The sequence below is a fragment of the Anastrepha ludens genome, chromosome 6 (assembly GCF_028408465.1).
Source record: "Anastrepha ludens isolate Willacy chromosome 6, idAnaLude1.1, whole genome shotgun sequence".
In the NCBI taxonomy this organism is placed as follows: domain Eukaryota; kingdom Metazoa; phylum Arthropoda; class Insecta; order Diptera; family Tephritidae; genus Anastrepha; species Anastrepha ludens.
In genome coordinates this window covers 105,245,303-105,533,660 of record NC_071502.1, presented here as the reverse complement: position 1 = coordinate 105,533,660, position 288,358 = coordinate 105,245,303, and the positions used below count along the sequence as shown (strand labels likewise).

General features: G+C 34.8%; 5 protein-coding genes and 2 non-coding genes across 13 annotated transcripts; 2 read left to right on the top strand and 5 right to left on the bottom strand.

Moving 5' to 3' along the window:
• Positions 1 to 17,998: 17,998 nt before the first annotated feature.
• On the bottom strand, positions 17,999 to 18,751 carry LOC128868263 (uncharacterized). The gene has a single exon (XM_054110142.1). The coding sequence runs from the start codon at positions 18,749 to 18,751 to the stop codon at positions 18,083 to 18,085; it is 669 nt and encodes a 222-aa protein (XP_053966117.1). The 3' UTR covers positions 17,999 to 18,082.
• A 61,713-nt stretch (positions 18,752 to 80,464) lies between these two features.
• Positions 80,465 to 195,614, bottom strand: LOC128868262 (uncharacterized protein DDB_G0281497-like). 3 transcript variants are annotated; one of them, XM_054110138.1, is made up of 3 exons: positions 195,031 to 195,614; positions 177,000 to 178,509; positions 80,465 to 81,876 (listed from the first exon to the last, which is right to left on the bottom strand). In XM_054110138.1, exons 2-3 carry the CDS (start codon positions 177,679 to 177,681, stop codon positions 81,836 to 81,838), a joined length of 723 nt encoding a protein of 240 aa, XP_053966113.1. In that variant the 5' UTR covers positions 177,682 to 178,509; positions 195,031 to 195,614; the 3' UTR covers positions 80,465 to 81,835. The 3 variants fall into 3 exon arrangements, with proteins under 3 accessions (XP_053966113.1, XP_053966114.1, XP_053966116.1); XM_054110139.1 differs by having other exon boundaries at positions 195,364 to 195,614; XM_054110141.1 differs by lacking the exon at positions 195,031 to 195,614 and adding an exon at positions 194,871 to 195,024.
• Positions 195,615 to 205,237: 9,623 nt separating this feature from the next.
• Positions 205,238 to 206,447, bottom strand: LOC128866241 (attacin-A-like). The gene is made up of 2 exons (XM_054106819.1): positions 206,044 to 206,447; positions 205,238 to 205,967 (listed from the first exon to the last, which is right to left on the bottom strand). The coding sequence occupies exons 1-2, from the start codon at positions 206,349 to 206,351 to the stop codon at positions 205,376 to 205,378; spliced, it is 900 nt and encodes a 299-aa protein (XP_053962794.1). The 5' UTR covers positions 206,352 to 206,447; the 3' UTR covers positions 205,238 to 205,375.
• A 21,318-nt stretch (positions 206,448 to 227,765) lies between these two features.
• LOC128867492 (uncharacterized) lies at positions 227,766 to 230,131 on the bottom strand. The gene is made up of 5 exons (XM_054108747.1): positions 229,662 to 230,131; positions 229,041 to 229,123; positions 228,827 to 228,973; positions 228,091 to 228,563; positions 227,766 to 228,021 (listed from the first exon to the last, which is right to left on the bottom strand). The coding sequence occupies exons 1-5, from the start codon at positions 230,000 to 230,002 to the stop codon at positions 227,857 to 227,859; spliced, it is 1,209 nt and encodes a 402-aa protein (XP_053964722.1). The 5' UTR covers positions 230,003 to 230,131; the 3' UTR covers positions 227,766 to 227,856.
• Positions 230,132 to 239,462: 9,331 nt separating this feature from the next.
• Positions 239,463 to 278,096, top strand: LOC128865679 (ERI1 exoribonuclease 2-like). 5 transcript variants are annotated; one of them, XM_054105940.1, is made up of 4 exons: positions 239,472 to 239,893; positions 240,228 to 240,444; positions 276,307 to 276,503; positions 276,575 to 278,096. In XM_054105940.1, exons 2-4 carry the CDS (start codon positions 240,422 to 240,424, stop codon positions 277,147 to 277,149), a joined length of 795 nt encoding a protein of 264 aa, XP_053961915.1. In that variant the 5' UTR covers positions 239,472 to 239,893; positions 240,228 to 240,421; the 3' UTR covers positions 277,150 to 278,096. The 5 variants fall into 5 exon arrangements, with proteins under 5 accessions (XP_053961912.1, XP_053961911.1, XP_053961915.1 ...); XM_054105937.1 differs by lacking the exons at positions 240,228 to 240,444; positions 276,575 to 278,096 and adding an exon at positions 274,829 to 276,101 and having other exon boundaries at positions 239,463 to 239,893; positions 276,307 to 276,397; XM_054105936.1 differs by lacking the exons at positions 240,228 to 240,444; positions 276,575 to 278,096 and adding an exon at positions 274,759 to 276,101 and having other exon boundaries at positions 239,463 to 239,893; positions 276,307 to 276,397.
• Positions 278,097 to 281,602: 3,506 nt separating this feature from the next.
• Positions 281,603 to 281,675, bottom strand: Trnaf-gaa (transfer RNA phenylalanine (anticodon GAA)). Its single transcript has one exon. It is a non-coding gene; the product is annotated as a tRNA-Phe (tRNA).
• A 2,892-nt stretch (positions 281,676 to 284,567) lies between these two features.
• Trnaf-gaa (transfer RNA phenylalanine (anticodon GAA)) lies at positions 284,568 to 284,640 on the top strand. The gene has a single exon. It is a non-coding gene; the product is annotated as a tRNA-Phe (tRNA).
• Positions 284,641 to 288,358: the final 3,718 nt, after the last annotated feature.

The following is a 288,358-nucleotide window of genomic DNA, read 5'->3' as shown; positions in this document are numbered from 1 at the left end:
AGAGTTATTTCATTTAATTTCCTGTTGAATAAAATATTATATTTCTTTACATCCTTGTTCGGAATTTTTTTAAAACCAAAATTGTTCGAAAATTTATGACATTTTTTCCAACTTTGTGAGTGAGCTTTAACAATTAGAATTTATTAATCTTATTTACTAATAGTTTTTATTTACAATTCTTTACTTTCATGTAATTTTAAATTCTAAAATATTTTTTTAACCAACGTTATTCAAAAATATCAGATATTCCTAAATTTTCCTTTCACAACTTCGACAAAGATGACAGTCGACATTTAAAAATATTTATTTGTATTTAATTTTTCTTACTTTGATGTTGCTATTTGTAATTTTAATATTAAAAAAACTTATTTTACTAAAATTTTTTATGTAAGTCATTTTAAAATTTTTTTTATGATTAAAAAATAGATTTATAACCAACGCTGTTTTTTAATATTTATTTTATTGTCATTTCTAAATTTTAAATTTAAAAAACTGTTCTTGCTAAAAATTTTTATTTAAGCCTTTTTTTAATTTTTTTTATGATTAAAAAATAGATTTACCATATAAAAATGCTGTTTAAAATGTTATAATATTTATTTTATTGGCATTTCAAAATTCAATATTAATAAAACTGTTTTTGATAAAAATTTTTATTTAAGGTTTTTATGAATTTTTTTTATGATTAAATGCAAAAAGATTTATAACCAAAGCTCTTCAAAACTTTTTAATAATTATACTTTACTGGCATTTCTAAATTTAATATTAAAAAACTTTTTTTGCTAAAAGTTTTTATTTAAGCCTTTTTGGAATTTTTTTTATGATTAAAAAATAGATTTGTAACCAACGCTGTTCAAAATTTTGTGATATTTATTTTATTGGCATTTAAAAATTTAATATTAAGAAAACTGCTTTTAATAAAATTTTTTTACTAAAAGGTTTTTAGTTAATTTTTTAATATTAAAACAAAAACTTATAACCAAAGCTGGTATCACAGGGGCTATGAAAACATGTTCTACTGATGCATTGGGTGTGCTCCTGAACATACCACCGCTTGCAATCTTGATTTAAAGGGAAGCTGGCTCGAGTACCTTAAGATTAAAAGGTATATCTGAACTTAAAAGTGGGGATATAAAAGGGCATTTAAAGATCTTAGAAGACTTCCTACATAGTTCCATTCTTCATAGGGATGATATACTATCACCCAAACCAATACTCTTCAGGAACTTCCAAGTTATAATTATTGAACGCACAGACTGGAGACCTAATTCTATCACTTTCAAACCTGGCTCTCAGCTATGGTTTACTGATAGGTCCGAATTGGAAAATGGTAGAACAGGGGCAGGAATCAATGGGCCTAAATTCAAAAAATCGATTCCAATGGGACTCTACCCAACAATATTCCAGGCAGAAATACATGCCATTGAAATATGTGTGAGAGAATGCCTTAGCAGGAAAATGAGAGGTACTCACATCTACATACTTTCAGATAGCCAAGCGGCTCTAAAAGCCCTTCTATCAACAACTATCACCTCTAAATTGGTAAATGATTGCCTAAACCTTCCCAACACGTTAGGAAATATCAACATAGTAACACTAGGCTGGATCCCGGGACATGAAGGGCATGAGGGAAATGGAATGGCTGATAACTTTGCAAAACAAGGAGCAATTATGCAACTTACTGGTTCTGAGCCTTTCTGTGGACTCACAAAAAGCCACATTAATGAATTCCTTAGGAAATGGGAAGAAAGGAAATTTGCCGCACACTGGCTAAACTGTGCCGGTCAGCGTCAAGCCAAACTATTTCTAAGTCCCAACAAAGGAGTATCTGACAAGCTTATCTCACTAAACAGAGTAGATCTGCGTACTTTAATAGGATATCTTACAGGTCACTGCAGCCTGAGGTATCATCTAAATAATATTGGTCTATCTGAGACCAATGTCTGCCGCTTTTGCGAAATGGACATAGAAAGCTCAGAACATGTGCTTTGTGAATGTCCTGCGTTGGGCAGACAAAAACTTCATCACCTTGGTGGTATCCTAGTATCTCCATGCAATCTTTGGAACAACAAACCTAAAATTATGCTAAAATTTTTAAAAAGCCTAAAACTCTAGGGTTACAAAAATAGGCCTTTCCCAATGGATCAGCTCTGGTCGCAGTGCGTAATGGCCTTCTAATATTAATAATAATATAACCAAAGCTGTTAAAAACCTTTTAATTTAATTTTTCAGGCTCCCGTTCTTTATTTACCATTCAGTTAAATTTCTTCCTTAAAGCTCTTTAATGTAATTTTGAAATTAAAAAGTTTTTTTTAACTAATGAATTTCTGAAATTCTCTTCCTACAGTTCTCGAGCTCTAATACTCGAAATTTAATAACATATTTTATGAAATTTGACTTACGTATGGCTTGCCATATGTAATTCTAAATTAAAAAAAAAAATTTTATAAAAATTTGTTTATCTAAAAGTGTATTTATGTACATATATATATATAATTGGCGCGTACACCCTCTTTGGGTGTTTGGCCGAGCTCCTCCTCCTATTTGTGGCATGCGTCTTGATGTTGTTCCACAAATGAACGGACCTACAGTTTCAAGCCGACTCCGAACGACAGATATTTTTATGAGGAGGTTTTCCATGGCAGAAATACACTCGGAGGTTTGCCATTGCCAGCCGAGGGGCGACCGCTATTAGAAAAATGTTTTTCTTAATTTGGTGTTTCACCGAGTGCATTTATGTACTTTTAATATTAAGGCAGTAGTTTAGTCAAATACTCACTTTTTTTATAGATATTCTTTAGAATTTTTCGTCTTTGATTGAATTTATTTTCATTCTGGCAGGTGCGTGCAACTTTCGTTTCTTTTCAGCCCTACTTTCTATACTACAGTCTGATTTCCAGCCGAAAAACATACCTTTTTTTCAAAAGTCCGCCATTTTGTTATTTTTCCAAAACAATTTCCCATTGTAGGGCGTGCCAGAAGGACAAGCCTACAGAATAATAATCCAAAATCCTGTCCACTTTGGTGCCACACTACTTCAAAAATATGTGTAAAGAAAAAAAATTTTTTTTTTGTATACTATTTTATGTAAATAATAACCTACTATAAAATGAAAACGATCGCATTTTATTTTCTTAAAAAAAAAATTCCTAGAAAATATCTATAAAAAATGAGTATTTAACCAGACTACTACCTTAAAGAAAATTTTACAGCCAAAGCTGCTTGAATTTTATTTTTAATTTTATTTCTCAAGTCTCTCAGCCTTAACAGTTGGAATATTCTTTGTTTAAACTTTTCTATTAAATATTTTTATATATCATTTTAACATTAAAAACAAATTTGTAAGCAAAATTATTCCAATTTCCTGTTAAACATTTTTCTTCAAATTTGTGAGTCCTAACAATTGGAATTAAATAATTGTATTTGTGATACTTTACTTCTTTTTAAATTTTTTGTAAACAAATATTTTCGAAAGTTTCTTAAAAATTCTTGCTCAAGTTCGTAAGCTCTAACAATACAAATTTAGTAATATGATTTAGTTAAATTTTTTACTTAAGATCTTTATAAGTAATTCTAATATTAAAATTAAAATATTAAACGAAATTCCATAACTGCAAAGTTCGCGTGCTTGATGCAGAAACTCGTAGAAATTCTCCAACAATTCCGTTTTAAGAAAATATCAAAAAATTATTAAAAAAATCGTTCGACTCGACGAGAAAAAAACTAAAATAATTCTAAAGTTATGTGTAACTTAGCTTCATTTATTGTATGTTTTTCATTTCTTCTCTTGCCATACCCTTATTTAAAAATATTAGTAGAAAATAAGGTTTTTAAAAAATTACATTTTAATACACAATAGTATAATATTTAAGTCAAAATGGTATTTAGATTATAAAATCGCAGTTATTAGGGCTCACAGGCTTCAGAAAGAAAATTTCGAAAATTTACTAAAAAAATTTAAGATTAAATGTAAAACCGTAAGATTGAGTGAAATGTCAAATGTCGGAAAGAATTAACGCCGTTGTTTTTGCTATAGTTAAACCATCAAAGAATGCTTCTAAAGTGGCACTCCTTGACCGAATATATGTAAGTCCATGACATTCCGGTAGCATAGAAACGACTGTAGTGAGATAGGCATTCAATCCGTCCACTTCTCGACTTCTTTCTAGTTTTCAAAAAAATTTACCGGCACATATACATAACATATGCGGCCTCGGTAGTCTAGTGTAAGTGCACTAGCTTGACATCCCAGAGGTTGTGGGTTCAAATCCCACGTAAAACACGGCCCTCGCACTTTTCCAAACTTTCCTACTTTACTAGTTTCTATTAAAAAAATAACAAACATCACTCCTTAGCCCCAACAAACTTATCGATCGATCTAATTCTTACTCCCGCACAAAAAGTTAGCGCATTACTTGCTTGTGGCTGCTAAAATGGTAACATTTTACTCACAGCGGTCACAACAAAGGTCATTGCAGAGATGTCAGCTGTCATGAGTCGTCCATATATAGTATAAGCTACAGAGCTTATATTTCTCAGTTTTTGTAAAGTTCCACAATATTAAGCCCGTTTTCTTCCACACGGCGTTACAATAATGTATGATTAAGCTCGGTTGTTAGTTCGAGGCATCAGCTGTCAGCTGTCACTTGTCATCTGTCACATATTATATTACTTCTAAGCTATAGAAATATATAAGTGGATTAGTTAATATATATTAATCATCAATTTTATATAAGTATACAGTATTACACAGAACAGCTTACAAAGAGTTCCAGTAAGCTTGATTTAAATTAATTTTAATTAGAATTTTTTTTTTTACATTTTTATTTCAGTAATTAATTGATAATTTAATTTAATATATATAAATTTCCCAAGCATTCTGTAATGGAAATATAATAATATATAATAAAAGTGAGCTCGAGTGCCACTCTTTGTATGACCAGAAACGTTTTTGTGTCTGTGCATACTGTGGCGTCGGTGGGAGCATGGATGGATGGCACAAAGTACAGAGAGGTGGGTGAAAAGAGATATCCAATTGCCACTGGTTTGATTTTTTTATAATCTTATATATATATATGAATTTTAGTGTTTGAGAAACAAAAATAAAGTATTTATTTTTAAATAAATATCTAAGGAATATTTTAACAGCAAAAATAAAAGTTAAACTGCATGCGCAAACAAAATGCTGCCAATGACTGTAAAGGGTGGGCCAATTATAAAATAAAATTATTATATCTCCTACAACTTTCTTTTCATTTAATCAGCAGAAGAGAAAGAGTGGAGAAACAATATAATTTTTCCAACTTAATAAATCGTACGATATTGTTTCTTCCGGGGTAAACTTATTTAGACTTCGGGCTGGTCAATACCTAGCTCACGCGTACCCCAATTGTGGGCCTTTGAAACTTTCCGCAACTGAAATAATGGCGTCAGCACGCTGGTATTCATGATGACCTAGTTTCAAGTCAGGTCAATTTCATTTTAGTAGGTCATTGCGCCTTTTCATTGGGGAGCATTTCAGCGCACAACCAAATATGCTACACTGCTTTGCTTTCTCACATTAGCTCGCTCTCGAACGGCAGTTCGGGAGCTACCCGGAAGTTGTAAATTGCTTGGACCGTACGCAGAAGAATCGTCATTTCCAATTGAATGCCGGTCAGGTCTATTTCCCACTTGCGTAGACTTCTACACATAGAACCATCTATGGATGAAGAATATCATTGCACAAAATATTCAGAGGGAAGAGAGCCACGATTAGCGGGAAAAAAAATTAAAAAAACCGAAGTTAGATGCTTGTCAATACCTCCAGAGCACTTCAGAAGATATGACAACTGTGTACATCATATAACTGTATCTGGCAAATGGCCTCGGTATTGATCTCACCCAACGATTCTCTAAGGGGCAAGTGGCAAGGCTACCTTAGTCGAATGAGGTTATACGTGACTAACATTCGGTGCGTCCAGATTACAAAGTGCTTGATGGGAATTAAGCATCAAATTAAAGAAAAATGGTTTCTCATTGCGATCACCGCTCGTTAGGGAATAATCAACCTGCGAATGCCCTTTTACTATGAGATGGCTTCTCATAGAAGAACCATCAGCTATTCAAAGACAGTATAAATCTGTATGAGAACATCTCGACGCAAACCACAATTTGAAAGAGAAACTCTGCCAAACACCAACGAAAAATGTACGGGCCACTAATATTTTAATATATATTTATGGACAGAATTACCATCGAATTAGAACTTTATAAAAAAAAATTTTTTTCAAGCTACATTTTTCTGAATTTTTTATCTACAGAGTTATCTACTGCCTTTTTTCGGAACAACTAGCAAGTTTTAGCACTCAGGCAACATTAAATTCATTATACTGCGGACTCCCCATAGGGCTAATATTTAAAAAAAATATGTATAGATATATATTTCTACAAAAGCAGAGTTGCCACCAGCGCAGTAATTTTTTTTTTAACAAAAAAATTAATACGCTCAGGCTGTACTGCCTTTGAGCTTACAGATTTTTAATAAAATTTTAATTCGCCTATGGCAAATCCAGTAAACATGTGAATAAATGCAAGTAAGGTCTCATTCGCGGCCAAATAGTAAAACTTGTGCAAAAATAAAGCATTTCCTAGTGAAATATTGTATTTGTTCGTTTTGTTAAATAAAAGACTGACTGCTTGGCAAGCCTGTCTAAAACTATCACTATCTTTAGAATAAAGTTTTGTAAAAAGTATCTGCAACGATATATATAAATTAATTAATAACATAGGATATATGCGCTTATTATACTCATAAATATATACAAGGTGGCGCCAAATAAATTTTTATTAAATAAAAAATAAATTTCAAATGATGGGAATCTTTATTTTTACCATCAGGTACTCCATAGAGCAGTCTTTTATTTAACAAAACGAACAAATATTTCACTAAACAATTTTTTATTTTTGAAAAAAATTCCCTATTTGGTCACGCATGAGACTTAAATTATATTTACTCACTTTTTCACTAGTAGGGTTGCCGTAGGTGAATTAAAATTGCATTCAAATTAATTAGCTCAAAGGCAAACGTCAAGCGTATACATTTTTTTTGTTTCAAAAATTTTACTTTGCTGATCTACAACTCTGTTTATGTACAAATAAATATATATAAACATTTTTTGTATAAAATATTAGTCCGACGAAATCCCTCTAGATACAAAATTCAAAAAAATTTATCAAACTTTATAATTTTTTTTTAATTTTAATTTGATGGCAATTTTTACTGGTTAAATTTTTTGGTTTCTAAAATTTTACTTTGCGATAGCAACGCAGCTTATATACAAATCTACACACATATTTTTTTTCTATAAAATTTTAGTCCGATGGTAACCCTGTAGATAAAAAATTCTGAAAAATGTAGCTTTAAAATAATTTTTTTTATCAAATTTTAACTCGATGGTAACCCTGCTCCTAAATCTACATTAAAATATAATTGGCGCGTATATTCTTCACTGGTGCTGGAGATTTTAGTTGCAGTTTGCTTGTTTTTTATTTCATAAAATTTTACTTTGGTGATAGCAAATCAGCATAAGTACACATATATAACTATAAATTTTGTGTATAAAATTTTAGTCCGACTGCAACTCTGTAGATAGAAAAGGTAGAAAAAACGTAAATTTATTTTCTTTTCAATTTTAATCCGATGGTAACCCCGTCTTCAAATATACATTTAAAAATAATTGGTCTTAACTTTCTTCGCTGGTATTTAGCAGAGTTTCTCCTTCAATTTGTGCTGTGTGTCGTCATGTTGCCATAAATATAAAGAGAACCATAGCTTTGCGCCTACTCCAAACGGTTTGGCTTGTCTAGTTCACAAATGTCAAATATTAAGGACGTACGACGTCATTTGCAAAAAATACAAATCTTCGAGTAGGGTGATTAATTTTGGGCCACTCCACCCTATGTTTGTACTCTCCAAAGCACCTTCGACCAAAGCACTAAGTTACAAGCCCTTGAAAAGGCTACTTAGTGCACTAAGAGAAAATCAACGTCTTTTAGCACTGATCCTGTTCTTTTAACTTGCATAACTACGTATTTTTCTGATAGCTCTTGTCGGCATATTTAGTTTATATGAAGACCAGCTTGCTACAAGCCAGCCTGTGACGTAGATGAGATACTTTTTTCATATCAGAAGTTCATACTAGCAAAGCTATGATACTTTCCTTTACTAATCTACTAATATTATTCAGCCTTAACACATACCTTTACGAAATTTGAGCAAATTATATTTCCATTTGTTCACCCTGTCATTTTTACGATGCAGCAGTGGCAATAAAAGCAAACGAAATGCACAGAAATAAATATAAAAAAAAATTACCACAAAATACTACTTCAAAATAGCCATAACCAGAAATTAAATAAACAAAAATTTCTGTTTAGTTTTATTACCCAATTTCCTTATGTTACACAACGTTCTATGCCAATTTAGTTTCAACCACAAAAATAGACAGCGAAAGACTGAAATTTTGATAAGCCAAGGAAAGTAAGCAGTAATTTTGTCTACCTTGCCAATTTTATAAGATAAATAAGGAAAACTTTGCACACTTGTGTATATTTGTATGTAATAATCGTATTTGTGCAAATGTGTGGCCTTTATGTGTAGGTACGAGCGTGTGTGCCAGCACTTGTACGTGCTTAAACGAGCAAATGTGCCCTTAAAATCCAATATCGGCCAGTGACTGCAATGAACTACTGTTCTCAACTCACTTTGAACGAAGAAATAAAAATGAAATCTTCTCTTACACAGCATTACAGCGCACGAAATGCAAATATATATACACTCATATATATATGCATATAATACAATATTTGCCCACATTCGAGCATATTCTATTTTATTTAAGTGCTTACATTTAGCATCCCATATATATTTATATAATATGTACATATGTGTGTACATCAGTCTGCCTGCATTTGCTTTAATCTTGTATGCGCTTACTACACATGACCACAGAAAAACACCGAAATTCGAAAATCCACAAAAACCGCATTCGTAAGACTGGGATTTCTTTTGCGGTCGCCTACACATCACACAACACACCAGCGCACACATACTCGCGCATGCAAATATGTACATCTGCTCACATACATATATGTTCATACAATTTTCCATTTCCTGCGAACACAAAATTTGTTGAAATTATGTACATATGTACATGCATACCTATGGATATTGTACAATGTTTGCTCTCTTCCACTTTCTCGCCTCCAGGTCCATTGCGCGTTACGTATACGCCCTGTCGTACAGCTATGGCATACGCGTCGTACAATATGACATGCGTTCTCGTTGGCTATCAAGCACTGTCGGCTAAATTGGTGTGCACATGCAGTCATACACTTCCTTCCGGATTTCTTAAACTGTTATTGCTGTTGATATTAGAACAGTTATTTTCACCCTCCTTCGCCCTTTCGACTGATATTGCCTTTCTGCTGTTGCTTTCCTTGCTTTTGTTCACTCCATCGTCAGATTTTCGGGATTATGAGGCTAACAAATAACTAAGGCAATGCCTTCGGTCACGGTTTGAAGAATACAGTGGCATTGATTGGTATAAAGAAAACAATGGGGTAATTTAAGATATTTTCAGTGCAATTTTCGGTGTGCCGATTACTCAATAGTCAGCTGAGTACCTACTAAGTGGTACGTAAACTGTGAAATAACAAAATTGTACTACCAAATAACTGCCTTGCGATGAGTATCGAGTCTGATTGTTTTCTTTTAAACTCTTGTCCACCTCGAGAAAAATTTTACATTTCGGGATATAAGGAACAAATGGAGGGACAGTACAGTTTTAAGCCGACTCCCAACGGCAGACATTTTTCATGAGGAGCTTTTCCATGAAAGAAGTACACTCGAAAGTTTGCCATTGCCTGCAGAGGGGCGACTGCTATTACCGATGATAGCTCATACAGTTCTTCATAATTTATGCTGCGGTTTTTTTTTAAAATTCGAAAGTGTTTTCTCTATAATAAACAATGTTTAAAAATTTGCTTTATTGATTTCTATTGTTATCCCTTCTAAAAACAGTTTTTCTTTTAGCGCATTTTTGGCGATGCTGGACGTATGTGACCCCTTAATGCCTGTATTCTGTAGGCTCTGCACAGTTGATGTTGTTGGTACAGATTGACATGAACAATACAAAGCCACAAATCGTACAGTCCTAGCTGATGGCTTCAAAATTACGAAGCAAGGATAGCTTGAACATTTCATTTCTGAACTTTGCACCCCTAGTATATAAAAGCCTTCAATTTATGGACTTTCATAAAGAGATATGCTGAGGAGGCAGTATGCTAATGTTACACTGAAAATTATAAAACATAACTTAAGTGTTTTGGTACAAAAGCAGTACTTATTTTACTATGGGTGGCTGATCACAAGGGTCTAGAATAATTGGAGGTGTGCACTTCAACGTAAAGTTGCCTTGTGCTCTTGTCTCAGAAAAAAACCTCTAAGTGGAATGAAATTCAGTCTGGCCAGGATTACTTTGCCCAACAACCGGTTTAAACTAATAGTTCTCCTCATTGGAACATCGAATCTAACTTCTTATGGTGGCTGAATCTTTCAGTCAGCAATGACTGGCAAGCATCGCTAGGATGTAGGGCAACTATGTAAGTTGAATACAATCGCAGAAGGCCTGACAAGGCACGTGTCCTATTTTAGCAAACTGCAAACTGTAGACAACTTTTGAGATTGCAGCTGACTGCTAATTTCCAATTACGATTCAATTGCGCTCAGCATGCATATCAACCCATTTGAATTGTGTGCCTTGGTGAAGAAAACGAGGCGAGCACTTGGAATACTTGCTTTTACTTGTTTTTGTTTTCTTCAACAACACTTTTTGTACAAGCATTTCCTGCATGTCTTACAAGTGAACAACAAATGGCTCAAAAGCTACAATAAACCAGTCTTACATACATACATATATATATATATAGTTGTGTATATCCTTGAATGTGTGTATGTATATGTGGCTTTTGTATATTAAGTGGTTTGCGGTGATGCTCTGATGTGTATGTGGTATGCATGGGTGATTACTTTAAGTTTTGCCTAAGTGTCTTATATTCCTTGCTTTTGTCTTTATCCAAGTGAAATGTAAATATTTAGCATCAGTCTAGTGTCTTAATTTTCAAACGAATTTTTACGGCAAAAATTTCAAGATTTTAATTATTTACTTTGGTTCAATGAAAATTTAAGCGAATGTATTATTGGGGATTAAAGCTTTCAGCTAATACAGAAAAAACTCTTAGACAGTAGTTAAGTCTCTGAAAACATATGTCTTAGTAATATATAATTTTATTAATTTAATTTTTAAATATCTTTTTTAATTCACATCTACAATTTTTCTCTTTTTGGGGTTTCTTAAAAAATAATATTTGTAATTTTTAAATAAAAGGCAATATTTAATTATTTTTGAGATGACGCCTTGGAAAATATTAATCCTTAAAAAAATATGCTAAAATGTTTTTTTAGGAAATCGGTTTTTAAATTAAAAAAAAACACAAGTTAAATTAAAAAAAAACTTGTTACATAATATTTTAGTCAATGGAAGAATAACTCTTACAAACATTTACATTCGTATGCTTTTCATTTTTTAACTTTTTTCAATTAATTATTTAAAATTTTTAAATAATTTTATTCTAATTTTTTTTAGTTTAAGTTTTGAGAAAAGTTTTTAGAAAATATTTTAGCTTATGTCAGCATAACTCTAGCAAACGGTTAATGACTAACAATATTTTTTGTAACTTTTTTAAAAAGCAATAATTATTAATCTTTAAATTTTTTAGTAAGTTTTGTTTTTTGGTTTACTTTTTATAAAAATTTAAAAACTATTTCAAAATGAAGGATAATTCTTAAACAAGTTAAAAAAATATTTTTCAGAAAAATAATTTTCAAATAAAAAAATTTTTTTTTTTTAAAATTTATGTATATTTTGTACAAAAAAAAATTGTTGGTTTTTGTTTTGATTTTCTTGAGAAATTAATTCCTTGAGCTTTTAAATATTTTTTTTTTTTTTTATAATTTTGAAGAACACATTTTTAGGAAAAAGTCTGAGATTTGCAATGAAAGGCATTAATAAAATGTTTCGAAAAAAAACCAAAATTAAAAACAATGTATTTCAATACAAATTTTGCATATATTAGATCCGTCTATAGATCCTATACCAGAATAGTTCTCACCTTTAGAAATTTAGGAGGGATAAGCCTGAAATTAGGCATAGTGTCTAAAAATTGTAGTAAAGCCTGGGCAGCTTTAACTTAACTTCTTTCCTGCTCAAAGCTTTGGAAAAAATAATTGATCAATACTATACTTTCTCAGGGATTCGACTCTGCATTTTCTCTCTCTCCATATGCTTACCAGTCAGGCAAGTCGCCTGAAACTGCCAAACTTAGCCCTACGACCAAGATCGAAAAGGCGTTACCTGGTAAGAAAATTGCACTCTGTACATCGGTGGACATTACGGGTGCATTCGACAATGCTTCTTTCAACTCTATTGAAGAAGGTACGTTTAGGGAGGAAATAGATACACAAACGTGGGTTCTCAATAGGAATAGAACAACAATTTTTGAAACTGGACCAAAAATATTATGTGTCAAGTCAACCAAAAGATGCCCCTAAGGACGCATTTTATCAGCGCTTCTTTGGCTATTAATTATCGACGACCTTCTCTAGACTCTCGATGATCTCGGATTCGAAGTTCAGGGCTTTGCTGAGGATCTAGTCATCATAGTTAGAGGCAAATTTGACTCTACTATAACTGATCGCATGTAACTAGCTTTCAACATTACATAAAACCGGTGTCGGGAGAAAGGACTTGCGATAAATATGAACAAACCATGTGTGGTACCCTTCACCCGAAGAAGGAAATTAAATTTAGAGACCTTTAAACTAGGGGACGCCGACTTAACTCTATCTGGGGATATGAAATATCTGAGAGTAAACCTTGATAAAACCTTGAGCTGGAAAAATCACTTATCGTACATATGCCAAAAGCTTTACGGTAAAACAAGGGGTTTGCGGCCAAAGATAATGGCATGGTCTTATAAGACAATAATAGTGCCAATGATCACCCATGCCTCTCAGGTGTGGTGGCCAAAAGCAGACCAAACTAAGACTGAGATAACACTTAACAAGGAATGGCTTGCCTGAGCGTAACGATAGCAATATGATCCTGCCACACAGCGGTTTTAGGAAGGGTCACTGGACTCATTCCGCTCTATCTCGCAGCCAACGGGTCGGCAGTCAGTGCAGCCCTAAGGCTTCCCAATTCATTCCATCTCAAAGAAGCTAAGCTTACAGGCCATGTAAAAATTCTGGGTTCAATCCTGAACTCTCCGTGCCTGACAGTCTATGACAAGATGGAAAGGCCGCTAGAATTCTCCAAGCAATTCAAAGTGATTATTAGTGACCGCTCAGTGTGCAGAAAAAAAGAAATATCCTGAAATAACAGGGCGCATAGGTGTGGCTTACTGATGGCTCCAAAATGGAAGACGGTAGTGCAGGGGCAGGAATTGTCGAACCACATTTCAAAAAGGCAATTTCAACGGGAAAAACCACTTTCATTTTCCATGCGGAGGTCCACGCCTTAGAGCTGTGTGCCAGAGAATGTCTCCGGAGAGGCACGCGCGGTGTCAATATTAACTTTCTCTCTGACAGTCAAGCAGCTCTAAAATCGCTGGATAGCAATCAAGGTTTGCCTGGGAATGTTTTAAACCCTTCAAAACCTTAGCATCACTTTGAAACTTTGTTACCTTGATGTGATTTCCGGGACATGAGGAGCACGAAGAGAATGAAATTGTGGACACTTTAGTGAAAAAAGGGGGCCAACACTCCCTTCATAGGTCCTGAACGTTTCTGTAGGGTAAATAACAGCTTCAAAAGGGTCTTTCTACGTAAGCACGAACAACTGGAAAGCCCAATCGGGCATGCGGCAATCGAAAAGACTCATTGATCCAGAACGTATAAAGGTAGAGGCAATCATTAACGGCCCCAGAAAAGACATGCTCAACACTGACTAACTACTAACAGGACATTGTGAACTCAATTACCAAAAAATTGGTATGGCAGAAAATGACTACTGTAGACTCTGTAAAGAGACACAAGAAACAACAGAAATATTTACCAGGGATCCAAACCTCCTTGTAGAAATTAAGCCTACAGCAGTTTTAGGATTTATTAACAGCCTAAAACTGTTTGAGTAGGTTATATGGCTGCACAATAGATCTTTTTAGGTCGCAGTGCATAAACAGCCAATCATAATAATAATAGAAATTTATACACAAAACTCTTTTTTTGGGACTTTTTTTTTAATTTTTAATTTATCCTTAGTTTCTCTTTTTATATTCACTCTCTTCTACTTCCACTCGACTATAACAAAAATAGTTGCTCCCATTTACGCTGTTACAGCTGTCGCTGACTACATTTTAATATGCTTTGCATTCTTATTACTTATCGCCGAAGAGGGACAACAGAGCAAATCAGAGCGGCAAAAATAATAGAAAAACAAGTGGAATGCAATTTCAGCACATGCGTGCAATGGATATAGAATTTCATATATATAACGAAATATATAAATAAATGAATATATGTAAATATTTTTGTGTATTAAACTGAAATTAGGCAAGTGGATACTCCTCTCTTCTTTTCTTGCGAAGGCAGGGCACATGAACGCTTTTTCATTACAACTTGACCCAAGTGTTTTTTTTTTTTTTTTTTTTTTTTTTTTTTTTTTTTTTTATGAGGAGGAAGCATCGAAAGCCTTACCCCGTCAGTGTGGGACTTTAACCCGAACTAAACCTCCTACCGTCAAAGTACCGATCCCCCCGGTACTACCGTCAAGTATTTCGTCGGGAGGCGGTTTGAGCGTTGCACTCAACGTCAGTTACTGTTCTGATGCAATATGTCACAAGCTGCATCTGCCTATTACCACCACTGTTAGGTCATATCAGAAGACAACCACCCCTGTCGGATCTATACGCCCCCTCCCCCCATGTCCCTGTTCGTTACCATAGAAAAGCTAGTTTCTAATAGTGGTATCGTCAGTTTACCTGTGTTTTCATCTCTGGATAGGTGTGCTGCTTCACGTTCTTATTTGACGTTCGCGCATCCTCCTTGCCTGCTCGCTATTTCGAAGTTGCTGCATTATTTCAGCAGCCATGTTTTGGACTTTGCTCCAATTGTCCTGGCTCATCAACATCAGTGGCACTAAATTCTCGGGCGTGATGCTGCTGCCAAGGTTGCCTTCTAGTTTAGCCCTTACTCTTCTGAAGCGGGGACACGTGAAAAGCACATGTTCTGCGTCCTCCTCAACTGCTGGTGTGCACTGCTCGCAGTATGGACTTTCTTCGTGTCCAAAGCGGTGAAGGTACGCTTTAAAGCAACCATGGCCACTTAGGATTTGGCAGACATAGAAGTCTACTTCTCCGTGCTTTCTCTGGAGCCAAGCTTCAACGTTGGGGATGAGACGGTGGGTCCACCTGCCTTTATTTGCACTGTCCCATCGCGTCTGCCATTGGTCCACGCAGCGGTGGTTTATTGATTTTCTCAGTGCCAGCTGATCGCATTGGGCTTGGTTGTTCCTCATACGTCTCATTTCATACATCTCCTGCGCTATCAAGTCGAGTGGGCATAGACCGGCTATGATGAGCGCCGCATCCTCTGAGACTGTCCTGAAGGCAGAGCAGACTCTAAGAGCACACAAGCGGTACGTGGAGTTACTACTTCGTACGTATGAAGCGTGTTGGAATGCATCGCGCCAAACTGTCGCGCCATATAAAAGGATAGACCTCACTACTCCAGCCAGGACCTGTCTTGCCTGCTGCCTTGGTCCTCCAATGTTCGCCATTATTCTAGCCAGGGCTGCTGTCGCAGTCGCAGCTTTGTTGCTAGCGTATTCCAAGTGGTATCGGAAGCTAATTCGGTGGTCTACCAAGACGCCTAAGTATTTTATGTATGGCTTTGACTCGATAATGCTGTCCCCAACTCTAATCTTGACCTTTTCAACTCTCTTTCGGCTGCTGATGAGTACGGCTTCTGTTTTATGCGTAGCTAGCTTTAAACCATTCGCGCCTAGCCATCTTTGAGCCGCGCCTATAGCTTGTTGTGCGATATTTACAATTTCCGCGAGCGTTTTCGCGGTTACAACGATTGATATATCGTCCGCGAAGCCAACGAATGTTGCTCTCTTGTGTACCTTTAGTCGCAAAATGCCGTCGTACATAATGTTCCACAGGAGGGGCCCTAGAACGGATCCTTGTGGCACACCAGCTGTGACCTGGTAGTCAACAATTCCGCTGTCGCTGCCGTAACGTAACACCCTATCAGACAGGTAGCTGGATATGATACGCTGTAGATAGGTAGGCACTTGCATCGCGCGGAGGGCGTGTAGTATGTCTATCCATCTGGCACTGTTGAACGCATTTTTGACATCTAATGTTATTACTAGGCAATATTCTTTTGCACCACCTAACCATCGCTTGCCTTCAATTGCCTTTTCCGCAATTACTTTTACGGCCTCTATCGCGTCTGTGGTAGATCGCTTCCTCCTAAAGCCAAACTGGTAGCTTGACAGCTGTCCGTCTACATATATTTCCAGCCGGTTTTTAATCACAAGCTCAAACAACTTACCAATGGAGTCCAGCATACACAGTGGACGGTATTCATTTGGAGCGCAAGCACCTGGTTTTTTTGGTACAAGTACCAATTTTTGTAGTTTCCAGATATTTGGAAAGACGCCTTCTTGCAGGTACACATTAAAAATTCTCGCAAACAAGCACGGGTTTTGCAGCACGGCTTTTTTCAACGCAATGTTTGGAATTCCATCTGGCCCAGGCGCTTTTCGAGACGATAATTTGCTACTTAGTTTGAGCACTTCGGCTACATTTACCGCCGGGATGTTGGTGGCTGGTTCGCTATCTATCTTTCTCACAAAGTCAGGCTGCGGAGGGAAGAGTTCTCGTACAATCTGGTCCAAGAGAATTGGGCATGTTGGTTGTACCGTCTGTTTCATCTTGTTCCGCACTATTTTATAGGCTGAGCCCCATGGGTTATTATTGATGTCGTCACATAGCTCTTTGAACATATTGCGCTTGCTATCGCGAATGGCCAGTTTAAGCGCTTTACGCTTATTTTTGTAGTTGAGCCTGAGTTCTACAGTGTTGGTTGCATTCCGTGAGCGCTGACATAGCCTTCTGGCCCGATTGCATTGTGCTCGCAACTCCGCAATCTCGTCGTTCCACCAGTATGCTGGCTTACGTGTTTGGTGTCTTCCTTGTCGGACCATAGCGGTATCGCATGCTTTGGTGATGGCTGACCTTATCTCCAACGCTGCAGTTTCAACCGTGCATATTACCTCGGTGTTGTCGAAGGCTATCTCAAAGAGCTTCTCGTCGAAGCTTTTCGCTTTCCACCCATTTTGCCGTTTGTAGGGTATCGTGCCTACTTGAGCTTTTTCGATGGCAATGACTATTGCCTTATGATCGCTATGTGTGTAGCAGTCGCTGAGGTACCATCTTGTAGCTCTACTTAGTCCCCTGCTTATGAAAGAAAGGTCTATGATGGAACCAGTACCATTTTTGCTAAATGTGTTCTCCGTACCACTGTTGAGTAGAACAAAATCAAGCGCTGCTAGTGCATTTAAAAGCTCCCTGCCTTTCGGGTTTGTTCTCTTACATCCCCACTCTGCTGCCCACGCATTGAAGTCACCTGCTATGAGTGCCGCGCTTCTTTGCTTAGCGTCATTAACCAGTTCGTCCATGATACTGGCAAAGGTACACAAATCTGTACTGGGTGGTATGTAACAGCTGTATATGTGTATATTATCTATTTTGGCACGCACATAGCCGGTTGTTGCAACTGGTTTCCCCAGATGGGTTGGGTTACTCCCGCAGCTCCATATGGCACACTTGCCATTTACGTTGCTGGCCCATGACGCCTCGTGCCTGTTTCTATATTGCTCGCTAAGTATAGCAACATCGATGCCCAGTTCGTATACTGTTTGGGTAAGCAGGCTTTGCGCTGCTTCGCAGTGGTTGAGGTTAAGTTGCAAGACCTTCATACTTTCTTCTGTTGGGCTGCTCTCTGGAATGCGGGGCATGTTCGCCCTCCCGACACATGGTTAGTGTCACTTTCGCCGTGCTGTAGACATAGCGCACACCTCGGCGTATTTACGCAGTTTTTAACCTTATGGTCTTGCCCTCCACATCTGAAGCACTGAGTAGTGCGGTCATCTTCGCTCTTGCAGTTCCTTGCCAGGTGGCCAAAATCGTGGCATTTGTAGCACCTTGTTATAGCTGCCTTTTCCCTAATGCGGCAGTAGACCCAGCCAATACGTATTTTGGATAGGCTTATCAGCTTTTGGGCGGATGCCGGTGGTAGGCTGATGGTGCATGTCTGCGTGCCACCGTATGCTGTATGCATTGCTCGAATGACTGATAGCGTAACTTTTCCCTCCGGGAGGCTATTTTTTATCGCCTCTAACACTTCTTCTCTGGACGTCACTTCATCAATATCCTTTATTTGTAAGGCCGTTTCTTGGGTTAGTGAGCGAACCTGTGCACTTTCGCCAAGGACACATTCTATTGCTGTCTTGAGCTTTTCAGTAGCTGGGTCAGCTTGCCGCTTTAGTTCGAATAATAATTCGTCCTTCGCCGTCTTTCTAATGCCCTTTACTATATGGCTCAGTTCCTTGAGGTCAGGTTGCGATTTAATTTTTTTTAACATTTCCGCGTATGAAAGTTCACCGACTTTCTTCAGGACCAATGCGTCAGGTTTCGTTGGTATTTTTTGAGTGGTTTTGGTCTTACGTTTGACCACTGTTGACCAGCCTTAACGTGATTGGATGCCCTCCACGCCTAGGGGCGCATTCATGTCTATCGCTGCCACGCTTTGCTTCTTTACAGCATCCCCCTCTTTTGGTTGGTTGGTGCAGTGTTGTTGCTCTTTGGGCCTGGCCTCTATTGCTCCTCTCGGCGATTCTAAGCGGATGCACTTTGCTATTTGCTGCGGCGAATTGGGCGCATCCCGTCCGCTATTGGCCGCCGTGCGGGCTCTCTTTGCATGCTTTTTGCGATCGTTCTCTAATTTGTCAGTTTGTGTGCTTTGATTGGCGCGCACAGTGGGTGGCTTAGATATGCTGTGCATGTCTAATGCTTTCTTATGCAGCCTCTCTATTGCACTCACCAAGTCTTTCATAGGAATGTTGATATGCCTCTGCACTTCCATCATACTAATGAGCTCTTTTATTATTTCTCCCATCACGCGTAGCGGCTCTCCGTTTGATTCTCGCTTTGTCGCTTGCTCTCTTTCCTCTTCCTTCTGCTGTTGCGCGTCGCTTTTTTCCATGTTTGGAGTTTTATGCTCGCATTGGTGCTTTTCAGCGCGCTCTTGCTCAGAAGTGAGTATTTGTTTTCTCACAGGTGAGCGGGCGATTCTCGCTCGTCTCAGGAACGGATTGATCGTATCGCTCTTTTCCTTCGATTCTCCATATATGCCCGGAGACTCGTTCGGCATGTTGTTGGGTGGTTTGCTTATACCTGTGGGAGTCAGCTGTCATTCACCTGCGCGGCTGTCTGGGCAGATGTGCAGATGGTAATCAGCTATTCTATCTCTTCCCACCGACACTTTGCACCGCTCGCTGTATGTATATGTTTTCTTTTTTTTTTTTTTTTTTTTTTCTTATTTTTGTTTTTTTTTTGTGAGGAAAGTTACGCAGTTGCCTGGGCAGATGTGTTTTTAATAAGCAACTGTTCTCTCTCTCTCAGCAACAACACTTTTCACCGTTTGGTTTTTTGGTCTTTTCACTCTTTTGGAGTTTGATAAAAAATAAATTGCTGTGTTTACCCTTGGTTGGTCAGCTACACCTGTCATAGGCAATCACTGGGCACTGCCCTAGCTCCTGGGAGCACACTTGCACACTTTTTATCACTACCGTGGGACTTTTTCCCAAATTTATCGACACTTTTGCAAGAGCACTTGTAAAACACGTCTTTCACTGGACACTTATATGTAAGTAAGTGTACAGTGTGTGTGTGTGTGTGTGTGTGCTATTTTCTACACATTTTTCATACAAATAAGCATAAAAATACATATTTACTTAAATGTATGCCAGCATAGCAAACGAACCTTCGCCTGTACTGCTGACACATTCAATTTTTGTTTACCATATCCGGCAAAAAACTCAACAAGGATACCGTAAGCCATTGGAAAATCCTTTCTGGGACTAAGGAAAATCACTTCGGAAATGCCAGCAAAGATTACACCATACAATTTTCGATCGAAACATAGGTAAAATAGGTGAACACACAGGTAAGAGCCACTGATGTGGGCACACAAGCCAAGGAAACCTGCACTCATAATTCGACATGTGGGTTGTGTGTTGCTATTTCGCTCGATACGCTATTATATACTTTTTCTTATAACTACTTAGATATATGTATGTGTGTGCGTATGCTATTTCTTATTTCGTAAGGCTTCCAATAACATGACCTGCCTTTTCAGACTATTTTACTTTTTGTTTGTTTTTTTGTAGTTTTTGCTCCAGCAAACTCTCAAACTAAATTCTGTTTGGTCATTGCCCAACGCACACTCGCACACACTACCACATACTCGTATGACCATACATTTTTTTGACAATATGCATGCATATGTTTTTACGTATGTATTCATGTATGTGCGTTGCCTCCTCGTTTCCTTATATTGTCGTATCAGTTTGCCGAATCGGGTTATCAAAATTGCTACTTTGCAACACGTTGCGCCAACATTCCATTCTCCTTCGTTTTCTCACAGCTTGCTGAATCACTTTCACCGTTACTCGCACGTTCCGACAATATGTTCGCATATAGCAGCCAACATATGTTACGCTCCCGATTGCGTATGCGTGTTAGTGTCAGCTTGTAAGTTAATAATTCATACAAAATAAGCCACCCAGCTCATTTGGGTTGATTGAGTTTTTTCGCCGCATTTGATGCACTGACTCTGCAAAAATAGTATTTTGTTTTTAATAAACTGAGTCCTTTCCATTTCATTGGTTCATATTTTTTGCTTTGTCAACTTGTTTCGGTTTCATTATCCTTTCACTTGTTGTGGTACAATACGGAAAAACTTTTGGAGCTTATACTCCTACTGACGAGGTTTAGGCGTCCGAACTTTGCAAAACCTACAAAATTTATGGGACTCAGTACAGCTGGACGCCGAAGTGGCGAAGTTATTATAGAATCTGCACGCGGATTTATTAAATATATTCAAGTTTCCTTCGAAGCTTACCAGCTCACAGTTGGTTATTTGACACTACGAACTTATTCGGCTCGGGGTGTCGGGTCACAACGAGGAAGGCAAAAAACGACTTGTTGGCAAAAGTAGCTTCCAACTAGGATTTTTTTATGCGCAACCAGTATCTCTTCTTAGATCATCAACAAAGAGTGGTTTTCATATTTCACACACCGTTGGCTGGAGACAACGAGCAGCTTCAGTAGTGAAAGGACTTTGCATAGAAGGTTTACTTAGTTGTCTGCTCTCATTGAGCAGAAGCAACTACAGGCAATTTGTGCGATTTCTCGTTGAAATATCACAATGTGATTGGCACACTGCTAACCCCAGTTTACCTATTTGTCTTGAGGAAGATGAGGTGGTAAAACGTTTCCTTCGCTTTAGACTGCTTTTCAACACTCTACAATCGACAAAAAGTGAGTAGATCTACTGACAGTTTGACTGAATGCACTGCAGCTTTATTTATTTTTAATATTTTATATCCAATTTAAATTTTGTGTTGAAATTAACGAAGGAATAAAACAAAAATTCTGCGCGAGAGAGCAGAAACGAGAAACTACTTACGTATGTGGAATTAACTTAATTTATAAGTAATTAAAATTTGTGGTAACCAGTGTTGAAGAACGTACCTGAAAGTGAAAGAAAAAAATTGTGAGAAACTTCTCTTTATTGCAGTTTAATGTAAATTATTCTAAAGCATTTTGCAATTATAAAAAATCTCTGAATTATTAAATATTTCGAGCCCACATTATATGGAGCAAAATACCCAACACCTTCAGCAGGAAAAACTGTCAATAAACAAAACTGTTAATAAAATTCAATGGACTATAAAACTGCATACTCGACATATGTTTAGAAATTCTGATAATTTATATATATAATTGGCGCTCACATCCTGGCGTGCGTATTGATGTAGTCTCACAAATGGAGGGACCTATAATTTTAAGCCGACTCAGAACAGCAGATATTTTTCTTTTTTTATGAAGAGCTTTTTCTTCATTTTGATGTTTCCCCGAGATTCGAACCTACGCTCTCCGAATTCCAAATGGTAATCACGCACCAGCCCATTCAACTACGGCGGGCTACCTCAACAGCAAAATGTTAAATTGAGCTGAGTCCTGCTGTTGCTTTGTAAATTTGCAATTATCATCATCGATGTCTTCCAATGGTAATTAGTTGGCTGCTAAGCGCACGAGAAGAAATGGGTAGTGTCATGTGTAGTTCCTTCACAAGGCAGATATGTACCCAGGAAGGTCAATTCAGTATAAGTAGAAGATGCTGCAGCTCTTTCTCTGCTATGAATAGTGTGCGGTATCCGCTTACGGCATTCGTGAGAAGAAATTTTAAAAAGAGTGTTAATTATTTCGAAATGACTATCGTTCAGAGGATATCGACATGTTGGTGACTCTAGTAGATTTTGTACCTATTCCTGGATCTTGTCGGTGAGTTATAGAAGTCAGGTCGATTTCCAGCAGAGATATAAGTAAAATAAGGTGATTCTTATTTTAGAATCACAGTAGAAACTGCCAGCATAGCATAGCGTTGAGGCTCCTAACTGGGAGCATTAAGCCGCCCTTTGTTAGTGATTTCTATGATCTGTGCTGTTCTGGGTGAGTTACTCTGGCAGATCTGTGGCTTAATCGACTGCATACTAATATTACGACACAATCAAATGGAGCCTACATATTCGAAGACAAGCTGGTTAATAGCCGTGAATGTTTCCAGCAACTTTCCTTTGAAGCTGTCAGCTAGCGATTCGATTATTTTTAAGTGAGGGCAATCTATAGCAAGTTACCCTTCCCACTAAACTGAGATATACTTTAGGTTTTCCTCAAAGGTGTCTAACAATTTTCAACTAATTTTTATAAGGTCCCCAGAAAACGGCCAGTATTTTGTTTATTTTTTTGATAATTTGTGTGTGATTTTTGTGGAGGTGATTAAACGATAATGAAAGAAAATTTAAAAAATGTTTCTAAAAAAATGATTGTCTAAAAAATTTTTTTTTCTAAAAAAATTTTGTGAATTTCTAAATTTTTCTAATTAATAAAATAAAATTGATTATTTGTATGAGATTTTTTTGGGGGAAATTAAACAGTAATAAAAGGAAATTAAAAAAATGTTTCTAAAAAAATCTCTAATAAAACTTTTGTCTAAAAAATTTTTTAAGTTGATTATTTGTGTGCGATTTTTGTGGAGGTTTAACTGTAGGAAAAGGCAATTAAAAAAAAAAAAATTTAAAAACTTTCTAAACATTTCTGTCTAAACAAATTAAAAAGAAAACTGTTCTAAAATAATTTCTAAAAACAATTTTTTTTGATAAAATTTTTCTAATAAAATTTGTTTGTAATAAAATTTTTTTCTAAACTTTTTTTTTAAATTGATTACCTTTGGTGAGAAAAAAATTTTTATAAGCAAAAAAATTATTTGAAAAATAAATTAAATTTTTTCTAAAACACATTTATTAAAGTACTCGTATATCTTAAAGAATTTTCCCCAAAAAAAAAAAAAAATTATTTATAAAAATAAAACTATTTATAAAAATAAGATTTTTTTCCTGTTACTTATAAAAATATTTTTTTTTCTGTTGTGCTAATTGAGAGTCATTTAGAGATGAAATTGAAAAACTCTTTTTTTCTGAGCATAAAGTTAAATTCGATGTCCTGTCTGATATTTTTAGAATTAAGTCGCCCGACCTAATCTTTACTTGAACTCGATAAGCCAGGAAGGCAATACTGGTAGATATATTCATCTTCTTGACTGGCGAAGTAGAAATCTGAGCGATTTTGGCTTTTTTCAACAACATGGCATAATTTCTTCCTCATCTATCCGACCGGCCGCTAATTAGAAAGAATAAATGGAATAGATCCCTCTTGAAATGATCTTCTCAAAGCAGATGGCGTTTCCATCTTTCTCTGTCAATACCAGCAGGTACCACATCGCATGCTTTGCATATATTTTCTAGAGCATTTATATCTGTAAGGCCTTACCTCACCAGCGGATCAGCTGGATCTTTATTCGACGCTTTTGTCTACGTCGCATTATTGTAAAGCCCATACAATTGATTATTTCATCGTCCAAGACATTCGCCCTTCTCATGAGGCGATGCCACCCACAAGCTTCTGTGTCTAATAATTAAAGACTAGGGGCCTATAAAGTGTGTTTTTTTTCGTCGGGAGAAAAGTTTATTTTTCAATTGGTCACATAGCCCAAATTAGCACTTGTTGGAAAAGGAGATTCTCCGCTGAATATCAAAGTTGGACAATCTTTATTTAAAACGCGATAAAGACCTCTCCCTGATAATTTTTTACTTACTTACAACTTTATTGGAGTTAAGGAAAGTAAGCATTTGCGTGATCAAAAAAAAACTCTTAATGTAAAACCTGCATATTCGTATTATCAACGCCAACTCGAATCTTGATAACTCAATCGAGAGTAAAATTTGAATATGCAACTTTTTAATTGGAATTGTGTGCACAACACCCCGGCAACCCTTACCCCACCAACAGCTGCCACACGTCAAACTCAGCATGTGGTGTAGAGCAAAAACAACACAGAACGACTTTGCTGAAGAATTGAAAAATGAAAAGGGTGAAGAGAGAAAATCGAATGCTTGGTGAAGTGAGTAAAAATGGGAATGGAGAATAAAAAAGGTAGTAGCGGGAACTAGCGGACAATGTGCTGTTGAGCTCCAGCTGCGGTTTTCCTCGTTTTTTTCCGGACATTAGCAACTGACTTTTGCCACTTTTTCGCGACCAGTAAAAACAGCAAAAATGGTGCAATAAAAATAGCGGCGGTTATGAGAGTTGCTCTTACAAAATTGTATGCAAATATAATGGTGAATTTGTGAGTGCTTCTACATGCACACATACACAAACATACACACATTTATTCCGCTAGACATTAGTGTGTGTGTAGGCATGTGTATGTGTGCGCTTTTACCATTGTAAATGGAATGGTAAACGTGTAAAAGCTGCGGTCGCTGCGGTTTCGTGGCGAAAAGCTGGCAAAGTATCGCTTTTAAGTATAAAGTCAGCACTGCACGGTGGGTGCATGCGTATGTGTGTATGTATATATAATATATATCTATATATATGTGTGTGTGTACATGCACTTATGCCATATGCTTGGTCAGCGGAAAAGTCCGCAAAGCACACACAACCACTCAACCGTCGCATACACCCGCAGAGTAGACAAAACATAGCTGCCACGGCTGGCTGGTGGCACAACGAACTAGCAGATGGGGCTACCATTTAGTTGGAATTCATACTAGCACACACAAATATACATTCTTGTATAGCATGTAAATAGATGTGTAGTGAGTTTATGTGTGTAAATGTCAAGGAAGTGAAGGAAGTATGAAAGTGGTCGGTCGTCGGGAAAACTGAAACATTAAGATAAGCAAATATTTTACTTTTTTCTTCTTTGGGGTCACTCACTGGGCCAACGGCAAGCGTGTGTGCCGCTGCTGCTCCATTTGCTTGGCATTTTTTGTTTTCTCGTTCAAATATTTTCCAACGCTAATGGTCGTAAATGTTTATTTTTTTATTATAACTACTTTTTCTCACTTTATTTTCTGTTGACTCTCATTTTTATAGCCCACTGTTTGCCATACGGTGCGATATCACTGAAAATGTCGTCAGGCAGTATCTCAACCAAACAAAAAAAAAACAACAACTCTCGCAAGCACTCCACACTGCATTAAATGGTATAGGGATATTAAAGTGAAGCAGCTCATACTGTAATCACAAAACGACTTTTGGGATTTCAAAAATTGCGAAGTCATAGCAATAGAATGGAGTCATAATCGTCGGACATACGAGGTGTGTTCAGAAAGTATCGCGAATTTTGAATTTTCGCAGGTTACTTGCATTCGAATTTCGATTTTTTTTTGGCGATATGTTGGTACTCCTGTCTCTCACTCATGCCGACGAGTTCGGCCATTTTGAATGTTCAGTTAATTGTTCACAGCTGCTTTGCTTGCACGTGTTGCGGCTCATGTTCGTTTTTCACCTATTCAAAAAGATGGATCAAAGAACCTGTATTAAATTTTGTGTGAAAAACGAAATTAAGTACGCGGATGCATTCCGAATGTTAGACCAAAGCAACGTTTATCGGTAGAACAAAATGATCCCAGAAGGCCGAGAAGATGTGAACGACGAAAAGAGTGCAGGACGCCCGAGCACTTCGACAACAGACAAAAAAATTGATGAAGTGAAGAAAATGGTATTGGCCAATCGTCGAATCACCGTTAGAGAAATTGCTGAGGACCTAGACATATCGATTGTCTCGTGCCATTCGAATTTTTTCAATGATTTGGGCATGAGACGGGTCGCCGCAAAATTCGTACCAAAACTGCTCAATTTCGACCAAAAGCAGCATCGCATGAACATTCCTAATGAAATGTTGGACTCTGTCCACGACCATCCCAATTTGCTCCAGAGGGTCATAACTGGTGACGAATCGTGGGTTTATGCCTATGACGTGGAAACCAAAGCTCAATCATCTAATTCTCACACTAATGATGCCACAGCCACCGTATTCACCAGATCTGCCTCCCTGTGACTTTTTCTTATTGCCGAAACTGAGGAGGCCCATGAAAGGACGACGCTACGCTACGATTAACGAGATAAAGACGTTCGATGCGAAGCAACTGAATAAGAAAAAAAATATTTTTTCGCGATACTTTTTGAACACACCTCGTATGCATGCATACATAGTAGTGTTGGTGGCGCTGACATAGTGTTTTAATAGATTAAACGTATTAAATAAAAGTGTAGTATGATCAAATGTATGTTTAAAAGCAAAGTAGGAAAAAGCTTTGAATTTATCTTAAAAAATAGAAAATTTGAATCAAACTTTAAAGAAGCCGAAATTCTAAAAACAAACTGTTAAATTTCATATATAAAAATCAAGTATTTAAAAATTAATTAATAACACTGAATGTCAGAATCAAACTCGTTGGGAAAGTGTTCTAGGGTCAATTTCGTTAGTTTGTATGGAAAAGTTATTTTGGTAAAATTTCAAAAGAAGTAAATTACCATACACATTTTCTCGCTTGCCTTATTTCTGGTGTTTAAATTTCATTTTGAGCTTTGGTGTGCTAGGAGACGTATATTATAATTTTATTTTAATCCATTAGATCCCTCTGTTATATGTATTTTTGATCCTTTCCTACAAAAGAGGCATAAAATACCTTTATTGAGAAGTTAGAGAGTTCCAATGTTCCGGAAAAATGTTCCCCGTTATTTTCTATATAAAACTGCTGAATATTTCATAAATCTAAAAACTAAACTTTCAATTCGGAACCTTGCTAAAATTTTTTTTTTGCTTCTTTTTTTGGATTTTGTGTTGCACTGTCTAATAACAAATAAATTTAAAAAGCATTGAAACAGAAATTAAATTTGAAACAAAAAATTTCATACCACAAACTAATATTTAAAGTCTACATCGAAAAGCTGAAAGCTAAAACAATTATTAGTATATAAATTTGTAATTATGAATCAAAACTACTAAAATACAACGACAGAAAAATTGTATCTTAATTTAAAAATTTAATTATAATATTTAATTACAATAAAAATTAATTACAAATAAAAATTAGAATCGACAAAAGTCTTTTTAATCTAAATATAACCATGGCGGCCGCCGTAGCCGAATGGGTTGGTGCGTGACTACCATTCGGAATTCACAGAGAGAACGTAGGTTCGAATCTCGGCGAAACACCAAAATTAAGAAAAACATTTTTCTAGTAGCGGTCGCCCCTCGGCAGGCAATGGCAAACCTCCGAGTGTATTTCTGCCATGAAAAAGCTCCTCAAAAAAATATCTGCCGTTCGGAGTCGACTTGAAACTGTAGGCCCCTCCATTTGGGAAACAACATCAATGCGCACACCACAAATAGGAGGAGCAGCTCGGCCAAACACCCAAAAAGGGTGTACGCGCCAATTATATATATATATATATATAACCATTTAAAAACATATTAAAAGACCTACTTCAACATAATACAAAATTGAATATTTAATTAAATATTTAAATAAAAGTTTGAAATTATTCATCCCAGCGCAAGCGTCAAAAAAGAAATGTTTATATAAATTTAACTAAAATAGAAATAAAAACTACAATAGAATAGTAAAAAAATGTCTTTATACGAAATATAACCATTTAAAAACAAAACTATTTAAAGATCTACGTCAAAAAGCCAGAAACGGATTGTAAAATTAAATATTCACATAAAAATTTGAAGTTATTGATCACAACTTGCCAGTGAAAGCGTGAGCGCCACAACAAAGTTTTTATTTAAATCTAAAAAACTCTACAAATAAGTTAAAATAAAAATAACCCAATGAACACACAGCATTACAGCACACAAGCCAAAGCTTAATAAAAAATTAAATCTTCATATAAAAATTTTAAATTATAAATTAGAAAACCCCCATAAACTAAACAAAAGGCATAAAAAATTAATCCAATTGCAAGTGACCTAAAAATTGTATATAAAGAAAATTTAGAATTCAGAAAATAAAAAATGCTTTCCTACCACCCGAATACTTCTAGTTAAAAGAATTGAAAAGGCTACAGCGAAAAGCCCAAAGCCAGCAAACGAAATTCACACAGAAATTCGAAATTATAAATCAGCAGGTCTGAATAACAAAAAAACATAAAAAAATATACTTAAAACCCAAAGGCAGCTAAACAAATTGCATATAAAAACTCGAAATTATGTATAAGTCAGAAGGTCTGAATAACAAAAAAAAAAAATTAAACTAGTTACAAATGAACTAAAAATAAATAGTATAAAAATCAAAGTTACAATGAAAAAATCTCTATTTAAAAAATATTTAAAAATATATGGCGAAAAACCAGCTACAAAAAAATTCAAATACTCCTTTTTAAAAAATTTAAAAGCTTACGGCGAAAAGCCAAAAGCCAGCAAGGAAAATTTCAAATAAAAATTCGACATAAAAATTAAACTAATTACAAACAGACTAAAAATAGTATAGAAACAAAACCTTCGTTTAAAAAAAAAATATTTAAAAGCCCACAGCGAAAAACCAAAAGCCTACAAGCCAACAAACTTGCACATAAAAATTCGAAATTTAAATCAAAAGATCTGAATAACAAACAAAAAAGACATAAAAACATTTACTAATTACTAATAAATTAAACTAGCACAGAAATCCAAATTAGATTTGAAAAAAATAACAAATGGTTTCATACTACACAAATATTCTATTTAAAAACAGATTTATGAAAATTCTACATTATAAATCATAAGGCCGGAATATCAAAACAAAAACCTAAAAAAATTTAAGAAATTGCAAATAAACTATCATAAAAATAGCATAGGAATAAATATTAGAATTGAAAAAAAATAAAAAATCTTACGGTGAAAAGCCAAAAGCCAGCGAAAAAAAAAATTCAGATAAAAAGTCTAAATCAAAATTGCTGAAAAAGAAAAAATACTTGTATCTAAGTCTCAAAAAGTTTATTAATTTAAAAAAAAGATATTTTAACTAATATTTCCCAATAAATTAAAAAAGTTTTTAAAAAACAGTTTTTTTTTTTCTTGTTCACTACTCTCGGGAGCATAGGGCCTCGACAAGACTCTTCCATCGTACACGGTTCTGTGCTGTTGTTTTTGCACCGTCCCATGAGATGTCGGCATCTGCTAGTTCGCGCTGCATCGACCTTCTCCAAGAGTTTTTTTGGTCAACAGCGACCTCTGCTCCCTTACAGTTTCCAGTCAAGTGCCATCCTCGTGATGCTATCTGGTGGTTTTCTCAGTGTGTGACCTGCCGTGGTGGTGCAGCCGAGGTAGCAGAAGCTTTCAACGAATTCCACCGGGCATCTGTCAGATATTGATCTGCCTTGCGTTATAGTGGTTAACTCTCATACCCTTGGTCTTGGCGGTGTTGACCTCTAGTCCGACAGTGCGTACCAGCGCGACTAGTCTGTCGACTTTCGTTTGTATGTCAGAGAGTTTGTGAGAGAGGACGCAGATGTCATCGGCGAAGTCCAGGTCCTCAAGATATCTGGTGAAACTCCTTACGATGCCTTTTTTGTGCAGAGTCAGTTGGCTCATGACGTCATCAGGGATGGCGAAGAGAAGGGGCGACAGGGGAAAACCTTGCCTTACGCCTGCGTTAGTAGTGAATGGATCGCTGATATCGCCTTTGTGAAGCACTGAGAGTTCGGAGTTCTCGTAGAGAGCTTTAATGAGGCGGATTATCTTGGCGGGAACTCCCTTTCTACTCATTGCCAGCCATATTGCGTCTCGTTTGATAGTAAAAAACATTTGATTTATTAAGAGCTTTCTAATACTACAAAAAATAATAAGTAAAAAATTGGGGCGAGTACTTCTGTTAGGTCTTCGAACGAGCTGCTCCTCCTATTTTAGCCTACGCTACAAAACCTTCTATTAAAAGTAATACTTAAAGGACTGCGTAAAAAACCATTAAAATTTGCGCAAAATTAAAAATTTCAAATATTTCGATTGAAACTTTTAAAAACTTGAATTAAAAATTTTAAAAATTTAAAATTAAAAGAAACAGTAAAAATGGGAAATAAATCTGAACGCTAAATCTTTTTATGCTAAATTTGTTTCAGCAAAGTGCTTTAAAACTCCAACTTCCATTTATTACATTTGGCACATATTTTTTCTTTAAATTTTCTAAGGTTTTGCCTGAGAAAACCGCTAGTAAAATTGTGCGCCAAATCATTTTCTAGAACATTCTAAGCCTCTAACTACATTCCAAATATGTTTTTGAGAGGTTTCTTGAAGTGAGAGTCAAAACGACCCTTTCAAGTGGGTGTTAAGAGTTTAAAATGTTCTACCAAAATAATGCGCTTGAAATTTTACTGCACTTAGCTTAATGTTTGATTTCACACAAGCATAATCATTCCTTCCACTTTTTTGAAAACAACTTAAGCCGGGAAATGGAAGCTCTGAAAGGCCTTTCGAGCTAATTTTTGTTTTATTACTGCATACTTTCAGAAAATATTATAAAAGTTCAGGCTACTTACGGTTGCCCTAAAATTATCCTCACTCATTAGCATGTTCTCCTATTTCCAAGCGCCTTAATGTATGCTATAAGTACCTTGAAATTCACGTATTTCTAAAAGAATTCATTGTGGCTCTAATTTATTTTCCCCATAATTTTCATAATTTTATAATTGTTTTGTAAAATTAATTATGTTTTTAGAGTAATTGCATATTTATAAATTTTTTCTGTGTGTTCCTCACAACAGAAAATCCCCCTCACTTCCTTTGACCATATTTTTCCCCCACAACCTTCCTAAAATACAGCCACTGTACCCACCTATGTAGGCTCATATACAATGACTTCTAGTGGCATGAAAAAATAAAGGTAACAGCTGCACAATAAGTTGTTCAGTGGCGTTAAAAGGGAGGAGTGGCAGCAGCAGCACCAATACTGTGAGCCTGCTTTTTGAATTTTATTTTTATGTTTACCTTCTGCTGCTACCCTGAACATTTCCATTTTTTGTTTCTTCCCTTTTATGTTGAGTATTACATTTGCATTTGTTTACATTTGGTTTTTTGCGTGTTTTCGCCCCTTTTTCCCTTTTTTTCACTCTCAATAGAATATTTTTGACTGCTTACGTTGAGTGCTTTCAACAAGCGCTGACCATTGTTGACGCAGACCATGTTGGTGTAGGGCGTGATGGCAGGCGGACAGATCGCATGTTGTTATCAGTTTCCTATGACAATGTTGTTATTGTTGGAGTTGCTGGTATTATTACAATTTTTTGTTATTTTGCTATTCCCCTTTTTGCCGCTGCCATTGTTGTACTTTTGGCTCCATGCCTACGTAGCTCATGTGGATGGCATGTGTGCTTTAGCCTGAGTGTGTTTACCGTTATACATGATCTTATGCCAGATTATATTTTCGCTGCCTTTTTCAACCCTTAGTTTTGTATTTGAATGGTCGATGAGGAAAAATACCAAAAATTGTAAGGCACAAAAAATGCTTTCAAAAAATTGGTTTCAAAATAGAAAACAAAAGTTGAAAAATTTGTATGAGAAAGTGAAGAAACTCGGTTTAGTTTCAGTTTGATAGGTTTTTTGTGTTTTTTTTTTTTCCTCATGTAAATTGCAGATCCACTCTTTACCAGGATGATTCACTTCGGTGCAGAGATAAATTGTTTGGAAAGGTTAAGATTCCAGCAATGTCTTGCTGACTTTACGAGCAAGAGACTTTGAGAAAAATCAAGCAATCAGCTATACATAAATTTATCTGTAATTGACAAATTTTTTGGGCTTTTACGCACGGACAATCGCAAACGCTTAGTCACAGAATTTGCCTATTGCCTCCTCATTGAATGATAAAGCGGCTTAAAAGGAGCAGTCGTAGCGCAACTGCAGATAATGAAACAACAGTTTCTGCAAGTTACCGCTAGATAAACCTTTTCATATCGCATTCAAAGTGCAATTGAAAGTAAGTACTTTATGGAATAGCCAACACTATTGGCACCAGCTCTAGGACATTTAGGCCTTATGGAAAATATTAACCCAGACCGTCACCACAGTCGACCCGATTTTTGGATCTAGCCTCTGAGAACCAAATTGCGGTTCGATTTACGTCACTAAAAACTTTTTGAAGTGAAACTTCTTTAGCGGCGGTCTGATATTTGAGGGATAATGGAGAGTGAATTGGAAAAAATGTAACGCTTAGAGATTTCGTTACACGAGAGAGAAAAAAAGATATAACGTAGGGAGAAGGAGAAAGAGAGCTATACATTTTCTATACCTAAGACATAGGCTTCGTTGTAAGACATAGTATACAGATATATAACATAGAGAGAAAGAGAAGGAGAGCTATACATCATAATGTTAAGCGGCAGTCCCGCTTAACAACAACAAAACGATTAACGCTAAACGATCACATTTACCATTAGTTTGTGCTTGTGCGACGTACATTCACAAGTCTCAGGGAAGCACGTATTCTGAAGTTGTTTACGAATATGATAAAAAACATTCGCAATCATTAGTTTACGTTGCTTTATCACGAGTCACTTGTATTCAAGGCTTGTGGATTATAACGAACGGAAATGATTTTAGATTCTACCATGGTCAACGAGCATCAGTCAGTATGTCTCATTTACAAGATGAATCGTTAAATAGACTGGAAACTGTGGATAAACAAATAATCGATTTCATGACTCAGAGAAGAGGGCTATCTATAGATACTCTTAAATGGCAGAGCCTACGAGCACATTCCGCAGATTTAACAGACTCTGTCATCCGCAAATCGAGTATAGTATTGTACTTTTGTCCGAAACTTGGTTAAACGATAACGAAGATATTAGTATACCAAATTTCGATTGCGTTATCAAATATAAGCGACTAAATGTTATAACTGGCAGTGTGGCAATCTACCACAATCAAGATGATAGCGTAAATATCGTCACACCAAACATGAAAATGACTGCAAGGCAGTCTCAGTCATATTCATCAAAAGTCACACCAGTTGGCGATGTTTGCATTGCAGAATGTCAAACGCTGTATGGAAAAACTATTGCTATAGCCGCCATTTATATCTCACCGAACCAAAATCTTGATGACATAATATATTTCAATCACCACTCACTACCACGCAGGTGCAAATGCACTAGGAAGAGGCGAAGACAAAATTCCATTGATTCTCGGGGGAGATTTCAACGTAAATTTCGGATCCAATGATTCTTTGCCGTTGATTCAATTTCTTCGAGAAACATTCGGTTTGCAGATAAACAATAACCCTAAAGAATCAACAACAAAATCCGGAACTACACTAGATGCAATTTTCACACGTTATCTAGAAAATATTGAATCACGTACATATATTTCATATTTCAGCTATCACAAACGAATTATATATATCAGTATTACCAATTGAACCACCAACAGATGATAGCGTAATGCATATATAGTTAATAAAATCGAATTTTGGTTACACATATTTTATACTGCTGTATTTCTTTTGAAATTATCCCTGTCTCCTTTTCTTCCTCTCTCGCTCTTTCTCTCTCTATCTCTCTCTCTCTCTCTTATTTACACTCATTCACACACAGAACTTTCACTTCTACCACGTATGCGATGCTGCACATGATTTTTTTTTTTCATAAAAATAAGATTTATATTAATTTTATTATAATAAAAATAAAATTGCTTAATCAAAATTCGCTTTTGTAGAAACCAGAGAAATTTTTAAAATTTGTGAAAAAATTTAACTAATTTTTTCATGATTTTAAGATGAATTGCAAGAATTCATGAATAAAAATTATTTATAAAGCATAAATATTAAAAAAAAAATAAAAAATAAGTATTTTTAGGATTTTCTTATGTTTGTATGGACTTTTTCGTGTTAAACCGCTTATCGACGTAAAGGAGACAAAAGTGAGCTTTAAAACAAAGAATAGACATTTTGGTACTTTAAGATGACTAGGATGAGAATTTATGCATTAAAATGGAAAACCGAACCGGTTTTATTAACATTAACTCTTCTCAAATTTAAATTTGCTACTGCTACGAAATTTCCACGGCTTTGCAAAAATACGGCGGCCTCTCACAGTCATCAGAACCCTATGAGCTTTAAGATAAAATGTCTTAACTTTGGTCACCTAAAAGAAAATTGTGGAAGTAACTTTGACTGCCCCATCATCAGGGATTCTGCAGCAGAATTCTGACCACTCATTTCACACCTATTCACACACACGTCCAATAAGTTCTTGTACAGACTGCAACGAAGTAGCATAAGCGGAGGCTGCGTTGACTTTTTTCGTGTATCACCAACACAGTCTCAATTTTTTCGTTAACAAACCCCTCTCATAACAACGGTTACGTCAGCAAATCAGCTGATTGCTTCAAAATCGCTGAGAGCCAGTTAACCGGCTGATGTTTGAGGCATCTCTGCCTTCCTTACATCGTGCACGGGACGAGGAAAAAACAAAGCCGGGGAGTGCTTCAACATGTAAAGAGTTAATCGTATTTGAGCACACGTCATTTTTCACATCTCAATTAAAAATACGAGGCTATAAAAAACTTTGTCTGCTTAAAAGCCTGCCAAATCATCTCCACACAGGTCAGCTTTGCGAGCACGCGGAGAAAAACATTTAGCAATGGGGCGATTCCATCTCAAATGAACCAAATATTCTGGGTCTTCAATTTTACTGCAAATTGGTTTATTTGTAGACTTAAGTATACCTTTAAAAGAATTGAGAAGTAAACTGACAAAATTAAAAAAAAATTAAAATTTTGAGGTTCTTAAAGTGCAATATTCCAGGTTCTTATTATAATATAAATTATTTATTTAGGATTTTATTTTTTTAGGATTTTAATTTTCCTTTCATTTATTTTTGTAGGATAAAATATACATACAACACTTCATGTAAATTTTTTTTTTTTTAATTTTTGGAAAAAACATTTAATTTTCCTAGTATAAAAAAACCTAAATTTTTAATTTTTATTGTTTTTCAATTTCAATATTTAATTTTTATTGTTTTTTAATTTTAATTTTTTTACTGAAAAGTTTTGGGAAAATTTTGTTTGGCATTCTCGTCCCTCAGATTTTTTTCTTATTTTTTTAATTAATAGCTAAGACAATGCTCAATAATCCCTGATAATTTCATAGTGGGACTCCATTAACTAACATAACGAGTTGCATTCAAATACCTACAGCGAACCAGGAAAAATCCACACGCACAAGGTGAAGTCCAAAATAAACAAGACTGAACTAAAGTACAAACGACAGAAGATTTGTTCTGATAACTTCGAGTTTATTTATTCAAAACAGTCCCCTCTGCCCTCGACACACGGTTTTACGCGATCTAAAAGCTTTTCGAAAAAGTGTTTCATCTCAATGGCCGGAATGTCCTTCAGGATGTCAATACAAGCGTTTTCCTTTCATGACCAAATGCAATTTTCCGAATAGGTAGAAGTCACAGAGAGCCACATCAGGCGATTACGCTGAGTGATTGATGGTGCAAATGCGATTTGTAAACGAAAAATCAGTCACAAGACTGGATCGATGAGATGGTGCATTATCATGCAATAAGCGCCAGTTACCTCACTCGCGGTGTTCAGAGCGAACTCGACGAATGCCATGCAAGAAACGCTTCAAAAGATAGATAATTGCATTGACGGTTTTGCTCATTAGCACGAACTCCTTGTGGACAATTTCCTTGGAATCGGAAAAACAAATGAGCATCGACTTGATTTTTGACTTCTCCAAACGCGATTTTTTGGTTGGTGGCTCGTCTGGGGCCTTTCATTTGCGCACTTTCACGCTCAGTTTCAAGCTCATGTTGGAAACACCACGTTTCATCACCCGTTACAATGTTGTAAAGGAAGTTCTCGTCTCTTCTTGCCTCTTTAATGAGGTCTTTCGAATGTTGAATTCTGAGCAATTTTTGGTACTCAGTTCACTTGTGCGGAATGAAACGTGCAGAGACCTCTCGGAAACCCAAATGATCAGATAAAATGCGGTAAATCGATGCTTTGGAGATATTTAACTCCGATTCCATGAATTTCAACGATTATTTCGATTCATTTTTGATAAATTTACGAACCATTTCGATGGAGTTTTCGGTGATTACTGATTTTGGGCAGCCAGTACGTTCATTGTCATTTATGTCCTCACAACCATCTCTGAAACGTGTATACCACTCATGAACTCTGACACGAGATGGACAATCATCGCCATACACTTTTTCCATCAATTCAAGTGTTTCGGTAAACGTTTCACCGAGTTTAAAACAAAATTTGATATTAGCACTTTGTTCGAAACTCATTTTTGTACCGATGACACAAACATACTGACACTTTAGACGAACTTAAAACATGAAATTGAAGTTGTCGCGACTAACAAACATCTACTAAAATATTCCCCTCACAGAATTGGGCTGCTTCAAAGCCAATCACTTAAATGAAATTATGTTGCAATTTTAATGGGAGGGTTTACTGTTTTCAAAAAAAAAATATTAAAAAATATTCATGCATCTTTTATTTATAGCCGAATGAAATTCACAATTCCAAATACTGGATGAGCCATCCTCCTCGTTCCTCCAGCAAATGAGTGATGTGCGAGAGTAACTACATTGAAATAGTAAAAGCTGTAAAATGGATACTAAAATATCTCTTTTGCGAATAATTCAAATATTTCTATGCATAAGCCAATTTTTTGTGCATTGTTAGTAACAGAAATTTGTAGAAATTTTAAGCCGTTGCACAAAAAATATTAACAAAATAACAAACCAAATCCAATACAATCCTTTTAGCTATTAGTGTTTGTGAAAGCCAAACATTTTTATTAAAAAATTGTTTTCATTATAATTTTAGTACTATTTGCTGTTGCTGACAACAATATTGAAAAATTTGTAACCTATTTTTTTATCTACATTTTTTTAGACATTGTTTTCTGTTAAATATTTGAGGTATTTAGTAATTTTAATATTTTTAATTTTGAATTTATTGCTTTTATTTGCTACGAAAATCCGCTTGTCAGACACAAATATCGCACTACTATACTTTTTTTTTGGAGAATCTGCCGCGCCAAAATATGCAGTGCAGTGAAAAAAATTTGAAACGTAAGCCTGAAGCTTACAAATAACCACCAAAATAGAAAAACAAGGAATTGTATGAGAATTACTCAAATTGTGAAGTGAAAGAGCGAAATAACTAAAAATAGCGGAAAACGGTGGTCAAATGAAATAATGTGCAGGAATGTTTATGGAATTGAATTTTAAAAAAATTAAAAAAGGCGAGATTGGAATGCAAAAGAATTAAAAGTAGTGAAAGTCAGCAGTAAGGGGAAATAAAGCTTAGTAGTTTTTAGTGAGTTGAAATATAAAATAATGTAAAAGAAAGAAATGAAATCCTATTAAATGTAAATATTTTTTAATACTAGGCAAATAACTCTGTGCAACAACCGAAAGCAGGTGGGTTTTTGTTATTATTTTGTTATTATATTTTAAGGTGTTTTTATTTATTATTTTTAAAAAATATTTTATTATTTATTTATTAAGTATTGTAGTAAAAAAACGTTCAATATAAAATTTTTTGGTTAAACCTAATTTGCAGGATATGGTATACGCTACTTTAACTCTTAAATATACTTTTTCCATAAGATAATGTTGAACAATATATATAATTTAAATGAAGGGGGGAAAACTACTATGAAAACCCTTATGAAAAAACAAAAAAACAAGAAGAAGGGAAGTCATGTACATGTACAATGCAGATATTTCATGACCTAAACATGCTGAAGCAGATCTAATATTAATTAGTTATTAGAATAACTACATTTTATCTTAAACTTATTATTAAGTTTTTCGATTCGTGAGAATATCATTTCTATTTTGTTTTCGTTCTGTAACCGTCTTGTGGAATAATCCCATGGTAAATTAAGCATTATTCTCAGAAGCTTATTTTGTTGTACAAGTATTTGCAACGTCTTTATATGTGTTTTTGCACATGTTCCCCATACAGGGCATGCATAGAGCATAATTGATTGGAAAATTACTTTGCATATTACAAGTTTATTTTCAGTACTGAGCTCCGATTTCCTGTTGATTAAAGGATATAGCATTTTGATTGCGATATTATATTGTATTTATTATTTATGTGGTGAATGTGATCACGGAAGATTAGCTTTTTGTCTAATACTACGCCCAAATATTTAACGGTATTTGACCAATTTATATCAAGCCTATTAATATTTAGGTTTATGCTGGGCAAATTGCATGGACTTCTTTTTTTGGTAAAAAGGATGGCTTGCGTTTTACTAACATTAAGTTTTATTTTCCATCTGTGAAAATAATTTGCTATATGGCGTAGTGCCAGTTGTCAAACTTAGGAACGTCAGACACATAAATATTAAATAAAATAGGTCCTATAACTGATCCTTGAGGGACACCAGCTGGAACTTCCGTTAGGTCTGAAAATGCATTATTTATGCAGACACAGAAATAACGATCTTTTAGAAAGCTTTGAATGATCTTGATAAGTTGGATTGGAAATTTAAAATCTATGAGTTTAATTATCAATCCATTGTGCCAAACGGAGACAAAGGCTTTTTCAACGTCAAAGAGGACTAAAGCAGTGAACTTTTCATTAATGAAATTAGATTTTATATGGTTGGGGATTTCTGTAAAGCTGCTTGTTGAATTAATAAATCGATGTAATATATTATTTTGTGATTATTTTTTATATACTTTAAAGTATTTTTATTTACAACTTTAAAGTATTTTTATTTACAACTTTAAAGTATTATTTCGGATTATTTTTGATATATTTTAAAGTACTTTTATTTACAACTTTAAAGTATTATTTGTGATTTTTTTTTATATATTTGAAGTACTTTTTTTACTATTTTAGAGTATTTTTAGGAATTCTATTTAATATATTTTAATGTATTTTTGTTTATTAACTTATAGTATTGTTTTGAATGCTTTCTTGTTACATTTAAAGTATTTTATTTGTGATTTTTTTTTTTATTACTTAAAGTCTTGTTTCAATTGTTCTTTTTTATTTTAAAGTATTTTTTGATATTATTTTCAGATATATTTTAAAGTATTTTTATTTATTAAAATATCATTTGTGATTATTGTTTATATATATTTTAAGGTAATTAGATTTATTATTTCAAAGTATTTTTGTTCGGCACTTTAAAGTATTTTTTTATATTTTGGAGAATTTTTATTTATTATTTTAAAGTAATAGGACTATCAATAAGTTCGTGCGGTTTTACAACAGATGGCGTAACTTGATTATTATTCCATCGATCCACATTTCCAAACATTCATTGGAGAGCTACTGTCGTAAGGCACAAACGTCAGTATAAGTTTTTTATTTGAAGCGTAAACAACAATATTTTTACCACACTTGAAAATGTCGAATTTCGTGCCAAATAATGTGTTTTTGCGGGGAATTCTTCTTCATTATTTTAATATGAAGAAAAAAGCAGCCGAAAGTCATCGTATCTTGGTGGAAGTTTATGGTGAGCATGCTCTGTCTGAGCGAACGTGCCAGAAGTGGTTTGCACGCTTTAAAAGTGGTGATTTTGGCTTGGAAGACGAAGAACGCGAGGGTGCGCCGCCAAAGTTCATGGATACCGAATTGGAGGAATTGCTCGATCAAGATCCGGCTCAAACGCAAGAAGAGGTTGCAAAAACTTTGGGAGTTGATCAATCAACCATTTCCAAACGTTTAAAAGCCATGGGAATGATCCGAAAGGTAGGCCATTGGGTGCCGCATGAATTGAAGCCAAGAGACGTTGAACGCCGTTTTATGGCATGCGAACAACTGCTTCAACGGCACAAAAGAAAGGGTTTTTTGCATCGAATTGTGACTGGCGATGAAAAGTGGGTCCATTACGACAATCCAAAACGTCGGGCAACGTATGGATACCCTGGCCATGCTTCAACATCGACGTCGGCGCAGAATATTCATGGCCTGAAGGTTATGCTGTGTATCTGGTGGGACCAGCTGGGTGTTGTGTATTATGAGCTACTGAAACCGAATGAAACGATTACGGGGGATGTCTACCGACGACAATTGATGCGTTTGAGCCGAGCACTGCGAGAAAAACGGCCGCAATACGCCGATAGACACGACAAAGTTATTTTGCAACATGACAATGCTCGGCCACATGTTGCACAAGTGGTCAAAACATACTTAGAAACGCTCAAATGGGATGTCCTACCCCACCCGCCGTATAGTCCAGACCTTGCGCCATCCGATTACTATCTCTTCCGATCGATGCAACATGGCCTGGCTGACCAGCACTTCCGTAATTACGATGAAGTCAAAAAATGGATCGATTCGTAGATTGCGGCAAAACCGACCGAATTTTTCACAAAGGGAATCCGTGAATTGCCAGAAAGATGGGAAAAAGTAGTAGTAAGCGATGGACAATATTTTGAATATTAAATTTGTAACCATTTTACGTCAATAAAGTTTCAAATTTCGAAAAAAAACCGCACGAACTTATTGATAGTCCTATTATTATTTGTTTTTATTTTTTTTTTTATATTTTGTAGAGTGTTTACTTATTATTTTAAGGTATTATTTATGATATTTTGTTTTTATATTAAACTATTTTTATTTATAATTTTGATGAATTATTTCTAGTTTTTTCTATATTTTAAAGTATTTTTATTCATTATTTTAAATTTACTATTTTTTTTATATTCTGAAGGATTTTTATTTATTATTTTAAAGTATTATTTATGATATTTTTGTTTTCATTTTAAAGTATTTTTATTTTTTAAGTACACCTATCCCGTAATGAAATGCTTAGCGGATTTGCAAAAGGAGCTCAATTTTTGTTTTTATGGCCTACTTTGCTGCCTAATTCAAAAAAGTGGAAAAAATGTTTAAAATATATGACCGAGGAAAATTTAAGTTTAAGACACATGGAATAAAATTTCACGAGAAATCTTTTGATAGAACATTTTAACCCATTATCTGTCACTTAAAAGGGTCATTTTGACCCTTACTTCAATAAAACCCACCAAAAAACCAATTTAGAAAGTCGTGAGAGGATTAAAATGTTCTAGAAAATTATGCTTCAACAAATTTTACTAGCGGCATTCTCATCCAAAACATTCATATCACTAGCGGAGAAGCGTAATTGAGCAAGAAATGAATGCAGACTACCAAAATATACTCGTGGCTTGGCTGATAGACAAAGTAGAATGTCTGTACAATTCCTCTAATATTATCTGATTTTTGGATGTATGCGAACTTTTTCGTAGCCGGTTTTGAATGGAGAAAATATTAGCAAACTCGGGTATTTTGAGTTGGCATAAAATTGTCGCACAGTGTAATCCATCGTTATGGCGGAAAAAATTGTAAAAAGCTTTAGCAAATAAATGAAATAAAATTCCTACGCAAATATTTATCTGTATGCGAAACATAACAATAATCGTCATTGTTTGTGTAAAATGTGAAGTGAAAACGAAAACAAAAAATCAGCAAAAAGTGACAAATTTGCGCAGCAGACAGCCTGGCAGCCAGCAGCTGGTAGCTAAAAGCACGGCAACAAAATAAACAACGCACGTCTCAGTTGAGCTGCTGGCTAAGCGAGCGATTTCGATTTGCCGATGAACAACTTAAATACCGCCAGCAACGAGCGCTAAGCAAATTGGCTGTTTGGTGTTGTTGTTTTGCTTTATTTTGAATTGTATTTGTAAGCATGAAATATTCAAAACATAAGTACAACAATAAATGTACATAAAACAAAAATCACAGTGCTAAAGAGCAATAAAGCGGAAAACAAAAGAAACTAAAGTAAAATTCGTGAAATGGTAGCCAAAATGGGACAAAACCACAATAACTCAACAAATCGATGAACGCATAAATGCCGAAAGGGGTGAAAACGAGGAAGCAAATACCAGCTAAAGCTTGGTTAAATGAAAGAAGTGATGAACCGCGATTTGTTGAGCCACCCCGGCTTGCATTGAAGTGCCTGCGCTGCGTGCGAATACCTGGCAGAGCTCAGCTGGCTTTCGAACTAAAACCAACCGGCGGTTCAGGAAGAAAAAATATGGCATGGATGGGTGGATTAATTGGAAAATTGTAAAACCATATGGATACTTTTCATCCTTTTTTTTGCTGTGATTTTTCCAACTCCAATCCAAATTTGCTATGCTGTCGTTTTTCTAGTATTCGCAAAGCAAATTTGTAGCATTTTATTTCTTTATTTCATACGATCTTTGCTTTTGTTCGCTTTGAGAGTATCCGTACGGTGGTGGCATTGTCAAGTGTGTAAATACAACAACAAAGTTCGAAAATATAGAAAAAATATTTTTTTTCAATAACAGCAGATAATTGAAATGCAGGGTAAATATGCTAGCATAATTTTTTGAGCATGAAAATTATTGAAAATAACCGGAACAAAAATCTACTGAGAAAAATATATCGTCCTCATTTTCACTCGTCAGCAGTAGCTAGTTGCTGGGAGTTGCAAAAAGTGGTCCGCAACTAGTTATTGTAGCCAATCTCTTTGAAATTGTCCTCGAACACCTGCAGTGATATCGCGCCAGAAAAATGCATCCTCTCTATGATTTGCTGAAGTATCAATCCGGGCCCGAGTCGCTCTGGGAGAAGGATCCACGTTTCTTAAAAACGGTCGCAGTTCAATCAAGACTCGGCTCTTGGATCTGCATGGATTAACTAAAAATGTGCTCAAGAGTTTTGAAGTTTCCTATAATATTTTCAACAGTACAGGTGAATCTGTTTGCAGTAACTAAGGTGATGTCCACAGCAACTTTCAACAGCAAATGAAATGAATCGAAAGGACCCCTCCGAGCCGTTTGATAGCAATCGCGGTTTCAGATAGGATGTGTCACGTGATTTCGTTAACCTGATGCTGGAAAAAATCGTGCGACCCACAGAACTTACTCGCTTACACACAATTTGTTCAAACGAGCGTACAATTGCTGACGTATGCCGATAATGCGATGCCTTAACCACCGCGATTTTAGTTCTCTCTAAACTCTTTCAAACTGTATAAAGAAGCAAAGCGAATGGGTCTGGTGGTGAATGAGAACAAAAAAAAATTCCTTCTGTTATCAAATAAACTGTAGACGCACTCGCATATCGGCACCCACGCCACTGTTGACAGTTATTATTTTAAGGTTGTAAAAAACTTCGTTTACTTAAAACCCAGCATTAAGACCGATACCAATATGAGCTTTGAAATTCAACGTAGAATCTCTCTTGCACACAAGTACTACTTTGGACTAAGAAGGCAATTGAGTTCTCTCAACGAACGTCTCCCGACGAACAGAACTAACACTCTACAAGGCCCTTATCATGTCCGTCCTAACGTGTGGTGCAGAAGCGTGGACGAAGACAACATCCGATGAGGCGTCCCTTTCGAACTTTGCGAGTATCGCAGGCGATGGAACGATGAGCTATATGGGCCTTACGACAGCATAGACTTAGTGCAGTGAATAAAGATCCAACGACTACGTTGGCTGGGTCATAACGTCCGAATGTATACAAACGCTCCGGCTCTGAAAGTATTCGATGCCAGCTGGTGGCAGCAGAGGAAGAGAAAAGTGTGCTCTGCGTTTGAAACATCAGACAGAGAAAGTCTTGGCTTCACTTGGTGTGTCCAACTGACCCCGAATAGCACAAGAAAGAAATGTCTGACGCGCTTTGCTGAACTCGGCCAAAATCGCGTAAGCGGTTATCGCGACAATCAGGAAGAAGAAGAATACCTGAATCTGAGCACCATCGGAAATTACATTCGCTATGACGTAGGAGTATAGGAAACCTACTCTTCTTCTACGGAGGATTGCTTCGTGTGTTGAAGTTCACGCAGGAGGGGAAAGTCTCTGTCCGTCATTCAATAACTTCCAGGCTTATCCAAGTATCATCTGGGTGTGGGAGCGAGCTAATGTGGGAAGACGAAGCAGGATATCTGGGTGGGCGCTGGGTTTGGAACTCGCCACGTAAACATCCTGCTCCAAATGAAAATGAAAGCAAAGTCTCAATGAAAATGAAGCCTCGGTAGAAGCTTACTCAGGTTCTCAAAAATGAAAGTTATTCGGCATTTCCCAAGCTGCATATCCGGGTTTTTGAAGTAAATTTAAAGATTTTTGATGTAAATTTACCTTTCTAAATTAAATTTCATATCTTTTGAAGTAAAGGGTTTTCCAGTAGAAAATGTTATTTTGATATTCAAAGAAAAATGCTATTTTTTAATATAAATGATCGAATGTTTATTGCATTATAAAGAGGAAGGTATGCCGTTAACAGTGAAAAATAACATCAGGCCCACCACGACCACGCTTACAAAGCAATATTCTTTTCATGAAATTTTCCATAACCGAATTGCACAGTGGATGCCCTATGTCCTCGATAGCCTCATGAATTCCATCTTTGAGGTTTTGAATCGACCCTGGGCTGTTGGCGTAGACATTCTCTTTCACGTGGCCCCAAAGAAAAAAGTCACAAGGTGTTAAATCACAAGATCTCGGTGGCTAATTGCGATCACCTCTTCGAGAGATAACACGGTCCGGAAACTTTTCCCGTAAAAGGTCAATGGTTTCGTTGTTTGTGTGGCACGGAGCGGCGCACACTGGGGATTTAGCGGAAGAAAGTCAAATTTGCAACATACCACCTACGCAATGTATAATGGTATTTCTAAATTCCAGAATAGAACCAACAATAAAATCAAAAAGAATTACTAAACTCCGGCTTACAGTTTTTTTTTATAGAAATGTCAAAAGTATAATTTTTTTATAGTATTGAACTGACTAAGAAAAAACTTCAAAGCCCAAGGTGGTTTTTTTTCCTTTTGCTTGAGCCGACTTCCAATTTTTTATTTTTCCTTTAGGTTACGATATTTTTATATATTTTAGCCGGAAGAACAAAGGCTGTGAAGCATTTGATTATCTATTTATAATTAATTTTACGAAAAAATCATATTCCTTCATATTCTTGGATCTGCAAGTTGAGCTACATTTACCTACGGTCAGAAACTAGTATCAACGTGTTGCTTAATAGCGTCTCTTTCAGTTTTAATCAATTGCAGGTGCCACCAGGCGCTACTGATTATTTTTTGGCAATGATAATAACTAAACGCTTTCTAGTGTGTGCATAATGATAACGAAACACTTTTAATTTTGTTTTGACATTTTGAGGGTAATTCAAAATTATGAACTTACATGTATCCTGTGCGTAAATATTTGCTGGCCAATATTAATAATAATCTGTGAATCGTAATAATTATACTGTTTACTGAGTTTGTCAATGTAAACAAATATATAATGGAAAGTTTCACCATTTCATACGCGGATTTATGCACGAAGCTTCTGGAATATGACAACGATAGGAGAAAATTAAAATTATTTTTGGAACAATCATACATTGTCATAAGTGAATATAAAATTGACCGTATTGTGGATGCAGTATACAAACGTTTTTACTCTCAATTCAAACGAAGGTGGTTGGATTCTAAGCGCACAAAATCGCGATTTGAAAGTAAGAACGCAAGTTGGCTTGAAGGAACTTTTGAAATTGACTTAAGTAATGATGAGTGTGAACCTTCTACCAGCTCTAAAACTGGTCGTCCACGAAAATCCTTTGACGAGTGTTGTGATCATGCTAAGCGATATAAAAGGGATGAAGTACGTGCTATGTACACTCTCGGAAGAAAAGACTAAAAGCTATCCAGAAGGCATATTTATTACTGAAAGTTCAGCAAGTGTACCCTTACAAAAGCTTTTGGATCACACTACTAAAAGAATTTTAGAGACTAAATCAATAAACGAGATAAGCCAAATTACAAGCGAAAATCTCACGTTATACTCTAAATGGGGTTCTGATGGAGCCTCGGGACAAAGTGAGTATCTCCAAAGTTTTTCAACGGAAGAAGTGTCTGACTCTCATTTATATATGACATCTGTAGTGCCACTAAAATTATCACGAAGTGACAACATAAATCAATCAGTGTGGATTAATGATAAAGCTTCCTCCACACAGTATTGTAGAACATTACAGTTTTCATATGTTAAAGAGACTTCTGAAGTTATACGAAACGAAAAGAGAAAAGTAGATGAGGAAATATCGAAGCTCAGAGAAACCGAAGTCACAGTAAATAATCGTGAATTTAAAGTAAAACATGAATTATATTTTTCGATGATCGACGGCAAAACAGCGCAGTTTGTGACAGAAATATTAGCAGCATCTTCTTGTTTTATTTGTGGAGCAACAACCTCAAAAATGAATAAAATTGAAGAAGTTCAATCCAGGCCCGTAAATGAAGAAGCACTGAAATTCGGCATGTCACCTCTCCATGCTCGTATCAAGCTGATGGAGTGTCTTCTGCATGTAGCCTATAATATAGAATTTAAACGAGGACGAGTCGACTCACATACTCGCCCAATAAAAGAAGCCAGAAAACAATTGATAAAACGAGAGCTAAAAGACAAAATTGGAATACAGGTTGATACTGTCAAGCAAGGATCCGGCACAACAAATTCTGGAAACACGTCACGAAGATTCTTTGCCAATCCAACCTTAGTTTCTGAAATAACAGGACGAAGAATTAATTAAAAGATTTGCTGTTATTCTTGAAGCCATAACCATACGTGAGCCAGTGAACCCAACAAAATTTGGAGATTTTTGTATGGAGACAACAAAAAAGTTTGTTACTTTGTATGAGTGGTACAATATGCCAACTACTCTCCATAAAATTCTCATACACGGTAAGGATATAATGGAAAAGTGTATTTTCCCTGTGGGTATATTGTCTGAAGAGGCTCAGGAATGTCGAAACAAAGCCTACAAAAAGTATAGACTCAGACACTCCAGAAAATGCAGCAGAATTGCCACGAATCAAGACATCATGCACCGAATGATGGTGACATTATTAAAGCCTCGTTAGGCCAAGCTGAACTTAATGTCACAACAGTAAAGGGATGTCCGCAAGGAGGAGTTCTTTCTCCACTGCTATGGTCCCTACTAGTTGATGACTTGGTGCAGCACCTAAACAATAAGCGATTTATAACCATTGGTTATGCAGATGACATATCTGTTATAATAAAAGGCAACCATGAAAGGACACTAACAGACTTAATGCAAAATGCCTTGAACGCAACATGGGAATGGTGTAAAAAGGAGGGGCTATCGATCAACCCTAACAAAACCACAATAATCCCCTTCACAAGAAAAAGAAAGTTAGAGTTTCCTGCATTGAAACTAAATGAAACAGTGATAGAACTAAAGGAAGAGGTCAAATATCTAGGTTTAACCTTAGATAAAAAACTCACTTGGGAATCACACATAAATAATATAACAAAAAAAGCCACGAAATCCTTGTGGACAACCAAACAACTACTAGGGAGATCCTGGGGCCTCAGCCCTAGTATGGCCCTTTGGATATACACCCAAATGGTTAGACCAATCATACTGTATGGGGCACTAGTATGGTGGAGCAAATCTATCCAACAAACAGCGATAACCAAACTGGGAAAAGTACAAAGGCTTGCTTGTCTATGCATCACAGGGGCTATGAGAACTACCCCAACAGCTGGCATGGAAGCACTCCTTAATCTCCCACCACTTCATATAGCAATCCAAGAGGAAGCAGCTACGCAAGCACTCATGCTACACATGAAAGTAAATTTCAAATTGGGCAACCTCACCGGTCACCTAAATATCCTAAATAAAATCAAAAACACCATAAGCATGGCTCAAGTTTCAGACCACATCGACCCAATCCTCTGTTTCACAAAAGGATACACAGTTACCTTTCCTGAGAGGATCGAGTGGAAAGCAAACCCGAAATGGATGAATGATGATTCACAAAAATGGTACACTGATGGATCAAAAACACCTTATGGTGTAGGAGCAGGTGTAGTGGGGCCCAGAATCCACAAATCATACACTCTCACCAGGGACACCACTATCTTCCAAGCGGAACTATACGCAATAATGGAAGCAGTAAACATCATGCAACGCAGAAACCACAAGAGAGTAAGGATTAAAATACTCTCGGACAGCCAATCAGTCCTAAAAGCTTTAGATAGCTATACATACAACTCAAAAACCCTCTTAGAATGCCACAAGGCACTCAATAATCTGGCATCCAAAAACAATGTATCATTAATTTGGGTACCGGGACATGAGAGATATGACGGCAACGAAAAGGCAGACGTTCAAGCCAAAAAAGGGGCAGATGAAAACTTCATCGGACCTAGTCCTATGTTCGGATTCAACAAAAACAACCTAAAACAAAAAATAAAATACTGGGCCAAAACTCTATTAAATCAGCATTGGAACAATGTAGAGGGTCTTAGACACTCCAAAAAGTTCTTAAGTTTCAACGCTAAAAGAGCCAACATGGCTCTCACGTTAAACAAAAAGAGCATTCGCACTCTCACAGGCGCCCTCACGGGTCACTTCACCTGCAACAAACGCTTACATAAATTAGGCATAACTAACACCAGCACCTGCAGATTCTGCTGCGAAGATGAGGAGTCTATGGAACATCTCATTATCGAATGTCCGGGGTTGACACACAGAAGGAAAAGGTTTTTAAACAAGTTCATGCTTACAGATGAAGACCTTCAATCACTCCCTCAGAAGGAGCTGGTACAATTCATAAGCATACTTAACAGTCAATAGACAGCATAGGGTGCACAATAGATCAATATGGTCGCAGTGCTAAAGGGCTACTCCTTAACCCTTTACAACCATTAACCATTAACCATGGTGACATCAGACCCGTTGATATCACATTTGACACCTTCTTTCAATAAGAAAAAGCACAGTGATTTAAGCAAGGAAGTAATTGCGCTTTTACAAGAATAAAATTTGCCAAAAAATATGTTTTATATGAATATGTAATGTGTATAATTTGTGTATGTATGGCATCATTAAAAATAAATATTTGTTCATTATTTATTCACTTGTCGGCAGTCCATATAAAAATAGTATACATATATTTCTATATGGAAAAAACATTGATTTTCAACATTTGTTTTTAAACAGTTTTTAAACATTGTTTTAAATCATGTTCTTTCCATATATTTTTAAAAATAAAATTTATGAATTTTAAAAAACATTGTTTTAAACATGTTCTTTTCATACACAAATATATACAACTTCGTTAGTAGTAAAAATGTAAATATTTTTTGGGATGTATACTTTTTTCCGCATCTCTGTACAAAAATCCCCAGTGTGCGGCGTCTTGTTGAAAATAATCGTTGTCCAAATCAATACCATCCAATTCCGGCCATAAAAAATAGTCAATCATCTCTCGATAGCCTTTTATATATTTAAATAACATCTGTTATTGGAACCCCCTTTATATTACACGCTTTTTAAAGTATTTACTAATGATAAGAAAGAAAAAGAGTGTTGAGCATTTAAAACAGCCAAATTCAAAGGCAAAGATGCATTTTTGAAAATTAAATTTTACCTTGTATTATATTTTAAAAATATTTATTACAAATTATTGAAAGAGTGACTTTCAGCTATGCAAAGAGAAATCAGTAGAATTTAGTTAAAGCCGCAATTTCACCTTAATCTGCCACACTAAATTTGTTTTCAGCTTAAATCTTCTGCCCAATGCGCAATTATCCGAAACATTTTCCATGAAAATGGAATTTTCTTCACATAAATATAGCTTTTGCTATCCCTGTAAATTCCAAGCTATCGACAAAGCGTTCATTTCCTGCTAGCAGCCAATTATTTACGGAAAATCGAAAATTTACTTGCGACAAAACGAATTTACGGCCAACTAAGAAATTTCATTATGCTAAGCAGGCATATTAGGCAACAGTAGGCAGCTGTTACGTACATACAAATACATGGCTATGCTCAGTGTAGCGAGCATTGCTGTACATATACATGTAAATGTATGCGTGCATATATAGTTGTTATTATTATTGTTGTACTTATTGTGGTCGTTGTTTTGTCTTTGGCAGTTAGCAGTTGGCACAGTTTTCTCTTTTAACTTTTATTTACATAGCAAACTGGTAATCTGCTTACTTACGAGCAAAAACGGACGTGGGCTCGATGCCAAAAATATTCGCAAACGAATTTTTCTGTATCCGCACATATACATACACGTATGTGTGTACCTATGAATGCGTTAGTTGGAAAGCAGCGCAGAAGAGTAACTAAACGGCAGTGCAGAGTAAGTATGAAGATTTACTTATGTATGCGTACATGCGCTTGTGTGAGTTTGAGTATGCTCACTTAGTTCATCTGGCCAGCTTGCCTGTTGTAGCAGCCTTGCGCAGGCAGATAGTAAATACCCAAGACAAGCCATAGAAAAACACATGCACACAGACGCGCGTATATAAATATATTCACCTTTGCATGTCTGCTTAGCTGCATTGCACGTTTGAAGTTTATTGCCCCTTTTCAGTTTTCATTTAGTTTGTCTTGACTATGTATGTGCCTGTGTGTTGTTTTGAAATATGTTGTTGGTAAAACTGTCAGGTGAACAATCGAAAAATTTCTGCCGCCTAAAATCCGACAACACAAACTAGATGATAACTGTTAAATAGCACGTGTCTGGGTTACTAGATGATGGCTTCGGTATTTGAGCCCGGTAAAGCTATCGCAACCAGCAGGCAAACTTACTAGTTTAGAACTACTTTACCAACTGATTACTTTGCAGCTGAATTAGTCTTCTTCTATCTTTCTTTCTATGCTTGCAACTGATATTTTTAATATACCGATGTACTGTGAAATGATGCTTTAGCAGTCAAATTCCAGTTGACGAAAAAGATCTAGTCCACTTTATGTCGAAAATCACCAGTTTCGGATGAGTTAACAAAGTAATCAAAAATTAGGGCAGAAAAGACCATGAGGTCGAAGTGCAAGCCTCTTATAAAATCTATCTATCAACTATAGTTAAAAATTTGCTCCAGTATTTTAACTAGTTCATAAAAGGCAAAAAGATATAGTCCAATTTATGTCGAAAATCACCAGTTTCGGATGCTTTGGCGAAGTAATTAAAAATAACTCCAGGATTTTAACTAGTTCATAAAAGCCATAAAAGGTCTAGTCCACTTTATGTCGAAATTCACCAGTTTCGGATGAGTTGGCGAAGTAATTAAAAATAACTCCAGTATTTGAAATAGGTCATAAAAGACAAAAAAGGTCTAGTCCACTTTATGTCGAAAATCACCAGTTTCGGATGAGTTAATAAAGTCAATAAAAAGTTTCAAAAATATTTTATCATGAACTTATGACGCAAATCACCAGTCTCGCATGAATTGAAAACTAATTAAAAATTGATAGCAGAAGCTACAAAAATATTGCATTGCGAATTGAAACACAATTTTTTCTTGCCTCCTGTTGCTTAAGCTTATTTTAGCTTCATTTTGAAAAAATTAAATATTTCAAAGCTATATTTATTCTGTCACACAATGCAAGCCTCTTCAAATAAAAGTTACTAAATTTTGCAATCTATCGAGTGTTTTTTAGCTGGGTGTTTATTCAAGCCACCATGGACGCCGTACGGTCAGATTTATTGGAAAAAGTACTCGCAGCCGCGGCGGGCATATACCGAATATCATATTCCAGATTGTAATAAAAAAAATCATTGCAATAATTGTTCTGTTTAGTATTATCATTTTAAATTCTCAAGCTATTAAAACAAACACCCGATACAACCAAAACAATAACAAAAAGAGCAAAAAATAGTAGAAAAACATTTGTTAGCATGACGATCTACTAAGTCATTTTTGCAACTAGTCCCATTCTAGACCTTTTCGAACTAGTACTATTTCTACCATCAAATATCACTTCAGGAACCCTATTAATTATCTGCTGACTAATTTCACTTTTCACTGCATGAAATAAACACTACCACTACCACTACCAATACACGTTTACCGCCACATTTGTTGTTTTACCTCCATTAAGCCAATAACTTTCCTTTCTGCTCCTTTAAACCCTTATGTGGTCGACTGGGTCTTTAGTTTGCCATTCAACACTTGCACAACTGTCTGCTTACTACTCTTTCCTTCCTTCCATGTATCATTCCTTCCGATCTCTATAGCTAAATACTTTTGTTGGAAGCAGTACAATGCGTGCTACCCAAAACTTTCGACGTCGTGATCGCTTGTGCAGAACTAAATCTGTGAATACAAACACACACATGCACACTTCCACCATTTTATATACATATATATGTATTTGATTCTTTCCTTTTCGTCTGATTATAAGCCAACACTGAACTCGTAGGTTGTAATTGCCAATGAATGAGACACAAAAGCTGGAAATAAATAAATAAATAAATAAAATGAAATGAATTAAATGCAAGCAACTGATTTCCCTTTCAGATGTTAGATTTAGGCTTAGCCCCAGCAAAAAGGTGGGCGGTTTAAAGGCCTGAAGCAAACAAGTTTGAAAAGCAGGTATACACACTTTTTCGATGTACTTGTATGTGTGTGTTTGTGTGGTATAAGTTTGAATAAACACACCTGTAGCATTACTGGTCAACTAAGTAGATCCATTCACGTTTGCTCGGCTTTTGTGGGGTGGCAAGTTTTTTCTTTTTTTATGTATAAAAAGGCAAGAGCTCTTAACTAATTAATAGATAATAAAGGAAATCCAGTTAAGAAGAAAAAAAAAATACACTGGCGAGTTTTATATGCGTTTAACTCGCGAGTTAAATCATTATTGCACTGCCACCACCTTATTCGCTCTGTCAGTTTACGACTTATGTATTAAAAAGACTAAATTTTTTAAATATTTAACTCGCAAATTAATTGTTGCTATACAAGTACTGCGCTCTACTTTTTCGCACACGAGAACTATGGGAGTGAAGTATTTCTAGCATACATATTCACAAGCTGAAAATAAGATTTAGGTATAAAAAAATTAAAATCGCGAGCCTAAGCTCTATGTAACAAAGCCTCGCTCGCGAAGATCGAAAAACCTTCCATATGAGTGAAAAATAATATTGAAATTTACTTAAATTACTTTTTCGTGTCAGGTCTTTATGAACGTATAGACTAATATTTATTCCATTCCCCATACTCTAAAATATTGATATTTATTTTTCATTCATTTTTCCCACCTTCATTTTTTAAGCAAATCATTTTAAAGATATTTGAACGCGTATACATTTTTCGCTTGTTATTTCTTTCAATTTAAATACTGTTTCCCGCTTACTCGCTATCCACTTGTTCGAGTATTTTTATTAGACAAATTTTGTATGGTGTTAGCTCCCGAGCTGAAAATGATGTTTGCGTATCAAAAAAATAAATCCCTCAAGCCTAATTTATGTACTTGTAAAACAATTTTACAGGTTTGCGTTTTCGAATCGTTAGTGAGCTAAAAACTTCGTAGTACTCACGAGTCTAAATTAAATATATAACAAATTCTCAACAACCGGATAAAAAAGTTATATTTTTTCTATAATGCCAGAGAAAATACCATAAATAGTATTGTAGTACTTTCTTCTTTGTCCTCCTATCTAAAAACTCACGATTCCAAGAAATATCTGTCACGTATCAAGACCTTACTGATTGTAAATCGTCCGTACATGGCTCTTTTCCTTGCCGCTCACAAAAAGAAAATTAGAATTAGCATCTCCTTCCCATAAGACGTCCTGTAACATCTCAAAAACTTACAGGTTGTATATCGTCCGTACAAGCTAAGAAAAAGTGGTAAATCATAGAGCTTGATGCAGCCTCCTCAGTATTCAGCTCCTACTCCTTTCCGATTCTGGAATAATTGCATAATCTAGTGTATCGACAGTTACCAAGTACTGAGCAGCCGTTCTGACTGCCACACAGACTAAGCTACTTTCAATAAATTCCAAGGATAGGAAGTCGAGACTTGAGACTTGAGGGTATATATTGCTTACTTAGTTACCGGCCTCCATTGCAGTTGTAATAAATATCTATAGAATACTACGTTTCTCTCTTGGAAATAGACCGCTATAGACCAAAGCAGATAACTTTCCACTAACTTGCATATGGTATTTCTCATAGCTAAATCTAGCATAGTCCACAAGAGTTCCTTCCGAACAAGAACTTTCATGTGTTTCCTGAGTATTTCGAGATAAACAACATGTCAGCAATTATTTTCAAAAGCGTTTCTAAGCTGATGAACCCGCACATGAGAAATGAGACGCTTTAGGAGCCGTTGTGACATTCTCAATGCATTTATTCTACGACAAATCCACACAAAATGCGACTAGCATGCGACTATGAAAGGTATAGAAGATTCTGCTTTGCACTATCATTAATAAAGTTTAAGGCCCTGTGGCCCTATATATAGCCTGTGTCAAAAGAAAAGAACCGGTTTTTTTCTTGTATCTTCGTTCTACTTTTTGCTGCATAATAGTCCCATTCAAGGGCTACGATGCCAGTGCTAACTCAGGTTAGTGTTGTTCGAAACCTTCCCGTAAACGCAACCAAACAAAAATGCGTGAGAAGTACACAAAGCTTTTCGAGGCGGTATTTTTATGCACGCATTCGAAAGGGCCGAAATTATCTTACGCTGCGGCTGCAAAAGTAACTAAAAAATCAAAAAAGTTTGTTGTGATGTGGAATCAGCGGTATAAAGTGATGACAAAAAAGCAGGACAAAGTGGTCGTCCAACTTTTTAAGCAGGACCCTTCTTTTTGACTACGCCAAGCACGATCAGTTCTCGCTAAAAAGGGAATATATGTGAGTATCAACCCCATCGAAAGGTGACTAAAGGAACGAAAAGATCCTACCACTGCTTTCAGAAAAACACATTGAGAATCAACAAAACAAGAAACTCGAGTCACAGTATTGGACTGGCTTTCCCAGTCCCCAGACGCCAACCGCATTGAAAATGTGTGGTGAATTAAGAATACGCATCTTACCGGAAGGCCAGTCCATGATTTAAAGCAACTCGTGCGTCAAGTTCGCAAAATCCAGTAATGTTTGTCGACGAGCTACGCAGAAAAGCTGGTTCAAAGCATGAAGAAGATGCCAGACTATACTCGACAACGATGAAGACTATACGACTCACTGAGAAATTGCGGCACGTAGTTTTGTACATACTTTTATGTAAAAAAATTTTAAATATATATATTTTATACTTCATGAATAATCGCGGTTCCTTTTTTCTGACACAGACTGTAATTTACTGCTTTTGCAACGCATGCAGTCCTCGCCTGATGAAATTCGCTCCAGATGGCAATATTGGTTAATCAACGGGAGATAGTGCAAAGAGCTGCCCTCACTGAAATCAATTATAGCCAATAACTGCTGCTGAGTGAGCTCCTAAAACTAACAAAGTAGCTCTCATTAGTCATAAAAGTCGTACCAGAGCAATTCCCAATGGGAATCCATGCAGTTAGGCTCGGCTTAACTTCGAGCTCCATCGAGCATTAGCTGTGTGATTATTTCAGCATTCCTTCCAAAAGAATCTTACACTCCCACAAGACCAAGATTCAAAGATCTCGACTTCCCCTAGATTGGATACTGGCAATCTGCGGAATTCTATTCTTAGCACGTAACATGGCTACATATGCAAACCCCTGATAAAAACTCAACGTTAAAATAACTACTTCTTTCTTTCGTTGCTTCCTTTTTTCTCTCCTTCTATGGCATTTGTGGTGCCACAATATACTTGTATGGTGGCATTTTCATATGACCAAGTAAGCCACCTCGTCTTCTAACGGAGCAATTCAAATTTTTCTACCACAAAATTCTTAATCTGTCAGACAAGCGGGGCAAATTGTTCCTTATCTATTTTTTCGTGTATTCGTACCAGTGTTCCTAGTCTTATATATATATATAATTGGCGCGTACACCCTTTTTGGGTGTTTGGCCGAACTCCTCCTCCTATTTGTGGTGTGCGTCTTGATGTTGTTCCACAAATGGAGGGGTCTACAATTTCAAGCCTACTCCGAGCGGCAGATACTTTTATGAGAAGCTTTTTCATGGCAGAAATACACTCGGACGTTTGACATTACCTGCCGAAGGGCGACCGCTATTAGAAAAATGTTTTCTTAATTTTGATGTTTCACCAAGATTCGAACCAACGTTCTCTCTGTCAATTCCGAATGGTAATCACGCACCAACCCATTCGGCTACGGCGGCCGCCTAGTCTTACCTTCACTTAACTTGGGTTGAGTTGAAATGGCTGTCAACCTACCGTCATATATATATTCTTAATTTATTTGCTTTGCAATATCACACAGTTCAAATCTTTACTCCAACCGTACCAATGCGCGGAGTGAAGTATCTGAGTACTTGCGGAATATTTAACTGTATAGCTCAAATTTTGAGAAAACTCTGAATCCCTGAATTATAGTATGCAACTCTAGAGTGCAAGACATTCGGTGCATAAATGATTCTCGCTCCTTTTAATTTCTATAGTTTTTACAGAAGTCATTGTGGATTACTCTCAAGCTTTAGTTAGCGTTAGCAGCCTCACAGTGGCAGATAATTCTCTACTACTCAGCTTGAGAAGCTCGCGCAATCACTGCGTATACCATTTGTTCCACTATGAATGCATCCATTCGACTATAGTGCAAGTGCCAAAGTGTTGCCCTTTTCTAGCCGCTTCTTTGAGAAAATATCCCTTGTAATGAACTTTTAGGATGCCAGCGGCAAACCTAATCCCACCCATGCCAATCTCTTTCGTTCATTTTTGACTGACTCTCATTCAAACTGAAAACTACCGCTACCACTTAGGACCAACTTTGATTCTAAGTAATTTCATACTCCTTCCATTTGATTTTTGCTTTCTTCTCCAACTACTTGTTTACCTTATTAAGCGCCTTGTTGTGCCTTGAATCACTGTTCCTCATACAGTTTTTGAGCAGCCGTTTATTCCTGCTCTTCAATCTATTCGAATTCCCACACACAACTACTACCAATGTGTGCTTGCTATACAAGCAAAATATATGTGGGTGTATGTGCGTTTGTGCTAGAGTGGTCTTACTAAGAGCATAAGTGGTCACCAGGTACAGATTAGTTATTACTAGCAGCAACTACTTTGGTTGTTAGTATTGTTCACCTTGGTTCGGATAAAAGCACGAAAGATTGCGTGTACGCCAGTAGGAGAGCATTGGAAGCTGTAGATTGTGCTTTGCTTTAGAAACTGAAAATGTGAATGTGCACGTGAAAAGGTTTTGTAATGCAGTTGAAAGCATAATTGGCAATCAAATGGTTGAGCACATTCAATCTGAACTCACTGAGGGTTTTCGCATTGGCAGAAGAGGAAACGCGGGGCAAGTTTAAGTGAGAAGAAGATTTGCCACGGTTTTACATGCATGCGCTGCGAATTTGTATGTGCCTCTAATGCAAATATGTATTTACACAGAGAGCTATTGGGGTTATTTTTTCCATTGAGGTTTTGCTTTTTCCTAACCAAACAACCGGTACGTGCAGAAAAATACACCCAGATTCTCATTGCGTAGCTTCTGAGCCCCTTTTAGTCTATTATAAACCAACTCGATTACCTAACATACCGTAAGCAACTGTAGAGTATTAAAGAATTCATTTTAGCTCAAAGCATATTATCCAAAAACCCTTTAGCTTATCTTAGCAAAACTCGGATAGATACACAGAAAATAATTTGTCATCTAATCTTTCACAAAGGAAGCATGGCAAATGAGTTTGTACGCTGTCTATTTTCAAATTTTTTAACTGTCAAAAGCTTTCAGTTAGCAATGATTTAGTCGTTACAACAGCATTAAATATTCCCTATACTGTTTTAGCGTATGCTGCGGAAGTCCATGACAGTTATTGCCTGCATAAAAGCCCGCGCAGTTCTGGTAACGTAAACCCGACTTCGGAGAAACAGTCCAGTTAGTAATACTACAAGTTGGCTATAGGGTCATCTGCTCAATGAGAGCTATTGCGTACCTAGAGCTATTAAGTATGAAGGCAACATGAGCTTATCCCGGGGACCCTTCAGTGGCTTATAGTTGGCCATCGTGAAATATTCATTTATTTTCTTAGGGGGGAACTAAAAAGTCGAAGGAAGGAATATAGCTGCTGCCAAGTAAAGACGGGTCACAGTCCACGATAACAAAAGTCCAGATATTTCATGTGACAGTCATTAAGAGTAGTTAAAACAGTCAAATAATGAGTCACTCACAGGCATATTTTTGTCATGTAATTGTGATTTACTCCTATGAAATGCATCTCTTAATGGGAGGTGGCTTCAGCCAAGCAGTAAGTGACAAACAACCCGTTTAATTACACTGAGATTAAGTCACAGTGATCTTGTCACACATAACGTGTGACAGATGACAGATCAAAATTGCTGTGAAGCTAAAAGTAGGAAATTAACGCAAAGCAGAGGCGAAGCTCCTAGGTAGGCAATTAAATATGAAAGCTAATACAGATTTTAAACAGTCACAGATATTAGGCTACTCACTGCGATGACAGATAACACATGATAGATGACACATGACAGATGACAGATGACAAAGTGTATATTAAATAACACATATTAGCTACCAGCTGAACGAGAGGTTAAAAAGGGAGTAGAAAAACTGATAAATGAGGCAGTTTTAGTTGTTTAATTTCTAGCCGATGACAGGTATTATCTGACTATTGAAGAGTGTACCTACTGGTCGCACATATCACTAGTCTCATATCCGGCAAGACCAATGACAGCTGCGTAAGTAAATAGTAAAAATTCATAGCACACTTACCTATACTTTTAGACTAAACCGACTAAGGTAAAGCCATTGATAAGAACTAAAGACTATTCAAAAAATGTGTTAACAGTCACTAGTCACAACCCTGTCATGACAAATCACAGCAGCGTAGAGAAGATTATATGTTATACTTTCAGGGAGACTTAAAGAGGTTTTAAAGAAATATAGAAAAATCCATAAACTACTACAGCAAAAGTAAAATAAATTAAAATGCATACGCCAACTTTCAAGGAAAGGGTATGCAGAGTGAAGTAATGGGTGTCAGAATCGCTTGTCACAAATTTAATATGATAAGTGAGAGCCGTACAAGTAAAATAAAATGAGAAGCTCTTAGGCAACCTAATAAATGCATAGAGATTAAGAAGAACGAGAAATGTGGTTAAATGTGATAGCACTGGCCTTGAGAATCGATAGTCAAATGTTAGGATAACACATGACAGCAGTAGAAGTAAGTATGTACATATTACGAATATACTTTCAGGCAAGTAGAATGCATGGCGAAGTTTTATGAATACTTGGGGATAGTTAATTTAATATGGTTAAGCAATGGTTATAAGAATAACTTGTCAGGAATTTATCATGACAAGTGACAGCATCACATGGAAGATAAAATTATAGGAATTATATCAAACCTCATAAAAGAAAGCGTCTGAGAAGAACTGGAAATATATGGCACAAACTGGTAATATATGTAATGAGAACAACTTGTCACAAAGTTGGCATGACAAATGACAGCAGCGTAAATGAAATGAAACATATAAGTTTTTAGTCAAGCCTAATGAAAGCAGAAGGTTTGAAAAGGATAAAAAAGGTCATAGGAACCACTTGTCATAAATGTGATAAAAGTCAGCAGTGTGAGAGAAAAAGGTAAATTTTTAGCCAAGTCTAATAAAAGGGGGTTGAGAATAATAAAATATGATTGAAGTTGTTGGCACCATATATAAAAATCGAGAATTCAAATTTAGCTCGACATATGACAGCAGCAGGGAACAACTAGCGATAGTAGATTCACAGTATTCCCAATTGTCGTAAGAATTACTTGTCATAAGTTTAGCATGACAAATTAATTATATAGTTCTAATAATTCATATAGCTGGTGGATGAATAAGTCAAAAGTAGAGATTTTCGGAAGAACTAGAGAATGTGGCTCATTAGAACTAGAATGGCATTAGTCATATAAACCACTTGTAATATATTTATCATAACAAATGACAGTGCCAAAAACTAACGCAATCACAAACCTTCAGCAAATTCGGGGAATGAGGGAGGATAAGAGACAACTATAGATAGTAAATGCAAGATTTTAGCGCTGGTCAAAAGCTACATTAACCATAAATTTCATATGACAAATGACAGCAGCACAAGTGAAAAAAAACAAAATATATCATAATGCGAGCTCGATAATAATTATGTGGCTGGGAACAGTTCAGGACCACTATGCCGAAGAAGATATTTGCATTGCTAATAGTTTTTATTTGAAAGTTATAAAACTTAAATAAAACTTTAAGCTTGGCAAGATTTTAAAAAATAATTAAAAAAATAATTGTTTAGTAAGAAAAACTTGTAGGTATATTATTCAATTATTTTTCATTCGGCGCTTTCAAAGCAAATAAACTTTCGCTCTTTTCAAGAACATATGGTGTGTCGCCACCCAATGATGATCCACACGGCGTATGAGCAATTTAAGGGATGTAGTTTTATTAAGTTCATATGCTGTTAAGCTTTAAGCCAATAAAATAAATAATTTGCTAAAGAATAAAAGCAATTACGAAAAAATAGCACTCACTACGCACATACGCATGAACACACACACACATACATGCATACATATGATGATGTGCGCTTGATCTCACTTTGGTATGACATTGCGTATGCGTGACATTTAAGTCGTAAATTTCTTGGCGCAATCTAAAGTATTTTTCACGCAGCCGAAAACACCTTGTGTATGTGTAAATCTAGCGTGAATGGCTGCGTGAATGTATTTGTTTCCTTTGCCCTCTCGCCTTGTCTATATACAGTTATAGCATATTGCACATTTCGCCAAACAATTAAACACGTCATTTGCGACGAAAATTTACCACTTAATAGCGTTGGTAATAAGCAAAATCTCTTGTATTAACACCACGACCGGATGAGTGCGATGGAGGTGGAGAGCTAAAGTAAGAAAAGTGTAGCGAAATAGTAAAAGAGAAAAGTAAAGTAAATTTCAAGATGGAAGCCGATAGACGAAAGCACCGAGCGCTTGGCTGCCCTATCGCGACGAACAACTCCATCAATGATGAATGTAATTTCACACGCCACTGGTTAATATGCTGTCAAGGACATATTACTTAATTGGTAGCTGCAAGAGTATGCTGAGCTCGTTCCAATAACATACCGACATATACATATATACATACATACATACACTCGTGCACATGCATAGTTTAACAAGCAGCAGCCAAATTGAGTACAAGCCTCCAGGCAACTAAAGCTGTGGGTGAGTGAGATAGCGGATGAGCTTATGAGCGAATAAGCGCTACAACAGCTTAACCCAAGTAAGTCGCGAAGGCATACATACACATACACATGCAACGAGGTGCCACTACAAAAAAAACGCTTGTGAAGCTGATGAGTGTATTTAATGGAAATCTGTTGTAGCATCAGCAACTATAAGTACTTAAGCGCGCGCACACACATACACAACTACATAGTACACCAAATACTTACGTAGGCAGTCAAGCAGGTAAAACGGATCAAGCTTAAACACCTGCCTTAATGTAAATGACTATGTACATATGTATGTGTGTGCAAGCACAAACCCAACTTCGAGTATGCACCAGTAAAAAAATGATTTCTCCAAAAAACGACGATCTGCTTACGGCCACTTAAAAATGAAAATGTGACAAGCGGCGCACGACAAAATGTAGCTGTGGCACACAAGCCGCGCGTACGTACTCGCATATAAATACACAAAATTGTATATGAGTAGCTACACCCGTGCACCTATAAGCAGGTAAGTAAGTGAATAGTGAGCAAAGCATTTCGCTTGATGTTGTCGCCACCAACGCTGCAACTGCCGTCACAGTCGCTACCTTCAACACTTAATTGGATTAATGCGATAATTCGCTTGAATGCAGATAACGCGAGTTCCACTAGTCCACGCGCGCTTTAGTCCATGGCGCCGACGAACGAAAAAATATACTCTTGGATGTTGGCTGTTGGTTGTTGGCTGTTGGCTAAGTGTCACGTTGAATGGCTTAATTTTAATTAAAAATATGCAAAATGACAACATTTAAACTAAATGACTTCTTTGCAAAAGTAGGACGAATGCTTCGCGCGAACAAAAAAGAAGACACGATGATAATAGTTGTGAGTGGAAGAAATGAAGGAAAAAGGTGGCAAAAAGCGAACGTGAAGAATGAATGTGAAGCAAACAACGTAAGTAAAGGTGGCCAAGTTGCGACCAAAACTAAAATGAATGGAACGAAGTGATAATAAGAAAACTAATTATTTCAAACAACATAAAAAAGCATATCGGATATACCACCTTGATCAAAAACTTCCCGGAATAACCCTCAAGTGACCCACTAAGTCAAATGAGTTCAGCTCTTTTTTTTTTTGTATGGTTGCCTCATCTGTTAATAGCATTCCTAAGTAAATTTTATCGCCATTACTTGACATATGTACAAGTACGCCATCTGGAATATATCTAGCTCTGCCATTTTTCGATTTTTAAAACTGAATTTGAATTTGCAGCAACGAGTTTGTTTTAAAAAGGGATTCAATGGTGCGAAAACCTTATAAACCTTGGAAAGCTGTGAGGGCAATGTAACTCTAAAGAAAACAGTCCACAGCCATTTACGAGTGGCATGAACGCTTCAGAAGAGATCGAGAATGAAGAACGTAGTGGCAGGCCATCGACATAAAAAACCGATGAAAACACCTATAAAGTTGATCAATAACCATCAGGACCGAACTGAATTTACCACCAAAACGCTGGGCGTAGACTCGAGCATTGTTTGTGGATTCATTTACGACATTGTGGGTAATGCTTTGGGTTTGTGCCGTACTGCTGGAATGTACGTCCGAAAGGACCTGAGTTTCTTGTAAAAAAAAGTTCGCGGCAATATCGCCAAAGACATGATTTCAAAGACTGAATCCAAGCATTCATCAAACGCATCATTACTAGAGACAAGAGGTGGGTTTTTGAATACGAACCGCAATCCAGAGATCAAGCGAGTGAATGGAGAACTTCAAATGAATCAAAACCAAAGAAACCCCGTCATTTTCAATCAAAACGGAAAAAAATCCCCACAGTTTTTATGGATTTGTACGCTACGGATTTTTTCCACAAGTTAATAAAGACTATAATTTGAACATTAAGAACCGTTTACGTAAAACAATTCAGTGAGTGGAAAAACAACTCGTGGATGTTGCACCTTAATAAAGCAACTGTTCATCTTTGACCAAGAACGAAACAAATATCTTTCAAGAGCTATTGAATTCACCTATACGAATCCACCTGAAATTTTTTTGTTTACTCGAGTCAAAAAACTACTACGAGCAGTCACTTTGGCATTTTAAGTGCCGAAAGGAAGCCATAGAAAAATAGACGAGAAATTCTTTCGAAAAATGTTAGTTTAGTTTTTGAGTGCAATTAAATCAAATCAAATTTTGTTGGCCAATGCGAAATATTGCTTCACAGTCTGGGATTTAACAACATTTGAAACAAAGTGAACTCATTCTAATGTAAAGATGATAGAGCAAACAAAGCCTGAAATAAAGTGAGATAAGATAAAATAAAGTGAGGTTAAAAAAGATAATAGAAGATAGAATGAAATGAAGTGAATAAATTTTAATGATAAACTAAAATGAAATAAAATAAGATATTCGAAAACAAATGCCCTGCAGTAACGCTGAAACTATTAGGAGTCACTCAAAGAAATGCTCGAAAATAAAACTTTAATTTCGGCGACTAATTTTACTTATGGTTTGAAACTATTGTCACCTGATGTGGCAACGCTGCCATAAGCTTAAAAAATACATACTCGTGGGCAGATGGCACTACGATATCCAGTAGTAAATTGAAAGGTTCAAGTTTTATGTATATCAGCTATTCAGAAAAAGTTTGAACATATCAGATTTAGTTAACACCATTTTTTAAAAATGCCTAAAGCCAGTATGGACATAGGGCGTTCAATTGCGGGCCAACAAAATAAAATGCTCAGAGGCCTGGTCAATGATGCTTGGTATATAAGGAATGCAGATCTGCACAATGATGTGTCGATGTGAAAAGGTTTCCAACATTATACCTATCTTTACTACAAAACATGAAAAAGGGCTGAAAGAGCACATAGACCCAGGAGCTTCTGCACTCAAAGAAGCCATATACACAAAAAGACTACGCAGAATTAAGCCTCGAGAACTAGTAGCCAACGCGTCATAGTGATGTTGTACAATTTTAATTGTTTGTATGTTATCAAGTAATTTTACCGCAAAATATTACTTGTGTAATACTTTCCTAGATGTAATACTATGAAATGTTAAGCTATTTTTTGTTACGTTTCAATAAATCAAAAATTCCAAAAATCGTATTTTTCCGACTTCAACCTCCGACATGACAGGCGATTTTTTATTGTGAATTCGGACTCAGCCTGATGAAGGCTGCAGAAAATTACCTCAAACAGCAGGCACAAAGAAATTGCAGGCTTGCACAGCCTTAAGAGCAAAACGACATGCGCTGAGCCTGATCAAAAAAGATCATCGTAATATAATATCTACGGTATTACGGTACTCAGTTCGATTAAGCTGCTGAAAACAGATAACTGGGGATAAATACTGACTGCAACTGATGCGTTTTCACCGAGCAATCTATAAAAAACGTAACGAAATGAAACGAGTGATATTGCAATATGGCAACGCTCGACTTCATATTGCAAATTTTGTCAACACATATTTCAAAGTGCTCGATTGAGAGCAGCTATTCCAGGCATCGTATTATCCAGATATTTACCAATTGCAGACCACTGGTTATTCCGCTCTATGTAGAAGGATTTGGTTGGTCAACGATGACGTTGCTCTGAAGAAACTGAATATTGGCGCACTTAATGAATTACCACAATTTTTCGAAAGTCACTCGCAAAAATATTTGAGAAACGGATTTAAGAAAGTGAGGAGCTTTTATAGTACTTTAAATAAATAAACGATACGGACTTTTGCTTAATAAATACGAAAAGTTAGTACAAGTGGAATTTCTTAAGCTGCACTTTTTCTGCCTTCCTTTGCCTTAATATAAGGGGAATTTCTTAAGTTGTACCTTTTCTACCGTCCTCTGCCTTAATACAAGTGGATATTCTTAAGTTGCACCTCCAATAATAATATTCAATATTCCACATTTCGAAAGAAGGAAGGTGAACATCATTTTCTCAATACCTACATCACTGGTATTATATTTGTGCTTTCCTTCCTAATTACATTTACTTAATATCAGTTCATTTGCTTCGAGTTTCAGCAACAGCAAATAACCTTCATGCTATCCTTTAGCCAATTGTAATACAAGTAATTTACACATTTATTGAAGATTAACCCAAATGAAGAGGAGAATAAATGGCCATGTTTGCGTTCAAAAGAACATACAGAGCTTCTCATACACACGCGCCAGCCATCGAATGATCAAGAAAATAAAGGGCACAAGTACTAGAAGAGAAATAAAAACACACCCATACGCACATGCCAGCCAAGTACTTGAAATGGTGAGTCGCTTCAGTTAACTACTGCTGGGCTTCTATGTAGCACCAAACGGCAAACCACTACAGCTTAGTCCTCTTCTATACGAGTGTAACACTGTGAGTGCACATTCACATTAAATTCGGTTGAGTTTCATTGAGTCCCGTACACATTCATCCACTTTGGCGCGCCAGTAAATATGCAATTATACTTGCTAAAATGTATGCAGCTGACGAACACCGCTTTTTCTATATATTATAAGTACACATATGTGTGTGTATGCCCACTCGCAGCACGAGATAGTATTTGTATTTGTGCGCTACTTTATATGCACCAGTGCGCTAAACATTTTCAGTTTCCGTTGCGCATTGACGCCAGCTGGCCCGCTAGCCCTTTCTCCTCCATTTTGCACTTGTTCTGCCTTCCCCTTTTCTGTTTTTTTTTTCTTTTCTTTTTTTTTAATTAAATATTAACAAAATGGCCTCATTGTGCGCGTATGTACACACATACATATGTGCGTACATACATACAAGGATATGGCTTTTTGTGTGAGTAAATATTTTTACTAACATATAACAGTACTGGCTATTTATATTTACCGACAAACTTACAAATGTACGCAAACACATGTGTGTGCAGGTATGAGTAGGTAAACTTTTACGTGTATACACTAATGTTTGCTTACATGAATATACTCGTATTTGCAGTTGCAGCCAATGACAGCCGTTCAGCGTTCGTAAAGTGCAAATTCAGTTTATGAGTCCAACTTAGCGGACTGGACACTGGCATCGCGCATGCAGGCTTGCGCGCCCTGCTGATGTGGACGAGAAGGCACTGTGTATCGATTTGTGTAGTTTTAAGGATGTGGATGGAAAAAATTAAGCGAAAAAAACTCTTGACTTTAATACTAGACTTGGTGCATAAAATAGTAGCGATTCCATGTCAATTGGTCCAAGTATGATATTATGGGCATTGTCGTAGATTTTTCTGAAAATTGGTTTATCTGTGGGCTGGAGCATAATAAAAAAATATTTGATGTTATAATTTTGAGATTTATTCAGTGTTGAGAGCTTTGAAAGGTTTTTAAAGTTTTGGAAAGTGAAATATCTCCGGTTCTTTTTAACATTAAAAAGATATATTTTTTAGTATTAACTATAATCAAAAAAAAAATTTTTTTTTAATTTTTTAGTATTAAATATACTCTTTAAAATTGTTTCCATTTTTTAAGATCAAATATACTTTAAAAACCAATTTTTTTGCATTTTTTTTATTAAATATGCTTTAAAAAAATTGGAAAAAAGTTTTAATTTAATTGTTTAATATATTTGGAAAAATATTGCTTGTTCGTCGTTTTCGGATAACGCCCTCTAAGACGTTTTCCTTAAGTTTTCAATAAAAGCTAAGGCTATACTCAATAATACCACAAAGTTTCATAGAGGAATTTCCCTAATTTTTCATTTAATATTCCAATAAGTACAGCTACTACTATTAAAATAAGTAATAATGGAAATGATAATGGCTGTGGTAATGATCGAGATAATGATAAAGATAATGGGAATGGTAATGGTAATGGTTATGGAATGGTAATGGTAAAGATAATGATAATGGTAATGGTAATGGAAACAGTAATGATAATGGTAATGTGAATAGCAATGGTAAAGGTAGTGTTAATGGTAATGATATGTATAGTAATAGTGGTGTTGCCAATGATAATGGAAAATAGAATGGAGATAGTAATGGTAAAAGTGATGGTAATAAGGATTATAATGATGAAAATATCGATTAAAGAAGTGAGAATGGAAATGGTAATATTAATTTTCATGGTAATGACAAACGTAATCGTAATTTTAATGTTAATGGAATTTTAATAATGGAAATATCAACCATAATTAAAATGGGAACGGGGATATTCACAGTAATGGTAATGGTTATGAGAATAGTAATGCTAAAATTTATCTTTATAGTAATACTAAAAGTAATATTGATTGTAAAAGTAATGGTAATGGTTATAGTAATGGTGATGGTAATAAAAATGATAATGGTAAAGTTTATCTTTGTGGTAATGCTAATAGTAATATTAGTTGTAATGTTAATGCTAATGGTAATGGTAATGTTAATTTTCATGGTAATAACAAAGATAAGTGTAACAGTAACTATAATTTTAATGGCAATGGTATTTCTTATTAAAATGGTGATGTCAGAGACAATTGAAATGGCAATGAAGATAATAATAGTAATGGGAATGATAATGGTAATGGTAATGGGAATGATAATGGTAAAGTTTATCCTTACTTACCATTATATTACTTAAGTGGTAATGGTAATGATAACGCTGGTTGTAATGCTAATGGTAATATTAATTGTAACGGTAAGAGTCGCAATGATAGTGATAGTGGAAGTCATAATGGTAATGATAGTGGTATTTGTAATTGCATGGTAATCTTAATGGTAATGGTAATGGTATTAGCAGTGATAATGGAATAGTAGCAGTAATCTTAGCGGTAATGGGGGTTGTAGTGGCGATAAATACGATAATGCTAATGTTAATGGTATAGGTAATGGTAATTGTATTGATGCAGTGTGCAGTAGCCTAATTTATTTAATTTGCAATTTTAGTACTTTTAGTAATGACAAGGGTAATCAATACTAAATCCCATAAAAAAATCCTAATTTTAATTATTCCACTAATGGTAATTATCATTGGCAAAAAAGACAACATCAGAAGCAAAAAAACAAACTCTACTCAAACTCTACCAGGAGTGATTGAGGCGATGAGCCGGTAATCGTAATGATTGTAGAAGCCCCTAGGCAAGGATGTAAAGTTGAATGTTTTGCAATTTCAGCGAGTAGTAGTTTAAGTATAAATCTAGAGAACGCACACGAGTGAATGTGAACCCGAATGCTGGCATCAACACAACGAATCTAAGTCGAAATTCACCTAAGCTGAAAGCAATAAAAAAAGCAATGAGTGTTCAAATAAAACACTGCATCTGTACGTAAGAAAGAAATAGTAAGCAATTCGATGTAGGCGGGCTCATCTAGTTTTATGTCGTGAATGGAATTAATTGTATCGGTAAGCTATACTCGTACAAAGAGGTCCTCGTGGTTTTTTGCATAGAACTCTTTACCGCATTTTTAGCACGATCACTACGACCAAACGAAGTAATATGGACTAAATGAGTTCAATTGGCTTATCAGCCGAGGTTTGCAGTCCTTGTAAAGACCAAATTTGACGTACACTGGTAGTCAGAAAATATATTACACTGGCGAAGAAAATAAATTTGCGCCTACATATGGAAATTTTTAAGCTGAAAAGCTAACGGTTAAAACAAGCCACAGCAGTTGAGATAAATTTTTTCGACAAGTTTAGCTGTAGTATGAGGATGTTTTTTATTTTTACCGCGGAGCGCCAGCTTCAAAAAAATATTTCACAAAAAATACCTCTTTGAAAATTTCACTATTTTTAAAGTAGATTCAGATTGTAAGAAAATATATATTTTTTTAATTTATACTGCTCCTAGCATGATTTTTGAAGCATAAAAAATTGATCTTTAGACATTATTATAGGTCCAGAAAGATCGAGGAATGTAAAACGGGAGTTTTGATAAGACAGTTTTACTTTCGGTATTTTTCGATATTTTTTATGCTTTTTGATATTTTTTATGATATTTTTTGGTCCAAAATTTGTGCAGGAACATTTTGGAATGTTATCAGGCAATTGTATCTAAATGAAAATTTGTTACATTTATATAAATGCATTAATGTAATAATGCTACGTAATGTAACAATGCTACGAAGTAAATGCACAACAAAGTATTAACATTCCATCAAACAAATTATTAAAAAAAGTTGTTTATTTAATTCTTAACTTCTTAAAAAAAATTGAATTTTTCCCTACAAATTTATTCACATGACTTCTTTTGTACAACTAATCGTTTTTGAACAAAACATGGCACTTTTTTCAAAAGCAAAGTTTTGAATTTTTCAATTGCAAAAATCTTGCAAACCAAAAAAATTCAAAATTGCTTAACACAGTTTTTTACTACCTCAAATACTAAAAAAATACAGAGTTCAAGAAAAAGTTGTGATCCACAGTTTCCTTTGCTATAGAACTGCAAATTATTTCATTGCCCTTTTCACAAAAAGAATACCAAAAGATGCTTATTTTCCGTCCCTGCCATAGCCTAAATCCACATTTTTTTCGACACCAGAAATATTATAATGAACTCATCACACATTTGCTTGCTAACTTAATAATCAGTCAACCTCTGCATTATCCTTTAGTCACTCGCTCAACACCATTCACAACGTCCGCCTCGTGCTTGTTCACATCACGACACGATGACCGCCATATTTTTCATTCCCAAAGCCAACTTTACGCACATTGTACATATCAACTTTGTATTTATTTTGTTAGCGTTTTTCCTTCAGATAGTGTTGCTAATTTTTTATGAAGTTGACCGATGGAGACTTTTATGCCTAACGCGTAGTAATTTTTTTAGCCTACAGCGCGACTTGCTTACTTACTTTGTTGCTATAGTTCTTGTTGGGCGTGTACACTTTGTGCTTCCACACACTTCCATACTCCTAAAAGCAACTATGGGTGTACTTGCGTGCATGAGTGTATGTCAAATACATACATCACGTATGCGCGTGGGTGTGCGCTTATTTGCGCTGATTTTCCTTTTATTTTTCGTTCCTTCAACGCTTGCAACTTGTTTGCGGATAATCACATTTGCACCCCAGCAACTGGTGACAGCCCTGCCCGAATGCCGCATGCCTACAGCACTGCACTCTGCGCCCATGTGACCATCTGACTGACTGGTCATTTGCACAGCAACAACAACACGGCTTGGAGATCGTCGTGAGAGGTCAGTGGTAGTGGTTTACTCGTAGTTGATAGTGGGCAGTTACTAGTTGTTGTTTGCGCTGCAAGTTCTCGAAAATTAAGTTAATGTTTACTTATGAATAAGCAAATAACTGCCTTCCGCTGGCAGCTGTTTACGGTCAGCGCAATCGCATGCATACAGCCTGATGAACCTACAACCAATTGGGAGCTTTTTGTTAGCACAACCCCACACTTATTAGCCCTCTCCCCTTTCAATAAACTCATTCAACTGATTTTAGCCTCAAATGCTTCTCTTATCCTCCCTCATAGCCTACAGAGCATCCGCGTTGTGTGGCCTAAGCGCTCAATAGCCACCACTCCGTATTTTGTATGTGTCCTCATATGCACGTATGTGTATGTGTGTATACCTTCATATGTATATGTAATCCCATCCATTTGTGCCTGTAATTAGTTGCGGCTGGTATTAATATTAATTAGCTACTTCATGGAATTACTACTCACTGCCCAATCGCAACTGTAAATATTATGCACAAACACGTACACAAACAAGCAGACACTCACAATATACCAACAGCAAAAAAGCGCCCCATTTCGCCCATATATGGCTGGCACTCTTTACGTCATCGCCAGCGCTCTATGATTTATTAGCGTACTCAGCCTTGCTATAGAAGTGGCATTGTGGATTTAATGGCAGCATCAGCATCAGCAGCAACTTGGCAACGGCGAAGGCCAATAAACGCAGCCACAAATGGTTTGGATCGCCGCCTTTTGCCATTCAGCGAAAAGTGAAAGTGCAGCGGACGCGGGCACATGTGTCAAGAGCGCAAAAATGAGAGTTCAGCGCCGTTAGAGAAAAAAGTACAACGGAAAGCGAAATAATAGCAGGCCATGAAATGCTTTTAGCGTAATTAAAATGTTTCAACGCAGCAGCGTGCCAGGCATTTTAATTGATTAGCATTTATGTGAAAAATAAAGCTTTACCTATCCAGAAATTTACATTGAATTATGCGATTAGTTAAGTAATGAATTATGTATTTATGGCGCTTGGATGTGTGAAAGGAAGTGCAAGAATGACAAAGATGATAAGCGCTCGGCACCGGAACCGGACTATACGATGGAGGTGATGGAGCCTATAATCCAAACCTTCGGAGTATCTGATGTGTCCTTAAAGAACTCCAAATTCTTCAAAATCAACATTTCAGGTCGTTTCTGGTCAATCACCTGCTTCAATGAGCTCAGTGATAGGTAACAGAGAACCAAATTGAATGCAGTAAAAACTTCCTTGAGCGGACGTCAGTCACCGTCAGTCGCTGTCAGTTAACTTTTGTCCGCCCAGAAATAGGGTCCGCTCAAGAGAGAGTATTTTGCTCCAATACCTTAGACTTAGCAAGACTAAGTAAAGCAAAATATATACACCCAAAGGGAGTGTCCGTTGGGAAAGATTACCCTGTGCTTGAAGCCGTGACTCATAGTATATAATTTCCCTTCACTCTCCCCAAATATATAGAAAAACCTTTTTGCTCGTTAAACCGGGCTTGACGATCATTTAGACTGTGAGGTTCAGCGCACTAGACAGGGCTAGTAAACTGGAGTCCGGGGTGGCAGACTTTGGTTAGGAAAGCACACTTTAGTTATCCTCTTCCAGATAAATTTTTGAAGCAAAAGTCAAGTGACCCATTGATGATAATATAATACAATCCTATTTTAAAGACCATCTTGGTATATACAGCGATTCCATAACATCTAATTCAAGTATCTTAAATATTCTCGCCAATTCTTCTAAAAATTGGTTTATTTTTAGACTTGAATATAAAAAAAATGTAAAATGTTTTTTTTTTTACTGAAAAAAAAATGTGTTTATCTTTTTTGAAAAAATATAATTTTGGAAAACAAATTTTTCCGAATAAAACTAAATTCTTCTTATTTAATTGATTCCCAAAAATTTAGAAGAAAAAGTTCTTTCAGAAAAAAATTTTAATTAAAAAAATTAATTTTCACAAAATAATTTTTCATAAACAAAATTTAATTTTTTTCTCATAAAAAATATTTAATAAAAAAATGTCATAAAATTTCATACAAAAAATATAGCTTTTTCGCAAGAAAAATGTAAAGATAAATACAGGATTGCCAATATTCGACGGACCCATCTGGAAACCCTGTATCTTTTGACAGAGACGTCAGATCCCTTAATGCCATACCGTGTCGGAAGCGTTAATCCAAGCAGATTTTTACCATGGAACAGTTCATGCCTCGCGAGCGCTCCCAAATTGTTGAAATTTACATTCAACCAAAGAAGTCAATTGTGAAAACTCAACGTGCGTATAAAAAATTAAATAATGTGAAAAATGCGCCTTCTAAGAACACCATTAAACGTTTGTACGAAAGGTTTTCGACTGATGATGCTCTTTCTCATCCAAAAAGGCCAAATCAAAAGGCGTAGCCAAGGACATCCCAAAATCGCCGTTCTCAGCAGTTGAGCATTGCTCGGACCACTTTACAACGAATTATCCGCATTGATTTGCATTTATTCCCATATAAGATTCAATTGACGCAAAGATTGTTGCCTGCGGACAAGCTTCGTCGATTGGAATGGGCCCAAAGAGTCATCGAAATCCGTCGGCTCCGTCGAATATGGGCCACCCTGTATCTATTCAAAACTGTTCTCAGTTCAAACTATTTTGAAACGCTCGTAATTTTTGGTTCAGAAATGCTCTCAGTCATCAATTATTTTCATATTTAACTACAAATTCATTTACTTTCATGTTTATAAACTTTTTACATTCCTATTTTAAAACTGTTCTCAATTAAAAAACTACTCTCACCTATTAATAGTAGTAGTTGTAGTAGTACTAGTCAAAAAAATTTTTGAATTCAAAGAGAAATATCTATTCAAAACTGTGCTTAGTTCAAACTATTTTGATATGCTCGTAATTTTTGTTTTAGGACTGCTCTCAGTCATCAATTATTTTCATATCTAAGTACAAATTCATTTACTTTCATGTTTAGAAACTTTTTACATTCACTTTAAAACTGTTCTCAACTAAAAAATTACTATCACCTTCTAAAATTTTGGTGTACATTTTACTCAGAACAAGGAACAATAATTAGCACATGAATCTCTTCTCAGTTTAGGAAATAATTTGAAAAACTTGTTTTTGAGATCAGTAGCGGTAACTCAATCCTGAAAGCTGTTCTCAGTTTAAGAAGTTATTGACGGTGAAGAGTATCGAACAAGCATCTATGACCACATGACACTTTTTTTGTATGCGCGATCGTTTTCTAAGCCATTTTTGGGAAGAATTTTCTTTCATAAAAAATATATTATATAATATTATTCTCAAACAGCTTTTTCATACAAAAATTTAAATTCTTTCTCAAAAATTGTTTTTTCATAAGAAAAATACATTTTTTTCTCAAAATTTTTTTTTTATAAAAAACTTTAATTTTTTTCATAAAAAAATTTCGAAATATAATTTTTTTTCGAAATTTTGTTTCTAGAAAACGCTAAATTTTTTTCTCAAAATTTTTTTTATAATAAACTTTAATTTTTTTTCATACAAAAATTTAGAAATATTATTGTATATTATATATTTTTTTCACTAAACGAATTTTACTATTTTCTCAATTTTTTTCATAAAAAAAATTTAGTCTTTTTTTCTAAAAATTTGAGTATAAAAACTTAATTTATTTAAAATTTTAATAAAAAAATAAAAATAAAAAAAAATTGTTTCTGTAATTTTTGAAAAAACGCACCTACTCAGATATTTTCCAATTTTTTTTATGAATAGCTGATACTATGCTGAGTAATCCCTGCAGCTACATAATGGGACCGCCATGACTAATGGCGTATACGTACCTACTATTCGACCGATTGGCAAACGCGCATAATAAACGCGCAATTTATAAAAATATTAAAATAACTCCATACCAAAATTTTTAACTTTGAATAAATCTCACAATTATTAAGTTTTTTTTCAATTTTTTTTCAGTTTACTGCTTATTCAATATTAAAGCCAATATACAAATTTTTATAAGAATTATCGAGCATATTCAACACACTTGGATCACTTGACATGGAAGCGCTCTATATCTGAAAGTTTTAGTCATAAATATCTCGGTTACCCTAGTAATTTCACTTACGATTAAGTGAAAGTGTCAAATGTAGATGAAAAAACCTCCCGTACTCTTCGCTTTTCATTAATTTTAAGTTAAGTTAAGACCCTTCTTAGGAACGGGTTACTCTCTACTGCCGCCTAAATGTATGCATCTATTTTTCAATCAAACACAAGTCAATTGTATACTTCAATGACCTCAATTATTGACACCTTAGGCCAATGCTCAAATTTGCTAAATATTAATTATCACATTTCTCATTGCACTAAATGTAGACATTGCTATGACTAGCCAATTTTGGCTGGACAAAACATGTTCTCAAATTTCTGTCACACAACAGAATAATTCTGAGTGAGGCAAGAAAAAATTGAAATTTCTCACTTCACTCCTTTATTCAATCCTTCTGAAATTTTGTACAAATCAAGCAGCCTCAACAAAAGCTTTTACTCTGAAATTTATGGCATGTTTTCTACTCGTAATTCTTTTATGGAAATGTTTTACAAAAGATTTATAGAAATGCAATTTCCTAACCACAAAAGAAAAATGTGACATGTAAAAATTTGAGCAAAAATACTTGTTATTCTGGAGTTCCCAAATTACGACGAAGTCAAGCCTACTTTTAGGCGACACATACACATATAAGTGAAGAAAGATAAACGTAGGTATTTGTAAATTTTCACAGCACCAGCTAATCAGCTTTTGCATGCAATCCATTGTTGAAATGCCAGAGCAATGGAGTGGAGCAGAGCAAGATGTGAGGGTGAGCAATAACAAGCAGTGAGTAGACGTAATCCATATTGGCCAATAAATTGTAACACTGTCGCATGGAGATTTACAACAATTTTACACCTTTTGTGAATTCGGTTGCACACAATTTTCACAGCAACAAAATAATACAATATTTCTTTGAAATACCGAGGAAAATGGTTGCAAATAGTCTATGAAGCGGGAAACAGACAGAGAGAGAGAGAAAGAGAGTGGCAGAGGAAGAGCAGAGGGACAGTGCAGTACAGTGGAGAAATTTCTGTAGAAGCGTGTGCGCCCTGCAATTTTCAGCTGCCAACGGCTTAAGTGAATTGCCATGTACAGTCGTATTTCAACATTCGGTTGCATGTTGCATGCAGTATGCAGCGTGTGGCAAGAAGCAAATGCAATCTCAGCAATTTGTAGCTTAGGCGCATTGGCGTCGAGCGCACAAAAATAACAACGGCAATACTACAAACGTTGTATGCATATGCCAGCAACTGTGGTAAATAAGAAAGTGTGTTTGTGGTAGTGAAATTGTTGTTGGCGTATTCCCAGCACGTTTGTGTATAAAATAGCAATAAATCCCTTTATTTTTCACACTTAAAACCGAGATTTCTCAGCAGCTCAAAACTAGCAGCAAGCACACCAGTGCAAACAATTCTACAGATATACACACATACACACATGCGCATATCATTGCCGGCGTCACTAGCAAGGCTAGAGAAATGAAGAGTAATTCAGATGTTTTGCCACATAAAATGCCTTGTAAAATGCGCCGAAGACGCCTGGTAATAGCAACACTTACACACACACGTGCATACTCGTATAACCTTACCCAGAAACAATAGCAAATGCAAGCAAATGGCGAGCGGGCGGTAAGTGCATATGCATTCTAACGGAATATGTGGAATATGCTAAACATATCAACAAAATCTCACTAAATCCCAAATGGTCATAAATTCCAAAATAGTTAAGTCGCGCACGTTGGTTGTTGGCTGAATGCTATTTCACAACTACAGGCACACCAGTGTTCATTGTGAATGCACACATGCACGCGTGTAAAACTCCTCAGCAGGCGAGCCTTTGAATCCACATAAAAGATGCACAGAAATATGTTTGCAAACAAAATGCGGCTGCCACTAGGAAAACCAAAAAACAAAATCACAAACAGTTATGCTCCTTCACTCCCACACACACACGTAGCAGAAATAAAATTTAAAAATGTTTGTACGTACAAAAGCTTAGAAAAAGCTGGTTGAAAAAGGGGAGAAGTAAATATAAAAGCATGGAAGTAGCAGCCAGATGTAAGTTTTTCGCTGGAAATTATAAAAAAAATTACCGTGGGCTTCTTCCCAAAAATTCTTTACAAAACAATCGCGCAGTGTTGCATGAAGAAAAAGTTGCATATGGTGATAGACGCTAACTTCTTTGATACTCTTCTCGGTCAATAATTTATTAAACTGAGAACAGCTGTAAGCATTAAGTTGCCGTTACTGATCTCAATAAACAGTTTTTCCAGTTTTTTCCTTAACTCAGAAGAGATTCATGTGCTAATTATTGTTCCTTGTTCTGAGTAAAATGTACACCAAAATTTTAGAAGGTGATAGTAATTTTTTAGTTGAGAACAGTTTTAAAGTGAATGTAAAAAGTTTCTAAACATGAAAGTAAATGAATTTGTACTTAGATATGAAAATAATTGATGACTGAGAGCAGTCCTAAAACAAAAATTACGAGCATATCAAAATAGTTTGAACTAAGCACAGTTTTGAATAGATATTTCTCTTTGAATTCAAAAATTTTTTAGACTAGTACTACTACAACTACTACTATTAATAGGTGAGAGTAGTTTTTTAATTGAGAACAGTTTTAAATTGAATGTAAAAAGTTTCGAAACGTGAAAGTAAATGAATTTGTACTTCAATATGAAAATAATTGGACATTGGAAGCAGCTTTAAATGAAAAATTATTTGCGTTCCAAATTAGTTTGAACTGAGAACAGTTTCGATCTCTTTGAATTGAGATATTTTGTGGACTACCAAGAGTGAAATGAAAACAGTTTTAAACAGAGAACAGTTTCAAGCTGAGAACAGATTTTTACTGAGAACAGTTTTACACTGAGAACATATGTATTTTGAGAATTTTATATTGAACTCATATTTATGCTGGGAACAGTCTTATACTGTGTTAACAGCTTTTATGTGTACTAGTAATAGTTTTATATTCGAAGCATTTTTATGCCGAGCACAGTTTTTGACTTCTAAGCGCATTGTAGAGTTCGATCGACAGTTCCACGATTGCAAACGTAGGATATAACTTGGAAATGTATAAGGTTCAGCCTAAGTGTAAACTGTTTCAGATTAGACCTTGATCGCGAAGCTCTACCAAGAGTTTCAAGATGAATGTGATAGATCTATAAATATTTTTGGAGAAATTTCAACTCATAATATGTAGTTATGAAGAATGATTGGTTGTATAAGTAGTACCTTTTTGAATTAAGCTATTAAACTGTGAATAGTTTTAGACTGAGAACAGTTTTATACTGTGAAATGATTTTGTACTGGAAACAGTTTTATACTACGGAACATTTTTGTGCTCCAAACAGTTTCATATCGAACACAGTTTTTGACTATTCTCACCCGACGTGAAAAGTGTTTTAGTTTCGACCTTAAACCTGAAACCCTAGAAGGTATTATAAATCGAATTTAACTGAATATTTCATAAATGCCTTTGTTTTTTCAATGCTGAGGAACTTCAACTGAGAACAGTTTTAAGCCGAAAATTAGTAATATTTCAGAACTATTTAATTGTTTATATAAGTACAACTTTTTTAAATTAAAAATGTTACATACTTGAACCATAAACAGTTTTGAAATGAGAACAGTTACACAGGGAACAGTTTTTGAGCTGCTGCGAATAACTTGGCAATAAAAGCAATCTATTTTTCAAAACTGCTTAAAGGGGTGTCAGTTTCGTACTGAGGATGGTTTTTAAGGTTCTTTTATTTAGAATAAATAATGAGAATAGTTTAATTCCCAACCTCAAATACTTACAAATTGAGGTTAAGTTATCAGTTGGAAACACCACAGAGCTGGGAGTAGTGAAGTCTGTAGGCAGTTTATAATAATATGCTCTGATGTTGAAGCTTCGTATGCTTTGGAACAGAAAGCAAATAGTTTGAGTGGGAATAATTTTACAAGAAAAGTCGATAAATCCGATCTTGAACGCATATCAAAGAAGAAAACTTAATGTTGTGAGCAACTTTCAACTGAACAATTTAGCAACTTTAGAAGGTTTTTGAAAAATGAAAACTGTGATATTTAAAGCTATCCTAGATTGGGAACAGTTTTATTAAGACACGATTTTGAACAGAGAACAATTAGAAAAGCTATGTTTCGAGCAAGCAGCATTTGAACGCGAAAAATTGTAGGTCCCGAACAACAGAAGATTTCACAAAGGAATAAAAAATGTGCGCTTAAAAAGAAAATTCCACAACCCATTGTGTGCATTCCGGATATGCATTAGAACGATGAAGTGAGCATGCACGCGTGAACATAAATAAGAGTGTGTATGTGTATGCATTTAAGCACACTCTCACGCAAAGACCGTCAAAAGCAACAAAAACTACGAAAAAATATTTCAAAAAATAAAAGCAAAAACCTCTTACAATGGCCTAAACAAAAGTCTATTAGTTACAAACAAAACGCTAAGGTAGTAAAATAAAAGCTCTTTAAAAGCATTACAGTAAAATACTGAACAGAGTTTAGAAAAGTACGGGAAAGGGATTGAAAGGAAGTGAAATAGTAAGAGAGAGGAGTGACTGAAGTGGGCTGCGGAATATGCAGGGCTTGAAGAGAATGAAGTGGACAAGGTACCTATTTGAATTGAGTGCACCAAGAGAAATGCAAGTAATGCACCGATATGCTACTTGGATATGAAATTCCGTGTATGAGTGTGTAAATTTTTATATTTTTATTACTATTCTTTAAAATTTTTTCTTTAATTTTTTTTTTTTTTGAGGGGGAATAAATGGAAGTACTTTTAGGATAATGAAAATACCCATAATTTTCAAAGTCCTTTTGTTACTCAAATTTTAGTTGTCCAAGCAAAAGCGGTCTTCAGTGCATATGGCGCATAGAGAACACTATTTTTATGTGTGTGTAACCTGCGAAGTGGTGTGCATAAGTGCGTTTGGCATAAAAACAAAGCCATCATTACTTTCAGCTGCTGCCAAGCAGTTTTTGAAGGCTACTCGAGTATTTGTGTGCTATTTTTTGAAGTAAGAAACGTATACAAAAACAATAAGTGCTTCGAGCACACACACACCAACAACGTAGCGCAACTCTGCAGTAAAATTTAATACGTTTATGAAAAATATATGCAAACATTCTGTTTGTGGTACGTTTCTTAACGCAGTCAATTGCCCTTTTTATTTATTTTTCAATGAAGTCAAAAGTCGATTTTGAGCAAATTTTGCCTATAGGTAAACTAGACCATGAATCCTAAAGCTGTTTTTTTTTAAATGAGGTACAAATAATTTAAAAGTTGATCATTCAAAATTCTTACTTTTGAAGAAGTTGACAAACTAGTTCACAACTAGTTATTTTGGAACTAGCTGACAATTGATTACGTAAAATGTTACTTTTAAACTAATTCACAAATTCTTATAGCTAATTATTGAATACGAAAAGAAGTTACTTTCAAACTAGTTCCCTGCTAGTTATTTTGTAACCAGTTAAAAGTTTGTTACGTAAAATGTTCCTTTTAAACAAGTTCACAAAACGGTAAAGCTAAGTGAAGAATATGAAGAGGTGCTACTTTCAAACTACTCCACAAATCTATTCCCAACTAGTTATTTCTGAACCAGTTGAAAGTTGATATCGTCAAATGTTACTTTTAAACTAGTTCACAAAACGGTAAAGCTAAGTGAAGAATATGAAGAGATGCTACTTTCAAACTACTCCACAAATCTTTTCCCAACTAGTTATTTCGGAGCCAGTTGAAAGTTTATTACAAAAAAATTTGACTTTTAAACTACTTGAAAATGTGGTGCAGCACTGGGTCTTATAAAGCTCGAAACTAAAATTAATTTTTAATTAAAATATAAGAAGGAACAAAAATTCTCGTTCTATGAAAAAGAGTTGAGTTAGTTGCATATTTTTTCATCATAAAACTAGTGAAATCGCAGTACAGCTCATTCGGCTGTTACAGAATTTTCGACAGATGGGAACCTACATACATACAATCCAACTCATGATCTTTCTTCCACTCGCTCTGCGAGCTGTTCACTTCTTGTGTGCCTGTGACACATCAACGATTGATGTCTTTTTGAGAGACTCTTTACTTTGGCGGGGCAAGCCAAACAAAGCAATGAAATTGAAATGAAGTGGCAGCGAAAATTTGCAGCAAAGAAAAACTCGCCCGGGAGGCAAAGTGTGGGTAGCAAAACTGAAGTATTGCACTGGCCCCTCTTTTTTTGATGAAGGCCCTAGTCCCTAGTGTGAAAAGGGAATATTTAAAATGTCACTTTGTCACCCCAAAGTCTTGTGGTTCAACATCATATTGTCGTCGCAATATTTGCAGAGCTTCTTAAATGAATGAGTCTGTCAACAGCTAAGTTAAGTAGTTTCATGCAAGGACACTTTTTTCTTTAAATTAGTGTGGAAAATAGAAAATGAAAAAGAATTTCGAACTTTTTTCCACACAGATGGCAAGTAAGTAACCCAATAAGGTACCTGATTTCCCAGTTGTTCTACCGATGTAAACATTATTTGCATAAATTATTTCACAAATATGCTAAGAATTACAGACACGCATGATAAACGAGTGAAATATTAGGTACACTTACGCCTGTATCGTGATTTATCTAATTAAATTTCCATTCACATTTATTAATTGAACGCTGCAAACTCATTTCCTTATTTGAAATAAATTCTACTCACTTACATGGAAAAGGCTGGAAATAAGTGATTTACTTTCTGCACTAATTGTTATTATTTATGACCGCAATTAGGTGGTAATTACCTGCAATTAAAAAATGAGAAAACAAATAAAATTAGTTATAATCGGGCACACATACATACATACATAAATACAATAGCTGAATGCACTAATTTATGATTTGAAATGCGTTCAAAGGATTTTCTTAATTAAAATCGGAATTAATGTCATAATTAAGTGGTTTACGCTTGCCTGAATACAATGCTGCAACAACAAAGTACATGGAAGAAAAAAGAAATTAAATAATTTTTTTTTGTTTCTTTCCTTGCTCTTTGCTAATGAAAATAAAAATTGCAATATTTTAATTGTCCAATTAAGCCAGTTTTAGCCTCATACAAAAGAATAAAAACGGGTTTCAAAAAAATGTTAAACAATTTTTCAATTTTCTAAAAAAGAAAATTAAACACTAATAAAAAAAGAAGGTATGTAAAAAATAGGAATCAAACTCAAAATAATAAAAAGTGCAGACTATAAAATGAGTTTTCAGCTCCTTCCAATTATTATACAAATGAAAAACACAGTTAACTACCCAACAATACAAATAAAAACCAAAAGCCAATTTAAAATTTTAATTTATATTTAAAAAAAGTATATATCATAAAACAAAAAAATGGAGCGAAACAAAAAATAATTAAAAATTATTGAAAAAAATCATTACAAAAATTATCAAACACAGAAAAACTACCCAATATAAAAAAACATTAAAAAAAAATTAAAAATAAAAATGGATAGACCAAAATATAATATTATTATAAACATTGTTGCAAAAAAAATGAATTGAAATTTTTTTGAAAAAATTTATTTAAAAAAATAAAGAATTCGAAAAATAAAAAAAAAATGATGAAAAGGAGCTCTTTTTGAAATCAATTTTTAACTAATTCCGAGTAAGGCAAGATTTAACACATATTTATTAAAAAACAAAAAAAAAAATGTATTATTGCTTCTAATGTAGAAAAGCTACCAAAAATTAAAACAACAAAACAATTTAATTTATGTAAAAAATTTTTTAAAATTTCTTAATGGAAAAAAACTAAAAATCAATTAAAAATATATAAACATTTTTTTTATATACTCCCAAATTTTAAACCCCCTTCTATTCCGTAAACAGGCAAGCAAAATAATACTAAAAAAATTATCAAAAAAAACTCATTAAAAACGGCTTAAGAAAGTTATTAAACACAGAAAAACTACTCAAAACTGTAAATAAAAACCAACTACAAAATTTATATTTCATAAAATTACTGAAAATATTAAAAAAAATGTTGTATTGAATTTAATTATAAAAAAAAAATAAAAATAAGGAACACATTAAACAAAACACCCATCATAAAAATAAAAACTTCATTAATTCATGATAATGCGCAACTAAGTTCTCGCTGTTTTTTTGATGAAAATAAAACTTTATTCTGAAAAAATGTCTTCAAATGAATCATTGAAAGTATTCTTCATGTCATGAATGGAACTGCTGGTCAGCTAGACCATGTGTCATCGATCGGAACAGATGATAATCGGACGGCGCAATATCTGGAGAATATGGTGGGTTGGTAGGATTTCCCATTTTAGTGTTTCCAGGTAGGTTTTAATGGATTTGTCAACGTGATACCGAGCGTTGTCATGCTGTAGAATCACTTTTTCATACCTCTCCACGTATTGCGGTCGCGTCTCGCGCAGTGCTCGGCTCGATCGCACCAATTGAAGTCGATACCGATCCCCAGCGTGGTTTCGCTTGGTTTTAATAGTTCATAATAAATAACACCAATTTGGACCCACCAAATACATATCATAACCTTCTTCTTCTTCTTCTTAATTGGCGCTATAACCGCTTACGCGATTTTGGCCGAGTTTAACAAAGCGCGCCAGTCGTTTCTTTCTTTCCAAACCTCGGCGCGTGAATATTCGGCCGAGGCTACGAAGCATGACTGGGCAGTCCCCATGACTTTCTTTTCTTTGGATTGCTGTAATGAATCCATTTTTCATCACCCGTCACTATGCGATGAAGAAACCCCTTCCTTTTTTGCCGCTGGAGCAGTTGTTCACAGGCTAAAAAACGACGTTCAACATTTCTTGGTTTTAATTCATATGGAACCCAAGTCCCCTGTTTCTGAATCATTCCCAAAGCATGCAATCGCTTGGAAATGGATTGACGGATAACTCTTAATACTGAAGTAAGCTCTTCTTGCGTTTGACATGGATCCTCATTGAGCAATACCTCCAATTCACGCGTCAGCCGCCGTCTTTTTCGAATGAAAGAGGAAAATCAACACTTCCCGCAAATGACGATTATTCGGCACATAATCAGTCATTTCCACAAAACCAAAAGTATATGATACCAAAACAAAATCACTAATGTGTCGCAGCAGTTTGTTTACCATATGTCTAAGCTTGTTTTATGACGTGTTACGTTATGTTAGAATCGACTAGCACACAACTAGCACTGGCGGCATCTATTCAACTTAGTTGCGCACGTAAAAATGTTTAGCTCCTTCCAAGCAATGCAATATTTATTAAATATTTAAAATAAAAAAGCAAAAACCGAAGCGCAATTATAACAACGAAAAAATACTAATTTTTAAATTAAATTTAAATAAGCAACAAACCATAAATATTAACAGAAAAAAAACAAAAATTCAAATAACAATAGACGATATTCATCAAAAATGTATTAAAAAAATCGAGTTGTTTTTAATTTAGAACAACGACGAAGGAATTAACAAATTAATTTTTTTAATATACAAAAATAAAATATTTTCAACTTTTTTATATTTTTAATTTTTTAAATTAAAAGCAACTAAAATTTAAAGAAGTCAGCCCCACGCCGTTTTTTAACCCAATTTCTAATTTCCCTCCTCATACTTCCTTTTAACCTCTTTAAATGATGTCATTTAATTTAATTTTTTGTCAAGGCTATTAACGTCAAGAATTACCCTAAAATATTTCTCTTTAAGATTATGCAATGTAAGCAATTTCCTCAACATGAGCCCCACCCCAGCCAACACCCGCACACTTACTTATCTACCATATGCACCATTCACACTCACTTCATACATCAGTTCGTTGCATATGCCTAGGCGAGGTCAGACGTTGAAGATACGAGTGGTAGAGACGTTTTTGTGTGGTGATACTTTAGAGCATTCTCCTACACACACACCCATACATACAGCAATAATTTTCTAATTTAAATTTTAATATACTATTAACAGCGACGAAAGCAAAGTGATGCAAAGCGAGGCGAGCATGAGTTCGCTGTCATGGACACCAAGTCATTCGCTCGCTCCAAACTCACACTTAGCCTCCCTCGTTGCCGCTCATTCTCAATTCAACCACAACCCCAGCATGCACTGGTGTCGGCAGGTCTTTATATCGCTTTTATGTTTGCATTTTGCGGCAGCTGAGGAAGAGTAGAGAAAAGGAGGTAATAGTAAATAGTAGCGTCACTCTACTCACCCCGCCACATTTAAACAATATGTCTCAGATGAGCTTTCGACACGAGCGCCTTGTACTGACAGCGGCGTGAGCCAGTCGGTACGCAACTCACTCAACGCGTTGAATGTGTTTCACTTCCGGTGGTGGTGGTATGTTTTTTATATCTTTTTTGCTTCAATATTATTTATTTTTTCCTTTGCTGCTGTTGCTTTACTGATGACTATCCTGTTGTTTTCTTTTGCCGCTTCTTGTGGCTTTAGAGTTTTTGTGTTGTCAGCTTCAATGCGCTCAACCAGCCATATACACTCAGTCATTCGCACTTTACTTATACCCACGACTTCTTCACCTCATTCAACTGCTGCGCTCGCACCCACTTGCAGTGCAACACTGCTTTTGCCTACATTAATGTCAAAACTTGTAGTCTATCTTCTGCTGTTGTCTGCTTCGCTTGAAATGTAAATGAGATTTTTATCATTCACACGACAAACGCAGAGATAATTTTTTATAGCTGGCTAAGGAAAACAGAGAGAGAGAGAGAGCGAGAGGGAAAGGTGAATGCGAGAGACTTCAGCATTTGCTAAGGGACTGGTACAGAGCAAATCCCAATGGCTTGCTGGAATTCATTTTCATAATGTTTTTGTTGTTTTCCTTGCTGACGTTGACGTTGAAGGAAGCGCCTATTGTCGGAATAGTCCCACGTATATAAAAACAAAAAGACACTATCCTCACACACATACAAAAAATAGTACGTGCATTCGCATCTTTTCACGCACGTAGATACATACGAGTATACTCAAATAAATATAAAATATACACACATACTAACATATAAGTACATACATACATACATGCCGTCATATTTATTTCTTGGCAAAGTCAATTTTTACTTTCATTTGCATACCAGACGAACAGTGCAAGTGCCAAGCGCGAGGCCAAAATAATCACAAGCGAGTACACAACTCACACATTAAAACAAAGGAAAAGAGTTGTTATGATGGTTTAACGCAGTTGCACTGTGAGAATAGCTTAAGACTGAAAAGAGTTTAAGAATTGGAAAAGACTAGGACTGAAAAAAAATTGGTAACAGCGAAATTTTAGAGCTCTGAATAATTTACGATCGCAATTATTAAAATTGTGAATTTTTACTATGCGATGTTCTCAACTAAAGAATAATAAAAACTGGGGGCAGTTAAGAATTGCGAAATATTCCGAACTGTCGTTCACTTAGTAGCGATAAAAACTTGAAAATGGGAACAATTTTGGGATTGAGATTAGTTTGGAGTTGGGAAGAGTTTAAAATTGAGAAGAGATTTAGCCTAAAAACAAAAGCAGAGGCGAATGCATGTTACGAAAATTATAAACTGGGAACAGTTAAGACTTAGTGGTGATAAAAACTTTAAAGTGGGAACAATTTTTCGATTAAGAATAGTTTGGATTTGAAAACAGTTTAAAGTTGAGCAGAAAATATATAAATAAAATAAATGCATACAATATCTAACATATTAAAAACTGGGAACAGTTGAAAATGAGAACAGATTAATTCATTTTTAATATACATTACCCTATTAAGAAAATCTACGTTATAGCATATTGCTAGAAAACAACATTTGAGCAATTTTAAACAGGGAACAGATAAAAGCTAAAGAAACTAATATAGAGTATAGCTGAAAATTAGTAGACTAAAGTTTATAATGACACTCCGCCATAGAAATTAAAAATGCAACAGTTAGCCTACTAAAAACTGGGAACAAACTAGATTTATTTATTTGTACCAACTTTAAACTAGGAACAGTTAAATACTAAAAAAATTAAAGTCGTGAAAGACTGAAAATTGATCAACTGCACATGGGAGAAATTTTTACTCGTCATGAAAAGTAAAAGCATGCAATCTTTGGCCTATTGGAAACTGGGAACAGTCGAGAATACGAGCAGATGTAGTTATTTGTTATATATAATACTTTGTATTTCTAAGGAAATGAAAGTTAGAATATAGCTGAGGTTGAGAAAGGGAGTAATTTTAAACTGGGAACAGTTAAGTACTAGAAAAATTAAAGCAGTGAGCAGCTGAAAATTTGTAAATTACATTTGGGAGAAAAAGATTAAAGGATATAGAAACACAACTCGCCATACAAAGTAGATATGGGAAATATTTAACTTATTAATTACTGGGAACAGTTCAAAATGAGAACGGATTTATTTATTTCTAATATACATTGCACTTGAAAGAAAGTGAAAGTTATAATCGTTTTAAGCTGGAAGCAGTTAAAAATCAATCAAATTGAAAATTGAGCACAGTTGAAATTGAGAACAGATTTATTTATTTGTAATATACATTGGTTTTTTAAGGAAGTGCAAGTAAGAATATGGCTCAGCTCGAAACAGGGAACCATTTTAAACTGGGAACAGTTAAAAACAAGTCTAATTAATGCGGAGTGTAGCTGAAAACTACTCAACCACATATCGGAGAACGTGAAAATATGTAGTAAAATTGTGCAATTACACTATGCTTTAAAAGCTAAGAAACATTTCAGAACTGAGAACAGTTTAGTTATTTCATTGATTCACACATACTTTACATAATTTTACGCTGAATTTGTGTCTTTGTTGGTGAAAATAAGATTAATTTTTTATTGACATTTTTTTTTTATTTCAGCCACAAACAATAAGAGGAATAATTTTGCACTGTGCAATGCGTCAAGGGAGCAGCATTAAATGAATTCGAAGACTGCTAGAATATGCATATTAAAATGCACACAAACATACTTTTACATATTCGCATTTACCGCAGCCACATACGGAGCCGCGAAAACAAAACAATATTTTTCGCCCCTCCTTTACTCCCCTACCGCCTCGGCGTAATGCAATTTTTATGCGGCAGTTTGCGCTTTAATTAAATTCTGAATTGCATGAAATCAAATTGCGTATTTAAAATGTTTGCTACCCTCATGTGAGTGCGTAAATATTTTTTATTGTTGATTTCTTTCCATCTTATCTTTCAGCATTGCTTTTATTTTGTTTTTTTTTTTTGTATTTCTGGCTGCTTTTTACCGAATGTTTGTTGCTTTATTTTCACTCATTTCACGCTATTGTACGATAATGAAATTTTACCCACGCCATTTCAAATGGAAAAATGAAAATACAAAGTAGCGGAAGAAAGCAATTGAGGCAACACAATCGTGTGTTGTTGGCAGCTAACCGCATTATCATTGCTTCGCATCGCTTGCCTTGAGCGAATTTTGCACACGCTTTTTATATTATCCTTGATTTTTTTTCAAATAAAATTTTGGTTTTTACTTCGCCCTTTGCAGAGTGAAAGTTAGTCGTAATTGACGTAGTCAATCTGAAATTGGAGGTCACATGACAGTGAGGCTTGAATGGAAAATTGCGAAAATTGATTTAATGCGGCAATTAATAATTACAATTAAGGATTTTATTGAAATAGCCAAAATAATTTTTGAAATGGTTTTATGGATATAGAAATATTCATAAAATTGTATTTCCTTTTTAAGTAGTGTTCATTTTCATGCAGTTTTGAGTTTACCAAACCAGATGGCAAGTTAAGAGTGCAAATGCCGTAGTCGAGTGTGTTTGGTTGTGATCTATCGACGATTTGAACTCCATTGCAGGCATAAATCATTAAACAGTTTTCGTTTAGCAGTTGCCACTTCTCGGTAGAAAAATCACTGATTTCATGGCAACTATAAAAAGTTATTCCACCAAATGGAGTAGAAGATTTGCCTAAACAATTGTGAGGAAAGTATACCCAACTGTTGGTATTAAGGAACAACCTTTACCTCACCAAGTTTAGTTACACGCTCAGTCTGATAACTCGAATTCACTCTTCTGTGACATCTTTCTTTCGCTTCATAACCTTATTGGGTTAGCTTTCAACTGAGGCGACCCACTACTGCGAATAAACCAGTCAGCAGAGTAACTCACTTTATGGCTTACGAATTTAGCTTCGAATTAATTTGCTATTCAAAATTTTTCACTGAAAACATTTATAATGCATTCCTATGCAATTTCCATTAACTAGTTACTGAAAAACAAAGTATATTATTATACAAGGTGGCGTAAAATTCATCATTCAAAATTTTTTTTTTTTTTGGTACATTTTTTCCAAATAAAAAAATGGATTTAGGTGTTGGATAAATTTATTTTGGCCTTTACGCAACAACCATTGCTTGTTTGTTTGTGTACTTGAGCAGTCTATTTCAGATGTGTCAAATATGATTGACGTCCGACGTCATTTGCAAAAATTATAAATCTTCCGATAGGGTGACTAATTTTGCGCCACCCTGTAGTATTAATATTCCAATTATATTTTTAATATTTTTGTATTATTACAGAATGTAAAATACTTTATGAAAAGAAATCCCTGACGATCTCAGTCATTCAAATTTAATTAACCTAATGAGTAAGAATAAAAGAAACATATAATTTCACTCAAAGAGTAATCCTTTTTAATTGCCAAGGATTAACAATCAAAAGCTTTTATTGCAACATTGGCTATTTGAAATTTACAGATGAGTGCAACGCTAAAATCTGTGAAGTGGAAGTAGTTATACAAAAAGTCAAATAATTTTAGAGTTTGAAGGCATGAGATCTTTTTAAAGGCATGGTGGGTTGGCAGGTAGGTGACAGAGGCAGTGGTTCTTTAAACAGACTCACTTAGACCATCGCCGATTCATTGTGATGCCACAGTAGCAGTTTACCTGTTACTTCTCCTTCAACCATTCTGTTTTAAGTGCAAACGCATTGCTTAACGATGAGCTTAAGTATCTAAACCTACTAGCTTGCCACGCAGGACAGTGACAAAGAAGATGACTGACAGACTCTATCTCTTCCTTATTCTTGCAGCTTCTGCAATAGTTGAAATGAGAGAAACATTCAATCTCTGAGCATGTCGACCTAGAAGACAGTACCTGGTGATCAAAGCAACTAGCATTCAGATGTTTTTTTTTTTTATCGATTGAGTAGCGCCTTTGAGCGCCTGACGTCCCGTTCTGCACAAATTCTTCGTGTAGCGTTACATATCAACGAAAGAGGAGCCCGTTCTAGGGCAAATTAAACGCAGAAAGTAGCGATGGATAGCTCGCACGCTTAGAGAACGTGACATCACCACGAAAATGGCACAGAACTGGAACCCGCAAGGGAGTAGAGGTCGCAGTCGGCCAAGGATTATTTGGAGAAGGTGCGAGCTGGCAGATGCCGAAATCACTTGGGACGGCGCAAAAACAACAGGCCAGGACCGTGTACGATGGAAGAGTCTTATCGAGGCCCTATGCTCCCAGGCAGGGTGAATAAGGATATGCAAAATAAAAACGTATCGGAATATCAAACCATCTCGGGTTGGCTGAAGTGTCGATGCTACTTGTACGACGCAGTTTGCAGGTTAAGAAGGAGGCGAGCAGTAGTGCCCTACCTCGCTAATTCCAATTCCCCGGCATGTAACTATTCCCTGACACCCATATCACGTGCATTCTGAAATTGAAATATTCCACCGTCTCATTAAGAGATGCCCAGCATTTGCGAGTAATGACGGATTAGTGAGAACCAAGAGATTTAATCGCCGCTTGGCTATCAGAATAAGATAAATATAGATTTCCCTCATTAGGGGCGAAAATTTCAGCCTTAAATACGCTTCTAAAGGCATAGCAACAAACGTATTGCAATGATATCATCCATTAGACCAATCAAATTCGCACCTTGCGTGATATATGTAAAGCATGCCAAACTAGGGTTTCCGGTTTTTGAGAAAGGAGTAGTCGGCAATTCTATAGAATTCCTATAATTCCAAGTATTCTATGAGAGCAAATACCATACCTTAGCTGGCTTTCTCAACCTTCACATACTTTTGGATGCTTATTTCGATAACCGAAGAAGAGAGTGTTCGATAAATTGCTGCAAGCCGAAGGGAGTCCATTCAAAGTTCTTTCTGTTCTAATTCCTCGACATTCTTCAAATACTTTTTTCTCGTTTGCCAAGTATTCAATGAGAGTAAATACCTCGCCTTCTCAACCTTCTTGTACTTTTGGATGATACTCGAAAAAGAGAGAACAAGGGACAAATAGAGTACATTCAAGGCACTTTCTGACGCAATTCTTCGGCATTCTTCAAATATATTTTTCTCGTTTTCCAATCTTCACGCTTTCTCAATCTTCACGTACTTTTGGATGCTAACTTCGATAACCGAAGAAGAGAGTATTTGGTAACTTACTTCGAGACGAAAAAAGATCATTCAAGACCCTTTCTGTCGCAATTCCCCTACATTCTTGAAAAACCTATTTCTCGTTTGCCAAGTATTCAGTGAGAACAAAAACCAAAGCTCGCTTTCTCAACTTTCACACACTTTTGGACGTCAACTTCGATGCTCCAAAGAAAGAGAGTTTCTGATAACTGGCTGCGAGGCAAAGAGAGTTCATTCAAAGCCCTTTCTGTCGTAAATCATCGATATACTTCAAATCTGTGTATCTCGTTAAGTATTTTGACCAGCTTTTTCTATAAATTTTGATGTTCGCCTTGATGTTGTTCCACAAGTTCTATTCCCCCTCCGTGTGGCACTTGATTTTTATTAGAAACTATTTCATTTTTATGAAGGAGTTGCTGAACTAATACTTAAATTTTTTATCTATATCCTAAATTTTACTTCTCTGTCGCTTTATTCTTTTATTACTCGGTTAAAGAAAAGTTAAGACTCCCATACTTGCACCCAATATTGACTGAGAGTTTGCAGTAAAGATTATCTTATCATTTGTACGGCTAGATGGGGCTATGCGATAAAGATAATACTAAGCCTGAGCTAGCCGGGCGATATAATAAGTTAGTTTAGGTTAGGCAGGTGGTTGTCTTCTCCATGAAAATGTAGAAAGGAGCAATAAAATACCTCTTGGACCATTCCAAACGGTAGAAATATCTTTCCTTCTCTCTCTAAATCTTACTTTCTTTCTCTGATTAAACAGCTCTCTCTGTCCCTCTCTCTCATTCACTTTTTTTTCTCTCTCACTCTATAGTTTCCCTCACTCTAGTTCCTCCCTCTCTATTTTCTCTACCTCTCATTCCAGCAACTTTTATCTCATGGCGCTTTATGTTATCCCAACATCCTCTTTATTTCGTGCTTGAGCCCTCAAGTTGATTTAAAAGTCAGAATTTTACAAGGTGTGTAGACTAAAAGTTACGAGAGATATATAAATGAGTTATGAACAGCAGTAAGCGTTGTAGGATAAGCTCTCAAACAACATATAGCAAGCTTTGTCTGAAGTTTGAAATTCTGACTTCAAATGCGAGTGTTGAGGGTCTGCTCCAATACACCACATGACAAAAATTGCGGAAGTAAAGAGTAGTTAAGTTTCAAGGGCCGGTTTTGATTTTAAATAAAGTACAATTTTTTAAAGAAATTATTGTCATTTCTTTTTAGTAACAAAATATCGGCCAAATAGCCGCCGCGGCCTTGGCGGTACACCTCCATCCGATAGTCCAAATTTTCGATGACGCTGAGGCATAATTGAGATTCTATGCCGTTAATGTGCCGAATCATCTCCTTCTTTAGCTCTTGAATTGTTGCTGGCTTACCGACGTACACCTTTTCTTTCAAATCACCCTAAAGAAAGAAGTCCAACGGTGTCGTTGACGTTTAGGTGTGATTCACATTCAACATCGGCTCTTGAAATTTAACCACCCTTTATAATAATAGTATACAGCCTTAGATGGCCTGGGGCATTTGTGAAGAGAAATTAAAAGGAGATATTAAATAATTCCGATCTGTAAACATTTTATACCATATTTACGTAGAAGTGAAAATTGAATTGTCATTTTCTAACCGTAAAATATTAAAAAAAAAAATATATATATGTATACATATTATTGAGTTAGGTTAGGTTATTAATTTCATTAAGAAAAATAAGTTAGTTTTTTTTTTGTTTTTAGGTCAACCTCTAGCAAAAAGTCTTGCTTGGAAAAAACCCTGGTCAAGACCTCCCAGAGACTCCACTTGAATCAGATGTAGAGTCAAGAAAAAAAAATTTTTTTTTTTTTGGGTCATCTTCTAACAAAACGTCTTGCTTGGAAAAGACTATTATCCACCATCAAAACTTAATTCAGGATGGCCTATCTCTGCATTTATTCTAAACTTGTTATTCAACTAGTTACTAAAAGAACTAATTGAAAAAGCACTGCAATAAGAAAAGCAACAGCAGGAAATTAATGTGGAAAATCCCTTCTCACCTCTCCCGTTGACTGAGGCAAATAGATATACATACTAATATACAATATAATTTCCAAATGGGTCACACCAACAAATACAAACTCAGTCATACACTTATCTGTAAGTATACACGCATACAACTAAGGTGTGCGCTGGTGAAGATATACATGTTTAATTAACGGGTTATCGCATAATTCGAAAGTGTTGAAAATCACTATCGTTGTCAACGCTGTTTGACTGAAATAGCAACAAATCCTCATTTTCGCACTTCACTTGGTTGCCGAGGCACACCAACATACAAGCACATAAAGAAATAGTTAATGTTGCATGTGCCACATTCGTGTAAACTGTATCTGTGATGCTGCAATCATCATAATCCGTTATAAAAAATGTCGCTGACAGCTTAACAAACATCGCACATTTACGCGCGAACTCACTAGCGTCGCGCAACTCTCCTCCGCTCTCCATGTTCTCCACTTGGTTTGAGCGCCCACTTGACACCAATTCACGTTGGTGTGAGTAACGCTGAGTGCCAACATACCCACTCACACACACACACACACACAGGCACACAAGCACCGGCGCATAAATTCTAAGATTTTAATATATGACAACATTTTATTTCGACAGGCAGAGCACAAGAAGTGGCGAACGAAGAACTCCATCCAACTAAGCTTGGCAGTAAAATTTCGCTTGAATGCTTTGGCTTTGGAGTGCCACTCGCCAGTCAGCTCTGGCAGGCCAATTTAAGAGTGCGTATGGCATGTTTGTCGGTATACATTTCATTGTGTTAGTGCGTATTTGTGCATTTGGAATTTAATCCATATAAAGTAGCTGCAAACGCGAAAGAGCTGCGAAAACAAAGCAAAAAAACCACTTCAATTGCAAATTCAGCAAAAGATTTATTTCAGCATTAAGTGTCGCACACACATAGACACACACGCACACGCAGCCAAATGAGCACAGCAGAGTCAGGCAATGGTACACAGCGATTCTGAATAACGAGCAAGCAAAGAGATTGAGGGAATTTGTATATATGTCTGTATGTATGTACAAAATGTACTCATATACAGTAGGTTCTGTTTTTATGCGGCTTTTTTTATGCGGTTTTGAAATAGTGCGGTTTTTTTTAAATTAAAAAATGCATGTCGACCTATCGGGAACTGTACATATAAACAAGATTCTAAACCAGCTAAGCAAAAACTCATCACAGATTACATCAGAAATGCTAACCCTACAAGTACGGAACCGCCTGCATAACTATCTAGATCAGACGTGTACATTTCCTCAAGTGACGAAAGTGATTTTACGCCAAATCCTAAACGAACGCGCAACATGTGGGTATTGTCTGATTCTATTTCTGACTTAAATTTATTTTTCGATTCTGACGTTTCTTAAATAAAGATATAATTTTCAAAAATACAATATTTTGTTTATGCGATTTTATTTAATTATTTCAGATTTATGCGGTCTAAGGAACGTATCTATAGTTTGAAACGTATCTATAGTTTTACTATAGAACTAGGCGCTTTTTTTATGCTGTTTCTTGCGGAACGTATCTACCGCATAAAAACAGAACCTACTGTACAGTATTAGCCAAAATTCAAGTACCCTTTCGGCAGTCTTTTTTCACGTAGCAATTTTTTGTTTTTGCAAACGATGTAGTAGAATTGTTAACTTTTTTTTTTTTAATTTTTTTCGTTTGGTTTTAAATTTTTTTCTTTTTTTTTATACCTCTGCTGTAAATCTTACGAAACGCAGCGCTTCATAAATAAAAAATTAGGTTATGTTAGAAGAGCTGCTTTTAAAAGCAGAGTTCACTTGGCGGCCAAAGTCAGCAATTGATGAGCGCTGGAAAGGTTTTCTTAGTCATATCTAGTAAATATTTAAAATAGTAAAAAAAAAATATTTTATATTAAAAAATTTATTAGAAAAACACTTAAACAGTCTTCTTTATGACGAAAAAATTATTTTCAAATTTCAGTTCTTCCCTGTACAGTTTTAGGGTGGTAGGATTTGTTTCTTTGCTAACGATCGAAGCTCTCTACTTCTGACTGCGTTATCAGCACGCTTGTATAACGGCATTGAGGGAAGCTTCTATTGCATTTCTTAAATACTTTTTAGTTGCAAAAGTGCACAGACCGCGAGAGATGGGTATTACAGGAAATTAAGGAAAGGATTTTAATAGTTTCATGGGAAGAGAGGTACTTGGGAAATTGGATATAAAGATTATCCATAGAGAAAGACGGAAAAGCAGATAATAGGAAGAGTGCAGGTTGATGCCCGTGGTGGGATGCGAACCCATAACCCCTGGGATGATAGGATATTGAGGGCGGCAAGTAATAGATAATTGCACGCATTTTAAGCCCTTAACTCTCCCATGAAAATAGTCGTGTCGGCCCTTCTTTTTAAAAATACGACAACAAATGGCGTTTGCAAAGTCGCTAGTGGGTTAAAATGTTCTAAAGAATTATTTCTCGGAAAAATTCGCTACTGGTCTTCTCAGACAAAATCTGTATGAGAAAAATAGAAAAGTCTACTTCCTCTCTACTTGATTGGCATAAAAGCCGCTTAAGCGATTTTAGCGGAGCTTAAGGGGTTACTTGGATTTCGTGGATTCAAAAAATCGATTTTTTTAGCTTATTAATTTCTACAACGTCTCAAGAATATTATCATAAATTTTCAAGTCGATCCGGGTAATAGTTTCGGAGGTACAGCCTTTGGAAGGCTTGCGCTCCAAGCCACTTTTATTGTTACTCAAAACTTTATACGCGTTTTTCTCGGAACCGTGTTTTCAAAGTCGGTTGTCAAATGTTCTCGAAAACTACTTAACCGATCTTGATGAAATTTTACACAGGTGTTCGAGATACAATTTGCTCGTGCCTGAACGAAGAATTTTCGTTTTTCTTCAATTACAACTATTTAAAAAAAAAACAAAGTATCAAGCAAATTTGACCAAAATTTTCAGTTTTTTGGAAAAATGTGTGCCAAAATTCCAATTTTTACCTTTTTTTCTTTCCTTGTTCAAGCACGAGTTTATGGTCTTAACTAAAACACTTATTTTTGTTTTTTTTCATTTTTGATGCTCCTGTCAGAAGTTATGCTGACAACGCGGACGCACCTTTCTTTCGAGGGGTCACCGGAAATGACGTCACAATGGATGAGTTTTAATTTTTTTTAAATTTCAGAAATTATTCCTAAATATGTATCTATAAGACCGAAAAAAGTTTGAATTAAATAAATAATTTTTTACATAGAAAAATAATATTGAATATAGGCCTTTTTTACCCGACGAAACCCATGTAACCCCTTAACAAAACGCGCCAGTCATTTCTTTCGGTGCTTGTTGTATACCCCAAGTGCTTCCCTACCTGATATTTTATACTAAGAACAATTTATAAAATTTACTTTTTTACATTGTTATCGGAAGAAGATGGAAAGGTGTAAACAGTCACTGTAGATGAGAATTTCATATTTGTGTATGAAATTGAAATCCGTAAAAAAAGCCAGTATGTGAAAAAAATGGCGAATGGTCAACGAGAGTGATGATGTCAAAGTGGCAACTGATTATGGCTAGTTCTTGCAGCGTGACTGTTCGCCGATCAATTATTCGATCTCGGTGCAAGAGTTTTTGGTGAGAAAAATATATTAATGCTGCGATATTGCACTCTGGACATTTTTTATAGCCCAAGATGAGAGTTCATCTCAAGAAAACGTTTCATGGTAACATGCAACCGATCACTGGAGGTATAATAGAAGTGCGGAATGAGTTAAAGATTGTGTTAACTGACCAAAATTATATATTTTTGGAAATATCTCTACCCACCACTCGACCTCCTGATAACTTCTATTAGGTCAGTCCATAAGTTCGTGCGTTTCCAAAGGTGGTTTTAAAATTAACAAAAAAGATGTTTAGAGTATTTATTAATCAATAATATATTTTCCTTCATTATCTACAATGCCTTCCCAACGTTTAGGCAAATTTTTAATTCCCTGCTCAAAAAATGGTTTGCCCTTGGAGCCAAAATATGCTTCGATATCCCTTTTTATAGCTTCTTTTGAGGAGTAGTTCTTGTTACTCATATGGGATTGAAATCCACGGAAAAGGTGATAGTCACAACGTGCAATATCCGTAGAGTATGGTGGATGCGGCAATAGCTCCCATCCGAGCTCGTTCAGCTTGCCTAATGTTTGCATTGCCGTATGAGGTCTTGCGTTGTCGTGGTGAAACAAAACTTTGCGTCTATTCACTAAAGACGGTCGATACGGTCGATTTTTGTTAAGTGCCTCATTCAGGTTTGATAGCTGATGGGAATAATAATCAGCAGTTATCGTCTGGTTTGGTTCCAGAATTTAATAATAAACAATACCGGTCATATCCCACCAAACAAACAAGAGAATCTTCTTGGGGTGAAGGCCATCTCTAGGGGTCGGTTCTGGTGTTTCATCTTTATTTAACCATTGGCGTTTGCGAACAGGATTATTGTAAAGAACTAATTTTTCATCACCAGTAACGATACGGTTTAAAAAACTTTCATTTTCAAGCCGTTGCAGCAGCTGAGAACACACATTCCCTCTCTGCTGAAGGTTGGCGACGGAAAGTCTATGCGGAACTCATTTTCCCAGCTTTGAAACCTTTCCAAACTGAACCAGGTGCCTGTGAACTGTTCCATGCGATGAATTTAACCTCTGAGCTATCATATCGACTGTCAAATTTGGCTCAGCTTCCACGGGTTCGAGCAAGGCGTCGGAGTTAAAGACTTCAGGACGACCAGCGCGCGGGGCATCCTCCACGTCGCAGTTACCACTTTGGTATTTTGAAAACCACTTTAGCGCAGTCCTTACACTCACGGTATCCTCTCCGTGAACAGTGTTTATTTCTGCAGCAGCAGTTGTTGCATTTTTACCACTTTTATAAAAAACATACAAAATATGCCTCTTATACGCGTTCGAAGATTCCATTTTTGTTTTAACAACACGTGCTTCTATCCGCGATTAAAATCACTTGTTGAATACACAATATATCAAAGAAAATATAAATAGCGCCGTTATATTCCGGGAATAATTTTTTGTATGCCAAAATCGTACAAAAGTGAAATTATGGGTAAAATACGCACGAACTTATGAACTGACCTGATATTTGTTTTCATGGAGATAATATAAATTGTGAATATGAAATAAATCAGGGGATGAATATGATTTTACGAGATACGTCGACTACAGCGTCACCTAGTGATTATATTAGCCATAAAATACTTGGATATACAGTGTGTTAAACAACTATAGCAGATAAAATCATTAACAAATTTTGAGAATTTATTTGTTTTTTATTTATATTTAATCTTTTTTTTTTGAATAAAACTTATTTTTTGTTTTTAATAAAATTTTTTTATTCTTCTCAAAATCTTTAGAAAAATTACGTGTATACAGTTTTATAGCCAATTGAATTTTAATACAATATAATCTATATATATAAAAATGAAATGATGTTCGTTTGTACGCATTTTTTTGGGCCGATACGAGGCAAATTTTATTCGTTCTTTTTTCATATTATAGGGATCCACTAGGGGAAGATTTTTAGCAAAAACAAATTTCTTTTAAATATTTTCTTCATATAAAAAAAAGAAAAAATCAAAATATTGTACAAAACAAAACTTGCTCGATTCTTAGATTAAAGTAAGTTTCGAATCGACATTCATTTTATGTGTACAACTTTTTTTGAATTTTTCGTTATTGTATACAGAAATTTCAAATGATTCGAATGAAATTTTTTTTTTTTTTTTATTTCTTCCATAAAATATTACACCTGTCGTTAGACAATAAGTAATTTGATTTACCAAAAGATGGAATGAGAGTGATATTGAAGGGCCAATGACCCCAAGCTCATTTAGAAGAAATATATGCATATTATTTAAAAACAAGTGGTTAACAAACAATGACATATACGATTAGTTGACAATTGATTACAAGGATTTTGCAAGATCTGTTGGTGTTTGACGGTTAAGCCGACTTTGGGTAGATTTTTCTTTATTTGGTAGTCTTCTCATCATAGGATTTGTATGCGTTAATAGTCTATTTATGTGTCTTCTGCTAGCGCTTTGTATTGTTTCATCAATAGTATCGATGTCAAGGTCGCGATGAATATCTGCGTTAGGTATGTACCAAGGTGCATTAGTTAAGGTCGTAAGTATTTATGAAAATAATGTTTCAATTCAATTGAGCAATGCTTTCTTTGACCAATTCTATATGGAAATGAATGCGTTTGCAAACGATGTTTTCGGCTATGAACAAATGTTGTAATCGAATGAAAAAGGAAAGAAACGCGAAATGATAAAAAAAGTTCTTGGAAAATTTAAAATGAATGGTGCTTCATTGGAAAAATTCAAAAGTAATAAGAACATACACAAGATAAAGTTAGAATTCGAATTTTTAGATTTATTTTGTTTATTTCTCATTTTTTCAGAAGTACACCACACAGCAACTCATTCCAACTCTGATTTTGAAATCCTGTTGGAATTGGCGATCGATAATTTTGTCACTATAATGGTCAATGGAAATTTGCGTGTATCAGACCCTGCATATTATTTGCCATATCAACTTTTTATGGAACATATGGACCAAATGAACACAAAAAAATAATTTAGTTTTGTTTTGATTTTTTGCAACATTTTGGTTTTCAGTTAATACAATAAAAACAATACTGTTTTTTCGTGAACACAAAATTCTAAATTTATTACGTTGTTTGTTTCGAATTTTTTTAGAAAAAAAGTAAATTTTTTGGTTTTGAGGAAATTTGTTTATTGTTGCTATTTGTGAAAACGTAGATATTTGTAAGTATTTGACTATAATCCTAAAAGTTAATGGAATACTACTATGACACATAGAAAACATTTTTTCAAAGGGGTGTTTTTCGAAAATTATAAAAAAAATTGTTTTCAAAAATTTTGAAGAAATAAAGTAAAATAAAAAAATTTCGAAAGCATGAAATTTTTTCAAAACCAAATTTTCCTCAAAAAGATAAAAGAAATTTCTTCGAAGAGGTGCTTTTCTAAAATTACAAAAAAAAAAATTTCAAAATTTTTAAACAAATAAAATAAAATAAAATAAAACTTTTTCAAGGGTATGAAATTTTTTCAAAACAAAATTTTCTGAAAACCAAACAAAATTAAAAAAAAAGGTGTTTTCAAAGCATTTCATATTCCACTATTAATAGAGAATACATTTTTTCGAGGGGATGTTTTTCAAAGCGGAAAAAAATCTTTTTTAACAAATCAATTTAAACTTTTACAAAAGTATGAAATTTTTTCAAGAACAAAATTTTCTCAAAAACGTTAAATTAAAAAAAAATAGTTTTTTCAAAATATTTAATTTTCAGCAATTAACTGAGAAGAAATTTGTTAGAGCGAAGTGTTTTTCAAAACTTCAAAAAACACTTTTTAACCAAAAAAAATAAACCTTTTTTCAAAAACAACAGGAATGATAACATTGCCTAACAATTTCTGCGCTTTTGCACAGTCTAAAGAGGCATTGATAGAGAGAGTATTTCCAAACATAGTTCAACATTACAAAAACCATGATTGTCTCAGCGAAAGAGCAATTTTAGCTGGGAAAAATAAGGACGTCAATGATAAAAATTCAGCTTTTTTAGATCAAATACCTGGTGACATAGTTGCGTATAAGTCAATGGACACTATTACTGATCAAGATGAGGTCGTAAATTATCCAACTGAATTCTTAAACTCACTCGATTTGCCAGGCTTACCACCTCATAATTTACGATTAAAAATTGGAGCACCGATTATTATGCTGCGCAGTAGTAATGTGCCCCGACTTTGCAACGGTACCAGACTCGCTGTGAAGAAGCTAATGGGTAACGTTATCGAAGCAACAATTTTGAAAGGGAAGTACAAAGGAGAAGACATTTTGATACCCTGAATTCCACTGATTCCGGCGGATTTACCATTCGATTTCAAACGTTTGCAGTTCCCTATTCGCCTTGCCTTCGCTATGAGAATTAATAATTCGCAAGGACAGTCTCTACAAATGTGCGGTATTAATTTAGAATACCAAATTTTTTCTCATGGACAATTGTATGTAGCTTGCTCACGAGTTGGCAAACCATCGTCATTATTCACGCGAAAGATGAAAAAACCAAAAACGTTGTCTACCAAAAAGTGTTACAATAAAGTTCGAATGAAATTGTATCAAAGAATTTGCTTTGTTTCGTATTAATTTTATTCTCTTTCAGCAAATCATTGAATTTATCGTCTAGCGAAGCGGGCGAGGGTACGCTAGTAAAGTACAATTTTTGTTTTTTTTACTGATGGCCTTGGGAATTTTTCCGTCCATATAAAGAATACTTTTTCCTTATTCTTTCATAACTATATTTCTGACAATTTATTGGTCTCTTATTTAATTTTTATATTTTTTTACTACCATACAAATCCAAGTTTAAAACTTTGTGCAGGTAAAGAAAAATTCAATAAATTTTCATCAAAATTTTAAATCAGAATTTCTAGCACAATTTTGATTATGCGGGGTATAGCCCAGTAAATTTTGACATAATAAAGTTTAAATTTGTTGTGGCTTTTCGAGTGGCGATAGCGTTGATTTTTTTGTTTGTTTTTTTAGGTGATATATATCCTGTTTTTTTTTCTAATTGAACATCTTATCGAAACCGAAATGCATCTCGCTAAAAGCACACCCTTCATGTTGCCAGAATTTACCTATTCATCCACACCTACACTTCCCAACTTATGCACATTCATACACACCTTAAACAACTTTTTCAACAAAACTTTACGCCACAATCAGTTAGTAATTGTTTGCTATGATAGCAACAATGAATAGCTACAACTTTTTCCCAACCTCAACAACTGCATAGCACAACAAATACTCTCCATTTGCCACACATAAATATTTTATACAATAATTTATTTTTTATTTTATTTTCTTGTTCCATATTTTGCTGTTCATATTCAACAAAAGTGAGTGCAAACCAGCTTAAGCTCAGAGCTTTTGTGATTTTCATAACTGATAAATTTATATAGTCAATTTGACTCAGCAAACGCCCGTGTGTATGCAACGTTTAAGGCATACTTTGAGCCCACACAAATTGCCAATGCCAACCGGTTGTGTGCTTCTTCTCCCGTTATTGCTTGACTAGTTATGTGTGTATGAGTGGGCATGTGCGTGTATGTTATAGAGCACTTTACGCTATGTGCTACAATAAATCCTTATTGTAAACAATACATATCGTGCGATTTCCCTCTAGCACTTCTACACAGCCACTCCACCTTTGCAATGTGTTTTTGCTGCCGTCGCCAAAAACTTTGCTCCAACGGATTAATGTGTTCACTGTTCAGCTTAATGGTATTCAAATACGTTGCGACATGATTGTGGCACGCGTAGGCATATACACAAACACACACACAGCCGGGCATACATTTATCAGCGTTAAGTATTTATGTAGTTGTACGATGAGCACTCACATGCTTATGTATGTATATGTATTCATATATTTAAATACATATGTATAGGTCGGTGGACTGTCTACAAGTGCTTACTACAAGCCAATACATAAATATTCAATCCTTGTGCATATTTGTTTGAAAATATTTCTGTATGTATAAGTGAGTAGGTGTGCGTGTGTGTGTGCGTGTGTGTGTAGTTTGTTTGGATTAATGGATTATTTATAGCACCTACTTGATGCGACTCTACACCTGTAAACTGATATGCGTATGTATTGCCACAGATTTGGAAATGCGCCTACATGCATATGTATGTGTATGTGCGTGAACTGTTTCAAGCACTCACACACTTCTAAGTATATCTACGACACTTTCTCACACTTCCTTCTGTACTTTTTGTGCAATCATAGGTCCTCGTTGGTAGATAGAAAAATATATTTTTTAGCACTATGCTTTCTGAGCGTTTGGAAAGTGCGTTTCAAGACTATAGTGCAGCAGGTCATAGCAAAATTTCGACAATCTATTTGTTTTTTATTTAAGGTACTTGACCACCTTATAAGTTTCAAAAAATTAAATTTTTTTTTTTACATTTTTTCAATCCTTATACTTTTAAAAATCATCACCTGAAACTGTTTTTTTAAATTCGAATTCTAACAAAGTGAAATCAGTGAAAATGTGCAGGCGCATCCTGCACTCATTACTTGCTGACTCAGCTGAAAGAAAATAGCAAGTTTTAACTTTAAACGCGTTTTTCCAGAAATTACTTTTTTTCGAATGGCGGACACTTTATCTCCGAAACTGCTTAGCCGATTTTAATGATTTTGGTCTTGTTTTATTTGTTAAGATGTTTTGTATGCCAATTTACCACATTTTGCAAAAAAAAAGTTAATAAAGTATTGCTTTTTAAGCATAACATTGTGAAAAACAGGGGTGTTTTCTTAACTTTTTTTCAAACATCCGCCATTTTTTTATTATTATTTTTTTTTGTCCGTTTGTGGTAAATTCTCACGCAAGGAACCTTCCTTTTGAAAATTTTGTTTCTCTCTTTTGTTTTAGAATTACTATTTCTAAGATTAACTGTCCGCCGCAAGACATGATTTTCTTCAGGCCTCGACTTTGGCGCCTCCTGGATATATGTTAAAAAAAGAAATTTTAATAAATCAATTTTTTTTTGTATTATATAAGCTCTAAATAAAAATTTAAAAAAAAATTTATTTTAATATATTATACAGAACATGAAAAAAAAATTATTGAATATGTTGTACTTTTTAGCTTTCCAAGGTGGTCAAGTACCTTAAATTCAATAACTTTTTTCTTCTCTTCTTAATTGGCGCGATAACCGCTTACGAGATTTTGGCCGATGGTTTGGAGAATGGTTCCATATGTAGAAGTCCACGCATCGTCCACTGATCGCCATTCATTTGGGAGTGGCCAAGACGATTCTTCTGCATATGGTTCACGCAGCTCACAACTTCCGGATTTAGCCCAAGTACCCTCTGGGTAGCTTCCGAAGACCCGTTCGGGAGTGAGCTAACGTGAGAAAGTGAAGCATTCCAGGATAGCTGGTTGTGCGCTGGGTTTGGGACCCGCCGCTTAAAAATTCCCCGCAATGAAAAGATTAATAATTTGTTCAGGAAAATGAAAACTGAACTATTAGCCTTCAATAACCATGTAAGCCAGAGTTTTATTGTGTGTTTTTATTACTTTGCGTAAATTAAAAAAAAAATCAATGTATTTTCAAATTTCAATCATTTTCTCCATGTTCCACATTTTTTCCTCCATACAAATGTACTTATTCCTTATTCTCTTATAAATTTATTTATTTCTTTGCTTACTTTTGATATTTTTTAATGAAAATATAGTTTATTCTACTACGAAAAACTTAAAAAATCCAAGTTTCAGGAGTTGTAGAAATTATTTAAAAAAGTCAATAAATTTTCATCAAAATTTAAGTATTTGAATCAGAATTTCTAGACAAATTTAGAGTATATGATTTTATAGTTCATCGAATTTCGATGTAACAAAGTGTAAGTTTAAAGCGTCTCAAATATCGCCTTGGTTTTGACGATTTTTTTTGATTTTGATTTTTTTCCTGATGGTCTGGGGCTGTTTCTCCATGCTTGACATTTTTTCTTCCATATAACGACTCCATTTTGTAAATATATTCCTGACAACTTATTTGTTTCTGATTGAGTTTTAGTCTTTTTATGAAATATTGTGCAATCTACTACAAAAACTTTATAAATCGAAGTTTTGAGGGTTTTACAAATTAAAAAAAAATTCAATAAGTTTTCATCAAAATATTAAATCTTTGAATCAAAATTTCGAAAAAAATTTAAAGTATATTATTTTCTAGTTCATTGAATATCGATCGTATAGCCCATCGAATTACGTCAAAGTGTAAGTTTAAAGTGTCTCGAAAATCGCCTTGGTTTTTGACAATTTTTTGTTTGTTTTTTATTGACGGCCTTGGGAATTTTTTCATCCATATAAAGAGCACTTATTCCTTATTCTCTTATAAATATGTTTCTGAAAGTTTATTGGTCTCTTGTTAAATTTTAATATTTTTTCTTTATGAAAATATAGTTCATTCTACTACGAAAGCCATGAGTATGAAGTTTTATAGCCCATCAAAGTTGGATATAACAAATTGGAAATTTAAATATCCCGAAAATTGCGTTGGTTTTTGACAATTTTTTTTTGTCTTCTGGCAGTCTTAGGCATTATCTCCAAAATTGAAAAATTCCAAAAATATTCATCAAAATTTTTAATCAGAATTTCTGGCAAAATTTTGGTTATGCAGGGTTATAGCAAGAATGATAGAAAGAAGACTGCGCCCATCAGAGAGTGCGTGACGTCACGTTTTTCTGAATGGTGCAGTATTACCAACCATTTGCTCTTCGCAATAAATTTAATGCTTTTTTATACCCAAAATGCGAAAATTTTGAAGTTTCGTGTTTGTTTCTTGTTTTTTAATTTAAAGCCGGAACTACCGAAACTTTAAGTTAAAAAAAAAACTGAGAAGATTTTAGTTCTAATGAAAATTAGTTGGTTCTTATAAAATTTGATATTTTGAAAGTGTGAATTTAATTTTTTGCTCCTTTTAAGGTTATGCAAGAATATTAAATGTCCCTCTCTCAACTCTTCTTAAGATTGAAAACCTTTTAACACATTTTAAAAGGCGTTTGAATTTATTGAATGCGGATTAAACCCATAGAGGTGTAATCGTTTCTTCCGGCCATCAATCCTTAGTGGGACATAGGACATCAAGAGGTGTATTCATTGTAAAAATAAGCCGCAAAATACCAGAAAATACTAAAGAAACCATGATGACTTTTTTACAAAAAGAGTACCTTATCTAGTTACATAACCTCAAATATAGCAAATAATCGTTCTCTTACAAAAGAGTCTCGCTTAACAAAAAAAACTCATAAATTAAATTGTACATAAGCATAAAACATTTATTTAAAAAAAACGCACATTCTAAAGACAATTTGTCACGCTTACAAAGTTCTTTAATTGATTCGATAAAAATTTGATGTTTTATTTTCTTTAAATAGGCATTTTAGTGCGTTTTTATATCCAAAGCTAGGCAACTCTGCAATAGCGAGAGAGAGATTTGACTGCCGAAAGCAGAAGAACACCAACAACACCTGCAATCGCGGGCAATGCCACCAGATGTTAAAAAAAAGTAAAGCTAAATAAAACTGAGTGAATTATTGAACTGATTTTTAAAAAATGTATATTTTAAAAAACTGTAGGCATTACATTTAAATTAGAACAAAACTCCGAGACTAAATAACAAAAAAAAATGCTAAATCAAGTCACGAAAATGGTAATCTGGCCATACTGGAGCTAAAATCACGTAACTCCTTGTCAAATTCGCTGAGAGCAAAGTAACGGGACCGCGATAGGCGCCATCTCATTATTTTTTTCATCATGGGGTTAAAGCCTATTGAATTTTGAATCAAAATATTTGATATATTTAATTGTGATGACAATAACCTTATAAATCAAAATTTCATACTCATAAAATTAAAAAATAAAATCTAAAAAAAAATGAATGCATTTTCAATTTTGGATCAGAATTTCTAGAAATATTATGAGTATACAGTTTTATGGTCCATTGAATTTTGATATAGCAAAGTATAAATTTAAAGTGGCTAAAAAATCGCGCTGATTTTTAATAAGTTTTTCTGCTAACGGTGTTGCGTGTTTTCTTCTACATAAAAACTGTGCAGCTAATACAGCACACCATCATGGAAAAAATTATCAAAAATCAACGAAAATTTTTACTTTCGTCAAACTCTTGGATTAAATAGACTATAAAACTGCACATCCATTTTTTTTTAATTCTGATTAACTTGTATAAGTCTTACACAAAATTCGAAACTTGAATTAAAATGCTGCATATTATAGAATTGGGGGGAGGAGCTCAGCCAAGCACCTAACAGAAGTGTATTCGCGAATTATTTATTTATTTCTGTTATAGAATAAGTTACAGTTTTATAATAAAAATTAATATGAAATATAAAAAATCGAATCAAACTTTTTCACAATGTTGTCACTCACTTTATATCAATGTATACTTGCACGAAAAAAAATATATTTGCAAAGAATAGACCGCCAGATGGCGTTGAGAGCTATATGTTTCTAATAATCAGTTCTACATTCCGATTTGGCTCATATTCCAAACATTTACCATATTAATGAAATAAATATCTACACAGACATGCTATCTTAGGTGTTTGGCCGAGTTTCTTCTTCAATTTTCAATTTTCCATATGCGCTTGAGTTATCCCGCAGGCAGATGGACCGACAATTTTATGCGTCAAACGTCAATAAGTCAATAGCAGATCGTTTTTTTATGAGAAGCTTCTACATGGCAGAAATACACTCACAAGTTTGGCATTGCCAGCTATTAGAAAAAACATTTCCTATAATTTGGTAATTTATGTCTGCCGTTCGGTGTAGAGGGTGTATTTTTGCCTCCAAAAATCTGCTCATAAAAATCCAACTGCCATTCGGAGTGGCATAAACCTTTAGGTCCCTCCATTTGTAAAAAAACATCAAGACGCACACACTAAATTGGGGAAGAAGCTCGTCCAAACGCCCAACATATGATGTAAGCAGATCTACAGTAAGTTTCAAACTGGGCTCAACCGCATGACAGTTACGCACGAGTCAGCTCGACTAGATGGCGCTGTGATCGAAATATTTCCAAAAACCGATTTTAATCGTATTTCAAAATATATTTTTTAGATGTTAAAAAATCAGATATGCAAAAAATAGGCCGCTACATGTCGCTGGGGTCAGGAAATTTCGAAAAATTTTATTTATTACCTGATTCAGGTCAGGTGATGGTAGGAGAGACTGTAAATGTTTAAGAACCTTGCAGAGAAGTCATTCTTGATCCAGATACGAATTATGCTTGGCCTCGTGATCATGAGCAAATATCAACTGTGGTGATAAGTTTATAATTTCAACATTTTCTGGGATGAATCTCCACAATACATACAAAAATGTATATTTTTGCATATCCAGATGTGCATAAACTCCAGATTTCTTACGCGCTTTGTCGCCATACATCGCTAATCCTCACATATTTTCCTCCGTACTTCACCTGTGAATTTATATTTTTATGCTGAAACTCTTCATTTTGTTTTCTCCAAATAATTATGCGGAGATCGGGGGTAGAAAAACTGAATTTTGCTTTCGTCTCACTGTACGAAATCTTTTCATATTTCCAGGAGCTTCTGCATTTATTATTTAGCAACGACTAAGCATTTTTTGGCGCCGAATTGCGAGATATGCAATTTTAGCGCCGTCCGCTTCTTAGAATTTTGTTTTAACTACTCAAGATTCTCAAGATGCCTTCCGCGAAGTGCTAAATTGCGTCGCGGGAAAATGATTGCGGGAAATTGGGTCGCACGTGGTTATAGCAGGTGAATATGGAGCTGAGCTAATGAAAAGCTAATAAAGTGGTTTTTTGGTCAAAAGCTTTGTGTGGTAAAAGACTACAAGTGTTTCTCCTTAATTTCGTAGGCTTGTGTTTGCTCATAAGATATTGGACAGCTCCTCTTTGACTTGGTTGAAAAAATTAAGAATGGACCTCTCAAGCAGCCAAAGAAAAACTTTTTATTTTTTATCAAAAGATCTTTTTTCTGCCTCTGAATGCGTTGAGAAGCGTCATTTCGTAAATTATTTACTCGTTTCGATGTCGTGTTCATAGAACCTGTCTCGCCACCGCTAATGATTTCATAAAATTTCCACCAAACAAAAAAACATTTCTTTTTTCTCTGTTTTTGTGTTGTTGATTTTTTATAATTATTTACCTTATACTTTTCTCTACATAACGAACGCACGATATTTTTCATTAGAACCCGTGGAATTGGAATGGAAAGTTTTTTCTAATTTTTGCATAAAATTTGAGAATTTAATTTTTATGGTTTTTGTTAATCGATGGGCTATACTTTTATAAAAAATTAATGAGCATTAAAAAAAAAAATGGAAAATAATCAAACTTTGTCAAAATGTTGATGTGCCGTCATTTTGTTGCATGGTGTATATACAAACTCATTCACACATACGCATACACAATTTAATATGAAAAACTTTACTTCTTATTGTTCCACTTTGACTCGTTGCCATTTACTCACTGTGAAATAATTGAATTGCAAAGTTACCAAAAGTTTAACAGGTTTTTGAATAGGCTTTAAATGGATTTGAATGTCATGGTGAACTTTTATGTGTGGATCAGAAGCGTTGGGCTTGAAAGTTTACCAAACCGACACACGAGAACCGTGACAAGTAGTTTGCACGCACATATTTACTCGTACGTATGTATTTTCAGTCATATACTTCTTCGCAATGTAAAAGCATATTTTATTGCTTACTTTACGGGAGATGCGAGAAAATTAAATAAAAAGTGGCACGTATGCTTGAATTTACAGTGCCGAATACAAGTACATGGAACCCTGATGTACATAAAAAATTAAAAATAAAGAACACATCAAATATTTGAAAATGTTAAGGATGGAGTAGGGCTTCCCACTCTCGAGTATTGCATTAGTTGTGAGAAAAGACGAGGTCGCAGCCAACTTCCGTGTGCTCAAAATGCAAAGAGTGCAGCGTTTGAATTCAATGTATTGGATGATCCAAGCAGCCTTGAAGCCGGTTTGAGCTCATAGGCTTATATTAGCCAAAAAAATATGAATAATGCCACTCAGGGATCAAATCGTAGAGGGGCCGGAAATGCATACCTGTTCTACACTTTTGCACATGGAAGAGGAAGAAATCGGTAGATACCTATGAAATGAGAATGTTTTTCAATTTCAAACGTTTATTAACAAAAAATGGTTACAAATTTTATCTTCAAAATAATAGCCATCGTTAGCGACACATTTTTTCCATCTCTCAAGCAATTTGTGGATGCCGCGCCAAAAAAATTGGCCGTCTTTGGACGCAAACCAATCATCGAGCCATTTTTTGGCTTCTTCGTGAGAATTGAAGCGCTGCTCGGAAAGTGCGTGGCCCATCGATGCAACTGTTTCACCTGGTATCAATAGCTCGTACCAAATCATATCACGCTTATCCCAGAAAACACACAGCATTGCCTTGCGGGCGAAGCGATTTGGCTTGTGGCCGGGCGGACCATACGATCGTTTACGCTTGGGATTGGAGAAATACACCCATTTTTCATCACCCCAAACGATTCGATGCAAAAAAGACTTCCTTTTGAACCGGGAGAGCAGCATTTCACAAGTGGTTTTTCGGCTCTCTTGCTGCCTTTCAGTCAGTTCATGCGGCACCCATCTTCCGACCTTTAAAATCATGCCCATGTCTTTCAAACGTTTGGAAATGGTTTTTTGGGTCAGTCCCAACTGCTCTGCCATCATTTCTTGCATTTGACTATCATCTTCATCCAACAATGCTTGCAATTCGACGTCGTCAAGCTTTTTCGGTGGCCGGCCACGGTCCTCGCTCTCCACGCTAAAATCACCTCTTCGGAATTTTTCAAACCACCTGAAGCACTGTGCTCTACTTAGAGCATGTCCACCATAAGCTTCTATAAGCATTTGATGAGCTTGAGAAGCGTTTTTCTTGAATTGATAACAGAAAATGAACGATGTCCGCAAATCGTAGATTGAAGGCACGGAATTCGACATTTTTAAGAGCGACACAAATGCATTGTTGTATGAAACGTAACAAACAATGAACTGAATATTGTTGACAGATGACAGACAAAAAAAACAAGACATTTCGAAAGCTTTAAAAATACTCCTAGCGACATGTATGGACTAATAACTGAAAGTCTCATTTCATATGTATCTACCTGGTATAACGAGAAAAAGAGCATATTTGGACGAGGGCACGCTCATAAGTAAGCTGCACCTGATAGCTCTTCAAGTGTTTGAAAAGGTGAGAAGCAATTTGTCTATATATCAGCCTCATGAGAGCAAAACTGCTGAGGCGGATTACATCGGAAGACGATTACACCTCATTATTCATACAGCCACCGAAGTTATACCAAGTCTCATTGAAGGGATTCGCCTGCGGCAGTGGTCAATGAAGAGTATTCTGGCTTTATTAGCCTTAGACGCTTCCTCAAACACTCGGAAAATATTTGCATTAACATGAAAGCTTGCAAAGTTAGCTTGGCCGGAGACTTGTGGCTCGCCTGCCCAAGGGAACGAGTTTCCTAGCTATACATTCGGGTACTGGCAAAGTTGAATGAAATCTTAAGAGGGTGTAAACTTGGTGGAACACTTCCTGTGCATTAAGGATAATCAAGCTAATGAATCGATGCGGTGTTGGTTTCCAGAAATATGAGGAGCACTCTTAGCAGGGCTAGACATTCAAAGATAGTAAATATTGAATAAACTCTGTAGAAAAGAATATTCCAGATGCCTACACGTTCTACGAATTCAGTTCGACACATTAAAGGTTTCAACGTTGATTTACTGGCTCGAAATTGTTCTAACCTTGGAACATCAAAGTTCGCTGACGAAAGGGAATATTTTTACTTTTGCATTCAATATTGCCTGAGTTTGTTTCACCCCAGGTAAAATTATACACATTTCCGCAGGCTCTAAGGCATTTACGAAAACCAAATCTATGAATAGCAATGCCATGCCGCCCAAAAATATCACCATTGCTGGCCAATAGACCGACGAGGTTGAGAAGATTACATATTTTGGTAGCCAAATTGCTGCAGATGGTGGTGGCCTAGCCGATATAGGAGCTGGATTAAAAAATCAAAATCAGACCTTGCAATGCTTAAAGTCCCAACAATAACAGCTTACCGAAAAAAAACTAAAATCCGCATTTTTAACTCATATATTAAATTTGTTTCATTGTACAGCTGTCCTGGCCAACATCACAAAAAATAGCATCCAAACTGCAAACTTTTGTACATTCGGAGACATCGATACACTAATACGAGCCTGGTGGCCAGAAAACTGGATCATTGCAACATTGATTTACACAGACGATTCCAGCAGATCGCAATCAATATTGAAATCCGTAGAAAGAAATTGGACAAGATTGGACATACTTTTAAAAAGCCAGTGCAAGAAATACCAGCCTTGGCCTTAAAGAGGGACTGCCAAAGTTACGAGTGCAGAGGACTACCCAAAGGATCCTGGCCACGCAGTTTTCACGTGGAATTATGTAGCAAAAATCTCCGCTAACCGCAAGCTAAACAAAGAGTCAACAAAAGAAGAAAGTAGAAATCATTGGCTTTGGCATTATGCGCCTCATAATCGGTGCTTAAACAAAAAATAATAATAATAATTTGTCATTTTATTCTGTGTAAATAATTCTTTATCAGATGTTAACCCTCTAGCGACCTTCCAAATCCTACCAACCTAGAGATTTAATTTTGTACTTTTTCCTTACAAAAAAAATTGTATTTAACCGCCTTTTTGTGAGAGAATTAAAAAGTTAAAATGTCTCAAAGAAATATTTCTTGTGAAATTTTACTGTGCGGATACGAATCTGGGGTTACGCTTAGATATGTATTTTACACGTTTTCTTACTTCAAACAAAACTCAGTGAAATAGGTAAAGGAAACCGATAGGACGAAAGGCAAGAGAGGAGAGTGTAGGGGGCAGCAGAAGAGATTGAGTATTCGTGAATTACGAACAGTGACTGATTTGCGGTTGATGCTGCTGATGAATTTCATCAAATTTTTGATATCAAGGCCTGCTATATCAGCATTCGTAGGTAAAAATTGAGAACCAAGGTGCTTAAATCTTAGCCACTCGAGAGGAGAGCAGCGCCCTTAAAACTTTGTGTATTTGCCCAGCGCTCGCTGAGTTGACGCAAAGCCCATCATTCCAAAAGTAGAGCGCAGGTTGTCAAGGGGATTCCAAGAAGACTCCTCCTTTCGCTGGAAAACTACCTCACAGGCCCCCTGTCTGACTAGTCGTCCGCTTCGCCGTTTAGCTAGTTTAGTCACCCAGATTAGCTTTGTGTCAAAGAATTCGGAACGATCGAAAGTGAACCCAGACATTCCCTGACCAGTTTCGAATGCACCGTATTTGAACCCAGGGACTGAATTTCCGTTTGGCTATCTGAATAAATATTTACTTTCTTAACAGTTATTACGCAAGTGAATAGCCAGTCGGCAGCTGCTTTGATTGCGGCTGCCTCTGCTTAGAAACCAATAAGTTTGAGTGTAATGGGGAGCTCTTCGCGGAATACTCCTCCATCAACCCATCCGTCCAACTTCTAGCCATCCGTGAACAAGTTCCCTAAGTCCTGCCTCAAAGTGTTGCACCCAGTCCACTCCTCCCTTGATGGAACGTGGGTGGAGAATGGTCTGCTTGGACTAAGTGACGATATACACTGATCCGTTGTCGGGGGGATGAACCCGAAGTTTTTAAAGATACTTGAGTGGCCGTAAGTGAGGTGGAGCCTGCAGCCCGAACCTCTCAGCCTGGGTGCGGTACGTGCAGAGGCTGTTTTACAGGCGGTACCACATTTAACATTTCATTAAACGCTAGTAGGAGTGGTTCGAAGCACTACCCTGATTCCAATGAGTGCAGACCTGTCCGACGTTAGGAATTGCCTTCATAAATTGATTATGCCAATAAATACAAATTTAAATACTCAATAATAAATTCAGTCACTCCTTCATTCACTGCATATTTAATTTACTTTTTTTAACTTGGTTTCGCAACATAACTCTTACCTGGCATATTTTATACCCCAATTTACCATATATTGAAGAAAACAAAGTTCAAGTAAAGATTTTGAAATCACTGCCTTTTATGTATTTTTCCTTTGAATTCCTTTGACTTCAATTGCATTCAAACTTTAACATTTTATTATACAAATTACTAGTCATTGCTATAGAAAAATACAATTTGTGTCAATCTACCTTTCCTGCAAATCAGTAAAGAATTCAGATTTCAAATAAATAAATCACAGCATAAAAATGCGAACCCACAAAATCATATCAGAGCAGCAAATGGTCAACATTTCAGTTTGCTGATAAGCAAAAAAAGGCAAGCACCATAGGGCAGTGAATTCACTTTTCTTATACAGGCTGCGCATTTCATCAGCACTCTTGCTTAGGTCACTACGAATATGTCCTAGCAACAAAATGGAATACATAAATTGTTTTGTGACTTCAACACATTTGCTTAGGTGCCAAACATTTCACTCGAACGAGACCTTACCATGATTTTCATTTTATTTTTCATGCTGAGGCTCTTAATGTGATACACAAGGAAATTAAAGAAATTAAATGAAAAAATGATGAAAATCATGGAGACCGAAAGAAACTACAAAAAAGAACATAAAAAGAGCAAAGTACTACGAAAAAAGGTGGACCCTATGAGCAGTGCAAATAAAATCAAATTAAAGTCAAATTAAAAGTGAGCTGGGCGTTTGCTTTGAAGCTGAACTAATCACATTAAGAAGTGTAGGCTGTTGAGAGGCGTAGGACAATGTAAGGGACGAGTAGCAACCAGGCAAGCGAACAAATCTACAAGAGCAAGCATGCAATACCTGTAGGGGCTACAGAGTTCGACATAGTGCGTACACGTGTAGGAAAAACGCACACGCACGCACATAGACACACACGAATGCACACAAGCACTTGCTTGGAGAAAGTGAGAAAGAAAATGGAGGTGGGTGCTAGTAACTAACAAAATAACTAACATTGAACTGAGAGCAAATTGAAGTGAAGTGACTGAGCCTACACAATTGACAGCATGAATTTGCATAATGGACAGATGCAGACGCAGAGGGGTAAGCAAAGACGACTAGTGGTAACGAGGAAAAATAAATTGAAAAACGAGCAGGAAAAACTGGTAAGATGTGGCTGGGAGAGGTAGAAATCATTTGCATACAAAAGTTTGATACCACAGAGATATAGGCATAAATGCTTCAAATACATATTTACTACAATACACACATAGAATACGTATGTACAAGTGGGTGAGTATGCAGTGAGTGTCACGAAAAATCGCACAGCTATTTACAGCTAATCAATGTTCTGTCATTCCACAAATTCGCGCAAAATTAATCATCTAATTTTGTGTTTGAATAACTTTTTTACTAAATAAAAAATGATTTTGAGCGATGGCAATCCTCACTTTGCCTTCTGTGCGCCCCATTGTATACTGCAGCTGTCTCGTTCACAAGTGTGAAATATGAGCGACGTGCGACGCCATTTGCAAAAATTATAAATCTTCCGATAGGGTGCTTGATTTTGCCACGCCTTGTACTTCTGTCTTGTTCATATATCTATAACTCGAGTCTGTGAATATTAAAAAAAAAGTACTAAGAAAATTTTAACAAAATATTTTTCATTTTATTTACTCTTCAAAAGAAATAAATTATTACAAACAACAGAGCTAAATAATATAACAGAGCCAAGCAGAGGCACTCACGAAAACTTTGATTATAAAAAAAAAAAATTTATAGTGTTGCCACCTAATTTGTAAAGCAAAAAACTGCAATTTCTGACGCAATGAATTAAATACAGCGAAATCATTACGTGTCAGACAAAAGGTTATTAAATTAAAAAAAAAATTGAATAGCGTTGCCACACAATTTTCGATAAATAAATAAAAATCACTTTGAAAATGTAAAAAAAATTAGAAAAATGCATCAAACGAAAGCTGTCTAAAGAAATTTCGCCCAACAAATATTTTTTAGAGCGTTGCCACCTAATTTTTTTGCAAAAATTGAAATTTATGATACGATGGACTATGTAACGCGAAAAAGTTAAACAAACTTAAAAAAAATGCATAGCGTTGCCACCTTGTTTTTTATAAATAACTAGAGATCACTTTGAAAAATGTAATAAAATATTATAAATAAGTAACGAAAACTTTTTAAAAACTTTAGTAAAAATTATTTTAAATGGCGTTACCACCTAATGGTTAAGGCAAAAATAGCAATTTATAGCACAATGAATTGAATACTGAAAATATGTAGGCATCAGAGAAAGTGTATTGAGTAAGAACTTTTAAGTTTTGTTTCTGGGTAGGGTTGCCACCCACCTTTTAGTAAAAAATAGAGGTAATCTTCAAACACTTAATAAAATATTTGAAATAGGTTCCAAACTAAAGGTGTTGAAACAACTTTAGTGAAAACTTATTTTTGAGTGGCGTTGCCGTTTAATTTTTAATGCGAAAATAGCATTTATGTCATAGTAAATTAAATACTGACCAGAAAAAGCGCGTTGAAAACAAACTTAAAGAATATATTTTTGAGTAGCGTTGCCACTTAATTTTTTAATGGAATGATATAAATGAGTAACAACATCTATGTAATTATGGAGATGTGAGTTTCAACCAAAAGAAGTTTAATAAAAAAATATTTCTAAAGAACGCAGCCTAACTAATTTTTAATGGATAAATATATATATTAATATTTACAAAACGTACTTAAAAACTTAAATACGACCATCGAGCGCCAGGTGCTTAGAAATAATAAAAAAATATTTTCTTATAGAATTGCATTGCGTTAATGGAAAATATAAATAACTTTCAAAACCGACTCGATAACTTTTAATCGAATAAAAAATGATAAGTCGATTTTGAATTATGCTGTCCCCTAATTTTTAATGCAAAAATAGATGTAAAATTTTTTTTCTTGTTTAAAATATGGGTATCAAACGAAAGGAGGAATGGACTAGAAGATCACGTACATGAAACAATTTCATCTTATTATAATTTTTCACGTATTTAAAAAAAAATTTTTTAATAAAAAAAAATATTTTTTTTAACTTTCGCCCCCAATTTAGAACGTTTTTTCAGAATAATAACTACATTTTATAATAAATAAAGAAACAAATATTGAACAAAAATTTCGTACGATTTCCTATCGCACTCACTGTATGTGAATACACAAATACTATACACCAAATCGCATGCACAGCCAAAGCGAATGATCATTGCCCTGCTACATAACATTAAAAAGGACAACCGAGCAAACTAAAACGGAATGCACACAATATATTAAAAAGGACCAACAGGCAAAAAACCTCATGAACAACAACAACTACAAGTACAGTATTGTGAACAACAGCGAAAAAGAGGCACAGAGACTGACAGCCCAGCAATAGAGAATCTATAATGATGGCAGCCAAGCACAGGTGGTAAGCATCAAACTCATTCAGTGTTATCAAAAAGCATACATTTAGGCTATTTAACCATTTTTTCTGCCATTTTACCATCAACCCTCCAACTATGCCCGCAATAATTGAGAATGACAAGTGGAAAACATGGAAACTATCGAACAAAAGGCAGGCACCAGAAATACAAAAACCAAATCAGGAAAGCTACCAGCAAAATATTTTAGGCGAACCCACAAAAAAAAATTGGGCAGAGTAGAATGAAAAATTTGAATGCGAGAAAAATTCAAATAAAGTACAGCTGGCGGGCAAATACTCGTACGGGACCAAGTAGTTGTGTTTGTGAATGGTAAGAAGTATGTGTGATGGGGCGTTTGTATGTATGCGTGTGCAGCGATGTAAGTGCTTATGGAAATGACAAGTAATGGCATGAATGTATGCGGTAAGTGTTGGAGTTGGGGTTGGAGTTGAGTTGGTTGTAGTCAGTAAGAGAGGTAGAATGGAGTAGTAGAAAGGTAGGCGTAGCAAGCAGATAGGCAAATGCGGCAGAGGTACACATTTTAGAGACTTGTTAAGTTAACCTCAATGTGAGTGGTAGTAGGTGCCTGCATATCAGATGTTGCTTAGCATAAAAGTCATGGAAATATTTTTCTAGAATTGCTGGGTCGTTAAGCAAGAGCCAGCAATTTAAATGAGTGTTTCAACAAGACCGCAGTGGAACTTTTTCTGACAAGACATCGAGCGAAAGATCTCTAAGTCATCTACAAAACCGTGCCCGTGGTCAGATAGATAGATTACTAGATAGAGGCCGAGGCCTGCTCATACTTTGTTACAGTCATATAATATAGCAGAAAGCCAATTTCGTCACCTTCGACTGGAGGTTCGAGTAATAAATGTCAACCGTGAAGTAATCGGAGGATGCAGTTGGTGTTCATGTCTTCTTTCATCCTACGTAGCTCATCAAGCTGTTAAGAGAAACCTTTCCAATTAAAATATTTTGTTGCGTCAGCTAAAGTATTTCCCACAAAGAGTTGAATAATGCAATTGGATTGGTAATTCTTGGCTGATTATGAATGAGACTGTCGTGGAAACGTCCGTTAAGGTATCAGGTATTCCAGCTATATTCTTATAAAATGCCTCTATAAGCAACGACCTGGTTAAAGACATACCATAGAAGACATAGAAAGACATACCAAAGGTAATTTTTTCTTGTTTTTGAGCGTAATCGGTCAACAGCTATTCAAGTTTATTTTACCCAGTTTATTCAGCGTCAAACTATGTTAGATTAGATTAGGTTAAACGAGATGTCCTTAGACCCTTAGTTCACTTGTGGTGCCCATCAAAGGTTTCCTCGGTTCTCTGCCAAAATTTTGTTAAGCCCGATTGCTCTTCTTTAATCCCTATCATCTCGTTGCGAGATTATGCTCAAACTCTCTGGACCCTCACAAAAGTATTTCGCCACAGAAGTGCATTCTTGGGAGTCTCTTGGACCAAATAAATACTCTCATTCCTGCATCTCTATAGCTCCTTCAGACATCATTATGTAATACGCCAAATCTGAAGACTGTAAAGTTAATAGTCTTGTGCACCGTTAATATTTCGGAGTACTCTGAAAGTTCGTTCAATGAATGATTGCCAATACATTGCAATTTATCAGATACATTGCAATTTACCAGATCTTCAAACTGTGAAAACGGAAACCACAGTAGAACTCGTTCTGGCTTCCATTCCCCAAGCTCCATCTTAGATTTTTTTCACATACTTATCTCTTCATTTGTACTTCTTAGATCGCTGCGTTAGTAGGGACCCTCGCCTTTCCCTAACACATTTAGAGTTGATCAGAACTAATCCGCGTAGCCGGAACTCTGTCTCCTTGCATGCCGCATACATGCAGATTTACTCCACTATAATAGGACTCTTCTATAACGAAAAGGAGAGCTTTTAAAGATCGATATTCACCACATTAAAAATGGCATAGATTTCAACTTTAAAAATCTTGTATTACACTGTGAGTTAGTAAGTTTCTCTCAATGAGCTTGCTTAGAAATGATGCCACTTCCTGTTTCAGCGTTCGTTTTTAGATCGGCTATGAAAATCAAATTCTCGTCAGCTTAGAAAGATGTTAGATTCTCAATAGCTGTTTCCAACGCATGTCAAAACTGTGGTTAGAGTCGATCTGCGCGATCACAGCTTCCATGAATCACCTTTGCTTCACTAAAGATCGAAGTTTGTCTTTTGAAACCTCACCACTTTCAACAGTCTTAAATTGAATCATATGTGATCGAGTTCTAAACTGATACTTGTGTTAGTGAGTGGCGTCAATAACAAACATCATGGAAGAACTCCCACCAAAGATTTGATTGTCGACTCTGAGCACACAATTGCAGTAATAGTAGATTTTTTTTTTTTTTTAATTCCATTTTTTTATTAAACCACGCTAAAACCTACATTTCATTAATGAAATGCTTTCAAAAGTGTGCAGCCCTCATTTTAGAGCATCGCAAATTAGGTGAACTACCCTAAAGTAAAACAAAAGACCACTCTAAAAAATATCAGTGCTACAAACAACCAACGCACAACGAGCACTCCAAAATTGGACTTACGAGTACTTAGTTTTTATTTAGTTATATGAACTGCAAGCTAACTACACTGAGTCGTAAGCGCTTAAAGCGTTGCCAAAACTAGCAGAGCACTGCAAGAACTATAAGTAGACAAAGTAGTTAAGAAATAACCCGGAGCATGCAACAACTACTAAAAAACAGGATGGCAACTTAACCCGATGTAACTGTAGTTACAACAACACAAGACACAATTTAAGCAGCCTGCCGTAGAGGAGACAAGTAAAGAATGAAATGTGTTGGAATAAGCGAGTGAGCGATGGAGCGATGCTTTTCGGAGGGAGTCTCAAGTGCGAAGGAGCGTAATGGAAGGGTGGCTGAAGAGGTAGCTAACGCCAACGAGCAACGACAACTGACAGCAAACAAGAAGGAAATGAGGTGAAGAAACAACAAAAAACAAAACGATGCATACTTTCGAGAGCACAACCGAGTAGCAGGCGCGCCCTTGAGCACGAACCAACGGTAGAAGAAGCGGTTTGCTAATGGAGGTAAGTGGTGTTGTGTGCTTGTAAGTGAGAAGGATGGTTGAAGAGATGACTAGAAGGCGAATGGCTAGAGGGAGGATGAAGCAGGCAGCAACTCAAAAACTAGGTACGTATGGGGCACAGGGAATATACAGGCCGCGACAAGCGTTGACATATCAACATTTCGACGTTTTCTTTTAAACTAAAATTTTTTTTATACAAAAATGTAAAATATAAGACATGTCTTTGTTTATATTATAAAATGGTTTATTTATATTATAAAATGTTTATATTATAAATGTAAGACTTTTTTATAAGCAGGATTTTCAAATTAAATGTAACCAGCTTATGCAGCGAGGTTTCGATTTCGCTAAAGTTTTGTATGCAAACTAAATTGCTGTTCAAACTGACGGAAATTGACATAAAACAAAATGTTTAATTTAATTTTTTGAAATTATGGTGAATGAAAGCAAACAAACCCCAAAAAAGGGGTAATAAAACCTTAACATTTTCCTATCCCATTTGCATAAATGAAGTATCGTTGGAGAGCCTATACCATAAGTCAGACAGTATTTTAGTCAGATTAAATTCAAAGATTTTCCCACAAATAATTCTTTTAGAAGTCCTTACTTTTTTATTTAAAAAAGCACTCATATGCGCAATTTCTTTCGATTTAACTATGATTACTAAAATATTAAAAACTTACATTTTAAATAAAATATTGTATTTTCCAAAATGAAGTCTCAAAAAACAAAAACCGAAAAGAAAATATCGCGTAATGCGTATTTAATGTGGAATGGCTGTGTGAAAAAATAAACAACAGTGTCAAGTAAAAATTATAGGGCAAATATAGCATGGCCATATGCAGAAAATAGGCTACAGTGGCAAGTAAAAAAAAAAAATACAATATAAAAAATCAATGCGATTTTTAAGCAACTTCAAACTTGTGCTTTAATGTAATACAATTCAATAAGCTATAAAACTGCATACCAAAAATCTTACTACAAATTCAAATTAGGAACCATTGGATTGGGAAGAAATGCTTTTGAATTTTTTTTTTAATTTTTGTCTAACATTTGAGAATTGTATTAAGATGATTTTTGCTAGACAATGAAATATGGAATATAGCATTTAATATGAAGTGACAGTGTGCAAAGAATAGGCAACACTGTTAAGTAAAAATTGTCACTCGCGTACGGAATGGATGTGTGCAGAAAGCAGGCAACAGTACAAGGTAAAAAAAATCAACGCGATTTACTAGCAACTTCAAACTTACGCTTAATTATAATAAATTTCAATAAACTAGAAAACGTCATACCAAAAACCTTACTACAAATTCAAATTAGGAGCGATGGGATTGGAAAGAAAACTTTCTGAAATTTTTTTAATTGTTGTATACAATTTGAGAATTGTATTAAGATGATTTTTGTTAGACAATGAAATATGGAGCGGTATGACATTTAATATGGAAAACTTGTGTAAAGAAAATAGGCAACAGCGTCAAGTAAAAAATTGCCACTTGCGTACGGAACGGCTGTGTGCAGAAAGTATGCAACAGTGTTAAGTAAAAAAACAATGAAAATTCAATGCGATTTCTAAGCAACGTCAAACTTGCGCTTAATTCTAATAAAATTTAATAATCTAGAAAACTGCATACCAAAAATCTTAATACAAATTCAAATTAGGAACCATAGGATTGGGAAGAAAAGTTTCTGAAATTTTTTTAATTTTTGTAATATAGAAGATTTGAGAATTTTATTAAGATGATTTTAGCTAGATAAAGAGTTATGGAAATGGCACTTAATATGGAATGCCCATATGCAGAAGATAGGCAACAGTGTAAGGTAAACAAAATCAACGAGATTTTCTAGCAACTTCAAGCTTGCGCTTAATTACAATTAATTTCAATAGGCTAGAAAACTGCATACCAAAAATCTTACTACATAAACGACTATGTGAAGAAAATAGGCAACAGTGTCAAAAAAATATTGACGCTCGGGTACAGAATGTCTATGTGCGGAAAACAGGCAACAGTGTCAAGTAAAAAAATATAAAAAATCAATGTAATTGAAAATTATATTTAGATGTCACTATTATAAAGGAAAAGTAATAATTCACATTCCACAAACCAAAAGGTAAATTGTCAACACTGATTAAAACGCTGATGTGCTATCTTTTTGTCACGGAGTGTATGTAAATAGGTATGTAATGTGCGCCACAAATCCACTTGCCGTTCGCCTGTATGCTTGTGTGCGCCCCGAGTTTGTAACCGAAGTTGCTGAACTTAGGCAGAACAACTCGGCTTCGAACGCAGTTTGTCATATTGAAAGTGACATGAAGTGAAGTACGTAGTAGTAGTAAAGTTAAGTGGTGCGCTGCGAATGCTTAAACGCTTAAAGCATTTCGCAAAGCTAGAATATAGTAAAGGAAAAGCGACCCGAAAAGTTCGACATAAATGTGTGGCATCGCTGTGAGAAAAAGAATGATAAAGGATGATTGTAGAAAGCCAGCTAAGTGCCTAGCTGGCAAACAAACCCAGAAGTGGGATAAAAATAACTAATACGTACGTACGTATGCATACATGTGTGTGTGTCTGTGGGTAAGTGCATGTATATTTTAGCTGGAGTATCATCCAGTGACTCAGCTCAATGGCAGCAAATCAAATATACGCTTAACGATAACAGAAGAAAAAAACGCAAAGTGGATCCAGCCGATTTCGACGACTAATATTATTCACTGCGAAAAAGGGGCTGTCGCAAAGCAGTGATTGAATGAAAATTGAGAACGCAAAAAAAAAACACAAAAAATCCTACCTGATGGGTGGAAAGTTGAGGCGGCAGCCAGAAATTGAAGCCGAAGTTGTCAAGTGTGCGCGCACAAGGTTAAAAGCAATCTATGTGCGTATGTCGATTGGTGCGACTTGTGTACGTTCGTACTTAACATGAATGGCAATGAATTACTGTATTTTGTGCTGGTAAAAAGAAAAAAACACCATATCGCCTTCCAACGTCAAATGCTTGCCACTCAAGCCACACCGGGTGCAAGTTAAAAGCATATGAGACACAAAACGTGTGCTGAGAAAGGGTATAGCCCTTCACATCTGCCTCTTGCTCTCCTACGACTCTCTATGCACTGCCACTGTCAAGCAATTCAAACAAGCGTAAAATTATAGAAAAAAATGCCAGCCGTCAAATACTCATTTGAGGCAGAGTTAAATGGCATACACTTACGCCTAAATGTATACCAAGATTTTTATATCTATGAATAAGCGTCCCTTCAGGCACAACATGGCATTCGTTCACTCACGTCCCAACAACAAAATGTACGAAAGTGAGCGCTGCTTTGCGATTAATGTGCATGTGTGTGTGTGTGTGTGTGTGTGCGCATTAAAGTTCATGTTCAACAAGCTTGTCAACAGGCGTAACAACTGCAGCGGCAACAACAATAACTACAACAAAATTATTTAAGTTTGACACTGAAGCACATTTACATATACACATACATCCATACATGTATATATATGAATATGTTTACACTTTTATCTAAAATGTTTGCTTGTGTGTGGGGGTACTTTCACTCGCTTTTGTAATGAGAATGCATTCAACTTCAGTTTGTGTGTGAGTGCGTGTTTTTGTATGCATGTTTAGTTGGTTGCTCATACGCCGTGGTGACATTGACTGACACTCACTTCAAACTAACTACTTATTGACTATCACTCAATAGTGAAGGACACTCGATTTAGGTGAATGTCAGTTGCAGTGTTGGAAAGTGGCATGCGATATTAGGTCACTTGCGTGAGGTTGAGGCGAAAGTAAAAAATGTATATATTTATAATAAAGGGTGGTTATATTTCAAGGGCCGATGTTGAATGTGAACCACACCTACACGTCAACGACACCGTTGGACTTCTTTCTTTGGGGTTATTTGAAAGAAAGGGTGTACGTCGATAAGCCAGCAGATCTAAAGGACGAGATAATTCGCCACATTAACGGCATAGAATCTCAATTATGCCTCAGCGTCATTGAAAATTTGGACCATCGGATGGAGCTGTGCTGCCGAGACCGCGGTGGCCATTTGGCTGATATTTTGTTCCATCGTAAATGAGCTATACCAATATTATCATAATAATACAATAATTTCCTAAAAAATTGTATTTTATTCAAAATCAACACCGGCCCCTGAAACTTAACCACCCTTTAGTAAAAAAATATAGAATATATAATAATAAAAAACTAAAAAACAATATTATGAAATGTTAAAAAAACAAATGTCCCGCATTTTTTTATACTGAAAATACGAAAAATTGTCAGAGAAAAAAAAATTAAAAATCAATGAAAATTTTGAGCGGGTTCAAACTTGCACTTTGTTATACTAAAATTGAATGGGCTTTTAAAATGCATACCCAATTTCCTTTTTTGAATTCTGGTAAAAAATTTTGAAATTTTAATAAAATTTTTTCGATTTTTTATGAATCTTGTGCAAGGTTTAAAATTTCGATTCATATGGTATCTGCTGTATAATAAACGATATTTTTATAAAAAATTTACCAAAATTAAAGTAATGGTTTTAGATCATTTTCTGCAAGACTCAATAGAATATAAGCCACTTTCATCAACTGTTGCCCTGGCCCGTGAATGCCTGCATCTATGCAATTTCTATGATCTGCCGTCGATGGTAATCAATGGCTAAACCGAGCTGAATTGAGTTTAATAAGCTGTTACAACAACAACAATTACATCAACATTTCTGAGCTTCACGTTATACTTTCCGTCGATCACTTAAAAACGCCCTTTTATAGGGGCTGTCAAAATTTCAATAAAAGAAGACAACCAGCAAATAAAACTAAAGAAAGGCAAGCTTTGTGGAAAAAGAAACTTATGGGCTTTGTATCAGGATAAATCACCATTGCAGAAAGCTCTCATATCAAACGAAGTTTTGATCAAAAACTCAACAAAAATCATTTAACAACCACATATATATGTACCTGATAAGACTTTAGGTAGATTTATCATTACTCAAAACTTAAATAACAACCTTCAGGCACCAAGGCGATAGAAAATTCGTTTGAAAAATTAGTCGGTGGCAATATTTCAAGACGATACAAGAAATTTAATGAAAACTACATTTATTTCCTTATTACCACGATAAAACATATATGTAAGTCAAATTTTAGACAGATTTTAGGAAAACTCAACAATTAATTCAATTACTTTAAACTTTTCAATCTGAATTTTAAGAAAATTCTTCAGTATGCAATAACATGGCTCATGAGGTTTTAGTCAGATAAGTGGAACTTTTAAGCATCTGAAAAATCGCGTTCATTTTTAGTTTTTTGTTCAAGAAATGGGCGGTGTATTTAAGTGTATTCTCTTTTTTCTTCTTGATTGGCGTAATAACCGTTCGAACGATTTTGGTCGAGTTTACAACAACAAAGCGCGTCAGTCGTTTCTTTCTCATGCTAAGCGACGCCAGTTGGGCACACCAAGTAAGCCCAAGTCCTTCTCCAACTTAACTTTCCAACACAGAGGAGGTCTTCCTCTTTTACTGCATCGAAAACTTTTACAGGCGAAGCATTTGTATTCATACGGACCACATAACTCGGCCATTGAAGTCCCTGGATCTTTTTTCTCTGCACTATGTCTATGTCGTCCTCGTTCCATCGCCTTCGATACTCGTCGTCGCCAACGCTCAAAAGTCCTAAACTCTTCCGCAGAATTTTCTCTCTAACACTCCAAGGGACGTCTCATCGGATATTGCTATTGTCCAAGCTTCTACGCTATTCGTTAAAACGGGCATTATGAGAGCCTTATAAAAAGTTCGTCTTGTTCGTCGAAAGAGGATTTTGATTTGCATACTTAAGTATGCGCATAACAGTTACTCGGTATCTGGTAACCTCTTTTCTGAAAACAGTTAAAATATAGTGGCTTATAGCTCATATTTTCATGACTTTTCTTTGAATTCACTTTAAATTACTGGGTCAATAGTTGGCGTGACGATTCCATAACTTAAATCGAATATCCCGATCCTTTGCAGACATCCTCCAGTTTTTCAGCCCAAAGATCTTGGCGGCGGCATTAACTGAGTCAATCCAGGTTTTCCTTGGGCGACCCCTTTAACAAGACACATACAGATTGCTATTTTAGATCCTTGGATCGTTTGAAACCATCTTCAGAAAATGTCCAGCCCATTTAAGACACGGAAGCTCGACGTAGTCGGCAATTTGGAAATGATTTAGCTCAGCTGGTCATTTATTGTCATAACGTAGGTGATTCTTGGCGTGATCAATCCGGCTCAAATATGTTAAGCGGATAAAGAAACCGCCTTAACATCTCCCAGGTTTTAGAAGACAAGGTAATGTAAGGCCTAATTATAGTTTTATGGAATTTCAGCTTCGTGCGCTTATAATAATAAATGTGGTACCTAGAGCCTTGTATAGCGAAAAGAAGACCACGTTCCCGGCCTGGAGCTTTGCACTAATTTCTTGTTTAAATGTACCGTCCGCAGAGCTGATAGCTCCAAATATTTGAAAGGCCTCACCTACATAAAAATATAGCTGCAGATTTATGACATTCATTTTCCACTTTTTGGAACTTTTCCTTCATAGCTCGATACAAAAACACTACAATTATTTCATACACAATTGAAAGGAGACAAAATTAAGTGCCAATAGAGCATAAAATTTATTCAGTGTTTCCCGTTCAGAATGGAATCATAACCCAGTTATTGCAATAAAGGTAACTAAAATCATTTTCAGAAATCATTTTCTTCAGTTTTTTTTTCTCTGTGATTCACTTTTCGCACTCTTTGATTTCCATCCTTTGACTTCGTATTTTCCATATCAGCGCCATAATCAAATTTCGCTTTCCTTTCCCCATATAAACGCAGGCACCACTTCACACATTCAGCTCTGCCCTTTAAGCTTATAATTTTTAATAACAACTTAGAGTGAAAACTTCAACCTTCATGTCATGCGAGCGTTACGAGTGCATATTGAACAGCTTCGACACTCCACCAGAAATGGTGTCATACAAGCATCGAAGTCTGGAAAGCCACACATGCACACACGCACACACAAAGAACCAGCACTCCTCGCATTACAAAGAGTTCGAAGCATTCGAATATACATTGAATTATTCAAAATTGCAGCTCACACCTCAAAGGTGGCAAAAAAGTGAAAAAAAACACGCTGCAGCAGCCACTTTCCCTCACATAGCTTTTTCAGCTTTTGCTATTTGTGGTAAAATAGAATTTGCGCGCCTGTCAGCTCGCATTTGCTTGTGAATGTAATGGAAATGATCAACCTTCAACTGTGAATACACAGCACTTACACACACACACACGCATGTAGTAAGTAAGGGGGGCAAAAAGAAAATGAGAAGCGTTACATATTTCATAGGTAGAAAAAGTTCAAATGGCAGATGCAATGGAGCAGCAGCATCAGCAGAAAGTGACAGCCTTAACATGTGACTCCCCAAAGAAATCATGCAAGAATGTAATAATAAATAAGAGGAGGCAAAAAAGGAAAACTAACTAGACAGCCCAGGAAATGGAGGGCGCCGTGTGATAAGCTACCTGCGAACCTGCGACCAAGAAAAGCAAAAATATACCAGAAATATGCCTGGAAAACAGGTGAGGAGTTGCGCTACAAAATGATGAAAAGTTGTAGAGTTTCAAAATGATGTGTAGGCAGAAAGAGAGATGACTGGATTTCAATTTACGAGGGTATGTGTTAACGTCCAGAAAGTGGAATTTGCAAATAACCAATCAGTCGTCTGCTAAATTTTTGCACAGACAAACGAACACCTTTGATAACAAACAACGGGCGTTCAAAGGTAGTTAAAGAGTGAAGTAGCGGCCAAGAAATGGTTGAGAAAAGTCACAAAGGTGACTTGAGGTTCCACGTGCAAAAGCGCGTGAGGTTGCTGAAACTATGAGCACCTCAACCGAACTAGAAATAACGAAGTTCACTTCCACTTGTGAATCTCAACTGCTCACAATAAATACAAAAGAGGTGGGCTTGTGCGATAATTTTATGGCAACTCAGAGTTTACTCATATTTTCTTACAGTTTTACACCGCCTCCGTATGGCAGACGGTTTTTTTTTTTTTTGAGGCGCTTTTTCGTAGCAGAAATACACTTCCAAGCTTCCAGCCATTCTCATCCGAAGGGTGACCGCTAGAAGAAAAATTCTCTATCACTTAGTGTTTCATGCCCAAAATGGGCTTCAAAACCAGATCCTACTGATTGACAAACACGCACAAACTCATTCGGCTAAAGAGGCCACAGCAACATCAACGACAACAACTCTTCGAGTAAACCGACGAGATTCAAAAGCAAACACGACTGCAACTACTGGATCGGATAGTACATAGACACACATTAAACGAAATTTATCGGGAGTCTCTGACCACCTTCCTGAACTATCGACCGCCGAATGCCGTTATCGAAAACCAACCACGCATTATTGCGGGCGAAGAGCTTGCAGCTGTGTCGTGCGACCCGCGCGATTTTTGCTAAGTTACATTCTAGACATTGAAATTTCTACTTATCTAGAATCGAGATCGACATACTCAATATATGGCCGCCATGTGAAGGCACCCCGCACGATACTAACCACCTATTCACATGCCCTCTCAAACCCTCTCATCTAACACGCTTTCCCTCTAGGCCCAAGCCGTCGAAATAACACGTTTTTTGGCCCTACCGTCAGATGACTGTAGACTAAGGAAACTTAAGACTAAGGAAATTTATACTTTCTGGAGTTAAACAACAATATTCGAAAATAGTGCCATTAATCAATTTTTCTGAAAGCATAACTCGGATTGTCTCTCCAGCTAATAACTAAAATAAGTAGTTTCCCTTGAACTCTAAAAGCTCTCGACAAATCCAATAACACCAATACCTTTTCGGACTCATGAGCGAGCTTTCACGAAAAATGAGTGAAAAAGCTGGGTTCTCAGAAAGTGCTTCGAAAAATTTCGTACTTCTCCAACGATATTCGAAATATAGGGCTCCATTTGCTTGATTATATTCAGTTAAAAGTAGATCTTCTCGAAACAAAATTTGAGTGTTAACCCGAAACTATGCCCCTTTCTTATCCTTACCTATTACGTTTCAGCGCACCCTCGCAACACTCCTCTTTGCTACATACATACGCCGGTTATTCACCCTCCTCTTATCCGTATTACCTTCGTTGTTTTCTTGGGCTGGTGCCCTAATATTTTATGCATTCCCCTTGTCAATTCTCGTTTATTTATTCGTTAATTTTTTTAAGTCAAAAAGTTAATATGCAAAATGAGCTGGAGCGCGCGCAAAGTTGGGGGAAATTGATTTGCGTACAACACAAGTAAGCGAATTCTTTGAAAATTAGCACCAAAGTGGCCAAATGAATAATTTATAAGGCAGCAGCCCAGCTGGTTGGTAGACCTCGGCGTGTCAACATGTGTTTGTGGTTAATTAAAAGTGAGAAATCAAATGTTGGTAAATGAGCTGAGTAGAAGTTTGCGATGAAAGCGAATTAAGACTTGAGTAATTTCGGCTATGCAGAGTTGCGGGAAAGGGACTGTGGTGTGTCTGATTTTCAAAACAAAAGATCGGCGCCAAGTTGGGTGGGAAAAAAAATAAAATTAAAAAATTTAAATGACTAAAAATTAGGCGATTCAACAGATCAAAGGCGTCAAGTAATGAGAAAATTAATTGCAAATTGCGATAAGGTTCTTAATTAGTACGAAAGTCATAAATTTTTAAATGTCTCGCCATGGTTTTAGTTGAAAATTGTGGAAAAATACCCAGTTGCCGAGTTGCATGTGCATGTGAATTATTTCGAAGAATGAATGGAGAACATGTCTTAATTCTGAAAAGCAATACAATCACGTGCAAAGAGGTACAAAACTTGTACAGAGGACGCCGTTGAGCGAATACAGAAGTAGCATAGAGAAAGACCATTCACCTCATCGACTTACCAGAGTTCATTTTGACTGCAAATCATCAGCACTAATTCAACCCAAAATTGGCGCACTTTGAAAAATGCAGAGCAGGAGCAGCCGGTACATGAAATTAGCCGAAAGCCGGTACTGGGCCAATAAATACATTCTGTCAAAAAAGTACCGGAAATTGTCAAAATAGGCTCCATTCGAAACAATGCACATATGCCAACGATTATTCCAGTCATCAAAGCATCTTTTAAACGCGTTTGAAGAGATCCTCTTCAGCTCCTTCAGCGAATTCTCCTTAATGGCCTCTATCGACTCAAAACGGCGTCCGCGGAGTAGCAATTTAAGTTTTGGGAAAACGAAAAAGTCTAGCCTCCTGTGACTCTGCGGTGAATCCGATGAATCCGCTAGTTGTTCAATGATATTTGTCGAGTTTTTGGTCAAAAACGTGTTCACAATATGAGCCTTGTGAGACGGTGCGTTATCATGGTGCAAGATCCATGAGTTTTCTTTCCACAAATCGGGCCGTTTCCTACGCACATTCTCTCTCCAAACGTCGCATAACTTCCACATAACATTCTTTGTTTACTGTAGAACCATTTGGAATGAATTCCGAGTGCACAACACCCTGATAATCAAAGAAAACGAGTAGCATGACTTTCACTTTTGACCGACTTTGACGTGGTTTTTTGGGTTTCGGCTCATGTGGATAGCGCCATTCAGCTGCCTGTTGACTGGTTTGCATGTTAAACTCATATACCCGCGCCTCATCACCTGTTATGATGCGCTGGCTAAACGTTGGTTCCGAATTCACTTGCTCAAATATGTCTTCAGCCACCTTCTTCCCATGAATTTTTTGAAAGAAATTCCACTCTCTTCGAACGAGTCGAGCAGCCACGCGTTTCATGCCAAGGTCACAAGTTACCTCCCTCAAACTTAAGTGAGGGTTTTTCAGCACCATTTTCTCGTTTTCATCCGTTGAAAACGTTGATGGGCGAAAAAAGGGGGCAAATCTTCCACGATTTCTCGGCTCCGAAAGCCTTATACCTCTCGTAGCCCCGGGTTTTCGATAAAGCACGCTCGCCATAGGCTTTCTGCAACATTTTCAACGATTCAGCACGCGAAATTCCTTTCAAAACATAAAATTCTCTTTCTCTAGTGAAAATCGCAGAGCACACCTGCGGTTGACTGATATAATTAAATGCTAAAAACAAGCTAATTGACAGATCACGCTCAAACTCTGCGACACTATAGAGGATAGTTGTACCAACAGTCCAGCACTTTTTCCGCGCATTTTAAATGAACACTTCCCGATATTTTTTTGAGAGAATATATAGTGGATAACTTCTTACCAAGGCTTCAGAGACAGTACTTTTCCCATGACACTCAGCTCAAGATTATCGATAAGGCCGGATTTTTATCCGACCAAGAAGTGGCATTTCAGCAGCAGTCTCCAAAAATTTATGAGGAGCATTTATGCTGTTACAACAAAAAAAAAAAAGCAGCAAACGCTTCACAATATATTCGGAGAATTTCAGAATATTATTAACAAATTTTCTATTACAAGGTGGCGCAAAAGTAACCTTGCGATGTTTTTTGGATGTAATTAAAAAAAAAAATGAAAAAATTTGATTCTTCTTGTGGATTATTTTTATTTGGTCTTTTAATTTTTTTTACATCAAGTCGAGAATATGATGTCATGTAAATGACCTCCGCCACAGTTGATTGCCATTTGAGCCCTTTTTATGGCATTTTCCATCACTTTGGCCAAAACTTCCGGCGATAGGTCCTCACATTCTTGACGGATATTGTCTTTAAGAGCTGCAAGAGTCTGAGACTTGTTGACATAAACCCGCGACTTCAAAAAGCCCCACAAAAAGAAGTCTGGAGCGGTCAAATCAGGCGATCTTGCTGGCCAGCGCAAATCGCCAAAACGGGAGATTAGGCGCCCGGGAAATGCATCCTTCAGCATATCGGTTGTGGCACGTGCAGTGTGGACCGTTGCACCGTCCTGTTGGAACCACATGTTTTCCAATCCCAATTCATCAAGTTGCGGCAAAAAGAACTCGTTGATCATTGCTCTGTAGCGTCTTCGAAGAAAAAAAGTCCGATGACTCCTCCAGCGAAAACAGCACACCATACAGTGACTTTGAGCGGGTGTAATGGCTCTTCGCGGGTTACACGCGGATTTTCAGTGCTCCAGAAGCGTAAATTTTGCTTATTTACGTAGATGCTAAGATGGAAATGGGCCTCATCACTCATGATTATTTTTGATGAAAAATCATCTACCGCTTGGTGGTGATTAAGGATGGCTTGAGTGTATGTTAGACGCGATTGGCGGTCAGCAGCTAACAGCTTGTACCAAAATTCGCTGTAAAGACCGTCGACTGATACCCATTTGCGTGGCACGTCGTCTGGTCAATGTCGACGGCGCTTCCATGACATCCTCGGCTACAGCAGCAATATTCTCTGCAGAACGGCTACTCCGGGGTCTGCCACGCCTGGCAGCATCTCGTGTTGTGCGAGTCTCTTCGAGGCGAGCGGCTAAACGTCGCAGTGTTTCACCAGTAGGCGTTGGACGGCGAGGAAATCTGCGACGAAATTCACGTTGTGCCAAAGTCACCGACCGCTTATTGGTCAAATAAATAGTCATCAATATTCCGCGTTCTGGCGCAGTGTAACGTAACATTGTTTATTTACGTGTATTTCGCATGTGTTTACTACACAAATGTCAAAACAGAACTGACATTAGGGGCCAATCGCAAAATTTATAGCATTTTCTGATAGGAGGATTACTTTAGCACCACCTGTTACCTTAAAAATTTATAGATTTCATTTTCCTGCAAAACATAATTTCTATGCAAACCTTGTTATGTTTCTTTATTTAAAAATAATTCAGCCAAAAAGTATGCTTAACTAAAAATTACACAAAATAAAGCTGCAGCAAAAACTTTTGCTATAACTCAAGTATGCATTTATTGTGGCATACTTTTGGGATGACAGTATTCACTATATTCCTTTTTATTTTTGGTTTGCAATAATGCAATATGGAGAACGAAAGAATAATGTGAGTGGTGTAACAAAAAGCAAAATTTCCATAACGAAATTTCTTTGCTCAATGCGATATGCGATTTCCAAGGGAATATGCACGGACACATTTGGTTTAAGGTGACTTACAACGAACTAGCGCATACAAATAAATATTATATATTGAGTGTCTCTGTGTAGGTACGTGTGTATTTGAGCACGTACTCTTAAGAATATTCGAGTATAACTTTTCATCTGGCATATTTATGTTGTGCCACAAAATTGTGTCCTAGTTAACTAAATCAAAGTTCGCTGCCTCAATTTATTCTAACTTTTCTGCCACACTATATACGAATACGAATACGAATATAACAGCAGCGCACATAAGTATGCAACAATTTTCAAAGGGGCTATATGTCAGTGCAAATTTTGTTGAAAATGTGAAGTTCTTGACTTGCAAAACTACTCGAAGCTTGCGCTGCTTTATGCTGTTACTTCTTCACTTTTCTTTTTTTTTATGTGTTTTTATGTGAATATTTCTCTTCCCTATTTTTTTATTATTTTCTTTTTCGCTCCACTCGCAAATACTTTTCACAGCACTTTTACATCTGCTCGAATAAAAAGCACCACTACGTACATGATGCGATGGTAGTAGATGTTGTAGTAGTAGTGGATAGTGGCGTTTGAGTGTATATCCTAAAAGTATACCTCGTTGACGTGCAGGAATGTAACGAAGAATTCCGTTTTTATTTACGACAATCAAAAGTTCTACCTTCTACACCACCAACAAACGGTTACAACAAAAAAATTAAATAAACAAGCATCTCTGCGTGCGAGTTATGCGAGCGATGGAGAGAAACAGGAGACAAAAGGGGAAGTTGGGCCAAGTGAAATGGGGATTGCGCAGAGGCGGGCTGGCTGGCTGGCTGCCTGGCATGGCAAGAGTTTTGTTTCTTAGAAAATGCAGTTTGTTTCTTCAACTATTCCCGCGTGTGCGAAATGAAAGCAAAAGTTGCGAGCTACTTGACGCGAGTAGCGGCGATAAGAAGAAGAGCAAAAGAAAGAGGAAGAAGAAGAAGCAGAAACAGAATCGATGCAGCAGAAGAGGAGATGAATAGAAGCAATAGTTGCTGGCATACTTGTATTGGTAACGAAGTGCGGGCAGCACGAAGCACATTGCTGTCGCCGCAATAGACGTGACTCTGGCACAATAAAACAACAAGGAATGCAGCAACAACAGCTTGCCATATGTTTTAGAAAGTTGGTTTTATAGCGCTTTTTTTGTATGTTTATTACAGCGAGCTGTTGTTGTTGTTATTTTTTTTAATGCATACACATATATATTTTTTTCTTTTTTTTTTTGCAATAAAGTGCATGTTGGGTATTATTTTCATCCTCGTTGTTTTACGAGGAGTTCACTTAGCTATTCACTTATTGTAAAGTCTTTCGCCAACCCTGCCACTCCTCGTTTTCTTACCACAGCAGACTAAAACATCCACTAGCTCTGCTACCTCTGCCCCTCAAAGGTAGGGGCATAATTAGGAAAAAATGCGTTTTGCACGCCATGCGAAAACTTTATCCATGCGCTGAATTAGCTGAATATGCGCTGAATTAAGGCAGATAAACTTTGTGCGTTCACCTGCGTAATAAACTGTTGGTATTTTACCGCTGCAAGCAGGTAATGAAATTTTTTATATTTGTCGGTTTTCGTATTTGCGTTTTAGAGAGCTCGTAAAATATGTGCGTTTCAAAGTTCTCATACATACAGTTGTCCACGAAATAATAAATAGGAGTGCCAAAGTTTTTTAACCAAATTACTTTTCCCTTAACATTTCTGATCATACACAGGGTCCGGCACTCGAAGTGTAACCAATTTCAGATCGCTCGCGCAACTGATACACGCATACGGATTTCAAACGTAAAAGTGTGATTGCACTACATTTGGCTGGAAAATCACAACCAGCGATTGTTCGTTAGTCAATAAAGTTTTTGTTTATCGCGCCATTACTCGTTACAATGGTATCGAAACGTCGTGGAGGTGGTCATCAAAAGACTGCAACGTCACGTGAAATGGTTCAAAAAGTGAAGAAGCGACTTGAGCGAAATCCTCTACCCCCAATGAAGTGCCGATGAAATGGCGAAAGAACTGAAAATATCCAACCGTAGCATACTGAAAAATTACCTCAAGGTCAAACCTGACAAGATCCAAAAGGCGCATGATCTCCCACCAAAGCAGACCAGACATTCGCTTGATGGTGGGGATTATGAACAGGACCCAACCCATGGGGAAGCATATGCCCACCATTAGAATCACTGAGAACCCAATTTGCCTATGTTGCTTAGAAGAGGCAAATAGCTCTCAGCATTTTCGCTGTGAGTGTCCCGCATTTGCTAAAGGAAGGCTGCGAATTTCAGGTTCCGATGTCATGAGAACGAGTAAAATTCGTTCTCTCAAACTGGAAGATATTTTAAGATTTACCAAATAATCTGGAAAATTCTCACAGGTCTAACTACCTCCATTTCTCTATTCTATCCTATCTTTTTTCTTTTACTTTACTTTACTCTCCTTTTCTTCTTGACTATCTAACCTTTCACTTTTCAGAGCTTTAAATACATTGGGCTTTTTAGCCTGAGTGTTTTAGGAGTTACCAAATCTCTCGGTGCTTCTTGACTTAACCCCTCTAATTTCAATTTCAATTTCGAGCCCAATTTATTCGATTGAAGGTGTCAAGGGCATATGCGAAAATATTAGACGAGGTAATGTTACCATATGCCACTCGAATACGCTAACCGGGTATATCAGCAGGACAATGATCCCAAACATACCAGCAAGACCGCAAAAGAATGTTTTATTGTGAACGAACTTGAGGTTCCCGATCATAAGAACTTTGTACACTGGCATCAAAAAAGTGTTTCTGAATGGAAACCAACCAATTCTAGAGATTTGCGGAAGGTAGTAAAAGAGACATGGAAAGGAATCGCATAGAAAATTATTTTTACATAGAAAATTATTTTTAAAAAATCTTTTAATATACAAAAAATTATTCTAAAATAATTACTAATATTTTTATGCGAGATTTTCATTAATTTTTAATTTGTTTTACTTAATTTGAAATTTTACTTTTTGTTTATTTTGCTTAAAAAATGTGAACTGCGGTAAAATAGATACAACTTGTTTCATTTATTTATGCCAAAAAACAAAATTTTAAATAAAACAGTTCTTTTGTTGAAAATTTAACATTAAATATTTTTCATGCCGGCATTCCTATTATCTTGCGGATAACCGTATTTACGTGAAAAACACCAACTAGGTTACTTATGCATTTTTCAAACTATATTATTTTCTATCTTCTTCTGCTTTTAATGGCACACATACATATACATGTACGTCACTACTGACTTTTTATGGCTTGTTTTTAAAGAAGATATTAAAAAAGTGAACTTTTTTGTTGAGTAGTTTTGATGATGCAAAGGAAATAAAAAAGCAATTTCAACTATTTAAGCGAGTCGCACTAACGGTTATTACTCATGTTTCATACACCAAGCCTTAAAGGCCACCGATAGTCAGAAACGAAGAGGCATTAAGCTGCATATTACAGCTGGTTAGGAATTTATTTCAATTTACATTACATTAGACTCCGACACGTTTTCCTGCATATAAAGAGAAAATTCATGATGACGAGACTGCTATGACTCGTGCCTGCTTTTGTAAACGCATCTTAAGTCACAGTTGGCTCAGGTAAACTTCATTGAAGCAGCATATTTTCTGAGTTTACCGTTAGTAGACCTTTGAAATGACATTAACACTTGGCCAAATTGGCCAGCTACGATAAGGCATCTTAATTCTTTTTTTCAGAAGCTGCTAAATGACCAACACTTTAAATTCTGATATACCAATCACTTTTCTAGAAGAGTGATGCACGGAGTTGCCATATGGAGTCGTTCAATTCTCATATATATCGTAAAAGAGGTAAACTGTGTTTGAGATATCCATGATTTTTGTTTTTGAAAGGCCCTTGTATGGCATATCAAGTTTTCTTTTAAAATTTTCCATCCGATGTCATGCAGAACCAGTTCAATTTATGATATTGGAATCGCCCGTAAAAACATTATAATAAAATCTCTTCTAAAAGAGATTCTGGATGTCTCCATTAAAGGTGAATCTATAGAAAACAATAATTATTACTTACATAACTTATGCTTCCATCTCCCTTTCAACATCGGCATCCCCCTGACTGTTGTTAAAGGAGAATTGCACAACTTATTTTTCAGCAAAGTACAGAAAAGGTATAGCTCCATTCCTTCATGTGGTATTTCCAAACCCCTTTGACCTCAGTATAATATACGGAGACCTCGGAAAGTCCTGGGGACCTCACGCCATCTATTTTCTAAACTCGTTGTCACTGGTTGCTTACCGGTCACTGAACGATCGGCACGCGGAAAAGCTAGGGTTACCATTTAACCCCCATTACAGCAGCTGTGGAGACTATTGAGCACTCTCTCTGTAAATGTCCAGGTTTGGCAGTTAGACGATTTAAGGGTCATCCTTTCTTCGACAGCCTGGGATAGAGCGCCGACCTAAATCTCATCAATCTTCTCCATTATATCAACAGCTCTGGCTTGCTGCAGATATCTGCCTGTTGGAGGTCTCATATTGGTATCAAAGCGGCGCTTTAGTGCTACTTGAGGAGTGCCAGATTGACACTTAAACCATTTCACCTACCTACCTACCTCTTACCTGGTCATCGGCATCACCCTGACAGTTGTTAAAGCGAAACTGCACAAATTATTTCTCAGAAAAGCCCAGAAAAGTGGAGCTCCAATTCTTCATGTGCTATTTCGAAAACCCTGTGGCCCCAGTACGATATACGAGGGACTCATAAAGTCCTATGGACTCCTCGCCATTCAATTTCCAAACTTGTAGCTGTGTCCACCGGTTATTCAACGATCGGCACACACGCGGAAAAGCTAGGGTTACCATTTAACCCCCATTGCAGAAGCTGTAGGGATCTTGCAGAGAAGGAGACTATTGAGCACTTTCGCTGTAAATGTCCGAGCTTGGCAGCTAGACGATTAAGGCCACTGGGAGCTCCTCTCTTCGACCGCCAGGGGCAGTACGCCAACCTAATTCCCATTAAATCAACAGCTCTGGTTGGCTGTAGATATCTGCCTGCCTGAGTTCTTATAATAGTATGAAAACGGCGTTTTAGTGCTACTTGGGGAGCGGCAGAGTGGTACTTCAACCGTTTCATCTATCTAACTTATGCTTCTTAAATCTGAGAGAAGCGAAATTTGAGCGAAAAATCCTACGCCACATCCTTGGTCGGGTGCAAATAGATCAAGTCAACTAACAAGGAATACCTAGCTGAACTAAGCGATTTCCAAATCGTCGACTACATCGAGCTTCAGTATCTTAAGTGAGCTGGACATTTTCGAAGGATTTACCCAAATGAAATTGCATAAAATCTCTGCAATAGGAAGCTGTATGTGCCCAAGGAAAACCCTGGACTAAAAACCTGGAGGATGTCTGCAAAGGAGCGAGAGATTTGGTCGAAGTTACTGAGGGAGACCAAAGTTCTTCTCTCTTTGTTTGATTTATTATAAAAACTTTGCTGCTATAAAACTAAAAAAACTTTAAACTGATTTACAAAGAGCAACAAGCTGCAGTGGAAAGCCAATCTATTGAGTGGAGACGGTGACTGCTGGCAAAAAGTTTACTAGGTCGAAAGAGACTAAAATTGTACCAGTTGCAAAATAATCAATTAAGGCCATAAGCAACAACTATATAATACTAACTATTCTATATGCTTATGGTTTTTATTGTTGTTATGTTTTGAAATAGCAATATCTAATATTTTTTATTTGAAGTTTATTTCATTTAATTTCAGAAATATAGTTATAAAACTTTGAAGTATTTTTTTTTTTTTTTTTTTTTAATAAAATCATATTGAGGTGAACAACAAATTTAAACATAATAAAAATATTTATATAATATTGTAAATCATATTCAAATATTTTTAAAACATGCATTCATAATTTTTTATTTACTTTTTCAACTCTTCCAAAACTTGTCATTTCCGGCACAAAATGGACTAGTTTTTTTATCTGTTATGAACAAGTTCATTAACTGTATAAAACAGTTCTATATTGGTGTCCCTCTAATTCGATAACTTTGGTAATTCTGATGCAGAGGCTAACAATTCACAATTGACGAACCATTGACGTAGGGCATCGCCAAAAATATTAGTTGCTAGCATCAGCAACCGACACAAAACGAACTGCCTCAGATGCAAAAAAATGTTAGTGAGATAGTTTAGGCCTAGCATTTTTGGCTACAGCGAATGAAGAGCGCAGATATTTAGCATGTAAATTTTTGTTACTTAGACAAACATTTTGCGCTTCTACTGGTAGCTCTGCCAACGCTGTTTTGACTGCTTAAGAGCCACTCAAAGTAATGAACCGTTATAATTAAATCAATTAGGAGTATTTAGTATTTCAATTAATAAGTTTACATTAATGAAATATTTAACTGAGGAAATTTAATACATATATACGTCTGAGTTAAATGGTAATAATTAATTAGTACCTGCATACAAGTTTTTATACCCGAGCGCACTAATGTCCAAGGCGAAATAACTTTGTTACCTTTTTATTCAAAATTATTAAAGGTTATGTGAATTTTATTTATTAATTAATTTTTTAATTTTTTTTTCGTACTGCATTCTAGCCACAAATATTTGTTATTTAAAAAAAATTATTTTACCTACAACGAGAAAATTTAATTAAAATTTAGTTACTTTTTAATAGAAAGCCTTTAGTATATATATTAGTTAAATGGAATTTTTTTCTTGCAGTTATCCCTTTTTCTCTGGCATTCTAATCACAAGAATTTATTTAAATTTTGTTTCGGTTTTTTGTTCATTGAAATACTTTCACCAACACAACCAAAACTTTATTAAAATTTGTCTATTTTTTAATAGAAATTGTTTCGTAGGTAAAAGAAATTTTTTCTCGTAATTTTTTCTAGCATTCCACTAACCGGATTTATTTTCTGTTAATTCACCTGTATGAAAATTTGGCTACTTTAGTAGTTAAATGATTTTTTTCTTGCATTTTAATCACTGTTTTCTTTTTTTCATTTTTTGTTTTTCGTTCATTCAAATATTTTCACCAAATTGTTTAATACTTAAATTAATTTTTTTTTCTTGTTCACTCCTCTCGGGAGCATAGGGCCTCGACAAGACAAGTTTTGCGTTGGTTTCGTTAATCTATTTGATTTCTGGCATGGTAGGTGATTAGCCTGCCGGTACCAGAATGCTCACCTGTCGTTAGTTAGGAACAACGCCTTCTTACTGCTTTGAGCGTCATCTGTGTTTCAGGTTTTCCTGGCAGAAGGATCACACAGATGGTTGAGGACATCGCTAAATTTGGTGTGGCTGCGCTATTATCGCGATTGCCCGCTTCCTCTTGCTGGTGCCACTGATGCAATGTGTAACTGTGTTTGTTTTTGCTTATTTAAGCAGCCACAATGCAAATATGCTTTTATCTAGCATTCTACCACAATAATTAAAAAAAACGTTGTTTGTTTCCTTTTTCATTGTTTGTTCAAATATTTTCACCAACCAAACCAAAACTGTACTAAAATTTGGCTATTTTTTAATCGAAAATGTTTAGTAGCCCAATGAATTTTTTTATCGGAGCTAATAATTTTTTTTTAATCTAGTCGCAACTATTTCTTTTTTTTTGTATTATTAAAATTTTGCTATGTTTTCTTTGTGTTTTCTTTGTTCTGGCACTCAAGTCACAAGATTTTTTTTTATATATAAAATGTCCGGTATTTAATAGAAAATATTTAGTAATTAAATGAAATGTTTTCCTTGCAACTTTTCCTTTTCTCTGGCATTCTAATACATGAATTTAAAAATTTTGTTTATTATGTTCTCATAAAATTTTTATAAAATTTGCCCATATTCAATAAAAAACGAGTAGTAGTTAAATTGAAACTAAAACTTTATTTTAAATTTTATTTTTGTTTTAATATTTTCTTGCATTTCAAGCTATTCAGCTATTCATTTTCTGTTTTCAATTTAAATATTTTTCATCGAATTTCAATTTAAATATTTTTCATCTGATGTCAGATTTTAATAAATTACAATATTAATTTTTTTCTTTGCTGTTACATTTTTATCACGAATAATTGTTTTTTTTTTCAGTTTATAAAATATTTGTCAGACGAAAATAACGGAATATAAATTTCACTACTACCAGGAAAGACCAAACCATTTTTAAAGTGAACTATTTTTTATTGAAAATTACACAGGCCTGCAAAATCTCGCTTTTTTACAGCTTCTAAAACGGCTATGGGTGTTTCCTGAAGGTTTTTTTATGCTGAAAACGAATATGACCTTGAAAATGCTCCAGCACGTCAGGATTTTTGGCAATTTGAGGTTAAATAGTCAAAAAATGCAGATTTTGGCCATTTTTTTAATTTTTTTTGAGCAAGGTAAAGTTTTTTTTAATTTTCCATAACGGCATCGCAAAGTACTACTCTTTAGCTTTAAGGTCCTTTTTTACGATTAATATAAAAAGAAGTTATTCTATTTAGAATTGGAGACTTTTAGATTTGCAAATTCAACCTTTCTAACTCTCTAACGCCCCTGTAAAGGGCGAATTCAAAATAGTATAACTTTTTTCATATTGATCGCAAAAATATTTTCAAAAATGGATTTTAAAGCTGAAGAGTAGTACTTTGCGATGCCGTTGTGGAAAATTAAAAAAAAACTTTACCATGCTCAAAAAAAAATGTTAAAAATGGCCAAAATCTGAATTTTTTGACTATTTAACCTCAAATTGCCAAAAATCCTGACGTGCTGGAGCATTTTCAAGGTCATATTCGTTTTCAGCATAAAAAAACCTTCAGGAAACACCCATAGCCGTTTTAAAAGCTGTCCTCGCAGGACTGTGTTATTTATGATTAGTTGAATTTTTCTAACATATTTTCTTAATATTTTTGTTTTGTTTTTATTTTTATTTAATTCTTTTTATTTTTTTATATTATTTATTTTTTTTTTTTACATTTTCTTAATTTTTTTTATTATTGTTTTTTTTTAACTTACTATACATTTACAAACTGAAACGAAAATATATTTACACTGCACTATTTTTTTTTTGACAATTAGTAATATTAAATTGAATTATCCTGACACATTGATTTAAATTTTATTTGTATACTTTTTTATTAATTTTTTTTTCAATTTTTATTTCTTTTTTTTTTATTTTTTTTTTTTTTTACTTTTTTAATCTTTTTTTCATAAAATGTGAATATAATCCTTAAAGAATATGTCAAAAAAATGTTAGAACGTAAATTTAAGTGTTTCTTATATTTATTATATATCGTCAACCGTGACGACTCTATTCTTTGCGTTCGACCACTGCGAGAGGTATAGCTACGTTGTATTCATACTTTAGACGCGTTTTTCTCAAACCCAAATTTTTCGAATTGGCGTACACGATAACTCGAAAAGTTATGGACCGATATCCCTGAAATTTTGCACACATCTTTTTTATGTTATTACCTTCTATGTGAATTTACAATTTCGAAAAATAGTGGGAAAATTCACCCCAAAATTCATTTTTTTTTTTAAGCATTTTATTTCGGGAATTAATTAAATTATATAAATTATTATAAAAATTATGACATTAATAAACAAACAAAATTTTGGTTTTTTGTATTCAGGTCACTGACGCCGATGCTATAATGCCCGCCGATTAGGAAGCCCCGCTGCCACCTTCCTGGAAGAACTGAGTGTACATCCTCCATTTTAAAAGATTAAAAAAATGATTATATTATTTTAATGTATAAATAAACTGTATGCCAATTTTGAAAAAAATATATTGACTTTTTCATTTTAAATAATTTTAAAGAAAATCAGGGAAAATATGGCCGTTTACAGGTATCTGCCCCTTAATTGAATTTTCCCCATAATTTCTTTTTAGTTTTTTTCTTTCATTTTTATTTGTTTTATGTTTTCTTATTTTTCCTTATATTGTATATTAATTTTTTTTATTTTTTTATTTTATGTTTTATTTTTTTTCTAAGTACATTCTAATACCAACAATTTATTATTATTCTTTAAAATTATTATATCTATTAAAAAAGTTGTTCCTCAACTGTAATAAAACTGAATTTATATTTAACTATTTTTTATTATTGTAATTTCCGATTTTGATAAGATTCCAATGCATGTAATTATTTTAATACAATTTTGTTCGTTGTTTTTTGCTTTTTTGGTGGGTGAGGTAGGGCTCAAAATGCCTTCGCACTTACAGTCGTCGTCTACTGCGTCACGTGGTGGAGCCACTAAAACGATATCTCCTCTTCTTCTGGGGAGACACCACACACTGGACCAAAAATGCATTTACAGGGCTATTCTGTATTGAAAATTATTAACAGTAGATTGATAGTAGAGATTCGGCCGCCGAAGCCGAATGGTTTGAATCTCGGTGAAACACCAAAATTAATAAAAAGTTTTTCTAATAGCGGTCGCCCCTCGGCAGGCAATGGCAAACCTCCGAGTGTATTTCTGCCATGAAAAAGCTCCTCATATAAATATCTGCCGTTCGGAGTCGGCTTGAAACTGTAGGTCCCTCCATTTGTGGAACAACATCAAGACGCACACCACAAATAGGAGGAGGAGCTCGGCCAAACACCCAAAACGGATGTACGCGCCAATTATATATATATATTGTATATAATATATACAATATATAGATTGAACTTTTCTGACAACTTTTTATTTTTATTTTTAATTTTGTTTATTTGTATTTTATTTTTTTATTTTTATTTTTGTTTATTTGTATTTCATTTTTTTATTTCTTTTTTTACTGTCTTTCTTTTACTTGCATTTTACTCCAAACTGTTTATTTATTAATTTTTTCTATTAAAAAAAACATTCCTCAACAGAAATTAACTCTGAGTTTGAATTTGACTATTTTTATTAATTTTTTATTTCAATAAATTGATGTGCATGTAAATATTTTTGTTTTATATTATCTCTTATCTGACTTTCCCAACAGATTTTCTTTGATTTTAATTAAAGAAATTTTTCTACAAATCAAAACAAAAGCATTTTTATGCTGGCCAATTGTGCATAGAAAAATTTTTAACCAACTATTAAAATTCTAGTCTACTTTCGTTTATTTGCTTTTTACTTGCATTTAACCAAAACTATTGCTTTTTTTGTATTTATGAAATTTTTCATTTTTCATAAATACAAAAAAAAAACGCTCGATTTAAGTTTAACCAATTTTTAATTGAAAGTTAATCTGTAAATTTTAAACTATGTTTTTTTATTTGTCTTAGAACTATTGTTTTGGTATCAATGTCTTTGTTTTCATTAGCAAATTCAAAAACATATTTAAATTTTATTAGTTTTTATCAACAGGCCAGATTAACAATTACGCGAAGTTTTTTTGCATTTTTCCCCTTGTGTTTTTTTGTTTTGTTTTTTTTACTTGTATTTTAATCACTACTATTTATTTTTCATTTAAATTCAAATTTCACTATTTTTTATTAGAACTGATTAATAATTATGCAAAATTAATTTTTGGCTTCTATCACGGCATAAATCCATTTCATATTATTATATGTTACAATGCAAATAATTAAAATATTAGTTGACGTGGCATAATTCTGAATAATTACATTTGAGCTATGTATGTGTGTATGTAACTATGTATCAATTTACATGCGTGAGAATGTATCAATGTATATGTATCAAAGTATCTATGTATTGTGTCTACAGTCTGTTACATAAGAGCATGGTCACTGTTACACCTAGATAAAAAATCAGAGTGTCCTGTTTCTTTTTCTATGGCATAGAGGGCACCTCAGTCCTTCATGCTTTTTGTAAAAAGTCAGCTGTCTGTCAAATTTAGTCTTCAATTGAATAGTTTTTCGAAATGAGTGCTTTTTACGATTCTCGCTTCGAGGCAATTTTTCTATGTTTGCATGAAAAAGGACCCAAATTAACGCAAACTGCTGCTGCGAAATATATGGGAAAGTCGAAGCAGTTCGTTAGCAAGTGGATAAATCGCTATAAAAAGGTCGGTAACGTTGATGATTTTCCTGATCGTGGAAGTGCAAGCAAAGTCTCAAAAAAAGACCAAAAAAAAATTCTCGCATTATTCTCGAAGTATATAACTTTGACTTTCCGTGGAGCTGCTGTGAAATTGAAAGCAAAAGATGTTGGCATATCTTACGGAACGATTCACAGGCACTTGCTTGCCAATAAGCTGAAATATCGCAGTACTTTGGAAAAACCAATGTTGAGTGAAAAGCGAGTGGAAGGCGAAAACGGAGTTGTCACTTTAGATTGGCCATCTCAGTCACCGGATGCAAATCCCATAAAAAATGTGTGGGCTCTGATGAAAATGCCGCTTCGCAAATGAAAGCCATGTAATTTAGATCAGCTTTCTCGACAAATTCGGAAAATTTGAAGGTCTTTTCCAGTAGAATATGCAGAAAAACTAGTGGAAAGTATGCTCCGATGGTGCCAGGCCATAAATGCCAATGCAGGAGATTGGACTTGCTACTGAGGTATTTGCATTGAGTATTGACACCCAATTTATCAATAAATTTGCGAATTTTCGAACAATTAATTGTTGTTATTATTTAGCAGTGGCCACGCTCTTATGTAACGGACTGTGTGTGTGAATGTATCTAAGTATAGGAATAATGCTTCTTTTATTCGTAATCCTGTTTTTTATAAGGACGTTACTGCTTTCTCTCTCAGTGATGTAGCAAAATTACTTCCGATTTCTTTTCGTGTAACTTCGTGTATGCTGAAAATATTCAGGAAAGACATTTGACAGCCAAATTTTCTCCAGAAAATTGTCTTCTACAAGTGTCTTCGGTTCACCTGTTCTTTCAGTTGATGATGTCATTGAGTGACTATTAAATATTAAAAACTCTTCTCAATCGGATGTTGATGGCCTTTCTGCTTAAGGGGTTATATACCTTGTGTTTTTCAAAAAAATCAAAATAAATTTTATTTCTTTATCGTAAAGTACAATCCCTTGAGAACATTTTCCAAAAATTTCATAGAGATCTGAGCAATAGATCGAAAGTTACAGCGTTTTAAATTGTGCGTCGTCACGTCCTGAGCGTACGGCCTCATGCGGCGCTTGAAACTTTAAACGCGATTATCTCAAAAACGTGTTTTTCCAAAAATGCTTTTGCGGTGGACGCGATTGCAAAAAAAGTATTCAACCGATTTTTATAATTTTTCTTTTAAATTGTTCGTAATTGATGTCGCCTCTTAGTGAACGATCAACTTTTTATGTATAAATTTTTATTTTGCAGATATGAATTTTTTAATGCCAATTTTAGGACTGTAGAAGTGGAGTTTTTTAAAAACATGTTCCTATTTTCACAAAAATCAAAATATTTAATATATTGATCGTTCACTAAGAAGATATAACCCTATACTAATGAAATCTTTTCGATTTTTTGATTTCAGTTTACTTGGTGGACTTGAATCGCGTCCACCGCAAGCCTCTTCCAAAAAAAGGGTCTTGGGGGAAAACGCCATAACTCCGCCATTTTTAAATATTTTTACACAAACAAAGCCTTTTTTTCTTCTTTAAACATTGTAATATCCAATAATAAAAACTTTTATACAATAAAATTATTGCTACATATCTTTAAAAAAAACCCAACTTTCGCTAATTTCACCGGACCACAAGGTATATAACCCCTTAAGGGGTTATACGCAGTTATGAAGCAAATAAAAGACGGGTTGTCAAGGATTTATCCTGAAGAAACTTCAAAATATTTTAATTTGAAAATTTTTGGCGGTTATAAAAGCATCCTTCAAGAACGTAACAAAATTTTTTATTTATGAAAATGTTGATTATAGAGCGCGCTGCAGGCGATTTCTGGAACCTCCTTTAAAAAAAGACGATTTACGGTGTACATCGTAACTCAGGATTGGATTATCTGAAATCAAAAAGCCAAACAAATTTTGTTAATATATTAGATTATCTAGTAATTAATCCTTCGGCTAATCAAAATAGTGAATTTTCACAAAATGGCAGCTTTTAAAAGAAATGATTTCGATAATTGGCCGTAAATTGATTATAAAATGGAAAATAAGTATCAGATTTACAAAAGGAACGATTAATTACTAGAAAATGTATCTTTAAAGATTGAGTTAAAACGGTTGACCGATCAAACAAGCCGTTTTCGAGATATCGTGTACACCGACTTGAAAAATGCCGTTTTGAAAAAAACACGTTTAAAGTTTCAATACCTACCTTAAAACGTGCCGAGGCATCTCTACATATTTAGGTATAACTCCGAAAGTATTGCTTAGATCTACTTCAAATTTCGTGCGTATACTTTTGAATATATGTACATTACAAAAATGCAATAAAAAAATCGATTTTTTTGAAAGTCATAACTGCGTATAACCCCTTAACTGACTTTGCTTAAAAATTTTCGCTCTATGGTGCAACCTCTTAAACTAATTTTTAATAAATCCTTGCTGAAGGCATATTTATTGAAAGCTGACTTCAGTCACTCCAATTCACTAAAGCGGCACTAAGAGCGATATTGCGAATTGCATACCGATTTCTAAATTATCTGCTGTCTCTCAACTTTTTGAATGTGTTCTCAAAGACAAGTTATGCAATAGTTTAGCGTAAAACATCCCGATTAGTCCTAGACAACATGGTTTTATAGTTGCAAGTGTTCAAGTGGCAGTCTCTGGCCACATACAAATCCGGGTCGTTCCGGCCACGTATAATTAACATTGAGCTTTGAACGAACATCAGATCTTTTATATCTGCATCATAATTTTGAGGATTCACCCATGTTTTATACTATTTTTTTATTGTATTTTATTTTAAAGTTCCATAAATTGCAGGTCAGGGGTCCGCCATCGATTGACTGTATTTCAAAAATTGTTATGAAATGTTAGTACATATTTTTGAATGATTTTTGCTCCATTAGAAACCGTAAACCTGTTGTTCATACGAATATATGATTTTTTGTGCAAAATAGGGGTTGGTTTTCAATGTACAGAGAAGTAATAAAGCGATTTTAATACGAAATAATTTACCTAAAATTTCCGCGTTAATTTAATCTTAAAATCACTTTATACAAAATTATCCTCAGACTAGTGCGGCTCCTGTTGATTTGCTTAGAGGCATGCGTCGATTTGATATTCTCGGGTTCTTGTCTACGCTATCGCTAACTACAGCAATGTGCTGGTTCGAGCTGAATGGGTGCTTTTGTTGTACATTCGCATTTTCTCAGCTTGTGGTCACCAATCAGTTTTTACAAGCTTCGGTTTATGGACTAGTTCAACCGAAATTTCTTTTACAAATTTGTTCTCATTCACCAACACTGCATTCTTTTGGAGGTAAGTTTTTAAAGATTTCGAAACACTTTTGAAAGCGTACAGTGCGCAATTTCATTGATACTATGCTCACTAATTTTCTAAGCGCAAGATATTTGTCAATGCCAGCCAATGGCACACCATTTATTATATGTAGATGATACAAAATTTGCTTATAAAAAGCTCAGCTTCACTTGAAGTCGCTTACATATGCTTGCACATATGCGCTGCCTAGTTTTTCTACTGCTTGCTATTTTTTGTTCATAAATTTCCTCAAACATCAGTTATTTGCGGAGTGGCTTTTTAATTCCCTAAACAGTACTTTGTATTCCCTTGTTAATCAACCTCACCTAATGTGTAATTTTAGCTTAAAATGTTAATAAAAATAATGAAACTACGTGAAAAATAATCAACATGCAATAGGGCGGCAGCGCACGTTTAAATATTGAAACCCTTTTTAGCAAAAAATACAACCGTATTAAAAATTTGAGGCTAGTGGTTATTTTTATTAGTCGAAAGAGTAGAATATAAACTATTGGAGCGATTGCATGTCAAGTGATCCAAGAATTTCGGATCGGCCTACGGCTTGAAAAAGTGAACTGAAAAAACTTAATAATTTCGAAATTTATTCAAAGTTGGAAATTTTGATATAGAGGTTTCTAAAGTCAAATCTTTCGCATTTAAGCATAAAATATAATTTTCGAAAAAAACTTAATAATTTTGAATTTTGTTCAATGTTGAAAGTTCAGGTGTAGAGGTTTTTAAAATGAAATATCTTGGATTTTTGTAACATTTTTTTAGTTTTTTTGGCAGCCTTTTGAAAAAAAATTAATAATTTTGAAAAAACAGAAAATTATAATTTTGAAATTTATTCAAAAAATTTTAGTATAGAGGCTTTTAAACTGAAATATCTTTGAATATTTTTAACATTTTTGTAGATTTTTCTGTTTAAATTTTTAAGCAGAAAAATAGTTTAATAAAAAAATTTATAATTTTGAAAAAGAAAATTATAATTTTGAAATTTACTCAATGTTCAAATTTTTTGTATAGAGGCTTTTAAAGTGAAATAGCTTTGATTATTTTTAACATTTAATTTTTTTTTTTAGTTTTAAGCCTAAAATATAATTTTGAAAAAATGTAATAATTTTGAAATTTTGATTTGATTCTTTTTAATATTTTTGTAGAATTTTTTTTAATATTTTAAGCAGAAAATAAGATTTTGAAAAAAAAAAATTTATAATTCTGATAAAAAAATTTATTATTTTGAAATTTATGATTTCATTTTTAACATTTTTGTAGATTTTTTTGTTTGTTTAATTTTTTAAGCAGAAAACAAATTATAATTATAAAAACAATAAATAATTTCTAAAAAAATTATAATTTTGAAATTTATTGAAAGTCGAAAACTTTGGTATGGAGGCTTTTAACCTGAAATATTTTTTGATTATTTTTAAAGGTTATAAAGGTTTTTAAAGAGAAAAATCTTTGATTATTTTTAACATTTAATTTTTTTTAAACATAAAATATAATTTAGAAAAAAAATTTAATAATTTTGAAATTTATGATTTCATTTTTTAACATTTTTGTATTTTTTTTTTAATTTTTTAAACAGAAAATAAAATTTAAAAAAATCTAATAATTTTGAAAAAAAAAATTTATAATTTTGGAATTTATTTAATGTGAAAAATTATGGTAGAGAGGTTTTTAATGTAAAATATATTGGTTGTTTTTTAAATAATTTTTTTTATCTTCAAACTGAAATAAAATTTTAAAAAACATTTAATAATTTTGGAAAAAAATTTATAATTTTGAAATTTATTCGAAGTTGCAAATTTGTTTATAGAGATTTTTAAAGTGAAATGTTGATTTTTTTTTAATTTTTTAGGCAAAAAAAAAATTTTTTTAAAAAAATTTAATAATTTTGATAAAAAAATTTATAATTTCGAAATTTATTCAATGTTGAAAATTATGGTATAGTGGTTCTTTAAGGTAAATGTGTTTGGTTCTCTGGCATTTTTTCCTTTTTTTTTAATTTTTAAGCATTAAATATAGTTTAGAAAAAAAATTAAATAATTTTGAAAATTATTCAATGTTGAAAATTTTAACATTCTTCTACATATTTTTCTTTAATTTTTGAGGGTATAATAAAAATAATTAAAATTTATTGCATGTTCAAAGTTTTAACATTTAAAAACAATTTTTTAATTGTTAGGAATGAAATATAATTAAAGAAAAAAAAATTTTTAAAAGATTTTGTTTTTTTGCACATAATTTTGTGGGAAAAATTTGTTGTCATTTTTCAATTTTTTTAACACCGATTAAAGCCATCAGGGAATCCTTTACAACTAACTATTTGGCAACTCCGTGCCCAAAATTGCTTCAATCAACGTTGCACAAGAACCAGAAACTCAAATAAAGTCAACAGAGAATTGATTACAGATGCTTTCCGAAAGAGCTCTGCAATGTAGCTTGGCATTCCCCACTCCCCATTCGGTTGTTGAACGACGAAAGAGCAAAAATAGTAGCTCAACTATTTCATAAAAGGGCGATATGTTCGCCTGGAAGATGTGGTACGCAACTACAAAAGAAATGCCATTAATTTCGAAGATTTGCAACTCAATTTATTAATTTAAAAATTGTTCGTGCCAGATGTCAAACCCACTCTTGGCTGTTTAGGGTAACAAAATTCGGTCTGACTTTGCTTATTATTTGACAATTGAAAATTGCATTTGAATTGTTAACCTCCCCATTTCTCGCAGTCGGTTGGCAATCTAAAAGCAAACAACAAAGCCGTTTCAGCTGAAGGGCCAAATCTACAACAAATACTTGCACATAAAATGGGATTGGTGTTCTGGTTTTTATTACATTTTTGGCCGGATATAAATAGTTTTCGGCTTAGCTGCGAATTCGCGAATGTGAAGTTTGCTAATTTGTCGTTGTTGCTGTGGCACGCAAAGTCATTAAAAATGCTAATTAGTAAATTGCCCGAAATTGATTTATGGGTAGGACACCGCAATGCATTTAGTTAGCTAAAGGGCGGCACGTACAAAACTTTTATATGCAGAGACCCACCCACTACCTATGAAAATAAAGGGTGAGCCAAAATGTAATGGAATTTCAAAAATTTCAAACTGAGGTCTAGGCGTATTTTCGGGTGCTTAGGTGCTGCGTAAATCTGAAAAAATTGAGAATTTATTAGGTAAAATATACAAAAATGCTTGAGTAGCTTAGAAAGAATTCATGGCGAAGCAAGGATTGATAGAAATTTCGGTTTGAAGAAGTGACTGCGTAGTGAAGTTGTCAACTCGATATGAGCCTGGTGAGTTAGTCTGCAAATGCTTGCCTTGAGATGGCATTCGATTTCTTTCTTTTGGATATGGAAAAAGTGTGCCAATGATCGGCAACCCAAATTTAATACTAAAAAACACAAAATTAATTTGATTATTATATAAAGAAATTTATTCCAAAAAAGTGAAATATTTTTGATTCTTTTTAAAGGTTATAGATGTTTTTAAAGTGAAATATTTTTTATTATTTTTTTGTTTTTATTATTTTACATTTTTGTAGATTTTTTTGTTTAATTTTTAAGCAGAAATTAAAAATTTTACGAGGCTCTAGTGGCTTGAGTGTGACATGCGCCTTGATGGTGTTGCTCTACAAGCGAAAGGATCCACAGTTCTGAGCTACTTTCGAGCGGCAGTTGGTTTTATGAACAGGTTTTTTTAAAATAGAAAAACTCGCGGAGGTCTGCTGTGGCCTGCTGAGCAACAAAAATAGTCTAGGAAATAATACCTTTTACCCATTCTGCGACACCCTTTACTTTGTTCGCGCCATATGCGTACAATACACCTACGCAATGCAATGCAATCATCCATGTGCAAGGATTAAGTTTAAAACTAGTTGAATTAACAAACTCGCCAACAAATAAATACAAAATCACTCGTACAATCAAATTGAAAAAACAGAAACGTTTTTATGTGATTTTTTAATGTAATTAAAATAAATGTAAAATTAACAATGAATAAAATATCTATAATTTACGTAATTGGCATTATGGCGCTGATATTTGTGGTTTTGCTTGTTATTTGCTCTTTGCTATTGTTGTTAATTTTATGGTTTGTTGCTGTTGTTGTTGCCGCCTTTACATTATATTAATTATTTAAACAATGTTGACGCTGATTGGCATCAACCTATGAATAACTAACTAGTTTTCGCAAATATTTTTGTGCTGATAAATATAATTTGTGATTATTTGCTTCGAAAATTCGTGTACACAGTTTATTTATTTTTTTTGTGTCTGCTGCGCCAACTTTGTTGTGAGTTTAACTTGAAACAAATTGGAAATGTAATTTCAGGAAAATCGTACGCAAATTTAATAACTGCAAAATCCTTCAACTAATTCGCATTCGCTTCATAAGCTCGTTGCTAATGTCCGATTAGAGTTATACTCTTTGTTTCTAATAGTGAACCTTTATTACTTAAATATTTAATTACAATTTGTTTTTGTGCGGTACTAAAATCAGTGCGCAAAAAATTATGAAAAAGTTGCACATAATTTTGGATATTAGTATCATAAATTAATTGAAAACAAATTATGCGCATATGCGCCAATAGATGATACATTGACACGAAAATACATATGTAGTTATATTGATAGACTTAGATATATACAGGGTCCGACACTCGAAGTGTAATTAACTTCAGACCGCTCGCGCAACTGATGCCAGTAATCAGCTGTCTGTTAATTGATTAAATGACAGTCCAGAGTATTGTTTATTTTGCCAAGAGTAAACGCGAAGAAAGAAAAACAGTAATGTATTTCAAACGTGAAGGTTAGGTTAGGTTAGCCTGGTTGGCAACAAGCCACACATAGACCTTTTGGTCCATAGCGATACCAGATGGAGACCGACCTCTATGAATACCTAAAGTAGACATCATGTAGGATGTCAGCGCTTTTGGCGAATCTAAGCAGCGCTGGGAGATCCGCTTTTGAGACGTCCTCCATACCCTCAAACAATGGGGCTCCCAGGCATTTTAAACGCGTTTTTGATAATGCCGGTCAAACGCACAGAAGGTGTTCTAAAGTTTCCTCAACATCCTCTCTGCATTTCCAGCATTTGTTCGTGTTTGCAATCCTTATCTTGTAAGCACGTGCAGCCAATAGTTTATGACCTGTTAGCATACTTATGGTAGCTCTGCAGTCCTTTCGCGAGAGCGTGAGTACGAATTGAGTCAGTTTTTTGACGTTAGTTCTGCACATGACTTTTGCTGTTTTGCATGTGGTTAGATTAGTTCACCTAGCTTCCACTCGCCTTTTCATGTAGTCGTCCATTTCATTGTCAATTGTATTTAGAGGTTTTGGTATGTCATTCTCTTGTTCAAAAGGTAGTCTCGCAGCGCTTTTTGCTATCCCTCCTCTTCAATTGTAGTGCGAAAGCTTCTCTCCCAACTAAAGTACAGAGTCATGTAGTCTGTGCAACCTGAACTTCACTTTCCTATTGAGCTGTGTCCGAAGGTTCTGTAGGTGAATACTCCAGCAGCCATCAACCTCCTCGCGGATTTCGCTGCCAGGTTTTCCACCATAAGGTCAATAGCTGGCTTGCTGAGTATAATTTCCAGCGCCGCCATTGGAGTGATTTTCATCGCTCCTGTTATGCACAGAGCAGCGAGTCGTTGAATCCTTTCCAGTGGCATTAAGTATGTCAGTTTTCTTGTCGCAGTCCACCATACTAAGGCCCCATACAGCAATATCGGTCTAACTACCGCCGTGTAGCACCAATGCATCAGAAAGGGTAATAGACCCCAAGTAACGCCCAGCATTCTTTTACATGCGTACAACGCATTACTGGCCTTTTTCACCTTATCCTCATCATTGTGCTTCCTTTTCAACCGTAAAAGTGTGATTGCATTATATTTGTCGTTACAATGATACTGGTAGCATCGCGAAACGTCATGGAGGTGGTCATCAAAGGACTGCAACATCACGTGAAATGGTTCAACAAAGGGAAGGAGCGACTTGAGCGAAATCCCCGACGAATTGCCAATCAAATGGCGAAAGAACTGAAAATATCTGACCGTAGCAACCGCCAAATACAGAAAAATTATCTCTAAATTAAACCTTATAAGATCCAAAAGGCGCATGATCTCGCACCAAAGCAGCAACAAGTCAGACTTGAGAGAGCGAAGGAGTTCCCTCGCTTGGCCGAAAGCGGTTAATTTCCGAACATTGTGTTTTGAGACGAGAAAATTTTACAAATTGAGCAATTTGTAAACTCCCAAAACGAGAGTGTTCATTTGACCGACCATTCATAAAAAAATTTTAGTCATCGATTGGCCATCAGGAGGCAGCACCCGCCACAGATATCTGTTTGGGTCGCTGTAACCGCAGATGGGAGCTCTCCAATCGTTTTCATCGACCCTGGTGTCAAGGTAAATGCGAAATATTATCGGGAAAGTATTCTGGAGGTTGCCTTGAAGCCCTGACCGTCTCACAAAGCTCGAGTGAACCAAAAATGCCTAAAAAACAACGTTCCGAACTTCATAACGTCCACACAATGGCTCTCAAATTCACCAGACGTGAATCCGATAGATTATTCTCTTTGGAACATTTTAGTGTGAAAGGTTCGAACTAGGCTTGAGATGCTGAAAAAAGTCATTGTCCGCGAGTGGGCCAAAACACCTGCAAGTCACATTCGGGCAGCTTGCGCGATTCGTTTCTGGGCCGTCCCAAGGCCATAGTCAAGGCAAAAGGTGGTCACATCGAGCAAAAGTAAATTGTTTCTTAATTTTGTATTACTTTCACACATTTTTTACATTGAATTGAATAAAAGTAATTTTCCAAACTAAATTTATGGCCTTTTTAATTGGTTACTCTTCGAGAGCCGGACGCTGTACTTATAAATATTTAGAGATGTATTGGGTATGGGAATAAGTTTCCGCCCTCGTAAAAGAGGTGTCGCTGCTGATACTATTTTTGTGTTCGCTCTATTAATATACTGGTTATTTGATGGTGCATATGTGAGGTCTCAATCGCAGCAGTTTACATTCATTTGAAACGTAAAGATCCTCTTTTATCTGACGTCTACGTTCGTCCCGAAAACACATCATTTGCGGGAAGTCTTGCTTCATTATTACCTTTAAAGAAAAGGGCAGGTCATCTAGTGAAGCAATTTCCTTTTCTGGTTTATAAAACCTGGAGAAATTCAACCCTGTATGAACTCGACTAACCTTAAGATGAGCTGTAAAAACATTTTCCAAAGAAAGTAATCCGACCAAAGCACAAATTTCCAACCCAGCACAATATGCTTAAATCACTTGGGTACATGTTGCAACAACAACAACTTCCTAAGCATCATTTGAGCATTTCGTTGAAACAAAAACATTGAATTTATAGTTCTCCGCTAACTCCATCGCCAATGGGCACCATCAGCGGCCACACGCAGGCATCGCGAATAGTGTGGCTGTGCAGTTGACGTCGGCATTGATGCCACCTAGTGCCTGTTTGTGTTGTAGCATGAATAGCATGAATAGCATGTGGCATATAATAGCCAAAATTCAAAGCAATTTGCGCAATGTAAACGCAAATTAATTTCCAATGTTGCCTTTTGATTAGATCCAAAATTTTGTTCCATAACTATTTATGTGTTTTATGTAGACGCATGTAAATGGGTTTATATGCGTGTGTGTGCATGTGTGTGTTTGTAAATGTTCATATTTATTTGTATTTGGAAAATAATGAGAATTAAAATGAGACCGCATTGCATTTGCATAATTCATAATATCCCAATGATGCCACAAAAACAACAATAATTACTGGTTGTGAGCAATCAGCGATAGCAAAAACAACACAAAAAAACAGGAAATTGAGTTAAAAAAAAATATGGCGAGCATACAACTCTGAAATGCATGTAATTTAATTTTAGCAATTTTTGGCGAAAAAATTCAACTAAACGAAAATGTTGCGCAAAAAGCAATTTCCGTTGGGAGTCATTATTATTATGGTTATTACATGCATTTTGTTGTTATTATTCTTTTATATAACAATAATGTGAGAATGCGTCGGTATTTGTCGTGTGTTATTTATTTTCGAGCTCAGCAGTTGTAATTTGCAAATTTATAAAAGGATTTTTTTTGCTTTTTTTGTTGGCTTCGTTCTTCACAGTTTGGGCAAAAATTATAATATTTAAAATAAATTATAATATTTAGGGAAAATAATAGATGAAATAGATTGGATTTTAGTTAAAATTTCAATGTAGCTAGCAGAAATTAAAAATATAGGATAGAAAATTAAAGCTCATTGGCTATTTACTAGTTAAAGATCTTAAACAAATTTTATTTATAATTTTTTTCTTAATTTTCACAGTTTTTCAAATAAATTTTTCAAAAAAAATTCTGAAACCGGCACTTAAATCTTAAATATAACTGTTAGATGGGTAGTTATGTATAGTTAACTGTGTTTTACAAATATAGATATAGCATTTCAATCCTTAAAACAATTCATTTATTTTTAATTTATTTTATAATATTTTTTTTTTATTCTTTATTCATTTATTATATAGGGTGGATTATTTATTATAAAGGATGGTTAAATTTCAAGGGCCGATGTTGAATGTAAACCACACCTAAACGCCAAGTTCTTTTCTGCATTTCATTTGACATTTTTCAATCCCAGACTAACTCAATTTGAACCATGGAAAGATACTCAATCGAGCAATGCGTTAAAGTTATTCAGGCTTATTATGAAAACGGGCGTTCAAATCAAAATGCATATCGCGCACTTCGTGATTCGTGATGAGGCACATTTTCACCTCAATGGATTCGTCAATAAGCAGAATTGCCGCATTTGGGCGAATGATAATCCAAGAGTGATTGCCGAAAAACCAATGCACCCACAAAGAGTGACTGTTTGGTGCCGTTTATGGGCCGGTGGCATCATTGGGCCGTATTTCTTCCAAAATGAGGCCGGTCAGGCAGTTACTGTGAATAGTGTTCGATATCGTGAGATGATAACGAACTTTTTATGGCCCGAATTGGAAGATACGGATGTGGACGATATGTGGTTTCAACAGGACGGTGCCACTTGTCACACAGCTAACGAAACAATGGCTCTTTGCGAAAAATTTGATGGCCGAATAATCTCACGTCGCGGCGATGTCAATTGGCCGCCAAGATCATGTGATTTGACACCGTTGGACTTCTTTCTTTGAGGTTATTTGAATGAAAAGGTGTACGTCGATAAGCCAGCAACAATTCAAGAGCTAAAGGATGAGATAATTCGGCACATTAACGGCATAGAACCTCAATTATGCCTTAGCGTCATCGAAAATTTGGACCATCGGATGGAGGTGTGCCGCCGAGGCCGTGGCGATATTGTGGCCGATATTTTATTCCATACGTAATTGAGCTATACCAGTATTATCATAATGAAGAGAAACGACCATAATTTAAAAAAAAATTGTATTTTATTCAAAATCAACACCGGCCCTTGAAACTTAACCACCCTTTACGTTAATATTTCAAAACCTTATAATTAGAGGTTATTTAGCTTTTAAATTTTATTTTCATTACTTTTTTTAATTTGAACCTTTATTTCTATTTTCCTATTAAAAAAAAAAGTGATTTTTCTTTTAACTCTTTTTTCTTCAAAATTGAAAAACGCTCTCCTTTATAAAGGTTGTCAAAAAAGTCTTGCGGTATTTTTATTGAATTTTCAATTGTTCATAAAATTGGTTATAAATATGCGCCGTTTTGTTCGATGACGAGTTCCCAACGAGATGCCAACTTCATAATGCCCCTCTTATAGAAGCTCGCTTCCCTATTGTCAAAAAACTCGGAGAGCCAATTTTCACAGGACTCTCTTGCGGACAACTTCCGACTACCAAGCTCGTTCGCCATGGACAGAAATAGGTGGTAATCACTTGGTGCGAGATCCGGACTATACGGTGGATGCAAAAGAACCTCCCATCCGAGCTCCCGAAGCTTCTGGCGCGTCACCAAAGATGTGTGTGGCCTGGCGTTGTCCTGATGGAAGACAATTCGGCCTCTGTTGATCAAATATGGCCTCTTCTGCATGAGTGCTGCATTCAAGCGGTCCAGTTGTTGGCAGTACAGGTCAGAATTGAGCGTTTGGCCATAGGGGAGCAGCTCATAGTGGATGATGCCCAGCCAATCCCATCAAACACAAAGAAGAACCTTCCTGGCCGTCAATCCAGGCTTGACCACCGTCTGGGCAGCTTCACCACTTTTCGACCACGACCGTTTGCGCTTCACGTTGTCGTAAGTGACCCACTTTTCATCGCCAGTCACCATCCGCTTCAAAAACGGGTCGATTTTGTTGCGATTCAGAAGCGATTCGCATGCATCCATACGGGCAAAAATGTTTTTTTGCGTCAAGTCGTGTGGCACCCATACATCGAGCTTCTTTTTGAATCCAAGCTTCTTCAAATGGTTTATAACGGTTTGATGACTCATGCTCAGCTCTTGGCCGATGCTACCGCTGCTACTATGCCGGTCTCTTTCGATCAATTCAGCGATTTTATCGCAATTTTCGACGACAGGCCTTCCGGACCGTGGCGCATCTTCGATCCCCTCTGCACCAGAACAAAAACGTTGAAACCATCGTTGTGCGGAGGAAATGGAAACTGTATCGGATCCGTAAACTGCACAAATTTTATTGCCAGCATGAGATGCATTTTTGCCTTTATCGTAGTAGTACTGTAAAATATGCCGTATTTTCTCTTTATTTTGCTCCATGTTTGCGACGCTATAACTTACGAACGACTAAAAGCAAACAACAATTAATCAAGCACGCGTTAGCACGTGAAAAGAGCTTTCCAAAAAGCTGTAGCGTGAACCGATGCGACGAATACAACTAGAACTACGCACTTGCAAAGACAAGCTTGCGGAAATACCGCAAGACTTTTTTGACAACCTACATATGTTTCTTAACTCTATCAAAAACATCCAAAATTATAAATAAGCCTGAAACTTTTAAGTAGCCAACATGTTTATAGTAAATTATGTGATATGAGTGCTTAAATATGAATTGAAAAACTTAAAAAATATTTTGGTTTTTAAAAAAATTGTTTTCTTTAATTTTTAAATGTTTTTAAAATTTTCTGGAATTTCCATTTGCACTTTTTTCAGTTAAAAACTAATTACATTTTTGAAATTTTAGAGTAAAAAAAAAATTAATACAGAAAATTATATTTAACATTCTATAAAATTTTCTAACCTCTTCCAAAAACTGTTAAATTTTATAAGATTAACTTCCAACATAAATATATTATAGATGATATGTAATATATATATGTACATATATACGCGGTAGCGCCAAAGTAATCATACAATTTTATTTTTGAAGTGAAACTTCTTAGAGTTTTTCCGTGTGGTTGCTAATTTCTAATAAGAAATAATACTGCCTACTTTTTGGCGCTTGTTTATTGGTGCAAACTTGTAGGAAATTCATTTTTGGTGCCTACTTTTTAGCGTTATATTTCCTTGGTGCCTACTGTTTGGGGCGTGTTTTGGTCCCAAGTTTTTTGGTCCAAAGTTTTGTGGTGCCTACTTTTTGGCGCTTATTTCCGTTTGGTGGCTAGTGCTTGTGCGTACTATAACGTGCTATCCATTCCAGCGTCGGATTTATAGGTATTGCCTTGCAGTAATTTGAGCCGTTGCTGCGGTCCTGGAATCGCTGCGTTAGTGCGGGTAATAAACGCTCGGAGTAGTACGCGTTGTTGCCACCTGTCGACCCTTTTCCGTTTTTTGTAAATTTTGCCTATTTATATTCTCTGCAAATGTTGTGAATTTATTTAGATATATATTCTTTCTCTCTCTCTCTCTCTCATTCTCTCTCGGGCCTCTCCCTCTTTCTTTGTCTGCCTTGAAAGTTTCACTTCTGTTATGTGTGCTACGCTACACGCACTGTTTTAAATAATATTTTTTTTTTAAATAAATAAAAAACTAAAAAAAAAATTAAATTATTATTTCAACCTTATTGCTTTACATACTGCAGCTATCTAGTTCACAAGTGTCAAATATAATTATGAGGTGATTAATTTTGCGCCCCCATGTATGATATTAGGTAAAACGAATACTTTGATATAACTTCGAAGCATGGAAACATTTTAATATTCGAGTTAATTTTGAATTTAGGAAAATTTTGAAAAATATTTTTAAAATTTGAAATTTTTCAAAATTTAAAAAAAATGTCAAGCAACGATTTTTTTGCAAAATTGATATTTCTGGTCGTATTTGGGTGCCACGAAATTCGCTGCGGGTCTGCTGATTTGTTTTTTATACAATATTTTACAATTTTTCTCATCTATTTTTTTCACTTACCACACTTTCTAAAACCTCGAACTTTTTCAAAAACTTACTTTTAAACATTTTTCCAAAGTTGTTAAAATTCCTAAAAATACCTGATTAGTTTGTTAAGAAAAAAACTCAATGAAAAATATTTGAAAGTTACAAAAATTTTAATATTTTATTTTAATTTTTTATAATTAAATTTTTAAATTTAATGCTTTATAACTACATTTTTTATTAGTTGTTTCAAAAATTTGAATTTTTTATATTTTATTTTTGATTTTTATAATTAAATTTTTAATTTAATTTTTTTAGAATTAAATTTTGTATTAATTGTTTCAGGATTTTCAAAAGAGAGCCCAATGAATATATATATATGTATATTAGGCCGGGTCGATTTGTAGGGAGGCAAAAAAATCGCCCATTGCTCTGTGAAAATCATATTCTAGAGATCAAAATAAGAAACTTTGCCGAAGAAACCATACCTCTAAACCGAATTCTGAAGTCCCCCAATTTGGGTCGAACTTTTTAGTTTCTTTTCTCATGTAAAGGCCAAAAATGGTGATATTTAGAAATGATTGTATGGGGAACCCCCCAGGGGAGTTCCAGGGAGTGTGCCACTGGCATGGGTGGATCGGCCGACCAAAGTTAGTGGGGGTCGGTCATACATTTGGACTCGATTGGAGCACTCTAAATGGGTCAAAGTGGGATTTTTCGTTCGACCCAAATTGGGGGGCATCAGAATTCGTTTTAGAGGTATGGTTCCTTCGGCAAAGTTTCTTATTTCGATCCCTAGAATACGATTTTCACAGAGCAATGAGCGATTTTTAAATCGATCCGCCCTAATATATATATATATAATGAATATATAATTATAGTTCTTTATAAATATTTAAAAATAAAATTTCAGAAAACTCTTTTTTTTTTTATAAAGTTTCCATGAATTAAACCTTTAGTGTTGTAAAGCAGAATGATTCAATAATTAATGCAGCAAATAAAAAATATTTTAAGTTTAGTAAATTTTAATTTTGACACCAAAACATTGCATAAAGTCATAAAATGCTTTTAATTAAATACTTCTCTACAATTTTCTCATTTCCGCTTTCTTCAAAATGTCCGCCACACGCAAACCCCTTTATACAGCGCAATAACAACAATTTCCGCCAAATAGCCATAGGCATTTCAAAATCAGTCGAGGCAACTCAATGCAATACAAAACAACTTTGCTTGGTTCACACAACCGAGCCGACTGTATACTCGCCGGCGTCGCTGCAGCAGTTCGTTCAACTTCGTTTTTGTTTATTTAGAAATGTCGAAGTGGGAAATCACATAAGTGCAATTTCCACTTCATCAACATAATTAATTTCCAACACAGCGAAATGGATAGTAGAAATATGAAGAGATAACAACAACAAGTCAGTGCAGAACAAGTAACTAACTAAGTTCGCAGGCAAAGGTGGACAAGACCGGAAAAGAAACAACCGGCAGTGGAAGCAAGGAAGTTGTTGTAGTTATGAGAGTTTTGAAAAATATTTATCAGCAAGTGGACGATACTTTTAACCCAGGAAGTAACGAAAAGCAAAAGAAAAAGTTTCTGTAAACTTATTAACCAAGTTTGTTGGAGTGTAAGAAATGAGTGAAAAGAGGAAAATACAAAAAACTAAGTCGCCTACGATGACTGCCAAGGATAAGTATTTAGCTAAGGCAAAGCAAAACTGACTGTGACAAAAGAGAAAAAAAAGCACACCAAGTTGAATCAAAACAAAACACTAAAAATCGAGGAAAACACAATTTAAACTTTCGCTTCGCGGTAATTAAAAAGTTAAAAAATTTGCACCGAGTGGAAGGAGAAGAGAGAGGGAGACGCTAGCGCTGTAGGAGCAGAGCCAATGCGTGCTGTAAGGCATGAGACATGAGGTCACAAAGACGTTATCATAAAGGATAAAGCAAAATGTACGAGCTGGGTCAAGACTTGTCGCAAATCCGTGCAAAACGCAGATGACAATGAGGTAGCGCAGGGAACGGACAAGAATAAAAATTACAAGCTGTATTCCACGCCCCAACGCCGTCACACCCATTTCCGTGAAGTAAATGAGGCAATGGTATGTAATTTAGGTTTTTCTTATTTCTTTTCTTTCCTTCACTATTTCTATGACTTTTATTTTTCCTCTGCAAACAACACTTCCGGCCAAAGTGCGTGAACGTGGCCAACACTTTTGAATTTTATCGCTCCTTTGCTTGTAATTGCAATTCTTCCTTTTCAAATGTTGTTTTTGCTGTTGTTGTTGTTGTTGTTGCTGACGCTGCTGTTGCATTTTGTGGAAAAAGTTTTCACAACAGCACTCCGCCCCTCATTTTGGTTGACTGCCGCATTTAAATGCAGTCAAATCACAGTCAACCACACAACCGAGACTCTGGCATTCTGCCCGTCTAGCTGGTCATACAAGCTGGCTAGTGAGTGCGGTTGTTCAGAAAGTTTGCCCACGGAATTATAATTCGAGAGTGGATTTGGTTGTTTGACAGCATAAATATAATTCTCGTAAAAAAAATTGCAAACAAATCTAAAATAAACTTAGAGCTATTCGGGATAGTTATGAAAGCTTTAGAATTGTGAATTATTTCAAAACTTACAGCCGCATTACGTGCGACGAAACGAGCATTCGTCGACTGATGCTATGTAAGCTCTAACGAACGAAAAAACAGCTGTGAGCAAATATCGGAAATTAAAGTGATGGATGGCGCAACCAACAAAAAATAACAACATACAGGAATGAGTAAAGTAAATGTGAACGAACAAGAATGGAATAGTGGGATAGAGAATTCTGAGCGCAGATGATTTCGTCGGCTCGTGCAAGGGGCATGGGATCGTTCGTGCATCTGCAGATGCACCTTGGTTGGTTTGATGTATCCAGAAGTCATTGTCGATAGAATTTTTTGGAAAATCCTAAGGAAAGAGTACAGATTCGGGAAAAAGAGTTCCAAATCCAACCCTGTTTTAGTTGAGAAAAGTACCTTTCTAGTTCTTCTTCTTCTGAACTGGCGCGATAATCGCTTACGCGATTTTGGCCGAGCTTATCAAAGCGCGCCAGTCGTGGACACACCAAGTGAGGCCAAGTCCTTCTACACCTGATCTTTCCAACGCAAAGGAGCAGCTGGTACCGTATCGAATACTTTCAGCCAGCGTTGCTGCTGGATCTTTATTCGCCGCGCTATGTCTATGTCGTCGTAAAGCTCACACAAAGGTCCAAAAGGTCCAAAAATTTTGCACAGCATCTTTCTCTCAAACAGTCAAAGCGATGCCTCATTGGATGTTGTCATCGTCCACGCTTCTGAAGATTTTAAAGAAACTTACGCAATTGACCACTAAAGCACGTTGACGTATTTTTAAGATAATCAAGAGGCGTGCTGACTCCACGCAACTTTGGCACTACCTGAGAAGTATTTAGAGTCAGTTCTCGGCTCTCTTCGTAGAGCAGAAATCCTGAAATCCATACAAAGAGTCATTCACTCCAGAGGCAAGAGCTGGTAACGGGCCTAGAGGCTTATTAACTATTGAATAGGCCTATTGAAAATCACAAAATCGCTTGCTAAGTGGCTCTCATCCGAAGTAAATTATAAGTCTCGCTGAGAAAGCGATATTTGTAAGATTGCTTTGAGTCTGGAATGAAATACAATGGCCGGAAGACCGCAAGCATTGATGACTCTCTGAATTTTACTTATTCGGATTTTAGCAGGCCAGTTTTGAACAAGAAATCCGACTGTAGTGTCCTGTTTGGCATATTGTTTTTCCATTAACTACTTTGGCCTTTTCTAACTAGCAGCCTAGTGGTTTCTTCATATGATTCATGCCGCGATATTGATAGTTTCCCACTTTCCATGGTTTACCAAAAATGTACGTTTTTCTTTTGAGAAGATGTTCTCCCACTCATTTAAAACTTGGTTCAAGCTACTATTAAGCATTACCCGGCCGAGCACACATCGGCATAGTAAAAATGTTAGAGATCTTAGCTCGCGAAATGCACAGAACATTTTCAAGTGATTTCCAAAGAATCGTTAACTTTTCGGCCTTAATTAGACTCAAATTCTCCACAAGTTTGAGGGCCTTCCAAGCCAAGATTATTAGTTCGCTTGAGAAGATCCATCATAAAACACACCCGGCAAGATCTACACGGACGGATCTAAAATGGCTACCGGTGTAGGATCAGGGTTATATTGCGAAAAGCTTTTTATCAGTGAATCTCTTAAACTACCGGATCACTGTAGTGTTTTTCAAGCGGAAATAAACGCTATTCATGAAGCCTTAAAATGGTTAGAGATAAACAGAACGTCATTAAAATATATCTGCATTTTATCAAACAGGCAAGTTTCCCTACGCATTCCAAATAACATCAAGAAGTGTTGTACATTGTCGCCAATTTCATAGTGGGATGGCGAAATACATAGTATCGTAATATCGTATGTTGGGTTCCAAGCTACAGAGATATACCAGAGAACTGTAGGGCTGATCAAATTGCAAGAGAAGGTACCTGTATGCAAAACATAAATAATTTTAGAGGGGTACCTCTCGCAACTTGTAAGTTTCTTGTTATGGATGCACTCATCAATTCTATAAATCATAGATGGATTATTGCCAATACCTGTGCAATTAGTAGGCAAATATCGCCAAGGTGAAATTTACGTCTGTCCAAGAATTCAAATTAGGACCTTAATAGGGGCCCTCACAGGGCATTATTTCATAGGAAATCACGCAATGAGAAGAGAGAAGGCGCTTACATGCATGATTTCTGACGTAGCTCTAGGAATGAGGAGAAGTTAGAAAGAATTCACCACATTTTGTGCACATACCCGGCCCTAGCCAGTCGATATTTACTCTACTCCTTATTGAATATAGATAATTCACACACTTTAGGTATCAGCCACCTTTTACGCTTTGTCCAAAGCTCACAATGGACTTATTTTAGGGTCTTAATGGCATCATTGTTGCTATGTGCGATGCGGCTGCCAAACCTACCTACCAGTCTAAGTGAATTTGATTAGAGATCGACTGCCACTTCACTACCTTACACAGTGGATAGTAGATGAATGATATGACTAAATATATCTTTCTTACAAATACAATACGCAATAATAGTCAAAAACCTCCGATTTTTCTGAAGATAATATTTTAAAAAACATTAATCTTAGCGAAGGTTTTATATTAGCAGTCATTACGGGTATCTTAAGTTTAGTAACCTCAACTTTAAACTGCCTATCCTTATCTTGATTCAGTTATTTCAGGGTTTTCATTGCATCATATGTGGTGTAAGATACCAAACCATCACCAGCACCTAAGACAGCATCACACACAGTACCAGAAAAATTACTCATGACTCTTCGTGACTTACTACAAATACTTCAAGATATTATGGAAATGGCACTCTTTAGCAGAACATATAAAGTTTACTGCCTACGAATGTACACCTCTTGCTGCAAAACTATATCACTAATAGAGAATTTGTTGTAAAGCAAAAAGATTTTTTCTCTCGGCATTGTAGAATAGAGCTGGAGTTCCACAAGGCAGCGTTCTAGGCCCTATTTTATATGTATTATACACATCTGATATGCCAACGTCGAGCCAAACAATGACATCAACATTTGCCAATGATACTGCAATACTTTGCACTCACACAGACCCAAAAGTAGCAGCGTCTATATTACAAAGGCATATACTTGAAACAGAAGTATGGCTTAAAAACTGGAGAATAAAGGTTAATGAAACCAAATGCGTGCATATTACTTTTACTCTAAGAAAAGAAACTTGCCCTGCAGTTACAATAAATGGTCAGAATATACCACAGCAAAACGAAATAAAATATCTTGGAATTCATTTAGATAGAAGACTCACATGGCGGAATCATATTGGAAAGAAAGTGTCAAATATCAAGCTTAAAATGAAAAGCCTATGCTTAATTCGAAATCAGCATTACCTCTAGAGTACAAAGTGCTACTATATAAAGCCATGCTAAAACCAATATGGGCATATGGTATAGAAATGTGGGGAACTGCTACGCCCTCAAATATCGAAAAACTTCAGAGAGTGCAATCTAAAGCCTTGCGGATAATCACGGGAGCTCCATGGTATATAAAGAACGCTAATATTCACAGAGATATTTGCATACGGTTGAACAAAAAATACCTACAAAAGCTAGAAGACCATCCCAATAAACTAGCGCGAAATCTACTTTTAGATGAAGGTCACACACGATTAAAAAAAAGAGACATCTTCAAGTCTGCACTATCTTAATTATCTCATCTCACACGAGAGTCCGTCCACAACTTCCTCCAACCACATCCATCACATTCGAAAAAAAACAAAAAACTACAACATTTTCACAATCGACATGAGGGACAACGGAAGCTCTAAGGGAGACTGGAAACTAGGCCTTTCCGGCTCCCAGCTACGAAGAATTGGAGACTGGAAACCCGTCCTTTCCAGCTCCCAACTATGAAGAGTTGGAGATTCACAACCGATTTAATCATATATGAAAATATATATTCATTTGAGCAAATAATTCGTTTCTTAGCACTGGCAAGGAAACATATTACTCTAGTATATAAGGTTTGTAAACTTATTGTTAGTTTCTTATACAAGAAAGATCCAATAAATAAAGAAAAATGGAAAAAAAAAACAAAATTGATTAATCCAAAATGTTAGCTCCAATATGTGGACAATTTTTTTAAATCGTTACTTTTTGTTAAAAATGTACGCTTTGGGTATTTTGAGGTAGTTGATTCTCCTCGGTTGAACCTCTGGCAAGTTATGCAGCAGAGTTAAAGTAACTATTTTGCATTCAAAAGCTTTCCAAGCACAACTTTGCGACAAAAAATTAAAAAACATGAATAAATTGAAAAAAAAAATTTATTTTTTAATTCTAAATCTAAATTTAAATTTTAAAAATTTTGAGTGTGCAAACGAAACAAGGCACATTCATTAAATGTGGTGGCACTAGACCAACAACAATATTTTGTACGTTTGATTCTCAAAGCAAAGTATTGACAAAGTAGAAAACAACGAATGAATTCGCCTTGTTTCAGTCTGGGCTGACAGCCACATGGACACGGCGAAAGAGAAAAAATAATTCAGCTGATTTACCGATACCAGCTTTAATAGATTCGCCTTGAAAAGCAGAAAACAAAAAATTAATTCGCCTTGTTTTATTCTGTGCTGACAGCTGACATGGACACGGCGAAAGAAAAAAAACAAATCAGCTGATTTACCGATACCAGCTTTAATAGATTCGCCTTGAAAAGTAAAAAAAAAAATTAATTCGCCTCGTTTTATTCTGGGCTGTCAGCCACGTGGACACTGCGAAAGAGATTACAGCTTTATTAGATTCGTCTTGGATCAAAAAAAAAAGAGGTTGTCTGTAAAGTCGGTTTACTGACGATAGTTTAACGTGACAACGTCATAAGAAAATATTGATGGAATGGTTGCAATTTTCAAAACAAAATTTTAATTTTATTTGTTTGATAGATATTTTGTATGGATATAGAGGAGGAGATAAATGGAATTGCAATGGAATAGGTCAAGTTACATTTACACAAACGTGAAAAATTACGAAACATTTATCAAATTCATGAAAGATATCTTCAATTTCGATTGTGCATCAGACGTTAATAAGTCAACAACACTAAGAGGCACCATCATCGATTTGCCTTTTTCAAGACACTTTACACTCGAAACACCCCCTTTCATTTCCTATTTTTTCTACCATCGTCCTATTCTCAACAGAGAAATGGTTCATTACCATGCACACAGCAAGAAGGCATATGCAAATACAACTATGTAAATTTATATACAAATGCGCATATACATACATATACATACATATATATGCTCACTCAAGTAGGACAGAGCCAGATGTCGAACGTTGCCGAACGCGGGGGCCGATTGTGCTCTTTGTCGTTCGTTCCGCGCTCTCGCTTGCAGTTCAAGCACATTAGCTTACATTTGCTTGCGTACGGAATAGATTCGTATATTTGATATGTCCATATGACTTGTATGCATCTTTACATATAGATTTGTTCGTTTTGAAAATTGCGCGAAATTGTATAGGTATATGCATGTTTATATACATATATTAGTATACAACATATCTTATAAGGTATATGGTAAATATTACCATACATTTTTTCCTTCATATATAATAAAAAAATTAATAATAATAACATTAAAACAACAGGTATTATTAACAAACTTGGTTTTATTTCTAATTCTTCAAGTAAATCAAATTAATAATAATCAATAAGAAGGCATATGCAAATACAAATACGTGAATTTATATAATATATATATGTACATTTGCGCATATATGTACATACATATATACGCTCACTTAAATAGGAGAGAGCAAGATGTCGAACGTTGCCTTTCGTTTGCTTTGTTTGCTTTGTCGTTCGTTCCGCGCTTTCGCTTGCAGTTCATTCAAGGTAACGACAATAAGCAAGGTAACGACAAATGAGCAAGGTAACACTAATGAGCAAGGTAACGACACATTTTTTCGTGCGTGCAGCCTGTTAAATCGAATTATAAGACGTTATCACGTCAATAAACTATCTAAAAGACCACCAAAGTTTAGAGTAAATCTGAAAGCATTTTGAATTTGGAAAACTGGCACAATTTTCGACATCAGTGACTCCAGAAATCTTTACCTATTAGGTAATTAGAATTTTATTCGAAACCGCTTCATTCCCTTGAGGCTTATAAAAAAACTTGCCACGCGGGATCGCAATCAACTGCGAGTCTGAGTATGTCCCGTAACCTAACCTAGCCTTACCACTTTTTAAAAAATTAGAACAAACAACACAGTGCCACAAATAGAAGGTAAAGCTGTGGAGGGCGGAAAATTTCTTTGCAGAACGATGAAATCGAAGTCAATATTTTTTAGGTGGGGAAATTAAGTCTTCAAATTTCTGATCAATCTGAACTAAGGAATATTAGGGATTGATGAAGCAAAGTTTCAAGCACAAATTTTCCGTAAAATATTTTTACCCATTATTGTAACCCCTATTGGCGGTAATTGACACTTTTTGTGACAAGTATCTAAAATGGTCTGTAATAAAAGCAGTTAGAGGGGAAAAATGTTCTATAAATATATTCCCTGGAAAATTTCACTATGCGTGAGCTTCATACAATTCATAGGAATTCTCAAAAAATTCAAAAATTAATACCTTTGTTCATTTATAAAATCTCTTTTAGTTTCCAGAATACTCTGGTAATTTATAAACCAATATAGAAAGTAATACACGCTATTTCTATCAATATATCATTATTTTTGGTCAGTTGTAACGTGCCTATCTGCATGTCTCAGAGCCGTTAAAGGGTTAAGTTTGCCTTATCTCCCACTCCGGAAGCGCTAGCGCTAGGAACACCGAAGTCCTTTTTTCGTAATTAATTTCACCTCATACATTTTACTCTACACAGCACCAACACGCTGTCAAAAGAAAAATGCGTCTCCTCTCGGCTACTGACTTTCTTATATTCCCTCCGCATTGGCTGGGAACTTTTACACCACCCCCTTTGGTGTGGCGCGCCTTCATGCTGATAGTCGTAATAAATAAATTAATATGGAAAGTATTTTCGTAAATGACATAGCCCGTTGTTTGTGTGGTTGTGAGTTTTCAAAATTTCTCTTGTGGTTGTTGGACTACAAAAAGTATCAACGGATGCACAACAACCGCAAATGTCCTGTCGCCAACTGCCAACGCCGGTGCGCCAAAAGAGCCTTGCAACGAGCAAGCGAGCTACCAAATGAGCCGAGCTGCCGACGCCAGTAAAGTGCATGCCGCCTGGCACAAGAGGAGCCCGTACAGCTTGGACGCAGTCAACTTGTCAGCCGATTTGGACAGCCCGCCGCTAGATGACCACACTTGCTGCCACAGCATCAAGGAAATGAGAAAAGTTACTTTTTTGGTTTTAAGTAAATTTGTGTGCGCTTGCAGGGGTGGCTGGTGGAGTGCAGCCGCTCGGGTGTAGTCAACGTAGTGCACCAATTCTCTGTTTGTCTGCTTTGCTACACTTCGTGTTCGCCATAAGTTTGCGCTTTTAATGTTGCATTTGGTTGAAGCGACATTTTTAAGTTGCTCCTTTCGGAAAGTGCAAGAAGTTGCAGACATTTACAGTTGTTGTCTTTGTCTTTTTGTGCATTTGTCTGTCTTGTGCACTGCTACATTTTGTTTTTTGTTTTGTATCTGTTGTCCTCGTTGTGGCTGCGTTTTGTATGCATGACAGCCCTGCATCAAAGTAAGTAAATAAGTCACAAGTGCACCACTCTCTTTACGCTCCTTACATTCTTTGGACTTCTTACACTCCTTGCAGTTCTTCCTGGCCCACTTGCGCTCCTTCTGCACTCTCTGCTTACTGTGCACTGCTCGCTGTTCGCCTAAGTCACTGTTACTAAAGTATCGCCGCCCATCAGCATACGCCCCAACATGTTGCAAATTTTCTGTGACTTTTCTTGTCAGGCACGCCCTCTTTCGTCTTAACGAACTCTTTCATTTTCTTTCACGCAGCTGCCACTTTGCGTAAAACTTTTCTTTTTCATCTAATTTTTTCTCGACTTTTGAATTACTCTTTTCATCTCCTTTCTGTGCTGTTCCCTCTCCCTCGTAAACTCTCTTCCCTTCTACACTTTTACTTAAGTGCACGCCACACTTATTGCAAAATATCTCTCAACTCTTTCCGTTGCACCTGCTGCCGCACTTTTTCACGCAATTTGGGACGAAAAAATAAATTTGCCGTTTTATAACATCACACGCTCCCTTCCCCAATTCAGTGCTCCCCGTTGCTTCCTTACCAACTCAGTTTCAAAATTGGCATTCACTTTTAAGGCCCTCGCTACAGCCGTTATGAGTTGTCCTGTTGTGAAGTATTGCCGAGGTAGAAGTGTTTAGTAGCTGTCCTCTGATTGCCCCTTTTTATAAGTTACGAACATACAAATATGCTTTATGAAGTTTCCCTTTTAATTTTGCCCATTTTGTTTGTAGTTTCCTTCAATTTTTTATATTGAAATTTTTAACTTTCTCCCTTTCGAACGTCTTCCGGATTGTTATTAGTTTTTTGTGCATTTTTGAAATTGTTGCTTATTTCATTTTTCATGGCAAATATTTGCATCATTTTTAACATTTTCCTGCCTTTTACTTTCCATTTACTTAACTCCTACCACCTCGCTTTGTACCATTACATCGTTTGCATATTTATGGCATTCAGTTATTCTCTTACCGCATTACATTTTACATTAAAGAGTGGAGGCCCGATGGCACAAAGTCAGTTGAGCATCCTGCATGTGGTACGAGTAACACATCCCAACGAAGTTTCTAAATGTTTGTCCGGACGCAAAAGACGTTTGTGCTTTCGCATTTTCGTGATGGGAGACACTCCTTTAGCTTTAAACAGCTCCAGTCGCTCCTGAATGAAAAATTCACTTCGCCAGTACTCATCCCAATTGATACTTCGGTTGCTGGGAGCTCATAGAACACCGAAAGCTTCCATTACCACCAAAGTGAGATCATAAAATTCCTTTTGTTAAAGTTCTGCTGTTGAAGCCATTTGAGGCAAATCATCACGTCAGCACACAACCCGTTTGTGTTTCACATTATTCTGAAAGATCCACCTCTCATTACCAACTGATCATTGTTAATATTTGTAGTACATCTTATGGATCAGTTGAACAAATGTTGAAAGGCCATACTGAACGACTCAGACGTATCTCATCTCGTTTGATTCTAAAAACAAACTCAAAATTACTCAGCGGACACAGTTTCAGGTTCACAGAAGAAATAAAGAGTCGGGAGTTGAATTGAACAAGTATTTCGGGAATTGGAAAAAACGTTGTCATAAATGAATGTTGTTCCAGAAGCACGACTTGAAACGGACGAAAAAGATTTGGACGAATAAAGGTTAGACAATTTAAAAAAATCATATTTTAAATTAATCACAATAGCAAATCCAAGTTGTGACTTCCGGAAGCGAGTGCGCTTATTCGAGACATACCAGCTGTTGGATCTGGTTTTAACCAACAATGTGAACATTGAATACTATGATATCCTGTTAGTAGGCCATTGCATATCTCGGAGCTTATTTCTGTTACAAAAAAGGAGGTGAGACGAAAAATATCAAAACGCTCATCCCAAATTGTAATAGTAAAAATACTAAGTATTATTATTATTATATTTAGTTTGACCTTGACAAACCTTTAAAGTTTACCTCATTGATTCATACTTAGGCCCTTGGATGGCTACAGTATACGAAATAAAACTGATACTGATGGTTATTTGGCAAAAGTTGGCGCAGGATTAAAGTCACTGCAGCAACAGCTCAAGTTTTCCAACTTAATCAACATATTAAGACAAGAGTGGGCACCTAGGATAATTCCCGCCAAAGAATACCCAATTTATGGAACTGAGCTAGATGAGAGCTGCTGATGCTCATAAAGGGTGATAAGCTAACTAGGCAGGGTTTTCCCACAAAATGAAAGATCTGGGATTCAATTAGCTACCAATGGTCAGCTCCTGGATGGGTTTCGGAGCAACTCAGTGAGCGCTGGGGAAGTACATCAACTTCCAAGGCCATGAGATCTATCTGGCCATGTGTGGGTCAAAGGCGCTCAAGGATATTTTTATGACTAACAAAGTCCTAGATCTCGAATATTATAGGTATCCCTTGGAAACATTGTGCGTTAAACTTTAAAACCCTTTTGCATAATCCACTTGGTTAATGAGATCGTAATTGAGCCAAAATTACGCGGGTCTCATGATACAGCTAAAGCTCTTCATCTGCAATGAATGGTGATTAGTCTCCGATAAGGCATTCGGGGGTCGGAAGTTTAGAGAGCTTGTAATAGACTCCCGATGAATATCGTTTAATGTTTGTACAAACACTGACCGATCCAGTAGTTGCCGCCATGCGTAGTCTTGGATCTCGTCGGTGTAGTCGAAGAGATACAAAGGAAATGCTTGCTGAGCATCTACTGTACTACCTAATCGGGAGCATGGAAGTCAGGTTGTAAAAGTATTGCAGTGGTGACGTCACGAGAAGTCATCCCGTGGCTGTTCTGGTGGCAGTTTGCTGACAGGTCTGAAGCTTTGTCCACTGCGAATTACTAGTACCAGGCAACTAGACGGGCGCAGCGGAATTCAGAACCGACCGGTCAATTGCTTTAAATGTTGGCAGCAACACTTTTTGTCTTTGTACGAAGTGGTGTCGGCTGGCGGTTTAAGGAACTTGTTGCGGTTTTGGACCTGAGTGGCAATTGCAGTTATATGCGCAGAGTAGGAAGCGAACTGTCGAAGGGTACATCCAAAATTTTGTGGATCTTTATGAAGCTGGATTAGTACGAGACGGTTAACATAACTGTAAAGAGTCATCGTATATTACATAGGTTTGTCTTCAGCTATACTCTGCCTAGAGGATGAGACATTGTCTAACTATAGAATATATGAATTCAGGAATTGTAGTTAGGAATATTCGGCTTTAGACAATATTAGGGTGTCCAAGACGTGCTGTGTTGCAAGTTTTACTATTGGGAATTATTAACTTTTTAAGATTGGAGATACTTTCAGGCTACAGAGTCTACCGCAGTACTAACTCTTTTGCAAATTGAATTAAGCATTTTCAGTTAATAAATTATCTTTTCTATGCTTAAGGTAATATTTTATTTTTGAGCTATTTTCGAAAACCAATTTGGCAGGTCTATCGGCCCCAGCTTCTATTGCTTCAACTTTTAATGCACTACAAGTTCACCCATTGTTTAAATAACTCCATTGTGTCGATAGTATAAAGATATAAATGTAAAAGTGTATATGCTCGTCTATACGTATGTGTGTGTGTGTGGATTGTATACTCCAGAACAATTTTCAATGCCTTGCAAAGTACGTACAAGTGAAGCCTTATGGCAACTTGCTACTCCCTCATTTCAGCAACAATAGAATATATTGGACATTTATTTGCAATTTACTCGAACAGAGAAGCCCAGAAGCGGCTGCAATATCTGTGATTTGTATGTAGTGGTAAATATATATGCGTGTACGTGCATACATTGCACATATTCAGTAATTCATTCAATCAACCAAGCAAGCAGATAAGCAAACAAATAAGTGAAGAATGGAGTAGAACTTCGAGTTGTAGTGGAGGAAAAACAGAAAATGAAAGAGCTCGAAGGGCAAGCAAACAGACGGGAGCACTCATATCCAAGAAAAGTGTAAATTAGGTTGCAACTCCAACTCTCTATGCTGGCAACTTGGAATTGGAATATTGCACAGTACGGTGCAGTTACTGATAAAGTTTTTTATTTTTAGATTTTGAGGTTATAAGAAATTGTTATAAACTTCATTGAAGCAAACTAGTTTCAAAGTAACTAGTTGGGGTCTGGTTAAAAAATCTCTAAATAACTTAATATGTAAGTGTAAAAATAATTTCTCTTTTAATACATTTTTAATATCAAAATTTATCAAAATTGAATTCTTAAGGCATGAATTTTTGTTATATGCAGTAACTATTTTTGAACGATTTATTAGTAGTAGTTTATAATTTCTTTGAAAGAGTTGGTACGTGACTACCATTCGAAAGTGCGTTGCGGTTTTGGACCTGAGTGCGGTTTTGGACCTTTCTTTTGTATGAAATACCAAATTAATAAAATAAATATAAACTTTATTGAAGCAAACTAATTACTTTCAAAGTTACTAGTTGGGGTCTGGTTAAAAAATCACTAAATCACTTAGTAAGTGTGAAAATTAATTTTTTTTTAATACATTTTTAGTATCAAAATTTATCAAAATTTAATTCTTAATGCATGAATTTTTATTATATCCTGTAACTATTTTTGAACGATTTATAAGTAGTAGTTTATAATTTCTTTGAAAGAGTTGGTACGTGACTACCATTCGGAAGTGCGTAGGCTCAAATCTTTTTGTATGAAATACCAAAATGATGGAAACAATTTTCTTCTAATAGCGGTCGGCCCTCGGCAGGCCATAGCAAACCTCCGAGCGTATTGCCATAAAAAATCTACCTATAAAAAATTGCTGTACTTCTTGGTGAAATATGGCAAAATTATAATGCATAAAATTATATTTGTTTTGTGTTTATCATTCAAACATGACAAGTTTTTAATAAAAGATTATATATTTCACCTTAATTACATGAAAAGAGAGTTTAAATTAAATTGCGACTGTAACATGTAACAAACCTTATTACCGCAAACTAGTTACAACGTAACAAGTTGCAAAGTGACTAGTTTCCAAGCAACTGGTTTCGGTTTAGTTCATAGGAGACTAGTCTTAAAGCACATTTTTCATAACAAACTGTAAACTAGACGTAAATAAATATATGCATAGAAACTGCAATTATGCCTAGAACAGTGCCAAGCAGGAAACCGCTATTACACTGCATGTAGAATTACCCGCCGACGCAAGCGATCATAGAGCACTAAATACTAATTTAAGCTCACTGATTTCACTATAGGGTCTACAAAAATTTTACTTATATAAATGTACATACATGCATACACATGTACACACATACATATACAGCTTTGCACAAAGCAAGCTACACACGCAATTATCCATTTACTCCTATAGATGGTTGATAAGTAACGATGGCGGATAGCAAGGAGGAACAACTGACTATACCGCCTGCTCGCACAAACTGTCTGTGTTCAAGTACTACTCACCTCGCTTTTGTGGTGATTGCATTGCGTTGGATGACGCTGAGTTTGCCGACGAACTGCCCGATGAGGAAACGGACATTGAAGAGGAGGGTGATGGCACACACTGCACAAATACCAATGATGAAATTGCAATCCATAGCCAAAGGCTAAATATCCATGACGATGATGTTGGTGATGGTCGAATATGAACAAATGAGGGTGAAGAAGTAGAAGAAGCAGAAGAAGAACGAGCAGCGTCAGCAAAACAAGAACTGAAGTGTTGGCAGTTATTGTTATTGCATTTGTTGCTATTTAATTTGTTGTTGCTTTTGTTATTGTTATTATTGTTTATCAGTAGCGCAGCGCAACGCCAAAGCGGTGATTTTGTCTTTCTCTTTAGCGGTGTTGTCGTTGCTGCTGCTGCTGCTTCTGCTATTGTTTTTGTTGTTGTTGTTGGCATAGTCGTTAGCTTCATTGTGCCATTGCAGTCGCCGCTGCTGCTACAACTGCTGCAACTTGGCACTTTTGTCTTGCTTGCTGTTGTTGTTGCTGTAACTGACTTCCCCACATAGCATTTTGTCGACTGTTCACCGGCGATACCAGCAGCTGAGCTGATTGTAAGGACCTCTGCCATGGTTCTGCCAACTCCTGTCGTTGCTACTATTGCAATGCTATCTGATTCTCTATTTGTTGCTGTTCGCAGCATGCTACGTTTTTTTATATTTTTTTTGTTATTGTTTTCTGTGTCTCTATGTTGCCTTGTTGCAGCTACTGCGTTGGTGAAATGCTCGCTCGCATGACTGCCTGGCTGGCAGTTAGCTAGTTATTGCTTTTGTTGCTACTTCTGCTGCCCCTTTTTATTATTGTTATAAGTTATGGTTGTTGCTATTACCATTTAGTTTTTTTTTTTCTTTTCACTTGCTTGTTGTTCTTCGATACGTTTATTCAGCAGCAACACTAAATTGCCGAAGCAGACACTTTTACTACAATCCACCGTGCACACATAAGCACATACACGCACACCTACAATGCGAAAACTTTCAGGTCGGTTCACAAATCCGCTCAGCTCAGCTTTGGTTTGCTTTGCTTTACTCGAGATTGCGACTGCCTCGCCTTTGCCCTGCCAAACAAGGATAATAGTTGTGCGATAATATTTTAATGACTTAATACCAGCAACATTTATACGATTGTTACCGTTGATAGCATAGTTGTTGTTGTTGCTGTCGTTGTTGTTGTTGCATTCTTTTCACTTCCACTTATTTCGCACTTTTTCTGCGTTTAAACTGCTTTTACCTTATTTTTTATTATTATATTTGTTGTTGTTACTTTTAGTTTTACGCTGCACTTGCTGTTGCATTTGACTTTTTTCCACTTTCACATCTCACTTAATATTTTCCGTTTATACTCAAAGTGCAATATACAACTTTTTCCCCTTTCAACCACTTTGGGTGGGTGCAGAATTTTTTGATTCTATCACTTTTCGCAATTTTCTTTCACTACAATTTTAATTTTTTTTTTTTACTTTTTAATTTCACTGCAAAATAAATGAGAAATTTTATGTATCAACAGGGGGAATATTGTACTGAATTACGAAATTCGACTTCATTTTTCTTCTTCGTTGAAAATTAAATTAAAAATAAGATTTTGTTCACGGAGTTGGAAATCATTTCTTGCTTTCATATTTGAGTACAAAATGTTCCTGTTTTGCGTTTTTAATAAATTTTATAATATTTTTTATTTCGCTTTATATTTTCATATTTATATTTTGTTCTATAAGCAGATACCAATTATTTTTGAGAATAATTTTTGCTTTTGTTTTTGTGATTTGTGAAAATTCAGGCTGCCCCAAGTAGTCCCATAACATACTTTGAGAGAATACGGCAGTTTGTGCGCATATTGCGGTGCTCCTATTCGGCTCTCAGTGAATTTGACAGAATCAGCTGTTGAGCTAACGTCTAATCTAACTTTTCACTTTTGGCTAAAAATACAGATTATTTTGATGCTCTTTTCTTGGTTCTCTCACACAGCAATATGATCCATATCGGCATCACTTTTGTATTCTGTTCATCGAACTTCTATATCAATGAATTTAACAGCTGTAGCTGACGTTTTTCTGGTGCTTTGTTTAAATTTTTGTAATTTAGAAACCCATTTTTTCTTCTTCCTTTCATTTCTTTAATACTTCTTGTTTACATTAATCTAACCTAACTTTTCACTTTTGGCTAAACACGTTGATTATTTTGACACTATCTTCTTAGTTCACTCACACAGCAGTGCGATCCATATGGGCATCACTTTTGCATTCTGTTCATCGTAATGCAGTCCCACATCGCAGTTTGAGAGAATACAGAAACTGGAGCGCATACCATATAGCGGTATCGCCACTCAACTCTCAGTAAATTTGACAGAATCAGAGTCGACGTAGTTGAAAAACTTTGTTTAATTTTTTTTTTTTTTTATCGAAAACAAAAATGCCTAATAATTTCTTAATCTAACTTTTTACTTTTGTCTAGAAAGGCTAAATATTTTGACGCACTCTTCTTAGATCCCTCACACAACAGTACGACCCGTATGTTACTAAAACCCTTTTTACAACTTTAGTAACACCGATACATGGTTCGATAGTTTAGAACTCGCATTACCAAATTTACATAGATAGGCTAGAAATTATTTCAGAAACCATTTTTACTTTTTGTCTTCAGAGATTTGCGTTGAAAATCACTATTTCCTCTTCCCCCATACAAAGATCATCAATCTTCACACTCGTGCTCGCCATAGAAAAATGTTAGGAAATAAATTTATCGTTAAACTGTTTAGTGCGGATTTACCCACAGGGACATCTGGAAGAGAGACACTGGAAATGCTCTTTTGACGTTTTATTTGCAGTCACACGCGCAAGGTTGTTTTCAACAACAATCGTTGCAATTGACGCTTACTTCTTATCATCTTTTGGTTCTGATATATTCTACAATACGCTAACATGTAAAAGAGGGATCTTTCGTCAACAGTTTCTTAAATATTTCAATGAAGAATGCTAACTGGATTGGTTAAAAAATAAATAATTTGTTGTTATATATTTACATATATATATAAAGGGAGGCAAAATCCCCTCTCTCTTCTCCGTTCGTTCTTCTCCCACGAACAAAATGCATCCCTGTGTAGCTCATTTCTTCTACCGCTTGTTAACACCCTAATGATTCTTCTCGAGTATCAAAGCAATTTAAACAAAAGTTCTTTTATTCCTGGTTTTATATAACATTGCTATTAACCCTATCTCATTTCAACTCGATGGAATTCATTTACTCGTATTTTCATTCTGCAAAACAAAAATTTTTACTTTCACTTTTTTTTGCTCTCCTTCTTTTTATATCTATTTCTCTCCCTCTGTATCTCTCTCTCTCTCTCTCGTTCTTTCTTGGCTTGATAACAAAACTTTTATTGCGTTAAAACTACGAGTAAGTCATATGTTTTCAAATTTTACTCTACTTATTTCCCTTATAAGCCTTTTTTGTCCTTTTGAAGCTAAGCAGACACACTTGGACTTCTAGGATAATATTTCCAATCCAGTTCGAATTGGAGTTGAGGATCCCAATATCCTACTTAAGATCCTTACAGTGTTCAGAACCCGTTGTCAGGAGAGCTCATCACTTCAGTTTCAACTAACGTTAAAGCTGCCACTCTACTCCCCGCATTCCGGTCTGAGCTGTGCCATATTGCTCATAAGACTACTCGTATATAGCTGCAGTGCTACCAGTCCGCTGACACTGAATTTTCGTCCCTTGGCTCAAGCATGAATTTGGGCGTATTGCACGTGCTAAGAAATTCCCCACTTTATGAGCATACAGCTGAAGAGCGACTTGCCTAATCACTTCCAAGCTGGCAAAAGTGGAACTAAGGTGTCCTTTCTTGCAAGCTCGTTTGAAAAAATGGTTCCTAAATCCTTTATTTATGCAAATTATTTCATTTACATATGTATATCCTTGCAGGTGTCTGTTCCTATGTAGGTGCCAAATGTCGGTGAATAAGCTCATAAGTTAGCGAGGAATATTGTGAATGGAATAGAATGAGGCTGCATACTTGAAAACTATTCATGCAAGATGAAGTTTTTAAGTTTTTAAACAAACCAAAGAGTCTCAACTTTTAGCCAAGCCACCATTGGTTTCAAATCATTATGAAGAGTAAATTTTGTACTAAATGGATAAGTGCGTAACCGACACTTAATCTCAAGCGACAATAAAAGTGCTGAAAAAGTACCACAAGCCAGCTTGATTTAATTTGGATGCTACAATAAAACTCAATCGGCGTTTTCCTTTGCATTTTTTATAATTTTTTTCAGTTCAAAATTATCCACCACATAATATTAAAAGAATCTATGTATGTATAATGACTTAGTGGCTTCCTAAGGTTTGTTCGATTAGTTGATGACTTGTAATAATTTTCATAAATAATCAGGATTTGTCATTCGCACTTTCAAAATACTTGCAGGAATACTTGCTTCAACAATTTTACACTGTCAAGAATTATCAACAGCTGATTAGAAGCAGCTGCTTGCAATTTCATTCAATTTATTGACAAGAATTAGATCTAAGATTTTTTAAGTTTGAACTACTTAAAGCCAACAAATTAAATAAAAGTATACGAATTAAGTGAATAAATATATTTTTTTCATATTTCTTACGCTCTAGCAATCAAGGCTTCCACGAAAGTCAATTCTATGTGGGCGGAACGACCATGATTTAAATACGCCCAAGTGCTGTCACCTCAACAGCATTCCTCAAAAACTTACAGCAAATGTCTTATGCTGCTATAACAACAAGTTATTACACCTTGGTAATCATTTCCATTTGACACTTTTGAATGTTAATTAAAAGTAATTCAGCTGATTTATATCGTCAAGGTTCACAAATTTTATGTTCACATAGCTTTTTGAATATTTTTCTCTTTGAATGCGAATACTTTTTTATTCTCCAGCAGTTCAGTGAAAACTAATTGTTAGATGAAAGTTAAACGAACAGAATTGTAAACTAATTATAAGTCAATTGGTTATTGAAGCGACTAACAACTGAGGAAGAAACCAGCTTTTTTTTTCATCAAACTCTCAATAAAAATAATAAAAAATAGGTAAAAAAATTAATAAATAAATTTACAATACAAAAAATTAAAGAGCTCATGATTGATCTCTTAAATTTGGCTTCATTGCATTTCAGCCAAAAATGATAGAGGCTACAGCGCAGAATTAAACATCCTATCGATAGATGTTATAATTTTTACAAATGATATCGACGACGATCTATTAATCGTCTTGCGCCAACTGGTCAAAGATTTCGGCGCTCAGCTGCTCGACTCCTACGAACTAGAACCACGCAAGACCTCGAAGGGCGTTCATTCGAGAATATCGTGTCTGTGGCTGCCGATCTCGCTGAGAACGAAGAAACATCAGCCAGACAATGAGCCACGCAATAAAGCAACACCAGATGGACCATACAATGAGTTTTAGTGAAAGGTTACACACGTTCCCGTACGAAGTACAAATTGTGCATGAGTTAATGCCTACTGGCCGTCAGTCCTGTGTGAATTACTGGCAAGTCATCCCCAATCTCAACAACGAAAAGTACGACTTTGTGTCGATGAGCGACAAGGTGAATTTCCAGTTAAGCGGTTACCTTAATAAGTACAATATTTATTTTTGGAGTACTGAAAATCACCGTGAGATACATCTACTCAAAGCTAGTGTATGGTGCGGCGTTCACGCGCTGGAGTAATTCGGCCGTATTTTTGTGAGTATGTCATCTACAGGGTGGGCCATATAGCGTTTGCTTTTTGAACCACCTATTCTTTTGAGAGTGGTAACACAAATGACATGTCAAATGTGTTCATAATTTACTTAAAGGTTTGACATTTACGAAATGGGACGCTATACGCTTGAACAAAAGTGGGAAATATTGAAAACCTATTTCCAAGGTGGTGAGCCTTTTTCTTGTTTTCTGATTTTCACATCGGTGGCTACGTCAATAAGCAAAATTGTCGGATTTGGGGCTCAGAAAATTTACACGTTACTGTAGAGAAGCAAATGCATCCACAACGAGTCACTGTTTGGTGCGGTTTTTGGTCTGGCCACATCATCGGGCCATTTTTTTTTCGAAAATGAGCAAGGAGCCGCGGTTACAGTAAATGGCGAGCGTTACCGTGGCATGCTCAACGAATTGTTTCCAAAAATTGAAGAGGATGGCAGGGACGACTTTTGGTTTCAACAGGACGGTGCAACTTGTCACACTGCCAAAGTTACTCTCCAACTTTTGGCTACCGTTTTTGAAAACCGAATACTCAGCCCAAATTCCGATATCACTTGGCCGCCTCGGAGCTATGATTTAAGCCCGTTGGGCTATTTTTTGTGGGGAGCCGTTAGGACAAATGCTGTGCGAACCATTCAGAGACGATTGATGCTTTAAAATACGAAATCGAAGTTGCCATTCATGAAATTGGAGCCCAAACAATCAAAATAAAAAAAAATCTTCAATGAAAAAATATTTTTTTTTTATAGCCGATTCAAAAAGCAAATTTTACATGGCCCACCCTGAATACGGTCACTGTTACTTTGAATTGAATGATTGATTATACATATTTAGTGTCTGTGGAGCTTTTTAAAGTGAAATTGCTTTCAAAGAAATTATTTTATCATGACTAAAACCAGAAATTATCTCTCACTCATTCACAAGAAGATAAACATCTACAAAATTATGACAATTTTCCATTTTTGTCTTTGCTATTAATTCAATTTTAATAAGAATAGAGGATGGCAATTTGGATAAGAGTTTGCCAACATAAATTTTTAAATATCTATCTTTTTCCCTTCAATCTCATCACTTGCGTAAATTATCATGGATTCTTATCTTACATTTAAAATAAATATCAATTAAGCCACAAATTTCAATAAATTCGGTTTCATTATTTTCCAGAATTCATTTGTGTCGAGCGCCAGCAAAGACATGGGACAAAAATACAAAAGTCCATACGAACACATAACGCATATTTACAGTGAGTGAAATATTTGTCCGTACAGTTGATTAGTGAGATGCAAAAAAATACATAGATCTATCGATATTGACGGTTAAAAAATGTAATTTGGTATTAAATAAAATAATTTAAAGCAATACAAAAATGAGTAATATATTAAGACTTATTTTCACTCTCTTAATTCAATTGCGTTATAAGTTTAATACCGTCTTTTTTAGGTAACCAGCAAATGAAGTGGCGACAAAATTTTAACTTTCGCTGAGAGAGCGCAAAAAGACATAAAAATTTGAAGCAATTTTAAAATGCGTACAGTCTGTATAATAGAAGCATTACGTGCTAAAGCCTTAGTCCAATGGATTGTGCATAACTACCATGCGAAAATACACAGGTTCGAAACCCTGACCACAAAATTTGAAATAATAGAAAAAGTGTTTTTTAGAGTAGTCTCCCCTGGGCAGGCAACGCCAAACTTTCGAGTGTATTTCTACCATGGAAAAGATTTTTCATAAATATCATAAAAAATATCTGCCGTAACAAAATAAAGACGCACGCCTCAAATAAGAGGAGGAGCTCGGCCACCACCCAAAAAGGGCGTAAGCGACAACTTTATATGCATATATATATTTGAGTAAGCGATAAAGTAATAAGTTTATGTTGAAAAGTCGTGAGAGGGTTAATTTTTTTTGGTCGTGAATGGGTTAATTTTTTGTTTTTTTTTTTTTGCTAGAGTTATTTTCTTTTTTACCCATTATTACTAATATTTTGACACAAAGTGCACTAATTATACCTGTTATTAATTTTTACACAAAAAGTGGTACACATTGTAAATCCGTAAAAGTTTTATTTTAAAGAATATATTATTTGCTTTCTTGCGAAAGTTCATGATACAGTTTTTATTGTTCTTGAAAAAACCTTTATGTACTATTTTTTATATTTTTTCATTTTTTTGCACAAATTTTTTGTTGGTCGTGAATGGGTTAATTTTTTTTTTTTTTTGTTTTTTGTTTGCTTGGCTTACTTCTTTAAGTAATTCTTTCAGTTTTTTGTTCAATTTGCAAGGCTTTTTAGAAGATTTTCATTTCGTCTAGAGAACAAGGTGGGTATTGAGGCTTACATATCAAGATTTTGTTTCAAAGAAAATCACGTTTATTTTCACACCACAAATTTATACTAAGATTTTCAACGTTTTCTGTGTTATTTTTAGCATACATTTTTAATTAATTTAATTCAATTTAGATTAATTACTTTGGTCGTTAATGGGTTAATATTTTTTTCTTATGTTCAAACAATGTTTTACAGTTTTACAGTTCAACTAATAAGATTTTTTAGCAGATTTCAATTTTGTACAGAGAAAAGCTGAGAATTGTAGGCTAACTAAGATTTTATTTCAAAGAAACCCTTGTTTATTTTTTTGTCATAAAGTGATGCTAAGATTTTTAATGTCTGTAGGGTTATTTTTGTTTTTTTTTATTTTCCATTATTTTAATTTTTAATTAATTAATTTGGTCGTTATCGGGTTAACTTTTTTTCAAACATTGCTTTTGCTTTTTGGTGCAACAAATAAGACTTTAAAGCAATGTGAAAATTTTAAGAAAATCTTATTTATTTTCATGCCGCAAATTCATACTTTTGATGTTCTTCGCAATCGCTTCAGACGCCGATTTCTTAAATTTTTAAAAGGCTAGTCCAAAAAAGCCTTACGAAACTTACTTCTTCATTATTCTTTATACCTTTGGTTAATTTCATACCACAACGACACCTATTAGAGTGTACCGAAGTGGGCACAATAAGTGAAAAGATAGTTTGTGGGCTTCAACACAAAAACTATTTGCATAGAAACGCTATTATTTCGAAAGAAAAGCTATTGAGGTCTAAAAATTTATAGATGTTTATTTCATTTGACAACATTTGATTTGTTGTTACAGCCGTACATTCACGTAGGTTCATTTTAGCTACCAGGTATATGAATTGAATTGAATTTTTTGTCTCACTGTACCTATGCATTTATATTTTATTTTATTTTCAAACAATTCACTCTTATGCTCGACAAAAGATTGCAACAAAACATGCATACATATTTGCTTGTGTATATGTAATTATCCTTGCTGTGCTCAATTACTTGCAGTGACTCACACAAACATATACAAAACGTTTTCATACAAATAGTGGTGCGAATGCTAAGCTTTTCAGTGCAGTCAGTCTGATTGATGCCAAAATGATTATTTGTAAGCTAAAAGAAATACAAAGAGACAGAGGTTGATAAACGAGGATAGTAGCAGATGGAGAGCGAGCAAAGATTATAATTATAAAAATAGCCATTAAAATGGTTTTGCACTTGTGTGAAGAAAATATAAAAAGGATGGTTTTTGTAAGGATTTTTCTTTCAATTACTCATACCGCCCATTTTTCTCACTCAATTGGAAAGTTCAATTTAAAACAAAGGCTAATAATTTGTTATTCAACTCACTTGTGGCCGCAGATAACAGCGATTGTACTTAAAATAATATTTACACTGAAAGAGAACAAACACAAGTAATCAGAAACGGTGGCGAGGGCACAAGATCAGCGTCTGCAGTGCCAAGCAAGCTGCTTTAATGGCTTTGAAAGCTGCTCTCACCTCTTCAAAAGTGGTCCGAGAATGTGAATTGGAGCTGAACTCTGTGTAAAATGGAATAAGCTTGAAACTATATTAGTATCAGGACGCTGTGGTATTCAAGGCAATGAACTGGCTGAAGAATTGTCGAACTGCCGGTCTTTGCAGCATCCAATTGGCGCGCAGCCAGTTTTATGTAGGTCCACGTAAAGTGGATGAGATCGAGTATATAAAGGTTTGTATTAATAAAGCCGTAGAGAGCCGTAGTGACAGCTGCAAAACAACAACTCTGATAGCGAAATTCCTCTCCACATAGAGAAGGAGTGAGTTACAAGATCTGATAGGTCAACTGCCGGGCACAACCCATGACGGCCACATATAATCCCCTTCGGCGTCACTGACGAACGACCGCGTACATCTTGTTGGGTGGGTGAAGAACATTTGCTCTGCCGCTACCCGGATCCAGACTTAGATGGTACATTGAGAAATTGTAAAGCCGATGAGCCAGCTAAGGAAGGTGCTACTCTTCAACTACTCAGTGATAGAAGTACCATTGATATACCTATGGCCACAAGCGGCACACGCACACAAAATGGGAATTGCAAACAATGATAACTGCAGATTTTGCAATGAACTAGAAGAGAGGGAAACTCTTGAACACCTTCTATGTTCTTGCCTTGCATTAGCTAGAATCCGAATGAAATGTTTAGAAGCTCTACAATATGAGAGGTTAGAATGTCTCTCGGGGTTAGAGCTTCAGAGCATACTTAGATTCACGCAGGCATATTACAAGAAGCCTACTACATGGAAACGATAGGGTCAAGCTTCATTTGGTACCACTAAAGATGGATGGTGATGGCTTTCAGCCAGCCAGGTGAACCTAACCAAACCTATGGCCAGGAGCAAATGAATAATAATAACATTATCCAAGAGGCCAATAGGTCATGAGATGAGAGATGAAGGTACATGCGTAACAACCAGGCTACTTTGGCCGCAAATAAACAAGAAAAAGGCAAAGGAACTGCTTAGTCGCTCAAGAGAGCATATCTCGAAGGTCCTAGCTTGTGTTACCGGTCATTGGCTATTTTGGCAGACATTCCTTGAGACTAGGAGTTTTCTCCCATGAATATTGTAAAAGTTGTAGAGGAAGTAACAGTTGAAATTGTCCAGCCTTAGCTAAAATCAGAGCAGGTTTTGTAGGAAAATATTTTTTCAATTCTCTTACGAAAATGTGTAGCGAGGGGATGAGACCAATCCTGCGCTTCATAAGAGCCACAAAATGGTTCCACGAAGAAAAATAAATGGCGTTCCCGTGTCGCATAGTGGCGTCACAATGGGCCTGTAAGGCCTAAGTGAGTTGGCTACCACCATAACCTAACCTGACCTAGATGGTACTTTTTTGGGTTTGGTGTTGAGGGTGTTGTTGAGAAGAGACAAGCTGCATTCTCTTTCGCTAGAAAAACTGTTCAGATTTATAAAAAAAATCAGGGAAGTTTAAACAGTTCTTTTAGGTTCTCTACCCTATACTTTAGCTGTATTGACAATACCGCCTGAGAGCTTGGAAAATTCGAGCCATCCATTCCATTCACTTAAATATATGTTTCGATTTAATTCTGCTTTTAAATATATTAGAAGTTGGTGCTCATGAAAATCATGTGAAGAAGAAGAAAGTCCATGAGTGAATTGAAAATAACCTGAACTATAAATGGGTGATGTAAACAACTCGAAAATTACACCTCCAAATTCAACTTGATTAGGTTCAGTCTCAAGATATTAAAACAGAAATTAATAACAAGAAACAGGGAGTAAAGATTTACGAAATAACCGTTCCTTCTAACCAATAAATGAGATTTGGCTACGGCTTAAGGCTTTCATGGAAATATTCAAAGCATAGAGAAAAGCTTTCTAACAAAAATGGATGCGTGCAGCTCGCACGCAATCATAATCTCACTCAGTCTATTAATGCCAACAAATAATTTTAGAGCAACGGCTCAAGCAAAATCGGTACTTATTTTATTTGTTTTCAATCGTCAACAAATATAACTGAGGCCAGAGAGTAATTGAAGATAAAGGTAAGAGGCTCTCTATGACATTTTTTGTTCTTTTTGCCTTGAAGAATAATGACATCTTCAAAAATAATAAAAAAATATTCATTTAGGTCAATACTCTTCCTAGAGACATAATAAGTTTGTAAGAAGGGTCCGAATTCTACCTTCATATCCATTTTTAAGCCTTTTTTTACCAAGAATAATGGAAGCGTATTACGACACTTTGGAAGTTTATCTGTTAAGAATTCGCTGTGACATCTCTTTTCAAAAAATTTGGTATAATACAAATTCGTTCAGAATCACTTTCGTTTTTCTGTAATTCGTCAAGAAATTGTTTTAAGAAGAATGGGAGAATATTACTATAGATTCATAATCGTAATTAGAATCCCCTGTGACACTTTTCTCAATACGAATGGAAGAATGGCTGCTTAACCTAAACGAGTTAATATTCGTGATTTTCGGAACTTTTTGTAAAATAAAACATCCCCCGAAAATAAGCCCATGTTAAAATAATGTGACCAAAAGAATTCATTAAAATGGGTACAAAACGAAGGAGCTATTCCATCGAGTACTAAAGGGGAATCATGGAAGACTCCAGGGTGTAAATCATGTAGTATTCTGTAAAGAGAAGATGCTGGATCTACGTATGGTTCGTAAATGGCGTGCAGACTACGATTACCTGTGTCAACTAGTGGGCCAAGCAAATGAGAAAACACGCAGAGTTGGATCAGGTCGGCAGCCGTTATATTCTGAGTTAGAAGATTGCATCTGGAAATGGATTGCAGACAGCTGAGCAATGGCTTTAGTTGTGCGCAGAGCTGATATTTAAAAATTTGCCCCCAGCAATTGAATTTGATATATCCACAGAAGAATTTAAAGCATCGTCATTCTGGTTGGACAACTTCCTTAAACGATATGAATTGTCTCTAACAGATCAACAACATTGTTTAAGCTGGAAGATAATGCAATTGTTAAGCGTGCACTTGCGTTTAAGCTTTTTGTTGATGGCATTGATTTTTTTAAAAACCAACTCTTCAACATGATTGCTTTGGATGAAACCGCGGTATTCCTAGGCCAAGAAGCTCAAGCAACATTTCACCACAAGGCTTCTTCACCAATTTACGTTCCTTCTACTGGTTGTACGTGCACTATCGTACGTGCTACCTCCTATTTGGCGATTCGTGTAGATGGCAAGAAAGTCATTTTTAATCACTAAAGGTAAAAAAGACCAGATTCAACGTGTTTCAGGAATTTATGTTATTGAAAGTGAAAAAGCCTGATGTACCCTAGCAGTTATAAGAAAGTGGGTTGATTTTATGCTGCCACCACTGTTGAGGGATCAGAATAGAGGTTTACTAGTTTGCGATTTAGCCAGTGCCCACCGCGCTAAAGACATGAAAAACTTTCTTGCTGAGAGGAAGATTGATCAAATAATAATTCCTGTAGGTTACCTCCAAACACTTAACATTGCAATAAACAAGGCATTCAATAATCATATACGGAATGAAATCAATGAATATATTGTAAACAGAATGGTGAGAAATCATAGAGGTAATTTTGTAAAACCAAGCTTACAAGAAATTGAGAATTGGGTAAAAAATTTATGAGACAAAATAACAGATAGTGATGTTTCCAATGCACTACGAACAGGCTACTTAGACAAGAAGTATTCATTTAACGATAGCTGTATTGCAAGATATGGGAGATTCGGACCAATGATTCAACAGGAAATGGATTTGGAAGAAAATCAGAATATTATTCAGAATTTTATTTATGACGTTGTTCCAGAAGAAGATGGCATGACTCTAATTGAATAAATTTAAATTTCAGTATTCTGTGTAGAATAAATATTAAATAAAAATATATAAATATACTTTTAATTTTGCCCTCCCCCGAAAATAAGCCCTAGCGCGTATTTTGGCCCAAAAAAAGAAAGCAAGACAGTGTATTATTTTCGGAAAAAGACGGTATGTAGCAATTTTCGCTTTGATTTATTATTTTATTCGTCTAGCAAATATTTTCATTTCTCAACTCATAAGCCATAGGTAAATTGAGAATGTACCCTAAACACATCGATAGCTGGGAAGGATATACTTCTAGTTCCACGTACGCGCTGTGGAGTTCTCTGGGGAGTTCTTTTAACAGTTTCTTTTGCGATATTTTTTCAAAAAGTGGAATAAAATTAGTGCAAATCGAATTCGAAACTTAGCCCATCAGTGCCAAAAGGGTACTGATGATCACCAACTACTGTAGATAGCACACACTGAACTTTAAACTCCTTCATGATTTAGAGAAACAAATTCTTTTCTAAAATATTGGTGTTAAAAAGCAATTATTTTAAGATGGTGAAAAGTCAGAATTTGAGATTAAATTTAAAGAAATGAAATTAATTTTTCATTTATTCCGGATTACTTTAGGAAGGATTTCCGATCATGTTTCGGTTAATAAATTTCGCCGGCTTTTTATTTATTCTTTCTATCTACCTATAGGTTAAGTTATAGTGCTAGTCGGTCTGTACGACCAACTCACTCAGACCTTACAGGTCCGTTGTGATACTAATTAACGACACGATAACCTCATTTATTTTTCTTCGGGGAATCATTTTGTGGCTGTTATGAAGCTCAGGATTCGTCCCATCTCCACGCCGGACAGTTGCGTAAGAGTAAAAAGTTAATACCTATAAGTAACATCAAGAACTCTCAAGAGCTCTTTGAAAGCATTTAAAAGTTCGACCAAATATTACTTTGTAGATTTCTGAGGGAATTTAAAACCTATTATATAGGGTTGATCATTTGAAGTAGTTGTTTAAAAAAATGAATGAGTAAAAAGCCTTTTTTGTTGTTTAATTGTATAAAAATGTATTTTAGTTCAAGGAGATTTGTTCCAACTACTTTTTCGAGCTGATAATATCACACAAAGGACCAACTTTGGCCGTAACGGTCAATCTTTTTTCGGGGCTCTCCATCATTTTAGTTAATGTTTGCGTCGATATGGCGGCAATTTCACGCTGTGTGCTAGCTTTCAGTAGAATTACAGTTCTTGAGCTGTTATTGTACACCTTTCACGTAAAATAACTCCCCGAATAAAGGTGTAAGGATGTACAAAACAATACATTTTTGGACGTGAAGAGATTATTCTTCAATTAATAAAGGTTTTGGCAAAAAATTACAATTTTACCTCTTTTTAACTGCATTGGACGGGAATCGTGCGTCGTCGTTAGTTTTATAATTGAGAAACTATTTTGAATGCACAGCTGAATAGTTCAGCACGTTTTTTCGGAGTCTACTGTTCTATGCACTGTAGGCCAGAAGCCCCTAAAAAGTGGCAGAGTTATGAAGCCATTAGTGAATTTTAATAAAATTGCGCACACAGGGGTTTTTGAGGTCGCTGAGCCTGAATAAGAAGCTAGATTTTCAAAATTCCAGATCCAATATGGCAGATGACTTTCAATAACAAGTATCCGATTTTGGTTAAACAGCGGATAGTTGTGTTTTAGCGGCTGCTGAATACGAATCTGAAGTTGGTTTCTGAAAATTCCATATGGCAGGTCTTATATGCTAGACGACTTTTAAAAGATATAATAATTTTCTAATTTTAATTAAACTTCGTATATTAAGGTCGCTGGTTACGTATGTGTAAACTATTTTCCGATAACAGGTGTTGTTTTGGATAGCCCGCTATTTCGGTAGATGCCACTTTTGAAGCTGTCATTTTTTGATATTTGACAAGTAAAAACTACGCCATTAATAAAAATGGAACGATACACGCTTAAACAACGCATTTAAATTATTAAAATTCACCATAAAAATGGCAGCCATAAATTTGACAGAGACGGTTCGTAAAACTCGAACATTTTTGAGTTACCCTGAAGCACCTTGTCGGACCACAATACAGAAATAGGTGAAAAAATTCGAGCTGTTGGGACAAGTTAGTGATGTGAAGAATAAAACCCGTGCACGTCGCTTAAGAACAGCCGAAAATATTGCCGTTGTAGCCGAAAGTGTTGAAGAAAACCCAGGTTTGTCCATTCCTCGTCGTTCTCTGGAATTAGGCATTCCACAAACGTCATTACACCGTATTTTGCATAAAGATTTGGGTCTTAAGGCTTATAAAGTCCAGTTAACACAAGAACTCAAGCCGGCCGATCATCAACAACGTTGTATCTTTGCTGATTGGGACGTTAAAATGCATGAAAATGGAATTCCATCGAAAAATCATCTTGAGTGATGAGGCCCATTTCCACCTCGGTGGCTTGTCAAAAAGCAATAGTGTCGGATCTGGGGCTCAGAAAATCCAAAAGTTATTGTTGAAAAGCCTCTCTATTCTCAACGTGTGACTGTTTGGTGCGTTTTATAGTCTGGCGGAGTCATTGGACCTTACTTTTTCGAAAATGAAGCTGGAGCAACAGTTACGGCAAATGGATTGCGCTATCGAGAGATGATTAACGATTTTTTTATGGCCGGAATTGGATGGTATTGATATGGACAACGTTTATTTTCAACAACACGGCGCTACGTGCCACACAAGCAACGGAACCGTTGATCTTTTACGGGAATAACACCTCTTATTGGAAAGCCTTTTATTTGCAAAACTTTTTTAAAAATATAATGGTATGATTTCCTTTGGCTGGTGCTTTTAACGTGATATGGCATTAGTCAATCTGGCAGCGCTATCAAAATTTAAAGGGCTCCCGTTGCCTCCACTTAAAAATTTATTTAAGGAGAACTTCTTTTCAAAGCGAAATATTTAACAGTAACTTAAATAATTAAAACTAATTTAATAGTAGGCCGCCGAAGTCAAGTAGAATTAAGGTTCAAAGCTCAGTGTGAATCTCAAACATGAAACGAAAGAAAACGGGCACCTGTAGCCCTCTGAAAGGCAATAGCAAACTTCGAGCTCAATTCTGATATGAAAAATTTGCTTCAAAAAAGGTAGCATTTCTTATGCAAAATGATTACTTTTTACAGCCAGCTACCTTCTGCGTTTGCTTTGAATGACTTGCCAGAGGAACTGAAAAGTCATAAATTCTATTGAAATTCAGCTCAATGAGCGCTCGTAAATGTCACACTCCATTTCATGCTCAACTTTTGTTAGCTCACAACTGCTTTAAGTGCCTTTCTACAGCGAGGAGAAGACTCGCAAATTCAATTGCAATTTTTTATGTGCATTATTATTTTTTTCCTTTTTTTAATTTTAATTATGCCTTGCTTTTACTAAATAATTGGATCAACCCTACCTCATATGCACTCCATATTTTAAAAAGATACGCGTATAAAAAAACAAAAAACAAATAAAAATAAATGGATTTCGGTGGAAGCCTTCAAAGTGCGCTTCCTTTGTATGTGTGTGCTTGTGTGCTTTTAAGCCCCACTGACTCTTCATACATTAAATGCCTTCCTCTGTCCCACGTACACCAGCTTCATACATACGTTTCTACTACTCCGTATGCACGTCCTTTTTAAGAACTTCAATTTACAACCTATTTTTGACAACCTAACTGGGCAGCACAAAATTTGATATGCTTTCAACACGTCGCTACGAGCACCGTTTATTCTTTTGACATGTATCCTTATGGTGGCGCATAAAAATAACATTTCACAGCTCACAAAAAAAACCAAAAAATGGACGGACCACAAAGCTGCAATAATACAGTAAAATAAGAGAGAATGTAAGGGAGAGAGAGAGAGAGGCAAAGGAATGGACAGGGGCTCCGTGAGCCCTTGTGTGTTATAGCCAGCACAAAGGCAGTGATTATGTCCTTGTTCTTATGGAAAGGGTTTAAAGATGAGTGTGTGTGCGGGTGGGGGATTAATTTTTGATTCACTCCAGTATATATTTTTTAATATTTTGGTTTTATGTGTTCCCATACGTATTTTTATAAATTATTATTTTTATTTGCCTGTTTGTTTGCTTTTTTCTTTCTTTATTTTGAGAAAAAAATATTTTTCAATATTTTATTTAAACCTTCTCCCATGTGACTTTGCTCGTTTACCGCTTTTTATAGCGTTAAATTATTCTATCAATTTCACTGTTTTGCCTGCAATTTTTATTTTTCCACAGCCATATTTGAACACCATGCAAACTTCGCATGCACTGCGGTCGGATTTCCATGCAAAAACTAGGGCGTTTTGCCACTCACAAAAAAAAACAAAAATAAATTGTGCCATGCAAATGTATATTTGAACTCTATTTAAGAGATTTACTTCATTTCAAATCCACTTTTTCAACATTTTCAATTACCGGATACGGAAGCGAGGGACCCTGGTGCCTCCCAAACGCTAAACACACAAGCACACACACCTCTACAATGTTTTTTTTTTTTTGTTTTTATTGTAATAGAACCAGCACGAAAATGTTAGCGGAAAATTTAATTTTAACGCTGGCAAGAAATTTCACCCACCGTCGCACAAACACCAGCACAGAGGATAGAACAAAAAAACAAAAAACACCACAGGATATGCGTCCGAACGAGCACAGAAATCCGTTTCAACGAACACTAAGCAGCGTCTCAACTATGCGCACAACACGAAAGTCAATGACAGACTGAATCGAACAGCACGACGACTAGCTCCACAACCGAATCCCACCAACCCGGCACACGCCAAGTGAGTTGTGCGAAATTTTTAAAGCTCCACAACAGACCGCAGCATGTCTGAATGTGTGTGCGTGTGCTTATGCCATAGAACGAAGCTTATAACAAAATAAAAATCGCCGTTTCAATCAGTAAATCCACCTTAAAAGTCGTAGCCAAATTAACGAAACTTTCATTGACCACTCGACGTCGGCCATAGGCGTCGCGTGTCCAGCCGCCACTAGAAAACCGAAAACCGAAAAAACGTGCACTGCTCGTGTCCTTGCCACACATCTATGCGCATATATTTGTGTGCTTCGCAAGGATATTGCACATTAGTCATTAACACTAGGCGAAGAATACAAAAACAAGAACAGCGTAAGCACGTATCAGTATCACAACGGTGACCTCGTAAACGCCATAACACGAACTGAATTGTAGCGCCTAATAGCAGATGCTTAAATACTGAGTGTTACGAGCAGCAGCGGCCACCAGCTGGACTAAACGGAAACGCTACTGCAAACGGTTAAGCTTTTCGGTGAGTTTTACCAGAGCATGTGCAGTTAGGTGAGGAAGAGCATTAATGCGAAATAACGGTTTTAGAGCGGAAACCATTATGAAGAGAGCGTAAGTTGCCGGGTGAGCGCGTGAGCGCGTGAGCGTAGATATGTAAGTGTGGGTGCATGGGAGCATGCCACAAAGAGCTTTTAAACAGCTGAGCGGTAAGTAAAAGTTTTAGGCATTTCTAACGGTTATTTTGGGACAAGCAAACAGCTGTTGTTATGAAGGAGAAATGAAAGTGTGAATAAGAAGGGAAATTTTTAGAGGAGCAAATTTTGTGAATAGAAAGTGGGAAGAACCCGACTAGAAATTTTGGTAAAGCGGTGATTAGGCGCAAATAAGGCAGACCGCATTCCACTTTGCGCCTCATAAGGCAGCCAAACTAGGCCCAAGTCCCGAAAGTAACGCCACACATCTACCTCATTAGGCGCAGGTTCGAAAAACCGAACATCGGTAATACTCCGGATGCCCTTCTACAAATCAGTTAAGGATTCCAATTTATGCCTAAGTGAGACACTGCCACAGATTTTCGTGACCACAACCAAATTTGGTATTGTTCTTTGAATTGATGAAAAAGTTTATGGCGATGATTGTCTATCTCGTGCCAGAGTTCATGAGTTGTTTACACGTTTTAGAGATGGTTGCGAGGACATAATTGGCAATGAACATACCGGCTGCCTTCCTTTACAACATTGTAACTGGTGACGAAACGTAGTGTTTCCAACATGAGCCTGAAAGTAAGCGTCAAAGTGTGGAATGGAAGGCCCCAGATGAGCCACCACCCAAAAAACCGCATTTGGAGAAGTCAAAACTCAAGATTCTCATTTGTTTTTACGATTCCAAGGGAATTGTAAGTTCCACAATGAGTTTGTGCCAACGGGCCAAACCTGCAATGCAATTTTCTATCTTGGCGTTTGTTGCATCGCATTCGTCGAACTCGCCCTGAATACCGCGAAGGAGGAAGCTAGCGGTTATTGCATGATAATGCACCATCTCATCGATCCACTTTTGTGACTGATTTTTTGACTAAAAATCGCATTTTAACCATCAATCCCTCATCGTATTCTCCTGATATGGCTCCCTGTGACTTCTACGTATTCGGAAAATTGCATTTTGGCCATGAAAGGAAAACATTTTGGGTCCGTAGAGGCCATCCAAAAGTCTTGTACCGACATCCAGAAGGACATTACGGTCAATGACCTGAAACACTCTTAGGAAAAGCCTTTAGATCGCGCAAAACAGGGTATCGAGGCTGGAGGAGACTATTTTGAATAAATAAACTCGAAGTTATCAGAACAAAGCTCCTGTCGTTTCTATTTTAGTTCTGTCTTGTTTTTTTAATTTGGACTTCACCTTGAGATATATTTTTCAAGGAAATTTTCGAGTGAAATTTTTTAGTCAACAAGCACAGATACGCATGCATATACAGTGGGTTGTCAAATTATTAGGGTCAATAATATTTTTTTAACATTTTTGTGCTTTGGGCACACTTCAGCCCCGTGTTAAGTGGTAAAAGTGCTGCTGTAATTTCTTATTTATTGTATATCGTTAGTGATGTTTTTGTTACTAAAATTTAAATAAAAAAATATGTTTTTACAAAATAAAGTTTTAATAATATAAAACAGTTCATTTCTGAAATAATATCAGTACCGTAAGAAATAATAAATATGCAGCGCACTGTTAAAATTGATTTATAGAAAGGTGGCGCAAGATTAATCATCCAATTTTAGTTCTGAATAACGTTTTTACTCGCTCCAACTCTCTTTCTTTGTCTTGTCCCCATTTCGTCAGGTGCCTCTATCCTGCGTCCTCACATTATCAAAGTGCTGCTTTCTTATGTCCCTTTGTATCGTATTTAGCCAGGTCGATTGCAGTCTCCCTCTAGTTCTTGTTGGCTCAGTTATGCGCATGGCGAATTTGACGATGTGGTCTTCGTCTCTACGCACTACGCGTTCGTACCATCTTAGCCTGCCTTCTCTCATTTTCTCCATGATTAGTGCAATTTTCATATCTTCTCGTATCTTCATGTTTTCACTGTGTCCACGCGCGTTATACCTGTTGCCCAGCGAGGAATTTTCATTTCTAGCCACGTCCATCTTTTGGTTCTGCTTAGCTTGCGTTGCTCATACTTCCGACCTCGTATAGATTTACTGGTCTCACGCAGGTTTTGTTAAGAGATGAAAATCTTTATTTTGCCTCTTAGGCACTCCATTGGTTGTGTGTTACTATGCTGCAGCAGTCTAGTTCACAAGTGTCAAATACGACTGACTTACGACGCCATTTGCAAAAAATATAGATCTTCCGATAGAGTGATTATTTTTGCGCCAGGATTATTTACTTAGTACTAATCAGTTACCTAGTGAAATTTCCTGTCTCCTTATGGGCTTTATATGTCTGAGCCTCATTTTCTGTTTTCGCCTTGGAAAACTTTCACAGGTTTTGTATGTATTAGGTTTTTTCCAAGGGTCAAGGTCAAGCTAAGATAAAACTGGAGTCTTGTATCATGAAAAAACCTGACAACGCTTAAGTTATATTAGTAAAACTCTTGTGTATTAGTCTCGTCTCACAGTTCACTCAGCTTCTTATTATTCTGACGGGGTGTTTTACCATTTCGCTGATAAATTCCTTGTACCTTTCCTTTACCTGGGCATCATTTCGATACATTCAGAAAAGGTATTCCTGAAAAAGTATTTGTTTTTTTTAATTTTGAATGCTGTTATTTAAATTGGTGTAAAAACGCAATAATAGCGCACACTGACGATATTTCAGTCCTTATCAGCCAGTGTCACAAGCCCAGGCCCAATCATTTTTCTTCAATGCGTCAGCCAACTAAGATTTTTCATGAATCCAAATTAATTTTTATGTATTACTTTAACTATTAATTCGGAAACACCTGAAAGACTGCAATACTGTAAGAGCAGTGAAAAAATTCTTCTAAAGGAAGGTGGGTTTGTCTAACATCCAAAAATAGCTGGACCGGATACAGGGAAGTTTAATACCAATTAAGAAGTTTTTTATAGGACATATTTTTTACGGAAGAGGAGGTTTAAAATGCCTAATTCATCAGCAAAGCTGGCATCGCAGCAGTGGTATGTTATAGGACTGAAAAACTCCCCCTCGTTTGGAAGGATCGTCCCCGCTAGAAAGGCTTTCCGCAGTGCGGAGGGGGAAGTTGATGAAGACACGGATTATACGAGGTGTGTTCAAAAAGTATTGCGAACTTTGTGCTTTTCAAAAATATTTATTTATTCATTAATATCTATTTTGTCCCCTTCAAAGTAATCCCCATGAGATATTATGCACTTGGGCCAACGTTTTTTGCGATCTTCAAAGCACTTAAAAAAATCATTTTTTTTTTTTATCTCGTTCAACTCCTCCTTCGATGCCGTCTTTATCTCGTCAAGCGTAGCGTAGCGTCGCCTCTTCAGTTTCGAGCACAAGAAAAAGTCACAGAGGGCCTGATCTGGGGAATACGGTGGCTGTGGCATCATTAGTGTGTTGTTTTTAGCCAAAAAGTCGCGCACAAGCAACGATGTGTGAGCAGGGGCGTTATTGTGATGCAAGAGCCAATTTTTGTTCTTTCACAAATCCGGGGGTTTCTGGGAGATTGCTTCGCGCAAATTGCGCATAACTGGCAGGTAATATTTCTCATTGAACATTTTACCCTGTGGCAAGAACTCATGATGCACAACGCCCCTGCAATCGAAGAAAACGGTAAGCAAAACTTTTACTTCGACCGAACTTGGCGCGCTTTTATTGGTCTTGGTTCGTGCCGCAGCTTCAATTGAGATGATTGAGCTTTGGTGTCCACGTGATAACCATAAACCCACGATTTGTCATCAGTTATGCCCCTCTGCAGCTAATTTGTGTCGTCGCGGACAGAGTCCAACATCTGATTAGCAATGTTCATGCGATGCTGCTTTTGGTCGAATTGAGCAGTTTTGGTACGAATTTTGCGGCGACCCGTCTCATGCCCAAATCATTGAAAAAAATTGAATGACACGAGCCATTCGATATGTCTAGGTCCTCAACAACTTCTCTAACGCTGATTCGACGATTGGCCAATACCACTTTCTTGACTTCATCAATTTGTTCGTCTGTTGTTGAAATGCTCGGGCGTCCGACACGCTTTTCGTCGTTGACATATTTAATTTTATCAGGGTGGCTGATGAAAGCCGCTACCAAAAAAAAATTGAATAACTTTTTTTCTTTTTAAGTTATCTGTTCCATTTTTGTTTTAATTTGCAGATTGATCTTTAAAATTTATTAAAATGGATAACTGGGACACGCAAACAAGAATTTGGATAGTCCGCCGCTATCACGCAATGGAGTCCGTAGTTTTGGTACAGAGAGAGTACAGGCGGATGTTTGGCGGCGATCCCCCGAGCAGATGGACCATAATGAGACTGGTGAATAATTTTGCTGAGCAAGGAACAGTCGCAAGAAGGCCTTATCATCGAAACCCACCAGTTCGGACGGAGGAAACGATCGCTGCTGTAGCTGCAGCTATACAAAGCAATCCAAGCGTTTCAACAAGAAGCTTATCTGCTCAACTTGGTGTCAGCCGACAGTCTTTGCAAACAATAATGCACAAAGATTTAGACTTATTTCCGTACAAAATTCAAATGGTTAACAAACTGAATGCAGCAGTCTTGCCGATTCGCTTGGAATTTTGCCAGAAGATCCTGCAAATGGTGGAAGAAGACCAAAACATGTTAAACTGCCTTTTCATGTCTGATGAGGCCCATTTCGATTTAAACGGCAATGTGAACAAACAAAATTGTCGAATATGGAGTACTTCTAACCCACAGATACTCCACGAGACGGAATTGCATCCTCTTCGCGTGACAGTGTGGTGTGCGGTTTCTTCACGCTGTATTGTCGGGCCTTATTTTTTTGAAGAAAATGGTCACACCGTTACGGTTACTGGAGACCGTTATTTGAAAATGCTGAAAGAATTTTTCTACCCAGAACTACGCCGAAAGAGAATTCCTTTCAACTCTGTGCGGTTTCAACAAGATGGGGCAACGTCTCACATAGCCCAGACTGTTATGACAGAGTTGCGACGAAAATTTCCCAATAAACTGATTTCAAGAAACTCCGAATTTCGTTGGCCCCCCAGGTCGCCTGACCTTACTGCACCTGACTTTTTCTTGTGGGGTTTATGTAAACAAGAAGTTTATAAAACAAAGCCAACAAATTTGGATGAACTAAAACAATCCATTCGGGCAACAATTGCGGCTATTCCTGTCGCAACTCTCAAAGCAGCAATGAACAACTTTTTACTAAGATGCCGCACTTGTGTCAACGAGCATGGGGGGCATTTAAATTCAATTATTTTTAAAACTAGTTAAGCTACATTTAATAAAATTTAATGACCTTCAACTTGAAAAAAAAATAAATGAATTCCATACACTAAAAAAAAGTTATTTGAGTTTCTTAATGTAGCAAAATTCATCAGCCACCCTGTATGAGCGTGGAAAATCATTTATACTGAAATTGACATTCATGACGAAAATCTCAGATAAGCAGAAGCGAGGTGTCGAAACGCAGCAATGAACCAAAGCAGCCAAGGAAATGAGCCTCAACATAGAAACGTTCTCTAGTGGTGACGAATATACTAAACTGACAAGAACCCACAAATAAACACAAACAAAAAATAAAATATGAAGAGGATGATGCCAAGTAGATACAACTTTTAGCAGACCGTATCAGTAGTACTGTGCCGAATGTAGAGCTTGGTGCTCAAACCCCCTCCGAAAGAATTGTTTTACGATAGTACCCCAATAGATACAGTGTTGCAGAACCAATATGACGGAAGGTGGGAGCAGCCCTGACTATATTCAGCAGGAATTCGAAGCACTTTTAACCATTAAGAAATCCTTAAAAAAACTCCTCATAAAAAGCCAAATTGTCTTTCGGAGTCGGCTTAAAAATGTAGGTCCGTCCATTTGTAAAATAACAGCAAGACGCACGCCACAACTAGGAGGAGAAGCTCGGCTAAGCACCTAACATAAGTGTACGCGCCATTTATTTATTCATTTTTTTAACTATTGACTGGCGAACTCCAACAAATGCTCATTTCAGCACGGTTCGTGAATAAGAGGTTTGATCGAACTATAACGATTTGTTTTTCCATAGGTACGGAGGTCGGTACAACCGAATGGGTAGGTGCGTACAGGTTCGGAACGTCGGACATGAAATCCTACTGTTCGTAACACAAATAATTATACAGGAGCCTGGTTTATGGAATTGTTTGACGCTAACGCTTTCTTTAATATGTAATCAAAATATTTTATTTAAGCTTTCATATGCGCCTTAATTTAGTTGTAAATTTTAGGTACCATTATCCACGCTTTGCTTTGTCTTTGATACCAGCGAAATTTATGTCACAAAAGTTAGGATCCATCCATATCCATCTTGCTATACGGCTGTGAAGTATGGGCGGACACACTCAAATCAGAATGTCGTCGGAAGATTCTTGCCAAGGCCCAAAGAACTGCTGCCCTCCGCGTTGCCTCAGCTTACCGCACGGTATCGGAAGCAGCAGTACTTATCATTAGCGGTACGATACCCATAGATCTCCTAGCGAGGGAACGAAAAGAACTATGGGACCTCAAAAAGAGCGAGACAAATGACACAGACGACCACACATGCGACCGCACAAATACCAGAAGGCAACAAGCTCGAGCACGCACACTCCAAATATGGCAAGAGCGCTGGGCGTCAGAGGCGAAAGGAAAATGGACAAAGAGACTGATACCAAACATAGATAAATGGTATGACAGGAAATTCGGTGAGGTGAACTATTACATCACCCAGATGCTATCTGGACATGGGTACTTTTATAAATACCTCAACAAAATAGGGAAAGCAGAAACTGCTGAATGCATCTACGGAGATGCACCCATTGACGATGCTGATCACACATTTTTCAAATGTGAGAGGTGGACATCAGAGCGCAAAGCAATAGAAGATAGGCTAGGCCCCTTAAAAGCAGACAACATCATCCAAAAAATGGTCGAAAGCGCAGAAAGCTGGCAATTTATTGACACGTACGTGGAGCGCATCCTACGTGCCAAGAAATTTGACATGGATAGAGATGATCAATATACATACATCCATCCTACCTGAGTAGAAGATGAGCCGATAGCGTGATGCTGGCTCCAAAATTGGCGACCCTGGACGCAGGGGGAGTAGAAAAGGCTTCTTTCTGAACAGAACGCCTACTTGGATCTCCTCTGCCTACGATGAAATACTACCGTAGTCCCGGGGCAGAGGAAACATCCGGGAAGGAATGGGGAGGGATTGTTTTAGTGGCTACACCATTCGACGCAGTAGACGACGGTTACTGTAAGTGCGAAGGCATTTTGAACCCTACCTCACCGCCAAAAAAAAAAAAAAAAAAAAAAAAAAAAAAAAAAAAAAAAAAAAAAAAAGTTAGGATACAGCAAGCAATTGTTCCGTTAGCACAACATTTATTTTTACGAATTGATTAAAAATAATTCAAGTGAGTATAAAAATTTAGGGAAGTACGTTTTGTATTAATTTTTGCGACATTTTTAGTAATGGCACCAAAAGGAAAAGATCTTTCTGATGATTTAAAAAAACTGATTATAAAATATCACACGGAACATAAATCATTACGAGAAATCGGTCGTTTGATAGATAGGAGTTTTGCTACAGTTCAAAAGATTGTGAATAAATATAAATGTGCGAGAAGCACCACTAATAAAGAGCGTTGTGGGCGTCCGCTGCTCTTAAGTCCCAGAGAAAAAAGCTTCGTCGTACGGAAAATCAGGACAAACCGCAAAATAAGTGCCCCCAAATTGAAATCTGAAGTTGAAAATGAGACTGGAAAATAATTTAGCACCCAAACTATTCTCCTGGTTTTGCATGGTGCTGGTTATCATGGGCGCAATGTTAGGAAAAAGCCCTTGGTGAGTAGTGTCAATCGGAGTGAACGGATTTCATTCGCAAAAGATCATGAAAAATATGGCCAAGTCATATTTTCTGATGAGTGTAAGTTCAGTATCTGTGGATCTGATGGCCGTGAAAAAGTTTGGAGAAAAGTTAACGTGGAATTGGATCCAAACAATATGACCAGCACTGTGAAGCATAGAGGGGCTCTGTGATGGTTTGGTGATGTATGGCTGCGAACGGGGTTGGAAACTTGGTATTTATCGAAAATATTATGGACCGATATGGTTATTTAAATATTTTGAAAAATATTTAAAAAAAGCGCTACGAAATCGGGCCTTGCAGCAACGTTTATCTTCCAGCAGGATAATGACCCCAAGCACACATCCAACATTGTACGAGAGTGGCTGTTATACAATGTGCGAAAACAGCTGAAACACCCCCACAGTCCCCGGATACCAACCCAATCGAACATTTATGGGAACATTTAAAGCGGCAAATACGTAAACATCCCAATAGAAATAAGGAACAACTGAAAAACGTCCTTCAAGGGGAATGGAATAAAATACCACCAGCTGTAACTGAAAACTTGGTGAAGTCAATTCCTTCACGTCTTAGAGCGATTGTAAAGTCTAATGGTGATCCTACCAAATACCAGGATTCGATTTTAATTATGTTTTTGATTTCACAAATTAATGATATGCTGAACTACTATAAATACTTACTTTTCAGACACGAATTTTTATAAAGTTTAATATAACAAACTATAATTTTGTTCCTTTTTAAAATGTTGTCATTATTTGAATTAAATATAATTTTTGTATTTCATTCATGTAAATAAAAAACAAATTTGTTATAACTTAGGTTATTTGAAGCAATCGATTGGGAGAAAATTGAAATCGTGTCCGGTGTATATTACTTCTGTTACTAACTGTAAATGATCGGAAAATTTTGTTCTAATAACAAATAGAAAGAGGAGCTCGGCCAAGCACCCAAAAAGTAAAATAAATACATCAACTTCGACTGAGGCTCTATTTAGATCCATATCGGGTTTTAAATTAGGTCTATCTAGGTCAAATGTCCTATAAAGAGGTCAATGGGCGACCACATACTTGGATGGTATCTCACCCAGAGCCGCTGCCTTTTATAGAATGTTTTAACACCTGCAGAGCATAAGCTGGAGCTAGCCCAAAATCTTAGGTAATGGAGTTAATGAAGAACTCGCACTCCCAGTGGAGGAGCGATGGAATCGATGTATCAGAAGTTAAGCATTAGGGAAAGCGATAAAGCGATTAAAAAACAATAAAACGATAGGAGCGCAGAGACTGTAGGCTCAGAAATTAAAATTAAATTCAACAACTTCTAAGAAGAAAAAGGGTCACTGGAGGCTAAGTCAGACCGCCTAATAAATAGTGCAGTCCGTCTAATAAATAGCATGAGAATGCGCCTATTCTCTAGACCAATCTAAACCTTCTTAGTGTGGCGTATACGTTTTTATCAAGCGACGTTTTTGAAGAACAAAAACTTATCATGAAATAAGTGATAAGATCTCATATTCCATTTTCGGTTAAAACTTCTTTTTATTTAAATAAGCACCAATAAGAGTGATAATAAGTAATATAAATAATAATCTGATTTTAATTTCAATTCAATAAATGGCGTCTTAAGATCACATCTCTCTCCCGCCATTCCCTTAGCCCCAATGGTGTGATAGTCCCAAGCCAGTATTAAAGTCGTTCCTGCCGCTGAGCGGCCCATTCAGCCAACGTGAACCGCCAGCATTGAAATCCAAACTAGTTTGACGATCAGCTGAGGTAAACAGATTGGAACTAGCGCCATAATTAAATTTCGTTCCGAAATCATGAACCTTTGACAGACCCAAATTGGCCGCATGACCATTTGTATGAGCCCAATTGAGATTGCCACCTGTTTCGCGGAAAGTCGGACCAAAATCAAAGGACTTCTTCGTATCAAACACGTTGGCACCCACGCTATGTGCGCCATTATTGAAGAGTGTAGCATGAGCGGACTTCGTTAGACTATCACTAAAACCGGGTATAGTCTCCTTGGCAATAGCTATGCCATGACCGCCAGCATTGTTCAAAGCCAACGAGCCACCCTTCTTCTCAAACTCGAAACCATTTGCCAGTTTTGTGTTCGCCTTAAAGACGGAGGCATCCAAACGATTGTTATCATTTAGAAAAACATTAGCACTTGCACTCTTGGTCAGCGTATCACTGATGCCGGGCGTATGCTCCTTAGCAATGGCGACGCCAAGTCCCTTGCTGTAAATAGGAAAATAGAGAAATACATAGAGAAACGCTGAACAATATACGAAAAATCTCAACGCCCACTACTTACACATTGGCCGCCAAACTGCCGCCAGTAGTCACCGGTCCGCCTTTGGTGTTGCCCGTAGCAAAAGCACTGCCAATCACATTGGCATCGGGTGTGCCTAGGCCTTTAGCGATCTCCAACTTTACATCTTGTCCGCCATTAGGGTTCGTAGCAACAGCGCCGCCGGTAACCACATTGCGACGCACACGTATGGGACGTGGTGGTGGCTGTGGACGAACTGTAGGCGGGTTTGGATAGCGTCCTGGTGCTGCGGTGACACATACCATGATGGTCAAGGCGACAGCCAAAGTGGTGAAAAGTTGTAGTTTCATAATTGTGGTTATTGTTTTTTTAATTTTAATTAATTGTTTTCAAAAACGCTATTCGCTATTCACTTTTCGCAGGCTGGTTGAGTTGTGATGCCAGTGGAGAACACCTCGGCGGCTTTTATTGTACGGGTACGCTTTAGCTAGTAGTCTTATCGCCAAGGCGGGTATTCACAAGCGCATCAGAGTAGTGATTCCTCTATCTTGTTTTTTTTTTTGCAATTTTTATTAAAGCTACATACTTTATTTACAGCTGGTAGGAGATACATTTTCTTATCAGCAGCGAGAAAAGCAGCAAGTGCTCTGAAGCGTTGTGTTTGTTGTTGTTTTTTTTGTTCGGTTATTGTCTTTGGTGCTTTATTGTATTTGGAATCCCCGGAATGTGATGAACCGTTTTTTGGCACGACTCACATCAATGAAGTGATATAATTATGATTCAGGCTATTGGCTGAGAAAAATACAAATACGAGTACCAACTGTTCGATGGGAGGGAAGCCCAATACTGGCTGATATACATACATACATGTATGCTTGCATGTATGTATATTAAGATGGCTCAAATTAAAAAATGTTTTTTCTTCATAATACCCCTAAATTTGTTCATGAGTCTCTTATAATTATTTTTTTATTTTTATTTTTTTTTTTTATTTTTTTTTTTTAATTTTCTTTTTATTATAATTTTTTTTTTGTTTTCAACCTCTAAATTGAATGTTAAATGAGTCTCCTACTATAATTTTTTTTTTTATTTCTTATTAAATATTTACCTGTGCCGCTTGCGCTTTAAAAATTACCATTAAATTTGCATAGAAAATCGTGAACTTTTTCTTAAATTTAGTATAAAATGTTTAGAGATCAATATTAATTATTGGCCTCTTTTAAATTCCCTTCACAAACGTGCAAAATTGATATCCTATTCCTTACTAAAAATAAGAAAAAAAATTTTATATATTTTATAGAGACCTTAAAAATCCCCAAAAATTAAAAAAAAAATATTAAAATTAAAAAAAATATTAAAATTGAAAAAGAAAAATATTAAAATTAAAATTAAAAAAAATTTTAACCTATTTTTTTTCTATACTTTTTTTTAATAAAAAGAATACGAATGTGGATGCCTTAGAACAAATTAAGGAGGTAGAAAACAAGAAAAAAAATTTTTTTGGGCCATCCTAATGTAGCAATACGTACACAACATAAAATTGAAGTTATTAAGAATCTTATCGAATCAAGTTTCTGGGATTTTTTTTTTCAAAAAGTAAAGAAGCAGTAACTTCTAAGAATTCGTAGCCAAAGAAACGAAGAACAAAGGGGATGCCCATAAATTTCTACAAACCTCAAGCAACTGGATTTATTACAAGATGTCTGTCCACTTCGAAGGATATTAAAGATTAAAGAATGAGATATTTCAACAGAGGCGGATGGTGGACTTAGAGATGTAAAGGATGATTAAATTTGAATGTGAACCACACCTTAACGTCAACGACACCGGTGGACTTCTTTTTTTGCGGCTATTTGGAAAGAAAAGGTGTACGTCGATAAGCCAGCAACAATTCAAGAGCTAAAGGATAAGATAATTCGGCACATTAACGGCATAGAACCTCAACTATGCCTCGGCGTCATCGAAAATTTAGTCATCGGATGGAGGTGTGCCGCAGAGGCCGCGGCTGCCATTTGGCCAATATTTTATTCTATACATAATTGAGCTATGCTAATATTATCATAATAAAAAGAAATGACAATAATTTCCAAAAAAAATTGTATTTTATTCAAAATCAACACCGGCCCTTAAAACTTAACCACCCCTTAGATAAGGAACTATTTGCACTTGGTGGTCTTTGGGGATATGCCGCCAAGGCCCCGGCGGTCATTTGGCCAATATTTTGTTCCATACGTAATTGAGCTATACCAATATTATCATAATAAAGAGAAATGACAATAATTTCTTCAAAAAATTGTGTTTTAGTCAGAATCAACACCAGCTCTTGAAACTTAACCACCCTTTATTTCGATAAGTCAGCACTTAAGAACCGTCCTCGTGCACGACCAGCGCTGAGTCAGACTTTTATGTTGCATATGCAGTGGTTGCCTTGCATTCCTTTGTTGTACGTGAAAGTAAGCAAATTTGTCGCTGTGCAAAAAAGTAATTAAAGCAAATGATTACCTACATCCACAGATTTCTCAAATGGCGGTCAAAAAATGTGACGAATTAAAGGCAGCCATTCCAAACCACAACTCGCGCCGGTCGACGCTTTACAGATGTGTTCAATGAGTGACTATTAAGGATTATGGATAGTACACCGTTACTTGTTGGTAATGGAATTTCGGTGGCAGCAAATATGCAAAGCTTTTAGCTTTTCGGACGTGTGTAGCCAGGGTGTATGAATTTAAGCTTCTAGAAAGCAGGGCAGTGGTAATATAAAGCAGATAGCAATAGGCGAAGGTACTGCTGACAGAACTAGAAATTATGTTGATTCGCACCGTGACTGGTTAAGCCACCCCCCACAAACAAGAGGTGTAAGCCTTTCTAATAAGGGAAGCTGCCTCAAACGTCTCGCTAATATTCTAATTTCACTTGTTATAGGCATCATGGAAATATTTTCTATGAAAGCCAAGCTGCAGGCTACCGGACGGGTTACAGGTTGCGGATGAAGAAGGACCTCTAGATGGAACCTCTCAGGTTAGCTGCGAATAAGTTAGAAATAACAAAAAAGCAGTCCCAGACAAGCAGCGGCTGCTGTATCAAACTGTAGTGGTGATGCGAAGTGGGCTCTACGTATACGCCTCTAATTAAAAAACATCTTATTCTTCTTGATTGGCGCGATAACCGCTTATGCAATTGGCCGAGTTTGACAAAGCGCGTCGGTCGTTTCTTTCTCGTGCTAACCGGCGCCAATTGGAGACACCAAGTGAATCCAAGGCCTTCTCCGTCTGATTTTTCCAACACAGAGGAGGCGTTCCACTTACTCTACTACCAGCAGCTGGTACTGCATCGAATACTTTCAGAGCCGGAGCGTTCGCATCCAATTCCGCATTTATATCCGTTTGATTTTTATTCGCTGCGTTATATCTTTGTCGTCGTAAAGTTCATACATCTCATCATTCCATCGCCTGCGACACTCGCCGTTGCTAACGTTCAAGGGTTCAAACTTCTTTCGCAGCATCCTTCTCTCAAACACTCAAAGGGACGCCTCATTGGATGTTGTCATCGTCCAAGCTTCATTGCTGGCCAGCATCTAAAGCTTTTCGCACTCACGTATTTGGGCCTCTCGTTTTTTCTTTTTGATAATACGTCTCTCTTCCTTTTTTAGCTCCCCTCCATGGCTCGCGTTGCACTCGATCGCAGCATGGTTCTATATATAACGTTCTTTCTTTGAGCGGCAGCATAACCTCGTCGTACCAACTGTTTTTTCGATCTCGCCTAAATCCCATTTCTTCTTCGGCGGCGGTACGTAAAGAATCTCCCCTTCTTTACTGCCTCATTGCTCGTCCATGCCGGAGTGTTGGGCAGTACTCTCCGAGCAGTAGCGAGAATCGAGTGGCGAATCTTCTAGCTGTTTGTTTTGATTGCAGCTTTTCGATGTCGAACGTTCTTTGCGTAGTTAGAAGTACTTTTCTTGCTGTACAGAGGCGTGTGCCCAATTTGGCTGCAACAAGGTAAGGATCCAAGTCGATGTTGGGTCCTCGGATCGTACGTTCATCTAAAACACTAAAAGCGTGTACTCCATCTATTGCAACATGATCGATATGAGTAGTATGTATATTCCGGACTACAGGACAATATCAAAAATGTTAAAATTTTAACATTTATTATCATTTTAACTCAAAAATTTAACATTTTTACCATTTAACTCATTTTTTTAACTTACAGTTACTCAAAATTTTAACATTTTTTAACATTTAACTCATTTTTTTAGCTTATATTATCTCAAAAAAAAGTTAAAAATTTTTAGTTGGGTCGATGAGTCCAACCTTAAATTATAGTTACTCGTAGTTAATATTTTTAAGATATTAAAGATATCTATTTTTGAAGTACTCGTAATCAATATTTAGGTTGGTACAGTTAAAATTTTGAGTTGGGTCGATTATTATTGATTGATATATTAATTTTAAATATTGATTACAAAATATTTAAAGTAATCTATTCAAAAAAAAAAAAAAACAAAAAAGGATACATTTATTTTTTAAAGTACCTTTCAAAAAAAAAACGATGAACTTGCAACAAAATTATTGTTACAATTCCAACTGCTTAACCAACTCATCTAAACCGTATACCCTGAATAATGTAATTATAGTTGAGTAGTATGTTTCACAGTTGATCTTATCAACATTGCTCACAATCTATAAATAGAATAAGCTTTATAAGTATTCACAGAGTGAACTGTGTAACAGAGTGAACTGTTTAACAGAGTCAATATGTTCACCCTATGAACTGAAAGCTTTTATAAAGCATAAAATATACTTGCAAGATAAGCACTGGTCTGCACAAGACCGAAGAATGAGGTACTGTTGAATACGTTCACTTTGTGAACCGTTGACGGAGTCAAAATGAGTCACAAACTGCAAGATAAGCACTGGTCCGCACAGGACCGAAGAATGAGGTACTGTTGAATACGAGTCACAAACAGCAAGATAAGCACTGGTCCGCACAGGACCGAAGAATGAGGTACTGTTGAATACGAGTCACAAACTGCAAGATAAGCACTGGTCTGCACAAGACCGAAGAATGAGGTACTGTTGAATACGAGTCACAAACTGCAAGATAAGCATAATATTTGATCTAGAATATTCAATTAAGCTTTTATACATCAACACATGTTTCGACTCTGTCGAAACCGTTTGACTTTGTCAAACATGGTTACAAGTGCAGTAAGTATTTAGCGTTAGAAGAGGGTGGACGCAAAAAAAAAAATTAAACTTCAAATTTGAACTCTTTGAAGTTCAAATTTATAAAATTTACCCAATATTGGTTCATAATTTAAATCTCTTATTAAATATGTTATTGGATTAGAAGGATAAATTTTACTAATATAAAATATTTCTCGAGTCCAATTATTTTTATATTTGTTTTCAAATTGTTTTTTATGTGATTGAATTCTTACTTTTTCTCCAATTTTAAAAACTGGTTTTTCTAAATTGTTTCTATTAATTTTAAAACAATTATCAAAAATTAATTGTTCATTTTTTTCATTTACTTCACAAGGTTTCATACCAATAGTTCTATGTACATCTTTGTAATTATATTCATATAATATTTTATCAATTACATCAATCCAATTAGTATTTTTCTGAATTTCAAATCGTATTTTTAGTTTTTCATTAATGGTTCTATTAAATCTTTCTACAATTGATGATTTCTTTTCACTAAATGTTTGATACATGTTAATATTGTATTTATCTAAAACTTCTTGGAAATGTTTATTTAAAAATTCTTTACCAGAATCTGTATGAAGTAATTTTGGTGCACAACCTGCTTTTTTAATAATATTTAAAAATGCTTCAGAAGTTGTTTTTCCATCTTTCTTTTTTAATGGTTCTATATAAGCAAATTTAGAAAATGTATCAATTACATTAAGCATATATTTGTATCCTCTATTAATTCTAACATTAATAATTAGTAAATCTGCTGCCCACCATTGATGGATTATATAAATATAGAAAAATATTAGATATAGTTTTTGATGAAAAAAATGAAAAATATAAAGATTTCCAAAATAAATGGAAATAATAAAAAATAAAAATCTTATTCAAACATTTTTTATATTGTAAAGAAAAATTCAAACATTTTTTTATATCTACCATCATTTGTTTCTTGTTCTTTGTCTATTACTAAAAATCCAAACTGTTCTTTCCAACATTGAATACACATATTTTTTAAAATATCATAATCAATATCATTACAATGGTCATTAAATATATGCTTCAGATTAGTCTTGTCTTGTTTAAATATAATTATATAGTTTGCATTATCTCTTATCAATTGTTTAGGAATTTTTGAATATGTTTGACATAAATAAAAACAAGAAATGTTATTGTGTCTACCATAAGCAAAATAATTGGAAATATTATCTTGCTGTTCTGTAGAGATATCATCAAATATTATTACAGAATATTGTTTAATATTTTCAGGTGTTGGTAAAGATTGAATTGATAAACATTTTATATCTTTAGATTCCAAATCATTTTTAACACACAATTTATTGAATTGAATTATCATATCTTCTAAAAATTTATATTTTTCTTGATAACAAGTTTTTGAACAAATTATTATATCAGAATAATAAATCTTTGATAATATATTTAATAATACATTTGTTTTTCCGCAATTACTTGGTCCACAAATAATTGCTCTAATAATATTCGGAAATATTTCATTTAATCTTTTTATTGGTTTATGAGTATCAAAATTTTGAATAGTTAATTTAATTTTATTATCTAATTTAGTAACTTTTAAATGACCATCCATAATTTAGAATTTTAGATAAATTTTTTTAATCTATTAATATAATTAATTACATATTTATTTCAATTAATTTTTAATTAATTTTAATTTTATAAAAATTTAAAAAAACAAGTCAAACATGCATCACTTGATTTGTTAGTGGATTATATGAATAACTATCATCACCAATAATTAAACAGTGAACGACTGTATTTGATGGAAAATCTTCTGTCCATTTAAATTCAATTTTAATATCAATAGCAGCCTCTTTAATTACCTCATTCTGTTTAGATGTATCAATGCATATTATTGGATACTCTTTTAAAAATGTATCATAATTAACTATTGGTAAATTATTTATACTAGAACCATAATATGAATTTTTAAAATCTAGAAACATATTATACAATGTATCAAATTTATTTTGATTAATAGATAGTTGCATATCATAGTTTGGATATCTATTTGTATTTAATTTAACTACAACATTTTCTAAATTACAATGGTCAAATTTACTATTGTCTTTATAATTATTCTGATTTCTTAATGTTTGAAATGCAATAAGAAAATATCTAGGTTTAGCACTAGATGATGTTATATTCCAGGTATAAGTCTTTACAGCTGGAATTGCAGTAGTACAATAATATCTCCAATTCCTAAAATACATTTGAAAATTTGTATTATTTGAAATATTTTTATTAATTTCATGATCAACTTCAACTGAAAATTTAACATGAGGCATTCTCCATATAATTTGATTAATATCAATAGAAAAAGTATGATCACTTAAACTACTATCAATAATTAAACAATTTGTATCATCATTTGATCTTATTAATTCTAATTTTTGATTAATTCTAAAAATGAAATTTTTGTAATCATCAAAAAACCCAATTAATATACAAAATGGAATGCTAACAGAAAAATAACCTTTCTTATTAAAAACATTACCTTTATTTACAATTTGCCAACCAGCATTATTTAATGGTAAATCATTAGAAAATGATGCTAAGCCTTTAATTGTTGTTGTTATTCCAGGATTTTCAATTTTATCAATTTCAACTGAATTAATAAAATATGTAATTTTACTAAATAGATTTATTATACCATTATTCACAAAATTTATTTTATCAGGATTAAGTTTATCTAATATTTTACCATCTTTATCTTTAGCAATAATTTGACCTCTAATATTAAGTAAACTTTTTGATGGTAACGTTTTAATGTCTTGATTATTAATATTTATTTCTATTGGTCTTCCATATTCATTTAATAGTGTAGAATTAGATGGCAAATGTTCATAAAAGTCATAAGATTCGATACCTTTTTCTTCTTTCATTTATTTAACTAAAAAATATTATTAAAAATTTACTAATATGTTTTGACTAGGTCGAAACCTATGTTTAAAATAATTGTAGTCTTGCATTTAATTGTCTTATCAAATTATAAAAAAACATTATTAATAGAATAATAATTAGTACCATTGAAATGTATTCATTTTGCATTATTTTATCTATTCCATTTGAAATAATAAAATCTATTTTTGATAATTGATTATTTTTACCAAAATTGTTTTTACAATTATTCATTTAATGCAATAGAAAAAATCCTAAATATTTTTAATATTTTTTTTTTTTGTTAATCTTTTTACATTCATTTTCAATTACCCTTTTTTGTGTATCTAAATATATTGCATAAAATATAAGAATTGCAATTACAATAAAAATTACAATAGAAATTAATTTTAATAAAGACGGATCCATTATGACACATCTACATCCTCCATTATATTTATTATTAGCATCAATTATGTATAACTGTGATATACAATTATTTTGATATGGAATAATATTAACACAAGTATTCATTTATTAACAATATTTTTTTTTATTTCATTTTACTTACACTTTTCAATAAATCTTTGAGTTTTTGTGTTGTAATTTTTTTATTTACTAGTCCAATCTTCATTGTTTTAGATTCTTCAATAGCTTTTTGTCTTTTAATAAAATTGTTCTTATATTTTTCAGCTAATGCAGCATTTTCTTTTTCAATGCTATTTATAAGGTTATTATGTTCTGATTCAAGAATATCATAATTTACTTGTAACTCATACATGTCATCATTTAATTTGCCAATAATTTCTTCATAACTCATTAAACTAAATTCTAATATAGCTTTCTCATTTAATAATTCATTTACTAATATTTTATTTGATTCTGAATGTAATTCAATATTATAATCTTTAATATTTTTAACACTTTTCATAATACAAACAGCATATTCATGCCATACATGATCATTATTTTTAAGTGCATCATTTAAACAGTGAACAAAACCACTTCTATTATTAAACTGAGACTTATGTTGCCTAATAAATTCTTGTGTTTGTTTAACCTCTTTTTCTATTTCTTCTTTATTTAATAGTTTTATACTAGATCCTCTTAATTTCAAGATAGGCACATCAGTATTTGTTTTAAATTCTTCAATTGTATGTATATTCGACATTTATTATATATTAATAAAAATTTTTAATATTTTTTTATATTGAAACACTAAGAAAAATATAATTATTTTAAAAAATTTTTTCATAAATAAATTAAAAATGAATAAAATGTATAAGAATATAACTAATTTATACGATCATCCAAGCCCTTCTACTAAAACTGTTTCACCACTTGTATCACTACAAGGGAAAACAAAAAGTTTTAGAAATTCAAAAAATATTCATATTCCAAAAAATGCTAATGAACTTAAACAAATTAGAGAAAGAAATTTAGCTATTAATTATTTAGAACAAGCTAGTACTTTAAAATTAACTAAAGTAAAATTTTGCGAGATTTTTTGGCCGCCGTAGCCGAATGGGTTGGTGCGTGATTACCATTCGGAATTCACCGAGAGGTCGTTAGTTCGAATCTCGGTGAAGGCAAAATTAATAAAAACATTTTTCTAATAGCGGTCGCCCCTCGGCAGGCAATGGCAAACCTCCGAGTGTATTTCTGCCATGAAAAAGCTCCTCATAAAAATATCTGCCGTTCGGAGTCGGCTTGAAACTGTAGGTCCCTCCATTTGTGGAACAACATCAAGACGCACACCACAAATAGGAGGAGGAGCTCGGCCAAACACCTAACAGAAGTGTACGCGCCAATTATTTATTTATTTTTTAAAATTTTGCGAACAAAATCATATTTCACGCGATTCTCTTAATAATGGACTTAAATTACTTGGTATTGAAATTATTGGCAAAAACACTAAAAATGAAGACAATTCTCGACAATTCTCGACAAAAGAAGACAATTCTCGACAGACTAAATCAAATAGTTTAACAGAGGGATTTTTAAAGAATGTAACTAAAATAAATAAGAAAAATAAAAACGAATTGTCTAATATTAATAAAAAAGTTGATGATGATATTTCAAGTTTACCTTCAGTTCATGATTAATAATTATCCAAATAAATAAATAAATACATCACATTTTCTATTATAATAAATGGTACGATATTATGGTAGTGGTATTATAAATAATCTTATAAATAATCTTCCATTTGAATTACATTCTCCAGGATATAATTATTTAGGACCTGGTACTAATCTTGAATTAAAACTTGAAAAAGATATATATTACATCCAATTAATAAATTAGATGAAGCAGCTAAAGAACATGATATTGCATATTCTAAAAGTAACGATATAAAGAAAAGACATGAAGCTGATAAAATTTTAGAAGATAAAGCATGGTCAAGAGTTTCAGCAAAAGATGGTAGTTTATCAGAAAAAGTAAATGCATATTTAACTACTAATGCTATGAAATTTAAAAGAAAAATGGGTATGGGTACTCACAATTCATCAACTGAAGAATTGATAAATGTTGACTCTGTTAACGGTTCACAAAGTGAATATAATAAAAATGAGAATAAAGATAAAATTTATTTTATTCCAAAATGTGGACGATACATTAAATATCCAATATCTCTAAATGAAGATCAACAAAAACAAGTTTATGATGCTATGAAAAATAAAACAGATATTACTATAAAATTAGAACCAATTCAATTACAAAGAACTAAAGAAAGTGTAATGAATGAAACATATTTACCATTAACTAGAAAACAAATTAATTCTATAAAAAAACATTTAGATAATAATAAAAAATAATAATAATAAAAATTATCTATGTCCCAGTTACAAAGTTTTAATAATGAAAAAATTGGTGGATTTTTACCAGCACTATTACCATTTATTCCAGCAATAGGAGCTGCAGTTACTGCAGGAACAACATTATATAGAGCATATAATGATAAAAAAACTAACGATAAATTATTATATTAGAAGAAAAAATTCGTCATAATAAAGCATTAGAAGAAAAAAATATAAAAGCTGGTAATGGTATGCTACTTAAAAAATCTGGTAATGGTATGTTACTTAAAAAAAATTTGATTTTGAATTAATTCCAATTAAACCATTAAGTAATTATGATTTAAAAAAATATGCTAGAAAATTTAATATAGCAAATTTTAGAGGTGTATTCATGAAAGATAGATTACCAAAAAAGATAAAAGATATAGAATGTGGAATAATAAATTTAGATAATAATAATGGTAATGGTACACACTGGGTAGCATATAAAAAATATAATAATCATATTTTTTACTATGATTCCTTTGCTATAAATAAATTACCAATATTAATAGAGAAATATTTCAAAACTAATGAAAATACTGTAATTTTTAATAATAATATTGATCAAGAAATAAATGAAATAATTTGTGGTCATCTATGTTTAAAATTTTTACTTAATTAAATAATGCCGACTATATCATTAGATGGAAATACCTCAATAATTTCATGTAATTTTGATGAACCAATAATTTTAGATAATAAACATGATTTTGAAATATGTTTGCTTAATTTTTCTACTTATAATTCTATACCGAATATATCTGAAAAATTAAAAAATAATATTTTACATTATATTTTCGAAGGAAATGATTCACAAGATAATTTACATACAATTAACAGTGTTAACAAAATAATTACATTCCCAACTGGTTCATATGAAATAAATGATATAAGCAATTTTATAAAAGAGAAAATAAAGGGTATTACTATTAAACCAAATATGACAACATTAAAAGTTGAAATTAAAAGTAATTATATTATTGATTTTACACAAAAAAATTCAATAGCTTCATTACTAGGATTTAGTGAACAAATTATTCAACCTAATACATTAGTATCATCTGATTTATCAGTAAATATTATGAATGTTAATTCTATTAGAATAAAATGTAATATTGTAGGAGGTAGTTATGAAAATAATAAACAAACAAATATTATTCATGAATTTTTTATTAATGATAAACCTGGTGAAAAAATAAATGAAATACCTAGAAATTTAATATACTATCCAGTAAATACAAATACTATTAGAAATATAACTATTTATATAGTTGATCAGGATAATAATTTAATTGATTTTAGAAAAGAAAAAATTAGTATAAGATTAAATATTAGAAATGTAAATTGATATTTTCGAAGAAAATAGTTAACAAAGTTAACATAAATTTAAAAAAAATGTTTGTTAATAAATTGGAAATAATGAGTGAAATTATGATTCTGCAGGAAACAGTTTCCGAAGGAAACATACCAAAACAAAGATTATATCATAAAATGGTAAATGGTGAAAGAATATGTTTGTCTATTATAGATGGTAAAAAAATATGTTTTTCATGTTTAGAAGAGAAACCTATTTCTAATTTTATTTCGAATAAGAGATATTGTAAAAACTGTTACAATCAAAAAATTGCATATTATAACTCATTACCATCAAGATTTGAAAGATTAAAGTGTGAATGTGGAATGTGGTATACAGTATCACATAAAAAACGTCATTGTAATTCTCAATTTCATATTAAATATATTAATAATAAAGAAAATAATTAACAATTTATTATGAAGTAACGAAATTAATTTCTAATTTACATCACACCACATCATATTTAATATTTAAATATTATTTATTGGCGATAATTCAAAATATTTAAAAAAAATTTTTCTATATAAATAAGGAAAAATTAAGTAAAAATATCAACCAAATAAAAATGAATCCATTTAATATTAAAGAATTGAAATCTAAAAATTTAAAAAATTTAAAAAAATATATTAGAGCAAATAAACATATTTTTCAATTGCCAAAATATTGGTATAATAAAAATAAAAATAGTTTATTAAACATAATAAGTGTTTTAATAGAAAAGCATAATAATGATGTTATTCAAAATATACTTCAAAATTTTGATGATTATGATTTTGATATTATTGATATTCAAGAAAAACAATTAAATGGTTCATGTTTTAACAATATGGTTGCTGATTTAGAGTTTACAAATAATGAAGAATTTAATATTAAAAGACATTTAGAATTAATAAAAAGAAATTGTTTCAAATATTTTTTCAAAGCTTTTAAAAAATATAGTAATTTTAAAGTGTCTTTAGCAACAGCGGTTAATATTGTGATTATTGATAAAAAAACTAATAAAATTAAAGAAAGTTATGAATATTGGTATAGATCAGAAATACATTATGTTAATAAATTAAACTATACAAAAGAATTTTATTTAATGATAGAGGAAATAAATAATAAATTCTCAGAAAAATGTACAAAAGGATCTACAGCTAGCTTTGTTAGAATAGTAAAAACACATATTAGTAGAGATAAGTCTCAAATTCTTGCTGGATCATATATTCCATTTACTAATAGAAATTGTGTTAATATTAAAAATACTGATAATAAATGTATTTTATATTGTATCTTATATTCTATTTATCAAGATGTGTTAAAAATTCATCCAGAAAGACCAACAAAATATAAAAAATATCTTGAAGATTTAGAAAATGATGATAAATTTAAAAATCTAAATTTAGAATTTCCATTTATAATTAATGAAGAAAATGTTAAAAAATTAGAAGATTATTTTAATATTACCATGAATTTTTATCATTATGATTCAGAAAAAAATGATGATGAATATTACCAAATTCAATTAATGTATAAAAGTAACTCTTTTCGTTATTTCGTTAATGGTTTGCCAAAAAAACATGTTAATATTATATATATAGAAGAAAATATTACAGAAGAAACATACAAATCTCACTTTGTACTACTTAAAAATTTATCTGGATTTTTAAGTGGTAAAATTCATCATCAGCATGAACATCTACATATTTGTAATAAATGTTTTAAACATTTTGAAAAATCTGATGAATTAGAAGAACATATAGAAACATGTTATTTATTAAAAGATGATAATAATATAATACAAAATATAAAGTTACCTAAAGAGGGTGAAAATATTTTAAAATATAAATCTATTGGAGCAGAACTATTTCATCCATATACTTTATATGCTGATTTTGAATGTACTTTGGAAAAAATTAATAAAAAAAAATCTGACAAATGTAAAAATACAATATTACTTCATGAACACATTCCAAATAGTTATGGTATTTATAACACTTATAACAAACAATATATTTCAAAGAATACTTCTAATAGAAAAGTGCTATTGAAATCATTCTTAGATAATTTAATAAAATATGCTAAAGATTATTATGAAGTAAGAAAATTGAATAATATAATTCAGGATAAAGAATCGATATTAAAGTTTGATAATACTAACAATTGTGAAATTTGTGATATTCCATTTTCTGAAGAAAATAAAAAATTTTGGGATCATGACCATGCAACTGGTAAATATAGAATGGCTTTATGTAATAAATGTAATCTAAAGTTAAAGATGCCAAAATTTTTACCAATTATTATTCATAATTTAAAAGGTTATGATTCAAAATTATTTCTAAAATATTTAGATGAATTTCATCCTGAAACTGAAACTAGTGTTCTAGCAACGAGTACTGAAAAATTTAAACAAATTAAAAAACCAGTTATTGTAGATGAAAATAAATATTTAAAATGTAAAAATGAAAAATGTAAATATCAATATAATTTAAAGACAAGAAACACTTGTCGTAATTGTAATTCAACAGATTTAGAATTATATACAGTTGCCGAAAAAATAGAATTAAGATTTATAGATTCAATGGAATTTATAAATACTTCATTAGATAAAGCTGTTAAAAATTTATTAGATGTTAATGATATATATTGTGTAACATGTAAGAAAATAAGAAATATAGATTATGTATCTTATAAAGTTGGTAAAAATACTGAGAATAAAATATATGCTTGTAGTATTTGTTCAGTTTGTAATACTAAAAATATAAAATATATTAATTTTGTTCATTTAGAAAACTTTAATAATATTTTTAAGGATTTATCATTAAAAGATAAATGTTATTTACTTAGAAAAGGCGTATATCCTTATGAATTTATTGACAATTATAAAAAATTTAATATAACAACACTTCCAGACTATAAAGATTTTAAGTCATCATTAAATGGAAATATTAATATTAATGATTATAAATTTGCAAATAAATTTTGGAAACATTTTAATTGTAAAACATTTAGAGACTATCATAACTGGTATTTGAAATTAGATGTTATACTTTTAAGTGATGTATTTGATAATTTTAGAAAAGAATGTTTTAAAAATTATAATTTAGATCCTATACATTATATAAGTTCACCACATTTAAGTAATTCATCTGCTTTAAAATTAACCAAACAAAAATTAGAATTATTAACAGATCAAGATATGTATGAATTTTATGAAAGTGGAACTAGAGGTGGAATATCACAAATTGCACATAACTATGCTAACGCTAATAATTGTTATTATTACGTTGACTCTGTCAACGGTTCACAGAGTGAACACGATGATATTGTAGAACAAGTTTATAAATTAAGTAAAGAGGAAGCTTCTCTTAAAGGTATATACGATTCTAAAAAATTAACAAGTTATATTTTATATTTAGATGCAAATAATTTATATGGATGGGCCATGTCACAAAAATTAAGTGTTGGTAATCATGAATGGTTAAATGAAGATGAAATTAAATATTTTTGTAATATTGATAATATTTTAAATAAAGATTTTGATGATGGTGATATTGGATATACATTAGAAGTTGATATAAGTATTCCTCCGGAATTACACAACTTTTATAATGATTATGCTCCAGCACCTCATCATTATGTTCCACAATTTGAAGATTTATCACCAAATCAAACAGACTTAATTAATAAAGGGATTGGTAGTAAACCAAATGATAAAATTAAAAAATTAATGTGTACGTTGTTACCAAAGAAAAATTATATAATTGATATAAGATTATTAAAAGAATATTTAAATAATGGTGTAATTTTAACTAAAATTCATAGAGGTATTAAATGTAGACAAGAAGCATGGTTAAAAAATTATATTGAAAAAAATACAACACTTAGAAAAGAAGCTAAAAACGATTTTGAAAAAGATTTTTTCAAACTTATGAATAATAGTGTATATGGTAAGCAAATGGAAAATGTTAGAAATAGACTTAATGTTAGAATAGTTAAAACTGAAAAAATTATGAGAAAACTAATAAGTAGAAATACATATCAATCAAGAAAAATAATAGATCATAATATGTGTGTAGTGTTTGGTAAAAATACAAATATTAAATTAAATAAACCTATCTTTGGAGGTCAAAATATTTTAGATTTATCAAAATTATTAATGTTTAAAATGTATGTACAACTTAAAACTAAATATGGTAATAGAATGAAATTATTAGGAACAGATACTGATTCATTTATTCTTTATTTTGAAGGTAAACATATTGATGATGATTTTGATATTTATTCTGAAATGAAAGATGATCTAGATAATTATGATACCAGTGATTATATAGATAATTTTCCAATTGAAGATTTAAAATCTAATATTAATAAAAAAGTACCAGGAAAATTTAAAGATGAATATAATGGAATACCAATTAGAGAATTTTGTGGACTTAGAAGTAAAATGTATGCATTTAAGACCGATGTTTGTGATAAAAAAGTTTGTAAAGGAATAAAGAAAAATAATATTAAAAAGTTAACAATTGAAGATTATAAGGATTGTTTAATTAATTTAAAAAATAAAAATGAAACTGTTCATAATATTAGATCATATGATATGAAACTATATACTACAAAAGAAAATAAAATAGGATTATCACCTTATGATGATAAGTTTTATTTCAATAAAAAGTTGAATAATAATGATAACGATAAGTTAAATAAGACTTACAAATTACCCTGGGGACATTATAAAATAAGAAATGTAGGTAACTAAAACGAACCCCCTCTCTACTATACATTAATATTAACTTAGATTATTTTAAGTATTTTGATATTGACAAAGTCAACAGTTTCTGAAGGAAATATTTAAATTTTTAATTACATTAGATTAAGTCTTTTTAAATTTTTTATATTAATATTTTTTTTTTAATTTTTTTAATTTTTTCCATTTAGATAAGTAAAATTTTTTAATTATTTTTCAATTATATTTGTTTTAATCTGTAGTTTACTTTTTTCAATATTTAATTCACTTTTTTCAATATCTGATTCAATATTTAATTCACTTTTTTCAATATCTGATTCAATATCTGATTCAATATTTAATTCACTTTTTTCAATATCTGATTCATTTTTTTCAATATCTGTTTCAATTTTTTCAATAGTTGATTCACTTTTTTCAATATCTGTTTCAATTTTTTCAATAGTTGATGCAATTACTTTAAGAAATGTTTCCATAGCATCTACTCGTTTAATTATATTAATAATATTAGACTTATTATGATTTATGTTCTTTTCTAGTTCTGCAACTTTTTTTTGAAGTAGTTGATTTAAATCTACTAATTCACTAATACTCTCTTTTGATTGATCACTATTAGAACGAATTTCTTCAACTTCATTTTCTAATGATATTATTCTATTAAGAGAATATTCATTAGATGAATTTATTTCTGAAAAAGATTTTTGTCCAAACTTATCAATTCCCATTTATTAAAATAACATTTTTTAATTTAATTAAACAGTCAATATGTTTCCTTCGGAAACCGTTGACAGAGTCAACATATTTTCTTCTCTTAATTCCTCAATAATATTCATAATTTCATTATGTATTTCTGGACTATCATTTCCTGCATTATACTCGCCTATCAACAAATTTAATCTATCTTTTAATTTATTAATATCATTCCAATAAACACGTTCACATTGTGAACGATTCGCAAAACGAACATATTCAGTAGGTAAACTAGTTTTAATTTTAAAATTTTTTAATGATTTTGAAAGATAATTTTTTGAATTTAAACCAGATCCTACTTTTTCTTTTATAATTTTATTTTTAATCAATATTGGTCTAATAAAATTCATATATTTATTTCCAACGCTAGATTTAATACGTTTAGAACTTTTGTCATTATTTTGCATGTAAGCATATGTTGATAATATAATTTCTTCATAATTTTGTAAATCATTATTTGTTACAGCTGTTGATGGTTCTTTTAAAGTTATTAATTCCCATAACCCTTTTGTTCCATTATAAGTTTTATTATTTAAAATAATATCATTATTACTAATTTTTACTTCAGTATTACCAATCCATAAATCTTTTCCATCTTCAGATCTTAGACCAAAAATATTGTCACATAATTTCATATCAGAATTATTTAAATTTAAATATTTCATTGCCATATTTCCAATTTTTTCTGAAATAAATTGTACTGGTGTAGATAACGTTTCATTTGCACTACGCAAAAGAGCGTCTTTTGATGTTGATGGAGTCAACTGTTCGCTTCGTGAACATATGCTAGTTGTCGGTGTACTTTCAACTAATTTTTGTTTGTTTGTTTTTCTAATTGGTGATAGTTGCTTTTCGTTAAATTCATTAGTTTGTAAATTCATATTATTGTCAAACGGTTTCGACTCCGTTGAAACATGTTCACTTTGTGAATGTCCATCTATTGTTTTTTTATATGATTGATTTAAATCTACTATTAAATTTTTAAAGCTATCATTTAAATTGTGAACATTAATAACTGATTGATTTAATGGTTGAATAATTGCTTGAAGATCTTCATTAATTTTTTCTTGTTTTATTACTTTGTTTAAATTAAATTGTTGAAGTTTATTTTTTAAGTCTTTTTGTGTTTTAATATATTCTTTTAAAACTTTATCTGATATCATTGTTATTTAATTAAAATAAATTTTAAATATTTTTGAAACGGATAAAGATGAATTTATTGATGCTAAAAATAATGATTTTAAAATAGCAAAAGAGTTGCATAAACCAGTAAGAAAAAATTTTGAAAGAAGAAAAATTATTACTAAAGGCATAAATGAATTATGGGCAGCAGATTTACTAATTATGACAACAGTTAATGTTAGAATTAATAGAGGATACAAATATATGCTTAATGTAATTGATACATTTTCTAAATTTGCTTATATAGAGCCATTAAAAAAGAAAGATGGAAAAACAACTTCTGAAGCATTTTTAAATATTATTAAAAAAGCAGGTTGTGCACCAAAATTACTTCATACAGATTCTGGTAAAGAATTTTTAAATAAACATTTCCAAGAAGTTTTAGATAAATACAATATTAACATGTATCAAACATTTAGTGAAAAGAAATCATCAATTGTAGAAAGATTTAATAGAACCATTAATGAAAAACTAAAAATACGATTTGAAATTCAGAAAAATACTAATTGGATTGATGTAATTGATAAAATATTATATGAATATAATTACAAAGATGTACATAGAACTATTGGTATGAAACCTTGTGAAGTAAATGAAAAAAATGAACAATTAATTTTTGATAATTGTTTTAAAATTAATAGAAACAATTTAGAAAAACCAGTTTTTAAAATTGGAGAAAAAGTAAGAATTCAATCACATAAAAAACAATTTGAAAACAAATATAAAAATAATTGGACTCGAGAAATATTTTATATTAGTAAAATTTATCCTTCTAATCCAATAACATATTTAATAAGAGATTTAAATTATGAACCAATATTGGGTAAATTTTATAAATTTGAACTTCAAAGAGTTCAAATTTGAAGTTTCATTTTTTTTTTGCGTCCACCCTCTTCTAACGCTAAATACTTACTGCACTTGTAACCATGTTTGACAAAGTCAAACGGTTTCGACAGAGTCGAAACATGTGTTGATGTATAAAAGCTTAATTGAATATTCTAGATCAAATATTATGCTTATCTTGCAGTTTGTGACTCGTATTCAACAGTACCTCATTCTTCGGTCCTGTGCGGACCAGTGCTTATCTTGCAGTTTGTGACTCATGTTGACTCCGTCAACGGTTCACAAAGTGAACGTATTCAACAGTACCTCATTCTTCGGTCTTGTGCAGACCAGTGCTTATCTTGCAAGTATATTTTATGCTTTATAAAAGCTTTCAGTTCATAGGGTGAACATATTGACTCTGTTAAACAGTTCACTCTGTTACACAGTTCACTCTGTGAATACTTATAAAGCTTATTCTATTTATAGATTGTGAGCAATGTTGATAAGATCAACTGTGAAACATACTACTCAACTATAATTACATTATTCAGGGTATACGGTTTAGATGAGTTGGTTAAGCAGTTGGAATTGTAACAATAATTTTGTTGCAAGTTCATCGTTTTTTTTTTGAAAGGTACTTTAAAAAATAAATGTATCCTTTTTTGTTTTTTTTTTTGAATAGATTACTTTAAATATTTTGTAATCAATATTTAAAATTATCAATCAATAATAATCGACCCAACTCAAAATTTTAACTGTACCAACCTAAATATTGATTACGAGTACTTCAAAAATAGATATCTTTAATATCTTAAAAATATTAACTACGAGTAACTATAATTTAAGGTTGGACTCATCGACCCAACTAAAAATTTTTAACTTTTTTTTGAGATAATATAAGCTAAAAAAATGAGTTAAATGTTAAAAAATGTTAAAATTTTGAGTAACTGTAAGTTAAAAAAATGAGTTAAATGGTAAAAATGTTAAATTTTTGAGTTAAAATGATAATAAATGTTAAAATTTTAACATTTTTGATATTGTTCTGTAGTCCGGAATATACATACTACTGATATGATTTCGCGTTTTTCGATCAATAGACAGCCACATAATTTGGTGTATCTTTTCATGCTGGAATCTGGTCAGACTACCATGATTCTAGCCCCGGCGAAGTCGATCAGCTTCTGTCCGTTAACGGATGTTTCATTGTGCAGGCTGAATTTTCCGACTGTGGAACCAAAAACTCCTTCCATGCCAACCCTGACGCTGAAGTAACCAAGTACCAAGTAGGATCGTTCCAGGTGCTCATAGAAGGAATCTTTGGTCACATCGTCCTTCTCTTGCGTCAGGCGTGGAAGCAAAAAAATGAGCGAGATATTAAAAAATCTCGCTTTGATGAGGAGTAAATGACAGTACTTGGCGACGAAGTCTCTCTCCCACAACAAATCCAAACCGAATTTGCGCTCCTTGAGTGACTTTCCCCACTTGCATGGACATCTACATATGGAACCAGCCTCGCTTCTCGGCCTTATGGCTAAGATCAAATTGTAGTTTGGCCAATCTGCTATAGTAAAAAACAGAGTTGTGTGAGCAGCTTCAGTTGCCACGTCACCGAGTACTCGGCTTTCGAATTCTACCCGCTCATTTCAGAAGTTTTCAACCAATCGCCCAATCAGTTGTTGTTCAGATGGCAAAGATGCAATATGAGCGAGTGGTGTCAGCCAATCAGCTGATTCTTTCAAATTTGCTGACAGCCGGTTAACGGTCTGATCTTGGTCACACCTTCTGAATTTCACTAAGCATTTTCATGAAAATTTTGGTAAAATTGAACCAACTGTTGTTCAACTGAAGGAGCGATACATGACTAAATTTGTCAAATATCTAAAGAAAAAAAGAAAAATTAAGATATTACAAATAATTGCTGTCAAAGATCTGCATCACCCTTGAACGATCCTGTAATATTAAAGATATTTTCAATGCGAAAGTGTTTTTATAAACGATATTAAGGTCACAAATTCGCAATAAAGTTTTGACTGAATTTAAGGGAAAAAAGTTGATAATTCACATTTCACTGGAATCGCAAATGTCCCGATTCAACCACTCCACCAGCGAATCACGCGTGCACTCATTCAGTTCATTCAAACATTTAATGGACATTAAATCTGTCATACAGCCACTCAGAATGTAGGCCTTTACACAAGGCATAGCCGATAAAAGACGAATAACCTGAGAAGAGCAAAGAAGGAAAATTTTTCAAAAATTAGAAAATCTAACAAAAGATGGAAGTAAATCTACCTTTAAACATATTAACTGCAAGTTGATATTCTTACACTTAGCCAACTCGATAATGCGGTTCGGTAGATCGGTGAACTCCCGGCAACGCCATAATGAGCGATTACTAACCAAACCATGCAGTAGCGCCACAACGACATACTCATAATTATCCAGCTTCCTTTGCTCATCCGATAATATATCGTAGAGCATTTTGACGCCATCAATCTCATCAAAACGTTTCTGACCCTTCTCACAACGCAAAAGCATGGCAAAGCATTTCATGCAGAATTCGTGATAGGAGAGACGTCTCGTTTCGATACGTTCCACCAGCAGTTCAAAATAGCCATGATTTATGCCAAGCGTCGGCGCGATTTCTAAGAAATGGCAAAGATGCTCCCACAATGGATTTGGGTAGAAGGGTGTGCAAGGATCGTTGTGAAAAATGAGTGAGAGTCTGTAAAAAGCTTTGCTTTCATCCATCATAAAGAGACATACTGAGAGACGAGAGGGTGAAGAGACAAATTGCAGTTAGTTCATTTAGAGTTATGATGCTCACACTCCCCAACGTAAACGTACGACCGTATCAGCTGACACAATGAAACTAATGAGAGCCCCATGTAAATGAGTTCTCACCACCGTCCCATTCGGTAGCATCATAGATCGTTTTTTCATCGTGTCAGCTGATGCGGGCGTACGGACATACGTTTACGTTGGTGAATGTGAGCACCATTATAGTTGTAGAGGTGTATCTGCTTACGCTCAGTTTTTTCTGTCAAATTACGCAGTATCTTGCAAGCCAGCAAAGATGTCTCGCTGCGGCTATAGATAATCGAGTAAAAGGCGTTAACCAAATGCGTACGATGTGCAATCTGATGAGCGCCATTTAGATAACCCGAAATGATGTCTGGAAAAAGTAGTAAAATTCTAAACTGGTTTTTATTTTTTTTTTTTTATTTTTACACTTCACTTACAGAATATTTTCATCAATTGTCTCCGTTCATGATAGTGCTCCTGAAGATAGCCATGGTGTAGGCGAAAAAATATATTTCCACACCTTTTGGAAGTAATATCAATATTAATCAAAATAGGAGTCGAATAAGGTATGTTAAAGAGCTCACCTTTGAAATCTTTTTACCATGACTTTTTCTGAGCAAATTTAACTCTGCTTTCCAGCTAAACTAAATTTAGACGTCTAATTTTACCGGGTTAAACTTAGTTCGAAAATTCACCACAATTAAACTAGCACTGAAAAAGTCATGGTAAAAATTTTTCAAAGGTGAGCCGTTATTCGCTCTAAGCGAATTTGACAGATGTGCTGACGTCACTTTAGGTGTGTTTACAAACAAACTGAGATTGTGATATATCATACGAAAAAAATCAATCAATGGCACTTCGTTGCCATCTAAAGCAACGACGGATTGGAAGAGTGTGTGAGTACATCTAAAATGGTTGCGCAGAATTCGGCTGCCAATTCCCCAATTGACGTAGCAGCCAAAGTTCCCCTCACAATTTCCTTCTTCATCATAGCTAAATAGCAAACCTGGTGACTTATCATCCTTGTGAAAAAGTGGTTCTAAAAAGGTCTCACTTACTTTCTCACCACATCGAACTGCGTAATGGCCCGCTGTGCTTGCCATGGATTGAGTAACACCTCCGACAATGAGTTGATATTTTGCCATCTCACCAACGGCACATCACTGCATATGTCATGGAGCAACTTCTCGACGCATAAAAAGCCATATGCCAATGCCGCGTGATCGCGAAAATAGGTGGAACTATCACATTCGTCTTCATTTCGACACACACATTGGCAACGTTTCGATTCACGTTTGCGATGTGCGGTGGTCACCAAATTGTTTACCGTTTCTTTTTTCATGTGCTTCACCTCAAGTTGGAGGAAATGATTCTTATAACTGGCAAGCTCTTCCCACATCCTTTAGTAGAGCTCTTTTGGCACGTGCTATTCAATAGGAGAATTTAAAAAATCTTTGCAAAAATTTTATCAATATAATTTAATTATAATTAAGATGTTAATTGCGCAAGACAATTTTGTTAAATGATTAAAAAATGAAATCAAATGAAATATCTAGTTGAAGTCAAAAAATAAAGTCAGTAGGAAAGCTTATGAGCAAGGCGCATTATTAAAGGTAGTGGCACCAGACCAACAACAATATTTTGTACGTTTGATTGTCAAAGAAAAGTATAGACAAAGTAGAAAACAAATAATGAATTCGTCTTGTTTCACTCTGGGCTGACAACCACATGGACACGACGAAAGAAACAAAAATCAGCTGATTTACCGATACCACCTTTAGTAGATTCGCCTTGCTTATGAGTAATTGCCAACTAGAAAACTGATAAATGTTCAATATAAGAGGGAGCTTGAAGGCTTACTTTCTGGACCCAGATGCGGTATGCGGCTCACAAAGCAGCAAATGTCACGGGAGTTCTAAGCAAATTAATGGCGAACATCGGTGGGCGAACGCAGAGCAAAATAAGGCGACCACAAACTCAATTCTCCTTTACGACACCAAAGGATAGTGAGATGCACTAAACGGCAAAGCCAAGCACAAAACACTGGAGGCTGTGCAACGAACAGCGACACTCAGAGTTGTCTCAGCCTACCGCACTGTCTCTGGCGCTACAGTACTTGTGATTAACGGGGTGATACCCGTCGACCTAATGGCCCGTGAACGAATGGTGGCGTAGAACTCCAAGAAGAAACACGTCATCACTAGCATCGCGGAACGGAGATGCCAAACCAGGCTGTGCTGGCAAAGGCAATGAGACACTGAACCGAGTGGCAGGTGGACGGCGAACTGATAGAATGAAGAAAATGGGTCCAAGGCCTCGGATACTTCCGGAGATACGTGTACCACATGTGCAAGGTAAGCGATCCCAAGTGCATACACTGCGAAGCGTCGAACGATGACGCTGAGCACACGTTTTTTAGTTGTGACAAATGACTCGCGGAAAGAGATGCTCTGAAGGCGCAGATTGGTGACATCACGCCGAGCAACATAATCACGCGGTAAACAGATACATCGAATGTATAACGAAAATAAAGATAGACCTCGACCCAGTGCAACAAAGCGAAGCTTCACAGACAGAGAAACAAGAAAATTAGACGGGTGTCACCCCAAAAGGAGAGGAGGGATTGTTTTAGTGGCCAGACAACTCGACGCAGTAGACGACGGTCGTTGTAAATGCGGAGATATATCAAGGACGTACTATAAAGATAAAAACAAATAGACAAAGCGAAGCTTCACAGACAGAGAAAATGAGTTCATAGCATGAAAGTTGACTACAAATACGGTGGACCCAGACGTGGGTAAATGGAATTGGTCTTTTATGAATGCCCTTCCGAAGTAATGCAGAAAGTAGTCCCGGGAAGGGTGTCTCGTCTCCCAGAAGGAGAGGAGTGATTGTCTTAGTTATCACATCACTCAACGCAATAGACGACGGTCGCTGTACGAGCGAAGGCATTTTGAAGCCTTCCTCACCCACCAAAAAAGGATGTTCGAGAAAATTCCTAATAACTAGCGCTACCTATACAACTTCAAGATTTTGCTTGTCCTAGAAGCATTTTTGAAAGTAATGCACCAAACTCGAATATGCTACATGGTTATCACACACAGATGATGGATAACACAATTCACAACGGGACCATACTACTTCAAACCCTAAAATGAGCAATCGCCTCCAATGAAGAGTATTTCTTTTTATCGAAAATAGGTAAATTTGAACTAGAAACTTTTTCGTTTCAGCAGACCGTTTGCCCTTGCCATATAACTCGCGAAACCAATAGTTTATTGAAGTGATAAGAGAGACCAAGAGTTTATTGGCCTGTAATGTTTTTTAAATTCTTTGATCACCGGAAGCAAGTCAGCAAATATAACTGGCCCGGAAGTGAGTAACGTGACATAGGACCTCAAATAGTCGAAAAACTAGTGGGTACCTGATCTGTTTTCCTTTCATTAAGCGCGTGGGAGTAGTTATTGATTGTAATCTTTAATTTTCCCCAGCTCATGTCTTCTTCCTTTCGATGCGCCATTCTATAGGGCACTTTTTAAGCTACATGAGAACGATCGTTATCGATAACTACGATTTGACAGCTGAGAATGGCAAGCTGTGTTGACATTTCTTTTCAGTAAGTTTTGGCAAGTCATCATGAATCGCAACGCTTCAAAAAAGTGGTAATTTACTTTGTAAAAGAAAAAAATTAATCTGTTCGGGAAGTTCATAGAGCACTTAACCCACTATATGGGCGCTTTACCCGCTGACAGCATCAGCGGTCCTTCTTTCTTTCGAAATGAGGAAGAAGCGTCCGTTATGGTGAATGATGAGCGCCAACAAGCCATGGTGACTGTATTTTAGTTTGCAAAAATTAATCAGCCAAACATCGACGACATTTGATACCAACAAGAGGGATTTATTGAACTGATGGAATAAATCATGTAACTCGTACCTGCGACGGATATACATATACCGGATATCAAATTCTTCTTCTTCTTCTTTCATTGTTTTGCAACGCGGGCTGCTTCAAAGCTTCCATCAAAATTTTCCTCCAAAGCGGTCTATCTTGAGCTGTTGCTTCGTAGTTTATTCCACTGCGTCTATCCACCGGTTCTTCGGTCTGCCTTTGGCCTTCACGCCCATTAGCTTTCCTGTCAAGGTCCTCTTCACGGTACAGTCAGCAGGCATACAGATCAACAGGCATGACCCAGACATCTTATGCGCTGCGCTTTAACAAAACGTACAGCTGTCTCGTTCTGAGTTAGTTCGTTCAGTTCAGAGTTCAATCGAATTCTGTAGGTACCATCATCCATTCTTATTGGGCCAAAGATCTTTCTTTCTATTTCTTTCCATGCTAGCAATCTGCGCCAAGTCATCAACCTTAAGAGTCCAAACCTCACAACCATACGTTAAAATTGGTCGCATAAGGGTCTTGGGATATCAAATTACAAAAACTGAATGTCATAAAATAATCTACCAGGTTATAATAAAAAAATGTTCATTCCAATAATATTTCTGTTTATTATTATTATTTAATTCGTTCTCAAGCTCTTAAAAAACACCCATTGCATCACTTATGGGTAATAAATAAAGAAAAGCAACACTGGCAGGTTTCATTGCTTTTATGCATAAATCAAGCCTGTTCAAGCATTCGGGGTTGTCGTTTCTCGCTTTTCGATTATTAGTATTTTCAAAAAGAATTTTCTTGTACTAAAAAAATACTAACTAACAGAATTAATAAGAAAAACACTCGTTATTTATATAAAAACTATATATCTGTTTTATTATATCTGCATTGGTGAAGTAGAAATAGTGATTGAAATACGCTTTCTTGCTAACACCTCAACTAACCGTAGCAACTCTGTTCTTCTAAAGAGAAATTGAAAAACTAACTTTTGCCGCTCTCTATCAAGGCGAATTCATAGAAGGTGATTTCGCTAGAGCAGTTGTATTTTATTTTCTACAATTTGGTAGTTCAAATCTCAAAATTTCAATGGGAACTTAACACGTTGGCTGCCACGTATCACCGGTGATCACAAAAAAAAACTTCCCCCAGGTGCCAAGTATCACCGGTGATCACAAAAAAAATCTACCCCCAGGTGCCAAGCAAAAAAAGTCATGTTCCCGTTTGAATTTTAACGAGATATTTTTACCAGGAATAAAAGACACGCTCCTGACGCGTATGAGCATGTTTTTGTGCTGTGTTCACTGGTGACCACTTGCCGTTTTTTAAAACGATTCTTATTTTTTTTTGTAATGTGATCACCGGTGATCACATTTCGAACAAGTAAATCAAAATAAATCAGTATCAAACTTGAGTTCATAGCGAGCAGTTGGTTGCAAATTACAGTGAAAAATATTGAAGTGAAGTTGTGAAGTTATGAATTCCGAGGAAATACGTGATGCGTTGAATTCAATGGAAAATTCCAGTGGTAGTGGTGAGGATTTTAGTCCAGATGAAGATGAGTACATCCCAGATTCAGGCAGTGATACACGGAGTGATGACAGTATTGATGAAGACCTCGATGTTAGTGCTACAAATGTTAATAATACTGCAGATGAAGAACAGACGGAAACTACGACAGCATGGACCTCGCCTGCTACCGGAGAGACTTTGAAGAATTTCGAAGAATTTACCAATCCACCCTAGGTTTTGCAATACGATGCCGGTACGCCATTTCAATATTACAGAAAGTTTTTGACCGATGAGATATTGGATATTATTGTTGAAGAGACAAATAGGAATGCAAACTCTCAAGTAACTGGCATCGGTACTCGCAGCAGCAGTAGAATGAATATGTGGAAAGATACTGATCTCCAGGAGAGAGCTACTTCCATCCTGGCCATAGTCATGTATATGGGAATGGTAAAATACCCTGCAATAACCGACTATTGGAAACCAAGCACATTGTTCAAAAACGCATTCGTCCCACAAGTTATGGCTCGTAACCGGTTCCAGATCTTGCTCAAATTCATTCACTTCGCAGATAATGCCCAGTCCTCTGAAACAGTGTCAAAAACTTATGAAGTTGACAAGGTCTTGCAGGAATTGATTCTGGCCTTTAAACAAAATAGCGCGCTCACCTCCGCAGGCAAAACACTTTTTAATAACGTCGACAGAAGCAACAAAGGATGGTAGGCGCAAGAGACATCGTTGCGGCATGTGCTATTCAGAATTAAAGACGACAAACTCGTCATCAGCCGCCAGGAAGAAGGCCAAACTAGTGGCAACATACTGCACCCAATGTCGAGGGTCACCATACCTATGTCTTAAACATTTTCAACAACTACATTAAAATTAAAAACAAAAAATATAGTTTTTTCTGTTTCCAGAATTGAATTGAATTTTCTCATTTTTAATTTCGTATTATTTCAAAACTTTGTATTTTACTATGAAATAAAATATTTTTTCTTTTAAAATAAACTTTCAATTTTCTCAAAACTCCTTCCGTTAGGGTCCCAGCCCCTAAAATCTAGGGGCCTAGGCGTGTATCACTGGTGATACATTGGCACCTGGGGGTAGTTTTTTGAAATGATCACCGGTGATACATTGGCACCTGGGGGTAGGTTTTTGAAATGATCACCAGTGATACATTGGCAGCCAACGTGTTAAACGAAAAAATAAGGCAACAAGAAAGAAACAGAGCACTTTGACACTCCAACCAGTAAATCGCAAAAAACCGAAACACAAGAATGATAGAATGCAAGATTGTGACTTCCCAAGTGCCGTCACTTGAATATAAATAAATGAAAAGTAGGGTAAGCGGAAGTGAATGGAAAGTGAGAATATAAGAGTGAATCGCACACACATACAACCGCACGTATATGCATTTGTACTCAAAAATTCATTTATTTTCTATGTTTCCGACTGTACAATTGTTGGCAAGCCTCTTGTTGTAATTTAGTAACTTTTCATTTGTCCTCACTTTCTGACTAATTTATGCAACTTCATAAAAACCATACAGCTAATAAACGAAATATATTCCTTCAAAAATAAATTGCGAGCATAAAATATTACTGAAAAATTTGGGGCGGTTGTACTGCGACGGACTTTTGAAGAGTGGCGTTGTTTGAAGACTTGTTCTGTTGACTTTGAATGCAGGTGAATGCAGCATAGCATTTGTGATGAAGAACAAGTGCACAAAATCGACGAACTTAACCCACACAAATGTTGATGCTAACAATTTGTTTATGTTCGCCATTCTGCTTATGTCTTTGGCAACATCCAGTCTAGTATATCTTCCACTTTGCAACCTGTTGCTTATACTTTCGAAATCGATGCTGAGTAGCGACTCATAGGCCCTTATTATGAGCAACATTCGATCTTCGACTGTAGTCGAAAGTGCTGATCGAACGAATTTTCATTTGGTATTATGGTGCTCATTCGTTGAAGAATAGGACTATTGTGAATTTCGATCGCTCGACGCATTTACAATAGATAATTTTTTCTCAGCTGATACAGCAAATCAAAATAAAAGAACAACCGATTGTGTTGAAATTCTTTGCTAACAACATTTTTAAAAGCTAAAAAAAGTATTTTTTTGTGAAAATGAGTACAACGGAGTTGTGGTTCGACGATTCATCGGACTATGAAAGATTAGTGGAACTAGCTAGAAGTAGAAAACAGTTGAGGGGCGCATCCAACCCCCTAGAAATGGCTTCCACTGAGTAAGTTTAGAATTTTCAAAATGTGTTGACGTACTTAATATTACAGAAATTTCCTTACAGATTTTTATAGAACTTTAGATTATCTAAAGAGGCGTTTATGAACCTACTGTCCAGTAAAGAAAACCAGTTGCAGCAGTGCACCCGATACAAATCCATTCGAAATATGTTAAAGCTAGCCACAGTTCTGCGATTTTGTGCTCAGGGATCGTACCAATTGAGTATTGGTAATGAAGGTATGCTAGGACTTGCTCAACCCATTGTGTACGAGATGCTGAAGATATTGAAGTGGAGTCAAATAACGGAGAAGCAGAAAACATAAGAAATGAAATTTTGAGAATATTATAGAAAAATCTAAAAAGTATTAAATAGAAACCTTTACGCCACAGTTTCTGTTTTATTTTTGTTATAAATTTTCTTTATTCAATTATTCGTCATTCGAAAAAAATATGTATTTCAGTTCCTCTACGTATTTCAGCCCATACCTGGCAAAGGGAAAACAAAAATGTATTTCTATAAACATCGCAAAAAAACCATTATTAAGATTAATCCATTTTGCTGCCGTTCTCATTGGTGGTCCCAAGCAATTCAGCTCCGTTGTAAATTCCTCCCATTTTTTTGCTGCTTGAACTTTGGTGCAAATCCCTTTTGCGAATTGTGGATTCGTCTTTCTAATTGTTGTTTGGTACTCACGACTTTCGACCTGCATAAAATTAACAAAATTAGTATATATTTATTATTTGGTTACTATAAAACCATAAATAATCGCAAACAACTTACACTTTAACAAGTTTTCCCACATTACGCTGCACAATCGAAAGCAAAATTGCATTCGACTCTAAATTCGGTAAACAACGAAAATTTCGATAGGGTTGCACCGCTCATAATACCAAATTGACATTCGATTTTCGATCTTCGACAACCAGCGAATATCGAAGATCGAATGTAACTCATAATAAGGGCCATAGTTCTTTCGGCTACCAGTTACCACCCTACTTGGCATAAGTGGTGAGTAAGGTGGTGAGTATTTAGTAATAATGGGTTATATACAAGTCCGAAGGTCGAAAAAAAAACGAATATTCCAGATTTTTTTCTGAGAAAACTTGACTTATTGATTTAAATATTTGTACACATTTTATGTTATCTCTTAACGGTATTTTAAGACTTAGTATTAGTAAAAATATTTATTTAGAAGGAAGCTACAGCTGATCTCCGGGAGCTCCTCTCAAAAAAGACGTTTTGCGGTGACCACTATATCTCTGAACTGGATCCTCTGAAATTAAAAAGCCAAACAAATTTCGTTAAAGTAATGCGGCCGCCGTAGCCGAATGGGTTGGTGCGTGACTACCATTCAGAATTCACAGTTCGCCCCTCGGCAGGCAATGGCAAATCTCCGAGTGTATTTCTGCCATGAAAAAGCTCCTCATAAAAATATTTGCCGTTCGGAGTCGGCTTGAAACTGTAGGTCCCTCCATTTGTAGCACACCACACCATATCCTATCAAGACGCACACCACAAATAGGAGGAGGAGCTCTGCCAAACACCCAAACAGGTACGCGCCAATTATATAATATATATATATAATCTTAAATCTAGTAATTAATCGAAGAAATACGCAAAATAAATTTGTTTGGCAAAATGGCAGTTTCTCAAACAAAAAATTGATTTTTGAACAAAATTTTGACCCTAAACTGTTTAAAAAAAAACATTTATCGGAGAGAAAAAATCTTTGATTAATTACTAAACAAAATATTGAATAAGCTCGTATTATAATTTGAGATTAACCGGTTTAGCCGTTTTCGAGTAATGTTGGTCACCAACTTTGAAAACGCCATTTTGAGAAAAAACGCGTTTAAAGTTTGAAAGCACCTAGAAACGCCTTTTCAAATTTGCGTGTAACTTCGAAAATATTCACCGGAGCGATATTAAATTTTCTGTGTGTATTCTTAAATATATGTACATTAAGAAAAAACATAAAAAAAATCGATTTTTTGAAAATTCTAACTGTATATACGATTTTTTTTCGCTTATTAATTTCTACAACGTCTCAAGAATATTATCCTCAATTTTCAAGTCGGTCCGAATAATTGTTTCGGAGATACAGCCTTTGGAAGGGATGCGCTCCAAGCCACTTTTATTGTTACTCAAAACTTTAAACGCGTTTTTATCGGAACCGTGTTTTCAAAGTCGGTTGTCACATGTTCTCGAAAACTACTCAACCGATCTTGATGAAATTTTACACAGGTGTTCGAGATATAATTTACTCGTGCTTGAACGAAGGTTTTTTTTTCAATTGCAACTATTTAAAAAAACCAAAATCTCAAGCAAATTTGACCGAAATTTTCATTTCTTTGAAAAAATGTCTGCTAAAATTCCAATCTTTACTTTTTTCTTTCCTTCGTTCAAGCACGAGTTTGTGGTCTTAACTGAAACACTTAATTTTGTTTTTTCATTTTTGATGATCGTGTCAGGAGTTATGCTGACAAAGCGGACGCATCTTTTTTCGAGGGGTCACCGGAAAAGACGTCACAATAGAGGAGTTTTATTTTTTTTTCTGAAATATTTCAGAAATTATTCTTTATATATGTATCTATAAGACAGAAAAAAACTTGAATTAAATAAATAATTTTTTACATAGAAAAAATAATATTGAAAATAGGTCTTTTTTTAGCCGACGAAACCCATGTAACCCCTTAAGCCACGCACGCTGATCGAGTTCATGTTTCAAATCTTTTGTTCTCAGCACCAACACTCAATTGTTGAATTCATCAAAATTCATCACCTTCTGCAATTTCTAATTCGTGAAGAAATTAGCTGTTATATTGAAGTCACCTTGTGTATATTCACTTGAGCAATATTTTTGATGAATTCAGAGTTGTTGTTTCTCGTGCTTCTAATTTATTGTTAGTAATTTAAAAAATAAACTTATCGCGCTATGAAAATATTAACTATAGAAGTTAAAAAAAGCAGCATTGTTTATTTATACCAAAAAACATATATTTTTTATTATATATCTATGGATATTTATGATATAGGAATAGTGATAAAAATACGCTTTCATGTCGAACACCTCTGGTTGCTACCTCATGCCAATGCAACTCTGTACTGCTAAAGAGAAATTGAAAATCGAGTTTTGGCGCTCACTGCCTTTGTTTGCTCTCTACTCACTACTCTTGAAAGAGTTTGAAAAACAGTTTGTTTGAGAAAAAAAAAAAAATAAACTTCCTAGAATGATAGAATACACCGCAAGGCGAATGCGCCGTGTGCACTGTGCACCGTAATAAACCTCAGTTCATTTTCAACGCGCAAGAAAGCAACTTGTGAAATATTTTTGTTAGAGTAATGTTAATATTTTAAATAATTTAATGTAAACGAGGAGTTTGAAGTTAAAATTAAATAAATGTGTACAATAAATAATAAGTAACTGAAAATTTCCCAATTTCTGTGGAACAACTAACCAATGTCAAGAATATAAAAATAGATTTTTTGTAATAAATGCTAATATTAAATGCACATCAAACGGCAGTAATTTATTAATTTGCGTAAAATGTAATGTAAACACACCGAGAAACTGATTAAAAAAAACTAAACGAAAGAAGAAATAAACGTGAGAAAACTCAAAAGCATTTGAGCAGAATAACAGGTAAGCAGTTGAACTTGATAAAAATCGAAACAAAATACGACGTCTATAGAAAACAAGTAGTCAAATTAGTGCGGTATGTGATAAACAAGCGACCGGCAAAAACAAAAACGCAACAATAAAAACACAAACAATACGCGTTTGCGGTGCAATAACCGCTGCAAAGTAACAAATTGGCGTAAGAGGGGAAGTAGAAACTCGTAAAAAATTAATGATAAGCGTGAGAAGCGCCGGTGAGCTAGAGAAAGTGTTACCATTGTGGTTGTGTCCTTTAGAAGAGCTGCAGAAAAGAAATCACTGCCAAAATTATTATTTTTTGTTTGTTTTAAACCTGCAGACAGTGAAAAGTGGTGAAATAGCCAACAAACACACAAACAATTGCATTGCAACTCGCTTTCGTCTTCGACTGCTGCTGCTGCTCTTGCTGCCCAACTGCGAAAAGGACAACGAACTGTTGAGTGGATATCCGGACATATAGAAGAGCGCATTTATCCTTAGGAATTTCTTCTATTCACATTTGACCACATCGAAATGGCTCTGACAAGACTGGCTAGGTGAGTAGAAGAGAGGAATAACGAAGGTAACATAGGATAAGGAATGCAAGTGAAATGATGCAGCAAGAAAGTAATTGAAGTAAATGGAAATAACACAACAACAAAAGTATCGATATATGCTCACACACATACATATGTACTTATGTAGATTTACATGCACGCGCGTTGCAATGTGACTATAGCTGGCAACTGACAGGTTGTCTGTTGGTCCTAGCAACGAATGGCCGAATGACTATCCTGTAGCGTCACACGTGCGATTTGTTCATGCACGAATGCAAAACAGTGGCGGACACATAATTATGAGCGAGTTTGTGAAAAATCTCTCAATTGCATATAAATATAGTTTATTGCACAACTGTTTTTCTCTAAAAAAAATACTTGTTGTAACAGCATAAACATTCCCCATACATATAAGGGGAAATCGGGGCTAAAATTTAGTATAATGTATATCGCTTTGGAAAACACGGTAAAAAGGGGGTGATAGAGGGGTGTATCCCCATCTTAAAACTGATAACAGAACCTGCCGGAGGCTTATAGTTTTTAAGTAATTTAATGTTAAAGTTCTCTAATTTAGCGAAAAGTTGGTGTTGCCATACACCTGAAATGAAAACGAAGTTCGCACGCAGGGATGTTCAGTGGAAGGTTTATTGTAAAACTGCAGGATTTTTTGCTGTAATTTAAAGTTGAGAAATAATTTTGAAAATAAAAACGTACAACTCATTTAAACTTAAAAACAATGATATTAAGCGTATCACAAAAATAATAAAGTAATTAAAATTAAATTAAATTAATTAACACAGTATTATTGCGTGGAACTCCTTATTGCGTAGGCGGCCTTCGACCGCGCTTCAAAAAAATAACCCTCATCAGTCCAACTCCGGCTACGCAATCCACAGTATTTTTGCGTAAAACTCTTTTTCGCGTGGGCGGCCTTCGGCCGCACTACAAAAAAATAACCCTCATCAGTCCAACTCCGGCTACGCAATCCACAGTATTTTTGCGTAGAACTCCTTTTCGCGTGGGCGGCCTTCGGCCGCGCTTCAAAAAAATAACCCTCATCAGTCCAACTCCGGCTACGCAATGCACAGTATTTTTGCGGGGGAAATCCCCATTTGTTCTCCCGCCCCTTTTAAAAAAAGGGGTATAAGGGGGGGTAGAGGGGGTATTCTACTATCCAAAAGTGAAAACCTCACTGGCCGGAGGCTTATAGTTTTTAAGTTATTTGAGTTTAAAAATTGTAAAATTGACCAAGAATCCTCCTATTTTGGTTACTACAACCAGCCGAAGTGCTGCCAGACATCGTATAAATAAACAATTTTAGAAGATAATAAATTACTAGAAATACAAAATTTTACAAATTATTTCTATATGATATACGTCTATTCATATATATATATATATATATATGATATATATATTTTTAATTCCACATTTTCACTATATTATGAATATATGATATATATATATACATATATATATTTAAAAAAAAAGAAAAAAAAGCGCCGCAGGCGAAAATCGCGCGATTTTTAATTCCAAATTTTCACTATATTATACATATATATATTTAAAAAAAAAGAAAAAAAAAAGCGCCGCAGGCGAAAATTTGGAATAAAAAATCGCGCGATTTTTAATTCCAAATTTTCCCTATATTATGAATATATGATATATATATATATACATATATATATTTAAAAAAAAAGAAAAAAAAGCGCCGCAGGCGAAAATTTGGAATAAAAAATCGCGCGATTTTTAATTCCAAATTTTCCCTATATTATGAATATATTATATATATTCTTTTTTATATATTAAATATCTATATAATATATAAAAAAGAATAATTAAAACATTTTGCGTAAAACTTTTTTCTGCGTAGGCGGCCTACGGCCGCACTTCAAAAAAATAACCCTTAATAGTGCAACACCGTCTCCGCTGCACATAGGAGTTTTACGTGAAGCGGAACTGTATTTCGAAAATCATATCGATATTGTATTTATATATATAGATGAACTCAATATATACACCTTAGAGGTTGCAAACCCCCATTCCTTCATTATTCTAACAGAAAAGAGTGTGTGGAAATTATGTTCCTATGTTGCTTCGTTTTCAATGGCATTCTATTATTTTTTTTATTTTTTGCTTCTGGCAGCACTCCATTCAGCCATGCTTTTCAGTTATTGTAAATTTAGCTGGCATATTTGGAGTTAGCAACTTAAAAATGCAATATAAATGGTTAATTTGTGGTATAAATAAATAAAAAGAGTTAAAAACGTATGTGTATGTTAATATAGTTTCAATATTTATTAAAATAAATGTGATAAATGCACTTATTCTATCAAAATTTGGTGAAGATAAAAGACAAACTTTATCAACAAATAACTTAAAAACTATTATTAACAGAATAGTGTTGGTGCTAGTTTTAGCAAAATAAGCACGAAGTGAACATCTCCTGTGAATTTCATTGAAAAATTCGTAATATTTCTCTCAAAAGAAGTGATGGGAGAACACATGGGGTCGGAGCCTTTTTGCGTAAAACTCCTTTCTGTGTTAAAACCATTGAACCCAAAATTAAAACTTCATATGCGTGTATGTAGTAAGCAGGCACAATAACCCCCATTCCCATCATTAACACTAAACTCAAGTACTTAATTTTTGTTTTCATTTGCAGGCATCCGGCAACACCATACTGTTGTAATTCCAATCTTCTTCTTGTTCGCGCTTAAAATTGGAATTTGATTGCATGCAAATGAATTTGCATTTAATTTTAATAGATATAATTAGAATATTAGCATAAAAATCGGTAAAAACACGCGTGGGAGTGTATATTTGGTGAATTTTAGTGAAATGTTAAAAAATATAGAGTGTAATGTGGCAAATTAGAGTGAAGTGGGGCATTTTGAATGTAAATAATTAAAAAATTATTATTTCCCGAATAATTTAAAGTTATAAAGAGTGTTCCTTAACACCTCACTAACATCTCCACCAAGTTTCATTAAAAAAAAAATTATAGTTTGCCAGAAATTCCAAAATATACATTGTTCTAAATTCCAGTCGAAATCGGGATCGCAGAACCGACTGTCGTGGCAACGAAAAAAAGGTCTGTACCTGTGATACGAGGCCTCGGTAGTTTAGCGTGAGTGCACTAGCCTGCCATCTCAAAGGTTGTGGGTTCGAATGCCACGTAAAACACGGTTCTCGCACTTTTCCAAATGTACCTACTTTCCCTGTTTCTAAAAAAAAAATAAAAAAAATCTCAATCCGCAAACCCAAACATTTTTCTTTCCATCTCCCTTACTCCCCCACAATAGTCAGCGCATTAATTGAATTGTGGCTGCTAAAACAAGCAAAAATAAAGAAAAGATCACAGTTACACATTGCATCAGTGGCGGAAGTGGGCAACCGCGGTAATAACGCAGACACATCAAATTTAGCGAAGTCCTCAACCATCTGTGCGATCCGTCTGGCAGAAAAATGTGAAACCCAGATGGCGCTTCTAGCAGTAAGAAGGCGTTGTTCCTAAGCAACGACAGGTGGGCATTCCCATTACTTAGAACTGGTAGCGGCAGGCTAATCACCTACCTTGTCGGAAATCAAAATAGATTAACGAAGCCAACGCAAGACAAATCTTGTCGAGACCCTATGCTCCCGAGAGAGGTGAACTAGGGGGGGAAAAAAAGCTGTGATGCGCGGAAGTAGGAAATTCAGTGCGACTCAATTTCAAGAAAATTTGTTATTGAAGACTTACTGAAAACCTAAGTACAATTTTGGGAGATTTCGAGACATGGAAATTAATAAATTAATGCTATTATATAACAAAAAAACTAAATACTACTAAATAATAATACCGGTAATACCAAAATCCCATTCCTTAAATTGACTTTTCGTCCTTTTTTTATGTTGTTTTATTGTAACATAAAACATTCGCTGTACATTTTTAGGGAATAGTGTTAAAGTCAAATAGTCCTTGGTCGGCTACAAAACCGACTATCGCAGCAAAAAGCATCTGTCTATCTATTTTCAATTTTACTGTAAGAACTGGTGCAATGTCTGGTGTCTATTGTATTATAATCTTATAATAAATTTTTTTTTTTTTTGTTTTTTTCAAAACAAACATTTTATTAAAATTTTTTATTTTATTTAATATATATAATTTTATTCATATCTTTGAGTTCTATTGTATTTTAATCTTATAATAAAAAAAATTTTGATTTTCAAAAAATACTTTTTTATTTAAATTTTTTTTTTTTCATTTCCAAAAAATACTTTTTTCTTATTTTATTAATTATTTTTTATTTTCAAAAAATCCTTTTTTTTTTATTAATTTTTTTTTATTTTTTAATTTTTTTTATTTTTTAATTGTTTTTATTTTTTTTATTTTTTAATTTTTTTTATTTTTTAATTTTATTTATATAATTTTATTCATATATTTGAGTACTGTTGTATTATAATCTTTAAATTAGAAAATTGTTTGATTATAAAAAATACTTCTTCCATTTCATATACCAAAGTAAAATTCCCATCTAATTATTTAGCCACCGCTGTATTGTTTATTTACATAAACTACAGTGTCGTTGGTTCACGATTTATTTGTATGATTATTTTCGTAACTTTTGCGTTCGTGGAACGTGACTGCAAACACATGCAACATAGCAGCACACACGACAGCAACAAGAGTAAAAACAATGAAAAAGCAATAACTAGTAGCAGCAGATTTACTACCAACAGAATCTACAGCTGACCGAGCCGGTCGCTCTCTTTAATTTTCTTTGCCTTCATTCACCTTTGCAGAGATTCCTTTGTTGGCTCGCGTCCAATCGGCGTATTGGTTGTAGTTGTTGTTAATTTTTCAAGGCGAGGCTAAGCGCCTGTTTACTTTGTCTGACTGTAGCTGCAAAAGAGTTATGGAAACAATTTGGGGTATGTTGAGTTAGGGTAAATAGGTAAAGCGATTTTTTGCAAACCGTGTAGTTTTCTCGAATCATGTGAATCTAAATATTAAAGCTTTGCTTTATAAGGCTCAGAATTAAAAACAAAAAATATAAACACATATATACACACGTTGAGTCAAAGAGTTTTGGTTGTGAGTTTGTTTTTTACAATATTCGCAATATTTTTATGCGAATTTTTTCTTTTCTTTTATATTGCATAAAAATAGATGTATAAGTAGTTTATACTACTGCAAAAGCACCATATTTTAAAATTTCATATTTGAATAAATTTAGAAAAAAGTTCATAAATTTTCGAACTTATTGTTCCTTATTATTTTTTTATAATTATTAGTTTTATTTCTTTTTTAACTTTTTTTTGTGTTTTTTTTCCTTTTTTCTGTCTTGTTTCTAATTTAATTTTTTTATTTTACCTTTTGTTTCTTTTATCTGTTTTGTTTCCCATTTTATTTTTTACAATTTTTTATTTCTTCTTTCTGTTTTGTTTCTCATTTTATTTAAAAAAAAAAATTATTTTTCATTAATATTTGTTTTTTATTTTATTTTTTATAAATTCTTTTTATTCTATTAAAATATAGGTGCAACATATTTTAAAATTTCATATTTGAATAAATTAAAAAAAAATCATAAAAGTTCGTTATTATTTTGTTCGTTATTATTTTGCTTGCTTATTAGTATTTTTTATATATTTTTTTGTTTTTTAAAAAAGGAAAGTTAACTTTTTTAGTTTTGTTTTTCCTTTTAATTTTTTGTTTTTAATTCTTTTTTCTGTTTTTCTCTTTTTATTTTTTTACTACTAATTTTTTTATTACTATTTTTTAATAGATATTTTTTTTATTATTATTTTTTATAAAGGGTAATTTTTTAAGAGCTATAGGAAAGTTTTTCAAAAAAACACTCGTAAAATTCAGAAAAATGCATGACATTTTTATTTAAATAGATAGTACAGTCCATATAGTTTAATGTTTGAAGATTATTTCATGCTGCGCTCTTTGGCATACTCTTTCCAATGTTTCGGCCGGTATCTCACATATAAATGCTTTAATGTTGTCTTCCAATGCGTTAATTGAAGCAGGCTTGTCTGAATAGTCATGAGTCACCTCTCAACAAGTCCATTGTTACGCGTGCTGTGTGGCATGTGGCACCGTCTTGCTGAAACCACATGTCATGCAAGTCAAGCTCTTGCATTTTGGGCAAAAAAAAGTTACGATTCGTTATGTCACGATTCGCAGCATCTTTGAAGAAGTACGGTCCAATGATACCTCCAGTCCATAAACCGCACCAAACTGTGACCTTTTCTGGACACATTGGTAGCTCTTGCAATTATTCTGGCTGATCTTCACTCCAAAATCGACAATTGTACTTATTTACGTACCCATTGATCCAAAAATGAGCTTCGTCGCTGAACACAATTTTTCGATAAAAAAAAGTGGATCTTCGGCCAACTTTCCAAGAGCCCATTCACCAAAAATTCTGCGTTGCGGTAAGTCGTTCGGCTTCAATTCTTGCATCAGCTGTATTTTGAAAGGCTTCACACCTAAATCCTTTCGCAAAATTCTCCACGTTGTTGAGTAACAGAGGCCCAATTGCTGCGAACGGCAACGAATCGATAGTTGATGGTCATCATTAACACTGGCCGATACAGCGGCGATATTTTCTTCAGTTCTCACTCTACGTAAGCGTGTTGGTGGTTTGATGTCGAATAATGTAAATTTGGTTATAAACTTTGTCACAATAGCTCGAATAGCCGATGTGGGCCGATTAAACTGACCATAAAATGGAAGAAGCGCGCGATATACTTTCTTAACAGAACACGAATTTTTATAATAAAATTCAATGGTTAAATTATAGACCAAACTGAAGATGTTTGACAGTGAAACAAAACACGAAACGTGCGTCAGCTGTTTAAACCAACTGTTTAAAAAGATAATAGTTAAAAAATCACCCTTTATTTTATAACTTTTTTTTATTTTATTTTTTATTACTATTTTCGTATTTTTGTTTTTTTATTAATATTTTTTTATTAATAAGTTTTTTTTTTTTTGTATTCTTTTTTTTTTTGTAATATGTATTATTATTTCGTTTTTGTATATATTTTTTTTTTAATGTTATTTTTTTATTGATATTTTTTTATTACTATGTATTTTATAAGCTTTTTATTTTATTTTATTATTGTTTTTTTTTATTTCTTTAGTATGTTTTTGATTTATTTCTTTAGTCTTTAGTGGTTTTTTTTTTTAATTTTATTAATTTATTTTTTATTATTTTTTTATAATTTCTTTATTTACATTTTTTTTTATTATTATTTTTTTACTATTTTTTTTTTTTTTTGTCTTTTTTGGACTTTTTTCTTAAAACGCTGGAACGCTTGAAAGGCAGTATAACCTTGTTTGGCAAGATTTTGAAAAGTTCCCAATTCTGTGGCAACCACAAAAAATTCGATTATCTAAAGCTTAGCTTCTTTCAAGTAGAAATACACTTACTTTCACATTTCTTTTTTTTTTATTGAAAACAGAAACAAAGTAATTTGAAATGGATATAAATTGCATATTTTTTTTTAATTTAAGACAAAAAGTAGCTTTTTATTTATTTATCAACAAATATTAATAATCTAAATGCGTAAAGCTGTAGAACAAAAGTAAAATCAATAAATAAATTTGTAAAATCCTTTTCATCATTTTCCACCCCAAGCGAACAGTTTGCATATTGATCAAACAAAGTTGTCTTCGCCAATAACAACAAAAACTAATTCGCACTAAAAGAGGTAATAAAATATCACTCAATTACATATAATTGGCAAGACTCGTCCCTTTTAGTGCGAATAGCTATGAGCGAGCACGTCCAGCAGTGTCGCGTGCGCCTAATAAACGCCCTACTCCCCTTTAATAATCGTTCCTAATGACAGAGATGTGATGATAATATTGTTGCTGATGATTAACTGAACTATGACTTGTTTTTTCACAAGGTGCGCACTAACCCGTGATTGCCTCTTGCAGCACTTAAGATTATCAAAGTCCTCTCTTCCATCTCCACTTATTTGCATAATGCACCCCTCCATTGGGTGCTAAACAGCTATACTCGAAATCATCGGTAGACAGACAGCGTGTCAATCGTCATATGAAACACCCCCAATGCCACTGCTGACTCAACTCAGCCGGTCATGAACTACTAGCGCTAAGTGATCTCATTGGCTTGTTTAGTAAACAAACAAACGCACACATACACACTCGTATATATAAAACTTTTATCTCTTTAATAAGTGACATTAAGCGTCCAACTGTTAGCTTACTTGGCTGGTTGCATTTATTTTTTTTTTTGTATTTAATTATTTGCAAAGCTGTTCTACGCTCCCTTTGCTCTCCCAGAATTTCCTCACAATACTGTGTGCATAACAGCCATTGTAATTACCATAATCTTAACAGTAAGCAATTCATGTGGTATGGAGTAGTATCCTCTGTACTGCGGCCTTCGTTCGTTGGTCAGTGAACTCTGTCAACAGTTGAGTGATTAATGTGAAAAACTAATATTTACTTATGTATGTAGATATGGCCCAATCGCCTTTTACTCAATATGTATTACAGTTCAACTTTTTCGAAAAGAATTATCAATGGTAAGCATCAGAACGGAAGACTTTTATGTTGTTGTTGTTTCAGCTGTTCGATCACGGTATCTGGCGTATCTTCCAAGCAATTCGCGTATTTCAAGCCAAGCTCTATAGCAGTACAGTGTCGGTATAGATAGTGAGCATGAGGGACTTCGTTTCTTCCAAACTCGACTTCTTTTAGATAACCAAACTGCGATTAAGACCCTTAGTTCTCATTCCCACGACATTACAACCTTTTCGGCAGCAATCGATACTGATTTCCTGAACTTAATGGTATTGGGCGAAATAGGGAAGCAGACTAGTTCGTGAGAGAAAAATGTAAGGCAGACTTGGGGAAGAATAGAATCAAAAATTACAAACTCTGCAGGCATTTCTATTTTCAAAACTGATAGATGAAATATAATAGAACAAAAGGAGATTTGTTGCTTGAGATCTTTTGTGCTCTCTGCTCATCACTATACCTTATCCAGACTCAGTAGCCTGAATAAACCTGAGAGAGAAGCTGGGCTTGGCTGAACTTATATGCCTTTAAATCCTAAGGGCTATATTACCTAATTGCTAACAGCACTTTCTCAAAGTCTCTCGCGTTCTCTTCATGTCAAGTTCCATGCCGTCTACTATCTCGAAATTGCAGTAGCTGCGTGGGGCATCTGAGGTAAGACGTAACTAATGTTTGTTTGTATGTATTATCAATCAAAATTGTATACTAACATACCCTCACATCCCTCTCACGTTTGCCCCATAAACATTTGTAAACAATCGCATATTTCGTGACAGTTAATTCTATTTGTAAGTAAGCGATATTCGTGCAGGAGACACACCCCCGTCCACTACATAAATTTTTATTAATAGAAAATGAAGAAATAATAAATATGACAATACTATTTTAAGTGAAACCAGTTATGAGGCTTTGTAAGTTATTCAAGTTATATTGCTTGGCATAAAATACACGCCCATATGTGTTTACTTCAATCTATGCATACATACATCCACACATGCGTATGTATGTGATGCGCAGCACGTCTGTCAATTTTGTGGTTTCTCAGTGGTTTGTTTGTTACTTTTATTTGAGACCAACAGGAAAATTATCACGCATGCTTTTGTTAGTTCATGTGCTTATATACCTATAGCACAGTACATCCATACATACATTCATACACATATGCCCGTGCATATTATTTGCATGTAGTAATTTCTTAATGCGCCTATTTTGCATAATTTTCTTTGCATGTGCGAAAAAACTCTGAGTGACCGCTACGCAGCGTTCTACTCAGTTATCGTTCTCGTACTCACATATTATATTATAACTGCGGTCTCCTCTCTCCCACTGCTCACTATTCATTATACACTGCAGAGTTGTAACTTTTATTGTTATCTAGATTGTTATTATCACAACTGTCGCTCGTCACTAAAAATAGCCGTACTCACGAGACTACCACAACAGCAACAACAATAATAAGATCAAAGCTCAAATAACAAGAACAAATAAAAGTCGACAGCGCAGCACTTTTTAGTGAACAATAAAGCTGAGGCTGAGGCTGACTAATGTAAAAAATAGAATTTTCTTATCCGCCTGCAATACGCACTCGGCGTCAGACAATTACCCAAACGTAAGCGCTTTTGTGCTAAAAGCTACCCCCATCGCCCACCTTCAACATCAGACGTGCCTACGTCCGCTGATGCACTGCTTCCGCTAACAAATATGCGACTTCAACGGACTGCAGGCAGTCGGTCCACTTTCAATTGATTGTTGTTCGCATTTTTCTTTATTGTTGTTTCTGTTATTTTGTGTCTGAGTGATTAGTTTGGCCTCAGTTGACCCGCTTTTAATCAGCGGCCTGCAATAGCGTGGGCAGTATGTGGTTTGAATGGACGGACGGACGGAACAGTGGGCGATCTAATTGCGAGCCATTTATATTCATACAGATATTTTTATGACCATTTTACTTTCGTTGGTATTTCTATGAATGCGTTTGTTTGAATGGGACTTACTATAACGAAATGTTTACCTCTACATTTTATAAAATAAAGTCTCGGAACACGTATGTATGTACGCAAATAACTATGCACAGAAGGGAGCTAGTCTCTCCTAGAAGGCTTTTTCCTGCGTAAACTTACAAAAGAAGGTGTCTATAAGCCAAAATGTATTAAAAAATCATAAATTTCAAACTCCGGTAAATCCAAAAGGACTCTACCGATTGGAGTACTGTTTTTTTTTTGCTATAAAGCTTTGAAATGTTGTTGTCGTAAACCCTGTCAATGCAATGTAAATCACCGGTCGTCTTCGTCTAGCTCATTTAACGGTAGGCCCAGGAAACTTGCTGTTTCAACAGGTTGGGAAAGCTTTGAAATATTTACTATCGCTCTGTACTCAACAAATTTATGAAATATTTCCTATAATAAAATTTCGAAAACAAAGTGAACATTTTTTTTCTCCTCCAAACAGCTTTGTGTGTATATTTCCATCATGATTCAATAATAAAAGGTTTGCTCAGTAAGCAGCTTTCTCTTTCTCTCTTGACAAATCGGCTCCCTTAGCAAGACACTGGGTTGCTAGCTCTAGAAATTTTGAGTAAAAGTGGAGGAAAAGTAAAATTTGTAGAAAACACATTTCATTTTCAAAATGATCTGCTTACGAGCAACAACTCGCTAAAGAGTTCTCATCGGTATGTTCAGGACTATGGTAGTATGACATAGAATGCATATCGCTTAAGTCTGGACATGATAGAGTAATTGTCACAATCCGAGATCGATGAGTGGTGAATTTACAAAGCTTTATTTCTTATGATGTGATGATTTAGACGCAATTCATGTTTTGCAAAGAGCTAGCATTTCCCAAAGAGTTCCGACAGGAAGAATAATTGGATAGTCCCGAAACGATTGATAACACTGCATGCCTCATTATAAAAAATTTGGAATTGACGGAACTTATTTCCAATGAGCTCACCTTTCCATGGAGGGATGAAGTGTCCAGAGTAGTATTAGCATGAAAAAGCTTCTCATAAAAACCATTTACCGGAATCGGTTTAAAACTGTAGAGCCTTCAATTTGTGGAACGTGCGCTACAAATAGGAGAAGGATCTCGGCCAAACACCTAACAGAATTATAGGTGCAAATTATTTATTTTTAACAAAATAGTTTCATAGTTTAAAATCTTGGATTAAGTGCAATAATTTCTTGTTTTAATATTAGACTTAGTATTTGTACCATTATTTACATTCAAATTTTAATTAAAATTATTTTTTTAAATCGTTCACAGTTTGTTTCCATTTAAGTAAGAAAATACTTTTTTGCTACAATTTTTACCAAAGGGATTTAATATTTTCCACTTTATTCACCTTCTTAAATGCAACCTTTTGTAAGGGAGCGTCAAAAATCGAATGTCACTAGTGAGCAAACCTTTAATAATTGAATCATGTATTTCCATCAAGCGGGGAAAAAGCTGATTTCTGTAATAATGATATATGTGAAGTTGTTATTGCACGGCTCACTTCTCATTCGTATACGTGGTATGTTCAAAAAGTAGGTGGACTTTATTTTTTCATCAATATCTCTTAAAATTTATCTCTCGCAGATATAATATAAATGTGTGAACGCTTTTCTCAATCCTCGAACCAATCTCTCACCAAAAAAGCGCTTCGGTATGGCCTGAGCTCTTCCAACGATGCGGACTTACTTTCCACAATTGCGGCGAATTTGCCTCTTTTCATAGGCATTTTTGGTTTTGGGAACAAAAAAAGTCGCAAGTGGCAGGTGAAAATATTGGTTGAGGCAAGATTAAGGTTACATTTTTGGCTAAAGAAAACAATTTTTTTTTATAAAGGGTGGTTAAATTTCAAAGGCCGGTGTTGATTTTGAATAAAATGCAATTTTTGTAGAAAATTATTGTCATTTCTCTTTATTACGATAATATTGGTATGTATCAATTACGTATGGAACAAAATATCGGCCAAATGGCCGCCACGACCTCGGCGGCACACCTCCATCCGATGGCTAAAATTTTCGATGACACTAAGGCATAATTGAGGTTGTATGCTGAATTATCTCATCCTTTAGCTCTTGAATTGTACCGACGTACACCTTTTCTTTCAAATAACCCCAAAGAAAGAAGTCCAATGGTGTCGTTGACGTTTAGGTGTGGTTCACATTCAACATCGGCCTTGAAATTTAACCACCCCTTACATTTTGTTTGATAGTATAAAATCGGCAAGCACACCAAAACAAGTCTAACTTTTTATCCGCTATGTCTAACTTTTTTATATGTCAAAACACAACAAAGCAAAAAATTGGAAAACGAATGTGATTGCCCGCGAAATGTGCAAAGTCAACTTACTTTTTGAACATACCTCTTAGGAGCAGGTAAATCCTAAAGTATGTGGTCCCCTACCAATATTTTGCTTATTCAATCTTACTTTGCTACTCAAGCCTCAAAAATCTATGAGTCTAAAGGTAAAGTCGTTAAATCGTCATGTTTTGGCTTTTCCGAAGAAACGAACTGGCAACTTTCTGAATGTGGCGCCGGTGCTCTCTGCGCTGCGCTTATCAAGTAAATAAATCCAAAGTTGTAGCGAAACGAGTTATGTTACAATTTTGTTACTCTACCCGAGGAGCACAACTCTGTCCTACCAACCTATTTTGAAGTTAAGAGTAAAGAGTTCGTAATATTTTATTACAATAAAAAGGATGGAACATTTAGTTGGTACTTTTGATGCAATTTTCGATGGCTATTTCGAAACACCAATTTTCATTACCGAGTACGTTTTTTCTGTACTTTCTAAAATACTCCAAGCATCTGTTGTCTTTAAAGCGACTGGCGTAGCAACCTGCTTATTCACAATTTTAGACGAAAACTTGCCATATTTGGTTCGCGTGTATCTACTGCTAATACTCAGGGAAGATTTTTTAGTCTCATGTCTACATTTTTGTTAGATTTCATCATCGCTAAATTAAAATAAAAATCACACGTGAAGCTAATAATTTTCGCATGCAATTAGCAACTTATCTGCAAATCGCAAAATTCTTTATTACTAAATACCGCAACCAGCCAATTGATTAGTCGTTTAATGCTTTAAGGTAAAATGTGTTAAATGACGATCGAAAAAATTAATTTGAAATGCATACTTTTCGAAGTTTTACGCTAAAATGCTCTAAAGAAACGTGTATACGAGTAATAAAAGCGACTGTCGACCTCTGTTCTCCATTCGATTTGTATATTCATTCGCTCCCTGGTTCGATGCTGACGATGGTTATGCAGTAGGCCGGGTCGATTTGTGGGGAGGCAAAAAAATTGCCCATTGCTCTGTGAAAATCGTATTCTAGGGATCAAAATAAGAAACTTTGCCGAAGGAACCATACCTCTAAAAAGAACTCTGATGTCCCCCAATTTGGGTCGAACTTTTTACTTTCTTTTCTATAACTCACTTAAATTAATTTTTTCATTTACATATGTTCTGACTAAATAAATTTCTTAAGAGAAAAAATAGATACAGTATAATCTCGATAATTCGGACAATTAAATACCAGAGGTTGTCCGAAATATCGAATTTTCCGGATTATCGAGTGGGTAAAAAATTTAATAGAAATCAGTAGATCAGTAACTAAATGAAATAAACTTTTATTTAATCTTAAATTGATTAATATTCAATGAGTTATATGTACATATATTAGTTTTTATTCGGCCATAAAATAATTCAATATATTCGTTTGCCGGAATTTTGTTTCATTTCTCTTTCTGAAGGCAATATCTCTGAGACTCACAAGTTTTAAAGTGTCTCCGGATGAAAATTCCTGTTCCTCTGCATATTTAATACAACTATCAAATGCGACAATAGCTTGAGAGTGCGAAATTTTAGGATCTTGACTTTCATTTTCGTCAAGACTGCTGTTCTCGTTATCTTCTTCCTCAATCTCGTTGATATCGAAATCAGTGTCGTCATTCAACCACTCAGTAATCTCGTTATCATTATATACATCAGGGGATATTTCAACAAGAAGATCAATTATTTTAGTTGAGCTGCTGGGCCGTAGCATCGCAAGAGGCAAATCATCATCTGAGTCCCATTCTTCGTCATAAAAAATCTTGTTAAAACATTTTCTGAGCACGGGTTCATCCACATTTTTCCAAGCATTAGACGATAAAAAAGCCACATCTTTTAATGTAAAGTTTTTTAAAGATTCCGGGAGATTGCTCGTTGGGCTGGACAAAAGTAGAGACAAAAAACTCTTCCGATAGTTTGTCTTTAAAATTCGGATAGCATTTTGGTCCATTGGCTGTATAAGAGCCGTGCAGTTTGGTGGCAAAAATATACAATACATAACATATATGTCCGACAGTGATTGGGGATGGCAAGTTGCATTGTCTAGCAGTAAAATGGCTTTGGCTGGTAAATTCTTTTCCTTTAAGTAACGCTTTACTTCTTTAACGAATGAGTTTTCAAACCAATTTTTAAAGATTTGCTCTGTCATCCTATCATTTTTGGTATGGGAGTACCCAAGCGGAAGGTTTACTTCTTTAAACGCGCTGGGGTTTTTGGCTTTCCCTATCATGAACAATGGAAGTTTATGTTCTCCGGTTGCATTACAGCAAACTAGAAGTTTTACTCTTTCTTTTCCAATTTTGAGCCCGGGTGCGGATTTTTCATTATGCAATGCAAGAGTTTTCTCCAAAACAAAGCAGTCTCATCTGCATTATAAACCTGATCATACGTAATGCCCATTTCTGCAATTTTCTTTCGCAATTTTTCAATAAAGGGTTGCACAGCAGTAGAATCATTGGAAAGTTTTTCGCCAGATATTTTTAAGAATTTAATTCCATATCGGGAGCGAAACTTACTAAACCAACCATTACTAGCCACAAATTCCACACTTTGTCCGAAAATTTGGGAACAGAATTGTTTGTCAAAGGAGTGTAAACTCTTCTTACAAAATGTTTTCGTTTTTTACCTATCAATCTTTAAACCACATGATTTTATGTCCGAAATTGTAGATTTACCTACATTGTATTGCGCAGCTTGCAGTCGAATTGACTGTCCTTCACTTAGTTTCTTAAGAACTTCTTTTTTCTGGTCTATCGTTAAAAACGTATGTTTTTTCTTAGCTGCTGGTGCCATAGTTAAATTTATACAGTCCACAGTTAAAGAAATTATGGAGTTAATGTTTGAAATTAGCTACTGAACTACCCGTTACGCAAATATGCTTATGAATATGAACTAGGAGGCTGACGAGCACTTAAACGCACTATTCACGCAAAGTAGTTAGCAGGGGAGTCATCTTTATAAAATAAAATAAAAAATAACGGAATTCCTTTTTATTTCAGCATATTCACTGGAAAATAAAGAAGTGTCCGAATTTTAGAGGTACATGAATACGTGGTGTCCGGATTACAGAGACTTCAATAGAAAACGTTTTGGTGTCCGGATTACCGCGCTGTCCGAATTATCAAGTGCCCGAATTACCAAGATTAGACTGTATTATTATTATAAATAAATAATACAATAAATATTATTATAAATAAATAAAAATAAAGAAAAAACATAGCCATTTAGCTGATTTTTTCATGTAAAGGCCAAAAATGGTGATAGTTTGAAATGATTGTATGGGAACCCCCCAGGGGAGTTCCAGGGGGTGTGCCACTGGCATGGGTGGATCGGCCGTCCAAAGTTAGTGGGGGTCGGTCATACATTTGGACTCGATTGGAGCACTCTAAATGGGTCAAAGTGGGATTTTTCAAAATTTGCCCCCAAAAGTTCGACCCAAATTGGGGGACATCAGAATTCGTTTTAGAGGTATGGTTCCTTCGGCAAATATTCTTATTTTGATCCCTAGAATACGATTTTCACAGAGCAATGAGCGATTTTTAAATCGACCCGCCCTATTAAGCAGTATTGAATACTAAAAATAGTTTCTTCTAGCAGTCGCCTCTCGGACGGCGGTAAGAACAATATACGAGTATATTTCTGCCTTGGAAAAAGCTGCTTATAAAATCCAGGTGCCATTTGGTTGCCTTAAAAATTTATAGGTATCTCCATTTGAGGGGTAAAAGCAAGACACACTTTATAAATCGGAGGAGATGCTCGGACTGTGATTCTCAACTAAACGCATAGTTTCTACAGCCTACTTTTTTTTAACATTTTTCCAGTGTTGTTGAAAATAAGAAAATCAGATGTGGGATGCTTGAAAAATAGTGCTGAACAACTCTTTAAAGTTGTAGAGAATCTCATTTCAGCTTTCTCAGCTTCATGGAAAAATGGCCGAACCTATTCTGAATTATTACTCGTAAAAGTGACTTGATCTTTTATGTATTTCGATTGCTTTCGAGTTAGTTTATCAGTTAGTAGTTTCATTTTTTCATTCATAAACTTTAAATCATTAAAATATATCTGTAATTATATAATGTTCATAAAGTCACTGGAGAAGCGTTGCAATTCCTTTTCAGTGGATATATACCAAGATTGTGGGGAGCTGAGAGGGTTGTTTTCTTACCCAAGCCAAACAAGAACTCACAGATGGCCCCAAATCACCTTAGGCCAATCAGTCTTTCATCCTTCTTGCTGAAGTACCTTGAAAAGCTGATTAACTTACTCATACGGAGTGAAATTCTTCGGGGCGTTTGTTGCTTGTTGTTGTTGTTGTAGCCGCATAAACATTCCCCATACTTACATACAGGGAATGCTGCTGGAGTGACAGTCGTAACGTAGAACCGACAGTCGTGGAAACGGGGCGTTTGTTGCTCTTCTAGTGTGGTTCCTGTAAAGGCAGATCAGTAGATTCCGTCCTGCATATGAATGTTAAAGAAATGGCGAACTACCTTTATCAAAAAAGTAGGCACCTTCCTCAACTTCGAGAGGGTCCCTGAGACAATCACTAATCAACCTTATCACGTTTATCTATAGAATGCTTAACGACCGAACATTCGCGTCAGAGTGGGGCGGTGCTTCTTTGTGCCAGAAGATGAGTAGAGGCACCCGTCAAGGCGGTGTTCTTAGGCCATTGATCTGGATTGTCGTTGTCAATGTCTTGCTGGAAGATCTGGTGAGAAAGGGCTGCAGGGTGATAGCTACGTCAACGACGTGGCACTTATTCTTAGAGAGAAGTTTTTGGATAGAGGAAAATTTTTGGCAGCTCTACTTGCAGGTGCCAACTGAACTATCGGAACATTCTCTCAAGATGCAACTCGTCCTATTGACAAGGAAACATAAAGTATTCAGAGTTAAACTACTCTCAATAGAAGGCACTTTGTTGGTGCCCTCTGACAAAGAGAAATCCAAAGTCTAACACTTGAAAGATGGCTAACGTGGAAGAGTGGAGAAAATAGGCAACAGTTGGATTGTATGGATGGAATGTAAGGATTTTCCTGCTATAGGGAAAATATGCATATGATGCACATTCATATGAATGAAATGCATTTACTTTGCACAATTTGTCGTATTCTTTTGGAAAAACAAAAAAACAAATTGTTTGCGAATTGCAATGCGTCAATATTTCATGTTCTTTTAATTTCTGTTTTTAATTTTTTATTGCATTTAAATAGATTACGTTGTTGTATTAAATGATAACGCATCTTTAATTAGAACATATATTTATTTATGTAGAATAGCGCGCCGCTCGCATTTAAGCATCACGAGATAAAAATGAGTTTGACTGTGCAAATATTTTAAAATTTACGTCAAATGCACTCAGTGGCTTTATCAGAGCAAGATAAAATGATCTCAAGAACTTCAGGTTATAAATTACATATGTATGTACAGTTGTGTGCAAAATAATACATAGGAGCGCGGCGAATTACCAAGGTTTGAATGTTTTAATTTTTTTTTTTTTGTAATTTGTTTTTTTTTTTTAATTTATTTTATTATTATTATTTTTTTTAAGTTATTTTTTTTATTATTTTTTTAAATTTATTTTTTTATTGTGTTTTTTTTTAATTATTTTTTTATTTATATTTTTATTTATTTTTAAATATATTTTTTATTATTTTTTTGTTTAATTTTTATTTAAAAGTATAGTGCATTCTACAACAAAAAAAACTATATAACTCAAAGCTTCAAACTTAAATTTATTTATTTATTTATTTTTTTTTTAATATATTTTATTAATTATTATTTTTTTTAATTTTAAATTTTTTTTTTTTAATTTTTTTTCTATTATTCTTATTTGTTATTTTATTATTTTTTATGGTTGCATTCTACAACAAAAAAAAAAACTATATAACTGAAAGCTTCAAACTTAAATTTATTTTTTTCATTAATTTTTTTATATTTTTTTTAAATATATTTTTTTGTTATTATTTTTTGTTAATTTTTAATTGTTTTTTACTTATGTTTTTCTATTATTTTTTATGGTTTTATAAAGTATAGTGCATTCTACAACAAAAAAAAACTATATAACTCATAGCTTCAAACTTAAATTTATTTTTTTTTTATTTATTTCTTTATTGTTTTTTTTATTTTATTTTTTTTTATTATTGTTTGTTTTTTTAATATATATTTTTATTATTTTTTTGTTTTTTTATTTAGTTTTTTTCTATTATTTGTTATTTATTATTTTATTTAGTTTTTTTCTATTATTTTTTATTTATTATTTTATTATTTTGTGTGGTTTTATCATTCTACAACAAAAAAAGCTATATAAATCAAAGCTTCAAACTTTGTACGAAATTCCCAAAAATTAAAAAATGTTTCTTAAAAATTTTTAATCAGCACCTTAGAAAACTTCAAGGCATTCAATTCTAATATAATAAAGTGTAAGTTTGAAGTCGCTCAAAAGTCGCGTTGATTTTTTTTTTTTTTTTTGTATTTGCATGCGTTGTTGACTATTTTCATCCATATAAACACCTGTTTGGAAGTATTTTTTATATGGAAACAAATATTTAAAACCTCAGTGAAAAAGTCAACTAGAATTTTGAGTCACTTGAAGCTTTATTACGTTGTTACTGCTTTTGGTAATGGGCTATAAAACTGCATACGCAAAATTTTTCTACCAATGTTGATCAAGTTTTTTTATTTTTAGTATTTTAATATTTGTGAATTTTATACAGAGTTTGGAGCTTTGAGTTAAATGATTTTTGTTGTCGAAAAGTATACATAAATTTTGTATAAAAAAAAAGTTAAAATTTCGTATTTCGTTTCGCTACTATTATTTTGAACACAGGGGTAAGTAATGCATGCGTAACAAAGCTACAAAAACGCATACAAATAAGAACCATCCTAAAACAGAATTGCAATAGCGTGTGTATGGATGAAAGGCATATATTTATACTCGTTCTAGAGTATTTTTCCATTAACCAAATCTAAATTTCATGTATTTCAAAAACGTAATAAACTTACTGACGAATGTAGGGAAAAACAAAAAAAAAAAATATGAAAAAAAGATAATGTAACTTTTGGTAGTAATAATCTGAGCATTAAATGTGTGGAAAAATATTCCTTAACACGCACAAAATCTAAATGTGGATAATTTATGGGAAAAATTAAAAATTCAAATTATTTTTCACAATCGTAAACCGCCGAAATTTGAATTTTATTCAAAGATATAACAAAAGAAAAAAAAAAGTTTGTAAACGAACGAACGAGGGAATGGACAAAAAACAAACGAACGATAAAAAAAAAATTGTACCAAAGCACATTGAACAGGCAGTAACAGTAGAGCGGAAACAATAAAAGCAACGTAGTTTGGCTTATGCTTTTCGTTCCCAGAATGTCAAAATGTATAAGCAAAGATTGACAGAGTATTTTAAACAAAATTGGCAATTTAGAGACCAAAATAAATAGAAAAAAAGAAAATCAACTGCGATACTAACAAATTGAAATAACACAACGCAAATTCAAATTGAGTTGGCTGTTTTATCCACAAAGCATTTAGACTTTAAATACCGCAACAAATAGAAGTCCAAAGGTATGACTTGTTTGTTTACCGTACGTCCCAAAGGTCTGAATGATAGACAGAAAAAGAAGTGGTTGTTCTCTCGTGATTCGAACCAGCGCAGCCATAAAAGCCATTCGAGAAAGAATTCGCAGAAATCCCCTGAGAAAGCAGAAAATCATGTCCAGGGAAATGAATGTGTCGACCAGATCCATGGCAAGACTAATTAGAGATGATCTCCACATGAAAGCCTTCCGTCGCTTAACTGGTCATCCTTTGACAACGCGCTTGAAAAAAATTAGACTCAACAGATGCAAGCAGTTTCTGCTTCCCCCCAGCAACCATAAGGAGTCTCCCTAGTCTCCTACGCCGACGACTGCCTATGCTCCAAGGTAAACGCCTGTCTTTCTCGCTTCTTTACTGCGAGGAACTTGCAACTTTCCCCCACTAAATTCACGGCGACCATTTTCACCACATGGTCAAAGGAACTCAAGCTGCAACTGAATGTAAAAGTCGATGACACACCAATTCCGACGGTTAACAACCCCAAAGTTCTGGGATTTAGCAAATAAAGTACAGAATCGCAACAAGGTCCTCAGGTTGACAAGGAAATGTTGCTGTCGACGATAGAACACCTATACGATGAGGCCCATATATTTCCTGTGAAGGAGCATAACAAACTGCTCAGCAACCAGTTTCTGCTAGGGTGTTCCGCAGGCCTCACCTATGCAGACTCCTGCTTGAGTCTGAGCCACTCCCCAGGCACATAAGGAGGCACTTTCTCAACTACGCGGACGAAATCCAAGACAAAACAGACAGACAGCTACTGGATCGGGCAGTGTACAAACATACCATAAACGACATTCATCGGGAGACCATCACCACCTTCCTAAGCTCCCGACCTCCGAATGCCGTTATCGGAGTCCAACCACCACCTATCGCAGACGAAGAGCTCAAACTTTCCCGAGAGTCCCGCGTAATCTTGGCACAATTACGTTCTGGATATTATAGAAGGTTAAACTTCTACTTATCCAGGATCGGCCCCGACATACTAAACATATGTCCGGTATGTGAAGGCACCCCGCACGACACTAACCACCTTTTCACATGCCCCGTCAAACCCCCTCATCTAACACCCCCCTCCCTCTGGACCCAACCTGTCGAAACAGATAATATTCTTTTCATAGATGAGAAAATGTTCACTGTTGAAGAAGTTTTTAATAAACAAAACGACAAAAAAATCTATGCCAAAACTTGTAAAGACGCAAAAGATTGTGTTCCAGCGTGGGATTGGGTTCAGCGTGGTTACAATCCAGCCTCTGTAATGGTTTGGTGGGAGTGTCTTGTAAAGGCGTTACATCTTTTTTACACTCGGAGGTTTGCCATTGCCTGCCGAGGGGCGACCACTATCAGAAAAATGTTTTTCTTAACCTGTTAACTGGGTATGACGAAATATTTCGTCCTACATAAAAGCCTTCTGCAATGGGCATGACGAAATTTTTCGTCATGGAAATTAATCGTAATATATTGAACGCATTACGTTCTACGTTGTTCTTATCTATTAAATCTTAAAGTGGTTATATATATTGAATACTTTTGAATTATAAAATATTTTATCAAAATAAATAAAAACCATAAGTTAAAAACGATATTCCTTTATTATTTGAGGATTGATATTACTTATCGCTGCGAAGAAATAGTCCCTATTCTGAAACGAGTTGAGCAATAGCTAATTCCCCGGTTAACAGGTTAATTTTGGTGTTTCACCGAGATTCGAACTTACGTTCTCTCTATGAATTCCGAATGGTAGTCACGCACCAACCCATTCGGATACGGCGACCGATCAAGGTATACTGTCCCAATAAACTAGACCCGTCTAATGGGCTGCACATCACCCCTCAGCTGGTTGTAGTCAGATCTCGTCGCTTTGTTACTATACATATTTCGTAAGCGTCAGGGAACAGACCGGTAATTCCATCGTCAATGATTGTTGTATCGGACTCTGGTTGTTGTAACAGCTCAAAAATGTCCCTTAAATTTTTGTGAAATCCTGCTTGAGTGAGATTCCTTTGCCGTGTATATAAATCCGGGTCGTTGCGGTGACGTAAAATCAAAAGGTTGGCAAAGTGGCCACTATCTACATTTTAAGCTTGCTCTGAATATCAATCACCAGTTCGTCATCTTTTTGCTTAAAACATTCTGTAAGCCGCTGAATCTTTTTGGTAGATTTTGAGGGCGTTTTTCTTGGCTTGCCTAGTCAGCTTCTCAAGCTCTTCACATTCACATATTTCGGCTCTCTATTTCTCTTTTCTATATTCCAATAACATTTCTTTCTTGCTCTCGCTCTGGAGCCCAGCAGGGTCCTATAGACTACCTTTTCGTACTGCAACAATGATGCAAATACTAGTTTTACAGACTCGCTCAAAACACAGTGGAAAAAAATCTGTGGTTGTGGCCAATATCAGACCGTTAACCGGCTCTCAGCGAATTTGAAAGAATCAGCTGATTGACTGTTGTGACCGTGGTCGTGGCAGCGTTTTGTTTACGAAAAAACTGAGATGGTGTTAGTGGTATACTAAAAAAATCAACAACATGCGCCGCTCATTTTGCTTCGTTGCCCTCTGCACTACGACTGATTGGGCGGCTCACGAGTGCATGAGTAGATGTGGAATGAGCGAGCAAAGTTCTGCTACCGAGTCTCCGGTGACATGAATGACACTCAATTTCACTTTTCACCATAGCTGAATCTATACCGGTGATCTATCATCCTCGGCTGGAATCACTTCCCTTAAATGCCTGTTTGCACCTTAACTCGCGGAAATTTTTCACCTGGATCACAAGTGCGTTTGTCAAGTTGGACGTATACGAGCGACGATAACAAATCAATCCCAACAACACTCCTAAGATACATAGGTACATATGCACCATATGTGCATACAACCAACTGCCGTCATTTGGACGCATAAATTCATCGCAATGTCACGCGTCAGCCACCCAGCTCAGCTCAGCATTATAGTATATAAATCTAAAGCTATACTGTCTCTTCGCTGCCGCCACCGCCTGCGTCTTGAATATTGAAATCTTAATTCAGAATCTAAGCATATCTGCATGTGTCGCTGTGACCGAACGGCTGGAATCTGTAATTCTGGTCAAGCACAACGCGTTCAGAGTGAACAGCTGCGGCTGTAAAGGGATGAGAGTGGTGCTGCCACGCTAGGCGATCGCCGCTGCTGTTTGTCGCGGTCGCATCTAAAGAAAACCGTCGAAAAGCGGTTTATGTCGGTTATAACCAGATAGCCAACCCAAACGAGGGAGCTTTGCTTGCTGGTTTTTTTTATTTATTTTTTTTTTTATTTGAGTTTTCTTTATTGGTTTTTGGTACTGAATCGGTTGTTTCTGTTACGGTGTGTTGGTGTTGTTTTTACTTTGCGCTATTTGTGGCTTGTTTCCACAGCCAGTAACCCCACTAGCCGCCCCATGGCGCTACAACACAATTAAATACCGAATAAAACAATAACAACAGCTGTTGAGTAGAAAAAGAAGAGTAATAAGAAAACAGCAGTAGCATACATGTATGTACGTATGTATGCATGCACTTATGTAAGTATGTATGCACTCCATAAAGAATAGGTACTTTTATAAAACCACTATACATACATACGAGTATGTACATTAAGGTGGTTCAGGCACATTATATATATGTAAGTATAAAAAATTTTGCATATAATATTTTATAACGACCAAAAGAATATTTCGGCTCAAAGAGTGGTTTCGAGACGTGCATGGTGAAAGAAATCAGAAAAAATTCAGTGAAAGAATCAGCTGATTGGCTGACGTAACCAAGGATGGTTGCGTCTTCGGAATTCTTTTACTTTTGCCGTACGGCAAGAGCGGCGACAATGACGAACTGTTTAAAGAAGAACAATTTTGTATCGCGCAAATTTTTATCGATCGTATATTTTTTATTATATCCAATTAAATGCAGAAAATAAATGGAATTTAAATAAATTCAGTCAATTCGAATGCAGCATTATTTTCTCGATAAAAGCTTGAAAGAGAGAGGGGGGAAATGCTAGGTTTAACCAAGTGTTCCAGAAAAATTAACCTGTTTATACACAACGAAATATGATAATGTTTTCACGACAAGAACATCTGAGGTTTTTTTTTTCTTTACATGCGGCAGTACTTTCATTCTGGCGCCACGGCACGTTTTACACGTCACATCAATCAAATGCGTTGCCGCAACGAATGCAAAGGACCCATTGTGACAGCCCTATTACTCGCTCAATTTTGTTTTTCACAATACCTGAAGACCAAACCGGGTAATCTATTCCCTTTGCTGGATAGTGTTGAAAGTAGCTCAAAAAGTAAATTAGAAATGAATTTTTTTCCAGCAAAACATTTAAAATTAAGTGAGGTAGACAGTGGCGTAACTACAACATCTGCGGCCCGTGCCAAATTCTTATTATGGGGCCCTATCAATAAAAATCGTCACGTTGTACTCAGTTTGATTAAAAGAAACAAATTTTCAAACAACAATTTAATTTCAATAAGTTATTTATTAAGAAAACTCTTGTTTTCGATCGTTCAGCACTAGCTGTAGTCACAGGAATAGTGAGAAATAACTTTAATGCAATGCATACTTCAGGAAAGCTGCAAAATATAAAATAATTTTTTATTATTAATAAATCGGCAAGGTTTCTAATACACGACAATTTTTCTATTTCGTCTCTGAAGGTGGATCGAAAACTTAGAATTTCTCTGCCAAATGATTCAGATATGTCTTTTTTTATAGATCTCAACAAATTCTAGAGCATTTTATAATAGATCAGTGCCATTTCAAACTTTCAAAGTGGAAGGCTGTAAAGCATTGAAATTTGAATGAAAATGGAATGAAACGCGATTTCAGTTGGTTTATGATGATGTCCAATACTCGATAAAATATATTCACTTTGAACAAACTTTACGGATCTTGGAGGCGCTCATCTTCGCAGAGCCCGTCAAAATGGCGTTTTACCTTCCTCTGACGAGTATTAGAAAATTCAGGGGTGATGGACCATTTTTCAGCTACACTATTTGCTTCCATCTTTAAATTTTCAAATTCATGTCGACACCTTTCCAATACTTCTAGGCAGATTTTCAAACGTTTTACGGCATTTGAAAGATCGGTGGCTTTAGACTGAAGTGCTTTAGAGGCTGCATCGATAGTAAGTAGGATCTTGCAATGGAAAACCAGTAACATAACAAAATTGTAGTTATCGATCTTCTTTTTGAGTGAAACAGCTTCATTTCTTTCATCTGATTTGCAATTTAACAGGATTGTTTTCGTTAGCGCTTTTTGCACTTCAACAAACCGAACTTTTAAAGCAAAAACGGCATCATAACGTCCTGCCCATCTAGTAGGGTTTAATGTTTTCAATGTTATTGAATTTGAAGACTCACTTTCTTCATTAGATTTCAAACCTTATAAAATATTCCATCTTTTGATACTATACCCAAAAAAATTATAAATTTGTTGAATTGTTTCAAAAAAATTTTGCATATCAATAACCTCTCTCACTGCATCATTGAGTGCTAGATTTAAATTATGAGCAGCACAGTGAGTATATACGGCATTTGGATCAACATCTTTTATGAGTTTTTGAACTCCACCATAAGTCCTTTCATTGTGTTAGCAATGTCCTCGATACTTACATATTTAGAGGAATGTTTTTGTCATTTATGGATTTAATAATTTGCTTGGACATTGCTAAGGCAGTTTGATCCTTAACTTCATGAAATCCCAAAAATGTTTCTTTAATGACAAGTGCCTTAGGGATCCCATTACAATCTTTTTCGATCATACAATAACGGTAAAGTTCACACATTTGATAAATTTTTGAAATATCTTGCGTTGGAGCGTATGATAGAGTAGAATGGTGCTTCATTTATTTCATTTATAAGTGCATTTTCTACTTTTAAAACCAGGACAGAAATAAGCTCATTTTGTATTTTCGGACTTAAGTATTTTATTTGGCCCTTTGGTTTATTTAACAACTCTTACAAAATCGGATCGTATTTTCCTAATAACTCAACAATACTCAAAAAGTTTCCTTTGGAGCCTGGATTACTGCTATCTGCGTTTTCTCTGTGGCCACGAAAGGCTAAATTACATATTGAAAGCGTCAGAGTAGCATCAAGGAGCCTAGAAAGTACTTGCCGCCAAAAGGATTTTTCTTTTTTGATCATAGACTCTTGCTCTTCATCGAGTGTTCCATGTAGTCGCCACTGTTGGTACGTAAGACAGGAATCCAGATCAATTTTTGATGTCTCGTATCTTTGTATTTTGTATATTCTTAGATGCCCGATTTGCGAATAACCAACACGGTTCACAATACGCACTCTGAAGTATTAAGGAATAGGAAAGCCATGTACGTTCAAGCTTGACGCCAGACTTGGAAACAATACGAGGGGTGCCTTTTATATTTCGGGATTTGGCAACCCTGGTGTTGCAATCTGGCAACTGACAGCTGTATCGCAAAGTTTAACATTTTTTGACTTTTACGTACTCAGAACGTTTTGAAATACCAGCGCTATTTGTGTTGTTTACAGTAACTTAAAAGATTCATCTCGGTCCAAAAATGGAATTAAATCGTGAACATTTTCATGCGATTATTTTTTAAAACTTTCGACGTGGATTAACTCAGCAACATTGCATGGATGAACTTAATTAAATTTTTGGCGATGAAGCTCCATCAAGAACCAGTGTTTATCGATGGTATGGTGAATTCAATCGTGCTCATAGTTCACTCCAAGACGAATTTCGTGAAGGTCGTCCAAAATCAGTTGTTGTTCCGAAAACCATTGATGCTGTGCGCGAACTGATATTGCAAGATCGTCATGTGACCTATCGTGAGATTGAGACAATCTTAGGCATTAGAGGGGCCAGCATACATTCAATATTGCATAAACATTTGACTGTCAAAAAAATTTGTTCGCGTTGGATCCCACACAATTTTTCAATCGCTCAAAAAAAGGCTCGTATCGATCGGTCGAAGGAAATGCTCAAAAAATACGATCGCAGGGCTTCGAAACACGTCTATGACATCGTGACAGGTGATGAATCATGGATTTACGCGTATGAGCCCGAAAGTAAACAGCAGTCGACTATATGGGTGTTTCAAGATGAGCCAAATCCCACAAAAGTTGTTCGCGCACGAAGCACTTCCAAGCAAATGGTCGCCTGTTTTTTCGGAAAAACTGGACATGTCGCAACCGTACCACTAGAACAACGCAGAACAGTAAATTTTGAGTGGTAAACAACCATTTGTTTGCCAGTTGTTTTCCAAGAAATTGGGAAAGCCAATCGCCAAAGACGGATCACTCTTCACCAGGACAATGCGAGCTCTCACAGATCGGCTCAAACAACTGCATTTTTGAGCACCCAAAACATCGAATTAATGGGTCATCCGCCGTATAGTCCTGATTTGGCACCGAATGACTTCTTTTTATTCCCGTACGTAAAAAACAAACTGATAGGTCAACGTTTTTCGACACCTGAAGAAGCGGTTGCGGCATTCAGAATGCATGTTTTGGAGGTACCTCATTCAGAGTGGCAAAAGTGCTTCGACAATTGGTTCAAACGCATGCAAAAGTGTATAGATCTTCATGGGGAATATTTTGAAAAACAATAAAGTGATTTTCGATGATTAAAATTTGTTTTTGTTCTCTAATCCCGACATATAAAAGGCACCCCTCGTATAGTAATGTTTTTCTATAAAAGATATATTGTTACTATCTTTTAAGAAAGGGCCATTAGGTTTGCAATGTCCGTTTTCAATCACGAACCTTTTCACTTGATTAGTTACCTCTTTAAAATTACCCTTATCAGTAACATATGGCGAAGATACAATATTTTTCATTTAAATTGCTAGAATATAATTCACTTTGATTTTGCCGGTACCTTGTTGTGGTTGTTCTGGATCTGGATATTCTCTGATGTTGGGTGCTGCATCTGATAACACTGGTGTACTTTTAGTAAGCTCCGATTCTTCACTTCTGGATCGATTTTTTATTATTTAAGTCAACATTTTTCAAATCATTTTTTCTTCAGTTTCCTTCTTTCTCTTTCGTTTCTCATATTTTCTGGAACTAAACATTTTAATATTTAACTTTCACAATAAACTTTACTTTGCCACTAATATTCAGTAAAATAACAAAATCAAACATACAAATCACCAATCGTTAAAATACTCCCACAAAGAATACGCAGTCATTGAAGCCCTCATAAAAAAATATCGAATCCGGGATTCCCCTAACATAGTGTGGCCAACTCACCCCCGCAGTAGCGAGACGAAAAAAAAAACGAAATCAGGAATTCACCGATTATTAATGCTCACCTGCGCTGCCAACGTTCCGCTCCAAAATATGTAGAAACCAATGGATGCATTTTAAAATGAATAAGAACCTGCAATTATCGGTATTTTAATTGACGGGTTTTTGACGGTCATAAGTAAGTAAAATTACTCGTCACGCGTGCTTCTCTAAAAATGAATAAACATCTTTTTGTTAAGTTCGGTTAGTCATAAAAATATACTTTTCACATAAAATAAATTACTCATGTACAATATAAAAAAAATTCTTGAGCTCGCGGCCTGTTGGCCCGGAGGAGGTAGGTGTGAAGTGTGTGAAATTAAGGTATTCTAAGGGCTTTTTAGTCGAGAGATAAAACGGCCAAAAATTAATTTTATTAGGTGCCCTTACGCTCACAATATTAAGTCACTACTGCAATATTCGCAAATTTTTCGTACTACATTTTTTTCGTTAATTTTTTTATCAAAGCTAGGAACTTTGTACAAACATCACACAAATTTAACAAATAGCCAAAAACAAAAAATACATCACAATTTTTATTCAGTGTTAAATTCAAAATTTTTCTAAAAACTCTGAGTATGCAGTTTTATAGACCATTAAGACCAAGTGACTTGAAATTCTTCTTGATTTTTGATAAATTTTTTTCGGCAAGGTGTTGACCTTGTTTTCTATATAAAATGCTTCGAATATGTGCTTTATATGATGGAAAATTGTCATAATTGTATGAAAATAACTATAAATAATAATTGTTAAGCATATTTTGCTTTTTGATATCATTCTTAGAAAAGCAGAAAAAAAACAATCGAAAGATAAAATGACCCAGAAAGGCAGTCGTATTCAGCAAAATTACAGAAATTTCGCCAAACTTAAAAAAAATATTTCAATTATAAAATTATTTCAAAAAATATCCAGTTCTCGTGTAAAAAATTCTTTTAACTAAAATATTCTGGTGAAAGTCATGAATAACCCAAATTATATGATTCGCTCTGCAAAATAGCGCCGATTTTTTTGTTGAATACTTTGTTTTTTGATGACATTTTTTTTTGTTAAAATGTTTTGTTTTTGTTGTTTAAAAAAATTTTTTTGTGTTAAAATTTGTTTTGAATTTTTTTTTCAATTTTGTTTTAATTTTTTTTCTTTTTAATTAATTTTTTTATTGTTGTTTTCTTTTTTTAAATGGATTTGTTTATTATTATTATTTTTTTAATTAATCCAATTTTTGAACTCGGAGAAATTTTATACAATATTTCAAACTTTGCATTATGAAATTTCTGTTGAAGTTCACACTATATTTTTTATAAGAAATAGTGGTGTGTTTATAATTTTGCCACTCGGTGTATATGAGGAGGGAGCTTGTGATTGTTGTAGTTGTTGTTGCTATTGTTGTAGCAGCATAAACATTGCCCATACATATACGAGAACTGCTGCTGAAGTGACAGTCCTTGGCCGGATGTAAACCCAGGTCGTTCCGGCTACGTAGAACCAATTGCTGTGGGAACGAAATTTTTTTTTCGGTAAATCACCTAATTTTTTGTGGTGAATCACCTTAATGTGCATACATACATACATACATATATTTATGTAGATCTTCACTTACTTGCATATTTATGCCTGCTTGTATGTGTATACATACATATGTACATATTTTTCTGTCCGTATGCATGCACTTGTAAGAATGCTTTTTCTTGCGACGTTGAAAGCAATTCAGCCTGAAATAGAGAATTATGGATTGAATGCAACGGGATTGGTGGCAATTAGTACATAGCTGCTGCCATGACAGCACTAAGCTAAGTGCAAATGTATGTAGAAGTGTGTGTCGTATGTGTGAATGTGTGTTGGGCACACCATAATAAGCCTTTATAGAAAAGCAATTATAGGAAGGAAACAAAGAGATCAGACGAAAGCACCATGAAAGGCGATAAAATTTATAAAAATTAAAAATAAAGTATTTTCTCCTTTTGCTCGTAATTCGCTTATTTAATGAATATTTCCATAAGCTTTACATATACATATCCACCTAAGTATGTATGTAGTTTTATACTTTTTGGCTTATATGAAATAAAGTACTTCTGCGTAGGGATCTTAACCCTTCGTTCAGCAGTTGAATCAGAAAAAAAAGCTTTTTGGTTTTACAAACAGCTGATTTGTGCTCAATATACATATTTCACCATTTCCTCATGAATAAACTTTCGTCTAAGCAATACCTGCAAAGTTATGCAGAATCATTTCGAAAAGCGTGGTTTAATTTAGAAAAATTATCGTACCCGTTACCGTTCTTTGAGGCTACGACCCGTTTAGCGGATGCGCCCCATTTTTTTATACTCAACAGCTGCGAAAGCAAGTAAAATGGCCAGAATTCAAGTGGCTAAAATCAAAAAGTCATTATTAAGGGGGAAGTCTACTGTGAATTTTTCAAAAAATCGATTTTTTTTTTTATTAGCTTAAAAAATACTTTGAACCCTCTTAAATAAGGTACAATATGTGTTACAGCTGGCTAAATTTTTCTTCGTTGAAATTTTGACCTTTTCCCGAAGCGCTCCAAAGCTTTAAACGCTGACAACTGAAACTTTAAACGCATTTTTCTCGAAACTAAGTTTTTGTATACGGTGTACACGATATCTCGAGTTCTGATAAATGAATCAGCTTAAAAATTTAATTATATATTCTCTGTAATAGTGTCTCTCGTCTGACATAGGATTTTTTTTATATCGTTATTTGTTAAATTGTTATAAACAATAGTAACATCAATTTTAGGCAAAAAAAAAGAAAAAAATTTCAAGAATTTTTTTTTCAACGCCAAAATTTTTTATCGACATAATCCTACGTCAGACGAGAGTCAATACTATGTACATTGTGTAAAATAAGTACCCGGAATTTATAATTTAAACTCTCCCGGGAATACCTGACACTTCAAATTTGGTTTTTTCATGTTGGTACACATGTCCTTGAATGCACAAGCCTTATTAGAACGGGATCTATTACTTAGTGTGTTTTATTCTGCAGTCAAAGTGAGTTGATCTTTTGTTTACTTGGCGAATTTTACTATGGATAAACTTGTGGAGCAGAGGGTTTGCATTAAATTTTGCGTTGCGAACAAAATTACGTGTGCCAATACATTAAATATGTTGCGGGAAGCCTATGGTGACTCGTGTTTATCCAAAACACAAACCTACGAGTGGTACAAGACGTTCAAAGAGGGCCGTGAAGTGGTAGAAGATTTGCCTCGCTCCGGACGACCATCGATCGTTACGACCGACGAAAACGTCGAAGAAATTAAGAAAATTATATTTGAAAATCGTCGTTTGAGTACCAGAGAGATCGGTCGTGAGCTTAACATCTCTCACATGACCGCTCAGAACATTTTGACTGGTGTGTTGGGCATGCGCCGCGTCGCCGCTCGGCTTGTTCCGAAAGAGCTCAATTTTTTGCAAAAAGAGCATCGGAAGGAGGTCTTTGAAGACATGGCTTCCCGAGCTAATACGGACCCTACGTTCATGAAACGCATAATAACTGGTGATGAGACATGGGTCTACGAGTACGATATGCAAACCAGTCAGCAATCGTCTTCGGGGAAGGCGTTTTGAGTCGATTGAAGACATTAAAAAAAATTCGCTAAAGGAGCTGAAGGCCATCCCGGCGCCGGCCTACCAGCAGGCCACGGATGACTGGGTTGTTCGTTGGAATATTTGTATCGGCTCAAAAGGAGCCTATTTTGAAGGCGATCCAACAAATAATGATGAATAATATGAAAAAATGTGTTTTTTTTTAAATTCCGGGTACTTATTTTACACAATGTATATGATAACAATATTTTGTTTTTTTGTTTTAGATCACCGAAACGTAAGATTTCATGTACACCGTTTAGGCACCTAAGAAAAGCGGACCTGCGCTTGCAGAAGTGCCACAGCGACCATTTTGAATATTTTGACTTAACATTTTTTTTTCAAAAACTTAAATATATAATAAAGATAAGAGTTTAAATAGATTTTATGTACGAGCAATATTTTGTTACAAATAAAATCCGGAAAATAAGCCTGTTTTTTCCCTTGTCACAGTAGACTTCCCCCTTAAGACTCCTTTACATCTAAAATACCGTCAAATTAAAATAGGCGACGTACTCGTATAACAAATAATTGTCGATATTCGATAATAATCTTTCCCAACTTTATTCAACCGAAAAGCGAAACATTTTCAAAATATTTCATCATAAACGAAGGGATGATCTTTTTAGCTTTCAAAGGCAAATAAGCTGTTAGTTGAAATACCATGGTGAAAAGAGTTTTAGAGATACCCAGCAGACCGTTATTCGGCTCTGAGCGAATGTGACAGAATTTGGCGTAGAATCCAAAGTTCAACAGCAGTCCTCGTATGTACTAAGTATGGGGAATGTTTGGCACGTAATAAAAGCGGCAATACTGCTGCACTGATGACAATTTGCAACACTGTTGCAATTGCTCAACTGATACTTTTCTGATGTTCGGCAAACAAACAATTTTTGATGCCGATTTATTTGTACTTGGGCACAACATTTGCCGAATTTTTGACACTTCGAACGTGATGCTTTTGATAATGTTGCCAGAATTTTAGATCGAACGTGATACTTTCACAAATCATGCAACACTGCGTTTGTGATTGAAGCTCGAACAAGCCCTTTATGCTGCTATAACAGCAACAACAGCAAACCTGATATCTATCATCCTTGCTCAAATTCCGATGTTATTATTGTAGCATAAACATTCCCCATACAATTACGGGGAATGCTCCTGGCCAGATATAAATCCAGGTCGTTCCGGCAACGTATGTAGACGCGACTGTCGTAGGTTATCCAATGGGTGGCGCTTAAAGTAATTTTTTTTGTTTTTTTTCTGTTTTAATATATGTATATTAATTTATTATGCTATATTTTGCTTCTCGATTTCCTGTATAAGTTTTGATAATTTCCTTTCATATCTGGTTATTTTTTTAGTTTTATGATTTTTATTTTATTATTACTAAAATTTATTATTCTATATTTTTTTTTTAATTGATACCAATTTGTTTTATTTATTTTTTTGTCTAATGTTTTTATTCATTTGTTAAATTACTACAATATTTTAGTTTACTTCATTATTGTAGTTTGATTCATTTTTTTTATCTTAATTTTATTAATACTTTACCAAAATGACCAAGATTTTCAGTATTATTTTTTTTTCTGTCACTGATTCTATTATAATATTCTTATTCTATTTCTTAACCTTATTTTATTGTAAATTTTTAATTATAATTCAATTTGTTTTTTATATTTGTTTTAATCTAAATTCGCCCAACGTCCGCTACAAAATTTGAAATAATTTTACTCACTAATGCGAATACATGAATTCGCCTTAATACTCGCTCATTCATTTCATTCCTCCCATACTCTGATTTAGCTCTTGCATCAAATATAAATTCTCTTTGAACTAGCGGGTGCCACTCTTTTCATTCACAAACTGCACATGCAAATGCAACCCTGGCGCACAGCTGATTGTCCACTTCTATCATTAAATTTGTTCGCCCCTTTATTTCGTTTCATACTTGTAGTGAAGCAAAATTAAAATATGGATAATTTCGATTCTACACTTATAATAAAAAATATACCGAAATCAATTAGCGACATAACAAATTTGCTACCAACTGTGCCAAAAGAAACTAAATCATTCGGCCGACGACGAATGCTGCTCACCTACGACAACGAAGCAACCGCTCAAGCCGTATTGAGGCAATTGCAGCAACTCGAAGTGACACCCGGCAAACGGCTCAATGCAGCATTTTTTCGCAAAAATGAAAAGCCCGCTGCAAATACGAAAACTACCAAGCCAGTCAGTGTGAATAAAACCACGCAGACTAATCTACATACAGCCGGTGAGACGGCCGCGCCACAAATCGGCAAGTACGTGTCCAAGTTGTATGCATGTAATGCTAAGTTGAATTTCGAACAGCCGCCACCGCCATACCTTAAGTATGCTTATCCACGTATTACACCAGACATACTGGATGCCATTAGCATTGCCTTGATGAGCAACACGCGTTTCTACACGCAAGTGCTGCATCTAATGAATCGCATGAATCTGGAGCCACCTTTCGGCGCTAAGCCAACAGGTGTGCGTTTGACTAGAGGATGGCCGCGTGATGCATGCACGCAGACAGTAGATGGAAACGAGGATATGGGAGGGCATGTGGAAGAAATCGCAATTACTGAAACAGGCAAAGCAGAGGAAAGTGAATCCGAGTTAGAATCTGCCGAAGAGGATGAGCGTATAACAAACAAAGCGGATGTAAAAGTACAAGTGCAAAAGAAGCGCAAGGCAACTGACGAACTTGAAAAGCAGTATAAGAAGAAAGCACGCCTGCTACTGCAAGCTACACTTCATCAACAAAGGCAGTCGACACAAGGGGAGACAGCAGCCGGCAGCTGTAATAAGCCCACTGAAATGCAAAACGTATTTGAAATGCCAGAAACGGCTGGTAAAGGAAGCAAGATTGAAATGAGACTGCAACCGCAAAAGTCCAAAAAGCCTGTAGAGGCGTTCGTACCCCCAACTGATCTAACGGCAGAGCGTTTGACTACAGAGCAGTTGCAGGAGTTACCTATTTACAAGAATTATCAAGTCGGCGCGCCTAGTAATAAATTGTATATAAAAAATCTGGCCAAAGATGTGAGCGAGGAAGATTTAAAGCAGCTGTATGCGCGCTATGTAGCAGCTGAACATTTAGAAGTCAAAGTCATGCAGCAAGGACGCATGAAGGGACAAGCATTTGTGACCTTCAACAGTCTGAGTGAAGTAGATGCGGCGGCGGTAGTGTCCAAGGCGCTGGCGGAAACAAATGGTTTTGTGCTTCGACAGAAGCCGATGGTGGTGTGCTATGGCAAGAAGTAGACAAATGTAAGCAAATAATTGATTGTTTGATGATTTTTTGTTTGTTAGAAATTGTCAAAGTTCTACAAATGTCCATTGCGTGTGTGTGTGTGTGTTTGTGCGAGCGCAGTTTAGTATATTGGCATTCGCTTGCATTTAGATTTGAATGCTTGACGCCCTGCTCATTCTAAGTAACCCAATGCCATTTCAACTTTTCTATTTCTGCTTGCAGGCAACTGGGTCTACTTGAGACTATATACGTCGAAGGCGAACCTGGCGCTGATAAAACCAATACTTCTAGTTACTTAACAAAGCTACGCAAGCCCCATTTAACCATGCAGCCGTACAAATATGTCATATGCATAGACTTTGAGGCGACTTGCTGGGAAAACCAAGCGCCACCTAAGTGGCGTGAGTCTGAAATAATAGGTAAGAATATGCATTTATAGACATTTACGAGTTTGATTTCTAACCACATTTGGATTGTTCACCTCACACAGAATTCCCAGCCATGTTGGTCAACCTGCAGACGGGTAAAATTGAAGCAGAATTTCACAAATACGTTATGCCCATTGAATCGCCCAAATTGAGCGCTTACTGCACCGAACTGACTGGCATCCAACAGCAAACTGTCGACAATGGCGTCCCACTACAAACTGCAATTATGATGTTTCAAGAGTGGTTACGCAAGGAGTTGCGTGCACGCAATCTACAACTGCCTAAAATGTCCAAAGATAAACTGATTGGCAATTGTGCCTTTGTCACCTGGACGGACTGGGATTTCGGTATTTGTTTGGCGAAAGAATGTAAGCGCAAGTTGCTGAAGAAACCGTCTTACTTCAATCAGTGGATTGATTTGCGTGCAATTTTTCGCCAATGGTATAAATACAGACCCATCAATTTTGCCGATGCGTTGTCGCATGTCAAGCTTGTATTTGAAGGACGTGAGCATTCGGGAAGGGATGATGCACGCAATTTGGCAGCGCTGGCGTACAAGATTGCAAGCGATGGTGCACAATTTGCGATAACTAAGGACCTCGCGCCATTTCAACTCAACTCGAATTGTATACTATAAGCGACAAGCAGCGAACGACTGAAATGTTGGGAGGAGAACAGTGCGTGGGCGTAATAGATTTTAGTTTTTTATTTGTGAAATTACATTGAGCCCAAGAGATAATATACCCTGAATGTATGCGATTTTCGTAATAATATTTAGCGAACAAGGTTTTGTATTAAAAGTTGAGTTGCAAGTGGTTTTTGATTTAATTGAATTTTATGTATTATCAAAAGCCTTACTTTTGGTACTAGTTGAGTAATAGTAAAGTGTTTTTTGTTGTTTTAAAGCCTAGTTTTATTAACTGAATTTAGTCATATACCTACGTGCATGTGCGTTTATGTTTATTTAAATGAAAGTTTGTCCTTTTTTGCTCTACTCTGCACATATCTTAGGCATCTAGCGTTTAGTCACGTATTTTTCTACAAACATTTTTTTTTTTTTTTTATTATATAGTTTGATCAGCAAAAGCTTTTGTTCATGAAAGTAAACGGATTTGAGTTGCTTATAAAAAAATACAATATTGCAATACTATATATTTTTCTATTTATGAATTATTAATTAATAAAAACAAAACATATTTCAATAAGTAAATTAAAATAAGCTTTGAAGTAATTAAATTAGTGACGTATTTGGAACTTATTTTATTTTGTCTGAATTCAGCTGCAAGTCTGTAATCGTAACAAGTACTTTAATGAAAGACTAACTATTCGATTTTTTTGTTGTTGGTTTTTTTGTACTTTTTTTTTGTTTTTGGTACACATAAATTATTACAGCACAACTACATACAGCATATAATAAATTAGGTTAGGTATTATTGAGTAGAAGAGGCAGAATATCAACTATAGCCTGCAAATGGCCTAAATTTTAAAAACAATTTTAAAGAAACTGCATTTTTTATACAAATACATTTTATATGCGTAAACTAATAAAAATATACTCGTACAATAAATGTTCGAAAAAATAAATCCAAGTGATTTTAATTTGCTGCATGAGAAATCAGAATTTGCTGCAGAGAAAGTGAAGGTCGTTTCATGTTAAGTATTTTTACTTGAATTGCGTAAGTAAACAAATTATTATTTAATATTAATATTATATATAATTGGCGCGTACACCCGTTTTGGGTGGTGCGTCTTGATGTTGTGGTGTGCGTCTTGATGTTGTTCCACAAATGGAGGGACCTACAGTTTCAAGCCGACTCCGAACGGCAGATATTTTTTTATGAGGAGCTTTTCCATGGCAGAAATACACTCGGAGATTTGCCATTGCCTGCCGAGGGGCGACCGCTATTAGAAAAACTTTTTCTTAATTTTTGATCTTTCACCGAGATTCGAACCGACGACGTTCTCTCTTTGAATTCCGAATGGTAATCACGCACCAACCCATTTATTATTATTATCGATTAGTCTTAAAAATCCTATGTACATCATAAAATAAAGAAAAAGGTCAGTAAGCTTGCTTGTTTGTCCAAAAAAATGGTTTTTGAAATTTTCTACCATAAATTAAGCAGAATCTCTTAAAGGTGGGTTCGGTAAATCAGCTGGTTTTTTTTTTTTTTATATTTTGTCAGAAATTATCTGACGTAAGTTGGAATAGGAGCAAAAATATTAAATTAGCATTAATTTGAATCGCGCTCTGGAAATTCTGTTCAACTGACAACAAAAATAAGAAATAAGACTAATTTAAAATAAAATAATTTATGAAATTGCTAAATTGTGCAAAAAATTTTATATTTATTATTGGCAGAATGCTAGCACCTAAGTTTTATCTTAAAGAAATACGAGTATTTTTGCTCTCTCTCTCTCCTATAAAAACGGTGATTTTTCTTGATTAAATGAAAAAAATAATGAAAAAGTAATACAGTGAAATTCCTTATAACCGGACACTCACCGTCGCAGTGTTTTTGTCCGGCTATGGGAGATGTCCGCTTATAAGGGATGAAGTCACAAAATATATACCACACATATGAATTGTATTGTACCTAGTTTATTTAAGAAATTTTTGGAAGTAAAGAATATTTGCATACTTTGGTATTACATATACATAAATACATATATGTATGTACATATAGCGATTAAGTACAATACATTGTACAAGTCTTTACATTTCAATACTAGTTTGATTGAAAAAATTAGGTAATGCTTGATTGCTTTAATTTAAAATGTTCATTTTCAAAGTGACTCTCGATATTTTTAATGTGCTGAAAAGCTACATAGTCATTTTTTGCATATTGTTTCAAGCCCGCAACAAGTTTTAAAGCCTCATCCTATGATGTTATAGGCTCACTTATTTCTTCTGAAAATTCATCTTCTGAATCACTTATGTCCATAGTATCATCTTGTTGGTCAAATTGAACTTCTATATTGTTGTCCTCAGTGAAAACATTTTGATCCATTTGGAGAAAACCTTTGAACGCAACCATTCGCATGCAACTGACTTAACAAACTGAATGGAAAACTACTCTTAATTTAAAACACAGGACTTGAATGAGTGTATACATGTTAAAAGGGGAATCACCTGTTTCATTTTTATAATGAACAACAAAGCTTGCTTGTGATATTTTTGAATTTTGTCCGTTTATGAGAAACTTTTTTATGAAAATGGTTTGAAATACCTTGTCCGCGTCCGGTTATTAGAGTGTCCGTTTATTAGGATGATATTTGTATGAAAAAATGAATGAAAAACCTGTGTGCCCAAAATTTGTCCGGTTATTGGAGCTGTCCGGTTATAAGGACTGTCCGTAATGGGGAATTTCACTGTATACCATTTTTTTTAATAATATTTTAGTTTATTTTTTTATAATTTTATTTATTCTATTTGACTTCCGTACCTTTTCTTTAATTTTATTTTATTTGCATTTTTACTTCATATTTAATTATTTTATTTTAGTTACTTCGTTTTCTTTTATTTTTATTTATTAATTTTTTCCTCCCAATTTAATTTAATTTTATCTATTTTTTTATTTTCATCTTATTCAGTTTTATTTCGTTTTGCTCATTATTCATTTTTTATTACTTTTACATTTACTTAAGTTAATTTTATTTATCTACTTTTTATTTTGATCTTATTTTTTTCGTTTTAGATTTGTTTTATTTTATTTTACTTTTTTTATATATATTTTTTTTAAATAATAATATTTTGGTTTATTTTTTTATAGTTTTATTTATTCTATTTGACTCTCTTTCCTTTTCTTTACTTTTATTTTATTTGCATTTTTATTTCATATTTATTTTATTTTTGTTTTATTTTTTTCAACGTAATTTAATTTTATTTTATCTATTTCGTTTTTGCTTTTAATTTTTATGTATTTTTTATTTGATATAATTCAATTTTTTTTATTTACTTTTTATTTTTATTTTATTTAATTTTTTTTTCGTTTTAGTTTTGCTTTTTTCTATTATTATTTATTATTTTTTATTTATATTATATTTCATTTATTTTATTTACGTTTTTTCTTTTATCTTCTTTATTTTATTTCATTTTGGCTATGTTTTCTTTAATTTTATTTGTATATACTTAATTTTAAATTTATTTTACTTTATTTTACTTCGTTTTTGAATTGTTTTCTTTTATTTTATTTTTGTTTATTTATTTATTTTTACACAATTTGATGTAATTTTATCTATTTTTTGTCTTTTTTTATTTATTTCTCTTGTGCTTTATTTATTATCTTTTATTTAATTTTTATTTTTTTACGTAATTTTATTTTATTTTATCTACTTTTTATTTTTATCTTACTTTATTTTATTTCGTTTTTGTTTTGTTTTCTTTAAGTTTTTTTTGTTTATCTATTTTATTTTTATCTTATTTTATTTAGCTTTTGATTTGTTCTCTTTTATTTTATTTTTATTTATTTATTCATTTTTGTTACTTAAGTTTTATTTTATCTGTTTTTTTATTTGATGATTTTTTGATTTTTTTTTTTTCTTATATTATTTTTTTTTATTTCTCTTGGGATTTATTTTCTTCTCTTTTGATTAATTTTTGTTTACTTAATTTTATTTAATTTAACCTTTTTTAGGAACAACATCAAGACCTCCACCACAAATAGGAGGAGGAGCTCGGCCAAATACCCAAAAAGGGTGTACGCGCCAATTATATATATATATTATATTTTATTTTATTTTTCCTTATAGTTTGTTGCACTATTTTATTATTTATATTTTCTCGTTTTCGCTTTAACCAATTCCTCTAATAGTTTTTGAAGATTATCTTTATTTTATTACTTGATAACTAAAAACTGCAGTTACCAGTGAAATGGAGTCATTGCGAGGAGTCAACTCTATGTTTTCTTCTATAGAAACAAATCCCGTACTGTTTACAGTTTTCGAAACTCATGACGGATAGAGACTTCGAGGCAGTTCTCTCGTTATGCTTATTGAAAGAATATTTTTTTTTTTAAACATTTGTGCAATAATAAATTATTTAACAAATAACTGATTAGCAACAATAAAAAAAAGAAAAAAATTTCGACTGCCGAAACCAGGGATCGAACCAGGGACCTTTAGATCTTCAGTCTAACGCTCTCCCAACTGAGCTATTTCGGCAGATAATATATGTTTACCAAATGTGTTATTTATTATGAAAATATATTATCCATGTTAAGTAGGAAAGAGCAAAACTCACCATAAAACATGTGATTCCTTAAACAAACCTTTTTCTACCAATTTTATTATTCAAAGAAATACACATTTGAATTTTGACAGCATTTAATTTTGTTTTCAATAAAAAATAATGGAACGGTGAGAGAATCAATTTCAAATAAGCTAACTGGCAACAACTTGACACACACGCATCCTACATAGGAGAGTAAAGTCCATCATGAAAACAGTACGGCATGAAATATTATATAATGCTCATATTGTTTAAAAAATATGCATTGCGAGTATTTTTTGACATCGAAGAGGCTTTTGGTAATATTTATTATGGCACATGTCAGGTTGTGAGTATCGTAGATCAGATTTGTTAGTATGACTGCGCGCAAGCTAAGGCTTTTCGACTGCATACATACAAATGCTGAAGCAGACCAATTGGGTGAGACAATTAAGCTTCAAATTGGGTTCTTGTTATTGCTGCAGCATAAAAATTCCCCTTACATATTTGGGGAATGCTGCTGTGGTGACAGTCGTTGGCCTCATATTAAGGGGTTATATACAGTTAAAATTTTCAAAAAATCTTTTTATTTGATTTTTCTTAATATATGTACATACATATATTTATGAATACACACAGAAAATTGAATGTCGTTCCGTTTCAAGGTGCTTTCAAACTTTAAACGCGTTTTCTCAAAATGGTGTTTTCAAAGTCGGTGACCAACATTACTCGAAAACGGCTAGTCTCAAATTATAACACGAGCTTCTTAAATATATTTTTCAGTAATTAATCGAATATTTTTTCTTACCAATAAATATAAATATTTTTTTATAAACAATTTAAAGCCGAAATTTTGGTCAAATCTAGATCTTTTGTTTTTTGAGAAACCGCCATTTTAACTTTAACGAATTTTGTTTGGATTTTTAATTTCAGAGGATCCAGTTCAGAGATATGGTGGTCACCGCAAAACGTCTTTTTTGAGTTTTAAGTATTAAAATACTGTTAAAAGATGGCATAATATGTGTAGACATTTTTAGATCAATAAATTTAAAAGTTTTCTCAGAAAAAATTCTGGAAATTTTGCTTTTTTTATTCTTCTAACTGTATATAGTCCCTTAATCCGAGTTATTCGGGCAACGTAGAACCGACTGTAGTGGGAATGCTTTAGAATGCGTCAAATGAGTAGGGTTTGACAGCTGAAAGAATTTTTTTTTTTTTTTTTTTTTTTTTTTTTTGCTGAGAAAAATTTGGTATGAGGAAAATCGAGCACAACATAAAACAAGTTCACACTCAATACAATAGAGTTTTGATTGCAGTCTGGCTTTGTTCAGTGGAAAAGAAGGATAATTTGCTAATTATTCAATGTTCAAGGTGGCAGCAGCTATTGCTCCTTGCAGCATTAGAATAAAATACTACTCTAAAGTCGTTGTGGAAGCTGGTAAATGAAATTAAAATAAATGTTGTTCCAATCAATAATATTTCTTTTACTATAGAAGAGGAAATCTGTTTTTTTTTTTCTTTTTTCGGAAGGTCAATTGTGTCTTCATCTCAGTCTCTTGCTTTTGTGTTTTGCCGCTATAATGAATATAATTTTTAAAAGAAATTATTTATTAGAACACTTTTTCATTGAAAATACATAGTTTTCTTATTCCTCCATTTGAATTTAATAACAGACTTTACAAAGCTGCTTAGAGAATCCGACAAAAATTTATTTATTGCCAATTATTAATCAAGGCGAATCAATCAATTGCCGATACCACGCAAATCAGGATTTGTGTTTTTTCCTTCGCCGTGTCCATGTGGCTGTCAGCCCAGAGTCAAACAAGGTGAATTCATTCTTTGTTTTCTATTTTGCCAATACTTTGCTTTGACAATAAAACGTACAAAATATTGTTTCTGGTCTAGTGCTACCACCTTTAATGAATGCGCCTCGGTATTAATTGACAATTAAAAATTTAAATTTTTGTACGGCGAATTGTGTTACTATTAATTCTTAAATTGCTGAAATGTTTTAATTGCCAATTAGGTGCCTGTTTGAATATAGTCAAGGCGAGTTCATAAAAGCTGATGGAATTCTAATGCCGCAAGAATGATAAAATGCAAGATTGTGTAAAGTAAAAAAATGAGCGTAATTTTGCCGCGACGTGAATGTAAATGAAATGACTTCGGTTCTACGAAGAAATGTTGCCCTTCCAAGGTGCACAAATTGTTGAATGTTGCACTTAACCCGGTAAAAAGGCATGTTTTTTGTCTACTCAGAAAATCGCGCAAATCACTGCGGGTATCTGTCTTTGTTTGGCTCAGGTATTTCTTAATATTAACGTTTTAAGTAATCAGCTGATTTTCAGGCCAACCAACCCTCCTGACAAAGCTTCACAAGAGAGAAAGAAAATTTTCCCCTTTTGCCTTTGTGAGTATGACATTTTTAGAATCGAGCACAAAATTTTCTGGCCGATTTGCACCTATTTTAGCATCGCACACGAAAAAAGTGGAGGCCGATAAAAAGGCACATTTTTTGGGAGAAACGAAATCGTCATAAGAAGAGAGTTTCAAACTTTGGTATAACAAAAAAAGTTACGAGGTTAGGTTATTGGAAAGAAGAAAGAGAACAGAAAGAAAAAAGTTATTTGTAAAAATTGTAAACCAAAATCTATAATAATGACAGTCTTCTAAATGTTTCTGTCTAATCCACTGACAACCGATATGCGCACCCTTCCGTATTCTTTGCCTTGTAGAGCGCATACATCCAAACACATATGTATAATATAAATAGTATGACTTTCGTGTTTGATAAGTTCTTTTGCTCAATGGTGAGAAAAATATTCTCTGCCGCTTAAATATTATCCGCCGAAATAGCTCAGTTGGGAGAGCGTTAGACTGAAGATCTAAAGGTCCCTGGTTCGATCCCTGGTTTCGGCAATCAATTATTTTTGCTTTTTTGACTATTTTTTTATAATAATTAATTAAATATTGTTTTCATTTATTTTTTCAAGTAAAATAGATGTTGAAAAACAAATATGGACATTTTGGTGGATTTTGAAATTAGAGAATTGCGAATAAGCTGCGCTGGTAGCATTTCAAAAATATTTTTCTTCCTTTAATTGAAAAAGCAAACCAATTCAAGAAAATTTGTAGCTTTTCATGTGGCTCAAGCGGATTTGGTAACTCAGAACAAAAAGTATCAAAGTACAACATTTTTGCTAAACTTTAATTATAATAAATACTCACCTGATTAGTAAGAGATAAAATGAAGCATCCAGTTCATTGATGAATACACTCATAATATAATATTATGGTGAGTATTTCGAGTTTAACCCATATGGTGAACATAATAAAAAAAGATAATAATTAAATCCCAGGGTTAACGTAAAAGATGTTCAACTATGATAAATTATAATAACAAATTTCATTTACTAAGACTTCAAAAAAATAAAAGACCCACGAAAAATACGGGGGTTGAACCACCGTCGCGCCTTTTCCTTTAGATCTTCACTCTAATCTTTTGTTAGATCCCATTTAGAATATGCTGCTTTTATTTGGATACCTTGTAGTCAGCAAGCTATTAATAGAATCGAACGTGTGCAGAAAATATTTCTCAAATATGCCGAATATACCGACGGTCCCTGAATTTTATTGATCCCATGCCATCATATTCTGCTCGTCTCATGCTTATAAGTCTCAAGTCGTTAGAGATTCGTAGGTCTATACTGTGTCTGTCTTTTACTCATAATATTATTACTGGAGTAATTGATTGTCCCTACTTATTGGAAAGGATTCGAATTAATGTTCCCCAGCGATCTCTTAGGAACTTCTATCCTTATTATGAGGGAAACTTTAAAACTACGTATGCCAGTAATGCTCCCATTTCTCGTGCTTTACGGGAATTAAATGCCGTTCATAATGATGTTCTTCTTGATTTCTCGCTTTCAAGAACAGCATTTTTAAATCTTTTGAATTCTATATTATAGTTAGTTAGTAGCTAGTATAGTTTTTAAATACATATAATATATTTGTAGCTTAATCTAAGCAACTTTTGTATCATAGTCTGTAAGGATTGTAATTCATAGACTTAAATAAATAAATAAGTAAATAAATAAATAAATAAATAATACTAACTCTAGAGCCTGATTCGAATGAATTAAATTATGAATGAGGTAGGCATTGCTACTGGGATACAGAAGATATTGCAAACCTTATCGATGCATGACGTTTGGCCACTGTGGGTTTTAGCGAAATGGTTGCTTGACCAAATGCGACCAAAAAAATTGTATTAGTAAAATAATTGAAATTATTATTTAAAAGATATGAATATGTAGTACTAATTTGAATTAATTCAATAGAGAAGGTAGATATAGCTAAGGAAAATGACAAAGGCGAAGCCGGCTTTTATTCCCCAGAGGTAAAGCAGCAAATAAAATTCACCTCAGCCCTCAGAATCGGCGTTGTCGCTTGGCTACAATTTTCAAAGCCAAAGTACTTCATTGAATTTTTACAACTTCACACATTATTTTGCCTCTTAAAAAAACTTGGGGAAGAGCACTTTAAACACAAACTAAACCAAACAAAATTCTCTAATTATTATTTCAAGCTTTAAAAACATTCAGCTACTTTCAGTCAGATTTACTAAAATTAGGGCTTTAAAGGAAGTTAAGAGAGCAGCAACACCGGTCATGATCATAATATTTTATTTTTTAAGATTACGGCATAATATAAAATAGAAAAATTAAACGAATAAAATGGAGTAAGATATAATAGCATATGTCGAAGTAAAATAAAAAAGAAAAAATAAATAAAAAATATAAATATTTATAAAAACATTTAAATTAACGGGTCAATAGAATAAATTTATTAAAATAAAATTAAAAAAGAAAATAAATTAAAATGAGGAAATAAAATGAGAAAAAAAAATAAATGAAAGAAATTCAGATTACCAAAATAAAATAAAATAAAATGAGATGTGTTTCCGGTATAACTAAATTAGAAAAAAATGAAATAAAAAATGCAGCAATGGAATCTTTTTGTAAAGTAAAAGTAAGTAAAATTAAACTTAAGTGAAATAAAAAAATAAGATTATCAAAATAAAATAAAAAACTAACAAAAACAAACTAAAGATTAAAATGAAGTAAAATAAAATTAAAATGAAATAGAATAAATAAAAAATTTAGATTATCCAAATAAAATAAAAAAATTAAATGAAATTTCTCAGTTAAATTAAATAAAAAAATAAAGCAAATAATAGAATAAAACGAAATATAATAAAATAAATAAAAATGTTAAGGTCATCAAAATTAAATAAAATAAAAAATGAAATGAGTAAAATAAAGTAAATTACAATATAATAAACTGAACTGAACTGAAGTAGTAGCAAAATAAAGGAAAATGAAATATAATTAAACTAAAGAAAAATAAAACAAATAAATAAAAAAAAGTAAAAGAAAATTAAAACGAAGTAAAACAAATTTAAAAATTTAGATTATCAAAATAAAATTAAAAAATTAAATGAATAAAGTGGAATAAATTATAATAAAATAAAGTTGAAGTCGGTATGCATATAATATAAAATTAGATATTTTACAAAATATTGTAAAAAAATTGAATAAAATAAAATTAAAAAAATGTAGATTATCAGATATAAAATAAAAAAAAAATAAATGATATAAAAAATCAAATGAACAAGTGAATTAAAATATAATAGAAGAGAATAATATTATATTTGTATTTTGTTTATTAAATTAAATAAAAAATTAAGCAAAAATAGAATAAAACAAATAAAAAGTTAAGATTATCAAAACAAAATTAAATTAAATGAAATTAAATAAAGCTATTAAAATAAAATAAAACTATAAATTAGTAAAATTTAGTAAATTATATTATAATAAAATTAACTGAACTGATATAGTAAAGGGTGGTTAAATTTCAAGGGCCGATGTTGAATGTGAACCACACCTAAACGTCAACGACACCGTTGGACTTCTTTGAGGTTATTTGAAAGAAAAGGTGTACGTTGATAAGCCAGCAACAATTCAAGAGCTAAAGGATAAGATAATTCGGTACATTAACGGCGTAGAACCTAAATTATGCCTCAGCGTCATCGAAAATTTGGACCATCGGATGGAGGTGTGCCGCCGAGGCCGTGGCATACGTAATTCAACTATACCAATATTACCATAATAAAGAGAAATGATAATAACTTCTTAAAAAAATTGTATTTTATTCAAAATCAACACCAGCCCTTGAAACTTAACCACCCTTTATAAGCGAAAGTAAAGTAAAATAAAATAAAATGTACGTCTGTATATGAAAAAAAATTAACTCAATTAGAGAAAAAAAGTAAATTAATTAAAATAAAGCAAAAAAGAATAAAAAAATTGTAATTTAATTATAAAATTAAGTTATAAAATAAAATTATTAAATTGAAATAAATAAAAATAAAAAATGAATTTAAGAAACTCAAAGTGAACAAATATCATTTAAAATAGTATAAAAATAAAATAAATAAACAAAGTAAGATTAAAGTATGATATAAAATTAAATGAAATAAAAATGTTTAAAATTTAATTCACTTAATTAAGTTGATTGAATAAAAAACTAGAGCAAAAACAAATAAATTAAATGCCTAATGCATCTGGTCAGTGGC

Bases quoted from the DNA above. Each gene is read 5' to 3' on its own strand.
- LOC128867492 (XM_054108747.1), bottom strand. From the start codon at position 230,002: ATGTGGGAAGAGCTTGCCAGTTATAAGAATCATTTCCTCCAACTTGAG. The intron at 229,124-229,661 runs GTAAGTGAGACC...TACTTCCAAAAG, and splicing joins CAGTTCGATGTGGTGAGAAA to GTGTGGAAATATATTTTTTC. The intron at 228,022-228,090 runs GTAGATTTACTT...TGCTCTTCTCAG, and splicing joins TGCAGTTAATATGTTTAAAG to GTTATTCGTCTTTTATCGGC.
- LOC128868262 (XM_054110138.1), bottom strand. From the start codon at position 177,681: ATGCTGCGAACAGCAACAAATAGAGAATCAGATAGCATTGCAATAGTA. The intron at 81,877-176,999 runs GTGAGTAGTACT...TTTTAATTGCAG, and splicing joins GCAATCACCACAAAAGCGAG to GTAATTACCACCTAATTGCG.
- LOC128866241 (XM_054106819.1), bottom strand. From the start codon at position 206,351: ATGAAACTACAACTTTTCACCACTTTGGCTGTCGCCTTGACCATCATG. The intron at 205,968-206,043 runs GTAAGTAGTGGG...TCCTATTTACAG, and splicing joins GGCAGTTTGGCGGCCAATGT to CAAGGGACTTGGCGTCGCCA.
- LOC128865679 (XM_054105936.1), top strand. From the start codon at position 274,776: ATGGATAATTTCGATTCTACACTTATAATAAAAAATATACCGAAATCA.
- LOC128868263 (XM_054110142.1), bottom strand. From the start codon at position 18,751: ATGTTAAAAAAAATTAAATCGCAACCTGACCTCAAGGAACTGAGCCAT.